This window comes from Aythya marila, assembly GCF_965140915.1.
Source record: "Aythya marila genome assembly, chromosome: 1".
Taxonomy (NCBI): domain Eukaryota; kingdom Metazoa; phylum Chordata; class Aves; order Anseriformes; family Anatidae; genus Aythya; species Aythya marila.
This window is the reverse complement of record NC_139042.1, coordinates 144,217,639-144,436,013: the sequence shown is the minus strand read 5'-3', so window position 1 is coordinate 144,436,013 and position 218,375 is coordinate 144,217,639. Positions and strand designations below refer to the sequence as shown.

Here is a 218,375-nt window from a genome sequence, read left to right as displayed (position 1 = left end):
TGAAGATGGAGAACCTGTCTTAAGAACCAGCTGAAACTGCTCCTGTGGTTCGGACAAAAGCCAAGGACCCAAAGCGCAATCACCAGAGAAAAAGGTGAAAAGTTCAGGTATGAGGAAGAGGAAGGAAGAGCCTTACTTCATCTCAAGAGACCACCTGAGACGACCACCAGAGAGTAGTATGCAGGCGTGGATGAGAGGACCACATGTAGATTAGTTCTTGGAACTGATTATAATACAAGATGGGCATAGGTATGCCGAAATAAAGGCATACCCTCTTTATAACTTACTTCACTGTGAGTTGTGGAGTGTTTCTGCATATCAATACTGTGGTGCCCCGAACTGCCCGCAGTACTCCAGGTGAGGCCACACACACACAGAGCACAGCAGCACAATCCTTTCCCTTGACTGGCTGGCAGTGGTGCATCAGGCCCGTGGTCATTTTGCTGTTGACCAAAACCCCTAGATCCCTTTCTGTGGGGCTGATCTCCAGCCTCTCACCCCCCAGCCTTTATGTATAGCCAGGGTTGTCCCTTCCCAGGTGCAGAATCTGGCACTTGCTCTTGTTAAACTTCATATTGCTGTTGATTGCCCAGCTCTCTGATTTGTCTGGATCTCTCTGCAAGGCCTCCCCACCCTCAAAGGAGTCAACAGCTCCATCCAATTTGGTATCATTCATGAACTTACTCAAAAAGCCTTCAAGTCCTACATCCAAATTGTTTATGAAAACAATGAAGAGGACTGGGCCTAAAATGGAGCCCTGGGGAACCCCACTAGTGACAGGCTGCCAGCCTGATACAACCCCATTTACAAGAACCCTTTGGGCCTGACCCGTCAGCCAGTTGTTCACCTGTCTTATTATGCTTTTATCTAACTGTATTCTGGTCATTCTGTCTAGAAGGATACCGTGAGAGACAGTATCCAAAGCTTTACTGAAATCCAGAAAGAATACATCAACTGTTTTCCTTTGGTCAACTAGCTGTGTGACCTTGTCATAAAAGGAAATTAAATTTGCTAAATATGACTTTCCCTTAGTGAACCCATGTCAGCTCTGACCAGTAACCTCATTGTCCTTCAGGTGTTTTTCAATAACTCCCAGAATAATCTTCTCCATAATTTTACCAGGTACTGAAATGAGACTGACAGGCCTGTAATTGCCAGAATCTTCTTTTTTGCCCTTCTTGAAAACTGGGACATTTGCCAGCTTCCACTCAACTGGGACATCTCCAGATTCCCAAGACCATTGAAAAATAATAGAGAGGTCCTGTGATGACATCAGCCAGCTTTGAGTACTCTGGGATGAATTGCATCAGGCCCCATAGACTTACATGCATCCAGGTGGGGTAGCAAATCCCACACAAGTTTGGGGTTATCTGGAAGTTTATCACTCCTGCAGTTACAGTCCTCCAACTCAGAGCAGCTGCAGTCCCAGAGCCCACCACTGGTGTTGAAGATAGAGGTGAAAAATGCATTAAACATTTTGTCCTTTGTCTATGTCCCACTTGTTAGGTGACCATCTTCATCAAGTATTGGACCAATGTTTGCTCTAGTCCTCCTTTTCCCATTAACTTACTTAAAGCCTTTTTTATTGTCCCACACGCTGCTGGCCAGCTTCAACTCTAATTGAGCTTTGGCTGCCCAGATTCTCTCTGCAAAGGTAAGCAACATCCTTGTAGTCCTACCACATTGCCCAACCTTGCTTCCAGCAGCCATGTACTTTCTTTTTCCACCTAAGCTCTTGAAGATCCTTGTGCAGCCAAGCCAGTTTCCTGCCCTTCCTGCTTAACTTCTGACATTCTGGAATTGCCTGTTCCTGTGTTTTTAGGAGGTGGTGCTGACCAGCACTGATGGACCCCAATGTCTTTAAGAGCAGTTTCCCAGGGGACCTTACTAACTAGTTCCCTGAGCAGTCTGAAGTCTACTCTCCCCAAATCCAGGGTTGAAATTTTGGTGGCAGTTTTCCTATCACCAGAGAGTTTTAATTCAACTACCTCATGGTCACTATGAGCAAGGCAGCCATCTATCACCACTTCACCCACCAGACCCTCCCTGTTTACAAGCAACAGGCATAGGAGGGCACCTTTCCTAGTCAGCTCTCTTAGTACCTGTACCAAGAAGCCATCATCAACATGCTCCAGGAATCTCCTGGACTTGTCTCAGCTGTGTGATACTCCCATTTGATATCTGTCAGGTTGAAGTCCACCATAAGTACAAAGGCATTTAGATCTAGAAGTACCTCATTTTTTTTAAATAGCTCATCGGTGTCATCATCATGGCTGGGTGGTCTATAGTAGACTTCCACAACAACATCTCCTTTATTTGCTTGTCCCTTGATCTTTACTCAGAGACTCTCAACCACACTGTCGCTGACTGCAAGCTCTATATAGCCCAGTGCCTCTGTTACACAGAGCACCACCCCCGCCTCACCTGCCCTTTCTGAAAAGCCTGCCTGTAGACGTCCATTGCAACAGACCCGTCACAGGCCTCTTCCCACCAGATTTCACTTACACCAGTGATGTTGTAGGTCTGGTACTGGGCCAAGGCTTCTAGCTCCTCTTGTTTCTCACAGTGTTTGTATAGAAATATCCCAGATGTTTTTCACTGAACCCAGCCCCTCATGGGGCAGACTAAACAGTCTCACTAGCGTGCAGTCCCTCAATTATTGGTGTGCAGTCCATAGCTTATCACTGGCAGGCCTGTTTTTGTCCCTTCCTCCCTTCAAATCTAATTTAAAGCCCTATCAATCAGCCCTGCTAACTCCTGGGCAAAAATCCTTTCCCCTGCTCTGAGAAAGGTGCTCCTCACCAGGAGCCAGTAGGCCTGGTGTCTCATGTAGACCTTCCCATGATCAAGGAAACCAAGACTGCATCTGTGGCACCAGCCATGGAGCCATGTATTGATCTGCTGGGTCTGCCTGTTCCTTTCAGTATTGATCCTTGCTACTAGAAGGATGGAGGAAAACACTACCTGTGCATCTAATCCTTCAACAAATTGCCCCCAAAGCCCTGAAGTCCCTTTTGATCACTTTTGGACTTCTCCTTGCTATCCCATCACTGCCAATGTGAAAAACCAAAAACACTTTTAATTCTTCAATCACCTTTATTTTTTACTTACACAGTTCCTAGCTGTAACATACTGTGTCCTTTCCCCAGAAATGCTTATTTTATATATGCTCCAATTGTATTCCCTCGCTTGTGTCTTAAAGGACTTGAAAACCACCCAGCTGATTTTCATAAAACAACCACTAGTACTTACATGTACATGTTGTGCCTACACTAGCAAAATTAGGAAGCTTCTAGGCATGTCTAGGCCACGGTTTAGCACAGAAGATTTTAAGAGCATATGTTCCTCTGCTGGACACAAAGTCCAAGCCACCTCCTGCAGCATGCTGCAAAGCTGCCCTCCTGCTGTACTGGCATACTGCACTGCAGCTTCAGCATCCCTGTCGCAACACAGAGGGAAGGAAACACATGCCAGCCAGCTCAAAACCTTCGCTGGGCACTGTAAGTCTTCTAAAATTCAAAGAAATTCATCTTCCCATGTCACCGCTTCTCACCTCCATCCCACTTACAACCTTTTGTTTCAAATCTGTTCTCCATTTACATTATGGACAATTACATCCCTGCTCTGTGATAAAGCCTCATTCCCCCCACGAGATAAAAATAAACAGATTTATGAGTAGTTTTTACAGATCAACCACCACAAAGGTTCAAATAAAGTCTAAAAATCTGCCATGCAGATGACTCCTGAGATGATAGTTGTCACCTCGCATATCATTTCAGCATACACTGTTATTTGCTAATGTGGATTACTGTTATTTGCTAATGTGGATTAAGAGTGGGAGGTTTTGAACACGTGACCTGCAGCTGGGGCGACCTGGAGCCTGGAAAGCAGTGATGCAGGAAAATACATACATCATGCATTTTTTTTTATTTACCCTTTGTGTGCTTGACAAGCAGGACAACTGTGCATAGATAACAGGTATAGGACAGACTTAGAGGTGCCCTATGGGACACGCTTGAGATCCCTGTCCTGATACAGAGCAGATCAAAGCACAACAGCAAACTGCAGCTGCACAAGTCCTCAATTAACAGGCATAAACAGCAGAGGAGGAGATTCTCCTGGACAGAGTTCCAAGGTGCCTGTGTCCCCACTTGTGTGCCTCTGCCCACATTCAGGGATCCCCTAGTGGAAAAGGTGATGAAAATAAATACTCTGCATTTCACCCTTGGTTTTGTGGTTGTTCCTGCATCCTGCCTGTGCTGGCTCACACAGCTAGATACAAAACAATCAATGGGCATGTGTGTGGTTGCTTTGGAAATCTAAGTCACATTAATTGTCCTATGTAGACAAAGACACTGAGCATTTCTATCTTTTTTGTGAAATAATCCAACATAGAAATTCAAAGGAGGCATAACATTAAAGCGCGTGAGTCTGAGAGATCAATCATCTGTAAAGTAACAGGAAACAGATGCACAGCTGGAAAAGGTCTTCTGAAGAAGCAAAAGGGTGATTAATATTGCTTGAACCATTTGTTATAAGGCGATAACACAAAATGCAGCACATGTGCAGGAACATTAGGACAAGCACAAAACTGCAGAAAGGAGTCTAACTCCCTGACAAGTATCAGTGGAAAAATGAGTGAAAATGAAACGAGAAGAGCGACTACAGGAGCCTCAGCTCCACTTCCTCTGAAAATGCTTTATCACGGTGATACCACACACTGCTTCAGGATGGCTGATCAGCTTCTGCCCCAGAAAAGCCCTCGCTTACTCTGAGTCCTGCTGAAGATCTATCTCAGTTCCCCAAATCCCTACTGTGCTGCGGTCTTCTCCCAGAGTCTTTTCAAGGCTGGGGAGCCAAAGTGCAGGGGCTGAGCTGTTCTTGCCCCAATTTCATACCTGAACTCTAACACTGTAAGCAGTCCAGGGTTAAGCAAATATTTGCTTGGGCCTCTATTGTCTACTAGATTCTAGTCAAGAATAGCCTAAATCCTTCTGCTTAAAACTACTTTAATTCAGTAGGCTTGAGTAAGCTTGTAAAGTAAGCACAGACTGCACCCTTAGCCTAAGGGATGCTAACAGGCACACACTGCTTAGTATTCATAATACTAAACCAGAACTTTCAGACTGCAGTCTCTTGTTCACAAGGTTTAAAATCCTGCAGAACCTTAAGTCTCAGTGGCTTCAAGCTGGTATGGCAAAATGTTATTTACTCAATCTGACTGCAAGTTCTTCCCTGCATTGAGCCTCAAGTGAAATCTTCTAGCCAGCCCTATGCAGCAGCTTGTCAAACTTCAAGCCCATACCTAAAACGCTCTGGTAAAGTATCTCAGATACTCTCCAGTTAGCATCAAACTGCCCAGACCCATCCATCTGGACTCTGAGATTCTGCATCCAGATACCAAAAGCTGCTTCTAACCTGGATCTTGCCAGTCTTGTGCAGAACTGAGTTTACTAGAAAGTCTTGTTTCACTGCCTCTTCTCTTCCAGAAGTCCACCATCTATCAACACCTTTGAGCCTCTTAAAGGCTTGCATATGTTCATTACAAGGCTCTGCTTTGTCTTTACATGAGATGATTTCTGAAACTGCTAGAAAGAAATAAGAGGAAACATTGGTGCTCAGTGTTGTTTTTTTTTCTATATCCATTAGCGACTGATTGCAGTCTTATTATGATCAATTAAGAGTCTTTATTGCAAGCTGGCTATGCTCTTTTTCTACACTTTCCTCCCAGATGTTTTCTTTCAAAAACCCTCCAACCGCACCTTTACAGTTCTTTGGTCCCTTTGCCTTGTCATTTGCTGATCCTTGTCTCAATGCATCTCTTGGGCTTGTGGGTACCTTATCTTAACCTGGTTGGTTCTGGTCATGCTCTGTTACTTTTCTTTTCCCCTGGGCCTCATAGCAGTCTTTGCTCTTATCTCCTCTTGTTATTTATCTATGCCTCAGGCTCCATGGTGACTCTCATCCTCCACATCTCTCTTGTCTTCCAGTTCTACCTTCTTTGACTCATGTGGTCACAAGTCCTTTATCTATGTACATTGCTAATTAAACCCACTTTGTCTATATGATCATAGATCCCACAATCCACTACAGAAGCCACTACAGCCCAGCATTGCTTGTGGCATCCTGCACAAATACAACCTCAGTTCCAGCTCCAAAAGGGGAACTATAGAGGCTATATTATCAGTACCTGCCTGTTATCTATGATGTACCCCTACCATCACTCAGACCTGTGAGATTAGCAGGTTAATATTCTACAGTCACTCTTTGAAGGAATGAAAGCAGGACACCAGGTCTGGTTTCAGAATGACACGCATCAAGTCCAGTTTGTAGTGTCAGCAGAGTCCACCAAGACATGACTTACACTGGCTAGCAATGTGAGATACTGTGGCCTCAGGAAAAACTATACTTGTTAGCATGCAAAAAGGAGCTTATTCATACAGGTTAATGAGCCAGACAGCAGGAACAGTTCATAACTGTCAGACAAAGAAACCTTCCAGTGTTAGAGATAAGGCACATGTCATATCCCTAAACTATCTGTAAACGGAATAAGGGCAAGCCAATCTAACAGAGCTCACTCAACAGCAGAAGCTTAATAGCTAATTGCTTAATTACAGTATACATGGTTGCCTTATTCTTAATTTATGGAATTGCTCAGGAACTGAGATGATTTAGTTATTTATCAAATACATTGCCTAATTGCTACAAGTTATTAATGCAGAAAATAAATAATTAATTCACCCTAACAGTTACAGCAGGGAAAGGTGCTTATATATCTATAAAGTTATTTCACTCATTCTCTTATGTTCTAAGCATCAAAGGTGGGTGCATCAGAGCAGACTGACCAGAGCCATCTGAAGGTCACACAGAGGATGCAGAACAGCTACAAAGTCTTCTTCACATCTCTTTATTGGCTATGACAGAAGTTTTGGTTGGTTTTTGGACAGGTCCTGTAGAAGTCATACTAATTCTAGAATGAACCTTGCTCCTTTCAGCACCCTTAAGTCCTCAGACTTGTTACTACTCATTTTTGTTTTCCTACTTCAGGTATTTCTAGGGCTATAATCTGTCTTCTTGCTGCTCTGAGGAGAAGAGAAAAGGCATATGGAGTGTGCTAGAATTTCATTACCCACCTCCTGCTGTGAGGAGCCTGCCACATAGCAGAAAAATGCTGCTCCCTAAGGGAAAGGCACCCAGGCAGCAAGTAGGGAGCAGACCAGCAATACCTGAGCAAGTTAAGTAGATAAAACCTGGAGACTGCAATTAAATCCAACCAAGGATTCAGAGCATAAGACAGTATCATAGCAGTGCTGCAGGTCCAGGATTGGGCTAGTTCATATGTTGAATGGAGGACCAAGGTGCTCTGTAGACAAGTATTAGCATAGCTACATGTATAGCCAAGATGAAAACTCACACTCCACCACCACAGTTTTAACAGAGAAGGAATGCCCAGGACTCAGCTTAAATAGAGTTCCTAAGCCCCCTGTTGTGGTCTTGTCCCTTAGGGCTTATTAGTGTCCTCAGGGCCCTAACACCGCAGGTCTTCTGCTGATAACTCAGCTGCGCTGTAGCCATGTTGGAGTGCAGGTCTCTGGACATGATGAAAACAAACAAACAAACAAACAAACAAAAACACAACCAGTATATTCCTTGGTGCTTTCCACTTTTATTGCTGTTAGCCATCTCCCTGGTCAGGGATCAACCCTAGGTATTCTTTTAATCCTTCATCTATTGTTTTTCCCTCTGCTTTCACCTGCAAACTTACTATTCATAATTCACTCATGTTAATCATCTTAAGACTGCTTTTACAAAACTTTACATTAGTAAGCCTAAGATATAAACCTGTATATATGTTTTGCTTCTCCAAGTAAACATAAAATGGAATCTCTGCCAATATCTATGTGCCCTGTCATTGTCTTAGTGGTAAGTATCTACCACTCCAGTGGACTAATGCTATGTCTATAATCATCTATATTTCCATAAAGAAGCAGGTACTTTTGGAAAGGATTTGGCACTTTTAGATTGCCTTCTTTCACTCTTTGTAGCTGGTGACATTTCATGGAAGTAACAAGGTACTGTAATCAGCGTTTTTCTTTATCTTTCTGTTTTTCCTTCTGTCTTTTTCTGTCTTTCCTTCTTTCAAGGAAAAAGCCTTACTGTGGTTCTTTCTCTTTGAAATCACTTCCTAGCTGAGTGACACCTTTATTAAAGCTCAGGTCATTAGTGTAGATGCCATGTAATCAGGAAAGCTGGTAGAGCAAAGAATATATTAGCAGTTCATTATAGCAACTGTAGATTCATAGAAAGTAATTAGGTATAAAGTGACCTGTTTGTATTTCCTCTTGCGAAAGTAAAACTGAGCTGCCTATTCCAGCAAGTTCTTCAAGCACTGTGTTACAGCAATGCTTCCAAGGGCAGTGAGAACTGTGCCTTACTGACTCACCAGGCCACCACAACCATGAGATTTCCATTAACGAGACCAGTGTTGAAATAAACATGAGAAGCATTATCATTGTTATTTTCAAAATAGAATTATGCAGCGAGACCACTCTGCTTAAGCTCAAAGCACAAAACTGAACATGTTAAACTGACTGCACCGCTCTGAAGAACTCAGGGTTGTTCTATATGGGACAATCAAAGAAAAATCTGAACTTCCATGGGAAAGTAGAAGTTCCTTAATACTTTCTATGGGTTAGAAGACCCTATGTAGGAAAATTACTGTAATATGTAGATAGTGAACAGTCACAAAATCTGTAGAATGAAAAAATTGAAGCTATTCTGAAGGTCTCAAGCAGAGTATGATAGATGAGTAAGATGTAATCTGCAGCATAGCAGAAGTCTACCAGTTGTAAATAAATAAGCAGTTGAAAATTATTTTAGGATGTCTCAATGCACCTACATTCCCTCAAGTCTGTTTAGCCAGATGTGTTTATCTGTGTATCTTATTCTGAACCAGGAAAAGATTTCATCATTTACAACGATGGCAAATTCAAGGCATCCTGTCTATGTGGCGTATTCACTATGCCTGAAAACTAGTCTCCCACACAGAGATGTCTGTATGGGTCTGTCACGATGTCTATCACTCCAAATCTCTGCAGCTGTGCTGGTGTAGCTACCACTCACCTCTTAACACCCCCCCCCCCGGGTCTTACTTATCAGACCAGTGCTCATGGATATATGCACAATAACATAAGCACATAGCCTGTGTGGTAAATCCTTCCACCATGTAAAACAATGATTTGTTGAGGACAGCTACGGTTAGCTGTGGGAGGCTGTCAAACTTTTGTTTATTATGTTAAAATTACAACTCTGAAAGATACTGCTCAACCATCACTACCTCCAAACATTCCTAAACTCAGACAGGCATTATTTATGGTTAAGGCAGAGTCTCCCCTCTCTCCTCTTTTCTTCTTCTTAGGGCTTTGGAAATTTGTGAAGTAGACAAGAGAGATAATGTAACAGCTTTGTACAGCACAATTTGTTCTGAGAAAGGAAAAACAAAAGGTGTTTTTGATTGTTTACTAAGGCACACAGTAAGCATAGTGCAAAAGGTATATATATATTCTCTTAATGAACCATTGTTTTATAGATTAAGTTTTTAATGAACTTTGGACAGGAATAAATTCACAACCTATTCACTGACCCCAGAACAAGAATACATGCCATGCATGAGTACTATCTGCCACATCTAGAAAACACCATGTATGTTATCAGAAAAGTGTATCTTGAAGGATGTTGCAGAAAAAAAAGGAGCTACCTGTTGGAAATCAGCCGACCACTGTACAGAAGTTGCATAACTTTTGAACATGAATAATTGTATAAAAACCTACTGAAACAGCATGCTCTTTCAATTATGTGCAGGGCTACAACAAAATTAGCTGTATGTGGGTGCCATTGTTTTGGAACCAGTTATGCAGCATGAATCACTCTGGCATTCATTAATGCTTCATTTGCAAGTAACGCCTTGCTGTAATTAACAAAAACAAACCACAAAAGTTTGTGTAGGATCTAGTATCCTGCTCTTGAGGCCCTGCTGCAATGTGGGTACAACACTGGGTTATGATACATTGGGATTGTTGTCTAGCTTCACAATGGATCAAAATATTCTCTTACAGCACCAGTTCTGATCTCTTCTGTTTTGCCTAAAAATCCTTCAGAATCATGACTTGTCTTCTAAACGAAATGCAGCTATTATTTTGGAAACCAGGTTTTAATTAAATACAGTTGATCTCACACACATCTCTGAGAGGAGGAGGGAAGCTTGGTAACTGTTGATAATTGACAAAAACAAACAAACAAACAACTATGGAGGTCCTCATTGTCACAGGGAAGAAAGGAAAACCAAACAACGTGACTGCCAAGTTCAATTTATTCAGCAGACCAAGTGATGGGTAGGCTGTGCTGAGGAAAGCTTCTCACTCACACACACGCACAAACACATCCCCATTTACCTGCCCCATCCACCACTTTAACCAGATGGTGCAGTCGAGCTCTGGGGACCTGACACTTGTTCTGTCCAACCTGGCTCGGTGTCAGGCTCTTGGGCAGCAGCTTTGTCTGGCGTGTACCCAGACATTACCTTGCACCTTCTGCCTCCTAACAGTGTCAGACATCCCACTAAGGATCTCTACTGCTAAGGGGTTTTGTACCCTGATATCAGCACAGGCTGCCAGCCAGTATACTGTGATAGACTTTTCCAGCAGTTTCAGGTGCTGCTCTGTAAGAGGAAATTTAAAGGCAGCAGGAGGTCACAGACTCATGGTATGGGAACTAACGCACTGAGATTGTACACTAACCAGACTGTCAACCCAGAACAAATATAGAGAATTTGTGTGATCATAAAATAACTGAGTCACAGACTTAGCATAAATGGATTGGTGATTTAGCAAAAATAAATCCAATATTTGGCAAGCTATATGGTAAATAATGTATCGGTTAAGTCAGCTGCATGGTAAGGGAGACAGTATTGGATACAAAGGGATTGGCTATCTCCAGATTAGTTTCACAGACTCACCGTAGAACATCTACAACATCGCTCTGAGGGAAAAAAAAAAAAAAAAAAAAAAAAAAAAAAAAAAAAAAGGACAGAAGATGACAGGTCAGAGATTCAAGGGGATAAAAAGTAAATTCACAAACTATGGGGTGGCAGCTGCAGAAGAAAAATAGCATTGAAGACTTCAGTATGTTAGGACCAACTGCAGTGGAAGCAGATATCATGTCATATAGCAAACCGTGGATCTGCTCTGCAATAGACATGGACCCCATGGACAACACTGGGGGTCCTGCATACCTTAATAGCTTAGGAGAACCTGAGAATTTGTCATAATTATATGTTGCTACACTTTGAATATTTTATAGTAATTAAATTTTCTAAAGCTGTTGCTATTAAAGGATCATGCCATACATGTCTGCATATTCACAGCCATTATTCTTCTGTGGGTAATACTGTTTTACATTGGAGGAGGTGTAAGGTACTTTTCAGATCTCAATAAAAGTCAGCTCACGGGTATAGATAATTAAATGTCGTGTATTGAATATTTAGGAAACAAGAATAATGGGTCAATGTTATGTCTCTTCTGATACTGGGACACCAAATGTGTGTCAGCTCTGGACAGACCTCTTCAAGGTGACCATTGCACACTGTGCAGAATTGCCAGCCATGATGAGGTTCAGTGTGCCTCACCACTTGCACTGCTTTTAAAAGCTTTTTCCTCAAAAAAACAACCATTGACTTGTCCAAAGAATGCAAAATGTCCATAAAGGACAGGTGCATGTGTCAAAACTTCAGACAGGACCATATGTACAACCTCTTGTAACCTCTTCAAGCTTGTTTAACAGAACATAAATTGGGGCATGGCCCAAAGCAGCTTGGGGCATTCAGCACGCACTTAGGCAGAGTGGGATACTCAGCAGATACTAAGCATGAACAGCAGGTAGGAAGGCACGCTTGTAGCTGCATGTACCTCAGGATCTCTAACTCCTCACTCCAACATCTTCTGATGTGGTTCCCACTACACACTCATATATTTTGTTCCTGCTAACATTCTCCTGTCAGTTGTCATCCCAGGGCCACTCAGTTCTTGTTGCATGGTCCTGTTTGTCATGACTTGCCTCTCTCAGCCCGTTTTTATATTGTACTCAACTCTTGGTCAAGATTAGGCTATAGTACTCCTTTTATTAACTTAAAAGCTCCAGGCCTTCCCACTACTATGGTGTCAGCTGGCAAGATGGGCTAGGTAGGACCCGTACACAGAGTTCAAAATAAAAACTGGGACTGCTGAAATGGATTGCTAGATGTGGTCTTGCTCTTCAACAGACTGGTTTAAAAAAATATATTTATGCATATATGTTCCAGCATGAATTCTGTAAACTTGTTCCTTGCCAACTTAACTCTCTGTCATGTCACTGAGCAATAACAAGATTTAAGACCATTGCTAATAAAATTTAATAGCCACAACATCTTCATTGGAAAGTACAGCTAGAAGTGGCAGTCAATAGTGGTGCAGAAGTTTCTGAGCTCTTGCTTCTAGATGTTCTGGGATCTTCTGGAATCATTGCCAAATGACCTCTGGGAACATTTTTGGGAAGTGTTTTAGATGCTTGATGGTGCCTGCTACTGTTGGGAACAGATAGGTAGAGGAGGCCTTGATTTCTATCAAGATGTAGCAAGGCTGAAGAGCTCTGTCAGCTGTCTTTGATCGTAGGGTTCTTGGACCCTTTGTTCCAGCTGATGATGATCAGGGAGGGTCTGACACCCTTTCAGCCACTCCTTGGGAAAGGTCTATATATAAGAGCTTGGCCTAAAAAGGAGGTTTTAGGGTGCAGTGAGCTGGTAGAAAGGTTGATGTAGGAGATGCTAGTGCCTTTTCTAGTAGTAGTGCATACTTCATTAATGGTGGGGATGTGCTGCAGGGCACTGATCTTAGCAGACGTTGGAAAAATTTCTACTGTAATGTTAGAAGCCTCAACTCAGATGGAGCTTCAGAAGGAGGATATTGGTTGGGGGCAGTGATACTTGTCTTCTCTTAAAGGCCAGTAGGAAATCCTTTCAGTTGAAGGAGGTATGCATTTTTTTTAAGGAGTTATATGGACTGGATTCTGTGGTACTATAGCTTCAAGAGCCCCTGGAGGTATGTGCTAAGGGAAAAAACAGGCTGAATTTGCCTATTTAGGTGGAAAAAAGATGGCAAAGGTTAGAAGCTGCAGACTTCTGGCACTAAGAGTTTATGCTCTGACTGAAGTCTTACAACTACAGAATAGCTTCAGTGCCTTAAAGAGAAGAGGCTGGATGCTCTGTCAAATGAAACCTTTGAGCTGGTTTTGATGGAGCTTCACAGGAGCACCAGAGCAAAACATTGGAAGTTAGTGGAGGGTGACTCTTCTGCTATAGGGAATGGGCTTATCTGCTGGCCTGTTGCCTTTATTGTTTGCAAAGGACTTGCTCTTCAGACATTATGGAGAGCCTGCAAGTTTTCACGGCTCTCAGGTTATTGTCACTATGCTGATTTTTTTTTTTTTTAATGGGGCATCAGTAGTATTGCCAGAGGAAACCTGGAAAGTATGAAGTGTCACGCACTTGGTTCTAAGCTGATGGTTAAGGATGTAAGGGTCCATGTAATGTTTACTCAGTTCTGGTAGTCATTACCAGGGTTTTGGTTTGTGTGATTGTGGCATATTCTTTAAGGACTGAATACTGCTTGACAGACATGGGATCAACTGTGCCAAGTTTAGGTTGGGGGGGAAGAAGCCAACAAGATGGCCAATCTCATAAGAGCTTTTAACTAAGAGTGATAGCAGAAAAAATGACAATCAGGTGAGAAATTCTAAATCAGATTAGCAAGCAAATGATGTTGTTTGATGTGAACCAAGGGGAGTCTAATCAATAAAACAGGGCTCAAGTGGTGTTAACCCAAATACATGCATGTAATGCTGTCCTGTTGACCCTTGTTTGTAGGGGAAGGCCTTACCCTCTTTGTAGGAAATCAGTATGATTGGGTGCCTCTCTGAAGCATCTGTACACTTAATGCATGCATCATGGGGAACAAACAGAAGCAATGAGAGTCCTGTGAACCACTGTGGGGCTACAGTATCACTCCAATAATGGAGACAAGGTGGGATATTTCATCAAATTGGAGTATTACAGTGAATGAATACAGGCTTTTTAAGGACAGGTTAGGAAGGTAAGCAGGGCAAGTTCTCTCATGTGAGAGGGTAGTGGGGACTGCATGGAGTTCTGACTAGGGGCAGACAGTTTGATAAGAGCTTATGGCTCAGGATTAGTGGGTAGACCAACACTGGTAATGGTTTGGTGTGTGTCTGCTACAGCTTGTGTTTTTAGGATGGAGTTCTAGATGAGGTTTTCAGGCACCTAGAAGCCCCGTGTTTGCATGCTCTAGTCTCAGAGAAGTCTTCAGCTCCCCCAATGTCCCCTGCAAGGTCAATGGTGCAGGGCACAAGCAATCCAGGATAGTTCTGTAGTGCCCTGACAAGTTTTTGTCACATAAGTCTGAGGAATTGATCCTTGCCTCCAAGATAGAACTGGGAGGCATAGGTCAGGGCAGCCTTGGCAGCAGTTGTAATGAGATGGAGTTCAGGATCATGAAAGGAGGAAATGAGGTGAAAAGCAGGGTCATAGCTCTGGACTTCAAGAGGTCAGTCTTTGTCCTGTTCATGTGTCTACTTGGATGAATCCCATGTGATATTCCAAAGAGAAGAGATACAGGAAAGCTGGTTAACTTTTTCCTTTTTTTCCAAGGACAACCTCCTCCGTGATAGTGTCTATCTGAACATGCAGGGAATTTCACAAAGGTGGCAGAGGGGCTTGTATGGGTGACCTAGGAGCTTCTGGCTATAGTCAAACATGAGAGGAAGCATACAAGAGGAGGAAGCATGAACAAGTAGCCCAGAAATCACAGAGGTGCTGTTGAGCGTGAAGGGTTAGGCTAGGGATTGGGCTCAGTTGGATCTTGTGAAGGATGTGGAGGGCAATGAGAAGGGCTTCTGTAAGTACATTGGCGACAGAAGAAAAGCTAAAGAATGTGGACTCAAGCCTGAATGGGACTGGAAACCAGAAGGAAAAAGTATTCAGTGAGTTAACACAAGGCATTATGAAGAATGACTTCAGGCAAAACCTAGGTGGAGTTCAACTGTAGGTTTTGTGTGTAGACACTTGTATTTTAGCATGAGTGACTGCTAAATAACCTGAGCACATAGTGTGATGACAGTGTGTGCTGTTTCTTAACACTACCTGTATGTACTGTTTGTGAGAGCTTGATCCCACGGAATGTGTGAAAGCGTAACACTCTTGGCAAACTTCAGTGTACCATCTAGAATACTGAGTATTGTGTAAGTAAAAGACTGATAACTCTCTTTATCCAAAAGAATACTAGTAAGATGTGAAGAGCAGTGAAGTCATTGAACCTTATCACAAAATGCTGTTCTGCACTGAATGTTGTGGGTCTACCAGAGAGGACCATCTAATGCTGTATCTTTGCATGACTTCCAGCAGGAGAAGGGATATGTAAGAGCTCTTGAGAACTCCTAACAGGCTTTTTCTCTTAAACATCCTGTGCTTTTTGCCCTGAGATTCAAAAGAACCAGCACTTCACACTGCAAGACAGATATGAAGGCTGAGGTCCTCAATGCTTTTTTCACCTTGGTCTTTACTGGTAAGACCTGCATTCAGGATTCCCAGGTCCCTGAGATGAAGGGGGAATGTTGGGATAATTAGGTGGTAAGGTACACTAGAAACAGCCAACTGTCAGGTTATAAGGGTTGTAATCAGCAGCACAAATAAAAGATGCAGGCCAGTCCCTTGAGGTTAATACCAGGGTCATACCATTTAAATCTTCAACAGTGACTGGCAATGTTTCAGAGTGCATACTCACTTTCTTCCAGATCTGCAGCTGGGAACAGTGGTTAACCTCTCTGAGTAGAGACAGCTGACAGTCTGGAGGAATGGGCAAAGTGGAACTTCATGAAGTTCAGCAAAGGGAAGTGCTGCCTGCTGCACCTGAGAAGTTTAAAAAAAAAAAAAAAGCATGCACTGATACAGGCTGGGGCCCAACTTAATAATAGCATCTTTGCAGAATTTGTTCTTGTGCACTTCTTGAATCACATTACAGCCTGGTGGGAAATTGTGCTGGTAAAATACCATGTTTAGTCTGATGTGACTGAAGCTCTTTCTGCAGCTGCCTGTGGTTGAATCTGGTTAAGATCAGCATGTGTAACTGCTGAGGTACCCTGGTGCCAGTTTTGGTTTGACATACAGTGCTGCTCTGTGAAGCTTGGTAGACCATGAGCTGCTTCAGAAGTAGCTCCTGAGGATGTTAGCCTAATTGAAGCAAACTGTGACCTGAATCTCTTGAAAAAGACCAAGAAAAATAGCTGTTTGTAAACCAAGGGTATTTGCTCACTGGGTATCACAGGCACACAGTTTGTTGTAACACAGTGAGAGCACTGGTTTGGGAACAAGTAGCTAGTGGCAGGGGTGCTTTTAATCTGATTTAAATTAGCATTGTCAGAGATGGTGCCTGAAAGCTCTTGCTGCCCATGAGTCTGCTGGACTTCTTAGCCTTGCTCCTTGAGCGGCAGCCTACCATGATTATGCTGTGTTATAAGTTGCCCCCTTAATAAATTTTCAGAGAGCATTGCATTAATAATAGAAAGGAATTTATTGAGTAAGCAACAGCAAGCAAAACAGTGCTGGGTGGCCGGGGAGTCTCGGCTCCACCAACCGCGCGCACCTCACCCACGCCAGGGTCCCTTTTTATATCTTGGTAATTCTGGGATTACACTGCACATCCTGGTATATTCTGCGACTGCGCGCACTGTTGCTAGGGGGTCGTCTCTGTCCCTCTGGTGGTTGTGAAGATGAAGGCCGTAGTCTTCCTCAGCATTGTGGTTCAACTTGTTTTTTTATTTGGTCATGTTGGCCCAGCATGAGACAGGAATGCAGGATGTTGATACACTAGTTTAGCAACTTCTCAGGAGATGGTTCCATGAGCTTTGCAGCAGTGTCTTTGAACAAAAGAGGCAACTGAGATGCAGAAGAATAGAAGGGGAGGGGGTTCTCTTTTTTGTTACATTAAGCAAAAGAATTTTCATAGTGCCTAGCCAAGTATTATACAGCTCCTTACTTCAGCAGGGAGCTTTCGCAACTCCCGCTCCTCAAACAGAACTCCTTGTTTTTGTAATACAAAAGACAATGAACAAACATTTATTGTGTATTACATGCTGTATTTCCCGTGTAAAAGGTATGACATGGGAGGCCTGCTGGTACCTGTGGCCTGGGAGTTTCTGCCCTCAAGGCTGAAATAAATTCTAAAATGTATTTACTCAACTGTCCTAAAAACAACAGCAAAACTTAAGTCCATAAAAGGTTTTGATGTAACTGAATAAAAAGCCATAGTCTACATGCACTTCATGAAATGTTTTTCCTCTTGTCCTCTTCAGAGACATCACATTTTGCTTTTACCTGCAGCCATGTTGTGCCTTGCTGGCCCTCCAAGCTGCCAGGCACAGGAGGAGGCGCAGCTCTCTCCTGTGCTCCCTGACACAAACACCCCTTCCTTCACAGCAGCTAAAGCTGAAGGACTCCTGTGGCTTCCCTGGAGCTAGCGCCTCTCTGCTCCTTAGAGGTGTCTCATACTGTTATGGGGGGTGTTATAAGTTTTAACAAAAGAGGCAACTGAGATGCAGAAGGGGAGGGGGTTCTCTTTTTTGTTACATTAAGCAAAAGAATTTTCATAGTGTCTAGCCAAGTATTATACAGCTCCTTACTTCAGCAGGGAGTTTTCGCAACTCCCACTCCTCAAATGGAACTCCTTGTTTTTATAATACAAAGGACAATGAACAAACATTTATTGTGTATTACAGGGGGGACCAAGAACAGCCCCTTTGAGCTTGCTCTGATGGTTTCATGTGCTTCCTGTCTATGCAGGCAGAAATGTAATAAGGCAGGGGAAAAAAAACTGTGAGACATGGGATTAGAAATTAGAGGGTGATTGATTAAGAATGGATATGTAGACAATACTCATTGCTTGATGTGTGTTATGTTTGTGATGTACTCTGCTTGTGCTGCGCTTGCAGAAGACATGATGTATGTACGAAGACAGCATGAAATAATGCCAAACTTGCAAGGCCTCAAAGGAACAGGAGCCCCTCGGACCCCGAGAACCAGATCAAACTAACCTTATGGTTCACACTGTGACCAAGGGCTCAGAGATAAGGGGGACTGTTTGTAAAAGGACAGGATGAGGGATGCCGAAGTTGCAAGACCTCGAGATACAGGAGCCCCTGGGGCCCCGAGAACCAGATCAAACCAACCTTATGTTCTGGACTGTGACCTAGGGCTCAGAGAGCATGCACAAGGAGATGAGGTAAAAAATTCAGCTCTGATGAAGATGTCTTACTTCATCCCGATGACCACCAGAAAGTACTATGCAAGTGCAGAAGGACTGGTAAGATAATTAGTGTATGAAGTGGGGCTAGGCAGAGCAAGGAAATGAATATGCATAGATGTGCTGTGAAACTTAATGCATATGTAATATTTAGGGGATAAAAGAATGCGATTGAGTGAATTGTGTGTACCTTTGGGAGCTATCCCACATGCGCCTAGCGCAGAAATAAACCACATACCTACTTTATGGTGTTGCTGTGTTTCAGTGCCATGACTTCACCAAGCGTAAAAATGAGGGAAATGTGTTTGTAAAGAACGCGGTTACAAAAGCTGTGGCACCTCGCCCAAAGCCTTCTAACCTACCCAAGGTCCCCCATACTTCGTGTAGGCTGGGGAAAACACTGCGTGCTTAAAAATTAAACGCTCCTCTCGCTGTTTGGGGGTTTTAACAGTCTCTCAGCCGACTCCATGTGGCGAAGCCGAGCCGCCCGCAGCGGGACTACATCTCCCATCATGCCCGCCTCCCCGAGGCAGCCGCCGCCATTTCGGCACCGTTCCCCGGAGCCGCTGGGCCGCCGCGGCTCCCCGTGCCCCGCCGCCGCCATGAGCCGCCTCAGCGGCGGCTGGGATGGTGCCGGCGGGGACGTCCAGCTCCTCCTGGACCTGTGAGTGCCGGGGGAGGCCGGCGGGACGAGGGCCGGTCCTCTGGCCGCTGCCCTCCCTCGGGGCGGGCGTGGAGATAAAGGGGTGACAGGGCTCTTGGCAAGGCTCTGGGGGCTGGGAGGTGGGCAGGGAGGGTGACAGACGACTGGCAGGAGGTGACAGTCAGGATGGTCCTACACAAGTCTGTGTGTGGAGGGCTGGCAGAGCACCTCTGCGCTCTGCTGAGACCCCTGCACGGTGGTTTGCTTTGGGTTTTTGTTCCATCAGGCTCCTTGGTGTTTAGGAGGGAGTTAGAGAAAGGATGGGGCTAAAATGCTTGGTTTGACAGATGAAGCAAATAGATAGTAAATGATAGACTTACTCTTCTTTAAGGACACTGGAGATAAGATTATAATTGCCCTGGTATAGCCAGTAAATGTTTTATGGTATCATGCAGGGTGCAACAATAGTGAAAACATAATGTAAATGGTTCATTCTTTATGTTTCAAATCAGTAATGCACTCTGAAAACATCTGCCATTTTTTTAAATAAGAATGCAATTAATATCCTTTTCACTCAAGTTGAACTTCAAACTCTGTGGCAAGAGACAGTTAAAAGTAATTGGAGGTTTGACATAGCTCGATTTCCATATATCTACATTGGTTTTGGAGTATTTTCTGCAAATTTGAAGTAAGTAGTCAGTCTAAAATTGCAGGTCCCTATTCAAATGCAGCTGGGTTAGTCCCTTAACATGCACAAGGGACACAAAAATTAAGCTTGTATTTTCTTTTTAGATGCAATTATTTCTATGTACTACAATATATGGTCACAATGTGCTTCCATTTGGATGACTCTAGCTTCCCAGAAATTGTTCGTTTACTCTGTGGCTAAAATGTACATGTTGTATGATAAGTATATGTTTAGCACATACCAGATGTGCACTTTGTGACAAAGGACTGCTTGCCCATTCTTTTATGCAACTCAATCGACAGCCATCACAAGAAAAGGGCTGTTAGCATGGTAGGTGCACACACAGCTCAGTAGAAAGACTCAGAAAGGTTATTTGACTCACCCTAGCCAAAGGTAGGGTGCTGTTTTACACCAAGGAGGTGCTGGTTCTTTTGAGATCTCAGTAGGTGTGGACACTCAAGTCTAGTTAACTGGTTTATTGTTTAAAGTAGTAGAAGACAAGATAGTAACCCTACAAGCTGTGAGGTGCTGGGAACACTGGCTGCTGTCACAGTGTCAGACAAGCCCCTTCACATTGATCAGCATGCTGCACAGACCACATCAGTGGTGAGGTTCACAGTTGTGGTGGTCTTTTGGGCTTTGATAAGATTTTCTAAGAAGCAAGCAGCTATTCATTGTATCTGCTGATAAGTAAAGGAATGTTGCATTGAGTCGGATTTTCGTTCAGATCAGTTGCTGAACAGCTTGCTGTGCAACTGCGGGTTTTAGAGTCGGCATGAGGAAGGCACAGTTAAAGGTTGGATGGACAAGAGGGCTGGGGTTAGACTTTTCACCTGCTGTTTGGACTTCACATTCTGTTTGAGTGATGTGTAATAATAGCTGATCTGCTGATAAAAATCAGTTATCTTACTTTTTTCAAAGCTTGAACAGCCACAGTTCTCTTGTTCCTTATTCTTTGTATAATGTATTACATTACATGCTTATGTTCTCGTGATTAGCTTTATACCTTAGACCTAGTAATTTCTCTTTACAGGTACTGTGAAGCTTCATACTCTCAACGATTTCTACTTCTGACTGGATACTAACCTTTTTTTATGCTCCTTTATTAGTAGTGCTGTAGCAATTTCCTCTATTAATATTACAACTATTATACCAGTAAGATCAGTACTTGAAACTAATACACAGATTTGTTTTTAAAAATGTAATTAATTTTAGTGTATTGTTTAGTGTCTTACACTGATCAGGTGATGGCCATCTTCACTTTAAGCTTCTTGCTTTAAGGCTAACCTTTAAGCTTGTTGTTTTAACTAGCAGAAACGAAGAACTGAAACAGACCTGTGTGTGGTAGTCCCTTCAATAAGGGCATTATTTTTAACATCTCCAAACCTGAAAGTGCATTCATACAGGTGTTTCTTTTGATTCTTGGTGCCTGCTGCTTGCTGCCCTATTCCCCCCACCCCAAAAGAGCATTTAGCACTCCAGAGCTCACTTGCACAACAGCATCATAGGGGAAATACTTAGAAACTTTTTTCTTGCCCCTCAAGTTATAGTAGCTTCTATAGTAGCTTCTGCTTTTTGGAGTTACTATTCCCAAGGTGAGAAATGCCCGGCTAACATGTGCGCTCCCAGCCGATGCAGTCTAAAGGCCGGCACATTGATGTGAACCAAAATTGTGGTCGGTGTACGTGGTTATGTTTGGCTGAAAACTGACAGCGTAGGAGTTTCAGGTCCTGGCAAGGAGGGAGGATGCCTGGCAGCAACAACGTTTATGGCAGAAGTGAAGGCAGCTGGGGCAGATAACAGCTCTGGTTCTCATACTTCTAGGAGGATGTTACAAGGCTCTCAGAGCCCTGGCAGGTGTTAAGAGATGACTTGTTAATGCCCAGACATGAACTCAGAACCAAGAGAGTTTCTACAATCAAAAACGAGCCTCAGAGCAATGCAGATCAAACAACAGATTTAAAGGTGTTTTAATTAAGATTGTCACTGCATGATAAAGAAGTGCTCTGCACATGAAGTTAAGTACTGCTCAGATGTGGCTGTTTCCCTGTATCATTTGTAGATAGCTCCTGTGTAACAGATGTCAGTAGCAGGTGGCCAGCCTATTGCAGGTTAGTGCTTTGCCCAACCTGTCAGAGGTTTTGAAGACTAAGACCTGAAGGAGGGTATCAGAACAGTTGCAGATGGGTACAGCTGCGTGAATGAAAACTGAGTGCAGGAGCAGAGCTTCAGTTTCAGAACAAAGCTCGCTTTATGGTCTTGCTATGAATATAAATTACCTGATCCAAAACAGTGCAGGACAGATGCATCTATTTTGTCATCTATTTTAGTGTCCATTCTCCTGGTTTGTTTCTTCTGATGCATCCCACTTCTGTCATCAATTCTGCTATTCTTTTCCATATGATATAACTTAATGTAAGGTGTACCTTGATGTAAGCTAAACTGTTTGTAGAATAATTAGCTATAAAGATTTAATTTCTGTTTTATATATTGGAAATACACATTTACCCCGGTAAGTTTAAAGTTCATAGACCTTTTCTGTTTTGCACCCCTTGACGTTTTTGGAAAAATACGTTTTTGGCACTTTGTACACAAGTTGCCTTTTATCGGGTCATTGCAGGAGTAATGCACTGCTCAGTTCTCCTTGCCCATGGAAAACAGGATCAATGGTTTTTGGTTTTACTTTTAATTCAGACTGGGAACAGTCTGTCTGCCAGGTGAATATGTTATACTATTTACTTACCGATCTTTGTTGTTGCTGCATGCACCCAGGTGACAAAGCCCAGGCTGAGAGAGTTTCCGTGCAGTTACAGGAGCTGCTCCACATTGCTCCAAGTAAGGGGGGGTTAATAGGAAAGTGCTCATTCTACAAATGCAGAACAGTTTGTAGGGCAGTAATGATTCCTTTCAAAATTTGTGCATTGGATTTAAAAATAAAAGTCAGGGTAGGGAATTTGATTCAGGTATCTATCATCAGTAGATAACAGAACTGTCGATTCAAAGCACACCATTGCTTATGTGGACTAATGTTTCGAAGCAACAGGGCATGGTGGGGTGCTGGCCTTCCTCAATTTTCGTTTTGCTCTCCTGTAATGCTCTTTTAAAGTCTTGGCACTACCAAGTCAAAATGTTACCTTTCCCTTTCTCCCTGGATGTTGGTTAGATTCATGCTAGTTTATGTTCCTCACTTACCTAGGGACTTTGGTTTTGAAAATAAACTCTTCCTTCAGAGAGCTGTGATTGCTTCTCTAAGGACTAGCAGTTGTTTTGGAGCGTACAAGTGAGTGGTGATGGTTCTAAGTGCTTAGAAGCATTCATAAGCTCTTCCTGGGATTGTCTCCGGTGTTTCAGTGAGCCTGTGATTGTCATTTGCAGTCCCAGAACTTGGGACACTACCATTTTATGTATCCTATGATACATGACAGTGCCTTAGGAGTCTTAAAAAGACAGGATTGTGTGATTGGTGTCCCTCTATAGTACTCAGTGTTGTGTAAGAGATTACACCTCTGTGTATCGGACCTTGAAAATCATTATTTCAGATGTGCCACATAGGTGCTGTTACATGCATATCTGGATAATACTGGGCTCTGTTTTATTACGCCTAAGTGAAGTTCTCCATGTTTTCTCCAAAAAGCTCTGTTCCAGATGGAGTCTCTTAATATTGTATAGTGACTGAAACGATCCCTTTTGCATTCACGCGGATAAAGTTCTAGGGGCAGTAGAGGATTTCAAACCGAATCTTAAAGCATTTTCCAGCATTCTGCAGAGCTAGTAGGCCAGTTAAAACATTTTTCTATTCAGTCTTTCTGTTTCAGGTAAGTGCTTCAGCCCTGTGTGTCTTTGAGATTAGTTTGCAATGTCTGATGGAGCAGTATGTCCTGGTGGAAACTTTGCGTAAGTTTTGGTATATGGCCAGGGGACCTGATTGCTCAGAACAGAGAAATAGTTGGGGCCCTTGAGTGCAAAAAGTGCAGGCAGAGCAGGATGTCATGGGTACAGAAAGTGCAGATGGAGGAGTGTGTATTGTTACTTTTTGTTCAAAATCTTTAGCCTGGTGAGCATGATTCAGGTTGATAAATCATTCTGAAGAACAAGCATATTGGAGGAGGGGGAAAGAGGCCAAAAAAAAAGAGGCTGTACTGAGTCAAACCAACTAATCTTTCTGATTGCAATAGGATTTCAACCAGCTGTTCCTCTGTGCAAGAACCTTCCTTCTCATCCCAGGGCAGCTTAGTTTCTTAACGAAATGTTGCTGAGGCTTTTTGAATGCCTTGTAAAACTCCTTGTGGATTCATTTTCCCCTATACATTATATTTTCTGTGTGCCCACTAGGTTTTTATCTGACTAACCCACTTTGTAGACCACAGGCTCGTTGATCTGTAACTTTCTGGCCCCTACGAAGACTGAAAAATGCATGCCTCAGGTGACAGTTTCCAGTCCTCTGCTGTCAGATTTAGTTTTAAGCAGAAGGTTAGAAGGGTTAAGCATTGGGCTACACAGCACCATTCATGTTAAGAGATTACTGTGAACTAGGGTGAACAAAATATTACAGCAGAGAATGTAATCTCCTTAATCTTTGCTTTTGTAACTGAGGTGAAAGATGTCCCTTCCCTGGAAGCAGCTCTATGAACTAAAGCTTTTATTGCCCCCTCTCTGGAGGTTCACCTGGTGAAAGGACTTTTCTTAGGGCTCACAAATGTGCTACCAGCAAACTCGTTTTGGTGAGCATTGTTGGTGAGGGAAGCGAATGAGGCTGAATTTTGCCTGCAGTTGTTTGGGAGCGGAGCACTTGGGTGGAAGGACGAGCTGCTTGACCCAAAAGGGCAATAACTGAATTGGTGGTAGCAGGGAACAGCTCGACCTGATAAGGTTTGGAAGCAGCACAGTTGGATGCAAAATTCGACATATTAAGGCTTGATTGCTATAATATGTAATGCCTTGTCTGACTGTACTGTATCTTTCCTTTATTTCAGGTGCATTCAGTGTTTGACAAAGAACGTTTCCAGATACATTGCAGATATCAAGCCGTTGCCGCCCAACATAAAAGATAAACTAATTAAATTAATGAGCATGCAAGGGCAAATAACAGATTCAAATATCGGCGAGGTAAGAATCCATTCAGAACTGTAGTCTGGTAGTAAATACATGAGGATAAACTAAATACAATTCTTTATGTGAGGCAATGGATAAATTCAGGGCTCCTTACACTGTCCATATCTTCACCTTTTTCTGTTCCTTTTTCCTACACCCTGTAATGCTAATAGTTCTGTATTAGAAATAATGATTTTAGTGACAAGTAAATGCAAAACGTTCTCCCACCCTCCAGTAAGAGGTAACTGACTTCTGTGTAATCAGCAAACTTACATCACCCCTATTTAGTACTAGAAACTAGACTGTTGTAAACCAGTTTGTTATTGAGAATAGTATGTTTCAAAAAGCCAGTGCGTAATTTTATAATTAAAGGATTTCAGGAAGTTGTTAGGGTTCTATTACGTTCTTGACATTAAGCACGTGATCTCAATATAATTTATTTAAATCTTGATTATTTGAAATAAAATTGTGCTAGGGCTAGAAATAAATGGTTCACATTCTCTCATTCCTTTTGCTCACTGATGTCTGTCAGTGTTTCAAAATGAAACTAGTTAATGACTTTTCTTCAGCTGTAAATTGAGGGACACATCTGTTGTGGTATCTGTCTTGTTATCTCGTTTAGTTTCATAGGGAGTTGTGAGAAATGAGGCGAGCTAAAGGTTGACCTTGGTGAAAAAGGAAATGAACAACTCCCTGTTCATTCCTGCATTTACCCGTAACCTGTAAGCAGCAAACAGTATCAGTTTCTCAGAGTCAAAATAGTGAAACCGAGATTGGACAGAATCTTAAGTAGTGAAGTAGTGTGGGAAAACTTGCAACAAAACATTGTATCTTTAGGATGCACCATTTTTAATTGGGGGGGGGGGGGGGGGGGGGAAGTAAGTTCTTCAACAGAGTCATTGCATTCTTTATCATATTTTGTCAAGTTTGTGTTGACAAAATTTGATTGTGGCTACATTTTTAGCAAGTTTTCCTTTCTAAGCATCCTAAGATATGCGTATAATTATAACCATATGACTGTGTATACATACACAAAAAAAGTTAAACCATCCAGTTATTTCCCAGACTGAGGATATCTTAAGTTACTTTTTTTTTTTTTTGTCTGGCTCTGCAAAATCTCATCTGTCTTTGTCTTCATTTAGCTGTTGATCACTGCCTTCTCTAGGAACCCTATTTTCCATCTGCTACTTGGATATTCTATTTTGGTTCTTTTTCTCATATGTTTTTCCTTTCTCTGTTCCTGCAGTTTCCTGCAATTCTCTCCTCTCCTTACCTGTAATAACTTTTCTTGAACACGGCATATACTAGCCTTCTTTCCTAACAGTTTCCAGGTTTATTTTTCTCATTTGGACTCTTCTTTAAATGCTAGCCACCTTTATGATTCTGATTTCCTACTGTTTTTCCACACTGTTTTGTTCTTCAGCTTTCCTGTTCTTTCATCTTGCAGATATTGTTCTTGTTCAGTGTAGCGAAACCACCCTATGTTTAGCTCTTACTGTTCCTTGCTTGCATCATACATAACCTAGGCATTTCATGTTCTGTACATTTGCAACGTCACAATTTGGCCTCCATATGGATAAGGAATGTTCTGTTTCTGCTACTGCTTCCCTCCTGCACTTTTGTTTTATAATTTCCACAGTATTATGGATAGATCTGTTCTCTTGGATTTTTCCAAGCTATGTTGTCTCATTTCCTTTACATGCATCCTTTCTTTTGTGTTGTCCAGCATTTTATTTAAGGTTTAAACTTCTTGCAGTTGAAATTCTGTTCGCCTGCACTTATTTATAAGGTTCTGTTCATCTCTTACCTTGCTGCTCTTGCACAGTTTGGTGCTATCATCTTTTTTTTCTTTACTCTGCTTTTTGCTTGAAGCAGCTTTCCATGGCGTGTATGCTTAAACTCCTTATTACAGCTCAATTTTACCATAAAGATACGTAAAACACTTCAGCATTTGTCCACGAGAAGTGTCTGTACTTTAATCTCCTGTGCATCAAAGCAATCCTTAACTCTATCTTAATTCCACCTCTTTGGGACAAATTAGATTTTAGTATATGTGTTCAATGAATATGAATCTGTGCATAACAAAAGTAAGCAAACCTTTAAGTAATAACTGAACATGTGAAAAATCATTGGATAGGGAAACTCATACTCTAGCTACTCTAAAAAGACGATGTTAGAGTAATGTTGCTTTTCATTTAGAATTTAGAATTGATCTAATGGTTCTTTTTCCCCTTTTGCAGTCTTAATCTCTTACAGGATTTCTCACGTGAGAATCAGTGGTTTGCTCACTTTTACTGTGTCTTAGGCAATTTGGAACTGTGAAAGAAAGCCAACAGTCAGGGAAAGTACCTTGAATAAATTTTTGGGATCACTTAGGCTTCAAGCACGTCTTTTCTGGTTTTGTCTGTATTTGTTCATTAAATACAAATCCAGAAAAATGAATGAGATAGGAATTGTTACTCTTGTGAAAACTACTCAGAAGCCTATTATGGGATATGTGGGAGGTTTTATGGCATAAAGAAACATGTTTGGGGCTTCTGGCATTTGAGGAAAAAAGTTGTCAACCCTCACTTATGTCTGCCTTTCATTTTGCAATTACAGTGTACTGAAAGTTTTTTGCTTTTTTCAGCAGGCTTGCTTGACTTTAGCACCTTGTATATTTGTACAACAGAAGAGCAGTATTCCTTATAATATCTTTGTAGTATCTGTTCAGAATGGTGAAGCTGAGAAAGGAGTAGGCCTTTAGCAAGCTAGTCAGCTGTGCTCTTACCTTTCCTTGCATATGGAGATTTACCATATGCTTTTATCTTTGTGAGATAAGGAAGGGAATGACAAGCTGAAGGGAGTAACACAAGGTGATGTCAAAACTTGACCTAACATTTACCTTTAGGTCAGAAAAGATACAGACTGTTTGCACAGTGACACGTGGCATGGAAAAGGGGGGCTATTAATATTATGTAATAAAAAAATAGTGAGAATCCTCAAAACTGAAATTAAAGGTAAGATATGTGGCTATTACTAAAATCTGAAGGCTTCCATCACTTCAGGTGTAAGCTCTATAAATGCACTCTTGGGGAAGAGAAGACCTGTGGTCTTGTGGGATTTGAAGAGCCTATTTTATGAGTATTTGAAACATCCTCATGGTATCGTAACGAGTTTGCTTGTTTATAAGAAAGAGTGTGTGTGTAGTTGAGAAAAATACTCTGGAGTAAAATAGCTTTGAAGCTTGCCCTTATCTCTTAGGCAGATTTAAGATTTGATTGCAATTAGTATTTACACTTTAGTTTTCTGCCATCAGAGTTCTGCTAGTAAGTCTGAGGATATTATCTTTGGTAAACGTATCTGTGCTGGCTGAAGTACCAATGTTAACAATTGTACCATCAGAATAGTACTTACGCTGCTTAAATAGTTGTGTTAATGGGTTCCTACTCTAGATGTGATCACAAGCTGAACATTCATACTGTTGTGGCAAATGTAGCATATTTTCTCTAGAGATTTAGTTGTCAGGACTGGTAACCCCATGCTCTAGTGAGTATTTTAAGAGTTCTGTGAGATGTCTAACAGTACAGCTATTTCAGCTTTAAAATATGCATGGTGTATGACACAGCAGAATTTGACTGAAATGGTAGGTTTCTGTTCCAGGTATTGCATCCTGCTGTGGAGTCCCTAGACCTCCGAGACTGTGATATTTCAGATAACGCATTGTTGCAGCTTTATAACTGCAAGCAATTGAAAAAAATCAACTTAAATTCTTGCAAAGAAAACAGATTGGGAATCACTTCAGAAGGTATGTTATCTCTGCCAGATAAGTGGGATCCTGTTTCTGTTTTATTTTTCTTGTTAGATTGGAGAAAATTGCAGAAACATCTAGGGTAAATATTGCTTTAAGAACTCCCCAATGTCACACCAATACTAATTAAAAGTACCTTCAACTGTGTAAATTATAGGCCTCGAGCACGGATTATTTTACAAAAGAGAGCTATCAGGTTACTGCAACTCTGGTTTTCTGATAAAAACTATGTGCTTTGGATCATATTTGCCGCTTCATCTTAATTATTCCTTCCTCAAAATTTGTTCCAGAGCCCTTCCAGTACCACTGGGGTTGAAGTTTCAGGCTTGTGAATTCCTAGATTACTTTTTTCCCCCACGTTAATTAAATATATTTGTTCTTTAGTAAGCAAGCTTACAGCATCTCCCCTGACGTGAAAGACTTAACTTGCTTTAAGATTTGGGATTTCAGTCTGAAGTTGTGTCAGGAGCTATTGGCTTGAAAGTATACAGTTTGCTGAGTTTTATTTCCCACAAGTTTAGTTCTGTCTTTTCATTATACTTACTCTTTTGTTCCATCATTAACTCAACCTTATTGAAAATAGAAGCAAAGTATTAATTTATTTTTGAGTTAATATATTCCTTGCTTTAGATCAGCCTTGTCTGTATTTTCTTACCACTGCATGCTTATTTTCTTATCTTTCTACTTAAATATTAGGTTAAACTTTTTTTTTTAGTTAATTTTGTTGACTGAATTTAATGTCACCTCATTGTTAATGCTTTTTTGACCATGAAGATACAGTTTGTGATGGTCTTCCAACCATGCTTTCATCTGTCTGCTGCTACCTAGTAAATTTCTTAAGATACCAGCTAAGCATAGAGCTCTTTGTGTGTGTTTTTCCTCTATTTGGAGACTCCTGATTACTTTGTAAATAATACTGGGAAGACTAGTTCTTTATTCACAAGCTTCTAGTCCATTCAACTTTACCAACTTTCCTGCTTACAAACTGAGCTCTTTTTTAACTGCAAATCAGAGTTACAAAGATTTTAATTTAAGCTGAAACAATTCTTATTCAAATGTGCATGCAAACAGTTTAAAGTGTTACCTCTTAATAATTTGGTAACTTTTTTTTCTTAAGAAACCTGTCTACCGCATCCATGAATATCTGAGCACTGTTGTTACTAGCAAACATTTGCTCTGTAGGTTGCATGTGGAGCATGTTTCTTTTAATATAGTATTCACTAGTTCTTGTTTCTCTATCTAAATTCATCTCCCCTTACTGTCTTTTCTACCATTCTCTGCAAAGTAATTCTGACTCAAATACTATTTCATCCACCTTTTTTTAAAGTTATGCAGTAAAATATCTTAATTGTGTTCAACTTTAATTTCTATCCAGAAATTAGGTAATTTTTTTGTAGAGCTGGAATCATGTTTCCATGATCTCTGAAATAAATTCCTTTCATGAATTGCATCTGTATTTCATGTATTTTTATGTTGTTGGCTACCTCCTGACACTTCTGTGTAAATGTTCTGTGTGTTGCCAGCCCTCAGGCTCCTGAGGGCACCAACAGACCTTAGTGGCCATGCCCAGTCTCAGCTGCAACAACCAGCTGCCCATGGGCCCTCAGTCCTGGCCAGAGCTCTGCCGTAGGTGTACATGGTTCCTGTCCTGCTTCTGAACTGTTGTTTGGATTTCTTAAAATCACCTTGGACATGACCTGTTACCTTGCTTTTTCTGCCTAATGCTTGCTGGACTGTCAGTGGGACGAAGTACTACCATCAGTCTGCTCTGCTCGCTCAGCTCAGGTGCTGTGGGGCTGTGCCCTGTGGGGCAGTCACTCTACAGTGCACAGTTCTGTTTTTTTTTTTTTGTCTGATGCAGCGCCCCCAGTTATTCAAGCAGATTCCGTTTAAGTTAAAACACTTTACTGATGAATGTGTCCCAGCGTCCAGACCTTCCAGCAAGTAGAGTCCTTCAGGAGCCAGCAGAGTATCACCTCAGTTCCCCTGAGTCTGTGCACCTTTCTGTGTCTGCCACCAGTCTGGCGTAGTTGTCTGTGATTTTTCCCAGTAAGGATTTAGTAGTTATGTTCATCCCAGCTTGACCAGTGATTTTTTCCCTCCTACCTGTAAGAGTTGTTTTCTTCTTAGCATCTTAGTTGTTTTCTTCTCTGCATCTTGGTTTCTTACCTTGTTACAGACTGTATATCATATCATGTTCTGGATTTGCTCTCGTGGCCATATGCCATATTTTTAGTACTTCTTATCAAGGACTTTCCATGCACATAGACCTGCCAAAATATTTCAGAAAAAGTCCAAAAATATCTATCCCTTTTTTCTGCTTCATCTATAAAATTATCCTTTTTTTTTTTTTTTTTACAGTTTATTCTACTTTCTTGTTCTTCCTCAGTTTTCCTAATCTCAACCCATCCTATTGTCTCCTTTCTCTTCTAAAGCAGTTTACTCCACCACCATCCTAGCTGTCCCAACATGCTACTTGATCTCCTGTTTCTGCAAGCTTCATGTGCTCATTTTCCAGCACAGCATAATGTTCTTTAACTTGATTTTTTCCCCATCTTTTAGCTTTTCTGTGACTTGCCTTTATGATCACATGCTTCCATTCTTCATGTTGGACCTACTGCCTGTGGAACCATACTGACCAGGTGACTGAAATACTTTGGTTGTACGCAGGGACGTTGTTCCTCGAAAGACCTGCCGTATCATCAGAACTATGATGCAACTGCACCATCATTTCCAGAGGCATCTCAAACCTTTGGCTTTTTTTCATGTGCTCGCTGAGATAATACTTCCTGTATATAAATAACATCCCTCAGGCATCCTTCTGCACTATGCAAGGGAATTCAGCATTTAGAAATCTCCATCAGCTTTGGCATTCTTCTGCAGTGCCACTTAGCAGGTCTCCACTTGTGTTTGGTATTATTTTCTTTCTCCTTGTACGGAATTTTGCTGGCATGGCATGAGATGAAAGTTGAGCAGTCAGTGACGAGAGGACAGTACATTGATTTCAGCAAGGTGATTATGCTAAAAAAAATAATTAAATTTAAAAAGACTAATTCTTTAAATTGCTGTTCCTTTGATAGGTATCATAGCCCTGGCCTTATCCTGTCCCTACCTGCGTGAAGCGTCTTTCAAAAGGTGCTGCGACATAACTGACAGTGGAGTTCTCGCTCTTGCACTCAACTGCCAGTTCTTACAAATAGTGAATTTGGGCAGCTGCTCAGGCATCATGGATGCTTCTCTGCAGGCGCTAGGAGAAAACTGCAAGTTTCTTCACAGTGTGGACTTCTCATCTACTCAGGTAACTATGGGGACGGTTGGCTGGTTAACTTTTGTTTTTTTATTTATTTATGGTAAACTTGAAACAGGATCTTTTTAGATCTGGTCCTAAGAAGGTTTAAGACCACAGTTCGTTTCCACTTTCCTCCTCTTAAAGAAAAAGATAGATGCATTTTGCATGTCAGTAACCAGAAAAATACCACCTTTCGGTATTACAGTATATAATGTGAGCTAACCATACATATGTTTTATTAGAATCCACTGCATATTGGAGACTTTTTTTCAGTGTCTTTATTTATTACAATCATTGTCTTCAAATTATAAAATACTTCTTAAAAAGAAAGTAAAACCTTGGAAAAATTATCATCATCTTTTAGGTAAGACAAACTGACCTGAATAATAATAATAATGTAGAATATTGAGTAATATAACCCCGGAGTAGGAGTAAAGACTCCATAACTAGTTCTGGCTCAGGAGCAACTCTGCTTTCTGAATGGCTTGTCAGAGTTATGTTATGGAGTCAACAGGGAAAGAATGACATTAAAAATGTTGGAAAGGACAGATAAGAGGATTTAACAGCAGTTAGTATTTAGCATGAGAAGGAAGGAATCAGCTGCAACAGCAATACTAATACGGGCTTTATAATTATCGTCAGATAATGAAGTGGATGAAAGGAATTGTTGAGATAATGGAGTGTAGCGTGCAGTTGGCTGTGGTAGTGAGTGATTACTTGAATGTGAGTCATACATGGAGCATTCCTAATGAAGTGCAGATTTGGAAAATACGGAACAGGTTCATATTTTAGTGGCTATTCTTCTCCTTTAAGTTTTTCCAGAGGTAGGGCATCAAAAGTCTTTTTTTCCTATTCATTGGTAATATTTATTAGTATCATTTAACTCTCTTCAAACTTATTTGATGGCTTTTGTTCCCTTTCCTACCTCCTCAGTTCCTTTACATGAAACAGAGAAGTTTCCCAGTATATGTTTTACTTGAGATGAAAGGTTCTTGAATAACTAGATGTTTCAGCATCTTTTGTTTCTTCCTGATCATCAGTGATAAAACACTATAATTCTGAATTTCATTTTACTGAAATATGTGAAACAAATATCGATGAAGTAAGCTTAAAATATTTCCCTGTGATATTGCTTGTTACAGATAAGCAGCCTGGGGGGGAGAACCTGGGTGACTCATGCCTGTAGAGATTCCAAGACCTCACCATATTCTTGTGTTTGAGTGCCAGAATGAACAGTAAAAATAAGTGGAACTGGCAAACTTGCGTGAAAGAGTAAAGCAGTGAGGAAGTTGGAAGTAAATGAGCAGTCAAAGAAGGGCACAACTCACTACAAGCTTAAGGAAACAGATGTAAGCTAGACTACAAAGGGGCCAAATACCACAGAGTGGTGTAACTATTCCTAAAAGTAGTCTTGTCTCATGACTGCAGAGAGATGAAACACAATAAGCAGAAGTTACAAGGACTGGTACAAAAATAACACGACATAGGGTGGGAAAGGCAAGGGAAAGATTGAATTTAGGAGGAGGTGTAGCTCTGTATCCCCTGCATATGAACAAGGTATAAGTGGAAGCTTGGCATGAAGAATTCTGCTACTCTAGCCTGGGACTGCATAAAGAATCTGTTTATGCTTATGTGTAAGTGTGCTTGTTACCATTCTGATGAGTTAGGGTTTTTACACAAGCCTTGTGCCTTCCACTGTACTCCTACTCTGCTCCAAGTCCCAGAAGTGTTAACAGGTAGGAATACAGGCTCAAAAGCCCAATCCCTGCGCTAATTAAGCAGTACGTTTCCTCTGTAAAGTTCATTGATTCAGTATATGGCAAACAATTGCAGAAAGAATCTTACCTGAAGGTGCTGTGCAAACTACAATTCTGTGCAAGATTGTTTAATTCTCTGCAAAATGTGTTGGCAAAAGCAGGAACGTTGCTGGCTAGCTATTTTACCTGTCCAGACATTTCTCATATAGAACACAACCGGGTTGCTTATATTCTTAACTGCTGGTATCTGATTATGTAAGCCATTGCTAGTTGTGCAGGAGGTTGATGGCAACTGGTCTGTACCAAGAAGCTGATGTATTTGTGGCTTGATACTAAGTGGTTTATCCTCAGTATGGGATGAGGATGGGTAGTTGTAGGATTGCAGACAATTCAGCTGGATGCTGTCATAGTGTAGGAATCAGTACTGCAATGCTGCAGGAGTAGTAGAGCACTGCTTAATTCCCTTTACAGGGAAGTGAGGGGACTTTGTTTTTAATGAGAAGTGGTTTGATGCCCTCATGCTGTCATAACCATGTACTCAAAGTCATCAAGAGAGCATTCAGATGATCTGTCCAGTGTTCAGGCACCAACCACTAAGTGTGGTCAAGGTTTGTTTTGATGTTGGCGAGAAGGGATACAGGCTATCAAAGCTTCATCACTTAACTCAAGTTGCTCTTAAGCTTGTGAGGATGTGCTGGTTTTGGATGTGCCATTTTATAGCCTTTAAGAAATGACAGGGATTAGTCTCTCCATTCTGTCCCACATATGGGGTTTATTAGAATTTACTCATTTACTGTGCGTTGTGCCCTGGTGTGGGTGTCTTGAGAAGCTAAATGTGCTGTCACCTCGATGACCTGCTAAGCTACTGACAATACCTGCTATTCTTACAGCCCTTTGTGTACCTTCACACTAGGATGTTCCTGTTCATTCTCCACTTGCACTGGTTTGACCCCTGCTATTACAGTTCTGTACAGCAGACTTGCAATAGATGGCCAGTAGGCAGGGAGACAATTTGTGCAATGGAAGTACTGAAGTCTTAAACAGAAATGGAGCTCGTGCTCTCTGGATTCTAGCTGTCAAATTCAGCCAAGCCTCACTATGTATATTTGATGACTGTTATTCCAGTCATCTAATACAAGGTTTGTGGGAAATGGGGAGCAAGTTTAATGAATTTGGAAGAGAACATGTAAACTGTTCTTTCTGAGGAAAAGAAAGTCTGTTGTGTTTCTCTTCTCTCTTGCAGGTAATCACCGTTTTGTGACTTTCAGTAGCCAATCACTTCAATAAACCTTTCAGTGCAAGCGTATGATGAGTGCTTTAAGACTGCTTGTTTGAGGGAATTTTGTCTTAAATAGCTGGTTTGATTCAGGTTGAGTAAAAGTAAGACTGCAGATAAAAGGCTGCTGTGATTACTTTTGTTTTCCTAAAGGAGGAACTTCTTTCAAGAACATTTCTAACAGTCATGAAAACCGCAGGGAAATTTGTCTAGCAGAAGAGCAGAAGTGCCTTATAAATAAAAATGTCATGGCCAGACCATAGTAGTACACCCACTGTTAAATGAGCCAGTGAAGCTAAAAAATAATTACACAGTTGGAAACATCCCAATAGAAAAGCTGGGGTGGATCACATGGCAGTATAATGCGAGTACTTAATAGACAAGAAAAAGCATACTTGGATAATTTTCTCCACAAACTTAGTTGGGAAGAAAATAGTAATGTTAGATGTATCCAGTGACTGCAGGAAGTGAATAAATTAATATACAAACATTTCCAAAATAGCCATGTTTGAAAAATTGAGCTTTAATCCGTTGTGTTAATAACTTTTTTCTAGGTAACAGATGATGGTGTTATAGCACTAGTGAGTGGAGTGTGTTCAAAGAATTTAAAGGTAAGCTATTTAACCAAACAAGGAAATTAAAAAAGCAAATACTTGCATTTCTACTATTAGTAGCATTATTATTATTATTATTTCTTCTGATGTAAGTTTGTTATTCAGTTTTAACCTTTGTGTACACACTTGCCCTGGTTTTGATTATGAATTAAATACTCATTTTCTGTATCTTTGATACCACTGCCTCAGATCAGTTTTTTGATAACCACAGTTTCTTTTCAAGATGAGTTATCTTCTACTAAATGTCGTTTGCTTATTTTAACTGGTGGTGTTTTTAGAGTTTTTAATTATTTTCTAACAACATTAGTGCAATTGCTCTGTCAGTATTCCTTAACACTTCTGTAATACTACTATACAAAATTTACAGAGAATTATATTCTTATGTATAAGCCCTTTTTCTTCAAACAACAGAAAATCAGTTCACATTGTACTTTTCATTAAAATTGCCAAGTTATGAAATGTGGCCTCTGGTATTTCCTGCTCATGTTGCTGTTGCTACTGTTTCTTTGAAAGCGTACAGGTTTTCTTTCAGATGTGGTGTGCATGGATGCCTGTGGAAGCAGTACTAGATCAAAAAGAATAACTTAGGTAGCTTATATAAGACATGCTTCATCTATAAGTATTAAAAAAAGGTTGAGGTGGCGGGCACAAGTAAGTCCAGAAGCTTCTAGGAACTCCAGGGATGGGGAAAATACTTCTAATGCATGCAGAAGGGAGGAGAGAGAGAAGACATGATAGAAAATAGAGCTAAAGAGTATGAGACAATCCCTCAGACTATTAAGGTCTTTAAACCTTCCCAGTGGAGAAGACAGCTGCATGGCAAACTTAAAGCCTTTTGGCATTAAGTTTGCATATCTTAGTCACCTTTCCTAGAAATTCCGAAGTATTCCCTGGACTGCCACGAATCTGTAACTTGGCAGATTGGCAAAGAGAAGCAATGCTGAGGTAAAGAAGGTAAAAGATTTTATACAATCAATCATCGAATGGCTTGGGTTGGAAGGGACCTTAAATATCATCTAGTTGCAACTCCTCTGCCATGGGCAGGGACACCTCCCACCAGCCCAGGTTGCCCAGGGCCTCATCCAACCTGGCCTTGAGCACCTCCAGGGATGGGGCATCCACAGCCTCTCTGGGCAGCCTGTGCCAGTGCTTCACCACCCTCATAGGAAAGAATTTCCTCCTAACATCTAGTCTAAATCTCCCATCTTTTAGTTTAAAACCATAGCAGAACTTTGGAAGAGAAAGTATTTTAAAATGAAAAGTGTCTGATTATCATGTTTACTATCGAGACATAAAGTGAGATCATAAATAGAACTAATGTGAAAACTCTCAGTTTGTCTAATAAAATTGTTTACATCTGCTAGAGCCTAAGGATTCTTGCATCAATTGTTCTACCTTTGATTTCTAACTTAAATGAGGCTTTGTTTAAAAAGTGGCTAATTGTACAGCCCTTACGAGTGTGTTTGTACAAAAAATACACTTTCTTGTCCCTTATTATATAATGATACAATTCCATAATGCTGGCTTTGAAATTTTCCGTTAGTTCTTCTGAAATCAGTCATGCCATTTTGTCTCTTGACAAAACTTCCCTGTATGTAAGACTGGGATGTACCTGCTCGATGACATTTTTAAAAGTCCTTTAGGATAGACATGATACAGAGGGAGATATTCTTAACAAAGAATATTCTCTCTGATATTCTCTTTTTTGCATTTCTTCTTGAATGTCGTCTTTATGAATCCATAAAGTAGTCTAAAGAACAACCATTTTAACAAGACCAAGAAAATGATAATAACCTGTTAAAGCCATACGGGTAAACACTACCAGAAAGGAAGATGACTTCAGATACGGAGACTGCCAAAGAGTGATTGCTGCAAATGTGACGCTGGAAGAAAACGTTCTCTCAAAGGAGAGAGAATGATAACAAAGGGAATGAGTGTCTAGCCTTAGAAGAAGCACTTTTAGGAACTTTTTACTGTATAGAACTTTTTCCAGTGGAGAATGAATCGTGCCTGTTTTGGGAAAACCCAGAAATCAGTCTGGAATCTGTTCTCCTGGGCAGCAAATTGGCAGGAGAATGTGTGTCATAGGAAAACTAATGGATCTCTAACTCTGTAGAATCTCATTGAAGAGTTTTTTCAGTTGTCTTGAATGATATATACATTTGACAAATATTGAGATATATATGTGGAGAAAAATCAGCTTTATGTTTTTAGTTTTGATGCTTGATAGAAAAGCTGTCATAATTTTCTTCAGCATTTCCTGGTCTCTACAGGACCATATAAGGGGTCAAAGCACTGAGAAACAGGAGGTCATAATTTCTTCTGGGTGGGGATCTCAGAAGATATTTGGGCAGATGAAAGCTCTACCTCCAAATCTAAGGGTTCTCTGATAGTGTTTTGTTTGTTTGTTTTTTAAACTGTCTTCATAATAGGAGATCCACATGGAGCGCTGTGTAAATCTGACTGATGTTGCTGTGGAAGCAGTCCTGACTTGTTGTCCAAAGATACACATTTTTCTCTTCCATGGATGTCCACTAATAACAGGTGGGTCAAATCATGCAGGGAGTGGGAAGAGTAATGACTTCCTGACAATATATTCTCTGGGAAATCATACTATGCTTTGCAAATCATGCAATACATCTAATAACTTGCTAGATAACATAGTAAATGCACACTGAAGTTTTCAAAGCAAAATGAGAGTTTTTGCTTTGAAACCTGACAGCCTCCAGAGAGGGAGTTTTCCTGTTGCTGTTCTTTTCCTCTCAGCATGGTGATGCGGTCCCAAAGTGGATGAGAAGACTTCAGGAAAATATTTTACCATATTTAAAAATTACAACCTAATATATCTTTACTATTATCTTAGACTGTACTCACGTTTTTGTCACTAACATAGTGTCATTACAGCGCTATTAGGAAAGACTGATCAATTGCAGATCCAGGTGCAGAATGGCTTTTTCTGAAGGTTCCTGGCTGCTCTCTCTTCCATCCTTAGTTTTCCAAATATGTTACATACTTTCCCATTCTTTCTTGCCTGACAACAGACGTCATAGATTGATAAATACTCTATATGAAACTAAATTTTTTACTTTCATACCAAACATTTTGTATCAAAACAATCTAAAACAAAGTCCTATGAAGTCATAAAAAGATAAAGCTATTGGCATTACACACTGTTAAATATGCTCAAGAAAGTTGAAATAAAACCATAGTTTTTCTTTTCCTGAGTCTTATGTGATTGAAATGGTTGGTTTTAAATTTTAATTTACATTAATGCAACAGTTGTGTATTTATTGAAACTTGTACAAAGAGTAAGCCACTTAAGCAGATATGAATAAGAAATGCTTTCTTTGCTGTCTTGTGTGGTTTTGCATTCTAGCTAACTGAAGTTTCCTCTACTTTAACCCTCTGAAAGATGTATTGCTTCTATGAAACCTACTAAATGTAGCACAGCAGAAAAGCAGGACACAGAAGTTAATCACACTTGAGTGTATTCATTAAATTCTAAAAGGAAAAAAGAGACTTTACTCTCCCAATACCAATCTACATTTTTTACGTTTGGCTGTTTGGTGATGCTTTACAGTTACTTGAGTGGAGAAAGAGCAGAATGGTTTGAAATTACTACTGCTATACATCAAGTGTAATTGTGATCGAACCCTCAATATATTTTCAGAAGGAATAACAAGAAATTCCTTTTTTCTTTTGTAGATCGTTCCCGAGATGTTTTAGAGCAGCTAGTCATATCAAACAAAATCAAGCAAGTGACGTGGACCATTTACTGATTATTTTTTGTCTGTGTATGTATGAGTGTAAAGTTTACAGATGGAAGAGCTGCTTCAGAAAACAAGCACCTCCAGAGAAATAGCTGGTGACTTTTGTACTTCCAGATTGCTTCTCTCCTTCTTCCCACCAGAGGTCTCCGTCACCATTCCTGTCCTTGCATGTGAGCCTGGACTCTGCTAAGAGTCCTGCCTTTGCATCACTGGTCATACACCATTAAGAGGAAAGTTAAAATGATAATCAGTATTACACTGTCATCTTTCAGCCTCTTTGAATGATCAGATTTGGCCACTGTTTAGCATCTTTCAGCATCTTAGCTACCTACATGAATCCAGTATTAATAAGTATCTGTTCCGAGTTTGTAATCTGAGAGGGTAGTTGCAATTAAAAATACCAAGCCCACACATAATACTAATACTTACACAGAAGTGTCTGCAAAGTTGGGACTTCCCTTTGACAAAAGTCAGCAGAGAGAACTGGTAAATGGAAGTGTCATTAATAGCAGTGCAAATATATGTTATATAATAACAATCTCCTTTTACTGTGTAGTACTTTTTCTCAGCCTGGAGGGAAAACTGTAGGTGCTTTTCTTTTGATGTTACTCATGCTAAAGCTTTCTGTCTTTATTTACTATCAAATGTTTACAGAAGCTTTACACATCCAAAAATACAGTCTGTAAACATAAAGTAGCTTTGAAATTATTGTGGTGATTTAACACATTTCAGAACAGTGCTTATGACCAATAAAATAATCTTGTACATGGGCAAATACTCATTTGCTCTGGCTCTATGTGAAAATCACTAGAAGGAACAAAATGTCAGTCCTCATAAGCCTATCTGTGACTGAAGTGGGATCAGACAGTGTCTGAGTACATGAATCTCAGGATGGCAGAGTTCAACAAAGTTTATGTTCTGGTGTATGCAGTTCATTACACTTCCAGCAGCCTCCAGAAGATGAAAATATGTTTGTTTATGTGTTGTGCAATTGTAGTCATTTTTAAATTAAATTTTAGAAATGTAGAATGAGTTTATTATTACATGAGGGAGCAGTGTTCTTATCACAATTATAAGTTATGCTCATTGGCTTTGTTGAAGCAGTAGAATTTCTAGTGAGACCTGTATGATTTCAGCATTAAACTTTCTAAAACACTAGTAATTCTAGCCATGCAGAGAGCAGACAGCACGCTGTTTTGCTATTCTGTATTTGGACATAGCAGGGTTTAGCTAGGGAGGTCTCACAGATCTGATGATACTTTCAAACCCATGAGTTTAGGCAAGCAGAAGGACTATGTTTATAACTTAATACTTGTCATAGCCAACGCTTATTTAAGATGTTATAGAAATAAAATGGTCTTCTAGTCTATTTCAAGTTCTGGTCAAATTGCATGAAAGATAATATATGTTGCATCCAGTAATGTTAAAAGATATAATATCTGACAAGCATCTCTGTTCTTCTCTTGATTATATGGCTTGTGGAAGAGCAGATCCATTTAGAAATCTTGTTCATGTGTAGTTGAAAGAGTAATTCTCAAATTTAGGTGCCTAAATCCCTAATGCCTGTATGCAGTAATTTATCTGCTTGGCCACAAAGCGTGCCACAAAAAGATGAAGTAGAATCATAAGCTAGCTCAAGTGGGAAGGGACCCCAGGAAGTTTCCAGCCTAGCCTCTTGCCCAAAGCAGTGTCAGCTCTGACCAGCTTAATCAGGACTTTACCTGGCAAGTCTTGAAAAGCTGAAGAGGAGAAATCTGAGCTTGTGAAGGCTAACTTGTTCCTCTGTTTAACTGCTCTTGTAATGGGGGAAAAAAAATATCCTTCTATCCTGTTTGGCCCTATTCTGTTTCATCCTGTGGCCTTTCTCTCTTGGAAGAGCCTGGCTGTCTTCCTGGTAGCCCCCTAATAGGTATGGGCAGGCTGCTGCTAGATGCCCTGGAGCCTTCACTTCCCCAAGCTGAACAAGCCTGTTCCCCCTGTCTCTTACTGCAGGACATGTAACAGTGTGCAGAGATGGTTGCCAGACTCATTTCAAGTGCTGCATCAAAAAGAAAATTGTACATGGGGACATGTAAAGCAGCTAAATGGGGAAGACCACTGAAGCCTGTAACGGTAAAGGGTACTTAAACAGTGCTGACCCCACTGGCAAAGCTGTTGCCTTGTTAATGTAACCCTGGATTTGTCATGTCAGTGGCAAATGCAGTTTACATTGTCCCCAAACATGCGTGCAGATTTACTGTCTTCTCCTGTTAATCTCTTCATCTCTTCTAGATGTGTAACTTAGTGCTGTATCCTTACCTTGTGCTTTAAAAAAAAAAACACAAACTTCAAACACTGCAATATGTAACACTACATTCTTAGATTTGAAAGTTTAATGTGTAAGTCTTGCTAAATCTTTCACTTCCAGAGCTTAAGACTGCTGTCTTACGGGTTTGTTACTAGCATAATTCTACTGGAATTGGTTTCGATTCAGGTTAAGTCAGTTGTTTTTAATAAATGTTTAAGAGTGCTGGGGTGAAGTGGGAGATGAACATCATGTATGCACTTACCACTTCATATTCTATATTGTACATGGGTGTTGTAAATTCTTGGGTGAACATGCAGAATATTTACGTATTGTTTTGAATATTGAGGTTTGTAAGTCTTCTGTTTGGATATTTCTGAAAACTTGTTAAATTATATTTTATAACAGCTGAATGTTATGTACAGATGATTGTTCATTAACTTCCTATTTTATAAACATTGGTTTTATGAGTGAGAGCTACTTACTTCTTCAGTTAAAAGCTTTTACCCTTGTCATCTGGTATTTGGATAGTTGTAGGGGCATTGCGATCCATTCTTTGGTTTTTAGTTCCGCATCACTGCTTATTAAGTAGTAAACTGCTAAAAATTATGGTTCCTGCAAGGCTGCTCTGAAAACATTGGTTTTTGCTTCACGTTGCTAAACTTAGAGTCTCTCGCAGCCTCTAGGTGTCCCTGCTTGAGAAGGGGGTTGGACCAGACAGCCTCCAGAGGTCTCTTCCAACTGCCAGCATTCTGTGGTTCTGTTCAGAAAAATGGCAGAAGGAAAGACAACTTCAACCCCCATCCTTTTCCCCTCATGATAAGTGTCTTTTTTTACCCTTGCGAAGTTAGGGAATGTAGCCATTTGAATGTTCTCTCTAAAGGAGAACATATATCGTATGGCTATATAATCATGCCAGGTATTTAGAACTTTTACTGTGGCTACAAGTCAAGAAACATGTTTTAGGCTCCTAAATAACCACTCCAACAGCTTCAAGGAAGAATAGATTTATTTTAGAGGGAAGGGGGAGACACAAATTAGTTACTTGGACATTCAGAAGAGATATCCAGAAACAGAGCAAGGCACTTAGAATTGAGTATACTGTAAGCTAATAGTCTAGCAGAGAGTTATACAAAGGACAACAACCAATTTTTCTGTAAAGTGTGTTAAAGCAGTGCAGTAATCTTTCAGCTGCCATCTTCCTCTCTCCCCACAGTGGTATACTGAACACCTAAAACATTGCACAGTAGTGTCAAGGAGTGAGATTACCACATGAATTAGACAAAAAACATCAAGCATGCAAACTCTGAAGTGCAATCTCTTTGGATTTGCACTTCAACAGGTCTTACTGAAGAAAGTTTGCATGTAGCTGTTACCTCAGATAGATCCAAAGCCTCAGTGAACATGACTGAAATCACTACAGTGAAGGAACAGCAACCCACTTGGCATTAACAGGTATGTTCCATGTTTAATTTCCATTTCTGTTTTATATACTTACAAAAAAAAAAAAGCCACCCAAGTGAGACAACATTGATTAGGAAGCCAGCTTTAACAGCTTTCTAAGCTATTTGATGAGGGCTGATAACTCCAGACGATACTTGATGTTAATCCATGGTTTTCCTGTCTGGTATACTCAGGAAGGGAATATTCTATCACTTTGTGGAGCTGGTTGTGAATGCTGTGGCTTAAAAACTGATACCTGCCAGGGTCACCAATCAGCACTTCAGTTTGATGAATCCTGATGCACTTCCTCAGCCAGCGATGGAGACCGTCAGCAAGTTGTTCATCATAAAACATATCGCCCAGAACAATGAGGTCCCACTTGCCAGCGTCCGAGTTAATGATATTCTTAATGGCGATGGGGAAGGGATCCAGGTGGTTCAGTTCACAGTTCAACCTCATTGCCATGCCTGCAACTGAAGAAAAGTCACAGAGTAAAAAAAAGTTTTAGGATTCTGCTGTTCAGCCCCCTTGCGAATTTCGTTGATGCATTTTTCAATTTAATCTCTTAAATATTTTTGTTTATCCAATTGAAGGACTTCCACAGCTTTCATTATGGGTCAAAATCTAGCACGAAGTGATAAAATTTTATCACCACACTACAACCTAGGGAAGTACTATCCATACTGGAAACCAAGGGCAGTCCAGGGATCAAACTACATGTAGAAGAGCCCTCTTGTCTCAACCTACGAATATACTTCCTCCCTAATCGATGAGTAATCAAGCTATGAACAAACTGAATTCACAAGTCAGTTAAGGGAAAACAAAACCTGGAGGGAAAGAAAGGCAAAATTCAGGCCCTAACATATGAAACTGCAGGAAAAATGCTATGGTCCTACAGAGAAAGCAGCTTGCCACCTACACTTGGGATTCTCTTCCAAAACAGCTGTGATGGTGTATAGCACATGTTTGACAGAGACTTTGTTCACTGCTATGCAGACACTTGGTGCAACCCAGCTTCTAACACTGGCAAAATCCATTCATCTTTCTAGCGCTCACAGAACTCTGTTTGGAAACTGAATTTCTGCCAAGTGAATCAAAGAAAAGTCAGTGTTAAACATGCTTTAATAAAAACAATAAAGGTCTTTACAGAGAGGTGGGAAAAGAAGGCCTTACTAGGGTCGATGTCATTAGCAAGGACTTGGGATGCACCACTCATCACAGCAGCTATCGCTGTTGCTCCACATCCACTTCCAAGATCCAAAACTGATCGCCCTTTAACAACGCGTGGATTATCTAGAATGTACCTGGATTTAAAAGGAAGGCTGTTAGTGCAATACACAAGTTACGCAGGTTACTCGGGTTTGCATTATGCTGCACAAGAGTTTACTTCATACAGGTAATGAAGCGTGGTATCTTAAAGGATGCTTGTCCCACATACGCCTTGTGGTACAGAGCTCCTTATTTGCCTCTGCTGATAGAAAAATCAAGTACCACTGCCCTTTGTTACCCCCCTCCCCACAACAGCTCAGTGCTTGAGCTGGGGATATGAGACCAGTGAGAGAAACTGATTTCGTTTTAAGGAAAATAACCTCCTGCTAGGTCTGACATACAGCTTTGTCACTCTGTTCCCACAGCTTTGCCCCGTTATTTGCTACTTTTCAAATGTTCTCTGTTTATGAGGGCACCCAGGAAAGACCTTTGTGCAGAGAGGCTCAGCAGTCTGGCAACTGCCCCCCGCCACACAATCCCTCCTCCTCTGAGACCAGCCGATAGTTTGCAAACAGGGCAAAGGACGGGGTGGGACCTCCATGGAAGCCCTGTTTCCTCTGTCTAGGGGCTGTGCTTGGATTTGCAGTGATGTTCCTGCAGTAATGTGCTGGAACACAGGCTGGCCCAAGCTGGCCCAAGCACGGCAAGTGCTGAGTTTCCAGCTGAGGGCTTCTCAGGTTTCCCCTAATGACCACAGTGACTTAGGGCATGCGTCCCCTGGCAGGGACACGCCACAGCCGTGCTGGGATAACGAGGCATCTTACAGTACAGAGAGGAGTAGCTTGGAACAGGAGACTTCTGGTGTGGAAACACCAACTGTGAAATAAGCACGGTTAAAGAAAAAGCACATTTTCAGGTTCCTGGTTTTGTTTTACTTTTTCAGATTACACGGCTGATTTCTGACATACCCAATGCATCAAGACAAGGGCATAAACAGTACGACAATCAAGTGGTGAAATGCCAGACCATTCGTATTGCTACCCAAATATCAGGGCACATAAATCGTATAATAACAAGATAGAGATTACCTTATCTTATTCAATCTTGCACTGTTTAGAAGCATCCTAATTTGTCTAAATGGCAGGCTAATCAACAATTTAACTGCACAACCCATCTTTTTCCTGGCTGAAAGTGCCTTCCTATTTACACTTCCCGGCAGAAAAACAGCAAAGCCCCAATCCAGATCCTCCCACTTCATCTACGTAAGAATGCCTGACAGTTACTTTATTATTATTTTTTTTTCTGCTATTCAAAGTAAGACATTTCATTTTACAGAAGAACAGAACTCTAACTAGTTCCTGGGCATCAGGAATAGCAACAACATTCAAACACATTTCTACAGTAGGTGGCAAAAATAAAAGTGTGGCTTCTGATGTGACTGGAAGGCAGTCAGTAAGGCTTGATAAAAAGGCTGCTGAAATCCTAAAGGAAGAGACTGACTCAGGCTAGCCAGCACTCCAAGAGCATCAGCACAAACCTACTTTTCTCAGCTGACTAGACGCACATCCACTGCCTGTCTGTCTCCAACAACAGCAGCAAGAGCAACGTGTCACCACAAAACAGCCATCCTTCTGTTAGGAGTGACAATGGGTGATGGAACTAACAGCCCTGCAAGGTTTTGATGGCAAATGCACGGCTCTTCCACAGATCCAAATTCAGCCCTGTGGTCAACGCATGCAGCTCCATAGAAGAAAACAGATTTCAACGTAAGAGCTATAAGCTACTCTACATATAGCAGGTGCTGAAACTTCACAGCCAACCAGAAGAGACTACTTCTATCCTGTATAAGCAGAGAGGAGCATGGATGATGTGCTCTCATACAAGGCAACTACATGTCACCATAAATCACTACAGCCAGAGCCAGACCTGACCTCCTGACCAGCTGCAGACTGGACTGAGCGTTTTCAGCGATGTGTGCTGCATACCTGGACAGGGCTTGGCCTCCTGGCCAGTAAATTGCCCAGAACGGGTCCCCATAAGGCCACAGGTCAGGCTTTTCCCTCCAGAACCTGCAGCGAGGGGTGAGGAGGCGCAGTCGTATCTCTGGCGTGAGGTGCCCGCTGCTGGTGACCTCCGTGTTCTCCTCCAAAAACGCCCTCACCTCAGGGTCCAAAGTCCTGCCAGCGCTCCAGTGGCGGCAGCGCTTCCAGCGCAGCGAGGGGGCTCCTCTCCTGCTCCTCCAAGCCCTGGCCAGGGCGTTCTGCCTGCCCAGCAGGAGCCGCCTCCAGCCACGGAAAGCCATCTCTCCCCAGGACAGCTTGGAGCACGGCTTATCTGAGACGGGCGATGAGGCGGCTGGAAGGAAACTCACAGGATGCTGTTTTTCATAGTGACAGATGATGATTCCTGAAAGGGAAATAACGCTATGTAAGCAATTTTTCTGTGACTGCAGGGCTAAGCACCACCAGGGCTTTAGGGAGCAGAGGTTCCTGTGCTGTTGTATTGTCACGATCGTGTGTCTTGCCCCTGTCCCAGACAGCCTTCGAAGCCCGCAGGAAGTGGTACGTAAGGAAGGAGCTGTCACAAGACCCACTGGGAAGAATGCTATCAACATATTTAATGAGAATCAACCAGTTAGGGGGAAAGCCAACAGCAAAAAATTAAACGAAAAAATTAACCCAAGCTAATGCAAGAAAAACAGAACCAGCACATTCCCCAAAACTGTCTTTAGAAGATGAAGCGTTCAGACTGGACGAGCTCATATGTCACTGCTCAAGGCTGGTCTTCGAGGCACAAGCAGAGAAGCAAAGGAGGGGGGAAGCACGGCCTCTGCTAGCAAACAGGGCCATAGGCAGAGGCTGAGCAGTGGGTGAAGAGCACTTTGTGTTTCGGGGCTTCACTTGTCCTTTCCTTGTCCACATCCTCAGCAGAAGCTCCTGTGTTTTCTGCTGTGCGAGCATGGGCTTTGCTTTAGTGTTAGTCTGACTGCTTGCTGACACCCAACACCTGCTATTTAGGATGCCAGCCCAGTCAAACCCTGGCTTTAATCGCTGGCTGAAGGCTCGGTATTTTCATTACAAACAAACCCCTGTGACAACGCTTTGCTCCTCCACGCCTGAGAACGCCACTGGGCAGAGCCCAGGCAATTACCGCGGGTAATTAACCCACGCGACATTCCCCGGCCAGGCCGAGCCGCGTAATCCCCCGCTAATTGCTGCACGTTAATTTGATGTACGGCACGCTGCCGCGCCCGACAGGCCGAGGTTCAGTCGCGACAGGGCCGCGACAGGGCCGCCCCCCCGCGGCGAGGCGGGGCCGGGGCCGGGGCCGGGGCCCGTCGCGGGGCGCTGCCGGCCGCCACCTACCTGCTGCCGCCGCGCCGCGCCGCTCCGCCCCGCTGCGCCGCGCCGGGGCCGGGCCGGGCCGTGCTGGGCTGTGCCGTGCTGTGCCGCCCGTCCTTAAAGCGGCAGCACGGGGAGAGAGCTCGGCTGTGGGGGGCTCGGCTCTAGGGATCCTGGTGTTCTGTGTCGCGATACGTGCCGACACGAGCAGCCGCTGTCCCTCAAGTCGGCAACATGGCTGCTGCGCTGAGGGCGCCCTCGCTTCTCTTCCACCCCAAACGCCACAGCAGGGGCGTGAGGGAGGGCGGCTTAAATCGCTCCTGTCCCAGTGCCCGATCACCCTCTGGGTGCAGACCCTTTCCCTAACCCCCAGCCTGACCCTCCCCTGTCCCAGCTCCATGCCGTTCCCTCGGGTCCTGTCACTGTCCCCAGAGAGCAGAGCTCAGCGCCTGACCCTCCGCTCCCCTCCTGAGGGAGCTGCAGGTGCCATGAGGCCTCCCCTCAGCCTGCTCTGCTCTGGACAAGCACCCGATAACTTATGAATGGTTCTGTTTCCTTCATTCCCTTATACATATATATATATATATATTTATTTAGGCAATAAAGCGTGTTTTCACCAGGCAGTGACTACAGCATGCAATCAAACCCTCACATCTCATCTTTCTCCTCCTTCCCCAGTCACATTCCCCGACACACCAGGAGAATTTCTGGGTTCCCCACGGGGTGGTTGGGTGCCACAACACCACAAAAGCCTTCCCACAGGGGCTGCCTTTGCTTCATTGATGTCCTGGCTGGATCCAGCTACGGGACACAAGAGGCCACAGTGGGGAATAGAAGCAGCTTCTGACAAGAACAGCAAACAAGGCTTTCCCTAGCTTCCCCGTGGCACAAAGCGTCCCAAAATTCACATGCTACGTTCTGTAAAAGGCTCCTGAGCTGTGCCTGAGGTGATGCCGCCAGCCCTGCAGCTCTGCAGGTGCCAGGTTCAGAGCAGATCACACAGGCAAAACCTCGATCTGCCCGATCGCCTGGGTTACGAGGCCATCTAGTGACCTGCTGGCTCCATACACATGAAATGTGCTCTCCAGGGTGCAAAGCAAGGCCCTAAAATTATTTAGTCTTCCATGAGTGCCCAAGGAAGGTGGCCCCACCGTGCTGGGCTGCCAAGAGGCCAGGATGCAGTGGGAGAAGGCCAGGGCCCAGCCAGAGGCTGGTGTCTGCTCACCACATGAAGGGGCCTGCAGTCCACCAGCATGTTGAGCTGTAGGGATATTTGTGTGTCTTTTACTTGCCTGCATACGGCTGTAAAGCAGGAGTTTCCCCTCATCTTTTATAGGCTTTGATATCAAAGCATGGCCCAGGTGCAGGAAGTTCATTATTTCTTGGAGGCCTTAGGGTGAACTGTGAGGTTTCAAAGGTCTTGAATCTTTCAGCAGCTTTTGCTTGTCCACCCCAGGGAGGGAAATACTGAACGCACTTGTGATACCCAAAGCTGTGCCAAAAACATGCAGTTCAGGACAGGTCCTTGTGCCCTCTAGGTACTCACCACTATGCTAGAAATAAAGAGCTCAGTACTGTAATAGAAGAATCACTACCAACATCAGCTCAGGATGCCTTATTAAGGTGTGATAATGACTTTATCACATAATACACCTCTGCCTTGTACATTTTATTTTATGGCTGAGAAAAGATTTGCAAAATACTGCCGATGCTCTCAGAAGGTTCACAGAGAAACCTCACAGGAAAAAGCCTGTTCACTTTGATCTTCCGTCTCCAGGCATTTTAAGAAGTAACTTCTCAGGCCTAGTTCTTCTGAACTCCCAGTACATGGTATTGCTCAGTAGCTATTTGAACCTCAGTGAGGTCACTGCTCTCTAATACAGAGCAGCACCCCACTGAGGCAGTTAAAAAAAACCCTTACAGACTCCAAACGTGACATTAAAAGGCTCTGATACCGATGATAGCTGCCAGCCCTCTTGCAAAAGTCTGGGTAAACCACTTAGACTTTCAGGACGTGCTCGTGTTGATTATGTCAGGAAAGGATCACCACCCATCCCTGTGAGAAAAAAAGTGTTTCATTCCCTAAAGCTTTTTGCTTTAGTTTAGATAGTAGCATCTTGAGAATTTCTGCTGATCAAACGCATGATGCAGTTTGCAGCCAGCTAACATAACTGCGCTGGAATTTGCTCTGAGGACAAGGACAACTTTAATCACAACAAAACATTGATCTGATAGATGGTGGAGGAGCGCAACTTGTTCAAAGAGGCAGTTGTAGCATAACACAAAAGGGACTCCTGTGCGTCCAAGGGAATTAGTGGATTACTGGCTGATGATAAAACCGCCTAGGACCCTGGGGAAATCTTGTCTGAACCAATTAACAACAAAAACAAGTGGAACTGTCTGAGAATGGGGAAAAAGGGAAGACAGAGAAGAGCTGCCTTCATGTTAAGGAACCCATGACTCATGAGACATTGTAGATACAAAGGTTAAACCCAAGGGAAGAAAGACCTGCAGGGCAGCAGCCAGTTGATAACCTCACCTTATTCCTTCTCTCCTACCTTTTAAAACTGAATCTACAGCTCCATTTCCCAGAGCTCTTCCTGCAAGGCCAACTGCTATCGTTCACTTCAACAGAAGGACCTCAGTGGAAATTCACAGAATATGGATTCATTTGGAGTGCTGTTGATTTATAAAAAGCCTCCCAACAACTCAATATCAACAGTCAGGGGTTTTGCACATCAGGATCAATTTGTGGTTAGCTAGAGGCTGCAGAAACAAGTCATTATCAAAATACAGCTGGCACATTAGCTAGTGGCTAAGGGAAAATTGAAGTTGAGAGCACTAGCTAGGTAAGGGAGAGGCAATTCAATTATTCTGTTGTGCCTTCAGGTACAATCCACACCTACTCATTTCAGAATCACTGCATCTTTTGCATTTGAGAAATAGCTAACCTGACAAAACAAATCATACATTATATGCAGTATGTCCTGAAAGCATTGTGTGTTTTTCATAGGTTTACTTGTCCCTATACCTTCCAGCTGCATTGGGTTAGGAGAAGGAACGAGCAACAGCTGGCAAAGATAAAGGTATCAGGTGCAGCCTGGCATAGGATGGAAGCAGGGGAGCATGCAAGGTGTAGTTTTCTATGGGGTGAAATAAGCAAAAGCTAAGTTAATCTGTCTCTCATGCTTATGTAGGCTTAGTCTTTCTGAGATGAAGTGTTCTTGCAAGAGTCACAGAGGTAAGACCAAGAAGATGAAAACTCTCATTTCTAACATCACCCCTAGTTTTGTCTTTGCCCGTATACACAGTTAAAATGCAATTGGTCTCAGTTGTTTGCTCATGTTCATGCACAGCCAAGCATGGGAGTGTTTATGTAGCATAGGCAAAGCCTCAAAAGACACATGGAGTCAGAGGGTTTCTGCTTTTCTTTGTGTTCACTGCTCTTCAGAGAGTGCTGTACCTTGCCGATGCAGCTGTGTGCTGGTCCAGATTTGGCTAACTGCTCATGCAAGAGTGTTGTGGGGCTACTTATTTTGATATTAAAACTAGAGGATGCATATTTTTAAGGGTGCTTAAGCTCTGTTTTTTAACAGCTGAAGTCTCCTTGAAATACTGAGACCTTGACTCAGGTGGGGTATCTTGTGACAATCAGCTAGCCTGAGTGAAACCTCACTGTGTGGGAAACTTGGGCAGAAACCAGCTGAACCTGATGAGCATATCTGCAGTTAATGAATGTGTCCAGAGCTGTGTTGTGTACACACAGGTGTGCTGGTGGTTCTGGTTGCACAGCAAGAAGGTTTCCACACAGGCAGCATCTAAGAAGGAGCTACCATGATGCTGGCACAGCCATTTGGGGGTGACTGTGTTAGTACTCCCAAAGAATGGCTGGTGGGGGATAGTTAGCAGTGGGTTTCTTCACAGCTCCCTTTTGTCATCCACTCACTGAATGGTCCCCGTTGTACTTCTTGCACCGCTGTGATGCTACTATGTAAAATCTGTAAAAGCTTTTTGGATGCCTGTGCTATCTCTTGGGTGGTTAGAGCTTTAGTGTTACAGCAATCTACTGGAAGCTGTTGGATATCTCAACTTGGGAGCTGGGTATCTCATCTCTGGAGCTAGCCTATGGTGGGACAGAGCTCCTGGAGGAAGAAGGAAGGGCTGCAAGTAGAGCTGATGAATGGCTGACTGCTGTCACATCATTTATCTGTTTGTTTATTTGTTTTCTTTTTTCTTTTTTTTTTTTCTTTTTTTTTTTTTTCTGTACCATCACATCAGTCTGCACTTCCCTGCAAAGCCCTGAGAGAGGAAGGAGATGACAGCTGAGAAGGGGCTGCTTGTGCGCTAGGGAGCCTCTCCAGCTGGTCTCAAGGCAATCTGTATTTGTCTAAGCCTGCCTGGGTGAAATGAAGATGTTTTCCATGTCCTCATCCTTCCTGACTTCCTGCAACAGGAAAATCCATCCTGCCTGCCTCTTCCTTGGGGCTCTGCCTCGCATCCCCTCAATATTTAATGTTCCACGGGTGATCTGTAGGTCTCATGGTTTCAGACCTTAGCTTTCCCCAAAGATGCCAAACGACAGTGCTAAGCCAACGTCTCATCTGGAGCAAGAGAACACAACTGCAGCCTGGATCGTAATGCAGCCAATGTTTCCCAAGCTTAGCTCTCCTTCTTGTCAGGTGGGCTCTGTTCAGTAGTGTGTTCAAACCCACGACTAATTCCTTCTCTCTTCTCCAGGCAGTGCTCCAGCATGCTCCAGAAATCAACCAGAAATCAAAATCAAATGTAGAAGTACATTTGATTGTCTGATTTTTAAGGACCCTGCTAACAGGGATAAGGTAAGGTAAACAAAGATTTCAAGGAGCTGCATCAGTTCCCGGGAGCCGGTTGATTCAGTATTTCCCCAGTGCTGGAGAACTTCACAGAATATTTTAGTTTCCCACTGGTGTTAGAGCCTGGCATCAGCTGAACTCTTCCTTTCACCTTCCACGCGGTAGTCTGCCAAACATTTGGATTCTCGCAGGGATCTGGGGACAGAGGAAGTGATGGAGGTCTGAAGCAGATGCAAGACAGCTAGCATTTATTCACTAGAGAGTTCCTAGGGGAAACTGCTCACGTTCGATATGCCTCCTCTTCTGGTTGATGCTTGCTATAATGTTTTGGGGGAGTTTCAGGTTCCTGAAGCAACTTAGCTGTGAGTCAGGGTCAAGCTGTGTCAGGACCTCTGCTCTTTGGTGTTTTGCACTGGTGTCTAAAGTGTCTAAAGAAATGACCCCACTGCGGGGATGCCCAGAGGAATGGAAATACAGCTGCCCTGCAGCCCCAACCAGCTCATTCTCATGATGAATATGTTGGAGCTTAAGTTCAACATGACCAAGTAGAGAAGAGCTACTACTTGTGCACATGGAGGTATCGGAAGGTCTCGAGGGATTGGAAAAGGTCTCAGCATTTGGACCTGTTGTCAATTTTCAGTGATACCCTACAAAGAGTTACTTCCCCTGGCTTTCCCCTCCATGCTTAGTCATGCAGGGTTAACCTCCAAAATGTGTTTTACACCCTTCTCCTTAGAATAAAGGCAGTTGTCATTTTTGTATCAGCAGGTTTGAAATGCACACCAGGCCAGATCCATGGAGGTGTTTTTTTTTGTTTGTTTGTTTGTTTTTTGTTTTTTGTTTTTTGTTTTTTTTTTTTACAGAATAGTTTAAACTGACTTTACTGACATTAGTCTGTATAAAATGGCATTGTGCTTCAGACCTCTCCGGGCTGACTCAGGCAACGTGCTGCAGCTTCCTTCATAGAGTAATAGAATGGTTTTGTTTGGAAGGGACATTAAAGACCACCCAGTGCCATCCCCTGCCATGGGCAGAGACACCTCCCAGCACCCCAGGCTGCCCAAAGCCCCGTCCAGCCTGGCCTTGAGCACCTCCAGGGATGGGGCAGCCACCTCTTCTCTGGGCAACCTGTGCCAGGGCCTCACCACCCTCTGAGGGAAGAATTTCTTCTGAATATCTAATCTAAATCTCCTCTCTTTTAGCTTAAAGCCATTCCCCTTTGTCCTATCACTACACTCCCTGACCAAGAGTCCCTTCCCAGCTTTCCTGCAGGCCCCTTTAGGCACTGGCAGGCCACTGTAAGGTCTCCCCAGAGCCTTCCCTTTTCCAGGCTGAACACCCCCAGCTCCCCCAGCCTGTTTCCAGATGAGAGGTGCTCCAGCCCTTGATCAGCCTCGTGGCCTCCTCTGGACCCACCAACAGGTTGATGTCCTTGTGCTGGGGGCCCAGAGCTGAACGCAGGGCTCCGGTGGCGGAGTCTCATGAGATACCTTTGTGGCAGCAGAGGACACAGTGCAGAGATGCCTGGATGGGCTTAGGGACTGGCTCCCAGCAGGGCTGGACTCTCCAGCTACACACAGAGCTGCTCAGCTGCATCCTGTCACAACCCCAGAGCTCCTCACAGCACACCCAGCCTGGGAGCCCCCTGTCTTGCTCTGCCTCATCTCACAGCTCTGTTTCTAACAGGTGGGAGTCAGGTCTCGTGCAAGCAGCTGCACCCAGCTCTGATGGAAGCAGCAGTGTTGCTGTGACTGTGCCTGGCACCAAAGACTGCTGCTGCTGTCTTGCTCTCACCCCTGCCAGGCAATGCTGAGCACTGGGAAGCCAATGCCTCTGGTTTAGCTTGGGAAAAACTCCTGGGATTGCCCCCTAAGTCTTGCATTTTGGCCTGCAGGGAGGCACTGAGCCTACTGCCACATCAGAGGGTGTTAAATGCTCCCACCCGCAAAGGATGTGCCTGACAGGAACTGCTGGAATTGCTCAGCATGGATCCAGTTTTCAGTATGTTGTGGCTATTGGCTTGCAAGGAAGTCATCCAGAAACATGATCCTCAAGGAGAAGCAATCTGCTTTGATCTCTCTCCTGCTGTTAGATGTGAGCTCAGAGCTGCACTCCAGTGTTTCTGAGCAAAAGCATGAGTGTCATAAGGCAGAACGGCAGAGCTGTCATTGGTAGAAAGAATCCTAAGCAGCAAAGTACTTCCAGGCAAAATATTGTTATCTGCCATGAAGAATGAGCGGTGGAGAGATGGCTGAACCTATGGGTAGCAGAAGTCTAAACATTTATAAAAACACAGGCTGTAATAGGAAGATTGAAACAGCCCCTTCCGTGCTTTGATTTGCAAGAACTGCTTTTAGATTGATAACATAACATCACTCCAACGACATAAATGTTTATTATAACTGCATGCAGCAAAGCAGCAGTCCTTGCTAAACGGTGAAACAATTCAAAATGCATATTCATTCAAGGAAATACTTTTCATCTGCCCTTGATCTCATGTTGTATATTGGCTATGGATTCAGTGGATTTGGATTTCTTTAGCACGTCCTTGGGCTTTCAAGTGTGCTAGGATGCATTGTAATGTAGATGTGGGGTGTCTGGCACTTCTTGCTGAATAGGGCTTCAAAGGGAAGTTGGGAAATTGAAATCGGGGAAGTTGAAATCAGACTCTAATTACATTTGTACGGGGGCCAAAGGCAATTTGACAAAGAGCTTACGTGCTCTCCGTGAACAGATTTTTGTCAGGAGCGCATCAGGAGCGCATGAAAATACACGGTTGGTTCACGCTCTCCCTGATAGCAGCAGACGTGGGACTGGAAGCAAAGATAAAGGAAAAGCCACGATGTTGGCCAGGTGTATGTGACAGCCTGGGTGCCTCTGCTCTGCAAGCTTTCCCAGCACTTCCCGTGGGCAGAAACTCACGTGGGTACATTTAGTGGCAAGACTCCTTGCCCGAGCAAACGCGTGCTGAGGTCCTGGGGCGCTGATATCAGGGGAATACGAGTTTAGAGCCTGGAAAACAACTCCCCAGCAGAAAGCAACCCTGAGCCCAAAACACGCGGCCCCTTCCCAAACAAAGAGCAGAGCTTTGCTCCGCACACCCGACTCAGGGCTGCAGGAAAGGCATCTGCCAGCACAGCGCGGCACGGCGCTGGGACGCCGGGGCTGCCCACAGGTGCATCCCCCAGCGGGGCCGCCCTGGGGAACAACGGGGCTTTGTCCTAGCAGATGTTAGGGCAGGGGAGAAGCGGCGTTTGCTCTATGCTCCTGGGGGCTGTTGAAGCTGGGGAGCTCATTGACCCGATTACTGGGAGCTGGTGCTTCTCAGCGGCTACAGGGATTTGGCCAAGGTCAAGCGGCGAGGGAGTGATGCTGGGATGGAAAGCTGCGTGGGGGCTTTAGCTGGACGCTTACAGCACAACGCCTCCATTAGCGCGTGACGTGCCAGTGATTGATGCAAGCAGCGTACTTTGCTGATTGGGTTTGATCTCGGCGTGTGCGTCTTGAGTGAGCAAAGAGCAGCAGGCGTACCTCGCAGGGCAAAGCGCGGTCTTTGACCTCTGGGTCTTGGCACTGAATCATCCGAATTGCAGCGGCTGCACGTGAGCCTGCTCCTGACTTGATCAGGGGGGATAAGGGAAGGCCACCTAATCGGGCGCTTGGCAGGAGGAGGTGCCTCTTGCAATCTCAGTGCAAAAATCAAAGGAAAAGAAGTGGAGCAAAACGGCAGGCAGGAATCATGGATTTTCACCATTCTGGCACAAAACGTATGTGGAGGAAAAGGAGGTCCCAAACCGGGGAGCCCTGCCCAGCCCAGAAAGGAGGTGCCCCTTTGGCAGAGGGCTGAGTTGTGAAGCCAGGCTTGCAGAATGAAGACAGGCTGCGTATCCCCATCATTGCCTGTGCTGTAGGATCAGCTTTCTGAAATTGGGCTAGGTGCACTTGCCAAGGAGTTGGAAAATACTGCGGGTTTTTTGAGAAGAAAGCACGTAGGGCCAGTAGTGGGATGGAGGGAGAGAGAAGGTGCAATCAGCTATTAAATCATTTTGGTTGTCTTGTGAAACCTCTCCCTCGGGGATCCTCTCCAAAAGCAAATAAGAGTGGAATGTGTCTAGATGTGTTTGCAGTGGAAGGGCACGTGTGATGGATGTACATAAAATGAACAAAATGGAATCGGCTACAACAGAGAATTAAAGGTTTAAGATCTTTAAATTGTAAATCACAGGAGCTTTGGGGTTCCTGTGGCAGAGATGCAGGGAAGTAGTCATCTTTTCCTTCGTTATCTATAATTCTGCTATATGAATAATAATTACGCAGTGTGACAGAGGAAAGCCGTGTGCTTTTATTCCGGCTTAATCTTTACAGATATGAGGCCAGTATAGAAGACGAGCTACTTGCTTTAATGGTATTATAATTTGATTTAATATTAGAATATGTGCCTGCAGTATCTGCTCTCTGAGCAACAACAAACTGTGCTGGAGGAAATGTTCTTTGCTCTGTGTCTTCTGGCTAGTGATCTGGTGTGTTTGGTTTTGAAGCCTCAGGCAGCAAATACCTTTCCAAGGTTTTAAGCAGTCTTCTTGCATAAGCTAAAAGAATAAAAACTGTTTTATGAACCTCGCTGTAAGATCTGCTGCTGCTGCTGTTGTTTTTCTCCCTGCTTCTGCTGTGTGCTCTTGTCTGCTTTGAGCCTAGGATGGTTTTAGTGTCAGTCTTAAAGTCCATTCTTATAAGCTGCCTTTCAGCTAGTTATTTGCACTCCGCTTCTCGTGAGGTAGCTCACAGTGCTGCAAACAGCTCAAATCAAAGTCAGCCAAAAGTAGAAAACTGTTCTGAGCATCGCAAACATTCGTTTTCATCTAATTTGTTTTCCCTCTCTTCCACCCTACCAGATCTCGTGACTGCATAGCTATTAGAGGAAAATAAGAAAGGCTTTCAATGGAAAATCAATGTGGCTTGGCAGCTGGTAAGGGATCGTATGCAGGAAGCTGTAGAGCTGCCTTAAGTAGTTGAGCAATCCATCAGCAGCAAGCGCGATTTTCATTTCATTGAAGAATGCTGAAGAAAATAAAATGTGAAGCAAGAGTCCCAGCAAGGAGAAGTGATACAGCCTTCAAATAGCAGGGTTTGCCACCTCTCCGAAACGTTGGGCATTGCTTCCTTGCAGAAGTAGGACAAGGAGCTTGACAGACCTGCAGTCTGATCTTTTCTGGCAGATCCTAAGGGCAGGGGGGGCTGACACGCTTGTTAGCATTTGACCCAGTTTAAACTAACAGATCCTGAAAAACAAAGACTTGCTGAGAGATTAAGGAGCAGGAAGGCTGAAACAACTTGATACTGGGAGAAATCTTCCCTCCAGCTGAAGACACAAGTACCAAAGGAGGAAGAACAAACCCCCCAAGACAAAAATCTCCCCCTGCTGACACGCTGCTGGTGATGGAACGAAGCTGTTGCCACGGGAGAGCAGATTAAAGTAAAAAGGTCCTGGGCAGGTCTGGTCTATGCTATGAAGTTTTTTATGTTCACCCCAACCTGCACTTCAGTCCTACTGTATCCTTTCCCCATCTGCTCTGGCACTGCTCTGTATTCTGCAGTCCCAGGGACAAGCCCCATCTCCCCAGTATTATTGTCAGTGTGCTTTGAAAAGGGGACATCCAGCCCACCCATTGTCCCTTGCAGAGAGCCAACTCCCTTTGCTGCTGAAAGGAAAAAAATCCTCATAATCCCACTGTTAGCTCCGATCATCCCAGATGTGCCTCGCAGCACAGCCCTACCAGTCACCGCCTCTTCCCTGGCTGCAGAAAAGCTTCTCCACGGCATGTGCCTGACTGGTGAGCGTACACCGCAGATTTTGATGCTTTGGGGCCTCATTCCCGTTATCCACTCCCTCTACAAGAAGTTCCACAGCCCTTTTGTGAACCTGCCTGTGGCTGCTGTGAAATGTAGGTAGTCAGTGTGGCAAACACAGAGGAGGTGTTTGGCTGGTCTCTGAAGCAAGGCAGCCCCTCTAGAAAGGCCTTGGTGACCTGCGCAGGATGGGTTTGGATAGAAAAAGACTAGATTCTGGGAAAATAGTGGAAAAAAAAAAATCTAATTAAAGAGGAAAGGGAATTGTGGACCTGGAGGGAAGACCTGTGTGCTTTCCTGTGCTGTACAATGTAAGGCATTGTGCATCAGGCAGTGGTGTGTTACATGCAGGTGCCAGTGCATTTTGCTCACACACCCTGTGTGAGCAGGGCCTTTTAAGAAAAAACCCTGCATGGCACAGCTGAGCACGGGGTGGGCACAAAGCGTGGGGTAGGGTAGGTGCTACGAGCCAAGGAAGCAGCCTGAAAGAAAACAAATGGAAAAAGTAGCTGTAAATGGGTGTCCAGTCTGCCTCCTGCATTGGAGGAGAGCAGTGCCACTGGGCAGGAAGGCAGAGGGCCCTCATGTAACTAAGGTCATGCGGGCAAGTTCTGAAATTTTAATATTGTCCAAAGACACTACTGTCAAGCTTACTTTAATTGTTAAAATCTCTTAAAAGTTACCCATTCTTTGAGATGAGAGCCAGGGTAAAAGGAAAAAAAATAAGATGAAAGTGAAGTAGGGGAGCTACCCAAAAGTGGTATGTGGCATCTGAAGCTAGGCTGGCTTGGAGGGTAACACTGAACAGCTCAGATGGAAGGGTTGAGACGACAAAAATCCAGGCCCAGGGACATAAAGTGGTGCACCACAGGTAGGAATATTTGGTGCTGCCATGTCTGCTGGCACTGAGAAGGAGCTGGGTGGCCTCATTGGGATGACGTGCCCAGAAGATCCATCTTATAAGAAGAAATCATCATTGCCCATGTGAAACTCCTGCAAGAGCGTCTGTGGGAGCTGTGTACATAGGAGCAGGAGCTGAACGTTACAGCTGCTCCAGGAAGAGGAGTGGATTTTTGGACCCCGTTTGTTGGATTTTAAACCTGTAATTTCACATGCTGCAGTTCATGCCCACGTTTAATGCTGTATGTGTCATTGATGTTTGAGATTAAAATATCTACTCAACTATTTGAACCAAAAAATGTTGTCCCGTGCAGAAGACAGCTAAACAAAGCCATCTAGAACTGCCTGCTGCCCAAGAACAGGTCAGGATTGTTGTGTTAAATGTTGGGTTACTCTTAGAGGGTGTCCTAACTCGTACATCTTTTACAGAGTCTGGTGAAGCCACTTTTCTTGGACTTCCCGGAGACACCCATGCAGTCAGGCCTCCAAAGAGACACCTACAGCAGGAACGAAAGCAATTAGGCTTGAATGAGAGTCAGAGACCGACTGAGCTCTTATCCTCTGACCTACAGCCAACTGAGCAGGCAGATACAAGTTAATAAACAAACCAAACTAAATAAAATAACCCGGCTCTCAGTGCAAAGTCGAGAAAATGACTGGACTCACGGAAAACTCCTGCATGGATCCAGCAGCATCTAGCTTGTTTCACTGAGCACTGCAGCCACCAGAGGCTGTGACGTGACAGAGGGCTCCGATCTTCTTTTTCCTTGGATATTTTAGTGGGGAAATTGGTTGAGTCCTTGTCTGCTTTCAGTAGGCAGGAAGGTGAGATGTGAAAGGGCATCTAACATGTTGGTTCAAGGGGAAGGAGACCATGAGAGATGCTGCTGAGGGTTGCCAGCGGGTGGGAGGGAGCAGTTCTTCCCCCTGCCTCTGCATTATGGCCTGTGTTGAAGGTAAAATAATGAGTTCTGTGCAGGCATTTCCTACACCAATGCCATCATCAAAGGGGTTTGTTGAACAAGGACAATATAGATCAGAGCGTGTGGCTCATGGTGCTGAGAGGTAACTGAGGGAGATCCTAAGAGTCCATGCTAAGCAAGGGATGGGGCTGAAGATTGCACTCTGCATATATCAAGGGTAGTACGTGAATTTAGGGAAGAATGAAACTGCACATTGAGTGATTTTGTGATTCACAACCCTACCCTTTTAAAAGCAGATCAGCTAGTGCTTTGGCGTGGGGTGACGATAACCGCAGGGCTCACAGGAACGGGGCTAAAATCACGCCGATTCCTTCCTGGATATGCCAGAAGGGCTGTCAAACCCCAGTCCGTCAGGCCATGAAGAGATGCTTTAGGACCCCCTCACCCCCCCGGAGCCCCTCAGCTCCCCTCGGGGCCGGGCAGCAGCAGCAGGGGGGGGCCGGGCAGGCTTTAAAAGCCCCGCGGGGGCGGTGCGCCCGCTCCTCCCGCCCCCCTCAGCTGACGGCGGGGCCGGGGCCGCTCGGTGCCCGCCCGCCGCGGCCTGCGAGCCGCCGGGGACGGGGATTTGGGGACGGGGACAGGGACGGGGGGCTCCGTGAGCGCTGCGGCACCCACACGGAGCCGCCACCCCCGGTGGGATGAGCGGGAGCGGCGCCCCCGGGCCCGGCGCGGCGCCCTGCCGCTTCGCCCACTACTTCGTGCTCTGCGGCATCGACGCGGAGAGCGGGCTGGAGCCCGACGAGCTGGCAGGTGAGGGGGGCTGCGGGGCTCTTTGGGGTCGGGGGGCTGCTGCAAAATGTCCCTGCACCCTCCCCCCCCCCCCGCTCCAAAGCCGGCACCGCCCCGGGGGGAGGCAGCCGGGGGGGCTCCGCGCCGCAGCGCGGCCGGGAGACGGCGTCTTCGGCCCTGGTTCGGGTATGGGGGGAGCTGAGGAAATGAATGGGATCGCGTCTTTTTGCCTTTTTTTTATTATTATTTTATTGCGTTTGGTGGTTAGCTGTTCAAAAATAGCCGGCCTCCGCCCCCGGAGGTGTCACGGAGCCAAGGGAAATTGTGGCGATGGGGTCGTGGCGGTGCTAACTCATCCGCTCGGATGGTCAGTGCCCACCGCCCGATTTGGGCAGGCTTGTGCGGGGAGAAGGCGGCATCCCCCCCCCAGACGGCGCTGTGCTCAGAAGGAAGCGTTTAAGCCGTTTTTTTTTTTTTTTTTTTAACAGGTAAAATCAGATTGACGAGAAGCTCGGTAACGGGACTTCAGTGCTTGGATGCTAAACGCTTCCTCCTGGAGTCGGGATTTGCGCTTTGCTGCCCATTTGTACCCATGCTGTGGGTATGGGGAGCACCCCACAGCCGTGCCCACCCGAGGGTCCCGGCGAGGCGTGCGCTGGGCTGCGGCAGGAGCGCGGCGCCTCCCGGTTGTGTAAGAGCAGGAGTCGCCATCTGCGTCGCCCATCAGCGTGCCCCGGTTGAAGTTCATCTGTCTGTGGGCTGCAAAAGGGGGGCAGATCAGGGCACCCGACTTCCCCGGACCCGTAGCCTTCCCCACGGTCTTTGCATGGAGCACGCGTTCGAGGAAGTCGGGGTCTCAGACTTGATGCCTGAGCCAAGTGGTCTTTGAGCCGTGTGGTTTTTAACATGTGCCCGTGACTGCGATCACGGTTTGGCTTTAGTGCTCTTAATAGAGATCTCCTGGCTCATGAGCCTTCTCCCAGCTGATGGCACGCAGGGTTGGATTTGCATAACACGACCTATTGGGGTTTCAGGAACTTGAATTTTGAGTCATTTCTAACTCGTTGTTCTGAAAAGAGGCTATTTTTAAAGCAGTGGTGGCTAGCAGGCTGTGCCTTCCCTGGTGACTACCTGTATTTTTAAAAACCTGTCTTTTGCTCATTTCTGCTCCGTTTCACAGTAGGGTAAACCAACGTGCTCTTGGGGAGCACTGTTCAAGGGCAGATGAACGCTTTTGGTCCATACAGTGTCGTAGTTCTGTGTCTTCCACGGCAATTTAGGAGGTTTAGCCAAACTTCCAGCAACGCGTATCTGATTTTAAAGCTAAAGATATGGTTTAAGCATGCAAAAACTTTTGGGTAATGCCAATTTTGGAGGCATCTTCAGTGCTTAAGGAGGTTGGGATATGGTAGAGGAAGAACTGGAGTAACAGGAACAATGGTGGGACTTCATATTACCACTGAGCAGTGTTATATTTTTAGGGACTTGTGACAAGAGCTCTCTGCTATCAGCTGGGAGCTCAGTACTTGGAAACGTCGGAGAAGAACAGGCAGTGCTGGGAGCCACAAATGTAATGCAGCCATGGAGAAATTAACTCTGGTTTTAGATGCAGCTGAGAAGACATTTCTGTTAAACCTTGGGGAGTATTAATGCCACTATAGGCAGGCACCAGCGAGATCTCATCTGTCTGTTACAGGTTTCAAAAACTGAGCTACCAGGATTGAAATCATAATCGGAATACGCAGGGAGAGAGATGCTTGAGGAACAGAAAGGCTGTTGTGTCACAGGACACCCACAAATGAGGCTGTTGCTTTCTAAAAATGCTTTTACAATGCTTTCTGGAAAGAAACAAGCCTGTTATCTTGGTGTTGAATTATGTAGCTGTGATAGCTTTCCATCTTACTAGCCTTGTGCTTAAAGAAGCTGTTGAGGGAAGTCATGCCTTTGGTGAAGAGCTGCCATCGCTTAAGCTGTCACGCAGATCATCCCTAATTTAGCAAAAAAGTAATTAAGAACCTGCGTATCTCAAACCGTGCAAGTCCCTTAGCAGCCGCAGTACACAAAGCACCTTGCTGGAATAAGGCTCGAGCACATCGAACTGCGCCAGACCTGAGCACTGAGCAGAGGAGCGAGACGAGACAGAGGCCCCAGGGCCTGTTCTGTGAGCGGAGAAGCAGAAGTTACAAAATCCTCATGGGGTTTTTGGTTTCCAGATGGACTGGCTGGTGATCAGCAAAGGCGCGGAGGAGCTGCGGGTGAGGCAGCCATGGTGTCAGCTGGAGCTGCCTGACCTGTGCTGGGAGCAGCTCGAGGTGCACAGGAAGGCTTTCCTTGCCCAACAACTTAAACCCAAATTCTCCCTCTGCACAAAGACTTTGCAGTTAAAAAAATAATAGAAACAAATCTGTAAATTTATGCGTCAGGTGTGAAGCAAAATGTTCGACGTCTCTCTTGGAGGCAGCACAAATAACTGCCCTTGTGAGGCTTTCAAATTCTTTTTGTAGGGTTGCTATGTTTAATCACAAAATGAAGTACAGTCAAGGTTTTAAAGGTTGACAAGGTCTCTACATGCTTTTAGGGAAGAGTGACTTGCTCTATAGGTGCTCCTGCAGATGCTAAGTGCTTAATATACATTTGGTAGATGAGAATTTTCCATCATGCAAATGATTCATTTTGCTTAGATTTTTTTCTCACTTTTGCATGTGTATTATTTTGCGGTGTATTTTGTTTTCTTTTTTAATATAGGAAACTACTCCACAGCTGACTTTTCAAGTGACGTCATTTTGGTTTTTAGGTCAGTTTGTTTGAAAGCTGTCCACCTATTGCTTGACTTGGCGGTATATCCAGGCATGCAGCACAGTAGCGTATGGGTTATAATGCTGGCAAACACTTGTGGCACTAGCACAGAGCTCTCGGTCAAGGATGGAAGAAAAAAATCTAGGGACTTGAGGGAAGAAAGGAAACTATCTAAGGATTTCTTGGCACTTAATATTTGGAGAGGTCGGGAAAGAAAAGCAGTTTATTTGACATGAAATATCTTGAAAAGCATGAAAATTTCAGTATTAGTTTCTGCTTCCTGTTGAGCTCCATTAAAATAGGATGAAGGAAGTTTCTCTCTTGTGTTCAGGGCTGATGGAAAATATGTTTCAGTTTGTTTTCATATTCATACCTCCTTCTCCAGGTAAAGTCATCTTGAGACCATCAGCGCTGGAATTGCATGTGCTTAAACAAACGCATTGTAGTAAATATTTTGTTGCCTCAAAGAAGAGCAGTTTATTAAAAGAAAAACAGTTTATTAATAGTTTGTCATATTATATAAAATTTAAGCACGTGTGCAAGGCATAAGATTTTTCTGCCTGTAGCCGCCATTATGTTTTGCTTTGATAACATATTAAACTTTGTAGTACCTTGTTAAAGAGTTGCATACAAATTCTAAATACTGTAACGTAGGGAAAAAATCCCAAGTACTTGAGAGTCAGTTAAAGACAATGAGATGTCTTTTAGTGAGGGAAATAATTTCGGGTTCTGGAAGAAAGTAGAGAGGGAATTACAGGTGGGTATTTTGTTCCCAATTAGAGGAAAAGGTCTGAGCTCTGCAGAGGATGCTACGGAGTGGATGCTAATGGAGCAGTTTGGAGGGAGAGAAGATGTGGTTAAAGTGAGGGTGTAGTAAACCAGCATAGAAGTGAGGCCTGAAGGGCTGCGTTGGATGATGTCTTCTGTGTTTAGGAATGTGAATATTGCTGAAGTTGTAGTAGCTGTGTAAAATGTGATGTTTTGTAGCTTTTTCCATGCGTAAACCTCAAGCATGGAGCATGGTATCGAGGTAATACTTTGTAATTAGGAGAATTTCGAGTTATTGTACCTTGTCTAGCAATATACTTCGCATTGTCTAGTTTTGGATTCAGTGTCGTAGCATCCTGGGTCAATTTATACTATAAAGCTGTAGGGAGCTTCACTGCTTTTAAGACCAGCTATTTATTTTCTTGCTGTGACCAGCCAAGCAGTTGCTGGGAGGGCTCACTGGCCCTGCTAACGGGGCATGTCGAGTGTCTTGGGGAAAATAAACAATACTTCTGCCTCTTGCTATAAATATCCAGACGTTGATAATTAATTTCCTCCATCAGTGAAACATTATCTGAGCCCATAATGACAAAAAACAAACAGTGTGCCTTGCAGTCTGGCTAACTGTGCTTCTTGTCTAGCAGGCTCTTATTTTTAGAAAGGCAAAAGCCTTTTTATTTCTTGTGTGCACTTGGCACCTGCATGCTCCTGCGGTGCACAGCCTGACGCAGCTCGCGCGGCTCTTCCTCCATCTGACTTCCTTCGTGCCAGGTCACAGCGGAGTGCCAGGCTTCGAAGGGGAAAATGTAGTGGCGTTGCTACAGTGATGCAACTTCTCATGTACGTGACCTTTCTCAAAATAAGTGATTGGGTTTTTTCCTAGTTTACTGGAAATACAGATAAATTTCCCTTGACCAAGGAATGTCTAAACAGTTGCAGTTCCTGTTCATGACTTACTTGGTTGTGACAAATGAAAAGCAGGCTACGGGAGTTTTGCTTTTCATTTTTTAAGTACGGTCCAGAGTGATGCAAAACATGCATTGTCCTGGTTAAGTAACCTGGATAAGGATGAAACTAGTACTGGTTGAGGAGAAGATGTCTCATGTACAACTAAACATACCTTAACAGGCACCTCAGAAGCAGTTGTAGTAGGTTGCTCAGGATTTCTGATCATTACAGTGCTGGTGGATGCGATGGAAATCTTGTGTTCCTCCCACCCCACTTCTCTAAGAGGAGATGCTCAGATGCAGCACTACATCTTCTGGCTTTGTGGCTGGAACATGCAACTTCTATGGATGAGGGATTGGATGGAGTAGCTGGCTTATCAAACTAACTTTCTTGGTAATTTGTAAGAATAAATGAGGAAACACAGGCTATACATTTAGGAAACCTGTTTGATAGAAAACTAAGTTGTGTTAGTATTTTGTTAACATAAAATCAAATATTTTGATTTTGATCTGCGTAAGAAAACTGTTGTTGTTCTAGTTAAAGGGACTGTGGAGATAGCTCTGCTGCCACACAGCCTTGGCTCAGCTCTGAAATTAATGTTTCTGCTCTCTTCTGCATCTTCAGAGGATTTTTTGGATTTGGATTGGGTTTGGATTGGATTTTTTGCTACTGGGGAAGAACAGAATTCTATTGTAACACCACATATTGATTTCTATAGATTTCTGAATTATACAATGCAGACTTAGCTACTGTAGGATAATTTCTGCAGCCAAAGGAAACAGTGTCCTTATAAAGAATTGCCAATATTATTGACAAGCATCGCTGCCAGTTACAGTAACCTTCAACAAGGAGTGACTCTCCTGTTTCGTCAGATAACAGACCATTTGTGGAATTGCTAACGGCTGTGATGTGTTAATATGCTTTAGTAATAAAGCCTTCATTCTCTATCTTCATATAAGCCAGAGAGACACTGGATTTAAATGCTTCTCTCCCCATGGTGTAACCCTTCTATTATACGTTTGCTTTCTTTGAGTTTTTATCTTGTATTCCTTTGAAAATAAGGAGCCAACCAATTGATTGGGTTGGAAAAGTATCTGTATCAATAGCACCGACTCACTAACGCTAAACCAAAAAGAATTTCGTGTTCTTCCCTTGCCCAATAAGCTGCTGTTTTAATTTCCACTTCAGCTAAGCCCTCTCGTACTCTCAGAAGGCTTTTTCACTGCCAGGGGCTGCCGCAGTAGCACAGTAGAAGGTATGCCACTGTAAGTGAGGGTGGTTTTTTTTGTGCAAAGTGAAAACTGTAGTAACAGATCTCTTAATACTGCGGCATGGAGCCTTTTCACTTCACATAGTGTAAACCGCAGTGCCACCAAAGTGCTTGCAGGCGCAGCATTTGAGCTGCTGTCCCTTAAAGGAATGGCCTGAATCCAGTCCGTATCATGTCATGTCGTGCTTGGGGTCACCCATCCCCACCCTGGCAGCTCTGCAGGGTGTCACTTGGTGAGGGGTGGTGTCCCTGGGGCTGGCAGAGCCCAGGACCTGCCCCAGAAGAAGAGTGTGGAAAGGCGACAGTGCCGGCACCCGGCTGGGCCTAGCGGGGCCTCGTTGCAGTTGGATGTTGGTGGGATGTGGGGAAAGATGGTGTTTTCAAGCCTGTGCAGGAGTTAAAGGTGCCTTTGGCAGTAGAGAAGGCTCCTGGGTCAACGTCCACCTCCATGGTGCTCCTCACAGTGCCCGCGGGTGGTGGCACCTGAGGAAAGCGACATACGCCTCTCTGACGGCGAGGCCTGCTGGAGCAGAGACAGGGCATACACCAGAACTGCTAAGGGCGGTGCGTGACTGTAGTATTGATTTCTTTGCTCAGCTGTTTGCCCGAGAAGCCTTTCTGTACTCGCCAGCAACGCGCCAGTGCTGCAGGAGCCGTGCCAGCGCCCTGACATCGTGCCCAGGCCTCTGCTGTGCAGGCGCAGAGCTCGCCGCAGAAACACCTCCAAAACAACTGGCACCGGGAAATGTGGTGGTGCACGCAAGCCAGTAACGTGAGGATGTTGCAGCTCTCTTGCCTGCCGTTTTTCACCTGTTTGTCATGGACTAATCAAGCTGTCCTGAATGCCAGCTAGTCCCCGGAGCTTGCTGGCAAACGTGTGGCTCTTGCAGGTGATGCTGGATGCACAGCTGGCACGCTGCTCCCTGCTGCAGCTGCTGGTCTGGTGCAACGAGCACTGGAGTGAAGGAGAAATGTGAACGGAAGAACAAATAAACACCGTCTGCACTTTGATCCAGTTAATGCTATGGCACTTCTTGCTATTTGTGGTCATGTATGACCACTTAGATATGTGGAAAGGTGATTTTAAGTAGCTTGTTCAGCCAGATCTCCTGTGTATGGAGAAGAACAGTAGCAGTTAAAATAAATAAAGCTCGTGGGTGTTAATAGCATTCAATTCCTACTCCCTCCCCCTTTCCCCCCCTTCATTATCTACCTCTTGACCAAAGAACAGTAAAAAAATTCTTATGGTAGGAAAAGCTACATGGAGGAAAAACAATTTTGGTCAGGAAAGAGTGGGTCTTAGTCACATTAGCCATATAGATAATCTCAGAAATAATTAGGGAAGAAATGGCGATGGGTCATCACAATAAGACATACTTGGGAGATGACTAATGTGCCTCAGACTGCTGAGGTGTCAGATATTGGGATGCCTGGAAGAAGCTTCTGTTACGTTACCAGTATGAAAATATAAACAGCTTAATTGATGCTCTGTGTTTGGAGTCAAACAGTTTTGCTCAGCTGTCTGATCATTGTATCTAAACGGGGAGCTTTTTTGTTGGGGTATCCTAGGCTTGATGAACATGTCTTGCTGGAAGTGTCAAGCCATGTTCCTTCAGGGTGTGGGGTTTTGCTTCTTCCTCATTTCTCTACATAGCAACCAAATCCATTAAAAATAACTCAAAACATCAAAACAGATGCTTAAAGAGTGAAATGGAAATTGCCTTGGTAATATGTATGTTCTGTAGAGTAGGCTGAAGGGTTTTGCTAGACGTCCGTGGCCTGCTTTGAGTGACAGTGCAAGAATTAACTCTTGGCAAAATAGAATACGGGGCGGGGGGGGAGTTATGTTTGGGTTTTGTGGATCTGCATCAAAAACTTTTTCTGAGTGAAGAATAAACGTAAATCACATACAAAACCATCATCAATTCTTGTTTTGTGTTCGGGGCAACATCACTCTTGGAGAATGAGCTTGTTCTCCCTTCTCAGAGCATGAACTTGGCTTTGCTTTACAGTAATATTATTCATCAAATTGCAATAGTTCTTGGAGCTGGTAGCGATTTTTTGTTGTTGTTTAAACAAGCTGTATGTCAAATGGGGCTTTGAAGCTGTGTGAGCGGTAGGTTGCACAGCATGAAGGCCAGAATCCTCTTTCCACCCCCTCCTTGGTATTCTCTTGTCATGTTAAAGACTAACATGTGGAAGGGTGAGGGGGCCTAATCCGAAATACCATTCTGTGTAAACAATGACAGGATTTAAAAAAAATGAAATAAAAAGCTCGACTGTTGTGGGTGTGTAGTGGCTGCAGCTTTTCATGGATGGTTGAAATTATTTGTATAAATTTGCATTTTTTTCTTCAGCTTCTATATATATGCTCATTTCTATGCACAGCTATCTTCATGTGCAAAGTGATAGGCATGCAGTGCAATGTTACCGGTGTTAGCAGTAACTATAGTTACAAGGTACAAGCAAGTGTCACTGGATGGTTCTTACATTGGGCTGCTCAGGTGCAAAATGCGCTTCTGATGCCTTGTGACTGAAAGACAAGAGGGCAGAGCTGTTTGTAATGACACGATGAAACCAAGCGCTCACTGAACTTGTAATTTTTCAGTGAAACGGTCATCAAATGGGCTGAGCAGCCTGCTTTTGACTGACTGGTGTCCTGGATGTGGCTGGAGCCTGCTGGGAGAGGAAGACACTGCCACGGTCCAAATATGTATTGCTTATGCTGGTGGGAGATGCCTGGCAGGATCCAGAGGCCAGGTTCTTGCTGCCCTGGAGGCTGATGCCCCAGCCCTGGTGCAGGATCCCACCTCCCTGGCTTTGTGTCCAGGTTGCTGCTGAGAGGAATCTGTTCCAATGGTGTGAATACCTTCTGTGCCCTCTGCACTCCCGTGAGACATTCTGGAAAGAGAAAAGAGAAAGCTTTTGTTTATTTATTTATTTATTTAATTCAAACTATGAAGTATTTGAGTAAAGAATGCAATATACAATTGGGTAAATATTTGGCTTTTCATTGAGGGAGGGGATGCTTTGTTGATTAGTTAGTTATTCACACAGTACTGTTTTTCCATCAGTATTCCCACTTGATATTCTTGTTTGCTTTATGCTAAGCAATACTCTGACATGAATTTGAAATTAAGTATAATTTTATGCTGAAAAACAAAGCAACAGCTCTGTTAACGTAGACCTTGACACCGCTGTGATTCTGTCTGGTGTAGGAGAGTGAGAGGGCCGTGTCACAGGTTCTTGGATGGGACCTCTTGTCATGTGGATGTTGTGCATTCTCATGTGGTTTATTCTTCCAGTGTAATAATTTGTAGGTACACTGCATGGAGTATTTGGGGGCAGAATCCTCACATTCCATTAACAAAAAAAAAAATAAAAAAAATAGAGAGAGAGAGAAAAGAAAACCACCACCTTTGTGTAATAAATGAATATGAGATGCCAGGTCATGACTTACAATGCTTAAGAGCTGTCAGGTTCTTTGTAAAACTACTGATCACGGATGTATGCCTCATTGCAGAGCTTTGAATGGTGCATTCTCCTGTACATTTTGCCTTGTAAACACTTCAAGAATGTCAAAGCTCAGAAGAATGGTATTAAAGCATCTTCAGTGCACCCCTTTGCAGGTTGTCAACCTTTGTCTCTAATGACTACTGCTATGAATCTGCCAAGGGAGAATATTTTCTCTGGAAATCAACATAGCAGCTCTTCAGCACAGATGGATCACGTGTCTAGCCTTTTCCCAAGATGATGCTACTCTGGGTAGGCTTGTCTTACTAGCATTTGCAAATATGTTGACTCTTTCTGGCTTTAGCAAGTGTGATAACAGATGTTGTTTGACTGTCATAATTCAAGCAGGGATATGTGGTCTAATGTTGCTATCTTAAATTGAGGACTGACTAAGAACTAAAGAATCCCAGTGTAAGGAATTAAGCAAGCATTTTTTCCTGTATGAATATGAACATCTGCATAGGGTGAGGCAGCTGTAGCTGTCGTTTTATGTCATCCTTAGAGAAAGGGGAATGAACGGTGGTGCAAGATGTTAACTTTAACAATAGCCGTTCTGGTTAATAACTTCTATAGTTCCTATGCCTGTGTCTTTGTTTCCTTTCTTCTTGGAGCTGCCTGCAGGGTTGGGAGTTGGGAGAGGAAAGAAAGAGCTCAGTCTAACACACTGCTTTAAAAAAAAAAAAAATCACCACCAACAAAAAAAACCTCTAGCTTAATGCTTGCTGAACTTCCCATGAAAACCCTGCCTTAATGAGCACAGACCCCTCAGCCATGCTTTGTCCCGGTCAGCAGGTGAGGAAGAGCCGAGGTCCCTGGCGCGCCTGCCCTGGCTGTGACCCGGGGCTCAGGGCCCCTGTTAGTTCAGCTCCTGTGCTTTCAGCAGGAATAAGAATGAGCAAATGTCTTGTCTTGTGGCCGGGATGCATTCATGCTCCTTGCCTGCAGGTCTGTGCTAGTGTTGTAAGGCATCTGTCCAGGTGCTGGGGAGAAAATGCACAAATTCAGGTCTTGTCTAGAGCTGAGAATGAATTACTCACAGCAACTGCTGCAGCGGAGTGCCCAAGATCTATTGTATTTGATAGCGTTTTAGATCTGAAAACTATTTGCAATTCAAAACCCGTCTTGGGTTTCAGTCATCGGCTAATATTTTGTCAGCACTTCATGACAATGACTTCTGTCCTAGCACTTGCTTGCAGTGTACTGAATAGCTAAAAAGGGAAGTTTACACTTGGCAGCAGACCATCTGTGTTGGTGATGTTGTGGTAGTCTCACACTCAAAACTAAGGTTTGTGTGATTGATAATGTGATCACACTAGCCTGTTTTTTGTTTTGTTTTGTTTTGTTTTCTTCTTTAATACAGAAACCACACAAAGCCCAAAAGAAATCTGTATCCTTATCTACCAGTTACTGAACCCACATTTTAACTTTGTCAGAGGTAAAATTGAAATGAGAGGGAGATTTTTGATTTATTTTTGGGCTAATGGTAGCCACATAGCCAGGCCCCGAGCACAGGGTACGTGTGTTGTCCCCTGCCTGTCTGCTGGCCTGGGGTCCAGGACCACTCAAGGTATGGAGAGGGAAGTAGGAGCAAGAAGAGCTAATGGGCTGGTGTGGACAAAAGGAGCTAGCTGCAAGAGGACCCAAATTTCTGCCCTGGCATACACCTAGTGCCTTCACCCAGATCTGTGAAACCATGCTGCCGTGTTTAATGCCATTTTCCTTGGTCTTTCCCTCTCAGTCCCACATGAGGGGTGTTCATTAGGGGAGCAACACAGCACCTGCAGCGTGATAATGGGCAGTGGGAGCAAAGCCAGGTTTGTCAACTAATGGCAGTGTGAGGGTGGTTGCCTGCTGGGTCTGAGGCCTTCCCCAAATTCAGTGAAAAGTTGTAGGTACTTGGCTCTGTTGGTGCTATTGCATCCAAGAAATGTGTCTATGGAAAACTGTTTTTTTTCTCAAAATGCAGTGAAAGGGAGATACAGAAGCAGAAAGTGCTGGGGAAGAGGGCTCTGTACATTTTAACTTCCCAATCTTCCTTCTTCCTACATTTAAAAACAAACCAGCTCTTCCTTACGCTTTGCTGTTGTTTAAAAAAGCTATTGTGACCCATCTGATAATATTGTTAACAACCAAGATCTGAATTCTCAGTGATGCGTAAGGGGTCATAAAACCGTGTTGAGTACATTGAGTTTTGAGTGCGTAACTCCAGTAAAAGGCAGTGCAAGACGTACAGCTAATTGCTCCACGTTTATGAGTTGTCTTTGAACTAAATGTCCGTATTCAGCTGAGGCCGGCCACTGAAGCGGCCTGAAAGGACGTAGCACTGCTCTGCAGTGCGGCGGGCGGCTGGCAGGCCGCGCCTGATTAACCTGCTCATCCCAAAGTGGCACCGCTCCACGCTCTCAGCAGGCTTTTAATAGGCGAGTGCCGGCAGCTGAGGGTGCCTCTGGGTTGCTGCAGAGCCAGGGCTAACATAGGGACTTGGTTTGAAAACCATAGCTTGGGCCTGTTAGGTGTCTCCTGAAAATACCTTATCGCTGAGCCTCCTGGTAGCAGAGTGAGGAAATAGCTGTAGGGTTTCTGGCAGAGCAGGCCGGGGTTGCATTGGTAGTGTCCGTGTGGAAAGGATAAACGTGGCTGACTCGGTTTCTTTCTTATATTACCTTCATATATTTTTTTCTAAGTAATCACTTAAGTGATTCCCTGCTAAAGTGAGCACTTTAAAACACATCTCCACATCACTCATAGCAGCAGAACTGTTCTGTGTGGGCTATTTAAGTCTTCAGGTTTTGTTGCCCTGAACTCTCTCCATCTGAAAAACTTTGTGAACCTCATCAGCTGTGAGGGGCTGACTCTTGGTTACTCGCTGCTAGACTGTGTTGAGTCTTAGTTTCTCTGAGGGCTGGTGTGGCCAAACCTCCCTCAGGGAGACGAGTGGTCTGCCGAGTATTTGGCTCTTTTTTTGTGGGTTCAGTTAAGCGCTTAGTAAAAGCACACAGAAGTCTCTGAGAGTCAACAATAATTTGTGGTCCAGAAAGTTTGAAAATTATCCCAGCCTTCAGAGAAACCCTATCAGAAGGCTACTTAGAGACAAGCAGCCCTGGAAAAGCTTACTGTCATTTCCTAAATACGTTTAATAAGAAGGGGATTCTAGCTGAATTTAAGCAAGCTCCTGCAGTCACGACTTAAATTTGTTTTTCTTTTTTTTTTCGTTTTTTTTTTTTTTTTTTTTTTTTTTTTTTGTAGTGGCTTACTGATAATTGTCCTTCCTACACATTTAAATTCTACTCCTTAAAAATGTATTATCTGGTTTATTTTGGATGAGGTCATGGGTTTCACAATATTGCATAAAACCGAAACCAAATCCTCCTGTCTGCAGCTGCAGTGTTAAATAGAGCATCATTGTCATGGGGTGAGCATGGCTGTCAAAACACTTCGGGCAAAGTGGGTAACATGAACAGTTCTTGTATGTTAAATATTTATAGAAGAAAATGCAAACTCAGAAGAATGCTGCCAGCAGACAGACTGCTCAAACGCATCGCTGTGTTGGTCATGGCACGCATCTTCACACGAACTTTAGGAAGGGCGCAGCGAGTCGTTTATGCTCACGCGGAGGCTCGGTGGCGTACCTTTTCTCCACATAAAACACGAAAAGGAACTGGAAGTTTAAAACTTAAGAAAAATAACAGCTTTACATGAATAATCTGCCCACCAGCTGCCCCCGAAGCAGCCCCTCCTCATGGCTCAGTGGTGTTCTGCTGGAGCAGTTACAGCACAAGCACCAGCCTCCAGGGCCAGCACATCTTTGGTTCAGGTCCTCTGGTGCAAACAGGTGGCAAACCACAAGCAGAAAGATACCAAGGAGAAAACCGTGTCATTAGCTCTGGCATTGTAGGATAATAAATCTCAGCTGCATTCTTTAGCTTTCTAGGCGTCTTCCAAGCAATGCACAATGGCTGTGATTAATATGACTGTTGTATTGTCTTAAAGAATAAGCTTGAGCCCGCAGATAGATGACATAATTTAGCTGTAATGAGCATCAGCTTCATGTGTTTGATCTCAGCACTTTGAATTTCGGCGTCATTGTTGCCATGTCCTTGAGAGATTGTTTTATGCCCAAGAAAACTGGTAAAGGGGGGTGGGGGGCAATTTCTATGAGTGTGTGAAAAATCCAACCGATGAGTTGCCCTGAGGACACTGCCTTTTTTGTTGTATCTTGTTTTTAAATATGCAGGATGAAAGCAGCTGGATCATTTGTAATCCGCACCCACTGTTTTTCAGCAAGATTTTCTCTTTGACAGAAGTATTTCTTGCTGGGAGGTGTCTGCCCATGGTGCCGGCGATGGGTATTTCCCTTTGTGCATCAAGCTGTACCAAAAACCCACAGCGAGGCAAAGGCTTTTCTCTCCTTTACCAACTATCGCCCCGTCCGTCACCTCCTCAGCAGGCTTCTGCCTCGTTTCCTCCCTCAGCTGAAGGCAGCATCTCCTTTGATATGCGCTCCTGTCACTTCACATTTTCCTTTCCATTGCCTGGGCTCAGCTGACGCAGGAGAAACGGGAGAGAAACAGTTGTGTTCTCTTCCCTGCAGCTACCTGTAAAGGGCTCTTCCCGTCTGTGTGCTTTGGCAGCACTGGAAAGGGAGGGCTGGGAAACTACAAAGCACCTCAGCCCTAATTATTCACCTACTGTAAGGGCCTTGCTTTCCTGCTCTGGATATTCACTCTTGACTGTGTGGGTAGTTGGGCTGGCGGAGGCTGCTGACTTCAAAGCCATTGCATTGAGCTGCATAAATGCTTCAAACCCAAACCCGTCCTCTTCAGAGCTGCCTGGCCCAAATGGGGGCACTGCCCCTCAGTGAAGGGGCGGCAGGGGCTCTCCCCAGTGGCATTACTTCTGTGGGGAGGAGGGGGAAAGGGATTTAAAATCCTTCACCCCTTCCTATTAAGTCTGACTCATTTTTGTCTGGTTTAGCATTGTGGTAGAAAGAAACATAATGGATTTGTTAGGGTCAGTGCTTCACAATGCGATGGTTGACTTTGATGGGCAATAGGGCCTAGTTTGCCACTCCAGACAAAGGATTTGTAGGTCTTGCAGGCTGCCATCTGTTTCTAAAAGCAAGGTTTTTTGTAAAGAAGTGATGCAGCTTGCATGCTGAAAAAGTTGTGGTTTTTTTTTATTATTATTTATTATTTTTTATTTCTAGAGAACTGCTGACCCTTTGTGTTTGAGCTTGTAATTTCAAACAGAAGCAGTTTATTAATAGCAGGACTCCCCTTCCCCCCTCCCCTGGGCAAGCTGGACATCCAAATCTCATTAGTGACTGGCTGATGTCTTCTGAACTACTTGTGTTTTAGAGTGCATGTATTCATCCCCCAATTGTTCTCTTCTTCTGTCCACCCCCCACCCAAGCTATCTGAAATGCCAAGTCTGACTGCAGTCAAGTGGTTTGCATTTATTTTATCGTGTAAGCGTGTAAGGGACAGATGGGAGAAGAAATAACGCTCGGCAGTCATCAGTCTTTTCACTCAGGATGAAGTTGCACCTTGTGCTCTCAGTACAGAAAACTGTTGGTCACCCTGTGCCCTTTAACCCAAACTAGAAAGTCTTATTTTCCTGCAATGATTCCACTGCAGAGTCTCTTAAATAAAGGGCAGGCCTACCTGTAGGGCTTAAGCGTGCTGCTAAGTACAATCTATTTATGTACCGTGCGTTACCCTGCCTGTTAGCTGATTGTTTCTATGTATAGCAACTGGGGGGGGCATCGAGCTGTGCAATCCAGGTCTGGAGGGCAGGAAACCTGCTGCAGGACTTAGCGAAAATAATGAGCAGAGCCTCTGCGGTTTTCCTCTTTCCAGCTGCAGACAAACGGGACCGTGAGCATTGATGAAGAGGCCCTGGCTCCCAACCTGCTCGGCTCATTCATTGAGCTGCTTGCTCTCCTGATGCAATGGCACGGCCAAGGGCTGGCTTCAGTGCCTGTTCCTCTGCAGTGCTGCCAGGTCACTTTGGGACAGGGAGAAGCTCAGCTGCAGCAGTGCACAGTGTAACTGCAGCTTAATGGGAGTCCAGCTACGTGGGAGAGGGAGAGCAGGGCAACTTTTCCTGCCCCTAGGCTAACAGCTGGAAAAAGTTCTCCTGTTCCTTCCTTCGAATTAGTGCTTTCCCCTTCTGTTTCTTGGCTGACGCTCTTACTGCCCCTCTGCACAGGGTGAAACACTGCTGAGCCACACAGGGGCTGCCCCTTGCTCTGCTGCGAGATGGGAGCATGCCCCGGGGTAGGAGGCAGCTTGTGGAGGAAAACACTGCAGGAGCAAAGGGGCAGTGAGAATGGGAGGTTGTTCCCGTCCTTAACGCTGTTTGGATGCGCTTTTCTATTTTTTGGAGGAGTGCACTCAATATACATGTGTGTTATACACGCACATTGCTGAAAACAGGGCAGGCAGTGCAGTGCTCCTCTCCTTGTGGCAATTAATACGCTGTTGATGAATGTCACACTAAGACTGGTGACAGCCAAAAGAAGCCAGCACCTTCCGCTCACCCCAGACACAAAATCCCATGTGCTGTGCCAGTTACACCCCCTGTATGGCCATCCTGGGCACTTGGGCACCCGCCTGCATGACGCTGCTTGCCACTGAGCAAGCTTCTTTGTTCCTGCCAGCTGCCAGCCGCTAGCAGGAGGCTGGCAAGCTGTGCAGGGGCTCTTGTCCTCGTTGCCAAAGTGCTGTATGTCTGGCCATTCCTTCAGTCACCTTTTCTTTGTCCCACAAGTAGGGTGCAGGATTGCCTGCCCTGCCTCCGGCCCGCTGTTGGCTGGTGAGCAGCATGACAAGCTCCAGTTCCCTGCCCTGGCTCTCCTCAGAGCTCTGCGCTGAGCCTCCAGTGCTGCTTGTGCGAGGAGGGCTTTTCTTTTGTGTAGGCAGCTGATGAATAGAGGAAGATTATTTTTTTTTTCCTCTTTGAGAGAACTAAATGAATAAAATGACTGCCTCTGATGTAGTGGCCTGGTTCTCTCTGCCAAATGTTGCCTTAAGACTTCTGAGAAGTAGCCCCTGGCAGCTCGGGGAAGTCAGGCCAGTTCTTATGTCTCTTCCTAGCCTCCATGCTCATTCCCCTCCACATTTATTCTCCAAAAGTGGCTTCATCTTGAGAGGTGAAGAGTGCATCCATAGCCCTTGGAGGTCCCATCCTCAAAAGTATTAGGAAATCTTTTTTGTCAGGGTGATTTTTGAGCCAATTTGTGGTGCCTGTGCTGAGGGAAGGCCACCTTCAGTAGCAGTCCGTATCTCACATCTGAGGAGCTGAGATCTTCCAAACCCAAGGAGCACGACAAGCCTGGAGACATTCCAGGTAGATACCCAAGGCCTGGAGAAACAGCATTCCTGGTCAGTGGGGTCAGCTTAAATGAGAGAACAAGTCCTACGAGGAGCGGCTGAGGGAGCTGGGCTTGTTCAGCCTGGAGAAAAGGAGGCTCAGGGGCGACCTTATCGCTCTCTACAGGTACCTCAAAGGAGGCTGTAGCGAGGTGGGGGTTGGTCTGTTCTCCCACGTGCCTGGTGACAGGATGAGGGGGAATGGGCTAAAGTTGCGCCAGGGGAGTTTTAGGTTAGATGTTAGGAAGAACTTCTTTACCGAAAGGGTTGTGAGGCATTGGAACAGGCTGCCCAGGGAAGTGGTGGAGTCACCATCCCTGGAAGTCTTTAAAAGACGTTTAGATGTGGAGCTTAGGGATATGGTTTAGTGGGGACTGTTAGCGTTAGGTCAGAGGTTGGACTTGATGATCTTGAGGTCTCTTCCAACCTAGAAATTCTGTGATTCTGTGAGAGAGTACCCAGCTCTTACGTAAAGACCAGAGCTTGTATGTAGTAAGCAGTCTGATTGCAGGCTACTTCTACTAATACAAGCCAGGTGTGTGTCTCAGAAATCAGCCCACTCGTCTCCCCCCAACTCCTTTCAAGCAGCAGGAAAACCTCCTGTCTCCTTTCAGGTGTGAGAGTGTCCTGGTGTGAAGTCCTAACACCTACATGGCACCCCTGGAAATATGCTTGAGGAAGCCCCCCATATTCAGGCAGTTAACTTTAAAGTACCAAAGCTGAGAGTCTTTGTTCTTTTCTACTAAAATACATGGTGACACAAGCTCCACAGAAGTGTCTTTGTTAGCATAACAGGAGCAGAAGAAAATTGAAAGGGCTTCCTTTAAGGAAAAAAAAATCAGAATGGGATACAGTAGTCAGTGGTGGTGCATCAAGTACTTCCTGGTGGTTGTTTTATCACCGGATTTAAAATGAGTGTTTAGTTTAAGAGCCAATGTGCTATTTATCATCTGTTTGTGGTCTCCAGGCTTCTGGCAAAGTGTTTGTATGCTGCTCCTTGGGAGACATCGAATTTGCTGCAGTGGTAGCTGTATGATCCTCTGCGTGTTTTCTTTCTGTGTGGTCATTTTACCTTCTACAACATGTACTTAAAAATAATAAAAAAATAAATAAAAAGGGACAAAAATGCTGGAAACATCATTCTTAGAAACAAAACTTGATTTAGTTGGTTTAGGGGAAAAAAAAAAAAAAAAAAAAAGCTTTTCCACTGTCAGAGGAAAACTTCTCTGCTTTGCTTAATTGAATTTGCCAAACTGGAATGAGCCCTGGCATAGCAGTTTGAAGCCCTGCTCCGCTAGTCAGCAGCGTTCAAAGCTGCAGAGAGGTGAAGGAAAACGCTGAGCAAATGCTGTGTGAACTGGGGAGTCAGCACTGGGCTGCCTCCTTGACCTGGCGGTGCCGGTGGGTCATTTCCTTCTTCTGAGTCAGTTTGGGATGTTTGGGCAGCTGTCCAATGCACAAAAGAGAGCCGCAAGGATTTTCTCCCTCATGGAGAGCTGTGCTTGTGCTCAGTGCCGCCCCGCCGGGTGCCTGCGCCAGCTGCTCTCCAGAGTGCATCTGATCTGATGCAAGCCTTCATGGAGAAGGAAAACCAAGATCCATCAGGGGAAGCCAAGAGTGTTCCCAGCCAGTTTCATAGGAGAGTTACTTGTGTCAGGAGGAATAAGCGTACAGTAGGGGAGTCTAAATGCAGGATTTTAATCCTGAGGTGCCGTTGACTGTAGGTCTCGGGGAGCTTTATGTTCAGTCTCTCCTGCAGTGCAGTCTACTAGAAGAACTGTGTTATTTTTGTACAGGGCATTGAAGGCGTTTGCTGTGAAAGCCGTAGTTATGTGCACGGACGGTGGGATGGTTCTGAGTTATTTCAGTGCTGAAATTTCAGCTGTCCTAGCGGGGTGGCGGGGGACTAACATCCTACCAACTTGGTTATTGTTTTAATTGGGAAGGGGAGGAGCGGTGCCTAAATGAATGCCTTCCATCTGAGCTCATTTGGAGTGGTGGATGCTGTTTTTGCTTGATAAACTTGATAAAGCTAATCTGCTGTAACAGTGATTTCAATTGAAGGAAGATAAATTGAGGTGGAGAAGGAAATTTGAGGGCACCGACTCAAGTCTGAGCAGGAAGGCTGTTTTAATAGCCATGTAAAATGCATGTAGCTTTTGTTTGGGGTGAATGCCAGCTCTGCAAAGTTTTCAAACTAAATAAAAAGGCAGAGATCTCAAGTTGTTTAGGTCTACCTTAATATAGCATTGGAATATGTTTGAGATGCCTCTGAGAAGCCAAATTTCAACCAACACACTGAGACAGCAGTAACTTCCTTGTGGAAAGAGGCAAGCTCTCCACTGAAACAGTGCATGTGTTCTCAGCCCTACAATTAGAGCTTTCTCTTTTTGGTGTCCAAAATACTGATTAGTCAGATGTGCTGACACAAAGGAGGAATTTAATATAGGCATGAGAAGAGTGATGGCATCTAGTGTATCTGCAGGCATAGGTGTGCCTGCGTGGGTGTGAGATTCCTGCCCTGGATTAAAGTAGATTGTGTGTGCTTCTCTGGGACACAAAGGAAATGACTTTAAGTGCAGGCAGTGGTATTTGGGGGATGAAGAATAGGGCATTGTACACAGGTGTACTTCTAACATAAGGTTATCTTTGGGCTTTGGCTTTTGTTTGATACATCGCATTAAAATAGCCCAGATGTACAGCTCGAGGTTAAAAAGCGCCCTAAAGCTGGAATACAGACTGCTGCTTGCCAAAGGAAATTCGTGGATAGGGGTGTCTGTACCCTAAGGAATAGGCTAAACAAATGAGAGACCAGATAATGTTGTCGAGTTATAAGGGAAAAGCTGATCAAACAGAAGTGATAAAATACTCTTGGTGATGCCGAGAGTCAAATAGTATTACAAGGCTCTTAAAGAAGATACCTAAAGACTGGGGGGCTGAGGGGTGGTGATAGCAGTTCTTTGCCCAGGTCAGCAGGGAAGTTGGGTGTTTGTGTGTACGTGTGCAAATTGTGTTCCTGTTCCCCCTCTAGCTGGGAATTCAGAGGAGTTTTCTGATGGTCCTAAATCAGAGACAGGTGACCTTGATGGACAACAGACACTGCTTCAGGAAGAATTATGGGAACTTAATGGCTGCTTATGTGTGTTTTTCCTGCAGTGGATCTGCAAATTAAATAACTGTAATACTCTCTGCATGGGTGATCCATCAGTAATTACTGAGAGCAAAGAAACCTCCTGCACTTGGTTCCAGGGCCCTTGTGGAAGAAAACAGTGCAGTAGCTTTTTATGGTACGTGGCAAGTGATCCTAATGCTTGTTCAAGAGCCTCTTAAACATAATTCACTGGGAGCGATCCTCTAAATGTCTACAAACTTTTTAAATTTACGTTAAGGGTAAAAGTTTTGACTAGTTCACTCATTCTGTCCCTCAGTTCACTATCAGAACGTTGTAGGAACATGGAATAAGAAATCAGGTGGTGGTGGTGTGTGTGTGCATGTTGATGGTAAGCCAAGATAATGTTTTTAGCTTCCTTAGGACTCTGAATATAAAATCCATATTTTGAAATCCATGGGATAAGAAGTAAAAATATGTGTGTGGGAGTGCTTTTGATAAATGTATCTAAGAGGATTTTTTTGAGATAGGTATAGGGATTACCTAATGTATGTGTGCTAGAAGATAAACCCTATCAGACCAAATCACAGTATGTCTTGAATAGATAAAGAAGTGTTTCTGATGCAGGCTCATTTAACACCAACTAATCCAGAAAGTTTGTTTTGTTTGCTGGGATTGGACAAGCTAAATTACATCCATGTTCACCAAAATGTTCAGCGGTCTTAAAAGCAATTAATTCCTGACAACTATTTTTTCCCTTTCTTTTTGAAGTTATCAGGCAACGTAGCATCACCGAAAGTTGTGTTTTCAAGGCTGCAGGTCTTTGTCCGTGCAACGCAGGTACCACATCTCTCTGCAAAGCATTGGGTGGCTGCAGAAATTGTCTTGCTGTTATAGCAGTCGCTGAGGAACGAGCCAGCTGCTTCAGGATTGTGATGGTGGTTACTGCCACCCTGGCAAAGCAGTGATCAGATGAAGAGGAAAATTGCAACCATTCATGATGAATTTTAGGGAGAGAAAGGTGTGACTTGATCCAGACCAGTCAGTTTGGTGGTATGTAGCTGCACAAAAAGAATTAGCTGAACTATCAAAATAAAAATCTTCTAGGTTGGAGCATTGAATTAATTTTGACAGTTTTCAAAGAATTAAGTCAATTTACTGATACCTGACCTTTCAAAAAAACAATGTTCAGAAGTTTTCTTATTCTTTAATCTTTGACAATTGTAATGGATAAAGCTAATCTGTTGTAACAGATTAACTAAAAAGGATTCTCTGCTTTACAAGCTTCATCTTTCTTGACAATATTCAGTCTATTTAGTAGGCAAAAGGTCTCTGAAGACTCTGTGCCTTGTCTTACCTCACTGTGTCTAAAGAATAGCCTCCTTTTTGAAACATAGCTGTGTAATGTAAGATGGCCAGTAGTAGTTGTTGCCATATCAGTAGGCTATATTTAGTTGGAAGGCTGAATTAGAAATTAGGTTGTCTCATTTAGGCAATCCCATGTGTTACTAAATACCTTGAGCTGCGTATGCTGCTGCATGCTGTGTATCAGCATCTGCATTGATCGCTGAACAGCCATCCTAACACCAAAGAGGATTCAAAGTCCTTCCCATTAACTGGTAAAGGGGGTTGACTCTTACAGCAATGGGATTTTGTCTTGCTGTCTCCTATGTACCCAGAACTCATTTCTTCATGAGCATCCCCAGCCAGTGAGATAGTTTGGGTGCTGCTGGTATAACTTCGTTCAACGCTCATTGGATGGAATTTATCCCCGTTACTGTACTGCATTTCTATTGCAAATTTAACCTGGTTTTGGAAGCATTTTAATTTGAGGGTGGTAGTGGTGGGTCTAAAAGCTTGTTAAGACATGATGGTATTTCTGGAAGTGAGGGAGAGGAGGATGTAGCAGTTTGGATTGGTTCATTAAGGCTGTCAGGTTGACTTTCATAAGGCTGTACTAATAAAGGCACTATTGCCCTTTTTGAAGAATATGCTCTTTTACACAATACTGGGAAACTCTTCCAGCTCAGAAATGTGCTGGGCCCCTCCGTTTGTCTAAGAAACTGCAGCAGCAGTGTGTATTTTTTCTGAATGGGAGCCAGTGCATCCTACTGTTTTGGAACCCTGTCTCAAATGGTAAAGTAGCCTCTCAGGGCACGGATGCTCATGCTCAGCAAGCCATAGTCCTTCAAACAGAGCCAAAAATATGAAGAAATAAAATATTAAGCAGATTGAAGTTCAATGTAATCACTGCGTTAATCAAAACTGCCTTACTATTTAGAACAAAACCAGTTGAAACAGTAATGGACTCATCAATATGGATTTCATTCATTTGCAAATGATTCCATCAATACTTTGCTATGTGTTCATTTTGTCCAGTTCATTTGTTCTGTAGCTGACACTACTCACCAGCTTCAACCCTCCATAACTCACTGTGACAATACTTAATATATCAGCATGCTTTTTCAGTCTGGTTGATATGTGGGTAGTTGTTTATGGGCCTTAAGTTTGAGCTTGCCTGTAGAAAATTCCCAGGAAATCCTCAGAATCCCTCTAGGAAGAGCGAAAGTGAGTTTTCTGTGTCCCTTTTTAATATGGGTTTTTATGTTCTGTCTGGCTTAGGATTCAGCAGACATGAACATCTGACACACCTGGGAACCAGTGGCCCAGGAGGAAAGAAGTGACAAGAGGGGTGCTCCCCTCCTTCCCTGCTGTTCTCTTCTTCCCCTCCTTCTAGACAGTATCTCTGAGCTGTCCCTCAAGAGGAGGGGTGATATTAAAACCTTGTCTTCTGATGAGAATGGATATACAGCACCTGTGGGGTTGAGAAAGAAAAAGGTTATCTTGCTAAAACACTCCTGACAAAGGGGTAAGTGCTTGTCTGTTCAAGGAGAGCCTAAAGTCACGCTGTTTGTCATGGTAGCCTACAATGAACCTTTTTTGTAAGAAAAGAAAGGGAAAAAAAAAAAAAAAAAGACTTCTGAAACTTGTGGGAACGCATGGCATGTGTAGGACTGCGTGCCGTGTGGCTTCTGAGTAGCTGCTCCTCAACTAGTCATTGGTGAGAAGATGAAATATCCTTGTGGTATAAAACTTGTGTCAATGGTTTTGTAAAATGTGATATTCCAAGGTCCTACCACAGTTTTCAAGACCTTTTGGTTGTATTGTAAGGCTAGTAGCAGCTCCACCAGACCGTCTGGAGGAGTGCATTTTCCTAGGACAGAATACAGGTCACTGGTTTGCTGTGTCCTGGAGAGCCTGGCTGAATAAAAAGCTTTGGCAGGTTGCATAAACTATTTGGTACAGCACGACACTAGTTAATGCAGCGCATTGTGAAATATTGATGTAGGACTTAAAATCTTGCTGTAAAAAATGCTTCTTAAATTTTAATTAAAACAAGCATGGTTTAGACACCTCATTAAAATATTAGAGCTTGATGTTCTATGTGTGAGTTCAAGCAGATTATTCTGAAATATACATGCGAATAGGGCTTCCCCTGCTCTTCTCCTCCTTCAGAAGAGTAGGGAGGAGGCATCAGAAAGAAACAGCATTAACAGCACCAGTTACAGGGATCTGCATAGATTTAAGTCACTAGGTTCACATCCATAAAGCAGCTTGTCCTGAGAAGTAAAAAAGCGATTGCTCATCACCTGCTTATTGGGGCCATAAACCTCACTGACCTGGTGAAAACTGCAGAGCATGAGAGAAGCTCTGATTCAGCAATGCAGTTAGGAGACTCAGCGTGAGTGAGGAGATCCTTGTCCCTGCTCCCAGGATTTGTCCCTGGGCTTTATCCCACCAAAGACAGGTCAGAGATCTCACCATACAGCACTGAGCTCATCCATGTCAGAGCAGAGGTCTCACCAGGGAAATACAGAGTTATGTTCCACTTACAAGTCCTGACTGTGGCTGTTTCTCATACTTCTGGCTTAGCCAGGCACAATGGTTTTCCTTTACCCAAGTACTATCAATGGCATGGCAACCCTGAAGTAATGCATAATCCCTAGTGTAGGCTCTGAGGAGCTGTGTGAGGTGACTGCACAACACTTTGGAGCACCCCATTTGCAACCAGGTGGTCCGTGCCTCTGACACGGATTTCACTCGCACGCTTTTGTGTGCGTCTACAAGGCTGCGTGGGTTTGCTCTTGGTTAGTTGGGTAATTCCTCAACAACGCAGGCAGCAGCAGTTACAGGTCAGTGGCTCTACAGCGCCAGTAGTCCTCTACGTTCAACCCTACAAGCTACTAATTAGAAATAATAATAATCATTTAAAAATAAAACTTAAAAAAAAAAGAACAGCTTATTGCAGGGATGAATATTCCAAAGCAGCAAAGAGCCTCGGGCTGTTCAGGTGCAGGCTCCTCGCTCCAGTAGTTGCCTTGGTGTAAATTATAAATGTGGTGATGTCAAATAGCAGCGTGTTATTGGGCTGCCTTGCAGTACCTCGTGGGGAGAGAGTGGGAGGGTGGGCACAAATTAGCACTATCCTAAGAGGAAGTTGCTGGCTAAATGTTTGGAAAAATCCGTGATTACCCCTTTGTAAGCCACTTTTTGATAAGGTAGCTATGGGAACCTCCTTTAAAAAAAGGTAATTAAATATTTTACATCATCCTACATCAGTGGGCACTGGGTAGTTTTAATGTGTTTCATTCTCCTTTCTTCTGAGTGCTAACATTTTGCTTTTGGAAGTTTAGGTTCTCAAATGCTAGAGAGACTTTTTTTACTGAATCAGACCTTAAAGTCTTCTGAATAGTGGAATTTTTTATTTAAAGGAAATTTTAAAACTCTTTTGCCTTTGACACCAGAAGCAGTTTCTCTGTACTGTTTCAAACTAGTGCCATTTGCTTCTTTTCCTCTGTATCCTCCACATCGTCCAGGTGTTATTTTAACAGAAAAGACTGAAACCCTTTTTGAAGCATCACTAGCCTACCATGCAATGCAGTGGAGCTTGTGACTTTAATATTGTAATTAACTTGCAGATGTTTAACATGAAAATTTTATATGTGGGTCTGAATGAAACATCATTTACCATCTGTAAATAAAACAAGGACACGGCTTTGCAATGATAATGAGGCTTATCAGTCAAAATAAATGTGAACGTCTCAAGCAGAGGAGTCAAAGATCCCTTTGTGGGACTATTAGCAAAATAAATCAGCTCAGCTGTACAGATGCTGAAAACAAGACAGAAGAAATAGAAAACTGAAGTTTCTCTTTAAAATAAAGCCAAAATAGCTTTCAAGCACAGCTGGAGGACGCCTGTTTCTGGCCACTACAAACCTTGCTGGTAGAGCACCTGCAGACTCCTCCCAGTAACGGTGCAGTTGCTGTAAATCCTGCTGGCTCAGGTGGGATGTGCAGCGCTCATAGTAACACGAGCCTACATTGTCTTCAGTTTCTCAATTACAAAGAGTGTAATCCTGAAGCTCTGATGGCAACTCCAAGACAATTAAAGGTGACGTTATACAAAACATAAAAGAACTTGAGTTTGTCTGCATTCCTTACCACATCAGCTGTCCTTTTGTGGGGAACTCTGGGGTCCTGAGCCCCCCTGAAAAACTGATCACTACAGGCAAAGCAGATACTGGTCTGTGGTGATAAAGCCTCAGCATTAGTTAAAAGTGAATATGAGTAAAACAGACAAGACGGTGTTCAAGCAGGAGGAACAGGCAGAAAATTATAAATAGCCCAGAGAAACAATGATTAAAGTTATAGGAAAAAGAACATGGATGTGTCTGATCCTTGCTGAGTGCGTGACAAGTGGTCCTGAGGCAGCCAGGAGAACAGAAAATTCATCTCTTCCTTCCTCCGCCCCAGCCAGAGCCTGTGGAGAAGCGACAGGGATGAGAAATTAAGCAGAGGATTGCAGCCACTTTAAGGGCAGCAAATCCTGTTCCCTGAAACAAATGTATTTAAACGGTTCCTGGAGCTTCATTTTATATCCTGCTTGATCTCTGATGATTGCCTCGCAGAGATGGTGTAATTTTTGTAAAGACTTGAAATATTTCAGCTCTCCTGAAGGGATAGTAAATTGTACAGATAACTACCAAAAGATTATGTACTTTTTCTTTAGATTGTGTACATGTAAAATTGGAAATAATTGCTTAAAATTTACCATATTCCCGTATTTATTTAAAAGAGGGGAAGGGGGGAGCACTGTGATTTCCTGTTACAAGCATGTCTATCCCTTGTAACTAATGCGACATGAACATGTTCCCATCTTTTGCGTCCAGTTGTTTATTGTAGAACAGCGTTTCTAAACACTGTTACTGAATAATTGAACACGTCTCCAAATAGGCTTTCAGATGAGTCTTACTGCTAATGTGTGAGAAGTAACAGATGCTTTAGGGGAGCTATTCCCTTGAAGTTATTTAGAAGAAATGTGTAATTCCACTGGTACAGTGTGCCTAGGTAGCATTTTTTGATCCATAATTTTTCATTTTAAGTGCTCCCTTTAACATTGATAGTCTGCTTGAGCCATGCATTGGTTGGCCAACTCTATTGCTGTGACTACATTTCTTTTAAGATCGATGACTTGTGTTCCTTCCTATTTCTTTGAGGAAGCATGATGATCCAGAATGGAATAATTTTACACTTTGATGGATTAAGTAAAACACGGGTTATTAAATTTGCCACTTGGGTGGATGTTGCAGTGAAGTTGTCATGTTACGGAGGACCTTTGCTGTTCATTCAGTCTCCGTTGTGCGCTGTTAAACAAAATGTCAGCTAGCGGAAACATATGGTCTCACGTTTTAGTGGCACAGTATGCTAGGCAATTCATGATTTGTGTTCTTAACCTGTTTATTGAGCCCGGATTTAGCAAGCTCCATCAATAGGCCTTGTTTGTTCTTGGGTGCCTCGTGTCAGGCTTCCCCTTGCCAATTCATTTGCCGGGCACCGTGTCTGTTTACTCCACAGATGTCTGTCTCCTACAATGCAGTCGTACAGTTCCCATTCAGATGAAGCTTTTTTTAGAGCGGTTTGAATGTTTTTAATATTCAAGCCCACTGTAGCCTCATAACTTAACCTACCAGCTGAAGCGCACGCTTTTCAATGAGACTCTTCACTGCGGTTTCCATGGTTACACTGGAAAAGAAACCTGCTAAATACGAGCCAGAAGGGCACGGAAGATCCTCTAGTAACAGCCGCCGTCATTATTGCAACTTTACAATTTCCAATTTATTCTTCCATTTCCTTTGCAATATTTTCTCTCCAAGTGGAAGTGTGTATTTCTGAAGGTTAGCGGCTGCTATAGAAAACAGCAGTTATAAAAGATGGCAAAGACAGACACCTCCTTTAAAATAGGTTTTTGTTCTGCTTGCAAATGTGGTTTTTTTCTTTTCCTTTTATTAGAGTTAACTTAAATTGCAAAGCGCTCTTTATGTGCAATTGTTAAGACGTGGTTCATGAGGGCTGTAAGGGGTTGGCTGTAGGTGACTTGCATGCAAACTATGAACCAGCTTCAACGTACACATTCCTATCAGAATAATAGGAGTAATAAGCGGTGTGTTAACTGCTATTGTGGGGAAATAATACATATTTAAAGCAAACAACCAGCAGTTGCTTGAGCACTGGAACTAATGGAGCCTGGGTCTCCTGTGGATTTGCCTTGTGCATGATTGATTTTTACCGTTGGAGAATGAGCGCAAGACTTTCCCCGCAGCTGCAGGCAGCATTTATGGTGTTCCCCTTGCGTCGTGTCTCTGGGGTAAGCTCTCGCAGCAGTGCTGGTAGAAGTGCTGGTGTCCTTCTCTGTCTTTCATCCCTGCCCAATGCTCACCTCTGCGATGGACAGAGAGGTTTTCACATCTGCCCAGCTTGGCTGCTCTAGTGGCATCTGCTCACGCTGGGTCTGCATCGAGCTGTCTGTCCCCAAGAGCCCCATTCCTCTGCCCAGCTTTTGTTGGGCAGCAGATTGAGGTGTTGCACATTTTAAGCAAGCCAAATAGTGACTGCACAAAGGCATGTCATCGGCTTTGGGAAATGACCTCCTGTTGCCCCTTCTGGTTCCTGTATAAAAGCATTATCTCTGCTAAAACATTGTCAAACCTTGTGGCATAAGAGCAGCCAAAGCCAGCTTTTGTACTGCAAAAAGCCCAGGGTAATTAGTCATCTATATAAATAACACTTCAGGACACATTAAAATGGAAGAATATTTATTTCAGCTGCTGTCTGGATACTTGAAATTGCCCTGCTTTTTAAATTCTTTTAAGGGATAGATAGAAAATAATCACAAAAGAGGAGCAAAGAAAATCAGATTACAACCACATCATGCAAGCTTTCCTTCTCTTTATTAATAATAGTGTTTGCAACTCAAGTGACAAAGAAAAGAAACAAAAAAATAGAGTAATGAAATACAGCATTGTAACAGAGATGGTTTGGGAGGGACAGAAGGGAAAGGGATGGGACTGCAAACTGTAAATTAGGGGTCTGCTTCTCACTGTGAATTACTTGAAGCTGTATTACATAGTATGGAGCAATCCCTGCTTGCATCTCAGTGGTAAAGTGTCAAGAATCCCTGGTGTCAGTAGGGTTACAAAGAGCAATAAGCTGTTGGGGCACAGGGAAGGAAAGCAGCAAAGCAACAGACCACAGCAATATTTTTCAGTCATGGCTTGTGATGAACTAAGTGCTTTTGGTGGAAGACCCTTCCCACAGAGCCAGCGGCCTGGCTGTGGCCTGTCACACACAGCCTGGGAGCTGCACCTCAGCACCACAGCATTTCCGTCAGGATCGGTGACCAGGGATGAGCAGAAAACAGGGCTTATGGTTCCCTGGACTACCCTCTGGCTGTCCCCCCTGCTTTGGAGATCCTTGAGCACCCCTGATTTCCCCCATAGCTTGTCAGCTGCAGGCTGGTCTGGTGCTTGCCTAGGCCCTGCGTGCCAATGGGCCAATGTCAAATCACTAGAGTTTTTTCCATATGAACCTTATAAATCTGTATGGTGGACAGTGACGCACCTTGCATTCTGTGAAGCTTTGCTTGAGACCAGCAGTGAGGGTGCTCAGTCACTTGGGGTGACAGACATGCTGCTTGTCCTGAGATGTCTGTGAAACCTCATCTGCAGTCATGTTTTAGAAGAGGTGAGTTTCCAGCCATAGTGCAGTAAATAACTCCGCCATGGTAAATTTACAGAACCAATTAGTGAGGGTTCCTGACTCCTGAGAGTCTGGCCTTTCTGCCCACTCTGCTACTTCCAGGGAAATAAAATTTTGTTCCAGAAGCTAGTGGTTTATTGGTGTTCATTTCGAGAAGCCTAAAATCTCCTTCAGTCTTTGGTATGGTTACATTTAGATAAACACAGTAAATCTTCAAAATAAATTGGGGAATTTCAGAAAAGCTATTAACTGCATGAATAGATTTGGAATTTAAATTAGTTACATTTCTGTATTGTCATAGATGTAATAGTTAGTTGACTTTGTGCTCCCACCTCCCATGTGCTGTGTCTGTATTTGTCTCTTAACACAGTACCATTTCTCTTCTCAGCATCATCAGTAAGACTGTTTTGTTTTGTTTTTTTTTCTCTTTTCCCTGTGTGTAAAAGCTGTTTGTTGAATAGCCGATGAGAGAAAGGTGTGACTTTGTTGTGGCTTTTTCAAGTTATGACTTGAAGCCAATTTCTGCTAGGCCAGGTCGTTCTGCACCAAGTTGCCCCAACAACTTTGGAGCAAAAGGACTTTGCATTTATGTGTACACACCGAAGTAGTAAGAAATATCAATTCTTCCTGGCTTTGTACTGAGCAAGTTGTAAGTGAGCCAGCCAAGAGTTGAGTTAAATTCCTTCTTTTGGCAGGATTTCACTGAGAGTTGCTTGCTGGGATGATGAACTAGCAGCTAGTAGCTCTGGGAACCTTTTCATGGCACTGAGAACCTGCTTTGTCCTGCAAGGGGTGAGATGCGTTCTTGCTTTGTAGGTACCCAGATGACGGGAGGATGCCTTAAGACAGCTGCCAAAGTCCTTCAGGCATGTGTTTTATTCGTAGCAAAGTGGAAGAAGGCACCACTTTTTTAGTCAAGGTGGTACAGTTGTCCTAAAACTTGGGTAACATGCCAAAGTGGAAGGGAGGGATGTCTTTTTAAAATAAACAGATGTAAGGATGCAAGAAAATAGGTTGGTTGATCTTTGTGTTTGACTCATTTATGTTTAGGTTATGTGAAGCAGATCTGTAGCCATTAATAAGAGAGATTAAAACTAATAAGAAAGGTTAATAGAGGCGTTTTCCTTTTCATTCTTTCAAAGACACGATTTCCATTCCCCAGCCTTCACCCTTCTTCTAGTGATCTTGAACAAAATGAGCTGAAGAGTTGAATCTTTTATTTCCTTGCTCATTCTGCTGTTTAAGAATTTACGGGACCCAAATTCTGTTAACAGGGAAAAAAATATTTTTTAAAATGGACTTTATAATTATGATGGACTATTGCTCTGTTGGAGTGTTGTAGGTGATGTGAAGTAAGCCTGAAAGAAGGAATATCTTTCTCTAGTTGCTGGGGTCTCCTTGCTCCATGTTGGCTAGACACACGACTTGGGAGATAACCACCCGCGCCTGTTCCACAGCTGTCTGGGTGCCAGTCCCTCCTGTCAAGCTGTTACTTAAGCCTGAAGGGCCAAAGGATGAATTTCTTAATGAATCCGTAAACCCCAATCAGTGACCAGCCAACTCAGCAAGTGCCAAAAGCCAGGCTTCTCATATAGATATAGAAGAAAAACTTCATGGTGCTGAATCCACTTTGGGATATGTGTTTAAAGTTTTTTCAAAGGCCAGGGAGCTCAGCAGTGTGACTTTTCCATTAAGTGCATTTTAAAGGAGTCTGAGCAATACCAGCCCTGCTGAAGATAAGCTTGTGAACACAGTGCACGTGCAAGCATTGACTCTGTATGTGCGCTGCCTCTGGGCGGATGATGGATTCTGTAATTCATGTCAAGAGGTTTGTGCATCATTCTGCAAATGGAGGTGATGCTTCAGATCAAATCAATAGATCACTCCTGAGTGGTAAATCTTCCAAACAGGATACCCTCTGCATTTTAAAAGCAAACATTACAGCTAAAGCTGGTATACAGGTACTTACTGACAGCATACTGAAAAGGGCATCTTATTTTAGAAACTTTGGCAGCTTTGTAAGAGTATCTCCGAGGTTGGTGAGTGTCTTCTACATGAGAAGAGTAAGGCCATAGTAGCCCAAGGCTCTCCCCAAAGAGGAGAAAGTGGAACCTTAATGCTTAAGTGATGACAAAAACCTCCTTTCAGACTGCTGTTGAACATCATCAAACACCAGGCATGGCCTTAACCTCTTGATACCCAGGCAGTTTTCACAGCTAAGAATAATGCAGATTTAGACAAACGAGAGAATAGGTATATGAAAATATAAGCACCTTGTCAAAAAATGACTTGGTTGCTTCACTTCAGAAATCTCTCTCAGCTATTCTTCCTTTCCTTATTTCCAAACCTAGAGCAGCAATCATTTAAGTCTTTACTTATGCTTCTTCTCTCAGTCTCGATGCATCCTAATTTTAGTGAAGTTCTGTGAACTGAACAGTATGTTGTCAAACTGAAGGGTTTTGCACCTGAAGATGGTCCATCCTCAAGTACATACCAAAATGACTTTGAGTAATGACATTATATTGAGCTTTTCATTGGAAACAGTCTGGAGATGTCCGTGTGCTTGATAAGCTGTATGTTGCTCCGCAACATCATAATATAAGCACCTTAAGTTAGCTGGATAAATGCAGATTGATCCCCCTCTTTCATCACAGGAGAAAATCAGAGTAGGAGGAAGAAGCAGTAGTGACAGCATGGCCTGCCTCTGCCTTAAAGTCTTTGGCAGGGCTTGTAGGCTGGAGGCTCCTTTCTTCCTAGAGCTGGAGGGGTAGGGAGAGAAGAAGAGGTAGGGGGAAACATGTTCCGAGCAAAGTACGCGCCCTGTCACTCAGGCTCTGAAAAATTAGGGCATTCTGCTTGTTGTTCCCTTGCCTCCCAGTCATCTTTTTTAAAAACTCTGGCTTTACCTAGGCTGGGAGTATGCTTTACACAAAGCTTATACTTCCCCTATGGCTTGTTTGAGCCCGGGCGCTGTGGCCTGACAGTCCCATCTCGCACCTTCAGAGCAGGTTGGCATCGCTGGCTTCTAGGATTTGCTCTGTCCTTCTGTCTCATGCTGGGCTAATTTAGCCTCATCTTGGTAAACAAGAAAACGGTTCTTATTCAACAGATTTGAGCTGGAGTGACTGCAGCTGTCGTCTGGCCTGTGCACAAACCAATTTTGTTCATTCCCTTGCCTGGCAGGAAGCCTGCACCAGAATTGTGTCGGGACTAATCAGCATTAAACCGATGTCAGGAGGGCTGCCCTGTAGCAAGGCAAGAGCGGCAAGGCTGTTCAGGAGGATTAGCCTAAGTCCTGCCTGGGATGCAGCTGTGCGAGGAAAGGCACAGAGACTGGACACAGTATTTTTGGGAGGGCCTTGTGGTTGTGGGAGTCCCTAGCCACCTGACAAAAAGGTAGCTTCACAGCAAGTGCTGTCCTGAGGAATCGGCCTGATGTGCTGCACGCGACCACAAACAGGAAGGTGAGGGATGGCGTGGTGTCCCTCGAGCTCTAGGAATACCTGTGGTACCTCTGAGTGTGCTGGGATTTCTTCCCCTGGAGAGGCAAGGCAGGCAGAATGACTAAGTTCAGTGTGTGCTTTCCAGCCAAAAGGTGATGTCGCTGCTGGCTTTGTCATCCAGTAACAGATGAGTTAGTGCTAAACAACACAAAGACTGGGAGATGTGAATATTTCTGACAGAAGACCTGAGGCTTGGCAAGGGCTGATTCATAGCTCCGATGCCTCAGTCTTTGCGCTCCTGCCTGCTATTTGCACTGTAGGTACATGAGTGCCTCCTGGCTTGCGCTGAAAGCATTAAATCAGAGATCCCAGGTTGTGCTTTTGCTCTAACTATGCTGAAATGTTGAAGCCTTACGTTGCACTCCCCTCCCTACAGCTATTGAATTGTCTTGGCAGTTTTTCATCTCAAAATTGATTTCGGTCTCAATCCTAAGCAACAGAATTTGGCTCTGAAGTCAACACTGCTTTGAACAGGAGCTTGGACCGGGTGACCTCTGGAGGTCCTTTCTGGCCTGGTTCTTCTGGTGACCTCAGGCCTGGTCCCCTGCTATTACACGTACATGTGTTGGATAATGCTATGGCTAAAATTCTCCAGCTTCCTCTCGCTGTCTGTTAGGGGTCTGTCTGTCTGTCTGTCAGCTCAGCATTTGCCATCCCTTCTCTGGCTGTTCATTGTAGAACCACATAAACCTGATGCACTCTTGTATTGTCCGGAGCGGGTGCAGGCATGCTGTAAATGCCTTTGAGTCCTCCTACACTGCTAGGTAAATCTGCATCTGGCTAAATTTACGTCAGAAATGTTTTCTAGCACAAAGCTAAGCCCGAATGAACTTTTGAACCTTGTCCCTGACACATTAAGCACGTGGTCGCTGAAGCTCACTTGGATGGAGCGAGGAGACCTCCTGGCCTAAGAAGCCCCAATTAATTATAAGGTACTCAGCATAAGAAACCCTGCTTCTCAGGGAAAAATTATCAACAAACCTGCCTCAGATGGACAGAAAAAGACCAAGGTAGACAGCAGTTTTCTGAGCACTGTCGTCACTGGAAAAATCTTTCAGACCTTACTGAAGAAGAGCCCAAAGTCCCCAGTCTTGTGCATAGTGGTACACGAGATGGCAGCGATGGGGTCATAGCAAGGCCGTGTTTGCTGTGGGTGTGAGGGCATGCAATGCTGTGATACCGATGCTCACCTAAAGCCTGAACTCCAGCATCCACCTAGGCATCCTAGGCATGAAGCCAGGCACGAATAGAGATGGCTGGACTTCCAAAGGAGCACACGGTGTGCACCTTTGAGTAATTGATGGTCTTCACATGTGTATAAGGAAAATATAAATGAGCCTCAAATTCTGGTATCTCTGATTTTTGTTCTTGTGGTATTTTGCCAATCCCAGATGAGAGGAAGCCTGGCCTGGTGCAGGAGCTCTGCAGACCAGTGGGCAGACACCGGGACTGGGAAGGATCTGGTCCCTCCCCCCTCCCATCTCCCACGCTGCAGAGCAAACCTGGCTGTGCTGAGCAGAACATACCTCCTCTCTCTTAGTCCTTTGTTTTCCTCTTTCCTTGACATCTTCTAGCAGCGTTTTACCTGTGGTGTTCATACTAATCATATTTATTTTTTTCCTCCAGACAAAAATGATGGAAACTAGCTGATTAAGAGGGAGGGCCAGTAACAGAAATTCCATTTTTTCCTTCTATCCATTCTTTAAGGCTGGTGTTTTTTCTAAATGAATCACCACTTTTTCCACAGTCACTATAGTAGTCTCTGGACCTTCAAAAATGACTTTCCCAAATTTCCTGTTACCATTGGACTCTGGGAGCCTGTTTCTCATGTTTAATCATATGCCATCTGCTCTGCTGGCGGCCACTAACTTCAGGCTGCTACCCTGAAATCGCCACCCTTTGCCACTTCTGATGCAGGCCTGCCCTTTTGCTTTTTAATTCAAGCCATTTGACAAGTTTGAGACCCCTTCCTGTGGGAGCACAGATGGCAGCTGAAGGGATGCTGGAACAAATTCACTCCTGCCTCGGTGGTACAGGCTGGGTTTCAGGAGGGAGCCATGAGGCTCTCTGCAGATCTATTTGAACAGGTCCTGTGTTGCTGATGAGCATGGAAGGGATTCACAATTTCTGATGCTCTTTTGGACCTTGCACGTGTAATGTTAGACAAATTCCTTCTTGGTTTGGTGAGTGGTTGTTTTTCTCTATATATCCTTTTATTTTTTCCTCCCCTTGTATAAACCCCTCAATGTCACAATTGTCTACTGAAGTGGGATTTTTGCATTTGGTGACCTTTTTGAGACTGTGAGAGGATGGGAGAGGAAGCAACAAATGGTGTTTTGAAGACAGGAAAATGTCTGCCATATAAACTAGAAAGGCACACTGATGTCCTAGAGCTGAGGCTGTGTAGGATGCACTAGGTAAAAGAAGGCTGAAATGCTGTTGAGCCCATCTGCATGACATCCCAGCTGGAAAGCCCTTTTTCCACTAGCACGGGTCACCCTGCAGGCACTCCCAGGCTGATCCTGCAGGAGCTGAGACAGCACGCTGCCTGGTCTGCATCAAGACACCCTGCACAAAGTGCAGGGCTACTCCAGCTGTCAGGGAAGTGCCAATTTATCTTTGAGAAGAAGGGTTTTTTTGGAAACTTTGACCCAGTTCCACTCCCTTCTGCATCTTAAGGACCATGCTAGGATTTCAGGCTTTGTATGTACACAACCTACAGGTGTTGCAGTAAGTACTTTTACTTCTACAGATTGAACATGCATTTAATTACAACCTTGTGTCAAAGCAAAATCCCCAAGGGGTTGGGAAACATCAGTTGTTGTAGGCAATGTCGGTTGCATGGCATCCTCGGCATGCCCTGACAGTTCAGGGAGATGAAGCACTTGTCATTTGCCTAAGTGCAAACCTCTGTCACCGTGTCAGCTGGGTGACTGCTACAGAGCCATATCAGTCTGTGCTTTATCAGTTGGGTATATATTTGGGTAGGGGAGCCGCACTTCAGACCAGAGGAGGAGCTGGGCCTGTGCGGGGCTTGGTTCTGCTGCCATGGAGTCAGCTGCCCTGTGGGCTATGCCAGAAGCCGTCACCTCTGTAGAGAAAGCAATGAGACAGGTGGGCAGGCGATGTGGGATGGTGCCACTGTAGGGTTTCCATGAGGGTCCCTCTGCCCTTGCTGTGCCAGGGGAAGCATTAGTGACCTGGAGGAAGCCAGCCTAAGCACTAGCCTGTGGTCTGGCAGAAGGAGTAGGAAAGCAGAGGGCTATGGCAGTGCCTGGACACAGGCACCAGACAGCCCAGGGCTCTGGGGCAGGCAGCAAAAGGACGTTTTCTTGCCTTTGGGAAAGGTTTAGTTTGGGAAGGGGTTAACCAGAAGCCCCACCAGAACTGCTACTGTGCTGATTTTATAGCTGACTTAAAATATCTGATTCCTCAGGCTGTTTATAGATGGATTCTCTGATGCCACAAAATACAGATTCAGGTTGAAGTTACGTATTTCTGGCTGTCATACCAGTATAAAATGCATATTCAGGCTGTCATATCAGTATAAATACAAACTAAACCTTGCAAAACCCAGGATGGAGTCCTACTTTAACAAAGCAGCCTTTTTCAGAGACAAGAGTATATTTCTGATGCTTTGTTGTTTTGGCTTATGAATAACCTTAGCTAGAAAGGTGGATGTTCTGTAATTCTTTCATGACCTTTGAATTTGTCTCTGTAAGAGGTATGTAAGTGCTCAGATTCCTTTAATCTTGTATACATGGGTACTGCTTTTGGTTTGGGAGGGGAATTCTGTTCCCCACCTGCGCCACCTCTTTTTGTGACAACTTGGAGAACCGCCCCGCTGGACTGATTCTCCGTATGTATGTGAAGTCCTTAAAATATTCATTGCAGCCCGTGGTAATCCAATATTAGTGAATCATCTTACAGCCCTTTTCAAGAAGGTGTTTCTTCAGGCTGATAGTAACAGCGCAAGCTCTCTATAAACAAATATGCAGGAATACTTGTGGCTCAGCTACCCTCACAGCTGTGTCACTGCTGAGATCTGCATCACTCTCTGTCACAAATATTTATAGGTTGGGCTTTTACCCTTGTGTGTGCTTCGTATGTAAGTATCCTCCCCCCCCCAACCCCAAAGAGAGTTATTTCCTTAATGTAAATATTTAATCCAGTGCACACATGCCTGATAACCTTTGTGTGGAGGAGGTACCCGTCAGGGATGGTTTTGGTATATTTGCGTGTTGCAGAATTAATCACCAGAAACCTGTCAGACCCTGGAGAGATATGCAAATGCCTGCGTCTCTTTAATCTGTTGTGTGCGTATTTGAAATGGGAGCTCCAGCCCCGTGGGAGCGATGCAGGAGCTCATGATGCTCTGAAGAATTGCAAGGCAGCTGGGTCCAGGCTTTAGGACCCTCTCTGCCATTGCTCAGGCTGTTCTGTGGAGATGGGAAGAGCACAGGGTTAGCCTTTGAACCTGTAACAGAGCATTCCTGCCAGCCCTCTCTCGGGGAGGGAGGGAGCGTGCCCAAGCCCGTGGCTGTGAATACATTATAGGTAGAGTGATGCTCTTCACTTGGCAGGCATACGTGTTACAGGGAGAGTGAGTGGGGGGACTCTTGCAACCCGTCCTTGTGCACCGTAAACAGCTCTCTCCTGCTTTGATCAAAGGAATAACAGCATCTTCCTCTATGTGAAATGATTATGCTCCTGTTTTCTGTAACTGGACGCTCAGGTTTAGCTGTCCCACGTTGTCACACCAGGGAGTGCCACCTTTGTTTTCAGAGTCACGTTGCTGTACCCGTACATTTGGTTAATTTGGTTTTCTTCTGTATGCACTTCCCTGTGTTTGTGGGACACCTCCCAGACATCAGTACCCTCACAGAGACCATGGTCACTGGGATGTTCTCAGCCCTGATGCAGTCCATGCCTAATCCAGTCCTGATCTGCTCGTATGAAATACTCCATCCCTAATGTGTGCTGAAACAGTTACTGAGCCCTCCAACACAGCACGGCATGGCTCGCTGCATTACACAAAGCATTCTATTTAATGCCACAAAATTCCCCTTTATGCAAGAGGAAAGTGTAAAATATTGGAGCATGACTCCTATTGTTTCTGCGTGAAATGTGTGCAGTGGCCAGGAGGGCTCTGGTGTCTGCTTGCAGTGACTCTGCATGCTTCGGTTTTGAATCAGCCTCTCTCGAGTTGCTGATGGCTCACACTCTTTAAAAAATGAGAGGGCAGCAGTTACATGCCTTCTGCCTGTGTGCTTTTAGTGTGCCGATCAACCTGGGACCCAGGCACTAAAAGGTCAGTGGTAAAGAGGAAATCCTTGCTTAATGCCAGGTAAATTTAGGATTACTTAGATCTCTGTTCTCTGCTGCTTCAATCTGGGAAAGCACTAAAATAGCAGGCACAACATGCTCATAGTTGAAACTGGACCTCTCTTTCTTACTCTCCTTTTTGTGCATCTCTCCGGCTCCCCTTTTAGAGGCCCACTGGTGCTTTTCAACCCTTTTTTAGGCCGGGAAATGTTCTCTGTTCCCTTTTGTGGCTCTCCATGGTTGTTTTACCTTCATAAAGGTAAAAAGTAGAAAATTCTCGGAAATGTGGGCTGGTTTTACATTGGTGTCTACTGTTCTACAGAGGCATTTACACTGAAGTTGCAGTGGATATCTGAGGGGAGAGGGGGACATTATTTTTCATCATTGGGCTTCAGCAAAGGAGAGATATTGTTATAGTATAGTGGCATTTGCATGGACTCCTTTGCCTCTCTACTCTACCTTCATGCCTTAAGAGGCTTTCCTGATGATAATGGAAGGTTTAAAGTTTAAAGCTGTGTTTTGGGGAAAGCAAGCTACCCCAAAACATACTGGAGATCAAATTGGCTAGAAGCCTTGAAGCAGTATTTTGGGGCATGAAGGTTAGGAACGAACCTACAGTCACCTCCAGGTATTCCAGGTGTCTGGGAGAAGGGGTGGGACAAGGTAAGAAAGGGTCTGAGGTGTAGGGGCTTTTGTGAGGTGAACCCATAGACAATTTTTCTTTTGTCCTTCTCAGAGGAGATCCAGCTTTACAAGGATGCTTTGGCATCTATTTGGCATCTATGCCTCCCAAGGCATTAAGGGAGGCCAAAGGATTTGGTTTCTGAGCATCTCTTTGTCGGGGCATGAACTAAATCTATAGGCATGGTAGAAAAATGGCAGTGCTTTGAGTTTGTCATGTGGTGTCTAGTTTGGATCCAGAAACTAACAATATTTGCCCATACCTGTGGATGTGAATCCTGACACCATATTTTGTTTTGTTTTGTTTTTTGATTGAGTCCTGCTTTCAGCTTTCTGTGTTTTCAGTGAGGTTGGAACCTGGCCACAAAGTGGTCAGCAGTTATAAGGCATGAAGCCGATTGTTTGTGCTTTGTCTGAAACAGAGAGAGTTCAGGGTGGGGTGGGGGAATCTCCACCTAACTAGACATGGTTTACTTAAGGCACAGAATATTTTTCATGTGGCTTAGATGTGGGATTCCTGTGCACCGATAGCTTTTTAATGATCCCTTTTGTATAAACTCCCTGGCAGCAGCCTGATCTTCAAACAGTTTCCAAGTGCAGGTGGTTTTGACCAAGACATGTAGGGTCTTGCAAAGATGTCTGTGGCAGAAGACACATTTAAACTACATAGTTGCAAGGATTTATCTTTAATAGTTGTAAGGACTTATCTTTCTTTCAGACTGATTTATTTGTTCCTCTTAACAGTGTTTTAACATTTTTAGTTGACGGAACTCCACTGTTGCTTTTTCTAGGAGATGATAAGAACTGTGTCACGCAGCATCTTGTTAGAAATATTTTGTGCCTTCGCTGGCAGTTTTGCTGACAGTGGAAGCATCTGCAGCAATACGCTCATCTCCAATTACTGTAATACAGCCGAGAGCATTCTCCAAATTGTGATAGCTTTTGGGGCAGCTCTTAAATAGAAGTATCAGCTGCAAAAGACCCGTATGGCTGCCTGGGCAGCAGATCCTCGTCTGCCCACATCTTCATTCCTGCTCACCACTCCTCCATCCAAGAGCTCTGATAACTTCATGCCTTGCCTGCGGGTGCTTGTGACTTTTCAGGATGTGGAAAGTCTTTGTCTCTTTCTAAAAAGATTTAGTTGTTGAGAACTGATGGAGGACAGGCTCTAGGAAACTGGTGTAAGGACAATTATCTGTTTGGCAGCAGCTTAAACAGCAGTTTCTCAAAACCCCTAAACAAGGCCGGTTTGTGCTACACAAGGGAGTGTTTCTACTTCGTGCCAGTGAAAGAGCTGTCCTGATTACAAGAAGCAAAGATATTTCTCTGCCAGACCTCTTTCCCATCAAAAACACACATAACTAAGCTTTCCTAAAGCTTGGTAGCTGTGGCCTTTGACAGACAAGCATTGCCTTGCTGCAACCTGTTGCTTGTAAAGGCCATAAAGAAAAGTAACTCAGCATACCAAGAAAGCATGGATGGACCTTCAGAGACACCTCCAGGTGTCTCAGATGTATGGGAGAAAGGAACAAACTGAAGCAGACTAATCCTGTCCAGAAGACAGGGGTAACTTCCTTCTGACCACCACAGGCTGCACTGCAGGGATGGATGTGAAAGCCCGGATTTCACGGGCTGGGTTCTGCGTGGCCAACTGGAAAAAATAAGATAAGGAACCATGTGCTTTGGGTCTTTTTTTTGTGGCTTAGCACGTCAAGGGATGGCTTTGGGTGACGTCAGAAGATAAAGACTTCCTTTAAAACAGCAGTGATGTTTCCCAGTGTAACGGTGCTATGGCCAGAAAACCAAGGCCTCGTGCTGTGTGAGATGGAAAAAAAGAAAGATGGAAAGAAGAAAGGTGCTGAAAAGCAAAAACCCAACTAGTGCAGAGCTAGAGCTGACTGTAGGAGCCGCAGGACGGGCATCGCGGTGCTCCGCTTCTGTCAATGTCAATTAGTGCTGAAAGCGGTGCACGACAAATTAAGCTTCTTTCTTTTCTTGTACTGATTTGCAAGCCGAGCTTAATTACTGTGGCAGAAGGTGTTATTGTGCAGGTATTCGCCCTCTGCTGCTGTGTAAATACAGCTTTTGTGAAACTGCTGCTGATTTCAGGTGAGAAATCACCTGAAATTTGTACCCTGCTGGGTAATTGGGGGACAAATACTGGTGGGTGATCATGTAATTTTAAAAGAAAATCTTAAACCTCTCTTAATACAGCCTGATTTAGAAGTTAATCCAGTGTGCTGTAATTAAAAATAAGATAAAACAAACATGACTTGTACTAAAAAATCCCCGAAGCAAAATTTACTGGAAAATTCCCCTTCTTTTCCCAAATTCTTGCACACAAACCTCAACAGTACTGGTAGAGGGATTTTTAAGATGACAAATTTGAGTTGTGTTTTTCCCTTTTCTTGTCTCCAGAAATACCAAGTGAAACAAAGCAGACCTTGAGCCAAGGCCCTGTGCTGCCTCTGTCCCGGCGGAGTGGAGGACAAAATCTGCTTTTAGATTCTTTCCAGCTGAAAGTGGATTTTGTGCATTTGTGCTTCCTAAACCAATCTGACAATGCGTTGTCGTGTTTTACACAGAAATTGGTTATGTTCGAACTTGATCCTGCCCTTGTAAATGAGAGGAAGGTGCAAGCACGAAGAGAGGCCTGTGTAAAAGGCGTGACTGGTTTCCTCACCCTGTATTCAGTCCATGGAGAGAAGCAAACATGTGAAATGAGGAGTGGGAAATGAGAGTCGTGCTGAGCAGGGGGTTACCCAAACTTCTCAGAGGATGTGATGGCATCTGAAATGCCTTTTCCTTGGCCCAAGCCAGTGGGCAGATGCTTCTGTGCCTGCAAAGCTAGGAATCCCCTCACAGGCCTGGCTTTGACATCCTCTTGTGTTTAGAGACCCGAGCTGGTCTCTTGCTCTTGCTTGAGCATCTTTTGCCCATCGTGAGCATTCTCCTGGAAGTGAGGGATGCATTGCAGGAGCTGGACTCAACGGTCCTTGTGGGTCCCTTCCAATGCAGGCTGTTCTGTGAAACCCTTCGGTTTCCTATGGTTGCGTGCATTACTTACTTGCTCTGTAACTAACCAAAAAGCTCGCAGGCATTTTAAGATTGATGATGTGTGAAACTTAAATGAACTTGAAATTATTGCTCAGATTGCTTTCTTGATCAGTACAAATGGCTGTTCGCTCCATATCAAGTATTTAAAATGAACAGCCAATTTGAGCATAAAAATGAAAAAAAAAAAAAAAGTAAATCTGCCTCTAGCTGTATATAAACAGGATAGACAAAGAGGATCTAAAATAAAGGCCTGAGACTTAGCTAACTGTATTTAGGAGTGTATAGGTCCAATGTTATACCTGGGTCTGCTGTTTTCTGCTCCAGCTATTGGGAGCAGACACTGAGGTAATTGTGTAGGAGCGCTGTGCCCCCACATGTTTATTTAACTGCACCCCAAAATCCCCCCAGCTGACATAATATAAACCGTGACATTTTGGATTTGACAGATTATGATGCAATTTTCTGCAAACTGTAATTCATGCAAAATGTGTAATTCTCCCCGTTCTCTGGTGGTGCGGGATGTCTCTGCTCTGCTGGCAGCTGGGGCCGGGGCTATTTTAAGAAGCCGACAGCCTGGTGCTGTCTAATGTTACTCTGTAGGCAGATAGTAAGGATCTTAATCAAGGCCAGACCAAAGGGATGGTGGCAAACTAAACTGCTGCTGGGTATTACCCTTTTTTCTCTTTATTTAGGTTTGTGCAATGACTCTTAGATGAAGAGATCTCCTTTTCAAAAAAAGTCACTGAAATATTAAGCCTATTCAAAGTGTAACTGTTTTGTGGCAATAGTCATGCTCCATTTTGCTTCTGGTTGTATAAATAATGAGACTGTGCAGTGGTGTCTGTAGCCCTGTGCTTTGGCTTTGGGCTGTTAACCGGGAGAGCTTGGAGTCTTGCTCATGGCAGAAACTGATTTGTGACCCTGTGTCAAAAACTAGATGTGCTTCTTGTGCTTTCTGTGCCAAGATCCTGAAAACATGCTCTGACAGTGTGTTTCCAGAAAATCAGTAGGCAATTGCTGGTTTTATTTCCTTTCCATAAAATTTAAATATTTATGTAACTTTTTGGTCCAAACAGCTCAAAAGTGGAACAGAATAGCTTAAGACACCTGGAGTGGAAAAACATCATCCTGCAGATGTGAATGTGGGTTATCTTCAGGTGTCTCCTAAAGAAACAAAAAAAATCCTGAAATACAAATCTATTTATTGATTTTTTAATTTATTTTTTTTCCTATGCCCTCTGCAGAGGGCTGTCTTTCCAGAAAATACAGGCTTGACAGAGTTATCTGGGTCCTTTGAACTTGTGCCTGGATTAACAGCTCAAGTGTGAGGCAGCAGCGGAAATCACTCTGAATTTACACCTAGAAATGGAATGAGCAGAGAGGTCAATGGTATTGCAGCTTTAATATATGCTCCAGGATTATAAAAAAAAAAAAAAAAAAAAATTAAGTTGAGGAGGATTGCATATTGCCTCTGTGCAGTCTAGGAATGGGACTTTGCTTGACGAAGGAACGCTATGGTATCTGTGAAAAGATTCTTGTTTTTCTGCAGAAGATGAGCAAAATGGTTGTGAGAAACCTCCGTTAGATGTGGTAGAAGGGCAGTTTTCCATTTATCATTACGAGCACTTTTTGGTGGGTCTGTTACTGGAAGAGATTAAAATTGTTCATCCAAGTTATAAACGTAGAGCTCACTTCTTCAAAGCTTCACCTAAAAACCACCCTAATAGTTCTATTCATCATTTCTGTCTTGTAATAAGTAACTTTAAAAAGTCCTGAAAGTAACATCCAGTACAGCATTGAAGATGCAACAACATAGCTAACAGTATTATACTAACAAAAGCTTCTTGATTTTAGTTCAGCGATGGTTAAATAACATTTTTTCCCAGGCTCTGGAATGGCTTAATATATGAACAAAGCAGATTTTGTAATAGGAAAACTATATGGCAGCATGCTGTTTGAAGTACTTAGAATTTAATCTTGTTACTAATTTTGACAAGCATTTCTACAATGTCTGTCAATGTGTTCAACAGTTCGTTTCACCTTTTTTTCCCCCCCTCCCTTTCCCCAGTACATTTGTATATCTTCTCATGTTGTTCATACGTGCTTTTTTTATTTCTGTTTCTTATGTTGTGTAGTCTTGTACAAATGGCTAGAAGCAGATCTCCATGGCAAGAGCTCAGATACTGCAAACAAAGCCTCAGGTAAACAGGGGTTAAGGACAAATCAATAATCAGGCCCTCTGTATCTCTTTATTTCCATCTTCCAGTTCCCCTTGAATCAAATTAAGGGTCAGAGTTTAGAAACCAAAGCCTTGGATTTTTTCACTCTTCTACCTCACTTAAATCAATATCTGGTAAATTTTATTCTTTTCCTTGAAGCTCTCTTGGCAGATGTACTTCCCTTCTCCAAGGAAATGCCACTGGTGGTGTCAGGTATATTAGTGGATATACAATAGGCTAGATCTTGTGGGTGCTTGATAAAGACCAAAAAATCTTGTGTGAGGCTGTATTAGAGGATACCTAGCAAGAAATCCAGCTAGACTTAGTTGTCTACATTTGTAGACAAAGGACACTGGAAGGTCCAGATCCACCAATTTCTGCTACAGGGACTCAGAGGTTCCTGAATCCTGAAGGAAGCATCTTTTGGATTCTTGAGATAAATACCAGTGTTAGAGAGGTCTGTAAAAATACACACAGCTTTGCAGATAGAGGACACAACCTACTATGCCTTCAAGCTTAAATATCAGTCAATTCCTCTAAATACTGACATGCAGGAGTTTTACTAGGTAGGTTAGTCCCTGCTCACACCATAACTCCAAAATAGATAGGTAAAGCCACCACCATCTTACAGACAACAGTTTACTGCTGAATAAACTCAGACTTCAAAATTTTAGAACAAAAACTGCTTATTCTGCCCTGTCCCAGTCCCCCCCTTCATATCATTTCCCTCTTCCACCATAAGATTATGAGAATATGCGGTAGGAGATGATGCCTCTTTGAGTTCATGTCCTTGAATGCTGAGTAGCTAACTACTGCTGCTTTGGCGTAAAGGTGCAGCAGAGCTCAATTTGTGTGCTGCTCCAAGTAACCAGTTCCTGAACCCAACAATCAACAGCCAGGCATTATTCCTGTCTCTGTGTTGTCCCCACTTGCATGCTGTATATTTCTAGCTTCTCATGCAGGCTCACACAGTTATCCAATAAGCTTAACAAAGTTCAGCCTGCAGGGAAATAACATAGCTGGATGTGCTGAACACTTTTAATTAGAAATAGCTATCAAAGAGGTTGTGACCATGATCCACAGAACTGTGTACATTCGTGTTCCCAGTATGTTCCTCTAAAGGAATAAAAGATATTTTTATTTTGGTAGTCACAAACATTCCTGTCTACGTTCCAGAGCCTGCAAGGACCGGCAGATAGCTGGCATTCCCTGGACCAGAGGGTGTGGGTAGAGGATGCCTTTGCCTATTTAGTATGTATTTTTGTATGCCTCTGTAGCTGTGATAATTAATACAGATCTATTTGAAACCTTAACATCACTAAATTTTTAAATATGATCACTCATATGAAAGCTATCATGGCTGACAACCTCGCAACTGCAGCTGCATTTCCCTAGTAATTTCATCCTTCACCCGAAACATAAAGATGCTTATTTTCTAATTTTGAGAAATCTTCTCACTTTGAGATGACATTAGCATCCATTGCTTCAGCATTTACTTTTATTTTGAAACTAAATGCCCTATAGAAATGAGTGCCTTTAAGGGAAAGCACAAGCTTTCTTAAAGTACCATTGCATAAGATGTGGTATCCACTTGAAACTGAACTTAAGTCTGACACATTTTACACAATTTTGAAAAATACTTGAATGTTTTTTTTTTTTGAAAATACACAGAAATTGAAAGGATTTGACTCAAAGCCAACTTTTTAACTTGCCTCCGGAAGGGAGCTTACCCTATGAGATGTGCTGTTCACATGAATGTGTCCCACACATCAAATACGGTGTTACTGTCAGTACTCACAGTACTGTTATCTGGCCATTAATATTTTAGAATATGGATTCAATTTACATTTGATACTTGCTTCATTTTTAATGTACCTTGCTAATCCTCTTTTGGAAGCTAGCAAGCATGCATTTAAGAGTGTAGTAGATTTAATGAAAATTCACTGTTTGCCTACAGTAGCAGCTAAAAAAAAAAAAAAAGTTATTTGCTATATGTGCCTCCTAAGTTCAGAACTGAGCAAGGTGACAGTAGATCCTATAATGTACCCTTCAGTCCAGGTCCCTTCCATGTTTGCCAAGAAGGTTTTCCTCCCTGTGGGTCTCCTCCAGCCCCTTGTCAGTGTGGTCCACGCCTCTCATCTCGTGTGGGTGAGAGCCGGGTGCTGTCTGGTGGTCTGGCCACATGACGGCACTTCACTCTGACATGCGGGCTGCTTTCTGTCAAACCCTTCTACTGTTTCTGTCCAAAATTATCTGTCTCCTTCAAAAGTTTACCCTGTCTGGCTTCCTGGGAGCAGCTTTGTATGAAGGGTGCAGTGTCGTGTCCCTTCGAACTAATAACCGATTGATTCCCTCTGGTGTGCTCTGTTGGCTCTTCTCTTCTGGCTTGTGTTCAATGATTGAGAAAATTGTTCCTTGTGTGTATTTGATCATTTATTTAAATTAAAAAAAAATAATCTGTAGTAGCAAAATGCAAACCCTGAGACTCTACAAAGGTAAGTTATTTGTGCCATTTACTTTGCTGGGTAAAATGAATCCAAGTTGTCAGCCTACTAGAAGACTGTTACTGCTGGTTTTGGAAAGCCAGATTTTTAAAAATAACGTTTATGCTTCACAAACAGAATGTTTTAGACATGTCTGACATCTAAACAATGATACAAGTATTTGCAGTAGCATATAAATTATTGGTTATCTCCAAAACCTGATTGAAACCCTCAGTTTATCACATTTACCATGGTTTACTGGCAAATGCAACTTATTCTTTTCCAATTGCTCCAGGTGACACTAGAGTACTGCCTGTCAAATAAGCAGGGAGGTTTATAGGGAAAATGAGACAAAGGATGTTCAATAACAAGAACAGAAAAAGGTCAAGGGCTTCCCCACTCTCAGTTCCCCGGTGATGTAATTTTTGGTCTAATGTGGAAATAAGTACAGCTTTATCTGGTGGGATTGGTCAATGAGTCACCGGACTGGGAGAGGAGAGTGTTTTCTAGTGCAGGAGCCTTCCAGATTTACCCTGCAAAGCTCTCTGAGCAATCTGATGTGCTTCCACAGCCCATCAGTGCTGCTCTCCTGTCAGAGGACACTTAAATGTGAGGTGGCATCAGGCACCATGCAGCAGCTGCCCTCTCCTCCAACACAAACCTCATTGCCCAACTTGTAGAGACCCATCAAGCCAAGACCCCAGTGCTCTGTTCCTGTGCACATATGGAACCCATTTAGGTGGTTCCCATAAGGTGGTTCATTTAGGTGGAACCCATAAGCCAGGTGGTTTGGTGTCACACTGGGTCTCAGGGTGCAGAGCTGTGTCCCCAAGGTGTCACACGACGTTGGTGTGCTGGAAGCAGGGCCCTCCTGAGTGTGCCCCACAAGCAGGGAGCCCGGGCAGAGCCTGCCCCAATTTCTGTGGTGCCTCTGTATGAGACCAAGTGATAGAAACAGTAAGTGATGTCCTTACTGTGCAATGCTACTGGACTTCCATTTGCAGGCACGTGCTAATAATTGATTAATTGTCCAGCTGGTTCTTGACTGTGGCTTGTTTTTCAAGCAAAAGGTGTTTTTGTAACACCTGTACAATTGTGTACCCACCGAGAACCTGCAATGGGTTCAGCCTGTGAACTGTCTCTGAACCTCACAGGTTGTGTAAATAGCATCAGTTAGTTAGGTTACTTCACTAACATTTTTAGTCATCAGAAGGGGAACCTTTAAAGAAACGTGGACTGCAGTGGTCACTTTCTGTTAACAGCGGAGATCTTGACCAAGTTGTCTATGTGCTCTTCAAAGTTCCAGCAGAAGCACCCAAATGAATTTAGCATCAAATGCCTGCCTTGCTGCTAATTCACAGCTGTAAGATAAACAGCGTCAGATGCGAGGAAGATTGAAGATCTAATTAGGAAATAACCTCATGCATATTTATTTGGATAAGCAAGCACTTTAATTACTCTTTGATAGTATGAAGAAAAATGTTGCCAAATATGTTTAGGTGCATAACCGGACACAGAATTTTTGCTGGCTTTCCTTGTTGGGGTTTTTATCTATGCAACTTCAGAAATCGGTGGATAGCATTGTATCTTTTACTTTAATGCCTCAGCAAAGAACTTCTGGACCAAAATAAGAGGTTATTCTACTGACATATAATGGAGAAATACTCTGTTTTTTGTCTAGTTGATTCATATGGCCTTGTAACAGCAGGAACAGGATCTTTGCAAAGTTTATGCTCTAGAAAGCCACAGAAGCTAGCAGCAAGCCTTGTCCCGCTTGAAAAATGTGATGAACTAGTGAGCTAAACACTGACGTGTTTTTCTGATATGACCCAGTTTAGCTGAAACCTCCAGTTTTCTTCATTTCTATGATGCATGCACTTTTGCTGGATTTTTGGGGTTGCCTTGAGCAATTTGAGAAGCAGGCTGGACTCTCCTGCAAGAGCTCCTCACATCTTTCCATTTGCAGTTTCTCCTGCCCCAGGAAACACACAGCACCGCATCATCTTGGAGCTTTTCTCCTCCCAGGCACTAAATATCCTTGTAGAAGCTTATTTTTTCCCCACATTTATCCACCAAAATAAAGTGAAACAACACTAGAAAAAAAAATAAAAATGCAGGAACATGCCCTAAGTCACATTAAAAATGAGCAATGTATAAAAATACCCATATCCTTAAAATCAAAAAGAGGTCTTTGGAAGGGAAAGATTTGAAACCCATTCTTTGCATGCAGTGAAGCCGAGCTGGAGACAGAGCTAGCTCTGGAGCTCACCTGGCAGGGCAGCTTTTACAGCAGGGCAAGGTGTAGCCCCAGCACAGCTGAGTCACACATCTCGAGGAGTTTCTGCCCGACCACATGTGACCCAGCAGAAGGCTGGTTTTGGTGCAAGAAATCCCCGACCTTTGCCTCCTCTTCCTCCACCTGGCTGCATGCAAATAATGCTGCTGTGGCAGGGCAGCAAAGAGAATGTGCCACTGCATTGTGGGCTCTGCCTTCTGTATTCAGGATGTGCTAAAGGTTTCTATGCACTCATTAATCTCATTAACCATTTTTATTTCCCCCCTCTGGAAAAAAAAAAATAAATCCATGTAGTGTTTTCTTTATTTATTTTTTTTTTTAAGGCAGTATTTTATGCAGCAACTGGTTTACAACCCTCCTAAAACTTTGCTGGGATAATTATTGCCTTGTGAATTGCAACTGCGTATTTCTCTCACATGTTCCCTTCAATTACTTGCAGATCCTAAGCTCTGCAAGGGAAAGCCTGAGAAACTCTGTTTGCAAGTATCAGTTTGTACAGAAATTTCCATGTACTAATACTGATTCATCGGTTTCCTATATAAAAAGTAATAAAATAGTCCACTGTGAGCCAAATGATTGTGTAGCCTGTGATTTGCAAGGAGCAAAGGGCATGTGTTAAATGCCTGGGGCCTTAGTAACCTTAGGGTAACTGCTCAGCTATGAATTTTGCAACATCATTTAGAGGCTGTTAGCTGTGTAAATGTTGTGTTGTCATATGGAGCTCAACAGGCACAAATTACACTCCCACAGTCCACTTTGCCTTGAGAGAAAGGTTAGTGAGGTTAGGGACTCGTTTCTGCAGGAACAGGGGCTTGCTTTTACAGCTTGCCAAGTAATCAAATGGTTTTTCATCCAAAATAATTTCTCCTCTAAGAAAACATATTTCTCTTTATACTTTAAAAAAAATAAGAGATTAAAATATTTATATTTTTAAAGAAATGATATTCTATTTCAGTAGCAATATATTTTTAAAGTATCTAAGTAACACTAAAAAGTCTCAAAGGCAGCCTCTGAGTGCAGAGTAAGCTTTGGACATCTTTAACATTTTGAACTTAGGGCCTTCATCCGTTTCTCCTCTCATATGAAAAAGGAACTGAAGAGGAAAGTCCCACCTGTTAGTCTTTAAAGCAAGAAGCCTTAAATTAGTAACCTACTACATGGGCGAGGAAGGCAGTATATTTTAGTAAAATTCACCAATTTTTAAGTACTTTCTCTTTTGATCACTGTGTTGCATACCGTAGAATTTCCAATGATAGAAACTCCACTGGCAATATCCCTTTGAAATACACTCGTTGTATGCTGATAACTGGATGTGTTTCTGCTTGAAGTCTAATTTCATTCTTCTCTGCATGGAAAACATCTGTCCTTGAAATCTGACATAGGAAAAATAAAAGTTTAATCTTTGTGCAGAACTTGGGATATAAAACATAATCTGTAATGAATCCTTAAATAATTTGTAATAACTGAGAGGTGCTTGTACTTTTTATTGACCATTTTGTACAAACTTGAGATAGAGAGCTCTTTCAGCATCTAAGTAAAGCCCTATCTCACTATTGAAGCTACAGAGAAATATGGAGATTATGGAAATCCAGTTGATTACAGGGTCTTTTTCCATAAAACTCCATCAGTATTTTTTCTCTTAATGATAAATTTTCATGCAGAAAATACTCAGCTGGAAGCTGCATTGCAACTGTGCTAAGATTTTAAGGGAAGAAGGTTAAGGTTAGGCTGAGTGTGCATCTTTGATTCTCTTTCAGAAGCGGTACATCTGTTGGGAAAATGCATGTCAGATTTCACCTAAATAAATAAATAAAGAATGAAGTGAATGAAAGCTGCCCAGGCCAGCTCTCTCAGAAGGCTCACTGTTGTGACGTTATTTTTTCACTTGTTGCAGGAGAGAATTTTGACCAGAGTCCCTTAAGAAGAACCTTCAAGTCCAAGGTTTTGGCCCATTATCCTCAGAACATTGAGTGGAACCCCTTTGACCAGGATGCAGTCAACATGGTAGGTAGAGAAATTCCCTTCTTGATCTGTTGTTTCCTGCCAACTTCAAGTTGAAAATGATTCCTGGGTTGTTTACAACCTGTGCTCGTGATATGGTGCACAGGGAGCTTTTGCTGGGACTAAATGCACCAAATATGTATGCTGGTTGAACTGCTGCAGAGGAGGAGATATTGTGAAAATACACAGTGCTTTCAAGCAAAACAAAAATAAGATGCTGTATTTACCTGACTACTTCTAATTAAATATGCTATGTGATGAAACAAGTCTAACCACTGTCTCAGTGGCTGACTGAGGAGGTCGCAGTCACCCAGGATACACATCAGGTGGGAAGGAGGCAAATCCAAGAATTCCTGAGAGACTAATATTTATGTGAAATTTTTGAGTACAACAAAAATCTTGATGCTGCACGTCACAAGGTCTCTTTACTCAGAAGGTTGAACTTGCCTAAACCACAGCTTTTGTTAGGTGATCACTTTTAATGGTACCTCGACAACAATGCGTCCTCTGTATCTCTCTTTCTTCTCAGCTGAATTTGCAAGTCTGACGGTGTGGCTAAATCTCATGACTGGGTAAGGGAGGAGAAAACAGCTTCTGGAAATTTATACAGGAGCAATGAGAATTAAAAGACCACTGGAAACTTTCCCAAAAAGTTGATATTCACAGGATGTTGCCAAAATCACCAGAGTGTTTATTATTATTCTTGACAAAGACAACAGACTATTGTTGTTTAAGATACGCTTTCTAGCATAGAAAAAGCTATTTGTTTTGTGATTTAAAAGTAAACAATTGTAATAATATCATTAAAGCAGTATTACCAATTCTAGCTATCTTCAAAACTGCCTATTGGGTCTAACTCAAAATTAGAAAATTAAGGAGCCCCTTCCCCCTAATCTAGTTCAAATGTGCCTCACACTTGAGGAAGGTAGGACTGCATACGAGCTATTGCAAATCAGAACTAACCTCTGCTTATGACGCAGAGATGAGATCAGGAGAATCTCATGGCCCTCAGGCTGATGGAGACATGGGGAACACATTAAAAATAAATAAATAAATAAATAAATGGCTTTTGAAAATACAGCCTGAATTACATTTAGTTCACAGTTTGAAATTTTCCTGCAATCGTGAAGGTCTGGAAATCTCCAAAGATCATCTCCCTTACTGCTGAATTTATCTTATTTTTTATTTTTTAGCATTGTGCCAAATATTCAACATGAAAACACAGGAGCTGGAGGTAGCAATGACACTGAGAGCTGACAGTGTGGCACTGCAGTCACGCACAGAAAGGCAGAGATGAGCCTGATGCCAGTATCAGTCACTCTGCCCGCTGACAGCTGGGAATTTCTGTTCTCTGCTTCCAAATGTGCACTGATGGAGATGGTGCAATATTTGGGTTGGTCTCCACATTACTTTGTCTATATAATAGGCACAAAAGAATCAGAACGATGCTTGACAAGCACAGTTAAGATGATAATAACTCAACTGCAGAGGCTGCTTCTGCTTTTTAGTTCTGCCTCTGAATTAGGGGTGTTCAGAAGAGGCGGAGTGATGGGGGTGTGCGGCAGGAATGTGGCAGAAAGAGGCAATAACTGGAATTGCTGCATTATCTGTCCCCCACATTACGTTTGAAAACATCTAGTATTCATGAATTGTGATCATATTATCAGACAAAAATGGAATACCCAAACCAGCAAGAGACCTATTAAAATAAAATAATTGAGCGAGCTGCATTCAGCTGAAATCAAATAGCTGAAGAACACATCTTTCATTTGTAATGTCTTTGGAGGAAAGAAAAAAAAAAAAAGCATTTACTAACAGCAGCAGTATTTAATGGTCTTTTAAATCATCTTTTGGAAAACTTCTTTATTGTTTTGATCTGAAACATCATTTAAAGTAATATCCACCTCCACAGAGTCCCTTGAGGCAATTATTGGCCTTTCTGATCTTGCCTTGCCGTATTAGTTCTGCCTATGTGTTTGCTTTATGTGAGTTTCCAGAAGCAATTTTCCTCAGAGAAGAAAATGCATAAATCCTTGAAGGTTAACTTGTGAGAACTCAGCACTGTTGGATGCCTAGGGAATTTCAATTGCCTTCTGAAACCATCCTGTCGCTTTAAAAGTAACCCCCTGAAGTCCTGAGAAATCACTCTGCCTACAAGTCATGTTTTCTCTCCCTTTCAAAGTATGCAGAGTTCTGTTTAATAGGGAAATATTTCTTCCCCCCAGTGCTTTCAGTGATTGTCCCTGCCTAATGTCACATACTGTCTTCTGTAGCCATTCTGCAAGTCATCTGTCATACCAAGCTGAATGTCTCTGTAGAGGAAAGTGATCTTTTTTTTTAGGAAATAATACTCCCAATTTTAGTCCTCTGGTTCATCAAGGTATGTAAATAATTGCATATATTCCTAGAGTCCAAGGAAGTATCATCTATTTAGGATTTCACATACTGAAATAAAATAAAGGCTACTCAGCATAATTTGAAGGAGCAGGTTTTAAAAAAGAAAAGCATCCCTCACCCACACAGCAGTAAGCATAGATGCAATACTTACTGCCATAGCACGCTGTGAGAGTGAAAAATATAGAGGGGCTCAAAACATGAAATAGAGAATCTAAGGAAGAATATGTGAACCCACGCTGATGGCAGTGGACCAGGGGGAGCCTTTGGTTTAGAAACATCTGAATCTGGTGAAGGCCGGCTGGAGGGAGGGATTACAGTGTGTGTCCTGCACCTGTGTTTGGGGAAAAAAGAAAAAGAAAAAAAGCATTTCCTCATCACTTCTAGAGATGGGGGTATTGATTAATTGACGTCTTTTTGTCCTGCTTTGTGCAGCTTCCTTTTGTTTTTACAAACCGTGTTGATTATAAGCCTTATTGCAAGTATGATTTAATTCCACATTTTCCCACTGGTAGATATGTTTAAATATTCTTGTAAATAGTAAAGTGCTCTGAAAACCAAGGTCTTATCCTTTGATCAGTAATCTTGGATAGTTTTCTGTGGCTGTACGCAGATGCAGAAAAGATGACTGACTGCCTTTTTAGTACCCATCAGCCAGCTTTACCAGGACACAGAGCTTTCAAACCCCCAGCACCTCCAAAATTAGCTTTTCCCTAATGCTCTCCTGTGGTGCATGTGGCAAACACAGACGTGATGGAGTCACTGATGTCCAAGGCACTAAGATGAAAGTTTTCATGCATTAACTGCAAACATGAAGCTTGCTGCATCACTTGAAAATGATCATTGGCCCTTCCCATTGATCTTAGCAGCTTCAGAGGCTCTTGGTCATTTCCCTGCCGCAGTGCTCTCCCATCTTGTTTTTTCCTCTGCCTTTTCCTATGCCTTGTTGGAGGTCGAACCCAGCAGTCTCTTTGCCAGGGTTTGCAGCCAGGGACTTAAAATACTGATATTCTGCACATGCTGGGCTACAGTGGAAACTTAATAGATGGGTCCCTTTGTGAGTATGAAGTGGGCATACAAGGGAGGAGGGAATAATATTTAAGACTCAAAGAAAATTTATTTAACCCAGCCATCTGAAATTGTTTCAGTTAGTGTGAACTTTCCTGGTGCTTATCAATTCTGCAACCCACCCATACGTATAATTTGCTTACCCAAGTATTTTACTTTTTTTTTGTAAAGCAAAGAAAATTTGCCCGATAGAGCTGAGATCAAAACCTGTGATTTCAGACTGATCGGATTTGATAAGGCTATAGACACTGCTGGAAGTCTACGTTCTAGAAATAGAATTTTATTAAGCAAGTCTGCCGAAAAATGGAGTTGAGATATTTATTGTGCAGAATAAATAAAGTGTAAAACAAAGGGTTTTTACTTCTTTATTGAAGGATTTTGGTACTGCTGTTAACGCCTCAGTAAAAACTATAAGCTTTTTGTATGAAAATGTGGACGTTGTTAAAAGTGGTTCAAGCTGCAATTACATATGTCAGCAAAGCCATCAATTGAATTAAATCCTACCAACCCCAGGCCACTTATTACCCTTTACATTAACTTTTAGGACAATACATGGGAGCTGTCCTAGGTAACTTAAGGGTTTGCTAGCATGCTGTGAAGTGGGTCTGGACCACCTGTCTGAATGCCAGCTGGGCTGGTAGCAGCTTTATTAGGCTGTTGAGTAGTCTGTGCAAGGTGCACAGGTAAAGTTCAGGGTGGGATGTGGTAGAACACACGTTATTACTTCTCTTGACCTTTTCTGCCATCAGAAGAAATTACTCCTGGTCAGGATAAGACATTAGGGGAGGCACTCAGTTGAGTGGAAGAGCAAGTTGGAACAGCAGGAGCGCTTTGAAGGGTCTCCCTATTGCCTCTCCTTTTTTTTTTTTTTTTTCTTTTTCTTTCCTTCAGATAGAAGACACAAAGAAAGCTTTTATTCTTTGTTTGTAATCACACTGGTTTGGTCAGAATATGAGGAGTTTCATGCTGATGTACAAACATGTTTTGCTGGATACATGTTATTTTGTATTAGATGGCTGATAGAATTCCTGAGGAATGCCTGGAAAAATGCCTCAAGTTATCACCAAGACTATGTCCCAAAGAAACGCCCACAAGTGTTACAATCACTGCAAAATATTTTGCTGAGTGATAAATCAAAATTTATTTTTTTTTCATAGATGTTTTTTTCAGGATTGTGTGTAATGGCAAACAGCTTGTTATGATGCAATGGAAAGCAAGAATGTACCCGTAAAGCAAAAGTAACAAAATAAAATCATAGCTTAGATAACCTTATCTGTTTCTTTTCTCTTTTCCTCAGCTGTGTATGCCCAAAGGGCTGTCTTTCAGGACGCAGGCCGATAACAGAGATCCGCAGCTGCATTCGTTCATAATCACTAGAGAAGATGGCTCTCGTACGTACGGGTTTGTGCTCACGTTCTACGAGGAGGTCACAAGCAAGCAGATCTGCACAGCCATGCAGACGCTGTACCAGATGCACAATGCAGAGCAATACAGCAGCGTCTGCGCCTCGTCCTCCTGCAGCATGGACTCCCTGGCCAGCAGCATCGACGAGGGTGATGCCACTTCCCTCGCCAAGCTCCAGCGGTACAACTCCTATGACATCAGCAGGGACACACTGTACGTCTCCAAATGCATATGCCTCATCACCCCTCTGCCCTTCATGCAAGCCTGCAAGAAGTTCCTGGTCCAGCTCTACAAGGCGGTCACCTCCCAGCAGCCGCCGCCGCTGCCCCTGGAGAGCTACATCCACAACATCCTGTACGAGGTGCCACTGCCTCCCCCGGGCAGGTCGCTGAAGTTTTATGGGGTTTACGAGCCCATCATTTGCCAACGACCTGGGCCCAACGAGCTGCCCCTCTCCGACTACCCGCTGCGGGAGGTCTTCGAGCTGCTGGGTCTGGAGAACCTGGTCCAGGTTTTCACCTGTGTGCTGCTGGAGATGCAGATCCTCCTGTACTCGCAAGGTGGGCACTCGTCCGGTGACACACGGGGGTCTGCCCCCACCACAAGAGTTAACATGAAGCTGCTCGTTTTCAGCAGATTTGTTAAACACAAGTACATAATGAAAAAAAATGCGAGAGAAATGAGTCTGTCCTAATGAAAGCACTAAATAATTGTTTCCTCCAGGCAGTCTAGGTGCCGCTTGTTTAATTATGCATCGTATTTATCACTTGCGACAGCTAGCAATAGAATTCACTTAATTATCATCCTTACATAGCCCTTGATCACGCTGCAAGACAGCATGAAACTAATCCTATCTTCTGCAAAAATACCATCAGAAAGCAATACATCTTACAGAAAACACTCGTGCTGCTTTCGTTTTGAACTTTTAGCAGCATATGGAAATTTAGTGAGCTTTTCTTTTTCCCCTGTGTGATGAGGTATGTTCTGGTATAAGCACTGATAGCTTTTTAGCACTTATAGGCTCAAGGTTTAATGCTGAGTTGGAACTGAGTGGAGATAGAGGCATCCCTTCACAGTCCTGCTGGAAATATTTTCTGACAAGGGTGCTGGTGCTTCTTTTCAAGACACTTAAGACTACAGTTGGCAAAGGGTAGCTGTGCTGGCAGAAGTTCCTTGCACAAAGCCTGTCCACACTGAAGTATGCCAGCACGCTTTGGAAAATCTGGCTTTTCTTTCTGTGATATTCTGCTACAAATTTTGGGAAGCTTTAGTTAGTGCTGGGCATGCTCTGAGGTTTTACCCCCCTACTACTGTTTCCTGTATGGTGGTTGTGAGTCTGGCCCAAGAGCTAAAACTTATGCACTGCGACTGTTGCAATGCACCAGAGTGCATAACAAAGCAACTTCCAGTTTCCTGATGACTTTCAAGGGGTTGTCCAGGCTTTTTTGAGGTTCCTCTAAGTTTTACTGGATGCTTGCCCAAATTATTTGGGTTCCCAAGTTGTTTCTGTAATGCTAAAATAGTAAAACATGTTTCAGAGAAAAACATTTGGCTGGGGAGAGGAGAAGTGTTTGGTCCAACTAAGATGAGCCATTTGAAGCCAAGAGGTATGCATAATTTCAAACAAAAAGGAGAAAAGATGCTGAATACCTAGACTTCTCAAGAGATATGGTTCAAGCAACATCTCAAGAACCAGAGAGCTTGAAATTGAAAAGAATGTAGGATGGGTAGTTGCCTAAAATAAGTATGGATAATGAACCTCAGGCTCCAGAAGTGAATGCTCGGGTTTGTCGTATAAATGAAAAGGTCAGTAAGCGTGTAATAGTAATACCAATGAATAAAGGACTGAGAATGGAAGAATGTTGGGGGAGGCGGAAGGAGGCTAGTTCTGCTGCAAGTGGCTGAATTCAAAGGGCTGTCAGTTCTTTGTGGAGCACTTCTCCACACAGACTCCAGGGGTTTGCTTTCAAGAACCAGAAATGAAGGGCTTTAGCTGCTCTCGGTTTGAAGTGTGAGCAGAAATCCTGCTGTTAGTTTTGATTAGGCTGCTTCTCCCCTCCCTTCTGCTTCTGTGCGTGGATGCTTACCCCTTTCTTCCTCCGTTTGATTTGTGCTGCCTCTGCTACCTGACGACGGGGTTCAATATGAAACAGCTGCACTTCTGAAATGCCTCCCCATCCCTGCTCATCATTCCCACCCAGGTCCTTGGTCGTGGACTCACTGAAAACTGGAAGTTTTTATTGTAAGCTAGTAGTATGGGCCAAAAAAATAAAATATATAGTTTATCAGATTGTGTTTAAGTAATATTCTGTGCAGGTGGATAGCAGCTGAGTGTGCAGTACGTTTGTAATAGTCCTTGAGACAGATACAGAATATCCACTGATTTGAGTCAAAACCATGTTTTTGACTCAATTTTCAGAGTGCCCCCTGAAGTTAGACAAATGAGTGTTGTTGTCTTCCAATCATTTGGTATAATGTAAGGGTTTACTTGTTTTTGTTTTCACTGGGGATTGTTTTGCTGTTTTTTTTTTTTTTTTTTTTTTTTCTCTTTTCTTTTTTTTAAAGGGTAAATGAGATAGTGAGCATTAATCCTCTCCACCCTCCAAAATCTGGATCTTTTATCCTTCCCCTCTACTGGCAAGCTGAGAGCTATCCTTGACACGACCTTTACCTCCCTATCCAATACAGACACATCTTGATGGAGCACAGGGAAAAGCAGCCAGGGAGTTATGTTAGGGAAACACTGTGATTATGTAAATAGCATTGTAATGCTGGTTCCCAGAGGTGAGGCATGAGGAGTGGAGGTCAAGTGCAAAGCTGCAGTTTTGGCATAGCCTGATAGCTGAGTGCTTGGCTCGTGCACTGCAACTTCTTTCAAATGTCATTCTTGCAATTCCTGAAAGAGAAAGCAAAACAGCTCTTCCTTTTTGTGATATGACTAGCCTAGATATTACTGAAATCTATTCTCTAAGCTTTCAGGTGCATCAGGGAGAAACGCTTTCTTAACCTCAAGTTCTTTCAAGGCAGAAGATGAAAAGAAGTTTTTGGCTTCTGCAACTCTCTTTCCAAAATAATGAATGAGATAGAATTGCAAATTTGTCCTCTTCACCCTTTCTGCTTTAAAGAGGATGTACTTGCTGGGCTGTGTTGCCAGTGGTCTGGGCTTTGCTGCAGCCTTCCCAAATTCAACAAGAGATTAGTAGAAGATAGTTGTGTGTCCACGGGGTGCAATTTCAAGCAAGATAGCATTATTAACCCAAAGTCAGAGTGCACTGAAGTGCTGCAGTACAACACTCAAGGCATCAGAGCAGTGGCCCAAAGCCTGCTGCAGCTCAGCAAGCTATTTCAGTGAGGGAGCTGCTAACAACATATGTAGAAAAAGTAAAATTACTTTCTTGTAGTTCCCCTAGCCTCGTTGGAAGGAAGCTTTTCATTCAAGCTTGCCAAGAAATGTGGTCTTTTTTTAAAGAATAAAGACTACTTTTTAGAAAGTTTAGTGCAAATGCGAATTGTTACGCAGCCCTGACTGTCAAATAAGCCTGCTGGCTGTCTGCTGAGACCCTTAAACTCCTCACTAAACATCTGCTTTCTAATGGCTGATTACATTTCAAGGCCAGGGAAGAGAGAGCTATGAAAACTGCAAATAGTGGGAGCAAAATGGCCAAAGCTCCAAGCTCTGGTGGCTTTAACTCCAGGCTTTATAAGCAGGCATGGGCAGTGGTCTCCCTGTGGAAAGGGTGGTAGCAAAGTAAAGGTGCTCCTGTTTGCTGACAGAGATGGTGGTAACAATAGCAAAGGGCTAGCGGGAAGGTTATGTGGAAATGGTACTGGCTGCTCTGGAGTGTTTTTGTTTGTTTGGTTGGTTGGTTGGTTTTTTGTTTGTTTGTTTTTGTTTGTTTGTTTGTTTGTTTTCCCAAGTGGATTAGGAGTTAATGATGAAAAAGTTTATTTTGAACCATGTAGCTGAGGAATACTATTTCCAGCAGCCTGAACAAAGGCATCCAACTAAATGAGGAGGTGAGGGTGTTGGATGACTTTCCCCAGCTTGCCCAGGACACATTCCCAGCATGATGTGACAGCATGCAGCCCAGCTTTGCAGTGGGGACAGGACCAATTGGTAACTATATGTACTGTGGCTGCTGCAGTCAGCTTTTGGTATCTATTTGCTCTGTTTGTGGTATTTTATGGGTATATGACCTGGATCCCATCCCTTGCGCAAAAGAAGGGATTGCAGCGAGCTGTAATTTCCCTTTGCAGCTGTGGCAGTGGAGCAGAAGGGTGGAGAGATTACCATTAGGGAATGATGGGCTCATTCTCTTAAGCTCCTTGGTTCCCAAACTTTCTGGACTGCAGGCAGCTACCTTAATCCTCAATTTGTCTTGGACTTGTGGTTTAAACTTGGAAGCAGTCTGGTGCTGCAGAGCTCTTGCTGTGGCTTTACAAACCACAGTTTGGGAACTACTGGCGTGGATGATTGTGCCTTCTACAGCAAAAGCCACTACGGCCCAAGTATTTCAGTCTGAAGATGTGAAATGTCTGTGCAGCTTGTGAACAGGGTGCTGGGCTGTGGCAGTGTTAGGGCAAAACTCGAACAAAGAGAGGCCAGCTGGTAATTAACAGAGACCTGTGCTTGTCCCCTCAATGGCAGGACTGAAGAAATGGGTCCTTACTTCTCCTGGAGACAGCGTAGGGTTCCAGGGGCTTAATCAAAGTTATTTTTGGTAGGTAGATGTAACAAATGTCTGGAAGTGCCAGATTTGGCCTGCACAGGTGATGCAGAGAGCTGTACCTGAATGCACTGGGAGGAGAACTCCTGTGGCCTCAGGCTACAGCTGCTTGGATGTGGAAAATAGTTTTAAGTTTAAATAGTGCCAGATTTTAACATCAGGCCTTTAAAAACCAAGGGGAGGGATTAGGTATTTTTCTCCACAGTTCTTCAGGGTGCAGTCTTTGTATTGCAGTCCTATAAACCTCATCCTCTAAAACGTAAAGCCTGGATTATGATGCATTCCTATGACTTTCAAGAGACCTCAAGATTCTCAATAAAATGTGGAAAGCTGATACAAAGAGTCATACTTATTACTAAACAAGGCACATGGTGTAGCACACAGTTAATATTGTATAAGCTTGGGGCTTACAGACGTTTGTGGAACAGAATTGCTGTTGTAGTTTTATTGTAGTTTATTCAATCTTAAAAATTAATACTCTTGCAAGTGCCCTTTATTTCATTCAGAGCACAGCTTTCCCATGCGACTGTGGCGATGTAATGGTATTGTGAATGTCCAGGCTTCCAGCAGTGTCCAAGTTAATAACACTCGGTGATAGCTGCTCCAATTTCCCAAGGATCGGTAACAAAATGCTACTGGCGTGAGATGTCTGCTGGAGAGAGATGAATTAAATCGCAGGCTCTGCGACAACCTCGGCAATCTGTTCTTTATGCCTGCCTTTCTAGGGATTTAAACACGAGAGGGAACACGGATGAGACAAAGATAAACTTCTTACAGTTTAGGCTGTTTCTAGGCATTATAATTTTGAGTATTTCCCAAGTTGTTTTTCAAAGGGTTTGAGTAATTGCTCCTCAAAGATTGAAGCATTCTTTGCATTACTTTTTTTAATCTTAGGCATTATAATACAAATGGCTTATATATATGCTTCTGTATAGTCGTGCCCTAGAAAAAGATTGTGTCTGAAAGATCATTCTAATGAAGTCTGTTTTGGGAGAGACTTTTTGAAATGAATACATGCATGATGTGTTTGCCTGTTAAAGCACTGTTACACCAAATAATTATGCAGAAAATCTTTGTTCTCCACTGTTCCTCATTTAAGCAGTTGCACTCCACACTGACATTCTTCAAAACGTATTGAAACCCACTGCAGATCTAATGCTAAACAATTTACGTGGGGAAATTTATGTGGATTGGTTCTAATCCGCATTTAGGACCTCAACATCACCACAGTCATGGGAGACTGAAGTGCTTGCTGCCCCAGAAAGGAGATGAGTAATTGCATCCAAAGAACTAAACACCCTCTTGGCTTTTACCTTTGGTGAAAAGGCAAAAACATTTTTCAATTTCAGGTTAACTCAGGTTTGTTAGTGAAGTCGATGCTGCCTGAAAAATCAAAATTTTTAAAGCAGCTGGAAGCAAGGTGAGCCAGCTAGTACAGGTCTGTACTGCAGCCCCACTCTTGTTTGTGTTAATGACAAAGTGCAGAGGAAGATAGGTGGCTGCCTTTATCACTGCACACACACACACTCCATCACTTGGCCACTTATTAAATTTGATCTTTATATTTCCCATTATATTTCCATTTTGGAGGCTTGACTATGCCAGTAACCAGAGCAGATTCAAGTTTTTTCTGTGAAATAATTCTTAAGCTGATCATAAACAAATTTATTCTGAACCACTAGTGGCTGGCTCTGACACAGATCAGCGGTATAAAGGGAAGTTTATTGAAGTGGAGGTGATTGTTTTCCCATTAAGTTCTTGCCAGTGAGGGAAAAATGGGAAGAGTTGGCCTCGGCAAATGTTGGCCTTAGGTCGTTCCCCCTCAGGGCAATGCTGACCCACAGTCTGAGAGGCTAATTCGTAGTTTAGGCAATTAGATGCAGACTTGTCTGGATCATCCTGTTTAAGAAAATAACGTGTTTTCAGATTTGCATAAATTGCTACTCTGCTTTTATCTGGTAATTCGTGTACCGTGTCACCCCTGCCTGCCTGGGGCGAGAGTCCTAGTCCTAGGCCCTAGTCCTTTACCCGAGACTCTGCTGCCTACAGCCCCGCGTCTGCGGCCTGCTGAAGTTCCCTGAAGGCAGCACTGCTGCACAGTGCTTCCTATGGTGAATAAACACTTCCTGAAGCGAATGTGACATCTCCTGAAAGTCACACAGCCTGACTTGTCACTCATTCCCGCTGCCAGTGCACAAGTCAGGTCTGAGATGGAAGCTTCCAGGGCGCTTTGAAGTCTCGTATGCATTGCTCCAGAGGATCTGTTGAGCTCAGGTTTGAAAAACTTTGCTTTCATAAACAATTTTTATCTCAGATGTGAATTTCAGATTTCCTTTTCATCTGCGGTGTGCTATATATAAGCCTTGCAGATCTGAGGGCAGCAAGCCACCAGGCAGGTCTCATGATTGTTGGCTGGGATGCTGTGCGTCGGTCCTGCCTTATGCTCAGAGCTCAAAGCAAAATATTCTTTTCTATTTCCCGGTTTCTCCAGTGTACCTGACTCAGTTAATCCACATTTCATTACAAAAAAGTAACTGTTGAATTGCAATTACTTATACTTTACAAATACTTTGACTGAAGAGGTAGTGTATGGAAAAGCTATTAATCATAGAGTCACAGAATGGTTTGGGTTGGAAGGGACCTGAAAAACCATACAGTCCCACCCCCCTGTCATGGGCAGGGACACCTCCCACCAGCTGTTTTTTGCCTTTCGGAAAAGCAATCTTTGTGGATGTTTGGACTATCATCTTCCAGGATACGCATGAGCACATGGATTTGCAGAATCACAGTTATACTTGTTGTATGTTCAAAGACCTGTAGAGAAAAGGAAGTGGTGTCCAGGTAACCCATCCTTTCAAATATTTCCAAGTACTTGCAAATTTTATACAAAAAAAGGATGTAAAAAGGAAAAGAAGGAGGAAGCATGGCCTTTCCCCCCACCCTCCTTTTTTTTTTTTATTTAAAGCATTGCACTGGATTTAGAAGTTCCATGCTGAGGCTCCAGCTATGCTGTAGGTTTTCTGTGCTGCCCCTGGATGGTTACTGCAAGACATAGGTGGAAAGCTACCAAATTGTTTTTTCGTTAGGCAGGCAGATGAAATTAAACTGAAATAACGGTTTACTGATGACAGCAAGAATACAGGTTCTGGTGTGCATGAGTGTGAGCGCTCTTGCACATGCTTTATAATCAAAAATCCTGTGGTTGGGCATTTGCTGAGAAGGCCCCTCCAGGTGGAAATCTCTTCTGTTTATGACTAAAGATTTGAACCTGTTTTGAGGAAGCGCCTGAATAAGGGAGGTCTCTGCTGTTCTGAACAGAGACATTGATGTCTCTTTCCCTTCTCAAATATTTGTTTTGCTTTGCTGCAGCATGGGAAGGATTTTGAGATATCAGACTGCTTTGTACAGTGGGAAAAGCAATTGTTATGTTGAGCTTTGTGAATTGCTTAGCATCTCAGAGTTTCTATACCCAATCTGTAAAATGAAAGGAGCAGGATTACTTTTGTTTTGTTTTCTCAGTTGCTGCTTGTGTTTGGACTGTGAGCTCTCTGGGACAGATATTTTGATGTGCACAGTATCTATTATAATATCATTCTGCTTGGTTGCTGTCCTGTTATTATATTATGAAGAATTAGCAACAACACCAAAATATTTGCCAAATTTTGCCCTCCGTCGGAAAAACATTTAGTATGAGTCGATGTTCAAAAGCTGAAACCATTTCCATCCCTAGCACCAAACAGTGATTCATAATGGCACAGGAATCTTTCAAGGCTTGCACTTTAAGCATCGAACTGTATCCTGTCATCCCTGTGAGTATTTCCACAACTTCACAAAGCGTGGCTGTAGCATGGCACTCGCACAGCAGAGCTGCCGGCCCATGGTGGAGCAGGCCTGCATCGCAGTTACTTTTCCTGCGCAGGGAAGTGAGATGTAGAGACTTGGCCAAGGGCCCCTGGCAGATGCTGCCAGGGGAAGGGGTTGAATCCAGGCTCTTTGAACTCAGCTCTGTTGCCCTCTTCTTCACTTAGGGGGGAAGGTTAAGTGTGAGAGAACGACCCGTGCCAAATCCAGCTGAGCGGCAGTTCAGAGGCAGCTCTTGCAATAGATGCCACAGGGGCTGCTTTGCCCTGGGATTATCCTCCTTGAGCAGTTTCTGTTGGAAGACATCCTGTTTATAAATGAGAGATTTAACTCTGAATATGAAGAACTTGCTGTAGGCACTGTGCTTGCCAGTGTTCCCTGTGCTGGGGAAAGTATCCCAAGAAGGCAGGGCGAGGGAAGCAGGTATGGCCACCAAGCAAAATCAGTCCTGTGGTATAAGCTGTTGTCACTCTGGGGGCAGGGAGAAATGAAAGCTGCAAGGAAGAGAGAAATAGCAATGGAAGTATGAAAAGAAGAGGAAGGAAATTTATTCTCACGTCTCAGGAAGTTGCCTTGATTTGAGCCTTTCATCGCTGAGTTTGTGACCTTTAGTGGGTAACACCCAGACAGTGTTTTTACTTTTTGTATCTTTTGTGGATGTTTCCTGATGTCAAATAGATGGGGAATGGGGCTGTAGTGTGCACACTCTGCTCATCAAACGGGCTTCTCCAAACACACTTCCCTATGCTGGCAAATGCTATCTAATCCCCTGTTGCAGCTCCAAAGACTGGAGCAGGATCAAAGAATATCTTTCCTACCTGGGCTGTCGTTCATCAATCACAAGCAAAACCTGGCTTGCAGTTGGAGATTGCTATTGAAGTCTGACAGTGGTGGTAGGATAGGATCAGGAAGGTCTTCTCTTGACACAAACACACACCATTTATACATACCCTGATTTTTCCTCCCACTTTCATTCTTTCCCTCCTTCCTTTTCTTCTATTCTGCCTCCCTTTTTCTGTTTCTGGTTTGGGGAAATGGGTGAATCCTTTGTTTCCAGGTTGCCCTCAGTAAACACACAAGCTTCTCTCAAATGCTGACAGGTGCAAGAATTTCTGTCAAAAAAGACCTTGTGCTTTACAGGGAAACTTAAGAGTAGGTGCCTAATCTTGTTCAGGCTTGAAAATAAGCACAAAGTACTTACTTCATTAAAAAAAATATCAACAGAACCATTTCCTTTTTTTTTTTTTTTTCCTTAAATCATTATTTTTCTGGGAATTTCCTTCTCTTCAGTGAAAATTGCTGGGTATGTAAATGTTTTTATCTCTGCTAATCACTAACAAGCATTGCTAAACGGTAACAAATAGCCTAATAATTTTGTCATCTCATTTTTTTGAAAACAACTTTCCTCGTAGCAAATCAGTTACAAAATGCGCTAGTGAACATGTTAAATATTGTCAGTACTATTAAAAAAAAAAAAAAAAAAGAAAAGGGAGTGAGCATGCATTTCCAGAGTTGAACACCCTTATGCAAAAAAAAAAAAATGCTTGCAACCCTGCCATGAAGATCTGTCCTTTCACATGACCATGTAAATCAGAACAGCCTTTGAAGTCATCTTGTGCATACTAAGATATGCTATTTTCTGTATTTGATTTTTTTTTTTTAACTTTTAAAGCTTGAGGAGTTATGTTTACATAATATCTTAATTCCTTTGATGCCCAAGCTTCACCAGTAGATTCTGTAAGTTGATTTTGTGTAAATGTTCCTCAACAAGACAGCCAATAGACATGTATAATTGCAGACCATTTCAAAGGGAGAGATTCATAAATGGCTGATGTGTAGTTAGGAGTGGTTTTGAGGTGTAACCTTGAGACTGACTTGTGTTTTGGAAAATCAGTTTGAAGACTGAGTGACTAGGTATTAGCAGGACAAGATGAAAAATGTTTTTGCCCTGCCAGCTGACCTCCTGTAGATTGAGGCAGGTTTTCCACAGAGAGCTGCTAGCAAGAATGAGAAAGGGTTATGCAATTTGTTGTTTTAATTTACATATTTATTCAAGTGCATCTTCCCAGTGACCTCCTAAAAGCCGAGCAGTGTCAGATGACGGCACTTTGGCTGTCACTGATGTCTGCCAGGATGTCAGGCTGGCTTGTTCAGGAGCAGGAGGAGCCCGGCTGGGATGCTATCCACATGAAAGCAGTTGTGGGCCTACAGGAGGACAGGCTTCTTGCCTGATGCAAAGCCAGAGTGTTGCTACATATCTCTGTCACTTCACAGAGCGGGACACAGGGACTAGGAGAGGTGGGAAACAACCCAGGTCTTAGCTAGGATCTTCATCTAGCCTTGGAGAGGGTGGAAACCTTTTACTTGCCGAAGCCAAAGCTGGTGAGAACATGATGGCTGTCACTGAGCCCTGCTGCTGTAGGCAGCCCTAGTGACATCCCTTCAATCATGCTTGCCAGCTGCTGGTGAGGTGCCTGTGCACTGGGGCTGAGGGGAACAGCTCTCTGGGAATACCAAAGAGCAGCAGAAGTCACAGACCCCCAGAATGGTCTTTTCTTGGGGGGCCAAATAACTCCCTTCCTGGCTGTGCAGTGCACCTCATGCAAAACTGAAGTCATCTTAAAACATTCACTTTGGTACTCTTGTTGTTAGCCACTGATGTTAAATGAGATACGCTGCTTCTTCACAATAAGTTAAGGCTCCTAAGGAGCTAGGTCTTAAGTACTTTTTTGCTCTTTAAAATTTAGGGGGAGCTGCCATAAATGCAGCAGCAGCTATAATACAGAAGAAATCACCTGGTTTCACGGTCTTTAACAGCTTGCAAGCTGTATATTTGAAAAATAATTTGCTCTTATCCAAAATCTGAAATATGAAATATTTTTGTGGCCCAGCTGGATCAAATTAAATTTCAGTTTAAAAGGTAACACACAAAATGTTTACTTGAACCACAATATTACAAAGCAATAAACTAGTGAATTAAATAGAAATTTAGGAAAACAATGCAATATAAAAACGCTAGCTATACAGACTATTTTAAGAACTGAATCTCCATTAGGCTTCTGTTTGGATTTTATGTTAAAACAGTCCTTTTTTATACTTGGGGATGATGAATTTCTGCTAGTGTGTAAGCAAGGTGAGTCTCTTGGAAAATACACTCAGCCTTAGAAGTAGTAGTGACTTAAACATAGACAGGAAGCAAGTGAGAAAGCCTCACCACAATGTTTCTTTGAAGTTCACTTCCTTTATTCCCCTTTTTCCTTGTAAAAAAAATGTATGCTTTTTATAGAATCAGAGTATTATTATCCTGTACTTTAGAGATAATTTTGGTATCTTTTTAATAAATGAATTTAATGATAGAATAGATCTAGATAAGATATGAACGTTTATGCTCAGCAGTTTATTCCTGGGGGTAATGAGTTTTAATTAATTAAGTAATGCTTTTGGCTTTTAAATATTGTCTTATTTTCAAAAAAGCATCTTACCATGTAACACTGTCTCTGATTTATGTTGTCACTGCTGTTCCGGTGAACCAGATTCCAGAAGTGAAGCACAGGAAGGTAATTCAATGTCTCTCCTGTTCTCTCCCCATGTAGATTACCAGCGCCTGATGACGGTGGCAGAGGGGATCACGACACTGTTGTTCCCATTTCAGTGGCAGCACGTGTATGTCCCCATCCTTCCCGCCTCCCTCCTGCATTTTCTGGACGCTCCTGTTCCCTACCTGATGGGGCTGCAGTCCAAGGAGGGAACCGACCGCTCCAAGCTGGAGCTGCCTCAGGAGGTAAGCGTCTGCCCTTGGTGCTGTTCCTCTGAAGCACGTTACTGGCATTGGCGTGAATCCATGCTGGAAAACGACACTGCATGCTAGGAGGTGTCTCTGGCACCATGAAAACCGTTTTCACAGATACTCTGTTTTCCAGCAGGGGAGAGGTAGCAGGAGAAATCTCTGCAGTCCTTCTTGGTGTACTTCTGAATTTAGCAAGTGTAGCTAGTTGTACTCACTTCTAAGTTCTACTACTACCTGCTGTGATGCTTAAAGTTTCTCTGCTTTTCCTATGTCACATGCGTCACCATGTTTCACTCTTTGTCAGTGTCACGGTCCTATTGCAAAGGGCTAAGGATCATTTAATTTGGGGATGGTCTTTGTGAAACTGGATGTCAGGTACAGTAGCTAGATGGTTTAAAATTGTCCCTGTCACCCTGTTGCCTGACGAGAAGTGTGCTTCATCCTGTCAGCCTCATCATACCCACAAGTAAAGACCTGCATTCCTGTCTAGGTCAAGGTCTACCACTAGACCAGCATCCTGGCTTCAAATCAGCCAGAGCTGCATTAATATATGGCCTGTGAACCACTTAGAAACTCACTCCAGTGGTGATCTTTCACACTGAAGATTGCCTGTCCCATGTGCAATGGGACATGAAGACTTTGCACTGTGTATCATTCTTTCCCCTGAGAAAATAAGGTCATCCACTGATTCTTGGTGTTGAAGTCACCAGTGGTAGAGAGTGAAATAGAGATTTTTTCCTATGTGGAATTTGACCACAGTGTTTAAAACCGCTTCTTGTTTTCATCTAGCCACTGATCACTTTCCACACTGCCAAGTCTTCGGGATATTGCTAGTCTGCTCTGCTTCCTGATGTTGACTGCTTTAGGGCCCATTTCTTGAGCAATCTGGGTATATTAACTTGGGTTTCTCCTTAAAATTGGTGTTTTCATAAGAATAGCTGTGGCACTACAATACCTGCTGTCCCTGCAGGGACCTCTCCTGGGGACAGAGGCTTGCAAACATGCCCTCTTACTGAGCAGGCAGTGAGAGCAGCAGTGGAGAAGAACATGCAATAAGGAGAGTTTATATGTGGAAGTGGAGGGATAAACACAGGGCAAGGATAATGTGGTTTTTAATAAAGATTTATTTCAGGTGCTAGGTGGAGGTGACTGGTTCTGAGCTTGGGTAGCAGGTAGCATTGCAAATCAAATCTTACCTCCTGGATACAATGGTCCAATCACATGAAATTTGCACTGGTGTGGAAATGAAGCTGTTATCTAATAATGCTTTTCAGTAAAACCATATTAATGTTACATAATTACTGTGGTGTTTTTTTTTAAAGTTATTAGTCATATGCTTTTAGTTAGCAGATTAAGCTGTCATTTTCATTAAATTAAAATTTTAATGTGATGGGTTTGCAGTATCACTGGGATAACAAATTGAATATTTCTAATGAGGAAACAGTAATTGTGGGAGTGAAAAAACACCCTGTTAAAATGTTTAGCAATTGGGTAAAAAATAACAGCCCAGCATTTAGGAGCACCACAGGTCCCATAACTGTGGGAGAGGGAAAGAAGGGGCATTAACCTGGGAAGATCTTGAATCTCAAATTCCTCTAGACAACCAAAAAAATAAAATAACGTCCTTCAACATGCAAGCAGTGAGGAAGCACTGTTCACTTTAGCATTCCTTTCTTGTTCAGGCCAGGGGCTGGCTTGTCAGGCTTTTAGTCTAAATATAAACCATTTGTACGTTAGAGATAAAAATTCTAACAACTGGCCATCATGCTGTCTTAAGGTTACTAATCCCTCTGCATTAACTTTAATCATCGGGTGTTTTTGAAGAGAGAAGTGAGACCAATTCCCCAAGGGTGTTCTGAATCCAAATCTCATTTTTCAAATTTTGCAAATGATATGCAGAGCTGAAATTAAAAAGCCTTTGAAATGAAATATTGATAGATAAGAAGACAGTCCCTGAGCTAAGAAACCATACCAACGCATCCATAACTCTTTAGTAGCTACATAGTTAGCTAAAGCAAGTTGTTTTGTATGAAGAGATGCGTTGTACAGTCCAATTTACTATGAAAAAGTAAGTTGAAGGGGTACTTCTACCAAATGGCTACTAATACCCTTAGTCTGCAGCATTTTGTGAGAAGCAAAGAGCAGTCAATGCGCCTTAGAAAAGCTGGAGGAGCTGTGGCAGTGGCCGAGTCAGACTAACACAGACCTGCTCCTGCTGTCTTGTGGTGTATTCAGCTTTTAATGCCAGGGTGAAACCATTCAGAGCTCAGCACCTGGAGAATCTGTCCTCTTTTAAGATTTTATTCAGCATGGTGCACTCACTGAATTTCAGCTGTAAGCCACAGTTCAGAACACCAGTTACTGTTTTTCACTCTACTATTATTCCCGAGGGTGCACTTGCAATGTAATTAATTTTTATGTAGGGTGCTTCCCTCCCCCCATTGACTGCTAGTGTCTGCTCTGCTAGATTCATGTCTCCACTTAGTGTTAATCTTCTGGGCTGAGATCCATCTCCATGCACAGAAAAGCTGTCTGAGAGCAATCTGTATCTCAGGCAGAGCAGTTTCCAAGATGAAAAGACAGAAGCAGGGGAATGGGGAAAGTGGGGAAACAGTATATCCTATGGACAAGATATACTCAGGCATGATCACAAAGGATTTGCATAGGACCCTCTTTTGTAGCTTTGCCCCTGCATCATCTTTGTAAGTGACATCCTTGTTTGTTGGTAGCACAACTACAGATGCCCCTAGTAAAATAAAACACAGCCTGGAGATGTGGTGATTTATGCTGCTAGTGTTTACAGGGGCTGAGAAGTGGTGCTGCACGTCCCACTTGCTGCTGCCTCCCCAGCTGTGCTGGGAGGGAATATCAAGGCTTTGCAATAGGATCAACAAGTTTAGGATCTGCAAGTCCCAGGAGAACAAACTGGGGAGTCTTTATTAATTTATTAAATCAGTGACGTCCACCTGGCCCTCAGCATTACTGAAGTCATGCTTAAAAGTAATTCTCTTGCAAATGTGTGCTCTTATCCTTTTGTCTGGAAACGTTCTGGGAAAATCGGGCTACTTAGCACAGTAGTCCCCTCAATGCTGAGTGTCCATTTTGAAACTTTTCTTCATCTTTCAGGCAAACTTGTGCTTTGTGGACATTGACAACCATTTCATTGAACTGCCAGAGGAATTTCCCCAGTTCCCCAACAAACTGGAGTTCATCCAGGAGATCTCTGAGGTCCTCCTGCAGTTTGGGATCCCACCGGAGGGCAATCTGCACTGCAGCGACAGCGCCACCAAACTCAAGAACCTGGTGCTTAGTGACTTGGTGAATGACAAAAAGAATGGGAACATCCCTGGCAACGCCCTCAATATGTACGAGCTGCTGAAAGGCAATGAAACCATTGCCCGCCTGCAAGCTCTCGCCAAGAGAACAGGCGTGACGATGGAGAAGATGACCATCACAGCTCCCCTGGTGGAAAAAGAGAAGGATGTGAAATTGCAGTGTGAAGAGGTGGAGCTGAGGGACTACAAACTGAACGTGCAGCTCCGGGAGGTGTTTGCCAACCGCTTCACGCAAATGTTTGCAGACTATGAGGCATTCGTCATTCAGGCTGCCCCCGATCTGGAATCGTGGCTGACCAACAGGGAACAAATGCAGAACTTCGACAAAGTAAAGATAGCTGTGTATTTATTTTTCCACCTAAAAGTACTCTAGGAGGTGGGGGTGACTATCTGTGTCATGTATATGTAGCCTAGGTACTCTTCAATCCTCCCTTCTTCATCTGCCATTTTGATTACACAGGGCCAGGTCATCTGGCAAGGTAAATTGGTGTGGATCTGCTGAGCCACTCAGAGCTGTCCTGGCATGTAGCAGCCCTGCAGACAGACTGATGGGGGCTTTCCTGTGGGTTTTCTGGAAGGGCAGCAATAGAAAGTGACTTTTTTTCTTTCCTTTTCCTTTGCTGAAAGGAGAGGTGTGCACACAAGACAAAAAGCGGATCCACTTTTTCATGTTTTTTATTTCCTAATCTCACAGTAGGGCTTTTTGTTAACATGTAGTCTTGTTCTGTAGAAGGTTATCATGTCATTATGTCAGAAGAGTACTGTTATGGCTCCATTGTAATGTGTACACAAGAGTGAATAGGAAGCTGAGATTAGAAATGGGGAAATAAGTAGAGTGGAGGTTAGCAAGAGGAATGAGAAATGTCTGGAAGCTTGCACAATTATTATTTCTGAATGGCTTCTCAAAGTAGATAACGCTCTTAGCCATCAGCTTTTATAGACACAAGTCCTACTCTGAGGAGAATGTCAGAGGGATAAATAGTAAAGAACAGACTAAATATTGATTTCAGTCAGTTTTTTATCACACACACAAAAACAAACAAACAAAAAATCACTACCATGCCTTTTATTGTTTTTGTTTGTACTTATGTGTTGAACAGTAGCAGCTTTCAGAAGTCAGGGTTTGTTTATGCAGTCTCTGCTAGTACTTACACAATAAAATGGGCTTTTAAGGTAGGGGTTTTCAGAGCTCAGTTAGAGATTTAAGCACATGCTCAATTTAATTGGAATCTCAAGATCAATTGCCCTGCTTAACTTCACTGAGGAATATTAGCTGAGGAGCATTGTGCATCCCTAACTAAATACGACACCTCAGTAAGCGACCTGGTCCTAAGCAGGGGTGTGTGGACCAGAGGTCCCACATGGGCGCACACAGGTTACACACAGCTGGTGCCTGCAGGCAGTAGCCACTAGACTGCTTTGAAAGACATGGCAGTGCAGATGGAGCTTCAGGAGCTCCATTTTCCCTTTACTCGAGCTGTCACAAAGCCTCCCAAGCTCCTTATTTCTCACGGTTGTGACCAGAAAGGTGACCCATGAGCCAGACCCCTCAGTAGCTGGATCCCATCCTCTCTGAGGGGTGTTTTTGTGGTGGCGAAGCCTTGCCCAAGCCTTCCTGGTGGCTGCTGCATCAGTTCTCTGCTGTAGGACAGTTTGTCATGTTGGAGCACAGCAGGAGCGTGGCACTAATGCCCTGCTCTGTATTTCAGGCTTCCTTTCTCTCGGACCAACCTGAGCCTTACCTCCCATTCCTGTCACACTTCATCGAAACACAGATGTTTGCAACCTTCATAGACAACAAAATAATCTCCCAGTGGGAAGAGAAGGATCCTTTCCTGCGAGTTTTTGACTCCCGAATCGAGAAAATAAGGCTGTATAATGTAAGGGCCCCTGCACTGCGGACATCCAACTATCAGAAATGCAGCACTCTGAAGGAAGCAGGTACGTTCGGATGGGCTAATAAAATATTCAGAAGTACAATGTCAGCCACAAGGAGGTACAGGTCTTTAGTCATGGGAGTGCTGCAACCAGTGAGGAAGCCTGAGCTACCTGTGCAGCACTCTGCAGTGTCTGTGGTTCCTTAGGCAAAAACTTCAGCGATCTTTTAAAAGCTCTAAATATCAGGAGCCTCTACTTTTCTTCAAGCCCACTGGTTTGTTCAACAAACCCAGGCTGAAATCTGGGCTGCAGGCAGGGGCTCACTGCATCCCCTTCCAGGCAGCTCTTGTCCCACCACCAGCAGAGCCTCCCCTCGCTGTGTCAGTGGGACCAGCGCCAGCCACACCAAGGAGCCGAGCCCCAGTACCTGGGACACTCACCTCATCTACCCCTTCCCGTAAAAAGGAAGGGGTTTGGGCTCACACTGTTTGGCTAGAGCTGTGGGGACATAATTCTGTGTGGCACATTTGGTAGCTCCAGCAGGAGATGTGCAGTGTTAGCGAACAACACGCTGTGTGCTTCGGATCTGGATGGTTTTATCACTATAGTCACAGGACATATTTTCAAATTACACTTGAGTTTCTTACTGTGCAAGTATTTATTTAATTTCCAAGTAATATAGGGAAATTATACTCTTCAATTCGTTGGGATACAAATTAATGAACTGAGGCAAGCACATTTCTTGTGTGTTGTTGTTGTTGTTTTTAGTTTTCTAATTGCTTGAGAGCATTTTGCTTGTTACAAGTGTGACAGAAATAGAAAGAAATCCTATATCTGCTTAACTCTTTCTGTTTAAAAACAATTCTAATTTACAGGTCGCCTGTCTATTCAACGTCTAGTTTTGGTAGATATTGTGGCACCGGAACCTCATTTTCTGTGTCTTGAAAAGCAGCAAACTGATAGTAATGCCAACTTTTTTTCATATTTGCCACTCACACACCTGGGCCCAGCACCACTCCAACACTTGTTTGTTTAACCCACTGTTTTCAAAACCCTTCAAACCTTCTGTCCCTATACTACTCAGCCATTAGCTCCAAAATAAAACCTCCAAAGGGATTTATTTTTTTTTTAGGGGGGAAAAATACTGAAGTTGCATACTGAATTTGTTAATTCAATGCTGCTCTCGCCCCACCGCCCCCTCTCCCCTCTGGTTCACAGCACATCTGACTCAGTGGTGAGAGGCTGACAGGTTTCATTTGTGTTCTTCTGGAGAGCCGAGGTGAAACCTTCATACCACATCATGACCAAACTACACTGGCATCAGTGGCACCAGGGTTTTTAGGGAGCCCTCTTTGCTCTTGTCGTAACCTCTGCCACGTCTAAATGTCTGCTTGTTGCCCTCGAGGCCTTGCTGGCTACCTGTGCTTTTTGATGGCCTGTCAGCCAGCACTAGCATGTCCACCCTCAGGAGGAGCATCACACAGGTGGCAGACATTTGCAAAACTTGGATATCGCCCTGCTGCATCTGCCCAAGGAAATGTCTCTGGGGCAAAGCAAAGTGCCCAGCCCTCACAGGGAGCTGCTCCAGGCCCAGCAGGCCCCAGGTGTTTTAACAGAAGGAGCACTGAGGTCAAACACCAAGCTGCAGGGGAAGCTTGCACTGTCCTTATCAACTTGTAACCCATCCTGTCCCTCAAGTACCGGCTTGCCTAACAGCTAACATGTTTGTCCCAACACTATTGTGTCCAGATAATGCCAAATAACAAAATAACAGCACAGGTGTTTTCTCCGTTAAGTGTTGAATTTCAGGGAGTAAGGTGCATTTTTAACTTCTTAGAGACTTACTCGGGATCAGAGCATGACTGCTTGTTGTAGCACACGTAGCTTGCTGACAGGGTTGCTGACGTGTGGGTATAACTTGCAGCCCAGTCCATCGAGCAGCGGCTGATGAAGATTGATCACACAGCCATCCACCCGCATTTACTTGATATGAAGATTGGTCAAGGGAAATACGAACAAGGATTTTTCCCAAAGTTGCAATCAGACGTCTTAGCAACAGGACCTACCAACAACAAGTAAGCATATTTTTTAATTTTCTGGAATTGAAAGGAGGTTTCTCTAATGAAAGATCCACATCAATGGACAGCGGTCTCAGTTTTGGATGGTTTCTAGCCAGAGTAAATAAACCAAAGCAACTCCTTCCTTTTCTGGTTTCTACCAGCTGATTCTGAAGGTATAGCCATAGTTTGGGTTACACTAGAAAGTGTTATTTCTGGTTTTGTGAAGGTTCCTCAGAATTTTCTATTCTAGTGATGAGTACCATGTTTCCGCATACATATTTTTAGTTTTATTATTGTCATAATAAATTTAAAATTAGTTTCCTGTTTTGCACTAAATAGGATAATTTGGAAACCCAAGCCAAAATTCAGATTCTGAAATAAATTCTGGTATTGAAGCCTCTACATCACCATGCAGAAAGGAATTAGTGCCCTCTCTGTTCCTCTCTTTCCTTTAGCTATTATTGTGTGCCCCAAAGATTTTTGTAGCTTTTTCAGTTTCCAGATTGGAGTAACCTGGAATAACAACTCAGTGAGGTTGGAGAGTATGTGGTTCTTTTTTGGAAACTCTTCTGATTCCAGTTAGGCTCTGTACTGTGCTTTGATGTGAAGGTAGGGGTACCTATAGCTGTGGAATTGAGCATATCATTATGTAGTTAATTTGCCTAATGTAAAATGAGGTCCTGTAGCAAGTAATTAACATGATTTCTATATCAATATAATGGGAAGTAAGAGCTGTAGGTGACATTTTTCCTTCCCCCAAAACCCAGAAAAGAGATTATTTCCCCTCTTTCCTTAAAAAATGGAATGATTTGAGCATCAGTGATGATGGCTTACAAAATGATTAGCTCATACCCTAACTTTCAATTTCAGTGATAGGTCAAGGTAGAGCACAGATAAATGTGAGAGTCCAAATTTTGAAAGCTAGCTTTTCCTTCAGAAAATGGCATGCACACATGCTGCTCTAGGCTCCTCTGTGAGGTGCCCACACAATTCTATTTATACACCTTTTGTGCCCCCCAGTGCTAGCTAATCCTATTTTAATAACCTACTATGCAAAAGACTTGCAACTGTTAAAATAAGATATCCATAAGCGTTGAATGTTTAAAGAATTGCAATTAGTTTTTGAGTTAACACCCACAAAAATAAAAGGAGGAATGCTTATTTCAAAGTTCTTTGTAGTCATCTTGCAAGAGAAGACAGAAGTTTAAAGGTAATGTTTCCTTGAGAAACAGAGGATTTCTTCAACTTCTGGGAGATGTGTTTAGCAGTCTGTCTTTTATCCTTACACCAAGTTTCAGTTTTATAGTGTCAGCAACAGCGCGAGCAGGCTCAGCCTGCTCCAAGTTACTTACACGTTCAGGCTCTGTCACAGGATCTTACCAAGTCTATGAATAAGCATTAAACTAAAAACAGTTTTCTTTGTGCCTTCAAAGATACTTCTGTTAGATTTGTGCCCATTTAAATGTGACTTTAACTCCTGGAGTGGTAATTTTTGATGTAGCTGGTTCTGGTCCTCAAACTGCAGCATGTTTCAGAATTTGTAAATACAAAAATCCCATTACTTACTGCGAAGTGATGTCAAAGTGACAAATGTTTGGAATTCCTCCAGTTGTGTATTGCCAAAAAGGTTTGTAATTGGAAAATCTCAAGACCATCTGTTTATATCTTTCTGATTCCTGGCATTTTATGCGAGCAGCTGAGAGGACTCTCTTTCTCTCCCATTTAAGATATGTGATTCTGCTGAATTTACACCCACAGATACAATAGATAGCCTTTTCGTGCTCTCTGCAAGAACAGTATAATTCTTTTGACCACAAAATCGATTGAACTGTAGCCTTCCAAAATTAATTTGAATTTCCCAGTATATGCTTCTTGGGGATATGTTGTATTTGCACACAGGCCCTAGCCTTTGAGTATGGGCATGTGATAAGAGAACATTTCATCTTCATTCTCAGGCACTTTGGATGTAGTGTGTGTGTGTACATATGCTCATGTGTTGATGAAACTAATGCAAAAGATATTAATTAATATGTAGATCAGATTTAATTTTGCAGACTTCAGTTTTATATAGTGAATTTTGTATCCTGAATGTTGTAAGAAAGTGTATTTTCAGGAGAGAAAAGTCATTCCCATGCTCCACTCAGTTGTTTTTGGACCGTAGCAAATAGACCACTTCAAAGCTATTTTAATGGAAACCTGTCCTTGCTGGCTAGCAATCAGTTTTTTATTGTTTCCCTTTCTGAACAAATAAGCTAACAAACGTATAACCAGAGCCCATAATGTTAGCTAACTATTCCTTTCCTGCAATGAGACAGAGTGGTGAAGGTACCTCTGTCACAGTCACGGGGCCATTGTAAGTATCATATTATATCTAGGTCAGGAATATAATGCAAAGAACGAATATTTTCAGTTTGTTCAGTCCTAGGTCCTTTGTGTGATTCCAGACAACCACGTTGCTTGGACAGGTGGAAATTGTGTTTGGAAGAGGAGGTGTCTGGCTCTTGCTTGCTAGCCACAGCAAGCAGGTCTTGGGGACAGAGGAAGGGCTGACGGTCACGTTGGATCACTTCCACCTAAATGCAGCTGGGAACAAACGCTGGTCACGTTACCATGTATAAGTGTTAAAACACCGAGGTCTGTCATAAAGCGAAGCCTAATAATGTTTCATCTGTCAGCCCGCAGCCATGCTCGGCAGCCTGCTCTGCCCTACTTCTGTCACTCTGCTGCCTCCTCCCTGTGCCCCCAAGGTGTACTTTAGGAGGCTGGACAGGAGGGTGGACCTGTGTTCCTCTGGCCCTAGCCAGCATTACGCTTTTTGCTGCTTTCACTCATCTGCTTGCTCAGTGTAAGTTGGGAAGACAGCCCCTTTTACATGAGCTCCTCTTCTGGCCAGCTCATTCAGGCTGCAGGTGCCTGCTTAGTGTCGTTGAGGATGATCTGTACCTTCTCTCCTGGGGTGGTAAGGGAATATTGACTTGCTCAGCTAAGCAAAAACCTCCCTGACAGTAACTCTAATTTTAATTTTTTATTTCTTTTCAGTAAGGTTAAAAAAAAAAATCAGGCAGCAGTGTCCTGCTTGGGATACTCAGTCTGCACTCACCCCCTTTGATACATCCCCCACTTCATAGGAAAAGTTTTTGAATCTGCAGGCAGCAGCTGCAGCTTCCTCTGAGTTCAAAAATGTCCTGTCCACACTGCTGTAACCTCCTAAAACAATGGTTTCTGCAAAAGTCCTCCTAGAAATTATCCCAGGAGGAAACGGGCTGCAGTCACTTAGGCAGTGTGTCTACCAGCCTGGAAAAGAGCATTGGTTTCCAGAGTTGTCCTTTCCTTTTTCAAACACCAGCACCACGTTGTGGTTTCTACATATTTTCCTCTTCTTTCCCATGTTGTTTTTTTCTTGCCAGGCTCTTAAAATTTTATCTGGGATTCCACTGGCTGATACGTTTTGCAACAATTCAGGAAAGGAATTTGAATGACAAAAAGGCAAGCTACATAAACACTTCATGGTTTGTGATTAGCTAATTGTTAAATGACGGTGAATATGCTTACAATGCAGAATTAGAACAATGAAGCAAGCTGTGTTTTCAATCTAATTGATTACCTTGTAACTTAATTTGTACTAAGAAGCTTGATAAATGAGATTAAATATTGCAAAGGAAAACACTGATTGCACATCAAGCATGGGAATATATTAGCACTCTGGCAATTTGTAGTGCTGCCCACAAAGAGCAACTGATTTTTTTATTTTATTTTATCTTTTGAGGGAAGGTTTTGCTTTGTTACACAGTTACAAAAAGGCTTATATTATCTTTTTTTTTTTTTTTTAACCTTCCTCCTCATTTAGCTCTGTTTTTTTCCACACTCTTTATCTGTGCCCTGCTTTCCCCCTTACTTTCTTTCCTGGCCTGTGCATTTCCCCTTTTCTGGCCACTTCTCTCTTCTGAGTCCTTTCGTATTCTGGCATCCTGTGAACTTGGTGCTTTTGTCTGTCCTCTGTGTGCTGCATTACCTGCAGTCACCCTCAGAAGAGGACACAGTGCAAGTCTTCCAGCACAGATCCCTCTGTAGTTGGCCTCTTAAACTCAGGGTTTAGCTAAGTGAAGCGTTTTTCTTACCTGTAAAGCAGATTTCAAAAATATTTGCTTGCTTTCTGTAGGTTTTTGTCCCTGTGCTGCATTTTGCTGACCTCACCACTATGTCAGTATTTATTTGTAAAAATTATGTATTAGGAATGTATGAGATTGGTTCATCTTTGTGATGGGCACAGCCTTGTGGCCTCTACCACACCCTACTTGCTGGGACCTGCCCAGGTTTTATCTGCCCGTTGGTTCTCCTAATTTTTAAATAGAACTCCTGCTTGTTTATTCAGTAAAGTTAATGTGTCTTAACATTTTTAAAGAAAATATGATTTATATTATGCAAACTGGTATCCTTTTGTTGAATCTCTACATGATGGTAGAGTTCATTCTGGCTTTAACTAAGTTATTTTTTGTGTGACAAATGATCTGTCTCTCCTCTAATGGGTACTTCATACTACATGTGCTCTTTCTACCTCCTGACATGTTGGGTACTGTTTTAAGGCTGTCAGGCTTCACTGAAGTTTTTTTGTTTCTTAAATCAAGCCAGATAATTGCACTTTGAAGTGGTAGAGAGTAACATCTCTGCAGTGCATCTGAACAAGACATGAGTCAGCACTGAGCCATCCACACACAACACTGATGTTATTTAAACATCGTGTGTAGTGAAAGCTCACCTTTTAAGTATGAAAATCTGAAATAAGTGGTTACTATACAGTAGGTAACCTGACGGAGCAAGCCACTGACAGGTGCAGTGGAAATGTTAACTCTTTGTGTTCAAATACATTCATTTTTGAGAATATAATGTGACTGACTTCGACAACAAGTGCTTTACAGCATTTTCTGAACTAGGAATTACGTGTTATGGGAATTTGGAACTGGATGGGTGAGCCCTCTGTGTGCTGATCCTTGGCTCAATCAGTGCAAGGCAGTAAAAGGGTAATTAACTTATATCAGTTAATTTATCATTTTATAATAACTATGCAGAATTGAAGTTCACAGGGAAATATGACCTTCCTTTTAACTTGTTTGGTCCAACATGGGTTTGACTTGCCATCTCTGTGTAGTCCCACATGAACTGCTCCTTAGCCTGAGCAGATTACACGTGCAGCTTGTGTTTAATGCCTGCAGACTGCGTGCCTGCTTTTAGGGTTGTTGGAGGCATGGTACATCTGTGTGCTGAGCTGCAAATACAGAAACATAGTCAGACAATTCCTGTGGTGGAGGTATGTATGTAAAAGCTGTATTGCCATGATTTGCAGACCTAAATAGCAGTCTGCCTCAGGAGATGGTCTCTATGAGGAGATTTAGCTTCTGTCCTGTAGACGAGTGCATTCATTTCCTTCCACCTCTCTCTTTGTTATCAGCGTGAATTGATTCTAAATTACAGTAGTGATTTTCATGGCAATGGCTATATTAGTTAAATCAGTGTGTGACTGAAGCTGTCTTTCAGATGCCTCTCACGTTCTTGTTCTCTGGCAGCGTGTTACACCTCCTGCAATGTATATCCTACCCTTTGCACCTGTGTCTGGCTTGGGTGGGCTTCATTTCTTCATGCCTTCATGGAGCTTTGAAATGAGGGGGAGGAAGGAAAGGCAGGGGGGGAGAGAGATGAACACATGGTTGCAGTACAGCACGTCCAGGCTGCTGTTCTGCTAGACTGGTTTCTGACAGTTCAGTTTTGATATTGACTGTATTTCCATTTTTATTACAGAAATCAAGCATCACAGGTTAAGTGTTGTGTTTTAGAAGTGCCACCTCGATAGTTCCTCCACCCCCTGCAAACCAACTCCTGTGCTTGCTGGGTCTAATGTGGTATCAAACGATACTGATTTTGTTGTTGACCTTCCAGTCTTGATGTTGAAGACACTTCCAGTGAAGAGCCTTTTGTTTATTTTCTCTATATTGAGCAGCACACGGTCTTCCCTGGTCCCTGCTCTGAAATATCACTGCTTTTTCGCAGTCCCTGAGGGGGAAGAGCATTTGTCTTTGGGCACGGGCATCAGGAGATGAGGACAGACTACCAAAAAGAGTTTTTTTGTGCTGCTCCACATAGGCAGCGTGTCCCTGGGCGCTCTGCACCACAGCACCTCAGCTGCGGCTGCTTTGCCTCCAGAGACTTGGTGCTTGGAGCAACGCCTCTGTTGTGGGGAGTACATGAAACAAGCCAGTAGTCCATGCTCAGGGCTCTGCAGATGAAATAAGAATAATATTAAAAAAAAAAAAATCAGGGAAAGGGATTTCTTGGGGTCAGGGTAACGTCTAGGCTGGGCAGCTCCAGGACCAGCCAGGGGCGCTTCATCTCCTCTGGCTGCCACTCTGCAGGGATGGGAGCACTCATAGCATGACCAGGAGGTTCAGTGAAAAAGCCCAGGGTTCAGGGCTCAAAACAAGCACACATTTGCCTGTGTAAGCACAGCCTTCCTCTCTTGGTCAGCAGCAGCAGCCAAGGTGTGAATGAGGCAGCCAGCCTGTGGCAGGGCCAGGAGACCAGCTCCAGACACCCAAATGGGATTTCAGCAACCCCAGAGGAGGTGGGGAGGGCCTTTACCCCCTTTCAGAATCATTTGGAGTGGCTGAAGGGCAAGAAGGAATAATTGAAAATGTGTTCTCTGCTGATGAGGGACTGAGGGAATGGTTATCATGATATTTAAGCATTATCCTATGCAGCCCAGTAAAGAAAAGGCTTTAAAAGATTGAACTGCTTAATGCTGCCTATCTGCTGTTAGATCTTCACCAAATCTCCCAGAGAGATTCAGAGCAGCATCCGAATGCACAGACCTCACCCAGCACTCGGTAGCTTCTCCTCCCTAGCCTGGCGGCTGGGAAAGAGGGGCCGCGTGGCTTGCTGCACGTGTAATTGCTCCAGCTAATGAACAGCAATTTCTTCCTTCAGAAGTGGCTAATGATCTTTACGGTTGTATGCTGAAAGTGTTCAAATAGTTCTGATTAATAATCTGGAGAATGGTCTGTGCTGCCTCCCAGTTGGCTGGAATTGAGTGAGAATGCTCTAATGATGGTGTATTACCTGTAATTATTCTGTGGGTTTTGTTCCACTTTCACCTTCAGTGGGATGTGTTCTCTCAAAGGACGCCTGTAGTCATTCTTAAACCTTCCAGTAACTGCACAAATGCAAGTGGAAAGGGAACAGACCTTTGTCTCGAATTTAGAATATATAATATGAATTACAGCAGAAAAATATGATAAAGACAATGTATGATTTATAACTTAAATTTAGGTGTATTACTGGCATTCTGTTGTGTGAAAAGTAAGCTTGGTATTAACTTGGAATAAATGGGGGGTCTCTAGAGCCAAAAGTCAATTCCTAAAGTCAATTCCAATTCTGCTATCCTCTATTTCAAGGGGTTGGGCTTTTGCTCTATTTCAACCTTCTGAGATTATCAAAATGCCGTTTTCTTCCCCTCTCAGTCATCTGATGAGGCGTTGGGTGTTGCTTTTGCAAGGAATGTGATGATTTATTAAAGTCACAGGTTGTATATTTTTAAGGTTTCTGAGGAGGTGCAGAGACACTTATGTCAGTAATGCGTCCCTCTGAGAAGGTACAAATGCTTCCTGCTCAGACACCTATTGGGCTGTTTCATTTACTTACAACAGGCTTGAGGCTACGGGTTTTTATAAATAAACTTTGTGTCATATCGGATGGTGAAGTGCTGAACCATAATTAGGTGCAGACCCAGGTGTTTGTTTCTTACTTTGCACTTGTTTTCCTGATGTTATTTGGAAGGTGGGAAGAGACGTCAGTTCTGACCATAAAGACTTCAGTTCCCATGACTTTTTTTTAACCTTTTGGACCCAGACAGCCAAAATTTCGTCTTTGATTGCCTCACTAGAGAAATTGGTGGAGACAGTTAAGTACATGTCTTGCTTTCTGGAAACTGGAGGGCTCAGACAACCAGGGTCACATCTCTGCACTGCTCATGGGCCTCCTGCACCTCCCCAGTGTCTCATCAGCCATTTCACGACCCAAGTCCAGCTCCATGCAGGCTCCTCCTCGAGACTTGCACCCACCTACACGCTGCCAGCCCAAAGTCCTTTCCCAAGTAGCTCAGATCCCAGATCCTGTTTGAATATGCTCCTGTTTGGGACGCACATGGAAATGGATGGGTGTGGGTCTGATGACTCCTGTTCCTACAGATACCTGTCGGTATGGAGAGGCTCACCCTGAGCACACCCTGCTGCATTTTGCTCTTTAACTTCTGTGCGCAAGCGAGAGGCAGAGGGGACTTCATGAAGACACTGAAGGACTTACAGGCTTTTTTATTATTATTTTCACTGTGTTTGATTTTTTTATTTTAATACGCACAACCACAGTAATTTATATCATTCTGAAGATGTAGCCTTCATGTGCGTTTAGATACTTCTTTTTAATGCTTGATAGATTGTTTTCTGCACAGTTATTTTAGCTTTCTGCTATAAATAATGTATTAACTTATTTATTCCCTGCACCAGTTGAACATTTTTGTTTTCAGGGATTTGACAGAATGCTATGTTATTATTAGAAACCCTGCAATCACTTGAGATTCTGAATTCGCTGGCACTGAGTTATCTCATGTTCTGTTACAGTATTTGGCACAAAGAAGCTGGGACATTTGGGAGTCGGGGGGTTGCTCACTTTCAAACCTGGCTACCTAGCTCCTGCTTTTGGGCAGCAGCTTCAGAGGAGAAAAACATTGAGTTGGACATCAACTAAGATGTAGTAAAAATAGAATATTTGTTATTTAGAATTCAGAATTATTTAGAATTTTTGCTATTTAGAAATACGATGGGGAAAAAATAATAATAAAAAAAAACCATGGTGAAGACAGCAACACAATTAATCCCAGGAATGTCAGTACTGTCAATATCCTTTGGACATAGGTGCTCCCAGTATCACAGTAGTTCTGTCACGGTGACGACGTTCCCTGTGGTACTTCCACTGCAGGAATTATTTCAGAAACCTCACAAAAGAGGAAATTTTTTAGAAGTTGTTACTCAAAACATACCCTTTGTTTGTTTGTTTGCTTATACAGCCACCATTTCTATCAAATGTCAGGAAATTGTCAAGCAGGGGCATTGCTGCGTGCCTACACATAGCGATGTCCCTCGTGGTGGCACCAGTGCTGTGACTCCTCACTCAGGCAGGCAGCAGGCAGGTCTCCACCAGGTCCCTTGGGTGCCTGGTGGCCTGTCACCTGCCCTGCAGGTCTGTTGGGTGTCCTCCAGCTCTGCATACAGGCTCTCCCTTCCAACCTTTTCCACTCATGTGTGTTTTCTCTCTCCCTCCAACTTTGCAGCCGTTGGGCCAGTCGCAGTGCCACCACGCAGCGGAGGAAAGACCGCCTCCGGCAGCACTCGGAGCACATTGGGCTGGACAATGATCTGAGGGAGGTAGGTGGCATCTGTGGGTAGTGCGACCTGTCTGTCCCCGAGGTGAGGCTTGGAAAAAATACCACATTGCTGCTTCGGGCAGTCCTCTTGCTACCCTAAGGTTTATGTAGGTTCTCCAGCCATTTAAACGCTGCTCTTCACAGATGTTTGTACATGCTTTAATGCACACAATAAAAATAATTTATGTTATTTTGGAATAAGACAGTCCCTTTGTCATCAGGGAAACTGCTTATTTGCTGACACAGCCCCCTGTCATGTAATGGCATGTGGAGAGCAGAGCCCTGGTTCCTGCCTGGGTGCAGCAGTGGAGCTCTGCCCAGTGTGAAGGTCTCTGGAAAAGCCAACTCCTTGAATAAATGTCAGCTCTGTAGAGGCAAATGAGGCAGGACTTTTTCTTTTTTAAAAGGATTTTTTTTTGCCTTACATGGTTACTGACATGAGTAAGCCCATTTGAAAGGTTAAGACATCGAGGTCTTTTTGTGCCTGAAGCTTGAGAACTCCCACACATCTTGTAAATGTCAGTCACGTGCATGCATTTCTTTCCCATCTTTTCAGTTTCTTTCATTAAGTATTTTCTGCCGTATTTTTCCATCGATCTCCATGTGCTTCTTTTGTATGTCACTAGCAAAACTAAAACATTCGTGCTGTTTTGCAGTACATCTTGCTGGATAACGTTGACCAGTGTTGACACTTGCAATTAAAAAGCTCAGAGGAATCAGTGGACTCCTGAACCTCAGCTTCCAATGGTGTTTCGTGGAAACACAGCAAAACAGCTCTTGTGAATGTTTGTTGTTGTTTCTGCTAGGATGACTTTGCAAGTATATTTTAAACTGTGCCTTGCGCGTTTATCTCAGCAGAGCCGTTTCAATACTTTGTCATGTATTTACTTTCTTCTTTTTGGCTGTGGATCATATGCATGCTTCTCTTGCTTTGTTTCTCTTTCTGGCTGTTCTGCCATCGGGGCATCTGCCTCCTCTTAGCCCTCGGAGGAGCTTTTGCTTCGCCAGAACTCAATGGCCTTCTGGGAGTGGGACCAGGGGCCACCCCCTCCTGCACGGCCTCCTAAAAAATCCTTCTCTGAATGCTGCCTGGTATGTTTTAGTTTTTCTTGTTGAAAGCTGCTTTTGAGGTCTTAGTGTAAGGAACCACTGTCTTCACTGCCTCCCAAACCTCTCCCTTTCTCATAGAGTACGAGCACGTCCCCGTAGTGCTTGGAAGTGTGGTTATAATCAGAAAAGTAGCTGGAAACCAGCTCCTGGCTTCCACGCCAGCTCCCTGGCAAACATGACAGTTGTGAGACTGAAAGACAAGAATTTTGTTTTGCTTCCTTTTTCCCATGTTGGTTGGCTGGCAATTCAGCTTAGGGTGTCAAATTCAAAAAAGCATTGCTTTGACTGCTGGATCTTTGCATCCCAGCATAGGGGAGGGTGGTGGTGTGTGGACACTGACATACAGGCAGAGAGCATTCAGTTGGTCCTATCGTCCCACACTCATTCTCCTCTTGAACACTAAAAGTTCAAAAAAATAAATTAATAGCAAGACATGCAATAAATAAAATAAGATTATCTTTTTTTTTTTTTTGCACTCTTCAGACTATAACCACATTTTATTTATACTTTTGCCTTCAAAAAGAAGTATTAGATTTCCTATTTACATATTCTCTGTATTACTTTTTCACTGTTCTCACTGCTAATTTTTGCACCAAATTAGATGGAAGTCACTTTTGCTATTGCTTGCTGAACAATGTGCTTTCATCAGCTGTGATTTTTATTCCCATATGCAGTAGTTTTTCGACTATTTCTAAGTTCTTACAGCACCAGTGAAACTGTAATTACCTAGCTGAGTACTTACTAACTAGATGAACACGGCTTTCTGTGGCAGAACCCTACTTTCTTGTCTGACCCATTGGACTAATGCGAAGTGGTTGTAGGGTGTCCTGTCACTGTGTGCTGCTCAGCACCCCCAAAGCCCAGCCAGCAGCAGTGCTAAGTCACTGGAGGAGCATGGTCTGGTCCTCTTGGGGGACGAGCAGTCATTGTCATGTTCCATCCATCTCCCCCAGAGAGGCAGCATTAAAACATAAAAACATACATTTAGAAATTCACAGGTCTTGCACAAAAATGTAGCATTCCAACATCAGGCTCTAAGCACGCTGTCTCAAGACTGTTTTATTTGGCCGTGTCCTATTATTTAACTGTTATTAACACAAACTTCATGAATATTGTTTGGGCAACTTTTTGATTGGCTTCCCATTTGCACACCAAAATGTGGCCAACTTCTTAGCTTTGCTGAGCATGTAGCCCTCACACAGGTGTTAGGGCAGGTGACACTTCTTGATGGGCTTGAGTTTTTTGCTTAAAAACAAACAAGCAAACAAAACCCAACCCACAGTGAAGCGAGGAGGTTTAAAAGTCTTTTCTCATAGCTTGGATCTCTTTTTAAAAAGCATGCCAGTTGTACATTCTTCTCAATCAGCACCCCTACAGTACAAACAAGAATGATCCTAAATGTCAGTTTCATTTGAAATGAGCTTCACTTGTAATTAAGAAGTTAATTGAGAATAAAATCAAGTCTGTTTTTTTCCCACATGAACTATTCAGACGCAAAGTAATGGGTGAAATCTTTCTCCTTCACTAGATATATTTCTGCTTCTTGCAATTTCTATTCAAAGATATTTTTTTTTCCATTCATGAATGGTCTGGTCAATAAACTAGACAAACGGCTTTTTACTTATTAGTGAAAGTCAAGTAACAATGGAAAGAAACTTTCCTTGGTATTTTGACTTTGTTGCTGAATGAAGGTTTCACGCTTTTATGCACTTGGTGTGGCTAACTTTGTGCTAGTGGCTAACAGCACGGTTTACTAGATAGTGTTGACTGCTCTGGTACCACACAGGAAAATATCTGGCTTTTTGTGTTGTCATAAGGGAGCATTCCACTTCTTCAGCCTGACACTTAAGCATCAGACAGATCATGTTGTTGTTACTAGCTTAACAATAGCTCATTCCTTTTCACCAGCATCTGCTTGCCTAGGATTAGGATGAGGAGAACCCCTCTGACTTGCAATATCTAAAATTATTCTGTTTATTTTTAGAAATATATGCAGGAGGCAAGGAGTCTAGGAAAAAATTTAAGGCAGCCCAAACTCTCAGACCTCTCTCCAGCTGTGATTGCACAGACCAACAGTAAATTTGTGGAAGGATTGCTGAAGGAATGTCGCATGAAGGTAAGTCCTCCCTCATCCCTCTGCATCCCTCCTATTGTTTATGCTGAACATAAATAGCGTCTGCATTTTGTATCCTGAAAGTCCTTCACAGCAGGAACAATGTTGGTCTGGTGGTGTACTGGGCTATTTACAGGATGGATATCCCTCTGTGTTATATTTTTCAACTGCTAAGAAAAGAAGAAAGTGTATTATCACTCTTCTGTTTATGCAGTCAAAGTTGGCGGGAAGAGTAAAAAGGGCAGGAAGGAGAATCAGGATGATCTCAGATATTTTAAGGAGGATTTCCTTTAGTTGTTCAGATTTAAAGGTAACCTAAACATAACAGGATCGAGACCCTCAGTCAGAAAAGGAAGCGTTTAGCATGTGCAACTTGGGCGTGCTGTTTATGCAGAGCTAATGAAGTATAGCAGTTTCTATAAATAAAAATAATAAAATAAAATAAATAAAATAAATAAAATAAATAAATAAATAAAAAGCTAAGAAGCTTTTATTTTCATTGAAGAATAGTTTCTTTATATAATGATAATTTTGTAACAAAAATCTATCTAGCTCTGTATTCTGTCTGATACCGGTCAATAATAAATCAGCAGTGTAGGAACAGGACAATAGAAGAAGGGTGTAGAAACAGGACAGTGTGGTTTAATAATACAAATTTGCATATTTTAATGTTTCTCAGGCCAAGCTACTAGCAATGGTCTCTAGATTATCATCCCCAACCATGTCTTAGTAAATTCATCTATAAATTCTGTCCTTTTTGAGATAACCTTTTTTAGAAACCTTTTGGATTTTTTTTCTACTTTTTTTTTTTTATTATTATTATTAGACTAAACGTATGTTGGTAGAGAAGATGGGCCACGAAGCAGTCGAGTTGGGACATGGAGAAGCCAACATAACAGGTCTGGAGGAAAATACGTTGATTGCTAGTCTCTGTGATCTGCTGGAAAGAATCTGGAGTCATGGTCTGCAGGTCAAGCAGGTTGGTAACTGGAAACTTGGGACTTTGTATGTACAGTGCTCTGTCAAATGCTGAATGCCCCCATACCTTCCAAGCTGCTGCTCAGTAGCATCATTCCAACATAAAGCAGGGGAGGTATCTTTGGGCTCAGATTCACTGGTTCATATCTTGTGAGGGTTTCTTTTTTTGCAAGGCAGCTCTGGAAATTGCAGTGATGTTGTCAAACTGGTGTTTGGATTCTCCTCTTTCAACCTTCAGAAGCAAAACCAGGGAGAGAACAAAGAAAGCAAGTGGTCCCACTGCTAGATCACTGGGAGCATGCTGTCCTTTTCTGAGGTCTTGTGGCCCAAGAGAAGTGAAATCATACTCACTACGGAAATTCTGTCCCACTGAAGTGCCATCCCATTATTTTGCTGCATCTTTTCCATTGGCTGATTTATTTAAAGCTACTTCATATTCAATTTTTCAGGGGAAATCTGCTTTGTGGTCCCATTTACTTCAGTACCAGGAGAGAGAAGAGAAGCAAGAGCATAGTGCAGAGTCCCCAGGTGAGTACTCAGCAGTTCATTCCCTGGGGGGGTCCATCACAGCAGGTGAACTCAGGCCTGTGAGGAACAGTGCAGCCATGTGAAATCCATGTAGGAATTTCAGAGTATTTGCTTGCTAATATCATGTCTACATTCTGAGGCCTTTCATAATCATTATGAAGCTGCCTTGATGTCTGGACAAAATAGCTTGACGTTATTGGAGAGAAATGAGGCTGCTTACTATCCCTGTCTGGAAATCACTCAATGTCTGTTCGCTACCTTCATTCCCTTCTAGTCATCATTGACTAAGGTGTGAGAAGCTGTGCTTCTGTAGGAGACTATTTGTGAAGCAGCTGAAGGCTTGGAGCCATGGCTAAGACAGCTGACATTTTTCTTCCACTGATCATAATCTGTCTCCCAAATCACAATGTGAATATCACCATGTTCAATAAATCTTTATACTGGTGGACAGTACAGTTCAGACGTTGTGTAATGAATCTCCATCCATCAGTCTAGGCACCCAGGTTATGCTTTGGTTTGGCCTTTTACAATCACTAAATTACTTCTGTGTTGTAAGAGAGGTTGGTTTTCTGATGACCTTGAGATCTCCCTGTGCCATGGCGGCTTTAGTGAAGGTCTCTGTGGGTCATCTTTCAAGGACTCTGGAAATCTTCACATCCTGCAGAGGGCAACTTCATGATTGGTCCTCAAGGATGCATCGATGGATGAACTAGTCCCACTCATCAAAAGAGTTTTTAGTAAACTTCACTGAGTAATGTGCTAAGCAATCTGGCTGGCAGGCACAAATTCCTGAGAACAAACTGTGTCACCACACAGCAGTTTGATCAGAGGAGTACAGAAATGCATGGCATTCTTTGCATCTTATGTGCTACTGTAGCTTAATTTTATCACATCCTTCTCAGTTGTGAGTTTCCCATATAACGTACTACTAATAAAACTCAACTCACCACTGTATAGATTTATATTAATCTATTTCACATATGGAAAAGGAAGCTTTTTAAATCCCCAAGTTAATTGCTGAATTAAGGAAGAAATAGGTAACGTAATAAGTATTTTTTCTTTTGTCTGCTTCCACATTTCCAGGATAGTGATAATGCTAATGAACAGAGTTGTTGCAGTTACCAGTGACTTAAGATTGTTTTCAGCATTACGTAAAACAAACACATTGCAGACCACTACTATAATTTTGTATTAACTTCATGTATTTTCTCCACTGTAGTTGCTGTTGGACCAGAAAGACGGAAGTCTGATACAGGAATTATTTTGCCTACTTTGAGGGTTTCCCTGATACAAGATATGAGGTATATAATTTGATTCCTAAAGCATTCATTGTGGTTTTAATGTAAATAATGTAAAGATCTTCACTACCTTTGGGTTTACAAAGGTTAAGTAGAATTAAAGCTTCTCCTCAGCCTGCATTGAAATCTAGACCATTACCTTTTTCTGTTACAAAACTTTTTGCATGTTTACTTATTTTAGGCAGTGAAAAATGCACCAAGTTCTACTTGGGTTTTGTTTTTTTCTTCTCCAGGGGTCTCTTCTAGCAGTAAAGCCAGTTTCTACAAACTAGAGATATGTTGAATATTGAATCCCTTGGTACATTGAGTTTGTTTCTTTTTGTTTGCTTTAAATTATTGACCAAGTAAGTATGGTTGATACGTGAAACAAAGGGACATAAAAATCTGCTTGCAGTGTCTGAGCAATGTTCCCTTTTTCAATTAGCGTTTTATGACCAATAGTAATAAATGTACAAATGTAGAAATGTACATGAGCCTAGTATTTAGGCGAGTCTAAGCTGGAACATGAAGTAAGGGCAGGTGCTCTGTAGGAGACCTGGCTTTGGAGAGCGTTTCATGAAGCATTTTTGGGGAACCTGAAGGATTACAGAATAAGAAGGGGTGGAAGCTGATGTGACAACACCAGACAGTTGTTCCTGAGGGCATCTCCATGATCAAGCCAGGTCACGTTACTGCTTTGACACTTCACTTGCCACAACCAAGCACTTCAGTGGGGTAGAAGTGCCATAGAAAAGAGGGCAGAAATAATGCAATAACGCTCCTCTGTAAAGAGCTGCAAGCAATTTAAAGTGGGAGGGAATGTGAGCATTGTTTCTTGTAATGCCACATCCTTCTTCCATGTAAAAAGAAGGCATAATTAAGATTAATCAATGTTTTTGTGAGCTATCTATGATTACAGCAATGTGATTTTACCGTGTGTTATTACCGATCATTTTGTTCTGATGTGGGATCACATAGATCAGTCAGTTTTTTCTGAAAGAGAATGACTGTTCTTCCCACCTGCGGGGTGCAACTATCTTGTTTTACGTTATCTGGTTTAAGGATCTTGCACTCTGTGTTTGAAGAATACAACGTGCCATGTAGGGCTGAAACGATGCGCCATTACAAGGGAACAGGAGGAAGAATGCATGCAGTGTAATTAGGAGTATAATGTCAGAGGGACTTTTTGAACATGTGTCTGCCATTTTAGCATCCTTCTCATGGGACATGGCAGCTATTTACTTAACCATGTCCTGTGGGGCTGATGGCTTGTAGCAGGTCAGTGGCAGGAAAGGGTGAAGGAGGAGCTGGAGCGGAAACTTGCACACTGGGAGATTCCCAGTAGTGCTCACCAGTGCGTGCATTTCATCTTCCATGCACTTGCTAAGCTCCCTAATGGAAGTCCAGCACGAACCTGAGCTCTGCTGCTTGAGTCACTGGATTGCTTCCACTGCTTTTCAAAGTACAGAGGCAGAATACTACTTTTTGTGGTATCTTGGGTATTCATGGTTGTACACAAACATGTCTGGTCACACAAAACACCAGGCAGATGGTGAGTTGAATTTGTCATGCATATTCTCGTGGCATCCTTTCTCCTGCTTGGAAGGAATGCTGGCTAATATTTGTTTGCACACACACACATTTATGCTGAAGCTGGAAGGATGGGTAATTGTTAAATTGCCGGGGTTGTGGTGCTAACTGAATGAATGGTGAGAGGATTAAATGTTGCCTTAAGCACAGCTTGTTTTTGATGGCTCATGCAAGGTTGTGTAAACAACTTAAACAGCAGGGCTGAATCACAGTCACGCTCTTGTATCTGTGATAAGCCTGTGCTGTAGGTAATGCTGTGTGTCCTCTGCCTCCCTCACAAAACCATGCATCTTAGATGTGGTACAGAAAATGCTCAAGACGTTTATTTTGCTTCTTGCATGGACCCAACATCTTTGGTCCAGCTGGGCTCTGGTTTTGAGTCCTTCCCTTCAGGCAAGCCCTTCCTTGTGACCAGCTTTTGGGTCTGGCCGTGCCACCCCTCCCACAAGCAGGGTCCAGCCTGGGGTGCGAGCCCTGGGTGCTGCACCCACAGAAGTGCTTTGTAACCTGCTGCAGTCGGAACAGGCTGGGTTATCAAAGTCCTGAACGGTACCAGCTAAATACAGCTCTCTTCTGGCTGCATGGGGATCGGGAGCATTCGCACTGTCCTCGGTGGCGTGGTGATGCTGAGCAGCTGTAACCTCTCCTGGCAGCACAGCTATTTGCAGAGGCAATGTCTCGCCGTACCCCAGGCTCACATCCAGCAGGGAAAGTAGATTTTTCTTTATTGCTAATGGGATTAGAAAGCAAGTCCCAACCCGGGGAATTGCACTGAAATTGCCGTTCAGGACTCTGACAAAAAAGAGTTTGCTGTGCTGCGGTGAGCACACAGGGCTTACACTGAGGTCACTGATAAAAATAGAGCTGTTCTGACCGTCACCAGTGAGAACGAAATAAATCTGCGTTCCTGAATGTTCTGTTCTGCCACACGCTGCTTCTGCTGACACCAAGATGGATCACTGAATCTTCTTAATGCTTCTGCCAAGCTGCATGGTTGCAGATCCTGATCTGTCCCAAATGCGTGATTTATGCCAATCTGGTCTCAAGCAGAAACAGGTAATAAAGGGGGATAGAGCACGCATGGAATACAGTTGAGTCTGTGTGTGAATCCACTCACAGTGAAATAACATATTCTACTTAGTGTTTCGTATTAGGTGTAATTTAAGCCAAGTCAGGGAGAGTGGAGAGGGAGAGAGATGTTCTGTGCTTTGATCTTCCCATCCCAAAAGGCAAGAAATGTCTGAAGAGAGCATCTCAGCACTGTGTAGTTGAGTGAAGTGCACGTCCTGCTTCTCAAGGACTCCTGACCACGTGCCCAGCTGTCTGCACTGCAAGGTCTAGTGCTGGCTGCCATGCTCAGAGCCAAGAAGGGGGATGTTTCACAAAGGGCTTGCCAGTGCCAGGAGCGAGGATCTCTGTGGTGATTCAGCTGGTAGGCATCTCTGCTAAAAGAGGGAGGCTCGTGAGCTTGCTTACAAAGGGCAAGGACTTGTATGTGAGCATATTGTGCCCTTCTGGTTTTGTTTTACAGGGCACTGAGAGTTCGTGCTCCTCACCTGTCCATCAAAGAGCAGGCCTCTGACACATCCATCCATGTGTCACGTTAGGAAACGGGAGGAAGCTTCTTTTATTGGAAAATAAGAATAATAATAAATCTGTTTTTTAAAGGAATTTGCACTAACCTAGGTTTTTCGTGATGCAGACACCTCTGCTTGGATTGCAAAGGTCCGTCTGTGTTTTGAGGCGTGGGGCAGGTTAGCCTAGCAGAGAGCAGTGCTGAGGGCTGATGAGCTATGTCTGGCATCCTCCTCACTTGTTCAGAGCAAACAAGTATTTCTGGACAGCACTAGGTTGTGCTTTGCAAATTTGCTCCTAAGGCCCTAGTCCTATTATGCTTGAAGCTCTATAAACAAGAGAGTGTTTTTCTCAAATAATGCAGGGTCTAAATATAACGCAAAGCACGTGTTTGGGTATAGCAGATGGGGAAAAACACGAGACAGTGAGACCATACTAGTCAATACAGAAAGCATCAGTCACAGCATGACTTTGCTGGATTTTCTTTGGAGTAAATCTTGCCACATTCCCTAACACACAGCGATGCGCAGGGGGCTGTAAAAGATGATGGCAACAAAGATCAGCTCAAACTCAGCCAATGCTACGTGGAGCCTGCCACAAAGGTTTGGAGGGCTGAATTGCCTGTGCACTTAATATGCAAACTGCGTGAAAATTAAGAAATTGCAGCCCTTTCTTTCCCCTGCTGGGAACTGTTAGTCATTTTTCTTGCGTTTTATTTAACTAAGTGGGGGGTTTGGGGAAGCGGCTTCAATCTGCCATGGCAGTTCTCTTCCTCTTCTAAGGCTCCTGGTGCTCTCAAACTGGAGCTTCTGGCATTCTCCAAACTGAAATATAGGAAGTTTTTGTTTTGTTTTGTTTTTGGTTTTGTTTTGTTTTTTAAAAAAAGGCAAAACCACAGAAAAAAAGCCCCAATATTACAGTTTTGCTTTCCTACAGACTTTGCGCATGGCATTCAGATTACCACTTACACGAGGACCTCTTACATCCCTGAAAATGTGATTCTGCCTGTCACTGTTTTCTCTAATAATCCTCTTTTTTTTTTTTTTTTTCTCAGATTTCCTATTGCTGCTGCCATTAATGGGTTTGTTAGCACTGCCTTCAGACTAGACTGTGGTTTGGAGAGACTCTTAAGACGTGTACTGTCCGCTGCCCTCCCAGACATACCTGTTTGTGTCAGCAGCTTTAGGGAGCTACTGTAGTATAAATGGGTCTCATAGGTGGCTGGTTTGGTTTGGTTTTCTTCCTACATCATAAGCAATGTCTGTAGGGACATCTACCCCGGGCAGTGTGGGGATGTGCAGGTCTACCCCTGCTCACCTTGGCTAAGCAAGTGGGATGCAGAGCAGCTGATGTGCTCTGTAGAGTGCTTGCAACACAACCTGCTGTGCCCAGGAGGGGCTGCCCCTGTCCCCAGGCCAGCCTGGGGTTGACAGAGGTCTCTGTGCCATGCTGGAGGGTGTGGGGCTCTGTAGGGCCATGTTGGAGGCTCTTTCTCTTGGTTTTCAGACAGGTTTTTGTGCTTACGTGTAAGTAATCACATGAACTTCTGTTGCACTTGTCACATGCAGGGGAGCGGATGGGATTTGGCTCTGTTTACCCTGCAGCATCTAATATCAAGAGACAGTTTCCAGTCCAGCTGCTGCCTCACACTGGATGCTGCTATTTGAAGCTTGTAGGATTTTTATGATTCACTTATTTTTATTATTATTTTTTCCCATCCATTTCAGGCATGTTCAGAACATGAGTGAGATAAAGACAGATGTGGGGCGAGCCCGAGCCTGGATAAGGCTTTCTCTGGAGAAGAAGCTTTTGTCTCAGCACCTGAAGCAGCTGCTTTCCAACCAGCCACTTGCCAAGTAAGTTGGCTCTTGTTCTCAAAGCTTCACTTTCACATCTGCCTCATTGGTGTGCCAAAGGGGCTCTGCAGGCTCAGGGCACAGCCAGGTGCCTCGTCTGGGTTCAGTGGCTTCCAGCCAGAAGGGACTGAAGGGCTGGTGGAGGAGCTACTGCCCACCCAGCAGGGCAGGAGTCTGCCCATCCGCCTGGAAAACTAATTTTCAGGAAGGAAACATTAGGTTTTGGGTCAGTGCATTGATCCAAGCCACTTCACAGCCCCACAGTCCTTATATCTTGTGCAAATGAAGCAGCAGTGTTGTTTTTTTTTTACAGTGGTCCTGTGTTAACATTGACTTCAGCTGAATGCAGGCGCACGTCCTGACTGCAGCTGAGCTGGGCTGGAGGCCAGCCCTCCCAGCCACTTAGCAGCTCCCCCCAGCGCTGCCTCCTTTTGCAAGCACAGGCACTTAGGGATCGGCCTCTGTAGATGTTTCCTGACTGTTCTCTCAAAGAGATGTTTAGGAGAAAAAAAAAATATGAAGAGAAAACATCCAAGCTATTGCATGGAGTTTTTGGCAGAACTGGCTCTGTGATGAGCTATGTGCATGATTATGCTGGAAACTAATAAATACCCAAATATGCTAATGAGAAGAAAGAGGAAACAGTAGCCTCTTGGGTGATCAGCCAAAGATATGGTGGCAGACCTGGCTTTCCCTGAAGTTTCATTTACCTCTGTCTGTGTTAGCAGTTTACTGGGAGACTGCTGCCTGCAGGCAGTGCCACAAGCAGCATGCTTTCTCTGAGTGGTGCCAGGTTAATTCCTGGTGTGACTTTGCACTGCTCTGGGCAACTGGTGATGTACACTGGGTTTGGAGAACTCAGAGTGGCAGCAAAGTTGCTGTTGCTGCTTGGTTAAATAGTCTGATGCCTCCTGTTTAGTTTTCTCTGCTGGATTATGGATCATTGATTAGCCTTCATTAGGCAAGGCTATTCAATGGTGGGAAGATACATCCCATGGAAGATAATGGTGGGAAAGCCTGAGCAGACTTAAATGGGGTTGCTGTGTGTTGGCACAGATCTGCTGTTATGAGTGGCTCTAGTTTACATCTGTGCTTTGCAGCAAAACGAAAACTGATCCTTTAATGAAATGAGCTCAGTAGCCTTGCTATGGCACCATGGAGCTCAGAGAGGTCTCTAAAATACATGTAGCACCAGGAGTAAATGCCCTCGATGGTTTTCTAACAGCTTGTATCAGCTGGGGAATCTCACTTTTCACACATCCCGTGAAGATCACTTAACTTGGTGCTTTTTCGACAAGACAGCAATGTGTTTGTTTCTACTAGGAAACTTTACAAGCGTTATGCTTTCCTGCGCTGTGAGGAAGAACGGGAGCAGTTTCTATACCACCTTCTCTCACTGAATGCTGTGGATTACTTTTGCTTCACAAGCGTCTTCACCACAATCGGTGAGTTGGAGAATCATTTTTTTTCCCTCTGAATAAAAAATTGTTGCTGTCAGGATTTGCGAGAGGGGCTGCTGCTGTTGCCAGTGTCTGAGTAACTGAGTCCTTATCTGGAAACCTTAGTGCTGGATGTTGCTGTGGGAAACCAGCTGGAGAGCAAGGTTGTGGGGGAGTGTTCAGGATAAGAGCACTGCACAAAGGAGAGTAATCAGCAGAGTGCTGCTGCACTTGGTTTTCCTCTCTGAGTTGTATAGTCTCTTTCATCTTCCCTCCCAGGCAAGTCCTCTCCATCCTACTGCTTCTTTCTGGCATTCACTAAATGTACACCCCCAACCTCCTCTCTGCAGACTGTGAAAATGATGGAGGTCTCGGAGGATGAAATACAAAGCACTTTGTGCTCTGCTGTATATTTTATATTTCTTCCTTTCTTTCCTTAAATGCCCAAAGATTCCCCCCCCCCCCCCCTTCCCTTCCTGTAAGAATGAGAGCAGAGATTGGATCAAAACCCCAAAATGAATCTTTCTCTCTAGCACTGAGCAACGCCAAGAAAAGCTGCCCCCCATGGGATGACCTGATTATTTGGATTCACCTTAGCAGCCTTTAGCTTTCATTTAGTGTGAAGTGAACCGAGTTTTACATGCCTTTCTCGTTCACTCGTTCTACTTTTTCTCCTGTTAAAGAAATAAATCCCCACACGAAGGGATGTACTCATCCTTGATTACCTTGCTTCCCCAGGGAATTCAGCCTGGCAGCTGGGGCAAGCGCTAGGAATGCGGGGTGGTGTTCTGCTTTGGGTTTTTGAGCGTGATATCATTGTTTTCCACACTAAAAGTGAAAAGGCTGGCTTGGCTCCTAGAGACAAAAAGGCAGCTTGGGAAGCACGGAAAGAGAGCCCTGTAGTGTTAGTGTGGAATAACCGAGCCCTATCGAAATGAGGTCGGTGTCTGAAGTACGTATGGGTGGCACATGGTTAAGAACATTATAGCAGTAGTAGGAATAACGATAATAACGCTGGGGGGATGTTCACAGAGATCTGAGACCTCGGCCATGCCGTCAGCACTTGGGGCTCCCCCTAAAAATCCCCTCAACGCCCCCGGGCCTGGCGGGCTGCTGGCTGAGCGGGCCTGCAGCACCCCCGCGCGGCCCCGCCATGTCCCGCCATGTGGCGCCATGCCGCCAGGCCGCGCTCTGCCTTCGGGCACCTCCCGGCGGAGGCAGGGAGCTTTCAGGAGCCGCTGCCGAGGGCTGCCCTCTCAGATCGGCTACAATAAGGAATTAATGCCGGGGGAAACCGCCCCAGAGGGGCGCTGCGAGGCAGCTTTCCCAGCCTGGGGGCTGCCGTGCCCCTCCTGGCACGCCTTCTGTGGGGAGCAGGGAGGGGGTACCTGCCCCTCGCCGTGCTGCTGGCACCTGCAGCAAGGTCATGCCTTCGAGGGAGCACCGTGGTTTACCCCAGAAATTGCATGCTTTGAGGGGAAAAGGAGGTCACGACTAACTTATTTTTTCCTCCCTCCCCGTTCTCAGTGATCCCGTATAGGTCAGTGATAATCCCCATCAAAAAACTGAGCAATGCAATAACCACATCAAACCCGTGGATCTGTGTTTCGGGAGAGCTGGGAGACACAGGCGTAATGCAGATTCCTAAAAACCTCCTAGAAATGACATTTGAGGTGAGTGCACACCCATGCCATTTTACCTGCCAATTTGAAACATACTCCCCCCAAAACTTGGTGAGGTTTTATTGTCTTGAGAACACCGTATTTCAGGTTTTCAAGGTAGTTATAAACTCAAAATCGGGAAAACAGTGCTGCCTGTCCACCCTGTGCTCAAAGAAAGTTTCCCTCAAGCACTTACCACTTTTAATCACAGGCTTCACTGCTGTCCCTGTCCCAGCCCAGGGCTCCTCTTCTCACCGTTAATCTATCGCTACATCTCATTCCCTTCCAAATCTCCTTGCCATCAATCCTAATTTTCCTTTTCTGGGCTCGCTTCTGACTCCACACTTCCTTTTTTTATTTTTATTTTTATTTATTTTTTACCTTCTTTCAAACTGTCTTCCCACTTAACACCACCCTGGTCCTTTCAGACAGTTTCGGCTCTGGCCAGTCCCAAATTTCCTCTCCTCCCACTCCTTGTCTGACATTGCTGCATTCCTTCCAACCAGCCAGTCTAAGCCCTGTGCTTTTCAACTTCCCAGCCACAGGTGCTACCACCAGCAAACTGTAGAGTTCCCATCTCCATTGGGCACATTTCTGTCTGCTTACTGTGGTTTTCTCTTGGCATTCGACTTACCAGTGCTTCCCTCTGCCTTCCTGCCCATCAATTACAAGTTGGCTTGGTGCCACCCCAAAGCAGCTGGTGGCTGCAGGGAAAGCCCCGTTGGGCTCCTGTAGTTCCAGGCTTTACCATATCCACTAAGGAGTGATTACATAGGAATAACACTAAAATTGAAGTTGCGCCTATTGTGCCTGTGCAGTCTCACCTTAAGCAACAATTGTGCGTTTAAAAATAAAAATAAATAGTCCTTTGCCCAAATATAAGTGAATTTTGTTAGACAAGCTATTTTCCTAATATGGTGCACGCCTCTCATTCAGACATCAGTATTTTGTAGAAAAGCTCTCCAGGCTTCTAACAAGCAAAACAGCGGACATTTCTCAGGACTATAGTAATACAGTTCTGGAATACTCTTCTGACTGAAGTTTTCCTAAAATATCAGCTTGGGTAGCCACCCACTATGGAAAATGTCAGCCCAAGCTGCTTGTTTGGCAGAAGCAATGAAAACCAAGGTCTTGTAAGGGAAGTGCTTAGGTGACATTAATAGATGTTGCTGCCAGCCCCACCTACAATTACATATTGCACTGGAATTCACAGTCCCTTGTTTTCCTTGTTCTGTTTCTTTGTGATCTTAAGCATCTCATGCAAGTGATTTTTGTCTTGCTCAACAATGAGCAAGTTGATTTTCGAAAATAACAGAAGATCTAGGGGCTGCTACATAGTGTGGAGCAGTTCCACTAAAGCAAAGGTCAGTGTGCTCAAAATGCAATTTTGGGAGGCTGTTTGCTCTGAAGGTCTATTTCTTCTACAAAGGTACATCTTTTTATCACCATAGCTCAGAAATTTCTAATTAACACTTCTCAGAATTATTCAGAGCGAGTTCTCACAACAAAGAACATAGTCTCTTCATAAGCTTTTAATGATTTTTATTTCAAGATATTTCTTTTCTCCCATTTTACTCTGAAACAATAATTATTCTGCTTTTCAAAACATTTCTCATGTTTGGTTGAAAATACTTGCTACATAAGTCAAAGGAAATTGAATAAAAACATATATTTGAGACCACATGTGTTGGGGGGAGGGTTGCCTTTTTTGTTTGTTTGTTTTGTTTTAAATTAATTTAAAACTGTTGTTTGTTTCAGTGCCAGAATTTAGGAAAGCTGACAACTGTTCAGATTGGTCATGACAACTCAGGGCTGCTAGCCAAGTGGCTGGTTGATTGTGTCATGGTCAGAAATGAAATAACAGGACACACATACAAGTAAGCAACAAGTTTTAATTGTCGTCATCTGAAATGTCTGCTGATTAATCTAGAAAAAGCAAGGTGTTCATCTCCTCAACTGGGCAAAACTACGATGGAGCAGTGCGGGTAGATTTGGGTACCAGATAGGGTTGGGTAGGTCTCCCCACCCCCGGATCTCTCATTTCAGAAGCTCTAGATTAAGCCAAAAAATCTGATAAATATTAAATGAGGCTTGAATGTAGGATTTTCTTTACATCTCTCTAAAACAGGACGGACAGTATGGATGCTTTTGAAGTGATTCAAATGTTTATGTCTAATAATTAAATCTCTTCATTCAAAGCAGCATGGTAAAATTGTGCACAAGTGAAGTCTTTAAACCCCGTGAGCTGGAATGACAGATTAGGGCAGATCTTTAGTTTTTTTTGCTTTTCTTGTTGTTTTGTTTTGTTTATAAAGCATTTGAATGTCATAAGTCATATAACAAATGTACAGAAACTTCAATTACAATTAAATAAAAGGTTACAATGATTACTTAATCCGTTGAGTACATACCTCCTGTATAGAAAAAATCTCCTAACTCATACTTGTTTTTTGCAAACCATCTGGCTAAGCAAACTTAATTCTTTTCCTGACTGTGGACTTTGAAAATTATAACTCAGAGAGGTGAGCTCCACAGCTCAGGGTTGGGCACAGAGTATGGAGAGAAGTGGGCAGACGTATACAAAAACTGGTAGTATGGACACGTGCACGAAGTTTATCAGGACTGAGGATGGGGTCAAAAGTATAGGAACAGCAGCTGGGGTTTGGATATGAGGAAAAGTCACAGCTTCAGTTGGGTGGAAACTCTGCATGAGGATGTAATTGTTGATCATCATAATATTTTTAAAGACTGGGTATCAGGTGTGGGTGCAATTGAAAAATAACCCCGCAGAAATCTACATGTGGCCAGTTAAATAAGCGTATAGCGCTTTCTGTTGTCCTGTGCTTTCATGCTAGCTTTGCATATTTTCCTTCTCCCTAAGGATGAAGGTGAATGTAGTTTTCTGCTTTGGTCTTTTGAGTTGCGGTGCAGTGGAGGCTGCCTGCTGAACTCTACATTGGGAAGAGTTTTTGGCTGCTACTTCCTGTCTGTTGGCAGTGTGTATGGGTGCTGACTCTAGCTTTGAGATGAAGCCAGCTGTGTGACTGACCTGTGCTTGTGCTGGGTGCCTGGCAGGTTTCCCTGCGGGCGATGGCTGGGAAAGGGCGTTGACGACGGCAGCTTGGAGCGAATACTTATTGGAGAGCTGGTGTCCTCCACGTCCGACGAAGAGCTGGGAAAGCAGTGCCGTACCCCGCCCCAGCAGAAGTCTCCTACCACAGCTCGGCGGCTGAGCATCACTTCTCTCACAGGAAAGAGCACCAGTAAGTCCTTTCCTTCATCCCCGGGGCTCTAGAGAAGGGGGCAGAGGCAGAAATAAAGCTTCTGTGAACAGGAGAGCTCCTTCTGAAGCAAGGCTTGGTGCAGAGGAACAGCCCCAAGCTTATGAGTTTTATCTGCCCCTGTTCCTGTGTCTGCAGCTCGCTCTGTGATGGTGAATGTTGCCTCTTTCAATGTCCCCATTTGCCAGTTGAGAGAGGATAACTTCTGTCCTTGGAGCATGGAGATACAGGATGGGGGAGGAGACAGCAGCAGAATTTACAGGAGCTGATGCTGCTCAGCTTCCTGGCCCTCTCTGCAGTCAGGGAGTAGACAGGCTTCTCAGGAGGGCAGTTCAGAGCTTGATGTGGGTGCTGAGACCTGCTTTCTGGAGGAGTCTGTCTCCAGAGGGAGCCACGGGGACATCAGATTCATGTCCCTCACATTAGCTGTTGTGAGTAAAGGCACCTGGCTACAACAGGGCACAGGGCTGTAAAGGCCGTGTGAGGCATTCTCCTCTCCTGCATACAGGTGAGCACAGAGTGGATCACATTCATAAATCTGTCTAACTCCGGTAAAATTAGAGGACATGACTGCTGAAATGTCAAGCAAGGAAACATTAGCCTCCAATAGAAAGGCAGCAATTTAAAATTGTCATGGGACCCCTGCAGCTCTTCACATATATGAGCCCGTATTAGCTGGAGGAGTGGCCACCAGAGCTACTTCCAGAGCATTTCCTTGGGTCTGAGAACACTAGGGCCCAAAAATCCATTTATGTGTTGAGCTACAGAAGACTCTGGTTTAGACCTGCCAAAGACTGGAGGTCATCAAGTGTTAAAATAATTCTGAGTTACTCTATGCTTCCAAAATAGCAATCGTAGGACAAGTTCATGGCTATATATATACATATACATATATATATGTATATGTGTATACACATATATATATGTATATGTATATATATAGCCATGTATATATATATATATGTATATGTGTATACATATATATATGTATATGTATATATATATATGTATGAAAAATTAGAAAGGACTAATAGAAGAATAATACAAATGTCTGGAAAATAATACAAAAAGTCTGGAAAATATCTGCTTACAATGAGCTTTTAAAAGTTCAATCTGTTTTAATCAGAAAATGAGTGAGGGACTAGATCACTTTCTTGTAGGTACCTGCATAGTAAGATGAAAAGGTAGCAGGTGGAAGCATGGCATGCTTCAGCAGCAGAAGTGTACAGCTAAACAGATTCAGAGCAGGAACAGGGCATACATTTTTAACACTGAAATGACTTTCGGAAGCATCTGTTTCCTCACAGTGTTACAATGACTAGACGTGGGCCTAGAACAGATACTTGTGGCTCAAAAATACCTTGTGGGTGCAAGTAAGGAATTCATGGGTGCAGGGTTTTCTGGCCTGAGTTGCACAGAAGCGAGTCAAACGACTTGTCTACAATCCTTCATTGTCTCTTCACCAGAGGGTTGCTGTACTCTGTGATGGGCAAGATGTGATTAACTCAAATAAAATATTTATCAAGCCAGCTCCTTGGGTTGTGCATTTTTAAGTAGGGCAATTTATTTGACTATTCCAGGATTGCTCGTCAGTTGCTTATAATTAAGGCTCACGTTTACTCAAGAGAAATGACTCCCTGAACTCTTCCCTGTTAAAGATACCGAATAATTCCTGTAGTTCAAGCTCTGTCATTGTGAGGATTTGATGAATGTTTTAAAGTTGGTATCTTCAGCTAGTGTGCTTTCTGCCATTTCACAGAGCCTAATGCAGGGCAGATCCAAGAGGGAATTGGAGAAGCCGTGAACAATATCGTGAAACATTTTCACAAGCCAGAGAAAGAGGTACTTCCTACTTACCTGCCTGGTGTCTGCAATGCATGTCAATATGTTTATAAACAGAAATGGAGTAGTGGAGACTGTTAACCTTTAGATTTGAAGCCTGGTGGCATATGAACAAGACAAGGTGTTCTTACAGACTCCCTGTTTCCCACAGAGAGGGAGCCTTACCATTCTGTTGTGTGGGGAGAACGGTCTGGTCGCGGCACTGGAGCAGGTCTTCCACCATGGGTTCAAATCCGCTCGCATTTTTCATAAGAACGTCTTCATCTGGGATTTCATAGGTAAGCTGGTGTGTGAATTGGAGGCCAAAGGAGAAGAAAGATGAGGGTGAAATGGCTACTTATGCACAGGCCTCGGATTCTTTTCAGCTAGTGTGTCATTTTTTTCCTCCCTTGCACCTGCTGCAGGTTGCTTAAAGTGAATGAGAAACAGGATGGAAGATGAGAAATATGGAACTCCACATAGAGTAGAATCTGTGCAGAATTTAAGAGCATTTCAAATTCTAGTCATGTATTTATAGATGAAGGTTCAAACAACTGTTTTCCTGCCCGGAAAGATGTAGAGTGGCAGCTGATGCTGGGAGGAAAGTAAGTAAAGGGCAGGGAGTGAAAGGGTTAGGTTTCCAGTTGTTTGAGGACTATCCTAAGCACTGCACTGGTTGGTCTTCTGGTGATGTATATTTGTAGGCAGTTGTTGCAGTAATTTAAGGCTTACTTCTTCCCTTAAAACATGTTCACAAGTTGAGATTCTTAGCCTTAAGTCTAAGTACTTACTCAGAAAATGTGAAAAATGAAAGCTGATGGTATCACTACAATGAAGCCATTGACAGACACTCCAGGGGGCTCCTTGATTTAGCTGTGTGCATTGTATATCAGCCTGTCTGCTGACCAGGCCCTGCAGCAGAGGGGGAGATCATCACCTACCTATTGTCTCCAGAGTAAGGAATCTACATACAAACTGTGCGATATCTCCTGCCAGGTTGTTTAAGGACTCCCTTTTGTAATTCTGAGTTACGCTGAAGCACTTCTGCTCACAAGGTTCCGACTGACTTTTCTCCCCACTACAGAGAAAGCTGTTGCCTATTTTGAAACCAGTGACCAGATTGGAGACAACGAGGAGGCCCTTTTGCTTCAGAGATCTTCATGCAAAACCTTCTGCCATTATGTGAATGCCATCAATACAGCTCCAAGGAACATTGGAAAGGATGGCAAATTCCAAATTCTGGTTTGCCTGGGGACAAGGTACCTACCTGCTCCTCATTACATGCCTTCTCTTGTGCTAGACATTTCACGCTGTTACTACCACCCTTATTTTTCCATTTTAAGACATCTCATACCTTCTATATCCAGCACCTCTGTTAGGCGGCCTTAATAGTAGACAAAAAATTGCAGCAAAGAAGCACTAATAATACATGGCTAGTGTCTAAACCTCTAAGAATGTTTTTAGCTTTTTTAATAGCTGTTAGCTTGACAGTCATATGTATGAAATCTGTCTTGAAGCTGTATCTTTGATGAAGTGCAGGCTTTGGGAACGCAGAGTTTCTTTACAAGAATTGGCACATTTCTAAATCCTCATTGAATCACTTTGCCTATGAAAAGGGGGTGTCTATTATAATTTTAGCAAAGCTGTTCTAGATGAATCTTTCTTTCCACACAGGCTGCCTCCTGTCTTGCACTTGTGGAGAGGAGAGGGACTCGGTTTATTTTAGGGGGGAGTTGGAAATAAATACCTGGATACACTGAAAACCAACTGGAAAAGCATCTGCTGTTGTGTTGTTGTGTTTTTTTTTCTGAGTTTTATTTTTCCTTTTCCTGATCTGAAAATGTTACTGAATTCTTTCAAAGCCAATTGTCCAGTTTTCCACGTATCTTTCTATTTGCATTCCTACAGTACAGACAGGTACTTACATTTTACTAATAAAGTGGACAGTTATTACACGGGAAGCTTTTACGAGGATTATTGTTACACAGGAAGCTTTTATGTGCCAACAACATGCATCACCCCAAAAAGAGACCGCATATTCTGGGTTCTGTTCTTGGATAAGAATTTCAGCTTGAGATCTGTTGTACTTAGTGCTACACTAACTCCTTTCACCCCTTTGCAGGGACCACTTGCTGCCTCAGTGGATCCCCTTACTGGCAGAGTGCCCGCCCATCACGAGGATGTACGAGGAGAACGCTCTCCTACGGGACCGCATGACTGTCAACTCCCTTATCCGAGTCCTACAGACATTGCAAGATTTCAACATCGTCCTAGAAGGATCTCTCATTAAAGGAGTGGATGTTTAGCATGGCTTTGCTGAGAACTTCATTATTCCTTTCCCGAGCAAGCAAACCACAATTGGAGACCTGTCAGGACTTGAACGCGACGGCAGCGCACCACTGCGAGGCAGAGCTGCCGGGAGAAGCGGGAGTGGGAAGCCCGGTTTGTGCCCCACTGGGACTGTCTTCTAAAGCTGCAGAGAGCTCAGATGCAGTATTGTAGTTTATTTGAAACAGAAATTTAGTATAAAATAGAGTATTTTCATGTGTCTAGATGTGTGTAAATATGCTATCTTCTTTAAGAAATTATATTACTCTAAGAAAATTTTCTTAGACTGAATGTTCTTGTTCTGACTGTGAGTAGCTGAAACCCAGGGGAAGGGCTGGGGGAGGGAAGGACCGAGGTGGGAAGGGACGCCGCTACTTGCTTGCAAGGAAGAAGCCAATCAACGTGTAAATACAGCGCAAACTCAGCAGGGCTTTTTTCAGGTATCGCAAACGAATACAGCAAATATCCTTATGTAGCCATTGTGATCGTCTCACTCTTGGAAATGTTGTACGTGTACGCTGTTTACCCTCCTGTACGTGGTCTCCCTTTGTTTTTTGTTTGTTCAGAGCCCCAGCCCTTTCCATGCACAGAAGTTGTCGTCTTTTTTTTTTTGACTTTTTTTTTTTTCCATAAAGTCTTTTGTGTCACTTCTGTTGACCTCCAGAAGGGGAGACAGGAGCTGAAATGCTTAAACACTGGAGAGGTGGGCTGCTGAGCCCCGGAGCCTGGGACCTGTTTGAGTGCTGCTGCTGTGGCCGGAGATGGGGAGCGATGGCTTGCTTGGTTTGCTCACTGTGTCCCTCACCTGTCTATAGTAGTTTGGTGATTCCCCTCACCCCCTGCCTGTTTGTGTTGTGGATTGCTTATTACTTCCCTCCTGCCCCCCATCGTTTTGAGGAATTTGGCTTGTACCAAATTCTTGCTGTACTTGAGAAGAATCATTGCTGTAGAGCCACAAACACCGACGTTGCTGTGCTACTGAACTATCTCAGCTGGTCTCGAATTGCTGTCAGGTCACTAGTCTTCCTTTATCCCGCAGAATGAGCATTCCGAGAAGTACAGGATCTCTGAGTTTTACTTTTCTTTTTAACTATCCAGGTACAAAAAAGGGAATGAAGCAAAAGGAGAAAAAAGCTGGTATTTTGAGGATCCTCCTACATTCTTTCCAGTTAAGGCGTTAGTAATACCGTCTGCGTGTATAGCTATGGGTCTTGAGGAACTGGGAGCAGCTGAAATCCTCTGTGCTCAAAATTTAACAAGATTACATTAAAATAGTCGTGTGGCTACCACGCAGCTAATACAGAGGGCATTTTCCTTTCTCGTAGATGGGAGTTGTAAGTGTCTGAGGGCATAGTAAACTTCATCTGTTTTCAGTTCTTGCAGGCTACTTTAAATACAGGTGTCTGCTCTAACATGTTCGTTCCCTTTGATCTCGGCCGTTTCGTCAGTGGATTTCTGTGGCTGTCTCACAGCGAGAGCCCTCAGCTGTGGCTTGGGAAGGGCCCCGCCTGGCACTGCGAGTGCACAGCACCCCGTGTGTCAGGAGAGGCTGCGGAACGACGGGCTGTGGCGTGCCAGGTCTCGGCATGGTGTGCACGTGGTGGAGGAGTGAGGGTGGAGAGAGGGAAAAGGAAAAGGAAAGAGAATGAAAATCAGGTTTGCTGTCTCGCTTGACCCCTGTCAAACTTCTCTACTTTCCTGTGGTCCTTCTGCTGTCCAGTTCTTGGAGCAGCGCTCATTTTGGTGTTGAAGTTTCACATCATATTCCTGGCCAGAAGAAAACTCTCCATGTGACTCCATTTCAGTGGAAGGGAGAGTGTTATGTTATAGAAGGGTGAGGGTAGCTTTTTGTTTGTTTGTTTTGTGGGTATTTTATTTTATTTTATTTTATTTTATTTTATTTTATTTTATTTTATTTTATTTTATTTTATTTTATTTTATTTTATCTTTAAGACGTTAAAGGAGTCAGGGAGTTGTTGATTTTAATGGGAGTTTCAGCTTTTAATAACTGTTCCTCCCTCCTGTGCTTGTACTTCCTTAAACTGACTAAACTCATCCCAAATACTGTAGGCAGCGTTGCTGTGACACTTCTGTGGGTGGTGAGTAACTAACATTAGGGCTGTGAATGGTGTCATGAGTTAGTACCCAGAGCCCACGGCTGTGTGACGTCTCTCTTACGTTTCCAGAATGGTGAAATTTGGGGTGTTGAGGTTTTCTGAGTGGCCAGACGAGCCTGCTTGAAGTCTGCAGAAGATGCATGATAACCCTTAAGCAGCAATTGAAAATGTTTCCCTGCTACTTAACTCTATCAACAAATTATACATTTAGCACCAGAAGCCATGTGGCAGCATTGTTTGGTAATGACTGCTTGGGCGATGTTTTGATTTCTATTACAACTCAGGCATTTTATGTCTAATAATTGCTCTACATAATTTTTTCACGCCCAGCCTAAGTGGCTTTCATTTTGCTGAAATAACAGTCTCTTTAGTCCCTGGATTTCATTGCAGCAGCATCTGCGTTCTTTAGCTGGATACTTCTCCAAGTTTGCTGCTGCACGGTTCGCAAAGCAGTATTCATGACTTCAGCAGTCACAGCATTCACCCAACACGGCACGGGTTAAGTGCGAGCAGGATAAAGTAGAAACATGGGCACCTCTAAAGGTCATCCATGGATGAATAAACCATGCACGCTGATGAGGGCAATAAGTACACGAAGTCTTTCTTAAGTTAAAATGAGTCAAAACCTGAGAAAATTGAAAATTCAAAACAGGGACTTCCCCTATTTCAAACTACATTAAGGAGCGTTTAGCACTTACCTTGGACACGATTTCACGTCAGCTTTTTTAGCAAGTGTTGACTTGTTTGTTTTTTGTCAGGTTTTGCATCAGATTAACAATAATACGATAAAAATGATGTATGTCTAATATTTCTGTGTAGGCAATAAAGCACCCCGAGATACATCTAAAGGGGCACAGCCGAGTGCCTCTGGTTCCTAGAAGACTAGGTATTTGACAACCTTGGGAGTACGGATCTTTATAGTGAATTTTTATTCTTTCATGTAAGTTTTTTTTTTTTCCCCGTAGAATACTTTTGTTTATTGGAAACTGTGAGGCTTTTTCTGTAAGGTTTACAGAAGTCATTCTGCCCACTCGAATGGTGAGAAACCCATCTAAGCTAACACAGTTTATACTTCAGTGTTAAAGCACCTTCATTGGTTGAGAAAGGGAATCTGGGGAAAGACCAAAGCTCCCTGGCATCTGCTCTTAAAAAAAACTATAGCCTACAATCCTACTCAGTACCTGTTTGCAAATGTCAGAGTTTGCCTCGTTCTGTTCCACTAGCATCCAGCACGGTGACTGGAAGGAGTCAGAGAACCCAACGCCTCGCTGTGTACAAAACCTGTATTTACAATTCTCGGAAGTGAATGCGATTCTGTTTAGTGCAAAATCTACTCACGTTTATTCTGGGTTGGCATGTGTAATTAGATATCATTGTTCAAAATTGTCTTTTTAGAATAGTTGTGTGAAGGTGTAGCTGAGAAAATTCCTTCTTTCAATCAAATGAAGGTGCGCATCTTCTGGGGAAGTATTTTGTGTTTCACTTGAAATGTACAAATGTGCCCTGTATAGCTTCAAATGACCCTTAAATGTCTCCATTAAGTATATTTTGTCTTTACATTATTACTAACTGAATAAGAACTGGATTATTTTCAAGACGACATTAGTAAAAGTATTGTTCTATCAAGCACTTTAACATACATATCACGAACTGACATGGGTTTTTCAGGTTTTGAAGTACATTGAAATACAGCTTTTCATGCTATGTCCTTTACAAATAAAACTGTGAGAATAACGGTTGGTGTTGCTTTCTCCTTGCAGGGGAACTGAAAGAGCTGAGTTACAAGCTGAGGGCTGGTCTGAACCTTTCCTCTCTGCGCCTGGGTTGCTCTGGTACTTGCAGGCAGGGTCAAGAAGCTGGAGTGAAACTCCTGCCCCCAGTCCTTGGGTTAGCATATTAGCATATACCGTGGTGAGAGATGCTGAGAGAGAAGAGGTTGATGGGGTGGGTGCTGCTGGTGAGATGCCCTGCTCCGTAATGAAAGGCTTTCTGAAGTTAGGCTGGATTTTCAGAAACTCCCCCTGCCCAGTGCCTCCCAGCCCTGACTGCTGGATTTGGCAAAAATAAGAGAATTTTTGGAAAATTGCTCAGCTGAAACGTGGTTACCTGCAGCTGTGTGTGCGCTGTGCGTGCATCAGGTGGGGAATGTTGGCTGACTCATTTTAACTCTTGGTTTTGAAAAAGCAAGCAATCTCAGGACTGAAAATCTCAGAGCCTGAGACGATATATGTAAAAAAAAAACTCAAATGCATCATTCAGCGATTCCACTGTTTATCAATAGCAGCTTACCAAAATTACAGGATCCCATCAATGTGAAGACAATCCATAGAGCTGCTTGTCAAGATTCAGTAGAAGGACCTAATACACTTCCTTGCTACGTGTGTTAGGCTTGTGTGTGAAAATCGGAGGTAGTGGGGTCTGACTTCTTAAAGGTAAAAGTAAATATTTGAAGTGCAGCATGAGTGAGCTTGTGAGGAGGAGGAGGAAGTGCAAACAGCTTCCTTCCTGCTCACTGCCCGTGGGGCGTCTGGGAGCACTGCAGTATTTTCTGCAAAGGGTAAGGGGAATAAAACCGTAAGAGAAAACTCGCGTGGATAGGAGTCAAAGCAGCTCACTGGTCTTGTCTGCTCCTTTCCAGCGCTTCAGGTAAGCTCACAGGGACAAATTGTGCTCAAGTTAGGAGCAAAGTCACTTCCCTGTCTGCCACCCCAGCAGCTCAGAGACCGAACTCCTGTCACTGCCGTCAGGGAGCACGGCATCGCTGGCATTTGTGTTTTCCCTTCAGCTCCTCCGTCAGATGCATCGTTATAAGGTGGTTTGAGCTCAGCGCAGGATGTGAAGGGACTGGGAAAAATTTCTGTGCAGGCCTGCCGTGCAGTGCCTGCTTAAAGTAAAGTCTCTGCCTGAGCCACCGTGGAGCTGATTTGTCACTGGCAAGAGGCTCTGCAGGGAGGGTTGACGCTTTAATGGGCCCATCTGTATTCTCCACAGGCCTTGCAGGGCATCTCAGCTCCTCGGAAAATCTTCTGTCAGAAGGTGATGTGACCAATCAAACGATTTTATTATTTAACCAAGAACACATTTGTATCAAAGGGAGGGGAAAAAGAAGAAAAGGCAGCCCCCTACCTCCCCAATATCCACAGTATATTTTTCCAAACATCATTGCTGTAAAGCCCCTCATTGCTGAGTAATCAAATGGCGACCTTGGTATCATTCAATAATTGATTCAGTGGGATCCACACATGTAAAATAATTGCGGTTTATGTCAGAGAAGCTCAAGTATTCACACCATTTACTCTCATATAAGTAATCAAGCCATCTGTAAGATAGTGTTCCTCCTGTTCCAGCACTAGATTCTCCCCTGCACCCATAGCCAGCTGATACAAGCCTAACCTAAAATTAAACTCCTCCCTCAGTAGCAGCCAGATGCAGGATTTGGTGCTGTGCAACCCTGGCATCCTCCTGCTTTCAACAAGAGGTTTCCTCAAAGGCTGCTTCGAGCTGAGGGAAGGAGTTTTCCTTACGCTGCCTCTGCAGCCAGAGGGAAGAGAAGGGCTCCTTCTGTTGGCCTTAGGTGGGAAAACCTACCTTAATGTGATTAAGTGCTACAGAAGTGGATATAAGTACTCACCTGGCTGTTTTCTGAAGATGTCAACAGATTCCCTACCAAAAGGCCGGGAGGAACAGATGCTTTGCAAGAGCTTTTCATCACAAGCCCAAAGCTCTTCTTGGAGGCACAGCCATGGCTCATTCTACTCCAGAAACTGTGGCTGCTGGGACAGGCTGAACTGTCCAGACCAAGAAGTAGTTATGCTTGTGTGGAGGTGATGGGGATGCCTGCAAGCTTAAGCTTCTTTGGTCTAGCTCAAAGTAGGAGAATGATACGGGAGACCTCCTTGTGTAGCTATGTGGAGTTCATGCTGTCCCCTCTCTGCCCCACAGCTTGTCCCTCCTCGTTGCAAGACCAAATAGCTCATCGACAACGCCAGACAAAGCGTGGTGGAAGACATCCCCAGTGCTAGCAAGAGACTTCCAGCAGCAGTCAGAAATGGTCAGTAAAACTGAGATTTGTCATGGTCAGATTGTTTTTATTTTTATTTCCTAAAAGGCATGGAACTAATTCCAAATGAATAGGGATGCCAGCTCAAAGACAGTGCTCCCGTACTTGAAGTAGCTGAGAACTCCTGGATAACCTCTTTAGTCCTTTTCTCCTGACCAGGGGTCTCACCTGAATTAACTTCACCTGCTTGCACCCTCGCAACCTTTTAACTGTCATTACCCAGTGAGGGAAACAGGACGTGCTCTAAATGAGACCACGTAGCATGAACCCACCAGCCTGGAATTAGTGAGGCCATTGGCTTGTCTGAGCCCTAAACCTCTTGCAGATGGCCTGTGGTTCCTGCCTGTATAAATAGCATGAAGCTGGCTGAAAGTGGGTGTGGTGCGCAGGACATTCCCCCCCTGCCTATGTAAAAATGACTTTTAACAAAACTGGGAACTTAAGTGGAAACACCACCCACTGGCTCTACCAGCTTTCGTGTTCTTAAAGCTGTGGAAGAAGATTTCCATTCATGGTAACAGGAACACGAGGGAACTAGGAAAAAACCTGCAAACCAGAGAAGCTGATGGATTCATCCCCTGAATAGGAGCTGTTAGAATTTCAGCTGTCAGCATGAATTTGTGCTAGACGGGGGTACTGTGTGTAGCTGTGATGGGTGAGGGATAGATGCTCCAGGCTTAGTCACATGCATTTAACTGACGCAGTGCCGAGATGGGAGGAATGAAAAAGAACAGAAGAAGCATGAACTTGTTGGTCTGTAACTCAAATGTGTGTCCTAGGAGGTGCAAATACGAGGTGATCCACCACGGCTGTTTTATCTTGGCCTTGCTGAAGGCAGTGGGAGTTCCTAAAGCTGACGAGTTTAGAAAGGCATTCACGAGCACTGTAGTCTGCTGACCTGTTTATTACTTTGTGCCCAGAAGAGAAGCAACTCTCTTGGGAAAATAGTAAAAAGACTCTTGTTGCTGCTTTCAAGACATGATGTTTACGAAGCCAGTCCCACTCATGCGTAAGTTTGCTTCTAGATGAGCTCATCTCTGTGTGAAGGGCCAGGCTCGTGGTAATTAAGGTATTTAAAAGCCTTGTGTTCACCTCTTTGGTTGCAATAGGCTGTAAGAGAGTAGTGGCAGTACCTGGTGTCTGGCAGGCGGGAGATGGGCAGTGATGGACTTCTGCAGTCTTGGCTCTGGGCAGCGAGCAGTGTGCATGGTATTACCGCTAGCTGCAGGATGCCCTGGGTAGATCCCACCCAGCCCAGTATCCCAGAGCACTGGAAGGCATTGGAGGTTCAACCTGCTTGCAACAGGACCAGCTCCTGCACACATTCAGAGTGCAGGGAAGTTGTGATCCCAAAATGATGCCAGGCTGCTAGCAAGTTTTCCCAAGCGCTGCAAGCTTAATGCCTTGCCCCACTCGACCACCGTTGAAGCTGGCCACGTTGCTGGCAATGCCCTGGGCTGAGGTTCCTCCTCCAGTCACCCTGAGATGCACTCTTCCCCTTGGACCTCGTTTCTGTCAGGTTTCATTAGCAGGGGCACTCTGAGTGATGCTGACTGCTGTGCAGAGCAAGAGGGTTGGGAAGACAAGGAGAAGGAAGCTGCGCTTTGCAGCAGGAGGATGGAGAAGGAAGGAGCCTGTAGTTCACTGAAATAGCTCCCAGCAGGCAGCGTCTCCATACAAGAACCTCCCTGATTCCAGAGCATTGCCCAGGGGAGGATGGCAGGAGGGCTCGCACTCCCTTCACACTTCCCAAATCTGGAAGAGCCTCTCTGCCTCTGGCTTAGGCAATTAATCAGGTACAGAAAAACTATCGAGTACTGCAGGCTCAACACACACGGTAACATCTTCGTCAATTTCCCCCCTTCCCATCTTTCAAAAAATGCTCGTCTCCAAGAGCCTGAGCTATTTTTTCCTTGTTTTAGCTCTGTTGGCACAGGAGCCATGGGTAAGAAGCTGGGAGATGATGGCAGCAGCTCTGTTTGTGGCTGTATAATCACTCATGGCTCTCTTACTCAGCTAATTAAAACCAAACCCCTCTAGCTACCCTGAAAAATGTAAATAGCATTTATTAAAACATGGTTCTGTGGGATAACCAGCACTCAACTTACAGAAGGGCTGTTATGAAACAGGATTTTGCTTGTGAAGAAGTGGATAGCTGTAAACCGAGCAAATGCCATGCTTTCTTCATGAAAGCACCGGGCTGTGGACAAACAGAAGTGTGCACAATTAAAAATGCATGAAATGCACAAAGACAAACAGCTGGCAGGGACCAAAGCTGTCTGAACACCTACCTACCGTGCTTTGCCTGGCTCTGGGGTTAGCACTGATACAAGGGTGAGGTATGTACAGCAAAAGGAGAGTTTTCCAAGGGTGTTCCTAGCGCAAGCAGCAAAGAAACAGAAATGCAAAACACATTAAAACAAGAGAAAAAAAATATTGATAAGACAGAAGAGTGTTTGTTCTCTCTCAAATCTCTAAGTAAATTCACAACATGTGTTCAATAGCAGATTGTCATAAAATAAAATAAAGAGACAAAATGCGAAAGGGATGCCAAGAACAAGGTCGAGCCCAACGTAAGGACACAGAGCTCCAGTGTGTTCGTATTTATAACAAAAACTAAGCTTGTTTTGTAGAAGTACAAAATGAACCCCTGGGGCAAAACCAAGAAAATGAAGTATCTTGGTTGTTCCCTGCACCTGATAAAGGCATTACAGAACGGGCCTGACGTAGCTTTCCTCAAGCTGTGGCAACGTAAGACTGGCTTGAAAGGACTCTATCCAACTTCTGAGCATGCCAATCTGAGTCAATAAAACCTTCAGAAGTGACTTAACGATGACTAAATGATGTGGAATTACATGAGTGTGTAAAGCCAAGTGCATGCTTTAGCCTTGCTGAGCTGAACGGCGTATTATGGCAGTCCTAAACTCCTCCATGCCTGCACTGGAAAGGCTGGGGAAATTTGTAGAGGTTGTTCTGCTTTTAAGCAGATCCATACAGGTAAGTGCAGCTCACCAACAGGGCTAGGTATTAACTATGCTGCCTTGTTCTTTGTTGGGATCTTAGGTTTGCAGCTTCTAACTTTGACTCAGCATGGGCAATGCCAAACTCTCAGACCTGGGAAGAGCCCAGATTTATATTTTAACATTCGCAAGCAATCCAGCAGTGCTAGGGAAGATTAACTTTTCTGCTCTTCATCCTCTGCCAAGACGCAGCCCTGTGCATAAAGTAAGGGCTGGCTGTCCTGTGCCTCCTGGAGCTACAGCGTTCTGCATCTGCACCTGCAGCAGCCCTGGCCGATCCCAGCAGCTCCCCTAAGCAGGAACCCAGGCAGAGATGAGGAAGGGGGGCAAGATAAGCGGGAGTACTGAGTGATTATTGAAGATGTCAAATACATTTTTCAAAAATAATGAAAAGAAGGTGGGAAGCCAGTGCAGGTGCAAAATAAACAGTAAGAGAAGGAGAGCTGAGGAAGGCAGGGTGAGGGAGGGCCCTGCTGCCCGCAGAGAAGAGGCAGACTCAGCGGGCAGCAGCTGCGGGGCTGCGAACAAAACGGCAACTGGAGCATGAAGAATTCCCCTCCTCTTCCTCGGCTGCCACGTCGCAGGCCCGGCGTGCTCCACCGACCCACCCCAGCTAGTGCCCTGAGGCAGCCGACAGACCTGTGGAGATTTTAGCGGGCTGCTGACACGGGGATTTGTGGATAACGGGGGAAAGCAGAGCCGTAACCCCTTCAGGGGGTCACAGGCTCCAAACTGCGAGCATTGCCCCTGCCTGCGGGGAGGAGGAGCGGGAGGCCGCCAGGACCTGCACCGACCTGCTCAGGCACGCAGCGCTGAGGAGGCTGCCAGCCAAGTGCCCTGTCGAGCTGAAGTAAAACCCTTCCCATCCCATAGCAGGGCCCGCCATCTCGCTTCGAGGTGGGGTGCTCGAGCAGGCCGATGGAGGTGGCTGTGGAGTCGGTGGGGATGACTGCCTTTTCGTTTCTTTCCTGATGGATCTGCGGTGCTGCAGTGAGCGAAGCCTTTGAAATGCAAAGATAAAAGTGGATTTGAAAGCTTGCCTAGGTGCTGGGTGACTAAGCAGGAATCTTGTGTGCTTTGGCTGTTGGGGAGTCCAGGTGTGTAGCTCACCCTGAGAGCAACCATGAGCTCAGCCCGCAGCAAAGAGACGTGCAGGCTGAGCCAGAAAGGTTATTCTGCCCCCCACAGATGCCACTCTATATTTGAAATAACTAAGCCTGCACCAGAGCCTGCATGATTTCACACCTGAGCTGACCCAAGGGCATAGGAAGATGAGGAGTCCCCAGTGCAGGGAGTCTCCTGGCCCCTTTAGCTCCTTGCTTTCATTCTGCCCACCACAGCACAAGGTCTGTTGTGAGGCAATGGATAGCATAGCCCAGATTTGTTCTCTGCCGGAAGCCCAGTGCCAAAACTCCTCAGTACAGAAAGCTCCCGCAAAGACTTTCTCTTTTAAATAGTCATTGCGTCTGCTGCCAGGGAGGGAGGTGCTGCTCTAACACCTGCTACCAGGTGGGAGGCGAGAGAGGACTGGCAGCCCTCCAGGTGTGGGCTTTTCCGTTCAGGCTTCCGTTGTTGTTCTCGGGGGTGAACTCGACTTTGTGTCATTCATTTTGAATAGGAAGCATTTATCCGCCCAAAGCCCTGAATTCTCCAACAGACAGCTAGCACCAGCCTCTCTGGTGTTGACGAGCATTAAGCCTACCTGCTTATTTAAGATGCAATTTCTGCTCTCTTTTTCGAACAGTCTTGCAGAATTTGTGTGGGCAGATAAGTATTGAGCCTATGTACTGCCATGGTTGGCAAGCTTTTGGAAGCAGATCATTCATAAAGGGTTTGGGAAAGTTAAAGGTGAGAAACCATGCTTTAAAATTTATTTTCATTGAGTCATCTAGGAGTTCATCACATCGCATGCCCCCTGTTTAAGTTACTTATTCCAAAGTATCAGAAACACAGGCACAAATATAACGGCTTGTAACCTTTGCCATCTTACAAGCAGACTGGGGCCAAAGATATTATTGTACTCCTTCAACAAATCAAGAATCACAGCTTCTGTCTTGTTTTAATGCTGGAAGACAACACTGTGTTTAATGAAAAACTTTGGTCCAAGATGTTTTTTGAACTGAATCCAGCCACATCCAGTGCTCAGAATTTGTGCTGCAGACATGAATTCCTGCAGAGCAAGCTGCTCATGGAGCTACAAGCCGTGGAGACCAGAAGCAATACCACGTAATAGTTGTCAGCTGGTTATGCTCTTTCCTATCACTTTAGCTTTCTGTTACAACCTGAGCATCCTGTGTTGATGAACAATGTGGGGTGTTAGAGCTGGCAAGTTTTATGCCCTTCTTACTAAGCTACACCTGATACAATCTAGACCAGGTGTTTTTCAGCAAGTCAGAGTAATCCCCAGCTCCTTAGCAGAGAATAACGAGCATGCTGAGCTTGCTCTGCAGCAGAACCCACCTGCACAGGTACAGCTTTCTTCCATCTTCAAAGGCTTCAAACCCTGTTGGCTTTAGCCAACGTGTGGCCATGCTGAGACACCTCACAGCCTTAGAGCAAGAGGTGGTCTCTGTGCCAGCTACAGCTCAGTAATAAGACACCAGGTGTTGTTGCTGGACACAATGATGCAGTTCACTTCCCTGGGACAGCAGATTCTCCATTCTGCTTTAGATGCTACATTCCTATAGCTCTTTAAACCACTGTGTGGAGTGGATGCTGTAACTTGCTTGAAGAATGCTTTAGAAGGTAAGCATTTTGTTGTAAGATCGTTTTGTAGTGTGTATACTGTGCAACTGAGTAGCTTTGAGTACTATTTCTAGTTTTCTTTGATTGGTATTTCCATGGGCATTATCACTGAGAGAATAGCAGCAGTTTTGCAGGAGGTTATTTACTGATCTCAGAGAAGTTGGGTACTTCTATTTCTTTCATGTAGAGTGAACCACCTGCTTTCTTAGGACCACACACAGCATATAGGTGAGTTTTAGGTGCCCTTAAGGCCAACAGAACTGCCAGTGAAGGGAATGTGTCATGTTTCTTCAAGAGGTTTATAAATGTTTGCAACCCAACAGCTTTTACCCCACCACTTCAGGCCAACCACCTATTAAATGGAAAATGAATAACTCCTACTATCATAATGGTTGCTCTGTAAAAGGCTCACTTACACTGGGGCTTGCCTGAGTGCATGTACCTGTTGGAGGGAAGCCTGTGCCTTTCTCTGTGTGTTTTAAAGCATTACGAATACTTGCAGTGGGAAGTGGTGACAGTGGTGGATTATATAAGCCTCGCGGGGAGGTGTGCTGCTGCAGAGCAGAGGCCAGCCAGCACGAGGACACGTCAGAACATCTCAGGCAAAAGGCTGTGGAGGCATTGCTGAGCCCCGAGGTGGGGTGGGCGTAAAACCATCACGGGAGTGCCACAGCTGTAAGGGAAAGGGCAGAGAGAGCCTGGGGGCACGGGATTGGGAGGGGACTGTCATGGCACAGAGGTCACAAAGCAGCATGGCATTTACCAGAGCTGTACAGGACCCTGTTAAGGACAGAGGGACCTACGCAGAGGCCTTGAAGGAAAGCGGACTGTGGCACTGAGCTATTTCAGAGTCTGTCCCCAAGACGCTGAGTCTCTGTCACGCTGTGCCAGGTCACACCCAGCATCCTGGTCTGTTTGGGGACAGATAGAAAGGTGCCACTGATTTCATCTGGCCTCTAGAGTTTAGCAGTTGGTGTTTGTCCCCCCTAAAAGCCTGCCAGCACACCCTCCAAATGTTGTTTCCAGTGCCCCAGCCAGCATCTACGTGCTGACTCAGGGTAAGGAGCACGCTGGGAGCCCCTTTGCCACAGCTTATAAAAGAGGCTTTAAAGGGCTGCTGCTGCCTTCAAGAATGGCACACACAAACCCCCTCCTGTTTTGCAGGCCTCCTATGAATGGCTACTTATTCTGATTTACAGCAGGATGTGTTTTATAGGGGGTTAAACTTGGCCCAAACATTCAAGCAAGAAGCATGTGCGCACTTCTCCACACACACAAGGGGGAAAGGCCTGAGCCTCGCCGCACGCCTCTACATGCCGGGCACCCACATAGCCCTGCACCTGAGGGCTCCGTGCCCAAGTGTCTTGGGCCTCTCTGGAAATAATTTGAGGATCCAGGAGCAGAGGAAACACCAGGCTGGTCAGAGCTGAAATCCTGGGGCTGTCTGGGACCATGGCTGGTGCTGGATGCCATGGAGGAAGGGGTCTGAAGCCTAGTAATCGGCCTACACAGGAGGGTCTTAACCCTTTCTCAAACTTCTGTTTTGATTACATGGATTGAATCAGATGTCCATGGTTTCCCAATAACTGCTCAACTCTGACTCTAAATACGTGGCTTTGGCATTCCCAGAGCAAGCAAGGACCAGTTTAAGATGTCACTCATAGCCAGCCATCCCACCTCCATCCCACAGGCAGTACAAACCAACCAGTAACCATTGCTCTTGGTTTTGAAGCCTTGCATTAGGACTGGTTCAGTCACTGCTAAGGGCAGTTGTCCTGACAAGAAGAGTCACTTAGGTCAGCCATGGACAGAGATTTGTTTTGACAGCATGCTGAAAATAACACCTCACAAACCACACTGCTAGCTGGCCTTAGAAAGGCCAGTTTTTGGAGTGTCTCTGACTGGCCATGCTGTAAATAGCAATCCCTTTGTTTAGCTGTTTTTTGAAATGTGTCCGTGCCTGAAGGGCGATGCCATCCCAGGGCACCTCCTGCAGGTTGCTCTCGTTCAGCTTCTCCAGGAGCCCCTGGGGGCTCGTGAAAGGGGCAGGGATGTAGTTGGGGTGCCACCACTCCAGTAACCCTATGAGCGCTCACCAGCCTTCCCTGTGAGCCCAGGTGCCCCCCACATCCCACACTGCAGCTTGGCTGGGACCCCAACCTGACCAAACGAGCTCAGTCCCATGGGATTGTCCCTTCCCATGGCATGTCATCAGCCTTAGCCCTTCCCAAACAACCCCAGTCACCCAGTCCATGTGAGAAAGAGCACAGCTCAGAGGGGAGGCCTCATACATCTTCCATAGAGAGGAAGATAAGCTGCAGAACACCACCTCTGCCTTCACAGGGTCAGTACCCCATTGCATCCCTTCTCTCCCATGCCCATGCGGTACTGGTGCTAGCTTCCTTGCTGGTCTCTGCACCACAGGATCAGTGAAGACAGAGGAATTTTCCCACTGGCCCTGAGATGTCTGTCAGATCACCCCATGCCTACGGAGCACACAGTTCATGCTGCGTACAAGCTCTGATGTGCCCTGGAGGCAACATCTGGGTCCCTGGGCTTCTTGGCATGCTGTAATTTGCAATATGAGCAGACAGTCAGCCTTGCGGGAAGTCACTAAGGTTAGATGTGTGTCCAGGTTTGTTTATTTAAGTCTTCCATCTCTCTAACCCCTGACCACGAACACCCATTATGGCACCCAACTTTTGGACATTTCTGTGAACAACATCAAATTTGCCCATCCTTCTTCTGCCCTTCCCTTCTCTACATGGGTTTGTGAGTGAAGGCTTTCTCTTGGAAAGTCTTTCACCTTTCCTTATCTTTTCATTTTCTCAGTGGCACGCCTCTGTCCTGCAGAGGGGGGTGGCTCTTACATTCTTCTCACTGCCTCCTCCTTTGCTGATTTCTCCCCGCCTGTCCTTTTTCTCTGTCTGCCCTTGGCTTGGCTTTTAGAGGATGTTAAATGTCAAATTTGGTTGATTTGTTGCAGACCAATTAGCTGATTCAATCCAATTAAGCTATCTGAAGTTATCTGTGTAATGTGGTGGCTTTGTTAGCCAGCTCCATTCCCTTTTACCCTTACGAAAATTTTTGCCTCCAGCTCCTCCTTCCAGATTTCAGTGGTAGATTTCCACTTGGTTCTTGGCTGCTTGTTCAAAGCTCATGATCAGGGCTTCGGCTTCTGCAGATTTCCTTCGGGGACCATCTCCTCCCGCCCTCCTCCTTTCTCTGGTTAGCCCAGGCTGCCCACAGTTCTTCCTCCTCGCCAGGTGACTTGTAAGCACTCTGTTATCTTTGGCAGCTTGGCAATAAGGCCAGCGAGGTGCTAGCTCCTCATGACACTATTCACCTGTAGCTGAGCTTGGTGAGGTTTGTATCACTATCCTCTGCCTTGCTTTGGCTGGTTAAAAACTCTGCCCACAGAGAAATGTTTTCCCTACAGTTCTGTGGCTCCCTGCAGCCAAACTCTGCCACATCCTCGACATGCCTTTTTGCTTCCCTGACTATCTCTGTGCTATGTTGATCTCATTCTTCAGCTAGCTGCTCCTTGATCTGGAAACAGTTTTTTTGGTGGTGGTGGTGGTAGTGGTGGTTCTTCTTTCTTCTCTTGAAAAATAATTTTATGGACCTTTGTTCTGTCTGCTGGTACTGTTGTCCAAAAGCAGGGTCACTGGGAACAGACCTGTAGGCTAGGAAGGCTCCACAGAGACCCTTGGTGGTGGGTGAAGACTTTTACCTGGAAAGATACAGCCTCAGGTTGCTTGTGGTTATTTAGCAGAGATCAGGGTAAGAGTTTGGAGCATCTACACCTGTAAGAAAATCCCAAATTCTGTCCCCTAAGTGATCCCACTTGAGACCAGGCCTACACAATACTCTCCAAAGCAGTTCACAACTTTCTTGCCCCTAAAGCTTACTCCAAAGTTGTCCACGTGAAATCTGGAACTTCTCCCCATGCTGCTGGGAAAGACAGGCCTCTCAATTCAGAGCAAAGAGCTCTGCTGGGTTTCCAAATGTTAGCCTCCGTTTTCAGAAGTGCCTCAAATGACAGAATAAGGGGGCATAACTTTCTTGACAGGAAACAGCCTGGCAGGCGGACAGGGCTGATCTGCTTAATGGCATCTTCAAATCGCCTTATGATAAATCCTCATAGAATGGTCTTATTGGCTTTAGCAGGGATGAAAGAAAGCACTGCAAAGAAATGAGGGGCTCTCGTGAAGCTGCACGAAAGGTTTTTAAACAGTAATAGAAAAGGATCTTTTTTATTTTGCTATAGAATTTGAGCAATCCTTAAGAATTTAAGAGAATTATGTTCCTCTGAAGGAATTTGAAATGTCAATTAAAAACTCATCGGAGAGGTTATTATTCTCTATTAAACCCTGACGGCTTCCTTCCTTAGGCTGGGATATAAGTGCTCTGCCTTGTTCCTAGGCGAGAACCAGTTCGGGGTGCTGGTCTTACTGATCCATGCAGCACTGGTGATCCACTGGGCACTTCACCCTGGTGCTGGGAACATCGTGTCACCTATTTTTGTCATCATCAAACTTTGCTGTCACTGTTCATTTGGAGCCATCTGTCATTTGGGGCATAGAGAGGGACCGTATTTCTTTATTAATGCATTGGCTTTAAACTATCAGTTCTGTGAGCATTTATGCCTTCAGAAAATTCATTTGCTGTTACTCACATGGACAACCAGTGCAAGTGGGTGCTGATCTGTGGATGATAGCTCCCTCTTAAATTTTACTCTGTGGCAAAATCTTAATTAGAATTGTATGTCAATCAACACTTTTTTTTTTTTTCCCCCTGAAAGAACTTCTGGTATTTTTTTTAAATCCCTTGGCCAGGCATTTAGCCAATGAAGCAAGTTTTCAAATGACTTAAGTTGTAAAAAGTGTTTTGTAGTGAAATCTCAAAGCAGGAGCAGCTGCCTGGGTTTGGTTTTGACAGCTGTTCTTCACCTACCAACAAGCAGCCTATTTGTGTTTGTTTATTCATTAATACTGAAAAATAACACAATGGGATCAGATGTCTCAGCTGACTAATGTCCTACTTTTCCTCTGCATTAGTGCCTGTGTCTCAGCACTCATAATATATGTATGTTTTCTATATAAAAAGCCCTTGTGGTTAGCTTTTTTATTACATCACTGACATATTTCACCTTCCCAGCTGAAATAATTAAGACCCCGTCCAGGAAAGGTACAAGCTTAATTGGAGTACAGCCACAGTCCCATTAGTTTTCTAAAGACCACGTGTGTCCTTAAAAGTAAATATTTCTAAGAGCTCTCCTGGATGAGAGCAACTCCTCTGTCTAAAACTCATAGTCCAGGTCACCCGTGATCTCTGTGATCCCATATTCCTCTTTTACCAAGGTGCTTTATTTTTTACAACAGCAGCACCGCTAAGAGCCGTGCCAAATGAGGCTTTACCTGTAGTGCTGGCACCCTTAAGAAACAGAAGCATGCACTGTTTCAGGTGGCTGCACTTCCCTTAAATTAAACTCCTAAGGCTGGCTCCAGTGTGGGGCTATTTTTGATCCCCAGCTCTCTATGTGGTGCAGTCAGACAAAGCGTCCCGCTGATGCTGTGGGGAGCGCAAGTGGCTGACTGGAGGGGCAGGGGCTAGAGGAACCCTGGAGAAAGCTCATTAGCTATAGAAGTGCCTTTTATTTACTGGTAGATGGCTGCCAGCCAAAACTGAGATCTCAAATCACTGCCAAGTTATAGGGTAGCCCCCGCAATGTCATCAGTGAAGGCTTCAAGGAAACCGGAGACGTTCCAGAAATGAAAGTTTTGGACCGTGCTCTTCTTTATGCATCGCTCTTTGGACTTCAGCGGCTAGAAATGGTTTTCCTTTGAGAGGGCAGGGATGGCCAAGCTGTTCACAGGCCAGGGCAGGCTGCTGTTTGGAAACCGAAATCCTCCACGGGTTACAGCATCAGCTGTTCTTGTTATTGCGAGTTACAAGCCTGCGAGTTGCACTGTGCTGTGGGGTCTGTGCCAGCATAAAGCTGGCAAATAAATACCTGACCAGGCTCCCTGACCCTGGCTTGGAGGCAATTAAAGCCTCCTGGGGGCCAGCAGGGTAAAGGCACGTAGCCATCCGTGGGGACCACGGGATCGGTTTGGTTCAGATGCAGCACGTTGCTCCTTGAAAACGCCATCTCGTTCCCATGTGGAGATTTAAATGCTGTACTAGGCGGCACTGGGCTGGAAGGAATGTCACAGAGGGGTCTCCGGAAGCGTAGAGAAGGGAAACAAAATGGGAAAACGCTGTAAAAGTCTGAGAGAATCACTCCCTCAACTCAAAAAAGAAAAACAGATAAAAGCGGACATCTTACACGCAAAGGAAAGTTGCTGAAAGAGCTGGTAGAGTTCCCTCGGCTAGTTAAAACCAGTAGGAACGCTATCTGCGTACTCTGGGAGCCCGTTCAGCACCAGCCACGCTTGTGCCCCGCAGGCTGAATGAAAGCTCGGGTTTGGCTGCGTCTGGAGGGGAGCACAGGTAACGAAGCAGGCGGAGGGGGATGGTTTGAAAGCACGCAGGAGCACAGCACGCCAACCAGGGACCCCGCTGCTGCCCTGCGCTGCCCTAAAGGGACCCCGGCTCCAGCCCCCGCGCCCCTGCCCCGGCTCCCGGCGCGCCGGCGGGAAAGCGGCCGGGGAGGCCCCGCCCCCGCGGCGGGAGGCAGGTGCGGGCCGGCCCCTCGCGCGTGAGGTCACCGCCGGCGTCACAATGGGCGCCGCCTCCCCCCAGCCACCCCCTCCTCCTCCGTAGGCTTCCCGCGCGGCCTTTCTGCCTTAAAAGGACAATGGGGCGCGCGGCGCGTGCAGGGCTCGATTGAGGAGAATGGGGCCGTGGGAACGGCGCGTGCGCAGAGCGGCGGGAGGGGAGGGGCGGGGCGGGGAGGGAAGGGCGGGACGGGGATGGGAGGGGCGGGCGCGGGAAAGGAGGGGAGGGGGCGCGGGGGCGAGCGCGGCCGCCCGGGCTGGCAGGCGGGGCGGGAGGCAGGGCAGGGCAGAGCAGGCAGCACCGCACGGCAAGGCACGGCACGGCACAACACAGCACAGCACAGCGCAGCACAGCACGCTGCCCCTCCGCCAGCACGCTTGGAGCGGTGAGTGCCTTCTCCTCCCCTTCTTTTTCCCTTCTTCTCCCCTTCTTTCCTCTCTCTCTGCTCAGTGCGGAGCAGAAAGTGCAGCGGCTTGGGGCTGGGGGCTCGCCCCTTCCCCGTGCGCGTTCCCATTGCTGCTTGGCGCTGCTGCCACTGCCTGGTCTCCCCGGGGCGGCGTGACACGCGTGGCTGCCGTGCGCCCTGCCCTGCGCTGCCTCCCCTCGCTCCCCGAGTTGCGGAGGAGCCGCTCCGGGGCCGCCCCTCCGCAGCCCCGGCCGGGGGGACCCGCGGCTCCTTCCCCCTCGCTCAGCCCCGCAGCGGGACCGCGTGGAGGGGCTGCGGGCGCCCTGCCCGAGCCGTGCCCCTTTCCCCAGCCCGGAGCGCGGCGGCTGGCGCAGGTGCGGCCCCGCAGCGCACACCTGTAGCGCCCGGGCAGGGATCCTGGGGGGCGATGCGAAGCCGCGGGGGTCCGGGCAGCCGCTGCTACACGTGGGGCCGGGGCCTGCCCGGCCATGGCGGCGGCGGCGGGGGGAAGCGGCGGCCGGCCCCGGGGTGGCCGGCAGCGGGGAGCCGGGGCTCGGCAGGGAGCCCTTGTAGGGCACGGCGGCGAGCCTGGCTTTGGGGTGGGGGGGAACAAAGGGCTGGCGTGTGCCGCGGCCCCGCACCGCCCCGGGGCGATGCGCGGGGGGAGCCCAAACTTTGCGCCACGCGGTGCCGAGCGGCGAGCGGCAGGGCGGGCTGTTTGGTTGGGTTTTAAAATAATTTTGGCTAACTCCGTGCGGCCCGACGCCCCGCCGGGGGGTGGCTGTGGGGGTGGCGGGGTGGGGGCTCTTTGTTCCCGGCCCTAACGGGCCGGGGCGCGGCGCTGCCCCCGCGCCACGCGGTGCCGGGCGGGAAGCTGCCGGGACGCGGCTCCTCGGGGCCGGCCTCGGCTCCCTTCCCCCTGCACCCAAAGGGCTGTAAGGGACCTGCCGGACCTGCCGGCGGCTCGGTCCCGGCGAGCGAGGGCCGATCCTGCCGCCCCTGGCCCCCCCAAGCGGCTCCCACCGCCGGCAGCGGCCGCCCCGCAGGCAGCCGGGCCCCGCTGGGGCTTGCTGCTCCTCCCCGCTCGCTGCCAGTCCTCGGGACCCGAATCGCTTCGCTAATTATTATAATTGCCACCAAGTTTTTGGAGCTGCGCCCTGCTGCCGCTGGAGCGCGGCTCCAGCTCAGGATGCTGCCACCGGGCTCCTGTCGCCGTCCCCATGTGCTTGCTGTGGGGGAGAAGTGTCCGCAGCCAGCCCTGAGGAGCTTTCTGTCTGCTGACAGCCACCGAGACGGCTCCGTGCACGCTTGAGCAGGCGAAGTAGTAGCGTGGTGCTTCCCCGGCAAAACCCCTCCGCTGCCATGTGCTTCCTTCCCAAGGTGGGACTGCTCCGGCAGCAGGGCACGTGCTGTGGAAACCCCCGTCTCCCCCGCCTGCACGTGGCCGGGCTTGCTGTGCAGTTCGGTTTTTGTAGAGGGGAAAGAAAATAAGATTACAAGAACCCCATAGCGCAGGGGCAGGTGCTGGGCTGGCTGTCTTCCCGCTGACACCAGCGGACGCGGCTGCTTTGGCACTCGAGTGAGTTGCAGCTTTGCAGAGATGTGCAGCCCATGGCAGTGAATCAGTGAGGAGCGAGTCCTGGGGCGTGCAGACACACCGGAGGTAGGTGGGATTGAGTTCAGAGTCTTTAGGAGAAATTCCTCCTCGCTTCTCTCCCAGCCAGAGGATCCTCAGAGAGGAGCTAACTGCATGCGTTCAGTCCTCCCTTTTGCAAGGAAACACCCCGGCTGCTTGGGAGAAGGGAATGCTGAGAGCTGATAAATTCAGCTAGCTTAAAAATGACCAAACAGCGTTAGAACTGTGCTGGTTTGTTGCCTTGCCCCTGCTGAACAGCTCTTTCTGTGTCACCCAACTGGCTGCTTTGCATTCGCTCTCAGCACTTGGTGGCTTGTACCAGCGCTTTCACAGTGGGATGAGGGACATGCACGGTCCCACTTCACAGCCAACTTCTGCTTCAGACTTGCACCTCTTGTGGCACTTGCTTCTTAGCAGAAAGAAGAAGCCAGGCCTGGAGACTGAGTGGTTAGGCAGAATGCAGGGGCGGGACTCCATTTCATGAGTCAGGCTCGTGAATTTCTGTAGCATGTGCTCGGTCCAAAGTCCGAGTGAAATGACCACTACTGTTACTTAAAGACATGGAAACGAGTCCTTCTTAGTGAAGTCACTTCAGCTATTTTGCCAAATAACTACGGCTTCCATTGCAGCCCCATCAGGTACATTACTACCTCTCTCTACATGAAATAATAAAATATCTGTTCGGTGTCTTGTGATCTCACGTGTCCATGATGCTTTTTCAGCAGCAGGTGGTTGCAGACAGCATGGTACCAGCTGCAGTGGCTGTGCTCAGATAAGCATCACAGACTGAACTCCCGGCAGCTTGCTTGAGAACATCTCAGGTTTTCCTTGCAGGGCTCCTGATTGGGCCGAGCGAGGTTTTAGTTATGCAACAGGAGTTTCAGAGGGGAAGTCCTCTTTCAAGGTGGAATGTCTGCAGGTGGGACAGGTTTGGGATTTCTTTTCTTCCCTATGCAAATCTGACTGATTACTGTTTTCATGCTTTGGCCTATCCCTTCTGGAGCACTAACCGCATAGAAGTTTGCAGGAACGCCCAAGTGGCTTAGCCTTTAGCTTTTCTCCTTTGTCTGAAGGGGTTAGGTTCTTATTTCTCACTGAAGATGATTAGGGCTGGAGGCTCCCTTGCAGCTTGACAACTGCATATTTCACTCAGGACAGCTTGTGGCCCAGACAGAAAGTGGTCTGGTCTTAAGGGAAGGAAACTTTCCCTTCTGACTTTGCTGCATGGTCTGGTAGCTGCTGCTGGCTGCATCTGGTATGTGAAGATTTCACTGCAGCACTGAGTGCACAACAGTAGCTGCAGACAACTAGCAAAACAGTTAGCTTACTTATTTTGGCAGAGGAAAGATTCCTGAAGATGTAGTTTGACCTTTTACTGTTCTCACTCAGCTCACCGAGCGAAAACCTCCCTGGGATGCTATTTCATTCTGATGTGCTTGGACTGTAGCAGTGGCCAAACACAACTTTCCTCCAAATATTTTTTTTTTTTTATGAGAAGAGAAAAGGGTCATGAGGAATGTGCAGTACATGAAATTGTACAGTTGTGGTTGCTGGAAGGTAGTCACTGAGCTGTAAGGACAGGTGTCAACTGAAAGAAGTCTGATCATTGAAGTTACACTTTCAAATTCTATCAGCTTGACCCCTTCCTTGGAACAGTTTCTTTATGCATGTTAAAATATGTTTCTGTGATCCAATTTTAACTATTACGAAGTTTCTTTTTGGACCATGTAAACTGAGGGGGAGGTATGTTTATACTGAGTCCCTGATACAGCTCCTCTGCTGATGTACAGTGCTCTGTCCTACAGGTGATTTCTGTTGGAGGGATTGCAGTTTCTTTCAGCAGAGGGACAGGCCTGGGAGTTCATGAGCTAGACAGGCAGCTCTACTTCTGGCTCTCTAGACAGCTCTAGAAGCACTGTGTGCATGTGTCTGGGTATGTGAACTTGCAAGTATAAGAGCCAGAACACTTACAGTCTTTCTGTATTTCAAGGTATTTATTCCCATTTAAAATAATAATAAAAAACTTTGGCTGTGTTTCTCGTTTCTAATTAAATGCTACAGCGATGAGCATTGTGAAATTGTCCTGACCAGAACTGTCTGCGTTGCTGTATGTAGACTAGATGCTAGTTTTCTGTAGTTCAACTTCAGGGAGGCTGTGCCAAGGCTGTTATGTACACGGAAGAGGGAAATGAAATTAATTGCAGGTGTTTTTTTCTGACAGTACACTGGAAGGTTGCAGGAAAAAGAGAAAGATCCAGGCCAGAGTGAGGAGATGGGAAGAAAGCGAGGCATTGAGTAGCAGGATTGGCATCCCTTTGCTCTCCTGTAACCTGGGGGAATGTTTCTCTTTCAGCTTCGCAAGAAGCAGGTGAACATGTGCCTTCTGACCGGCCTGATAATTGTGTTACAAAGGGAGATGTGCCTGCCCTCCAGGAACTCCTTCCTTTTCTATTACAAGATTTATCGTTCTTCTTGGGCGAATCATAAAGAATAGAGAAGGAATCTGGAAAGGCAAACGAAAGTGGCTCGGCTCTTCTTAATAATCGGAAGAGTTCAGAAGTTCTTCCCTAACTTGAAAACTTAATGAGCATCTGAAGCAATACCTTTTAATTTAGATCATCAAATTAAATTTTGCAAAGAAAACTTGAGTCCTGATTTCTAGTCCTGACAGGCAACGAAAGCATGAAACAATTCTCACACACATACGATACGTGCTGCCTTGTAGCAGCTTTTCACACATGCTTTAAGCAGGGTGTGTTTTTTTCTTCCTCACCTACTCTGCTGTTCTCTGCTTGACTCAGAGTTCTCCACTTTTCCAAAAGTGAGAGGGCAGAAGTACGGAGAGAACTTGTTGTTTCCATTCAAGTTGCTAAAGCAGTTGTTTAAAGCAGGACTTGGGGCATCAGCAGCTTCTCCTTTTACAGGTAGACCAGGGAAGAGGAGCCCTTTCTCCCTGACTTAAGGGAATAGTGCTCCCTACATGTACATAAATCTCCATTTCTGCAGAATGACAAACATGCTTCGCTAGGACTTGGTTTGTTTTTCTTTTTTTTTTTTTTTTTGCTTGTAATTGGTCCCTTTAACTTCTGTGCAGCTGTTGATTTAAAAGGCTTCATATATTTAAAATAACTTGCTTAAATTTGGCAAGACTATCTTGTGCAATGCTTTTAACTTCTGTGGAGCTGCATTCCTACCCACCAGCTTTTTATCTGCCCCAAATTTTCCATGGTTAAGCTTCCACAGCTCAGATTCAGGCGTTGCAGTGGTAGGCAAGCTATGCTGTGTTACAGCAGCTGGCAGATCTAACTCCCTAGTTTTAATTTGAGATCTAAATTGCAAATCTTTCAGGTGAAACCTTTGAAATGGCCCAGTCACATGTACTTCTAACTATGCTGAAGTCTATAGAAAAGTAGTGCCAGCTTGAGCACTAGACACAATTATGGTTTAGAATGGAAGCTGAGACTGCTTTAAGTTCAGCAGCACCTCTAGACTCAAATGCAGTCTGCATTAGTTATTAAACTTTCCAGAATATTTAGTGTATAATGGTCAAATGGCAACTGTTCAGGGTTAAATGTGTAACTGGACGGACGCCTTCCATTTATAACTGCACTTCGATGCAGTTGTCAGAGAAATCTGTTTTACTTGTGGTTTTGCTACTAACTTTTCCCCATTCAGGCATGATATATGGTAATACCGTTGCTGACCATTCATCAAGTGGGAAACAGATGGCACTAGTTTCCCTTCTATTGAAAGATCGTGTTGAAAGGCTGCTCCTGTGAGAATGGCAGCAACGATGCAAAACAAAATATTTTCAGAGTGTGCGTGTCTGATGCCAGCCTTTGCCAGAACATTAATTGTAAAATACGCGTCTTACTCTGCTGTGGTATAAATAGCAGCTGGTGACAGAGATCCTCTCATTGGTGTCCACGTTTCTGCTAGAAACTGGGTTAAAAATTTAATCAAATTGTTGAGCTCAGTTTTACGTCTTGCCCTGTAGCAGTCAAGGTGTTCTTGCTGCTTAAGTTTTGTAGCTCTGAACATCATGCCCGCAGTCAGTCCTTGGGTTTTTAAAGAAGAGCAGCAGACCACAGACTAAGGTAGTCAAGCAATCTAAAATCGCTGGTAGCTGGAAACTCCCAGATGAGCACACTGTTGGATCTCAAGAGGCTTGTTAAACACAGTATCCGCAAGATACACTCCCCTTTGAAGGGGTACTCTGGATGCTAAGAAACAAAATGCATATTCTAGGTGTACGCCTAGACACTCCTTTGTTTATTTGTCTTGACAGTCCGGGGATATGAACCTGATTCAGCGGAGCATTCATAATAAGTGCTCCTGAAAACATCCAAGCAGAGTAGTGTCTAACCTTCCCTCAGCAAACTCATTCAGCATGCCTCTAGCCTGACACCTTCTTTGGCTTACTGCAGCTGCTCCTGGCCTCCAGGCCACTGCTGTGCTAATAGAGGCAGCAGCAAGTAGGAAGCCTGGCAGCATTTGGGGTGATGCTGCTGGAGATGGGTGCAAGTGAGCCTTGGGAGAACCTGGCTCTAGGTGAGCTTGTGCTGTGAATGGGCACAAAGAAGAAGAGTATAAGTACTTCAAATCTGTGGCAAAAAGGAAAGGGAAGGCTTGTCCCCTCTTCCACCTGTCTCTTAAGCCTGGAGGATCTCTTCAGCATTCAGCTCGTGTGAGCCCCTTGCCTTCAACACGCTTTGCACAAGTTGTCTGGGAGTGACTCCTGTCTTTATATGTGTTTGTGCAGCAGTAATTGCAAGGAGACAACCTCAGTGGGACCCAGCGGTATTGTGTTATGAGATGTAAACACGTACGCTTTCAGCTAAGTCGGGGTTCCTTGTCGTAGTGGATTTTGTGTGAGACTATTGACCAGTAGTACTAGATAAAACATTGAATTTTGTTTTTCTTTGGAGCCTGGGAACCTCGGGTGTTTGTCTTGCAGTGCCACCGTGTTCTGATTTTCTCCTGCGGGGCAGGGGTGTTGCTGGGAGTAATTCCACCTCCGTGCAGAGGACTGTGTCCAGGCCTGGGTGGTTTATTAACTGGTGCTGCGATCCTGTAAAAATGCAGAGGAACTCTTTCCCCATGCGTAACCTCTGTCAGCAATGTAAGCGTAACACTAGGCATGGTTGTTCTGTGAAAGTGAGTTTTCAACGTCAGCTGGCCCTGCTTTTCAGATTTTTGTGTTGCTGTAACAATGAGGCAAGTCTGAGTGCTGCAGACTGGAGATTTTGGGTTAATTTTCTCCATCTCTGTCCCTCCCTTGCCTTTCTGCAGGTGAAGATGTGGGGGTGGACCCTTGTGCACATGCATTCACCAGTAAGACAAGTTTGTTTTACTGGGGCATGGCAGAGGTGGCTCAGTTGATGTCTGTGATAGGGAGAGGTTGGGATTTTTGTTAGCTTCTACGAGACTTGACTGTTTTGTTAGGGGAAGGGGGAAAGCTGTGTGCTATTTGCATGGCTCCATCTTCCAGTGTTTAAAAGCAGAAGTTCTCAGCTTCCTGTCACCAGTGGGCTGTCTGAAGCACCCGCTTCACTCAGTTTTGCTTGTCAGAGTGCTTTGGGAGCTCTGTGCCACTCAGTTCTGTTTCCTGAAACACTTCAGGAGCTCCGTGCTGCCTTCAAACTGGGCCTGAAGGGAGTCTGCACCCGGGGCAACTGGGCCTGAGGAGCAATGGTGGCAGGGAGGCCTCTCCTCACCCTGGCAGCAGGGTGCCCTTCATGGAGGGTGTGTGGAGCCGGGAGGCAGCCAGGCCGCTTGCCTGTGCCTGGCTGTGGAGAAGCACTGCCAGGTGCCATGCTCCAGCTCCAGACACAGCTGCTGCGGGCGAGGTGGGACTCCACCCTGCCGCTTCCAGAGCGGCTTTTCAGGTATGTCTGCCCCACAGCCTAGAGGTATGGCTGCAGCTCGTTTGAAGCAACTCCTCCTCACTTTCAGCAAGGCTTGGCAGGCAGGCGGGGGCTCCAGCGGAGGTGATGACAGCCTCATTGCTGTGACACCTGGGGTTCAGCCGCTGCTGTGCAACCAGGGGCCTGGGCAGGTTGGCACGGCTCAGCCTGCTGCCCGCTGTGCCGCAGGTACGGGTACGGCTTCCCTGAGCCACGCCGGCTGCATTCATGCCTCTGGGTTGTGCTGTTGTAGAGGTGCCCTTGGAGGAGAATTGCGTAGTCAGTGCCCTTGTTGTGAGTCCTGGCTGGGTAGTGCTTGATATTCCAGCTGTTGTTCACATTCAGGAAATAAGAAAGTGTATTTAGGTCCATCTGCTGTTCTGAGGCAATGCACGAGAGCAGTCGCGTAATCTGTTGGTTTCCCATCCCAAATTACAGCCTAATGTTGGTTTGCCCGGTGAATTGTGCAGGTTTTTCTCTCAGTATCTAGAATTGATATGTAACAGCAGTTCCTGTTTGTTTCCACAGGCTACAGCTGGGAGGAAAAGATGTTTGGCTTTCATAAACCGAAGATGTATCGGAGTATAGAGGGCTGCTGTATTTGCAGAGCTAAATCTTCCAGTTCCCGTTTCACTGACAGTAAACGCTACGAAAAGGATTTTCAGAACTGTTTTGGGTAAGATTTTTCCTCTAGTCACCACTGCAGCCAGTCAGGGTGTTGGTCTCCAAGCAGTCTCTGACGCGCAGTAGATGACAGCAGTGACAGGTCTGGCTGATGCCTCCTCCCTTGCAGCATGTGCAGTGATCTAGTCATCTTCCTTAAGTCCCTGCACAAGGCGGAAGGCAGCACAGATCCGTGGAGGTTTTCACTCATTCTGGAGACTTGAGCATGTTAGACAAAACTTGTACCTTGTTTCAGGGATTGGTGCTGTTGTTCAAATAGTGCCTATTGATATGTTATTAAAACTCCTAATTGAAAACTCCTTCTGATGAGAAGTAAGCATCAACTAACCAACTTTCCAGCTAGGTGAAGTTGCACATAATGATGCTTGAAAGCACTGATAAGCAAAACTGTAAATATCAGTGATTTCTTATATGAGCTGCTGTGATCTCTCTAACTTTTTCAAACATTGGTGTTTCGTCTAAATCTGTGTCACTGAATTGTCAACAAGGCAAATTCTTCTGTGATAGCTTGTAATTATTTTTTTACTTTGTTTATTTTGAAATTTTTGTGGGGCAATAAAAAAAAAAATCTGCTGTTTATGTGGTAGTTTTCCATGAAGTTTTTCTCCCAGGAAGAATGTCTGTTGTTGACATTTTCTACTTTTCTCCTTCCGGTCTTGTTGGATTAACTCATCAAAATCTTAGGCCAAAGTGGAACTTAAGTACATCATATTTTAAAAAAAGAAAAAAGTGTATCACGATTGCTGCTCCTGTCTTCAGTGTTTAGCTTTACGTGTGTAAACCTTTGCATCCTTGAGTCTTCAGCTCCTTTCTTGTTTTCTCTTTTCCCTACAACCTCTTTCTAGAAACACTTCTTTCACACAGTTTTATAGTGCTTTGCACACAGTTTTATAGTGCTTTGTATTGACCATGGGTTTTTGTTCATAAATCTGATGCTGACAGTTTTCGTTGTCATATTTCTTAGCTGCTGTCCTTGGCAGTGGAAAGACTGTGTGAAGGTCCATTGCATTTTTTTTTTTTTTTTTTTTTATAAACCACAATAAAGAAGCTTACAATATACCGGGACTTTTGGTCTTGTGCTATCTGAAATATGTTTGCCAAGGTAAAAATGCAGTCTTAACACTGAGCAAATAAGGGCTTATCTGAGCCTGCCCCATTCATCTACAAATGCTTCAAAGTCCTCTAATTTAAATGGCTGGAAAACTTTGCCATGTATCCCCTTTATATTTCTTCTGCAGGTTAGCTGTAGAGATGATTTCTGAAGAAAGCTTGTTAGAAGAGAGCAAGTATTGCTGTTCCAGAGACTACTGTTTCTGAAACATTATCCTACACGTATGCAGCAGTGTGTTAGATGTATTTGTTACTCATCCTTGAAAGCTCTGTGAGAAAGCTAAGAGCTGAATAAGCTTTTGTCAGACCTGAGTTCTGTTCCCCAATGTACATTCAAGGAATATAATTATTCTCCCTCCCTCTCCAATCAAATCAATCCAACCACTGAAGCTGTTGTTTAAAACAAAACAAAAAAAAAATAGAAGTTAATGGGGCTGGGTTTTAGCACCCCTCTGGAAGCAGATTACAATGCATTTTCTTTCTACGAGGAAGTATGTTTTCTGAAAGGGAGACCTGGTCTTCAGGTGGAAAGGTTGAGCCCCCAGATTAACTGTCATGCCTGAAAAACAGAACTTGAGAACTCTTTCTTATGCTTTTTGCTCTGTTATCAAACGATTATCTTTATTGTTAACTGTTACCAAGTAACTTTTGTGTTTGTGTTTTTGTTTTTCTTTTTTTTTTTTGCCAGGCTCCACGAGGCCCGCTCAGGAGATATTTGCAATGCATGTGTGCTTTTGGTGAAAAGGTGGAAAAAATTGCCAGCAGGATCCAAAAAAAACTGGAATCATGTTAGTTGACTATCTATTTCTGCTCTACTCCAAAGCTAACTTGACTTCTGCCTTAGTCCTTCCTGGGGGTGGGAAGGTGGGGGAGTGGGGCGCTGGCAAGGTTTGGGGGATTGCTGTTTCACCCACACTCTCTGCCCAACCTCAGCATCTCTAAAACCTGACTGGGGTATTTCCTGTTACATGATTTTTGTATGTCTTTGGTTAGCATATGTGCAAATTGCAATTGTGTAAGCCCTGGATGGAGCCACAGACTAACCTACCTTGTAATTCCTTGTTTTCACAAGCTCATAACTTTGTCCAGAAGTCTCTTATGACACTCAAAACGTTTCAGAATTGGCCTCTGTCCAAAACTGGTCTCTCTTTTTTCTTTTAATAGTTTGAACAAGCAAGGTGACTTGCTCAAGCAACACATAAATCAATGTGGTTTAGTCAGATAATTAAAGACTAATATCTCACAGCTATTCCTACTCATATATTCTGTTTTGATACATCTAATTTGGTTTGGGCCTAGGGCTGAGAAGATGATCGGAATTCTTTGTGTATGTTATAATATTTATTCAGGAAGCCTTGGTGATAATGGCAGCCAGAGCTATGGTTATTACTAGCGTTAGCTTTTTATTCAGAAGTTAAATTTATGATTTAAAAACAAAAAAATCCAGGGCAAAGCTGGCAGTCGCTCTTTTAACTGAATCTCTGTTGGCTTAAACAACCATTGCCTACTAAACCGAATCTGTCAAAATAGGAAGAAGGAATAAGTTGAACTGAATGTGCTCTTTAAACTGTTTTTGCCTTCTTATCCTATAGATGCATGTCTTAGAAACCAGATACAAGTGAAACATGAGAGTGTCAGTGCACAAAATTGCCCCAGTTTAACTAAACTGTTTCTGATCACCTTCAGTGTCTGGGCCTGGTGCAGAAGTATTATGTGTGTGTTTTCTGTCTTATAGGTCGTAGATGCTAGGGCTGGACCCAGTCTGAAAACAACACTGAAACCAAAGAAAATGAAAACTCTCTCTGGAAGCAGGATAAAGAGCAATCAAATCAGCAAGCTGCAAAAGGAATTCAAGCGGCACAGTAAGTAAATCCAAACAGATTTGGATAATAAAGCTGAGGCCTCCCCTAAAATAGCTTCCTGTGAACTGGCCAAGCTGAGTCGCTTTCTAGATTCAGTTATGCTCTCACATTTAGGTGCTCTCTGTTTCCATGAACTCTCAATCTCTGTGTGCCTGGAGAGAGGGGGAAGTGAAGTGGGGGAGAGCTTGTGTGTGGGGTGGGTGCCTGACAGAGCTGGGTTGTGTTGGGTGGCAAGGGGAGCTTAGAGGCAGTGGGAAGCAGGGAGCTCGGCTGGGAGGTGTAGCTTACATCCCATGCCTATACACCGCATTTCCAGGAAAAACTTTGCTCTCACTATTAAACTTTGGCTGTCTTCAGCTCTCCCCAAGAGAGGCTGATCTGCTGATACCACCCACTATCAGTCTTTTTCTTCCATGTAGGCTTTAAACCTAGGCATTCTATTTAGCCTACATTTCCTCCCACCTATAAATTCTTGCCATGTTTCCTCTGTACAGTTTCCTCACACCTTCCTCTGCCAGTCTTGGTGATTTCTTTCCACTAGCACTTAGGCTCTTCAAATAGATCTGAATTCCTAGCTTCCTAACAAAGCCATCTGCCAGTAATGCTCTAAATATGTCTGTAACTTAGCTTTTTTCCTCTAAAGCAAGCATTCCACCTTCTTAACTGTTGCTGCATTGGTCTTCTCTGTTTTGATTATCCTACCTGACCTGAAGGAAGAGTTCTCTTTAATAGAGGCCCAGGCTCAAAGATCTTGTATCTCCTTATGCAATGCAATGAGAATTAACTACATCACTCTAGGTGCAAGGGGAGTGGGTGGCGGGAGGGAAGCTAGGGTAGTAGCCCTTTATTTAGGTGTGCATCTGTATACCAAAACTCCATAGCTCATAGTCTTGATCCAGCTAGAACTTAACACTACCTAATCCGTTGCACTAATGGGAAGAGCTTTGCAGAACTTTAACAGAAAGGGGAAGAAAGGATCTTGAAATGGGCAGGGGCAAGTGGGAGAAGTGTCAATGACAAAAGCCTTTCTCTCTGGTCCCAATCTGTATGTTAACTTCCAAAAGTGAGGGAAGGGATAAGTTTCTGAGTGCATGTTCTGATTGTTGCATTTATTCCCCCTTGCTACAGACTCTGATGCCCACAGCACCACTTCAAGTGCCTCCCCAGCTCAGTCACCCTGCTACAGTAACCAGTCTGATGAGGGCTCTGACATGGAGATGAGTGCTGGGTCCAGCAGAACACCAGTTTTCTCCTTTCTAGATCTCACGTACTGGAAAAGGTAAAATGCAACAGAACGTGTACTTTGTGCAGACAGCAATTTGTTTCACATTCAGTGCTCGAGTCTGCTTCCTTGCAGAGTGCTGCTGCTGACCTTGTTTCAGTGGTATCGTTGAAGTCACTGAGTGTTACAGAATGTGTGTCTTTTATTGGAAATGAATGCTGTGTGTTCATGGCATTTTTTCCTATCTCCCCCCCAGTTCCCTAAATACTAATAAGCTTGCTGGAGAAATGTTTTTCTGTTTCTGGGAGTAACAGATAAAATTGCTGATTTTAGTTATCTTGTCTTAAAACTCTGTAGATGTGATGTTATCACATACATAGGTGCTCTTAGCAAATCCTGACCTGTGATGGTAGTTAGAAAATTGGGAGGAAAACCACAAGGGTTTCTGGGAGCTGACAGGTTTATCTTTTATTGCTTGTTGTGACACGCTAATCCCTTGTTTAGCTAATTGCTGTATTGAAATTGTTGTGACTTTGCTGCCTCCTCTCAAATAGTGTTTGTAAGTGCATTCTCGTCAAGGTTAGTTCAGATAGCTGTGTGTCTGAAATTTCTCTGGGAAGTGAAGCGGGAGACTTAGTTTTGTTCCAGGCATGGTTTATTGTTTTTGTTTTCTTCCCCAAAGTGGTGTTGTGGATTTAGACACAGACTTGTTTTTTCCTTTCTGAGCAGTCTTGTCCCTTCTATCGTAGCCAAACAATGCTGGAGGCTCAAAGTAGTTTCTTGAGCCAAACTGATTTTTTTTTCTTGCATTTCTGTAACTTCTCTATGTTCTAAACATATAAATGATCTGCATCTCTCCTTTCTGTTTCTTCCAGGCAAAAGGTCTGCTGTGGAATTATTTACAAAGGGCGTTTTGGGGAAGTCCTCATAGACACTCATCTCTTCAAACCTTGCTGTAGCAATAAAAAGTCTGTCACTGAGAAGCCAGAACAAGAAGGACCACAATCACCAGCAATCTCCACCCAAGAGGAGTGGTGACTTCTTCGGAGAGCTGGGGAAGGTTATACAGACCCTCTTATTCTCTGGAAAAAATACTAGAAAAGTGATTGTTCACATTGGACACCTGCTATGCTGCCAAAAGACTATTCCCTAGAACTGTTTTGGGTTTTACTGCTACAATTCCGCAAACTCTGAAGCCAGTTTGTATCCTTTCAGAAAGACTGTACATAATATTTAAGATGCTATGGAACACTTAGCAAAGCTGAATGCTGCTGCAAGGTTGTCCCTCTAATCCTCCTGCCCTCCCCCCCCCCTTGACAAATGAACCTGAGGATGGGGTTTTGTATATTAAAGTATATGTAGTTCATCTTTCTGTACTGAAAGAAGCAGTGGTTGTAAGGCATTTGTTTAAGGTTGGTTGGTAACCTCCCTTGAATTCCGAAGAAAATATTTCATTCTTAGACATGTATGAGTCAATAAGATAAACTAATGCATAGAGATGTTATAAGTCACCTCTCTAGTTATATAAATATATATTTTTAAAGGTGTGGAGATCTCACCCTGTACTACTGACATTGTAACAGAGACAAATATTTCCTCCCTCCTACATGACACAGACTGTTAGCTGCAGACATCTCTGCTGTAAGTGACAGTTATCTGAGAAAGCCTCCCAGCACAAGATCCTTTCAGGAAGGGGTAGGAGTGCTCCCTTCCGTAGCTCAGGAGGAAGATTTGCCTAAGAATCAAACACGGTGAAATGGGAGGCTGTTTTTGTTTTAACCTAGCAGCAGACAGTCGACTTCATGCAGTAACTGACTGGTAATTAGAGGTGGACCAAGAGAACAACCCGATGCCCAAGTTAGGTATAGGTGATGGCCAAGACCAAATAACTGCTTTCTGTAGGCTCAGCGCAGCTGAAATGTGACCACAAACCAGACTTCTTGCTGGTTTCAGACCTGACACAGAACCAAGCCCCTTGCTAAGCTAAAGTCAGGGACACAATTGGATTCCAGCCTGGGGCTTGGATTCACAATGCCTGTTTCGGAGCTCTTCCCCTGCAGCACTTTGTTGTTGTTAAGTGACCAGCAGATCGAGGCTTTTATGAATACTGGACTTATGCAAATATGAAGACTTCTGTTAGGAATGGTGCTGTGCTGAATAGAGGCAGCTGTTTGCATACGTGATCAAAAGATAATATTTTCTAATATTTTCTACCCAGATTCCCAGTTAAAGTTGTGTGCAAACCGTTGCAACGCTCCTTCAAACTCCACTTTGCCTTTAGGGTGAAAGCAGCTTCCTTGGAAGAGTGTGCTGCAGTTGTAGCTCCCAGTTGATTCATGTTCCTTTTATGAAGGTTTAAGTTGTTTAACTTGGGAATTATGCTTTTTTTTGTTTGTTTGTTGGGGGGGAGGGAGGGATGGGATTTTCTTGTTATTACTCTCTTGGGATATTCTGCAATGGACTGCTACAAGCTTTCCTTTTTCTGTGAGTCATCAGCATAATACTTTGGTGGGTAGGGCTTAGGACTGGATTTCCATGTAATCTCACTTCCTGAAATGGGAATGGTTAGCAAGTGAAAATATAGTTAGGGAAAGATATGCAGGTTTTAAGAGGAGCCTCCACCCTCAAAACTGCTTTATTTTTTTTCTTTTTCTGCATTCTCTTGGATAGGCCAACCTCTGGGGAGAACATCAGAGGAAGGCTTTAACTTATCACAGCCTTACAGCTTTCAGCTTTCATTGATTTTACTTTGTTTTTCCTAAACTCTGAGATTCTGCAGGGAGGACAAAGCTAAGTACCTTGCTTTCATCTGCAACCAAATAAATGGATTCTTGCTTGTATAACTGCTTAACTAGGTTGGTCATGTCTCATAAGGGCTTAAGCAAGAGTCCTAGCTATTTTTGCAGACACCTGCTTCTATTGGAGTTTGTGTTTTCAGCATCAGTAATTCTGTACACCTAAGGCTGCAGTATTGGTGGTAGGATGTGCTCTGAAATGGATCATCTCTTCTGTATTTATTTATTTATTGCTAGATTTCAACCGCCAACTGCTTCCCCTACTCCCTCCCACCTCTTCCATTCCCAGTAGTAATGCAAAATGAACTGTATGTAGTCATGCACTTTGTATTAATGTATTAGAAATCTATGGAACCTGTTTTGTACTTTTATACTGTTCAGACACTTGTAATCCAGACTTTTTTACTAGGGTAATAAATAAATTTAGAGTTATTTAGAAAATAAACATCTGTTTCAGCTGTCCATTTAATAAGGCTTAGTGTTTGAACCAGCTCATGCAATCTGTGTTCCTGTTTGAACAAGACTTCAAGACTTTATTTTTTGGAGGAGGAGAATGGAATCAAAATAATTCTCTTCTTTGAAAAACAAGTTCTTTGCTATTTAATTTGGGAAGAGGAGCAGAGCAAGGGGAGGATACAGTGCTTATTGTGGCAGACAACAGTCTCAGGGCAGAATTCTCCAGCTTTCCCTTGGCGCTGCGTGTGTAATGGCCATTCCTTTACTGGAATGGGTGGTGCTGAAATTTGGTATTCCTGGGGCGTTTGATGTCTGATAGCTCACCAGCATCCAGCAAAGGCCAAATGAAGAAACAGCATTAAAAATTTGGTGCTGACAGCATGTGGAAACATCTCTTTCCAGATCCAGCTGAGGCAGTGGATGAGACAAGTGCTCCTGTACCGAGCTGCAGCTTGGAGAGTTTCTTCCCACGACAGGCGTAGTCAGCTGGGATCTGCTCCAGCAGGCTGGTGGGAACGAGGTCTCTGGCAGGAGATGGCAGTAACTGCGTTTGGAAGATGAGGCTATTCCCTGACAGTGGGGAAAACCTTAAGCATAGTGGTATACTGCAATACTGCAAGAGACTATTTCAGACTTGAGTGGAGAACTTGATTTATTCCTGCTGAAATACTGGCCTTTTACTTTAAACTGAGCAAAACAATATCTGGAGCTTCATGTAGAAACAAACAAATTGAGTGAAAGTTCTGCGTAGACTGCACAACAACAGTAATGTGATTTTAGCGTGACAGGATCTACTTTGCTCATATATTATCTTCTGCAGACACATGTGAAAGAAGCGTGTATCTCACTACTTGCAATGGTCATCATTTTTCAAATGATTTTTTTCTCTCTTTTCCATTGCCACTCCACTCTTGGGGCTGATGAGGTGTCTTGGCTAACCCTAGTGTGTTGAAAACACCAGTTTCAGTGGAGGGGGTACTCTGTGTGAAGCAGATAACCTCATGGATGACTACACCTGTGGATGGGAAAGCTGTTCCTGTGGGAACAATGGGGAGAAAAGATTCCTTGAGAGCAATGTGGAGTGAGAACAGAAGGCAAAATCCTGGCTCAAGTCCTCTTGTGCTTCACCTGGATCAGCTGTCTCAGTGACAACTGTGGCATCTGCCAAGCATCTGCTAAAATACTGGCCTACTGCAAAGATGCTTTACAGAGGATTGTATCATGCCTACTTGAAAGATGAGGAAAAGGAGACATGTGTGACCAGAAAGTATCTTGCTGGAAGTCACCAATGAACCAGCAGCAGACCCCAGATTTCCAAAGCCTCAGTTCAGTGCTCTGTACTGCTGGTAAAGCACCGTGGCAGATCGTTTTTGCATGGTACTATATAGAGACTAATTTTATTTTGATGTGTACAATGTGACCATTTCTTTTCCTGTTTACTTCTGCAACAGAGTCTGTAACTTCCATTCTGAGTAGATTGGGTGGCATCCACCCCAGTCAATAAACAGTTGCAACTCTTCTAACCTGAAGTTGTACAAAAAATTAGTTTCAATGTAATATAAGAAAAAGGTAAGGCCCTACTAAATAACACTAAACAGTGCATAATGACATTATTTAGGCTGCGTAGGTGAGGTCTAAGAGCAGAACCACTGTGTATTCTGCAGACTTGGCCCATGATTGCCCATACCACAGAGACGGGTCACTTTTGGCTCTTGTTTTCCAATTCTTTCCCGTGGAAATCTGGCCACAGGAGGCAAGGGAGCATGTGTCCAGGTCTCCTCTTTCAGGCTCAGCTGGGCCACTGGAAGTGACACCTGGAAAAACCTCCTGGCTTCCTTCCAAAACCTATATTCCCTTGCAGGATAACTATATGTAGGATTAGCAAAGTTGTTGGGGAATCTATTTCCTCATGGTGGCTTTGTGTTCTGTGGGGGCAGGAAAGGCAAGTTGTACCGATAGGGGCCTGGGGAGGAGAGAAGTGACATTGTGGGGAAAAAGTGGCACGTAGAACTTCAGAACTAATAAATTCTGAATGTATCCGAAGGGACTGTGACACTAAGACTTCACACTGTTTGTGACAAGGAATTTTGGGTTTGTTTTTCTCTTATTAGAATTGTTTGGATGATATTTCCTGGGGTGATGTTGTTGCTACAGGTGTGGGTGCGCTGAGCTTTCAGGCAGGCCCTCGAGCCTTGATCACACTCGCACCTTGCACCCACAATTGTTTGTAAGCTTTTATGGTCTGCTGAAGCTATTTCGAGGCGTCTTGGCTGTGATGTGCCTCAAAATCATGTCCTTTTGTGCGAACAATTTCCTCCTGGCCAAGACGCCAGCGGGCACCACCCTGGGCATCACCCATCCCTCCCACACCAGGTAAGTGCCCGAAGGCCGCCTGGATCGCACCGGGAGCACCACCGCGATGGAGATCGCCCCCGGGCTGAGGGGCAGTGAGAGAACGGGACGGTGAAGGAGTGTAGGGGCGGTATAGGGGCCATGAAGGGGCGGTGAAGGGGGCGCCTCCCGCCGCCAGGGGCCGCAGCGCGGCGGGGCGAGGCCGCGCCCTCACCGGCCCCACCCGGAGCTGGCGCCGTGAGATGGCGGCACGGCCCTGGCACGGCTTTGGCTGCTTGCTCTCAGGACGTGGGGTTTTCTGTGGAAAGCAGAAATGTGTGGCTTCCCGCTTCGACAGGCAGACACCACACGGTGCTTAATCCATAACGCTTCTTCCCCCGGCATCTCTTGGAAGTGTCCTGCCAGGGGCAAGCTTTTAGTTGTGCCTTCTAGGTCTCGCCTCATTTGCCCTTCTGGCTCTGGCAACAGCCAAGTCACCTGCTGGTGACTCTTCGTGCCCCATGGTCCATCCAGCTCTGCTCCTGAGCCACACAATGCATGGGGCACCTCAGCCCCGGTACCCTGAGCACAAACCGGGTGGTGGGTGCAGGCGGGCAGCCCTGCAGGGAGCCCCTCCACCAAGCATCTGGGTCGTGGGCAAGCAGGTGCTGGTGCTTTCCATCCTAATCATGTGTCACTGAAGAAAGAAATAAGAAAATTATGTGTATTTTACTGGGAAAGTCCAATTTCCTGGGTAGGCTTGTAATCACGTAATGAATCATACCTGTTGTGGGGCATTGAGCACCTGATGGTAGTTAGAAGCCAGCCAGGAAAGTCACCTGCCAGCTGGGGCTGGTAGTTACAGAAATAAGAGATTTGTTGCTGGTAGCTCTTTTTGACTGATCAAGTGAAGTAAGGTATGCAAGGGTAAAAAGAAAGACCGTGTGCCAAACCCCGAAGAAGAGAGGTGGGGAAACAGAGGCAGAACATCTTGTAGGCACCAGCAGCTCCTATTTTGCTTGGATCAGTATGCCTCAGCAAAGTATTTTATCTGTTGCAGTAACCTCTTGCCTGTTGAGAATAGCCACTTGGTGTGCTTAAACCCAGGGGAGTTTGGGGGGAATATGGGATCTGGGGCCTGTGGAAGGTGAGGCTGTTTCTGAGGTGGGGAGGCCAGACAGACACAAAGCAAGAGGCGGCATTTGAGTCTGGCCAGGTGGACTCTCGGAGCACCTGTGCATCCAAGAGTACCAGCCTGGCTCGCAAAGGCTCAACTGTGGCATTAGGTGCTGTCACATGTACACCTGTGACTGCTATTAAGCAGCTCTGACAACAGCTTCAAAGCTATGGGGAAATGCTTCTTTGTCACCTTAGAAATTTTATGTGATATTGGCAGAATAGAGTGGCTGTTCACATTCAATGTTTGTATTCTTTTAAATGGTGTGTTGCTCTTTATGTGGCTTTTATTGTGAGCATCATCGTGGCTCCAAGCAACTTGACAAGAGGTGAGGAGGGAGCAGAAAGCATGATGAGTTTAGCTAGTGCTCAGCACAGATGAAGGACTGTTCCCAGTTAGCCAGCAGGACTTTGGACACCACAAGGTGCTGACCAGTGAGTCAGTATCCTCTGACTAATCTGCATGCAGGTGCATGGAGTAGGAGGGCACTGTGCCTCCTCAAGCATGTTCTATATTACTGTTTTATAGGGAAATGGAGATGTCTGTCATTAGATTCCTGCCTTCAGGAATTTGTGTTCAGTGGCAGGTTGTTTCTCCCGTATGGAGAGTAAAATTCCAAACTTCACACCTTCCCTGACCCTTTGCTCAGGTGTTGTTTGTTGTCCTTTAAATAACGATTTAGGAAGCAAGATAGGCAAAACAGCTGAAAATCTCCAAGTAACGTTCCCTATGTCCTCCCCTCCCTGCTAGGCACAAGCACTCCTACTCCTTTGGATCCAAAGTCTGCTTCCATTTTTGATTCCTCTGTCATTTGGGGTCTATCTCTGCCAGGCTGTTACCCTTTTCTGGGTAGCCTCCTCCTTCCCCTAAGCACAATTCCCTGTAAACTGAACAAGAGGCTGGTGCTCAGTGTAGCACTCTGTCCTATAGCTACGATCTAGTTTCTAATGTTTATGTGACAACAGATAAAAGAAGAAATGCTAAGATTTTTTTTCCCCCTGAAATTTGAGGGACCAGAGGAACTATTAAAAATAATTAAAACTCCCATATTTTTAAGGATCATTATCTAAAATGCCTGAACTGTAGCAAGCCTTCTCCCTTGGTGCCTTTATATCTAATTAGAAGGGAGGTAAAAAGTAAAAAGCATTAGCATTATTATAGCAGTGCCTGGTAACAACACTTTCATTAAGGACTTCGCAAATGTTTTTCTGTATACTCTCATTTTCAGACTATAAAACTCAGCCATGTAGTTCGCCTCCTTGCTGATCCCATGCACTTAAGGTCTCAGATCCAGCACTCCAGTCAATCAAATCTCTGGTTAAATCAGAATCCTAAAAAAAATCTCCTAAATTTGAATTTTTTTATTTTTTATTTTTTTTTAAGTCCCTGTGCTTTAAAGTACACAGAGTGGTTGAGTGAAATTATTTGTAATGTGCACACTCTACAGGTTTGCAAATTAAATGCAAATGAAATAGCCTGTATATTTGATTTGGTACCTTAAATTTTTCTTTTTGCCTTAAGGCAAATCTGATCCTGGAGGTTGATGAGGACACACAGCTTCTTTCTTTGAAGATGGTCAGAAAGCCTCTTTAGTAGGGGAAGAGGCTGAATATGGGACAGAACAGTAAGGGCAAGCACCAAAAAGCCATTGAGCAGCCATGAAACAAAAATTTCTCTAACATGAAGAATAGGATAATGTTTGCAGCCAGGTGAAAATCCATTCCCAAGGCCGGGCTCACATGCATGTTCATAGCTAGAGATAAACCTTTACTGGGAGCAAGTATTTCTACTTGCATCCCTCAGAAGCTCACATAGTGAGGTATCTGCAGTATCCCAGATCAACAAGGGGCATGTTCAACATGTTTCGTTGCACTGCAAATGAACAAAGAATTAAATCAGTTTGTCTAAAGGCGGAGCTCTTTTGCTTCTGGGAGGCAAAAGATTCATCCGTCAGCAGACAGGAGCCAGGAGTTTCGCCTCATCTGTGTTACGAGCTCTCCATGCGAGACAGGCCATTTGCTGGGCAGGCACTTTTTCCCCTTTGCAAACCAGCTAGTAAAGAGCCCATCCCCTCTGCATCGCCTCCGATGGTTTATACAAGCTAACCCACGGCTATTGTCCGTGCCTACATGAGCAGTGCAGCAGGGACATGACAGTCAACTTTGTCCCTTTCACCTTAGCTCTTTGTTGCTTCCTACAACACTTGAATTAGGTTAAAAGCAGCAAAGTCTGCAAGCTGTGAGCCACAGGGTAGATTTCTCTTAATTTTACAGCTTGCAGATTATGTACCTTTGTGTTGGCCAAAATAAGCGGGCTGTGTTTGTACGAGGGATTATGCTTTCTGGTTGCCTGTGGCTGCGGGGGCCCGGCTGGGTGACCCAGGAATCCCCTCCCAGCTCTGTGTTCTGTCATGGGAATGGAGATGGGACTTCAAGCTGTACAAACTGCATCCTGCCTCCCTGTTTAGGGAGGCCATCTCCTGCCAAGTTACTAACTAATTTTGTGAGAAGAGAGCTCAAAATTTAGGTGGTCGCCTCTGCTTTTGTCTAAGCTGGAACAAAATGCAGATTGCTTCTTTCTGTTACATATTTTTCTCTTCATGTTACAGTCTTTGAAGATGAGTAGCTGTTTGAAAAGTTAAGAAAGACCCAAAATCTGATTTCTGTTTACACTCAGGTCACAACACCCTGTACTGACAGCTCAAATGGGCTTTGTAGTGGCTGTAAATGTGCATATAAAATTTAGAGATAGTAAATCAGTATTTACTTACATGATTATACACTGTTGTAATGCAGCAATAGTGTAATTTATGCACATATATATGCATGAAGGGGAGTTCACCCAGAGCCCCTGATAACTCAAAAGCTCTGTCCCCCACTCAGACTCAAGATTTTTTCTTCTCTTTTCTCATCAGCTCCTTTGCCTTTGATTGCATCTATGCCTGAAAGCATGAGTTATTCCAGGGTTAGGATAATACATCTAAAAATATGATAGAGTTATAAGAACACCACTTTTCCCACTGAAAGGACATTCTTACTGTGTTACAAGAATTATTTCACTTTGTCTTTACTTCCATAAGCAGCATCCACACAAAGTCCACAAAAACATAGAAAGCAGATACTTAGTGGGATGGATCAGGCTACACACCTACACAGAACTTTAAAATATGTATGGAGATGTCTTAAAATCAACATAAGTAAAATCAACTAAGTAAAATGCCTTAGTAAGGGCTAGCGGCAGTAGTGTGAAGTAGTAAATATAATAAAATACTAAAGCACTATCCAATAATTGAGAGATCCTATGGAAACCCTAGCTTCATTTATAATTATTATTATTATTATTTAATTTCAGTTTTTCTAAAAGTTTGTTTTGGTTTTAATTTTAAAAAATATATAAATTAAGTGAGGGTTAAATTATATTAGCTGATCACTACGGTATACCTTCAACTATAGTCCTTACAAATACTTTGTAACTTCAACTATAGCCCTTCCAAACCACCAAAAGGAAAAAATAGATTTCTGGTTTTGTGGACTGTCTTCCTGCTATCTGTTATAAGCTGTAAATTCATTTAAGTTTTCAAATTACTTGAAAACTCCTGCCCAACAGAACAAATAAATTGTTTGGCTTTTTCAAAAACACATTTATCATCACTTCTACCTTCCTTAGAATCCAGATAGCAGTAAAAGTAGAAAAATGACTCAGTCTTCAGCACATTCATTTAACAATTATAATCATTCACTGGGCTAAAAGCATTTAAAGGAAATTAAATGTGCAAGTAATAAGCCTCATGACTATGCAACAAAGTAAGAAATTTTCACATCACAGTTCTACAGCATGTGTGTTAGCTCACTGCTCTCTATTATCTATTTAGAAATCACTGTCACAACTCTCCTATTAACATGCGGTAGAAAATAAGAGTGTAATAATTTCAATCAACTTAATAATTTTTAAGACATTGCTTTTATGCTCTTTATTATCATATGCAAAATGTCAAAGTCAGTTCCACTTAATTTATTTCATATGCTATTCCATCAGCATCACAAATAGTTCATTGCTACAGATCTTGCCAAATAACGAGTTCAAGACATCCTTTCCTCAGCAGTGCTTCATCTGCATGTTACGCACTTCATATTGTGTAATTGTCTGATGAAGAAGGGAAGCAGGTAGCCCGGGGCTATTAAAAACAAGAAGCGTCAATGAAAAAAAATGTTTGACACAGGTGTTACCCCCTAAGGAAAATGGAATATTTGGAGGACAAACAGAAGAGGAAGCGAGATGAAACTAATCAAGTGATGATTTAAAAAAAAACAAACAACAAAACTAGTTTAACTTCCTTCCCTTGTCAGGATGCTAAGCATCACCACAAGCACTCTCTCCTAGTGTGGGAAACTTGCTGACAACCACAAGGTTCCCATGAAAGGTGCCGGATAAAGCTAGTGAAACTCGTGCCCGTGGAATCCTGCACTTACAGGATTTGCTGGAAAAGAGATTAACCCAGGTCCAACAAACTGCCTCTTAGCTAACCGAAATACTTTTTGAAAGGCTAAAGAAATCTAAAAATTCACTACAAAGGTACTAAGCATGTGTTTAAAATTAAATTGGAGTCGATTGGATTTCTTGTGCACTTAAGCATGTACTTCGGTGACTGGCAACAGAGCGATCCCATAAAATGCATCTGCTCAGGAATGCCCCCCTGTTTCTTCTCAACCTACCAGTCAAGCAAACCTGACTGCCCCCCTGCAGCCCACACACCCCACATGCAGTGAGGCGTGTGTTCATTTTCTGGGGCAGGCTGCTTGGGAGGCTGAGAAGGCATCTGGCCAACGTGCTACACTTCAACATGCTGCTTTATGTATTTTTTTCATCCTTGACACCAATTTTCAAGGGAAGTTCCCATTTAAAATGTTGTTTAGCTGTGGCTGTAGGGCTGAGTGGTGTTCCTAATTACAACAGTAACTTCAGCTAAATATATATATATATATATACAAGTAAAAGGTTTGAAACATTTTGTAGCCCATTAAACTGCTATAATTTTTCTAAGTGAAGATCAAGCCAGTACACAGAAGCTCAGAGTACATCGTTATATCTTGGTTAGCTGTGAGAAGGATCATTTGCTAGTGGGGGGGAAGCTTCATGAGAATATATTTTCTTTAAGTTATGATGAAAAATGAATCCGCTAATTTAGGCTCTGCTTTGAGAGTCATTTGTATTCATTGGGGTTTGCATGTTGTTCTCTGCTCACCCTGTGAGGCAAAGAGCAGAAGAGGAGCGGAGCAGCATTGTATTGCTCTGTGTGGAGCCCTTTTATACTTGGGGATGTGCCAGGTCTGTGGAGCCTCTGTGTCACTGGAAAAAACAAAAAACCAAAAAAACACAGCTATTAAGTAAGGGAGTCTGAGAGTCAGCCTGTGTGCCACTGAAATAAGATTTAAAAAAAAAAAAAAATCAGTTATAAATCATATTGGCATTTCATATCTGAGTAATTTCTTTATAAAATCAAGGTGCTGCAGTTTGTAATGGACTTTTTAAGAACCTGTGAGATTTCACTGTATGTTTTTCCCACCGTGTTTCTCTGCAGAGAGCAGAAATACCTACCTAACTTCAGCTAGCCAGCTTCAGGGAGCTTTCTGCAGCAGTACAACGCACCAGAACTATGCAGGAAACTGCTTTTGGCTGGAACAAGCTAAGGTGTACAGCTGAAACTAGTAAACCTTTGGCAGTGTGAACCTAACAGCAGTACCGTGAGTGGGTGTTACCGCAGTGTAATAGGCAATGTGGATGTTTTCAATTCAAAAACTCTCTCATAAATTTTGTCTCATTATTCAAGTGGGAGTGAGGGGCACAACACTGACCCCTGGGAAGCCCGTGGCAGTATTGGCAATGCTTTCAGTGAAGGCAGGGTTCTGCCTTGCAGGATAACTCATATACCTAGAGATAAACCTGCGAATAAATATTTGCAGCCCCAGAGGCTTGTGGCTTTATTTTCAGAGCAGCTGAACATTTCCCTGACATCAGGGAGAGGCTAGTGCCCACCAGCTCGTGCCTCTACCTGAAATACGGAGTAATTCGCATGCTTCCAAGGAATTCTGAGGCATGTGAACAGGGGCTGCCATCCAGGCATCAGCTCGGCTCAGGATTTTGTGCTCTTGACGTGCTGGTAGCAAGGGCTATGGAGCCATAACCTAGACCTGCAAGACAGAGCAGTGTTTGAAAGGTGTTTTTTTTTTTTTTTTTTTTTTAATATATATATATTTATTTATTTATTATTTTCAGTCTGTAGTACTGATCCTTGTATAGCACGCTGTTGACTGCTGAGTCAGTCTAGGTCACTTAGTGAAATGAGTGCATATTTATCATTGAAATGTGAAGATAACCACATCTGTCCATGCTGAATTTCAGCCTTACTGCAAGAGAAGATTTCAAGGCTGTGTTTTGGTTTGTCTTGTATAGGTTTCTTTCAAAGCTGTGGGATGGTCACTAAATCTCTCTCCCGGACTCACCTCTGCTCTTTGTTTTCTCACCAGCAGTGGCAGTGCTGCAGGAGCATGGTACTGGTCTGCTCTTGGAGGAGCTGCAAACACAGCCGGTAACTCGACCAGGGACTGAAGATTCTCATTATTTCACAGCTTTGAGTCTTTGATTGTGCTGGTGTACAGCTGGTTGGAAAACGTGTAAATTGTGAACAATTTAGAGAAACAGTTGTCCTATATTGTGGCAGGCTTCAGAGCTGTTTTTGTTTTGTTTTGTTGTTTCTTGTTGTTGTTGTTTGTAACTAGAAATTGTTCTTCATATTCCATCAGCTTTAGGAGGCATAACAACAGTGTGTACTTTTGACATTAATCATATTTTTTTAATAACTGTACATTTCTGCCTATTCAAAGTGCTGCAGAAACACTAATTCTTTTCTTTTCTTTTCTTTTCTTTTCTTTTCTTTTCTTTTCTTTTCTTTTCTTTTTTTTTTTTTTATCAGCTTCTTTGGAGTGAACACTGCTCATTATATTTTTTAAACATAATAATACACATGTACCTTAACTCTATGAATAAACCAGAGAGTGAACACTTATGCATAAACACCTTAAGTAAATTTATTTCATGTCACTTTCCCATTAGCATACAAATACTGTGCTGGAAAGCTGTCAGGATTTTATCTCGACAAAGTACTGACTGCTCCTTTCTGAGAAAGAACTGTCCCATTAAGATCACAGCTCTTGTGAGCAGGAAAAACATCAAATGCAAAACAAACAATAATTACTTTTCAATATGAATTTATAATAAAAATAAAATTAGTAGAGTATGTTATCTTAATGAAGTCTGTGGGATTACTCAAATGCTTATAGTTAAACATGGGTAATTGTCAAATTTCTCTTATTTCAGATATAGTGAATTTCTATGTTTGTACAGTTATTGATAAATTTATGAGCAACTTATTTGCTAGCTTAAGAAACTCATGATTGCAATAAAAATGTAAGATCTTCTTAGAATACAAGTTAGTAATCAGCCTGAATTTTATTTAAAGGTGGGAAAATCAAGGATTATGATCAAAATTGTTTTTCATGCTTTTAATACTACAAGGAGTCCTTGGAGGTCTTCAAGAAACAGAGGTCCTATCCAATAAATATTTATACTTGTGTTTATTTGCATTCATGTCATCAGTATTTTAATTTATTTATTTCCTGGGACAATAAGCAGCATAAAATTAAGTGCATAGATGTACATTTTTAGAAATAACCTATCCACTTTATTAAAGCTACTAGAGGGCGGCTTGATTCTATTTCCAACCCCCCTAGCCATTTCTTACTTATCACACATAAAATCTTGCTTATGAAATTACTCAGAACTTGGAGAAGAAAAAGCAATTAAGCTAGAGGAATGGAGCCCTGAGCTCAGGTCACAGACAGATTTCAGGAATGTCGAGTTGTCTACCGCTCATCCTTTCTTTTTAATGAGATAGGTCAGCGAGCAGGGCCAAGTTTTTCTTTCTTCTCTCACAATACATAGCAATGATACAGAGAAAGGTACCATATGACAGAGATGGTCCACAGTGGTCTGAAATCAGACTTTAAAGTGGAGCTTAACTGAGTCCCAGAAGGGAGCTGTGACATCAGTTAGATTCAAAGGGAAACATGAGTGAAGATATTCTCTACAGGTCCACCTGAAAAGCCTGAGATCACAGGCATTTAGGTGGCAATAAGAAATGAATACATGTGTCATTAGTATTTCCCTAGGAGTAATAAAAATCCATTAGTTTCTCTGGAAGAGTTATGGTTATTGTTATAGGATGAAAGGCATGAAAGCTTCTAATCTGTCCATATCATTAATCATGCCCATATCATAGCTGGAATAATTTCCATACTCATGGGAAAAAGAAAACTAGGAAGCCCAGCTGTTTTAAGACCTCTTTGTCTTGAACATTTTTGAGCTATGCACCATGGTCCCTTGGGTACAGACAGCCCAAGATGTGAGATGCCACGAGCTCTTCTACAACACAGTGACTGGGGACATTAAGGGTCCTGCAGCTGAGGTGGTGGAACAAGCCAGCGAATCAAATCCTGTCAGAAGAAAAGATGCTCAAATAAGAACTCAGAAATCTGAAGAAGGACCACAGATGTTTGAGGAAAAAAAAAAAAAAAAAAAAAAAAAAAAGGTATTAAGAAATTATTGGGAGGTCACTTTAATGGAGATAAAGTCCATAGCAAATCAGCGCTCTAACAAAGAAATACAACGTAGGAGACCAATTCGAGCTGTGGGAAAGAAGAGCTCTTGGATAAGGAGCCCTTTTTGAGGGAGACAAACACAGAGGAATCTGGAAAGAAGAAAATTTTACTGAAATATGGAATTAACATACAAGAGATTTGTACTGTAGATTTCCACAAGTGAGAGAAAACCCGGAAGGACATGGTGGCAGGAAAACTGCATACGAGAGAGGGACCTGGGCAGAGAAGTTGGAGGAGCACAGAGAACATGGAGACTGTAGAGGTTAACAAAATCTACAAAATCAGTGGAAAATAAAAGAAACAATAACTTTGGTGTGCCACAGGTAAGAACAGAGAAGCATAAGGAGAATTCAGAAGTAATGGTTGCATTACCTTGTCATCAAAGAGGAGGATGGCAAGGGAGAAATTCTAGAGAAAAAGGTGACTGCCCCAAGGGGCTTCCCTCAGTCAGTGGAGGAGCAATGGAAGGAGCAGAGCATTAGCAGCATAGGTCTGATGCTGTTACAAAGGACTAAAAGATAGGAAAACAGCACAAACAGGGCATGCTTTTCACCTCTTATTCTCAGGTTCCTCAGTTTTGTCTGAGCATGTGCAGTGTTAGAGTTCCTGTTCATAACAATCTCTTCCAGTCACAGAGCTCTCCTTTACCATTAGGAACAAGAAAACATTTTCCACAGGATACCAAAACTAGATAATAAAGGTCTGTTTTGGAAACAAATTGAGTTTGGTTGGTTGGTTGGTTGGTTTGGTTTGGTTTGTTTTCCATGAGAAAATAAACATAGCAGTTCACCCCTCCTTTCAACATCTAGTGCCTATTTTCCTGGAATGGTATGACTGCCAAAGGAGGCACTCTGAAATTAGGCAATGCCAGGAATATGTCTGCTTTTTAAATCCAATTCCTAAATGTGTCATTGTGTAGAAATGATAAAGTCCAATGCTGATGTTACTACCATGCTGCATTTCCACAGGACTTCTGCAATGCATGGGCTGGGCAGCGCTCACTGAGGGGCTATTAATTATTTTCATATTTACTCTCCACCACGTGACCCTCTTCGTTATTTAGAGCATACAGTTCCAGCTCTGCTCTGAATCCCAAAGGCAGTCATTCTTCCACACGCTGTTTGCTCCACAACATCCCACATTTACTTCACTGAAGTTATCTTTGTTTTTATCAGCATACCTGTGAAAGGCGGAGGTGGGGTAATTCCCCTTTTCTACAGGTAAAAATCGTCAAAGCTTGGAGTGTGTAGTTGGAAACACTTAATGTCTCATTCTCCAGAACACAAAGGACCATATTCTGCCCAAAGCATCTCCCCTGCTTATCTCAGTTGCAGCCACTGATGCTCATCTTGCAGCCAGACCCTAAGCCAGCTACAAAATGGGGATCATGTCCATGTAAAGTTCTCCAAAGGTCTGTAGTAGAAATGGGAATAAATGTAGCCTAAATTCAGTTGCAATATCCATAAAGCCATCTTTTCCTGCAATTATCTTGTTTATTCACTGTAAGTCTCCTAAATTCGGCAAAAATTAGGCACAAGTCCTGCACTCAGCAACCATTTTAATGCACAATCGGTTTTGTTGTAAGGCCACATCCATGCCAGGTGCAAAACAAAATAGAAGGAAGGGATGGGTTTCATGCACAAAATAACACTATAAATGTTTGTGTTTTATTATTATGATTATTAATTATTTATTTTATTTTTTGATAAATCTTAAGGATTCTACACTTTTCCCCTAATTTTACATCCTCGCTGATATTTTAATTTCAAATGTACGAGGTTCCCCCAACAGTCTAGCCCTCAAACTACTTTTCTATCCCATATATTATCTTCCTCCCTTTTATCTCCTGTGCACCTGGGTTAAGCATCTTCTTGCCCATGTGCCCATTGGCAGAAACACAGAAAACACAGGCGTAAGGTTCCTGTCCTGAAAATGAAGGTGGTCCTCACCACAGAGTGCAGCAGCCTTTCAAAGCTTTACAGTCTGCATGGTTCCTGCACATGACCTCTGGAGAGGGTTTAGGTGGAAAACTAACAAGCACAGGTGTGAGCTGCAGCCTGCAAGGCTTATGAGTAGGCAAAAGTTTTTCATCAGGTCAACGAAAGCAATGCTGCTGACACAAGTGGCAAGTCCACTTCCATTTGCCAGTCCCTATTGCTAAGCATTTATGGGCAGATGTTTCCTTTAATCTGATCCTTGGAAATAACAATTTTTCTTTGAAATTTTTATATATACACCCACAAAGAAATGCAGTACGAGTGCCTGCTCTTTTGCAGCTGAGGCTTGATGAAGTCTTGAGTCAAGACTTCAAATTTGAGTTGAGACTGCCAAACTATCAGGAACAGGCACTGCTGTTTGCACCACGTGAACCACAACCTCCTTCTCCTCAGCTAGCCCCTCCTGTTACCAAGGTTGTCCAGAACTTCCCATTTTATTATTATTATTTTTTGAATTTGTTTTAACTTTAGCAGCTTTTTTTTCAGTTCAGAATGAAATGTTCCAGTCTAGATGTTTGCCTCAAACTGAGCTGAGACCCCTGGGGTTGGCTGTTCTCAGGAAGGAGACAGAAACAGCAGAGTTCACAGGGGCCTTTCTGCACTTTCACTGAAATTCCAGAAACCTGCGGCCCGGGAACAGGAATTTCAGCTTGGTTTTCAAGGAGTGGCTTTTGTGCAATATGCTTACACGCAGGCACATATTCCACAGAGAGTTTATTCAGCTGAGCTTGTAAATTCTCCAAAGATGCTTCTGCCAGTGAGCATACCTCTGCCGCCTTACAGATCTTATACATGTTAACATGGGTTTTAATTAACCATACCCTGTTTGTCCTGGAGCTATGGAGGGAGAATTTGATTAAGCTTGTAATGGCTGCTCCCAGGCAGGAGAATGATTTCTGCTTGCTTTCAGAGCTCCTTTTCCTCTTTCCTTTAAACATTACGGAAGAATGAAATGTCTGATGAAAATGCAGAAAACGGAAGAAAAAAATAATGAAGGGAATGCAAAAGAGTCAACAAAATCAAGAATTCTGGCGAGGTTAGGACTGAGTGATGTTAAAACTGGCTGGGAATTGGAAAGGGTGCCCTGGCACCGGCTGCACAAGAACAGCAGGGATGTGAATCGGTTTGCTAGGCAGGACTGAACACAGAGGTAAAAAAGGAAGGAGAAAAAGGCTTTACCCAAGGAACCTGAACCTAGGATCCTGTGAAGAAAAGACAAGGAGACGAGGAGCTGGAGTGTGAAGGGTGTGAAGGGAGGATCAGGCTGAGAAAAGACAGAACTGTGTCTTTAGGAAACATTTGCAAAAGTTAGTTTGAAATCACTGGGGAGTGCAGCAGCTCATGTGATGCAACACTGGACACCAAGTGAAGCATCCTTTCACCATGCTCCTTGGCTTTGACTTCTGAAAAGCAGACAGGTAGCCACAAGGTGTACATGGAAAAACCACTTGCAGCATGGCATAGACTTGCAGCAACACATTTCCTAAGATCCTCCAGGTTCTTCCAATAAACGGGGTGTAATTCTGACTCATATTCCTCCTTGTCAGATCCTACTGATTTATCCCTTGTTGGTTCTAAAATCCTTTGGTCTACCTTTCTGAGGGACATTTTGAGACTGAAACAGGTTTCTCTAGTCCATTGCAGTGTAATCTTTGCAACATATTTACTGTATGGCTTTCCTAAAGTTAGCCAGCAGCTGATCCTATTCTACATACCCGTTTACTTTCTGGGGCCTCACAATACACTAATAAAAAGGATGGTAGTGAATGAAATTGGGAGCCTGGTCTCAGTCTCCACCATGGCCATATGGGTGCTGGCTCACTGGCTCTGGAGAGAGGCAGATTGGGTCTGGAAGCCAGGACACATGGGGAGCAGGAAGGGTTGTGGCAGCTAAGGAAAACTGGTGGTGGTTGGGCAAATGGTTGGAATCATATTGTTTAATTTTTAGGTAGTGCTGTGTGGAGCCAGAAGTTGGATTCAATGATCCTTGTGGGTCCCTTTCAACTCTGTATTTTCTGATTCTGTGTGTGTGAAGGACATACTGCTTCACACAGGAGCCTTTTATGTGGGCAACATGCAGACCTGGGCAGAAAGACTGAGCCTGGGGTACACGAGTGGAAATAGGAAGGCAAGAAAAATGCAAGTGGGATAAACCACTGGGACTTGGAGAAAAATAGGGCAGCCCTGGTTGGAGGGGATGAGCAGAATCAGTTGAACATAAAAAAGATCAAACTGTGGTGTTTTTTTTTTTTCAGCCACTAAAGAGCAATCCCCTTCAGATGCTGGAGCAAAACACACAAATCCCAGAGTTGGGAATACTGGAAGCCTAGGACAGTGAGATCTATTTGATCTGTATGTGGCTAGACTGTGATATTATATGATCGTCTACTTAGACATGATCTCAGAATGGCTCTGCAAAACGGAGTTTCATTAATGTAGGCTGCTCTTAATCCTGGCATTTCCTAGCTTTGATGTTCTTGACCTTGGACCATTAATAACTCTCTTTAGGGCATTCTGGAGATTACATATGTATACTGTACATGTACAAATAG

The 218,375-nt window shown here is 44.0% G+C and overlaps 4 protein-coding genes across 15 annotated transcripts; 3 read left to right on the top strand and 1 right to left on the bottom strand.

Moving 5' to 3' along the window:
* Positions 1-18,946: 18,946 nt before the first annotated feature.
* Positions 18,947-42,073, top strand: AMN1 (antagonist of mitotic exit network 1 homolog). 4 transcript variants are annotated; one of them, XM_082757297.1, is made up of 8 exons: positions 20,873-20,887; positions 24,065-24,155; positions 24,706-24,838; positions 28,466-28,610; positions 31,694-31,911; positions 35,490-35,546; positions 37,982-38,093; positions 39,255-42,073. In XM_082757297.1, exons 3-8 carry the CDS (start codon positions 24,797-24,799, stop codon positions 39,326-39,328), a joined length of 648 nt encoding a protein of 215 aa, XP_082613423.1. In that variant the 5' UTR covers positions 20,873-20,887; positions 24,065-24,155; positions 24,706-24,796; the 3' UTR covers positions 39,329-42,073. The 4 variants fall into 4 exon arrangements, with proteins under 4 accessions (XP_082613421.1, XP_082613423.1, XP_082613424.1 ...); XM_082757295.1 differs by lacking the exons at positions 20,873-20,887; positions 24,065-24,155 and adding an exon at positions 18,947-19,065; XM_082757298.1 differs by lacking the exons at positions 20,873-20,887; positions 24,065-24,155 and adding an exon at positions 20,974-21,327.
* Positions 42,074-42,632: 559 nt separating this feature from the next.
* ETFBKMT (electron transfer flavoprotein subunit beta lysine methyltransferase) lies at positions 42,633-59,947 on the bottom strand. Of its 2 annotated transcripts, none has more exons than XM_082753536.1 (4): positions 59,842-59,947; positions 46,241-46,661; positions 44,220-44,350; positions 42,633-43,519 (listed from the first exon to the last, which is right to left on the bottom strand). In XM_082753536.1, exons 2-4 carry the CDS (start codon positions 46,555-46,557, stop codon positions 43,152-43,154), a joined length of 816 nt encoding a protein of 271 aa, XP_082609662.1. In that variant the 5' UTR covers positions 46,558-46,661; positions 59,842-59,947; the 3' UTR covers positions 42,633-43,151. The 2 variants fall into 2 exon arrangements, with proteins under 2 accessions (XP_082609662.1, XP_082609661.1); XM_082753535.1 differs by lacking the exon at positions 59,842-59,947 and adding an exon at positions 47,342-47,440.
* A 754-nt stretch (positions 59,948-60,701) lies between these two features.
* Positions 60,702-170,707, top strand: DENND5B (DENN domain containing 5B). 6 transcript variants are annotated; one of them, XM_082765648.1, is made up of 24 exons: positions 60,702-60,908; positions 104,462-104,527; positions 111,219-111,328; positions 116,085-116,751; positions 128,373-128,560; positions 131,693-132,229; positions 133,611-133,842; positions 134,655-134,741; positions 135,704-135,854; positions 145,213-145,306; positions 146,287-146,397; positions 148,400-148,531; positions 149,355-149,507; positions 149,956-150,034; positions 151,254-151,335; positions 156,204-156,332; positions 157,656-157,777; positions 159,299-159,444; positions 161,191-161,309; positions 162,508-162,695; positions 164,473-164,555; positions 164,707-164,833; positions 165,619-165,793; positions 166,657-170,707. In XM_082765648.1, the coding sequence occupies exons 1-24, from the start codon at positions 60,797-60,799 to the stop codon at positions 166,838-166,840; spliced, it is 4,074 nt and encodes a 1,357-aa protein (XP_082621774.1). In that variant the 5' UTR covers positions 60,702-60,796; the 3' UTR covers positions 166,841-170,707. The 6 variants fall into 6 exon arrangements, with proteins under 6 accessions (XP_082621774.1, XP_082621775.1, XP_082621776.1 ...); XM_082765649.1 differs by lacking the exon at positions 104,462-104,527; XM_082765650.1 differs by lacking the exon at positions 134,655-134,741.
* A 2,224-nt stretch (positions 170,708-172,931) lies between these two features.
* SINHCAF (SIN3-HDAC complex associated factor) lies at positions 172,932-200,341 on the top strand. Of its 3 annotated transcripts, XM_082751960.1 has the most exons (7): positions 188,054-188,207; positions 188,292-188,488; positions 194,004-194,151; positions 195,958-196,057; positions 197,005-197,131; positions 198,260-198,410; positions 199,229-200,341. In XM_082751960.1, the coding sequence occupies exons 2-7, from the start codon at positions 188,479-188,481 to the stop codon at positions 199,389-199,391; spliced, it is 699 nt and encodes a 232-aa protein (XP_082608086.1). In that variant the 5' UTR covers positions 188,054-188,207; positions 188,292-188,478; the 3' UTR covers positions 199,392-200,341. The 3 variants fall into 3 exon arrangements, with proteins under 3 accessions (XP_082608088.1, XP_082608087.1, XP_082608086.1); XM_082751962.1 differs by lacking the exons at positions 188,054-188,207; positions 188,292-188,488 and adding an exon at positions 172,932-173,030; XM_082751961.1 differs by lacking the exons at positions 188,054-188,207; positions 188,292-188,488 and adding an exon at positions 185,813-185,912.
* The last annotated feature ends 18,034 nt before the right edge of the window (positions 200,342-218,375 follow it).

Bases quoted from the DNA above. Each gene is read 5' to 3' on its own strand.
- ETFBKMT (XM_082753536.1), bottom strand. From the start codon at position 46,557: ATGGCTTTCCGTGGCTGGAGGCGGCTCCTGCTGGGCAGGCAGAACGCC. The intron at 44,351-46,240 runs GTATGCAGCACA...TTTTAAATCCAG, and splicing joins GGAGGCCAAGCCCTGTCCAG to GTACATTCTAGATAATCCAC. The intron at 43,520-44,219 runs GTAAGGCCTTCT...ACTTTTCTTCAG, and splicing joins TGCTAATGACATCGACCCTA to TTGCAGGCATGGCAATGAGG.
- AMN1 (XM_082757295.1), top strand. From the start codon at position 19,004: ATGAGCCGCCTCAGCGGCGGCTGGGATGGTGCCGGCGGGGACGTCCAG. The intron at 28,611-31,693 runs GTATGTTATCTC...TTCCTTTGATAG, and splicing joins ATTGGGAATCACTTCAGAAG to GTATCATAGCCCTGGCCTTA. The intron at 38,094-39,254 runs GTGGGTCAAATC...TTTCTTTTGTAG, and splicing joins TGGATGTCCACTAATAACAG to ATCGTTCCCGAGATGTTTTA.
- DENND5B (XM_082765648.1), top strand. From the start codon at position 60,797: ATGAGCGGGAGCGGCGCCCCCGGGCCCGGCGCGGCGCCCTGCCGCTTC. The intron at 149,508-149,955 runs GTTGGTAACTGG...TCAATTTTTCAG, and splicing joins ATGGTCTGCAGGTCAAGCAG to GGGAAATCTGCTTTGTGGTC. The intron at 157,778-159,298 runs GTGAGTTGGAGA...CCCCGTTCTCAG, and splicing joins AAGCGTCTTCACCACAATCG to TGATCCCGTATAGGTCAGTG.
- SINHCAF (XM_082751960.1), top strand. The intron at 194,152-195,957 runs GTAAGATTTTTC...TTTTTTTGCCAG, and splicing joins GATTTTCAGAACTGTTTTGG to GCTCCACGAGGCCCGCTCAG. The intron at 197,132-198,259 runs GTAAGTAAATCC...CCCTTGCTACAG, and splicing joins AAAGGAATTCAAGCGGCACA to ACTCTGATGCCCACAGCACC.